This window comes from Haliotis cracherodii, unplaced genomic scaffold (assembly GCF_022045235.1).
Source record: "Haliotis cracherodii isolate W230 unplaced genomic scaffold, xgHalCrac1.p SCAF_14, whole genome shotgun sequence".
In the NCBI taxonomy this organism is placed as follows: Eukaryota; Metazoa; Mollusca; class Gastropoda; order Lepetellida; family Haliotidae; genus Haliotis; species Haliotis cracherodii.
The window spans coordinates 14,397,442-14,685,799 of record NW_027266269.1 but is presented as its reverse complement, the minus strand read 5'-3'; the positions used below and the strand labels follow the sequence as shown (position 1 = coordinate 14,685,799).

At 42.4% G+C, this 288,358-nt stretch overlaps 2 protein-coding genes and 2 long non-coding RNA genes across 4 annotated transcripts; 3 read left to right on the top strand and 1 right to left on the bottom strand.

Moving 5' to 3' along the window:
- The first annotated feature begins 87,950 nt into the window (after positions 1-87,950).
- Positions 87,951-255,808, top strand: LOC139461020 (glutamyl aminopeptidase-like). Its single transcript, XM_071242502.1, has 21 exons — positions 87,951-90,345; positions 186,929-187,038; positions 216,034-216,197; positions 220,920-221,040; positions 221,161-221,315; positions 232,218-232,331; positions 233,899-234,033; positions 234,204-234,269; positions 237,775-237,840; positions 241,226-241,392; positions 242,796-242,875; positions 244,376-244,497; positions 245,553-245,608; positions 249,916-250,063; positions 250,185-250,255; positions 250,968-251,072; positions 251,581-251,748; positions 252,744-252,884; positions 253,884-253,965; positions 254,808-254,881; positions 255,568-255,808. Exons 1-21 carry the CDS (start codon positions 89,498-89,500, stop codon positions 255,635-255,637), a joined length of 3,063 nt encoding a protein of 1,020 aa, XP_071098603.1. The 5' UTR covers positions 87,951-89,497; the 3' UTR covers positions 255,638-255,808.
- Positions 97,151-103,015, bottom strand: LOC139461021 (uncharacterized). The gene is made up of 3 exons (XR_011652864.1): positions 102,560-103,015; positions 102,225-102,306; positions 97,151-97,631 (listed from the first exon to the last, which is right to left on the bottom strand). It is a non-coding gene; the product is annotated as an uncharacterized lncRNA (long non-coding RNA).
- LOC139461022 (uncharacterized) lies at positions 102,893-105,950 on the top strand. The gene is made up of 4 exons (XR_011652865.1): positions 102,893-103,152; positions 103,626-103,684; positions 104,829-104,907; positions 105,652-105,950. It is a non-coding gene; the product is annotated as an uncharacterized lncRNA (long non-coding RNA).
- A 3,102-nt stretch (positions 255,809-258,910) lies between the features above and the next one.
- LOC139460241 (type VI secretion system spike protein VgrG1b-like) lies at positions 258,911-283,813 on the top strand. Its single transcript, XM_071241749.1, has 5 exons — positions 258,911-258,962; positions 260,069-260,452; positions 261,074-261,241; positions 263,925-264,088; positions 283,577-283,813. The coding sequence occupies exons 1-5, from the start codon at positions 258,911-258,913 to the stop codon at positions 283,811-283,813; spliced, it is 1,005 nt and encodes a 334-aa protein (XP_071097850.1).
- Positions 283,814-288,358: the final 4,545 nt, after the last annotated feature.

Sequence of the window (288,358 nt, the reverse complement as noted above, 5' to 3'; positions counted from 1 at the left end):
GGACTAACTATCGCATTATCTTTCATATCGTGTAGCTAGCTTACCTGTATCGTCTTTCATATCGTGTAGCTAACCACCATAACTGAGCAAATATATTCCATTATTTGATATGGCTGACTTCCCTTTAGAATCCTTTAGAATCATTTACACAAGGGTGTTACTAATACCCTATTACCATCCCTTATATCGTGTAACTAATACCCTATTATCTGTGTTAAGAATATCCTATTAGCTTTATACCTTATTACTAATACCGTATTATCATCCTTTATACCATGTTACTAAAACCCCATTGCCGTCCTTTATACCGTGTCACTAATACCCTATTATCATTCTTTATACAGTGTTACAAATACACAATTATCTTCCTTCATACCGTGTTACTAATACCCGATTATCATCCTTTATACCGTGTTACGAATACCCATATCTTCCTTCATTTCGGCTTCATAATAACCGTTTACCATCATTGAAATTTATACTGTTTAACTAATATCCCATCACCTATCTTTATACCGGGTTACTAATACCCTTTTAACGTCCATTTTATCTTGTTACTAATACCCTATTACCGTCCTTTATGCCGTGTTACTTTTATCCTATTATCGTCCTTTAAACCGTGTTACTCATACTCCATTACTGTCCTTTATACAGTGTTACTAATACCCTATTACCACCCTTTATACCGTGTTACTAATACCCTATTACCACCCTTTATACCGTGTTACTAATACCCCATTACCTACCTTTATACCGTGTTACTAATATCCCATCACCTATCTTTATACTGTGTTACTAATACCCTTTTAACGTCCATTTAATCTTGTTACTAATACCCTATTACCGTATTTTATATCTTGTTACTAATACCCCATTACCTTCTTTTATACCGTGTTACTAATACCCTATTACCATCCTTTATACCGTGTTACTGATAGCCTATTACCGTCCTTTACATCTTGTTACTAATACCCTATTACCGTCTTGTATTTCTTGTTACTTATAGCGTATCATCGTCCTTTTTAATGTGTTACTAATATGCTATTATCGGCCTTTATACCGTGTTATTAATACCCTATTACCATCCTTTATACCGTGTTACTAATATCCCATTATCACCGTTTATACCGTGTTACTAATACCCTATTACCGTGATTTATACCGTGTTCCGAATACCCTATTATCGGCCTTTATACTGTGTAACTAATACCCCAATGCCATCCTTTATACCGTGTTACGAATACCCTACTATCATCCTTTATACTGTGTTAAGAATATCCTATTAGCTTTATACCTTATTACTAATACCGTATTATCATCCTTTATACCATGTTACTAAAACCCCATTGCCGTCCTTTATACCGTGTCACTAATACCATATTATCATTCTTTATACAGTGTTACAAATGCACAATTATCTTCCTTCATACCGTGTTACTAATACCCGATTATCATACTTTATACCGTGTTACGAATACCCATAACCTTCCTTCATTTCGGCTTCAGAATAACCGATTACCATCATTGAAGTTTATACTGTGTAACTAATACCCCAATACCATACTTTATAAAGTGTTACGAATACCCTACTATCATCTTTTATACAGTGATACAAATACCCCATTATCTTCCTTCATACCATGTTACTAATACCCTACTATCATTCTTTATACAGTGTTACAAATACCCCATTGCCGTCCTTTATACCGTGTTACAAATACCCTATTATCATCCTTTATACCGTGTTACGAATACCCTACTATCATTCTGTATTCAGTGTTACAAATACCCCATTATCTTCCTTAATACCGTGTTACTAATTCCCTATTAGCATACTTTATACCGTGTTACGAATACCCTACTATCATTTTGTATACAGTGTTACAAATACCCTATTATCACCCTTTATACAGTGTTACAAATATCCCATTATCTTCCTTTATACAGTGTTACTAATACCCCATTATCATCCTTTATACCGTGTTACGAATACCCATTACCTTCCTTCATTTCGGCTTCATAATACCCGATTACCATTATTGAAGTTTATACTGTGTAACTAATACCCCCATACCATCCTTTATACCGTGTTACGAATACCCTACTATCACTCTTTATACAGTGTTACAAATACCCCATTATCATCCTTTATACAGTGTTACTAATACCCAATTATCATCCTTTATATTGTGTTACGAATACCCATTACCTTCCTTCATTTCGGCTTCATAATACCCGATTACCATCATTGAAGTTTATACTGTGTAACTAATACTCCATTGACATCCTTTATATCATGTTACTAATACCCCATATCCTTCAGTTATAACGTCTCACTAATGTCATATTTCCATCCTTTATTTTATGTAGCTAATATCCTATTACCGTTCTTTATACTGCGTTGCTTATATCATCGTTTGTACCGTGTTGATAAGAGGCTAATATCATCCTGTGTATTTTACAGCTGACTGCTCTATTATCATGCTTTCTAGCGTGTTATAATATCATATTATCATCCTTCATACCATAAAGCTGACTATCGTATTATTGTCCATTTTCTCGTAAAACTTTAACCCCAACAGCAGCTGATGCCTGTTTCATCAACCAGTTTCGACTCATTGAAAACCTGTGACGTTAGCAACACCGATTCTGGTTTTTCAGGTTGCGTTTTATAAACCCAATCAAAGTTGCGAAACCTCGGACATATATCGCAACTGTGACCGAGGTTGCAAACTGTCTAATGTCTTTTTCATTCCTTTAAAACACATGTCTACCATTTGCAATATGTTCATAATAATTCCCAAACATAAATCAGTCGCAACAATGAGCTGATTCAACTGTCGCTGACTGATAGCTGCAGCCTATATTGATCTTCCGTCAGCATGCAGGGTGCGATAACTCACATGCCGTTCGTCCGGGGCTAGTGAAAATCCGAAGGACTGTTGTCTAGTGGCGATACTGATTTGGACATACTTTGCAGAATAAGGGGGTTAATTGTGCATGCAAACTAGACATCTAAACATCTAAACATGTCAACATCCAAACAGCGAAATAAAGTTGGAAGTCAGTATATTTGAATTGAAAATCTGTGATTTTCAATTCCTATTTAATCTTCAAACACAACACGGAAGAAACTACCCACCTTTTTACAATATGATACTACTAACATCATGCTCGTACATTCAACGAGGGGACCGAAAGTTGTAAGGGAAAGAAATATTTTCAGACACCGTCCAGATTCGTTTTGTGAAGGATATGGGCAAGGACTGGGGACAATCGTTAGGGAGCCCAGTTATGTCAAGGTAGTCGATAGCCCTTATGCCCAGTTATGTCAAGGTAGTCGATAGCCCTTATGCCCAGTTATGTCAAGGTAGTCGATAGCCCTCATGCCCAGTTATGTCAAGGTAGTCGATAGCCTTTGTGCCCAGTTATGTAAAGGTAGTCGATAGCTCTTATGCCCAGTTATGTCAAGGTAGTCGATAGCCCTTATGCCCAGTTATGTCAAGGTAGTCGATAGCCCTTATGCCCAGTTAGAAAGCTGTCAAACTCTGCAGGGCAGTAACAGTAATATTTCCAAGATCACATATACATCGACTTTCACATGCACATGTCGGGAACATCCGTTGATGGGGGAATAACACACACACGTGCACACACTTGGTGACGATCCGTACCGGGTACCATACTGTTGCATTACTTCATGGAGGATGAAGAACACGTTGGATTATAGGATTAAAGTTTATTCTGCTCGGAAGCAAAGAACGAAAGATGTGGAAAGCAAAGGAAGCCACAAGTGGCAGTCAAGATCTGAACGTTTGTGTCGTCGCCTGAGGCTAATAAGACATTTCAGGTTCATCACGTGCACCAGTGTCCAATATGTTGATACTATTGTAAATGTTTTTAAAAATGTACCAAATTTGGTTATGTAACTCAAAGGAAAATGTTACTGTGACAAAAAACAAAACAAAACATAATCTGTCATTTTTTTATTGAGTTACATGGAAAGACCAATGTCTGAGGGTACGAGAGTGAACTGTCACATGCAAAGGGATGATATCACACAAGGGGGGCATCAGAGTTCACACAATCACTGGTGCACTGATGCAGGTCTGACATATTCGCCTCATTGAGGCCACTAAACTTTAAGAAAGGTCTGGGGAATGACGGGGGAAGGACAGGGCGGAGCTCCTGCAGCGTTGTATGAGGTTTAGGAAGACGTCGTTTCATTTCAGCCCAGATATCTCGACAGTTACAGAGGATCTTGCAGGCCAAAGGTATCACATTAACATTTTCCCATACTGCTTCACAACTCCTGCAACATGTGGTCCCCCGCAAGTGGTGTCTGCCGCATTGGAGATGTCGACGTTCTGCGCCTGGAATGTCCGTTCGGCTTGGCACTTAGTCGTCGTCTAACTGTCTTCGTAGATACGCCTTTATTGACAGGGATGGTACGGACTTTAAGAGTTGCTGTCTGAAACCTGTGTCAAAGAAGCGAGGTTCGAATCCATATGTCTTGGTGAGGGGTTGTCACGGGTAGGCGGGCACTACGGGGACGGTCCTTGAATTGGTTGCTATGTTGACAAGTGACATATGTTGTTCATTTACCGTGCACGTGTAGGGGGGTCCTGCGATGACAACTGAAGTTTAAGCATTCACGTGACTTTGGCTTTGCCATCTGTCATTATCACTTCATGTTCAACACTGCACTTCCGAAACTTGCCAAGAGGAATGATATGGTACTATTGTATAGGTGTCATCTACTGAGAACATTTTGTGCATTTTCTCCCGAATATTGGTTATATGTACTACCAGTTCGTGAACATATTCCACACATTTAAACAAAAAGGCAATACAGTAGATCAAATAAGTGACCGCAGCGATATGTAACAAGCCCAGAAATTAATATGGGTGAACTCACGAATGTCCAGAATATTGTCACTGTTGAATCTCCCCGAAGAGGCCCGTCTCCGTTCTTGAATCTTGAATTATTTACAGACCGCCGTCAAGATATTTCTAAAAGATGGTTTGGTCCTCGTTATAAGATCTGCAAATAAACAACAGTCAAAACTGAACATAACATTACAATATTCAGGTACATTCTCGATTCGATTGCTTTAATTGAAATACAACTTGTTTTATATGTTTTGTTCTTTGTGATCAACGTGCTATCAGGCCTCGATATTGGGAATCAGCTATGGGAGCTAGCCTTGAAACAAGAAAGGAAAGAGCTGTGGGTTCCAAGCGCTTATTCAAGCAATTGTCAGACACATCATTCAAAAATATCGATTCATATATAATAATGACATACAATGATGAAAGTAATATCCTAACACAGATTCAATCTAAGTCTGGAAATAAAAGCGATGTGTTTTATATTGGAGAATGTGTGGCAAATGCAAATGCGGAATCTTTTACAATATTCAAATACTTAAGAGGCTTTGCCGAGTTTGCCGGGGTAACTCGGGATACCTCTTACTGATCTACGAGAATTTTGGAACTGCTCAAAACATTCCGCCAGCCAACTTCTAACAAACTCGTTACAAACTCGTAACACACTCGTCCTACCCGTAGTATCCTCGTGGCGACCTCGTGGAACTTGTATGAGGATCGTCCGCAAAATTTATTTACGAGCCTCCATGTTAAACCATGTGACAAATTCCCGCCGAATTATATAGCAGCTCGTAACCACCTCGTACCAAAGTCATACCAAACTCGTACAGCTCGAATCGAGATCGTTGTGCTCGTATGCAACTCTTAACAGAATCCTAATAGAGTCCTATTGGGCTCCAATTGGTCTTCTATGAGGCTCGTAACAAACTCGTAGCGTACTCGTATGATACTCGTATATATGTAGTCTATTCCCGAGTCCTAACCGAGTTAGGCTCGGGAGAGCTCGGCAACCACCAAAGTGTGAGAGTTGCTTTATTCATGATGATAAAACTTAAAAGTACAAAATGCGTTGATGTTGCGTATTCTGTAAGCGTGTATTGGAAGCTAAATCAACTCATAGAACCTTTGATTGGTGGATGGAATAGAAATATCTGGAATAACTGAACTGCTATAATTAGACCTATTGTTTAGAACTAGCATGTACTTGTACATATCAGATTAAACGTTATGGAACGGCAGTACTGAATCCTACTAAACACTCATATTTCCCAGACAATAATAACAATGAAATTAAAAGTTCAGACATAAAATAAGACTGAATAATTTTTAATTGCTTTTTACCATGAAACAAGAGAGGAGAATGCTGTAAATTCCTTGGGTATATTCAAGCAGGTGTCCATCTGACCGAAACACAAGGACTTACATACCTTACAGCTCTACTCATACAATCAATCATTAACAGTTACTCTGATGTTTTAATTTCCAGCTATGTTATCTGCCCTGGGCTGTCGAAGTGGACTCAACAAAACAGGCTGTATGAATATAATCTCAGTATGGCCTAGCAAGAATTAATTTTAATTACGGGTTATCAAACAAAATATTTAACAGCGCTTGACCATGAAGAAAGGCCAGTGTCAACCTTGCCCTCTTACTTTATCTATGATTACCTACTTAAACGTTCTCGTGAGTGAATGCGTTTGCTTAGGGACCAGTTTCCCCGACCTGCCAATACATGGGTTTCCTTTGTTAAGGTTAAATTGTGAAATTATATAAAACATCAAGAAATATATGCACTGTAATATGTGTATTGGCCAGGTTAACATTAACATGGACCCAGCACCACCACCTGTCCTACATAAGATTGTCTTTAATGACATCAATAATTATCAAGATGCCCTCCCATATTTAGGAAACAGTTAATCCTTAATCTGCTACCAGTTCTCTGGTTTTGGCACCGAATGCTTCGTGGGCTTGTTGTCCCCCCTGTTCTATGAACTTGCTTTTTTCTTCTTCATTAATACAAGTGGTCCTACGAGAATGCGAATGAATCTCTTGTTTCATTGTGTTGTGTTTGGTGAGTTTTGACAAGGCTAAATGAAACTCTTCCTCAGCTAGTGCTGTTAAGATATGGTCCTCAACGCTTTTTAACTTCGCTTCATCCAACACATAAATACTATCATGTTTTAATGTTTTCTTTTGCATCTTGCGAGACACAAATTGAAGAGCCATTTCTGCCAGTCCAGAGACTCCGGCTGCTACTTCCATGCGATAGTACGATAGGTGCAGCGGTTATTGTTGATAACCAACCAACACCAGCTGTACCTAGCCACATGCTAGTTGCTATAAGTGCAGTGTCAACTCCATCAAGAGCACTCGCAGAGCTGTGATACTTTTTATTTAATCCAACTTGAGACTCAGGAGTGCAGGATATATATCCATGATAAATATGTACATGAACATCTACTATATTATGTTTGTTTTGTAAGCCATTTTAGTACTAGGCCTGGTAATAGAACGAACACCAAGCAATACTTCAATACAAAATGTAGAGCTTCGAGGTGTAGTTTTCAAGTTATGTAATACACAATTGAATTCAGTAACCAAATTTTAGCTTTTATGTTTAAATGCTGGACGACTCATTTACATATAGCCTGGTTTCTCCTGCTAGCAGCGAACACATTCTTCCGTTGTCATGGAATATAGGCCACAAGCATAATCCTACTATTCCTTATATCAAGTGATGTACCCTACCCGTGGTCATCACATGTGGTGGACCAATGATAGTATAGTATATAGTATAGTAACCTGCCGATTTTTGTTTTGAGAACAATCTAATTATTATCATCAGTGAGGACAAGTTTGCTGGGCTCGTTAACCTCGGACATCGTTTAAATCTCCTAGAGTAGGTGCTGTAACAACAGGTGCCGTAAGGATAATGTCTTTCTTGCTTGTGTACACAATCATGTAAGTGTAAAGCATATAACTTGTCTTCAATACCGGGTCTATCAAATCCTTCAGTGTCTCCAAGATCAGAAAGTACAGATGTATTACATCGTCTAAGATGATGCTACCCAGGGCCTACAGTATCAACCATTATTTCTGACATGAAGTGAAACGCTCTAATATCCTATTTGTACAGGCTATCCTATGTAATACAGAAACTTTAAGCTCTGTACTAATACCCTGCCCTAACCTCCTACAATGTAATGATGAGAAAGATTCTGTTATACCACTATTGATTTTTTCCTCTTTGACTGGAATGGCCCAAAGTAGAGTTGAAGGACTTTCACATTGAATATTATCTGTTGTACAAATCTGATTAAGATGGATGCACACTTCGTGACAGGGAACTACATTGGGTAATTTAACTTGATTACACTCACTGTTGTGATGGGCATCACTTCTTTTCTTGTAAATCCACGTGAATTTGCTAAGTCCCTATAAAGTTTTGTAGAATGTTTCCACTGTTTAAAGCCAGTGTCCCGTTTGACTCATTTAATGTGATACTAGCTTCACAAGTGTTAAAAATTGCAACATTGAATGTGCAAACACTATAATATCCAACAGATATAGCACGACATTCTTTATCTATTAATAACTTATTATTACCTCCCACAGTACTTATGTTGGCCCACGGTGGGTAAATAGATGGTAAATATCCTGCATTAGGAATAAACATTGTATTTAGCGAGCCTTGGCGAGCTAAATACATAGTATCTATTCCTAATACAGGATATTTACCACCTCAAACACACAAACGTGATAACCTCTTTATCATCTAATGTCATTCTATAATTCTGTGCTTGAAAATCGCTTTCCCCCTTTCACAAACATTACCGAAACATTGCAAGTTTTCCTGGAATGCGCACATTAATATTTATTAGATCACAGGGTAAGTGATGTGTCAGTCGGACACTGACAGTAGCCAATATAGTTCCAACTGAAATCTCTTTCTCATACAGTGGCGAAGCAACATATATGCAAAACAACAATCGGCAATCCATCAGTCTGTCCGCTAGAGTAACTGCCCTTTGTCAAAGGGAAGCTACTCTAACCCTAGTCTATGAGACGTCACGGCCACGTTCAGACGTTGTTGACAGTCAGTCTGTCCTGTCAAAACGGTAAGAAGTGTAGGCATATGTACACACAGCGTCCAAACGAAACAAGGTAAGAATTCAAACATATTTCGGCCAAATCCAACTTTTTTAATTTGTGGAGAAGGTTTCAAGCTGCAGAGGTCTACAAGCACAGATATGGCCACTGATCCCGCTTGGCTAGGCCTAGTCCCCTCGAAAAATGGTTTCGAAATTTATATCTCCAAAGTTGCCAAAACTTATAAAATGCCTTAGCTACGTCACAGTTAGACACTGATTTAAAGTATATTAGACTGTTCTTTTGATAATGATAGCAATTATCCCTGTAGTTTATCCAGATTCCCGATGGCTAATTCTGACTCCATGTTTGATTATAAACAGATTATAATTATTTAGATTATCTAGATTCATATAATCCATTTATATATTTAACATAAGAAAACATAATTTCAATATAAATCATGTCTTCACAATATAGGTGGGCACAAGTTAAATCCAAATCGTAGACTTCAGTAACCATTGGCAGTTAAAGCTGTAACTATAATTAATTATCCAAGTACCTTTAATCAGAATCAGACACTTCTGGTTTGCATCCCCAAGCTCAGTGCTTATCATGTGCTCGACTAGCTTTTACAATTTGTTTGTCTTGAGTATTGACGACAGTGATGTGATCTCTGGAGAACAGCAAAAGAACGTGAAAACTTACATTTCCAAGGTACTGACACAAGCATTAATCGGAATCCAGTAAGACTGCGTATGGGTGTTGGTGATCATTGGTTATAGCTGGTGCATGAGGTAACCGATTCTATATTCCACTAGAGTTTGAGTTACTGGAGAGTTACATGCCCTTCTACCAAGCATCCCTAGGCGATAGGTTAGAATATAAACTCATTTGTAATGACAACAACTGAGTAATCAAAGCCATTAGTGACACAGAAGCTAGCAATTTCATTGACAATATCTCACTGGAGTACGATACGGTAACAGATCTCGAACTGGCATGACAAATTTGTGAACAGTACACTTGAAGTTTAGCTATGTTGTATGATCGTGTGCCTTGCCATCGCAAGATCAGCAAAATAATACTCTGTTGAACATCAATCTGAATGTGCCTGCTTGATCCTTAAAGAATATTTAATGTTGTTTGAAGACCCTTCTGATCAATGGTCCTGATAATCCGAGGCAGTCTATTACCCCCAGATTACTAAAGTAGAAGTGACTATCGAGGATGTGCCTTATCAGCTATATAGCCAACATGCAAACCACAGATAAGGATCAATTACACGGCAGTGGACGGAGAATAGAGAATGCTTGTGATGGTGTCACTATACAGGTAACAAAGAAAACTGAAATGGCTGGTAATATATACTTATATTTGTATGTGATTATGGATGCTCAACTTAATGTACAAGCAATCTCTTAATAATCTTTAACCCAAAGAACCTCACTGTGCTATCATCTGTGGTCAAACGGGTTGCTTTAATTCTCGATATTGTACAAGGCCATTATGGATTACGTCCCTTGAATGAGAAGGCAGCTTGCTCGAGAGGTCCACGGACAAACATCAATTATACAGAAACCAAAGGCAACTATAACATCTGGTTGGTACAAATTGGTTTCTAACTTAACAGTGACGCTTCGTAGATATCATGGGTGTATTTATCGAAACATGGAGAGCAGATATTGGTATTTTTTCACACCCTCGTGGGACTCTTAAAATCCGCCATGTTGGACAGTATACACCATGGACGAAATGGTCGCTAAACACTGAGATGGGCCATCGGCTTATTGGAACATATTCATTTCTATACACTTTGGTGCAGTTAAATGCTGTAGCAATAGTGATTCGAAAAGGTTTGTTACTGTGTGGTGATGTGGAACTAAATCCGGACCTCCCAAAAGTTCATAAAAATCAGATAGACTTTGACATCATGCAAGAAATTCGAAAAATGAAAAATGAACTGTCAAGAGAGATCCGTGATGTCAAATCAGACACGCGAAAATTAAACATTACTATGGAAGAGTTGCAGTCATGTTTAGAAGAAATTAAACAGACGCAACACATTATGAGACTGGATATTGATGCCATATCGGACCGTCTGGACATCGTGGAAGAACATGCCTATTCTGCTACCAACGACACAGGTTTGTCAACAAAATTACTCCATATAGAAAATAATATTGACCGCCTTGAACAGTACAGCAGAAAACAAAATGCTCTCCTCGATGGTGTTTCCGAATCAAGCCTTGAAAATACAAAATCTTTAAAGTTAACTGTATGTGAGGCCTTGAATTCTGTAGATAGTGATTCACCTTTATTTACTGTCACTGATATTGTGAATATGCATCGCATGAAAACGTCCGGATCAAAGCAACCCCGCCCACTTATTGTTCGTTTCACAAATCTGGATCGTAAGATACTGGCTATTTCATTAGGCTTTTTCTGTACTCAAAGATTCTGGAATGATTTCACAAAACGCCAGAGACAAACACTGCAACAATTGAAACTACAAGATAAAAGAGGTTATTATAAAAACAAGGAGTTAATAATCTCAAGCTTAACACGCCACAAGACTCTGTTGTGTCACCTGAAATGGCACAGTCGGCATCGTCTCAAACATCAGCGTCTATCCCATCCGACAACCTGGAACTGTCAACTTCTAACACAGACCACAGCTAGGGGTGTGGCCGCGGCCCTACACGCTCCGATGACCACAGCCATCCAATCAACATATTATTTTGGAACATATCCGGACTTTCAACCAAAATTGATGATCTACATTTCATCGAATTCATTAAAGGGTACGACTTTATTTCACTTAGTGAAACATGGTGTAAGAAACCTCTTTGCGATCAATATTTGTCTGATTAACAGCAATACGTTTTACCAGCTAGTAAAGTTTCCTCATTTGGAAGGCTGTCTGGGGGTATTTTGGTATATTCACTTATTCAATACGTGGAAAGCCATGTTATCGGCCTGAACTGTATGTTCCTTATCTTAGATAAATCTTTGCTCAATCTGGAAAAGAATATTTTGATGTCCTGTACTTATGTGAGCCCTATTGGGTCGTCTTGGTATACTTAACAAACCATCCAACTGTGGTATATAAGCCTACTGTTTGACTCTCTAATAAATGTACTAAATGACTATGGTGATTTACACATGTTCATTGGAGGCGACCTCAACGCCAGAACAGGTACAGATCCAGACTTTATCTCCGATGACATTGCTGAACGATTAGGAATAGAAAATTTCTCTGATCTCGATGACAACGTTAACATTACACGATATTCATGTGATAATATAGTGAATCCATTTGGAAGAACACTACTAAACTTTTGCAGTGCCATGAATCTGAATTTATTAAATGGCAGATGTGGTGATGACGCGGGAAAAGGTGAATACACATTTATTGGTACGAATGGTGCATTGACTATATCATCTCATCACCTCATGTGTTGGTATTGTGTTCTCACTTCAACGTTGAAACTAGGAATCGGAACACGCGCCAATCACTTGTACATTGCAGTCACGTGACCTTAATCAACGGGAGCGTCTCGAACAAGACGCACATGCAAATAATGCAGAGTATAACTTCATCTGGAATGACAACAAAGAATCTATATTTAGGGATAACCTCTGTAACACTGACTCAGCATCCCAGTTTGAAAAGTGCACGGAAGATATATGTTCTGGTAACATTGATGATGCGGTTCATACTTTGTCCGAAACCACCAGTTCTGCTGCAGAGTGCATGAAAAGACCTAGTGGTACTAACGTTTGTGATAAACCCTGTTTTGACAAAGATTGTTCTTATCATCGTTCGGAGAGACTTAGACAACTTAAATCCTTTAAACGAAAAAAAGATCAACCATCATTAAATAATTATATAAGACAAAGAAATCAATATACAAATGTTACTCGCGAAAAAAAGAGACAATACCAAGAAGACATCAAAAGCGGAATAGTTAATAATATACAAAATGGTAAACTGTTCTGTTCTTCGTTGAAGCGTTTACCCAACACTCAGCCTACTCCAAAACCGGACATTAACATAAACCAATCGTTCAAATACTTTCAGGGTATGTTTGAAACTAAATCTGATACAGTCACCGAAGATGAATGTATAAATACGAACACCGATCAGCTTGCAGATTCTGTTCTTGACTCTCCCATTATCCAAGAGGAAGTTATTAATTCTATTAATTCATTAAAACAATCAGCTGGTGCAGATAAACCTATAACTGAAATGTTTAAATATGCCCAGGATATACTATGTCCAATCTTGATTTTACTATTTAATGCAATGTTTGTTACTGCATACTTTCCTTCCATGGGGACACATGGAGTTATTGTTCACCTCCACAAAAGGGTGATACTAAAATACCAGCCAACTACAGAGGTATAACAATACTGAGTGCTTTCAGTAAAATCTACACCAACATATTGAATAAGAGATTACAGTTTTGGGGTGAATCATGTGATAAATTTGTCGAATCCAAGGCTGGCTTTCGCCGAGGCTACTCTACAGCTGACAATATTTTTATAGTAAAGTAAAGTGTATACACTTTTTGTAGATTTTTCGAAGGCTTCCGACTCTGTTGATCAAAATTTTGATCAAAATTGTGGCGTGTATTAAACGTACCTGGAATCTCGGCAAAGATGTATAAAAATGTCCAATCTTTTTATAAATATGTTATCTCTTGTATCAAATATGGAAACCAACTTTCAGATTTTTCCCCGTGAAATACTGGAGTCCGTGAAGGCTGTTTACAAAGTCCCTTTCTGTTTAATATGTTCATTATTGACTTGGCTCTAGAAATTGAATCTAAATGTGAACCAGGAATTCAGTTTCATCCAGAACTTCTTCAACTGTTTTTATTATTGTTTGCGGACAATGTCGTTCTAATTGCTGATACTGTATTTGGCCTACAGAAGCGCATTGATGTTCTTGAAGATTTTTGTCATAGATATTCATTAACTGTTTACTTTGACAAATCTAAAGTAATGGTGTTCAGTAAGCGAGAACTGTTGTCTAAAAATGAAAAATGGTATTATGGAGATGTTAGATTAGAATGTGTTTCTTCCTATAAATATTTTGGTGTATCATTCTCAAAAAACTTTAAATTAGTCTAACCATGTATACAATGCTGCACTTCAGGCCAAGAAAGTATTGTTTGGTATTTTAAAATCACTGAGGAATGTAAAACCATTTGATTATAATGTATGTTTCAAGATATTTGATACCAAAATAGCGTCAAAATTATTATATGGAGCTGAAATTTGGGGCTTAAATAAATACAAAGAAATTGAACAGATCCATTTATTAGCATGCAAACAATTTTTCGGTGTTAAGTCTTCGACACCTGATCATGTCGCAAGAGGCGAGTGCGGTCGATATCTTTTGTACATTTCAGCATATAAGCTTTGTACTACTTACTGGTGTAAGATTATATCTATGCCTAATAGTCGTTACCCAAGAAAGAGCTATAATCTCTTGTTTAAAGAAGCTTCAAATGGCAAGATTAATTGGGTATCCAAGGCTAAAAATAACTTATACAAATTTGGTTTTGGCTATGTTTGGGAAAACCAATCAATTTCTTATCCAAAACTATTTATATTTGAATTTGTATCACGATTAAAATATATACATGAACAAGAATGGCATTCAGACATTGCTTGTAGTCCGTAAATGTACACATATTCTTTATTTAAATTAAATTTTTGTGTTGAACCGTATCTTCTAGATATCAATATTGGTAAATGTCGTAGTGCGCTTTCCGGCTATCTTGGTGGTTCACACACACTCCATATTGAAGTGGGTAGATATTATAATGTCCCAAGAGACCAAAGACTTTGTAACCTCTGTAACATTGGTCTTATCGAAAACCAATACCATTTTCTGTTAATTTGTATAACATATAATAATCTTAGAAACAAATAAATTCCAGGAAAATATCATGTCCATCCTACATTACATAAATTTAACCTATTGTTGTTATCATGTCATGCTAAAACCATGAAAAACCTTTCACTATATATATTCCATGCCATGAATATTAGAAGCTCGTTACTGTTCACTGAGGACCTGACTATCTAAATGTACAATGGGCCGATGGCCTACAGTGCGAAATGAATAAAGAAATACAAGGCCATTTTCAATTGTTTTCACATATCATTAATCAATGCCCAACTATAAACGTTAATAAAACATACATCAAGAAGATGGATAATGAAGGATCCTCAGGTGCACAAAGCTGATCCAGGGGAGCGTTTGTAAGACTGTTTACGAGTGTGCAATGGCAATTCAAAGGAGGACCAACACTTTGTATTAAAGACGACTGGAGTGTGAGCAAAGAAATAACCAAAAAGAATGATATGCTTTCTTATTTAGCATTTTCGGGTCAACATATGAAGCACAGTGTTTGGGTACTTACTCACACAAAACACAACTCGGTCCTGCAGGATTTCAGAGAGCAGACACGATGGATTGCCCTGCTTCACTGTAAGGACAGATATTCATACGAGGAATGACACTGTAGAAATGATGTTATTCGTACCAAGAATATGCGAGATCAAGTTTGAAAACTGTTAGCAGAAATTCAGCACTCTAAACTCATGTTTATATAATTGCTTAGCAAGTGTAGCAAATATTTTGCAACTGTTTAGAAAAATGTGGCAACTGATTAGCAAATTGAACAGTTACATCCATTTGAATATACATTTGCTTTGCAAATTATTATAATATGTAGTGGGAAATACTCATTCTTTTCTGCAGTTTATTATTCTAATTTGTATTGGATATTTGATTTTTTTAGATATGAATAAAAGAAAATAACAAAAGTTTATTTCATCAGATAGATAGAATGTGATGAACTTCTTGAACTGTTCCTCGATGGACACATCCTAGAAGAATCCACTACAGAACCTATAAAGCCTAAATGGATAAATCTATACAACAACATAGAAAAAGACCTGTGGCATTGGCAGCTGGTGGGAAATGCACCCAATTCCACTGAAAACATTGATAATATGATATCTGACAAAGAAAGTAAGAAACTATACAGACAGTATGCGTCTGGACTAGGAGCCGCAATGACTAAAACAATAGGTCCAGCTGCTCTACAACTAGACACAGCTACAGCTGGTAGGGTTCTCTCTCTTCAACAAAACAATCAATCAAAGGTAGTTTGAGATCTCAGCGAAGATCCATTTGTCGGACTTTACGATAGATAAGGAATGTTCTTAGTGCCACTTACTGCTGCTATAACAAAAAATGGTAAAATGTTGATAAACGCAGCGTACCATTCAGCAATGAGAGAAATAGGTTGAGTAGAATTAATATTTAGATTTTCACAACCATTTATAGATTGGCTTTGCATTTAATTATACAGCATATTAGTCACTGTCAAATTTAAAGAGCTGAACGTTTTGGCAAGACAGTCTTGTGTTGATGATAATCAGCCGCTTGTTGATAACAACAAACCAGCTATCAACAATAGCCAACCAACAGAGTTAAGATTTGTTCCCACAGATCATTCTGATGGTAAATATCTAAGAGGTGGGAAGATGGATATCAATTCCAACATGGATGTTAATAATGTTAAACCCGTCATTTCAAGCAAAATTAATAAGTTACATGATTTGGAAAGTATGAAATATTAGCTGACAGTTGAAATTGCTTTAAGTAAAAATAACACAGATGACAGTGTTGAATATACTGAACCTTTTTCCGAGAACAACCAAGAAGTAATAACTGAATCGAGTTCTTAAAGTTCATCATAAGTTACATGTGAAGATACAAGAAACTTTAGAACAATGGACTAAAATAGGCTCAGCTTGGGCTGTGGATAGAAAAGATACTTTGTATTTAAATGTTGCAAAGTATGTGCCTTTGAAAGGTGGATCTTTTATAGGTTTACCCACATATAAAAAATAAGCCATAATTACCGTTAACAATAATGATGACAACTGTTTAAAATGGTCATTAAGATCTGCCATATTTCCTGTAGATTATGAAACAAAACCACCAGATCGGCCTTCGAGCTATACCCAAATTGATGGACTCAACTTTGAAAGTGTAGATGCATCTACACCAATCTCACAAATTATTAAGGTAGAAAAACAAAATAATTTAGCTTTATATGTTTTCAGACATTCTAGAGGAACTGTTGTACACAAGATAAGCTCTGTCCCAGAAAATATTCCAAAAATCAATATATTTCTGTTTGAAAAAGATGGTAGATATCATCATACATGGATAAAGAGTTTAAGCAGGCTGTTATAGGATCCAACAAATCACAACGAAAAGAGATCTTTCTGTGCCAGATGTCTGCATGGATACTGTTCACAAGATATTTTAACAGCACATAAAGAAGACTGAAGAGGTGTCGGAGGGACTACTATTCAGGACCAATTTGCCAAAAGAGTATAAAATACATTCAACTGTGATCTTTTTTTGTGATCAAATGCCAGTACCATACATAACTTATGCAGATTGAAACAACTGAACGCAGTACTGAATACAGTTATACATATGAAACTCGAGACCATAAAGCTTGGGGGCTGGATATGTAGTTGTGGGGTAGGATGTAAAACAAATGCTCTTGTGATTTACCTGATGCGCCAGAAAAGATTCAAGAATCTTTAAAAAATGAAGAGAGAATAATCAGGGAAAATGTATTGCATAAGAAATCCATGTACATGATTGGGGATCCTATACAAAGGCAACAAGTTGTCATGTTTGTCATAAACCCCTGGATGGGGATTCTGTCACAAAACAGCTATTTATAGAGGAGCTGCACATAATGAGTGTAATTTAAACCTTAAACAAATCCCCAAACAATACCCCGTTGTACTTTACAAACTCAGAAGATATGACTCTCATCATGCAAACTACCTCAAAGACTGCTGGTGGCTTACCATGTATTCCTGATAATATGGAAACATATATATCATTCTCTTTGACCAAAACTGATTATACAGACAAGGATGCGAAGGTGAGAACAAAACAAAGTAATGGACTTGGATTCATAGATAGCATACAATTTCTGTTATCTTCTCTGGACAGTTTAGCAAATGCAAACAATCCTGATAACTTTGCTATAACAAATCAATATACTCATCAGTTAAGTCAATATTTGTTGCTGAGAAAGGGTATATATCCTTATGAATATATCAATGATTGGTCTAGATTTGATGAAACCAAATTCCCATCCAATGAATCATTGTATAGTTACTGAACAGAATCTAAATTAACTGATGCTGATTATAAACATGCTCTTAATATGTGGGATATATTAGACTCTCGTGGGATGCAATATTGAAGAAGAACAGTGTGAATTAAACCTACTCACTGATTGTTACATGCACTTGTTTATTGAGATAGGATTAAGAGGTGGTACATCAATGAAAGCAAAATGATATTCTAAGACTAATAATAACTTGATAGGGGAACATTATTTGTGTAAACCTACTACACACATATTATATCTCGACGCTAACAATTTGTACGGATGGGCTGTAAGTAAACCTTTTACCTACAGGTGGTTTTGAGTGGGCAGACAATGTTGATGTGAATAATATTCCCAAACAATTCTGATAAAGGGGACACATACTAATAGTTGACTTAGAATACCTCACAGATTTACATAAACACAATAATAGTTATCTACTAGCCCCTGAAAGATTAATGGTTAATAGCGATTGGATGTTGGGATATCAACACAACTTGATGGAAAATACTAAGTTAGCTAATGTAGAAAAAAATCGTTCCAATTGGATAAGGCAAAATAACTTTTAAAGTGACTTTAAAAATAGCCTATATAAGCACATGAATAACTCAGTATTTGCTAAAACTATGGAGAATCTAAGGAAGACAGTTTATGTTAAATTGGTCAGATCTCATGAATAAGAAAGACTATGGAAACTAAAAGCTAGTCCAGCTTTGAACAGAAATAGTGAGTGAGTTGGGTTTAACGCCGCTTTTAACACTATTCCAGTTATATCGCGGCGTGTCAGCTTAATGTGGGAGGAAAGCCCGAAGTGATGCAGGTCTCAGACGTTTATCACTTTTGTGAAACCCACGAGCATGGGTATGGTGCTGACAAACCTAGACACATAATCGGGGCGAACCGGGATTCGAACCCACAACCATAGGTTTCTGGCGTGCCCAAGGGACGCAACTCTGCACAGCGAATGGCGGCGCCTTAGACGACTGGGCCACCCGTGCCCCTTGAACAGAAATAAGATAGTTGATAATGACATAGTGGCATCACATCTGAGGAAGAGTAATCTATAATTCAACAGACCAGAATATGTTGGTATGAGTATTCTTGACGTGTCATAACACTTTATGTATGACTTTTATATGTTGAACTTCAGAAACAATATGATACTGATATAGATTCTTTGTTAATGGAAATACAAGCTAATGAGGCATATACAGATATGGCAGAAGAATTGATATGTATGGCACAAGCGATTACCCATTGCATAGCACAGTGAATGGTAAGTTATAAGGCAAGATGGAGGATGATGTGCTGAAACTCCTATTGCTGAGTAGTTTGGATTAAGACCGAAGATCTGTCTATAAAGAAGGCTGATAATGATGAGAGTAGAAAAGTGATAAGCACAGAATACATGGATTAAGAATGAATAAGACATCAGTATCCCCCCTGGTAGACTAGGTTGGATCAACACTAGGATCTGATTAGCCTCGGCACAGGTGATTTTACAGAAAACATCGATATCAACAGGGAAGTTCATCTGTAAGTTGTATGTCATGACCGAGTCAAGTTGTTGTGTATAGGTCGTACACAAGAATCTCTTCTATTAACCTCAGATGCCACACAATGCGTATCATGCATGCACATTATCAAGCAACTACTAGCATCTGGAACCAAGCGCACGATCCTATTCCAAATCCTCCTCCACTGAATGAAATGGGATGGATGTACCTAGTTGACCAGGTGTGCCAAGGTTATCTCTCTGTCGCCTGTCCCATCCACTTGTGAGATCATATCATGTAGATGTATCAGCAGACGTTGTAGCTGAAGGAAACTATGCCCTCCATGCATTGAGTCATGCACATAAAGGGAATGTGGTGACAACTGTCGAAATACCAAAGACGATGACGACGGCGACGAATAAGTACATGCTTAACTATCAGGGTACAAAGACTAGTCTTGTACATCAACTTGTTGGTCTTCAGTCAGTATTGATAAGACCTATCTGTGTCATAAATTGTGTGTGAATTACATGTTCTAAATGATGAATGTTGCCTAATATACGCAAAAATATATATGTCTCTGATAAGATTGGTTTAACACAATTATTCCATTAAATATAGTAAGCAGGCGGTATGCACACGCGCACTTGAATTTCAAGATACACTCAAATCTAACAAGAACATATGACACAGGAATGCAAATGTTATGCCCAAAATAATCAAAATGGTCGTTGTGTTCATCTGCCATTTATAGCCTTTAAAACTCAAATTCAAGCCTGGCACACACTTGATTTGGATTCGGCATATACAAGAAGGAATAAAAAAAGTCTCATATTTACATTAACACGATTTGCCTCAACCACTTTAAATATACACTTTTCCACAGATTCTACCTTGTCTATACCTAGACAGAGATGGATTGAAAGGGATTATGTAGAGGGTTACTTAGGGAGGTAATACTTGCTTGCTGGGAACTATAAGCAACTCTTCTCTTACAAATCCTCTGCCTGGCCCATCTTTAAGATATCATAAAAAGGCCCACCTTCTTTCATAACCAATCGACTAATGTTATATACTTCAAGAGGCCAATCTGGCTCAGTTGCACGGCGTTGACCTCCTTTGAGCTCCGTGGGGCTGAAGATTAAGAACTCACAGATTTCGTTTTAATAGCTTCGGATGGTTTCTCACCAAGTAAGCTTGTCACTTGATTATTTGGCGCTGATACAACAGCTGATGATCGTGCCACCCATTCCGTTGATCTTGTATCAGTCATCAGAATCATCTGAGCATATTGATATCCAAACAAGTGTTCTGCTCATGTTCGGTTAAATCTTTCAACAATGGCTTGGATATGATGGGCCTCACTTTGGGGTGTTCTCACTTTGCCAGTTCCTATTGTTACAGGTTCCAGGTCACTGGAGCATGGTAATCCCTTAAAACAACATGTGCTACACCAAATTAGTTGCCCAGATTAAGGGGTATATGTTTCACTTCAGACAAGCAGTATGGAAGAATGTGCAACGCTGTGGACTTCAGGTAGCATTTCAGAACAATCCATCTGTGAATCGTTTATCCGTCATGCAGCAGCACTTCCACTTCTCCGACTTTGAAGACTTTTGGCTCCATGCTTTGGAATCGGTTGATATGAACATCCCTGGTGTAAGGAACTTGGCTGACTATGTGACTGAGCAGTGGGTGGAGGGTTGAGAGAGATTCATGTGGAATCATTTCGACACTGTAGGTCCAAGGACAACAAACCATGTTGAATGATGGCTTTCGAAGTTGTCCAAACTTGCTGCTTGTCACCCCAACATATTTAAGTTTGTGAACCTGATCAAGTCCGAACAGAACTTTGCAGAGTTGACGGTGATGCAGCTGAATGCAGGTGGAAGTGTTAGACCCAAGAAGAAGGTGTACCGCCAGCTAGAGGAAAGGTTAGAGCAGCAAAAGAGACTACTTGTGACAGGTCACAACCCCCTGATCTATGGAGACAATGTCTCACATCTTGTCGGACTATAAATTGGATGATATGTTTCATATATTGTTTGACTTTTGGAAGCTGAGTGAAATAAAATAGGAATGTAAAATGTTGCAAATATCTGTGTGAAATAAAAGATGAATGTAAAACTTTGTTTTTTGGCTTCTTTTTTCAGTTAATATAACATATTTATTGACTGTTGAATGTGTTGCAAATAATACTTGAACCTGACATTCTTAGGCTTGATATAGTTCATGGTTGTACACCCCGGATAGAATTTCACGGGAAATAAATAGGACCTGCACGCTCAGTCAGGTGTAACCACTAATCCCTTCTGTAAACATCAAGCTGCTGGCAAAGTGAGGGTAAACCGTCACTTTCACCACGCCTTATTGTGACATCATGCTTTGTTAACAGTTTAGTTACTGCTCCCATACCGTCGCGTCCAGGATCTACATTAAATAATTAAGGCCATTTTAAGGGCCCACCATGCATTAGCTACTTAAGTTGAATCTTTTGAGGTTAATGGTTTAGCCTCTTTTTATCAACCTGCTACATATACTACAGTTAAAGCATATATGTATGTATTGCTTCTAACCTCATAATGTGGAATAAACAAGAGGTCAGCCCGATAAACTTTATAAGTTATGGAAACGTTTTCTTTGGTATATATCGTTGGGCTGGCAAGTGTATTTGCCATATTGCTTGTTTCTTTAACTAATATGTAGCAACATCTATAGATACCTTAGCTGCTGTAGTTAATTTGTGTAGTGTTGCTCTAGTTTTCCAATATCCTCGCGGGCTATAGTTAAGATTGATGTTTCGTTAATACAACGAAATAAGTTCATAGAGACATAAAGGCCACCAAGCATTCCGTACCAAAACTAGTGAACTGGTAGGAGATTAAGAATAAAGTGTTTCCTCGATATAGGATGGCATCTTGATAAATTTTAATATTGATGCCATACATGCAAATCCAATGATTGTCATCACATCACTGATAAAACTTAAAGACCTCCATGAAAGCATTTTCCAGCTTTCCTGCTCCAGCGGGGGTGGCGTCGTACCCCCAGTGCCTATACTGCTCAGGTTGTTTTACTTTAACACGGACACACCCACCACCAGCTGTCCTATAGCCCATACGATGTGCAACAAAATGGACTCGGAATATTAACTTGTTGAGAACGTTACTCGATGTTTTATTCCGTAGGGCATAGCATCGTTGCATGGGGCTTGATATAAAGAAGTTCCTGCTAGGTGACATCCTCCGCATGTTTCATAGGATCGTGGTAACAAGTTTATCGGATAACACCCTCCTTCTATGAAAATTTTGTTTCTGTCTAGTTAATACATCCCATCACCACACAGGAGTTGCTCGGGTATGTACACGGTAAGCTCCATGATGACACTTGACGTCTTCTCACTGTGAGGAGTTTGCCCGATTGGCACATGAGGTGCAGCCGAGAAGTGGAAATGCAGAACTCAAACACTTTAAAATAGCGGTAGTTTCGTTGACCTTCAAGTTCACCATGCATTTCGAGAAGACTATAAGGAAAATCAGCGATCAGTATTTTGAAGTAATCTGTAGTCTGATCTACTCGAGTTCAACTGTTACTAAATGAAAACGCACATGAAGCCAATCCCGACGGAGCACTTTAGTTTAACGATAATTGTTTTCATCGAAAACGAAATTACCTGTCATTTGGGAGAGTCAGTGCTCCGGAGTGAGTGTGCTATTTATAACACATGTGAAAACCGGAGTGAGTGTGCTATTTATAACACATGTGAAAACCGGAGTGAGTGTGCTATTTATAACACATGTGAAAACCCAAGGTGTTTCCAAATAATTAGCAGTTAAATAAACCTACATGCATAACTCACGCTACGTGTTCCATTCAGTCGCAGCAGGAGGTAGCGTGGACGTACACAGAAACAGTGTTGGGCGCCGTCGTCACTTGTCAGAATGCACGGATAGATTCAGTTGGAACTCAATTGTAAAAACATGCAGTTTGAGTAACACTTAGTCAAAGAAAACATTTGTTTAAAATAATGTAATTAACTTTTTCCAAAAGAGCCTTTCCTCTTCTGCTGTTTTCATGAGGAATCAAGGAAACTCGGCTTGGTTAGTTGAGCGCAGGTACTAACTAACACGCAGGCTTTGGGTTGAGAATTAGACAAGGGACATGGCGAACAAATCAGAGGGTGGACTGTTTACTTCTTGTTCTCTTCTGATTACTTGGTTCTCGTCATCATGTATAAGAGTTAGATCGGTAATAATGACATCCTGATGACGGGTGAACGGATAGATAGGAATAATAAGACTCTATCAACAAATCGCTAAATATACAATCTGAGCCAGTGCAGAAGGAATTGCCACACCAAACTGTGTAGAAAGATGCTTTTAATGTAGAAAGGCCGGGTGATACGCCTGTATATGGAATAAATATGTAAAACAGCACACCACTGGGGAGCAGCAGCTGTACTGGGGTCCTACATGTAACCTTGCTATAAGTATTGGGTATTTGTATGAAGGTCACTGGGGATCTATATGCATGCTGACGCAAGGTGCTTGGGACAGCCATGAACCACACGTCAAGGCATTCTTAGGCTCAGGGATCTAAATGTGTTAGCAAATAAGGTACAGAGTTCTATATGAGTCAGATAGCAAGATACGGGGTTCTACATGTGCCAGAAAGCAAGGTAAAGGGGTTCTACATGTGTCATTCTACATGTGACGAACAGCAAGATACGTTCTACATGTGTCAGATACCCGTACCTTGCTGTCTGACACATGTAGAACCCCGTACCTTGCTGTCTTACACATGGAGATCCCCGTACCTTGCTGTCTGACACATGTAGAACCCCGTACCTTGCTGTCTGACACATGTAGAACCCCGTACCTTGCTGTCTTACACATGGAGATCCCCGTACCTTGCTGTCTGACACATGTAAACCCCGTACCTTGCTGTCTGACACATGTAAACCCCGTACCTTGCTGTCTGACACATGTAGATACCCGTACCTTGCTGTCTGACACATGTAGATACCCGTACCTTGCTGTCTGACACATGCAGATACCCGTGTGTGTATATCTAACACATGATGATACCCGTACCTTGCTGTCTGACACATGTAGATACCCGTACCTTGCTGTCTGACACATGTAGATACCCGTACCTTGCTGTCTGACACATGCAGATACCCGTGTGTGTATATCTAACACATGATGATACCCGTACCTTGCTGTCTGACACATGTAGATACCCGTACCTTGCTGTCTGACACATGTAGATACCCGTACCTTGCTGTCTTACACATGGAGATCCCCGTACCTTGCTGTCTGACACATGTAAAACCCCGTACCTTGCTGTCTGACACATGTAGAACCCCGTACCTTGCTGTCTGACACATGTAGAACCCCGTACCTTGCTGTCTTACACATGGAGATCCCCGTACCTTGCTGTTTGACACATGTAGATACCCGTACCTTGCTGTCTGACACATGTAGATACCCGTACCTTGCTGTCTGACACATGTAGATACCCGTACCTTGCTGTCTGACACATGTAGATACCCGTTCCTTGCTGTCTGACACATGTAGATACCCGTACCTTGCTGTCTGACACATGTAGAACCCCGTACCTTGCTGTCTGACACATGTAGAACCCCGTACCTTGCTGTCTGACACATGTAGATACCCGTACCTTGCTGTTTGACACATGTAGATCCCCGTACCTTGCTGTCTGACACATGTAAAACCCCGTACCTTGCTGTCTGACACATGTAGAACCCCGTACCTTGCTGTCTGACACATGTAGATACCTGTACCTTGCTGTATGACACATGTAGATACCTGTACCTTGCTGTCTGACACACGTAGCAACCCGTACGTTGCTGTCTGACACATGTAGATGCCCGTACGTTGCTCTCTGACACATGTAGATCCCCGTACATTCCTGTCTGACACATGTAGATCCCCGTACCTTGCTGTCTGACTCATGTAGATCCTCGTACCTTACTGACACGGATCTACATGTGTCAGACAGTAAGGTACGGGTATCTACATGTGTCAGACAGTAAGGTACGGGGATCTACATGTGTCAGACAGCAATGTACGGGCATCAACATATGTCAGACAGCAAGGTACAGGGATCTACATGTGTCAGACAGCAAGGTACGGGTATCTACATGTGTCAGACAGCAAGGTACGGGTATTTACATGTGTCAGACAGCAAGGTACGGGGCTCTACATGTGTCAGACAGCAAGGTACGGGGTTCTACATGTGTCAGAAAGCATGGTACAGGTATCTACATGTGTCAAACAGCAAGGTACAGGTATCTACATGTGTCAGACAGCAAGGTACAGGTATCTACATATGTCAGACAGCAAGGTACAGGTATCTACATGTGTCAAACAGCAAGGTACAGGTATCTACATGTGTCAAACAGCAAGGTACAGGTATCTACATGTGTCAGACAGCAAGGTACGGGTATCTACATGTGTCAAACAGCAAGGTACGGGGATCTACATGTGTCAGAAAGCATGGTACAGGTATCTACATGTGTCAGACAGCAAGGTACAGGTATCTACATATGTCAGACAGCAAGGTACGGGTATCTACATGTGTCAGACAGCAAGGTACGGGTATCTACATGTGTCAGACAGCAAGGTACGGGTATCATCATGTGTTAGATATACACACACGGGTATCTGCATGTGTCAGACAGCAAGGTACGGGTATCTACATGTGTCAGACAGCAAGGTACGGGTATCTACATGTGTCAGACAGCAAGGTACAGGTATCTACATGTGTCAGACAGCAAGGTACAGGTATCTACATGTGTCAGACAGCAAGGTACGGGTATCTACATGTGTCAGACAGCAAGGTACAGGTATCTACATGTGTCAGACAGCAAGGTACGGGTATCTACATGTGTCAGACAGCAAGGTACGGGTATCTACATGTGTCAGACAGCAAGGTACAGGTATCTACATGTGTCAGACAGCAAGGTACGGGTATCTACATGTGTCAGACAGCAAGGTACGGGTATCTACATGTGTCAGACAGTAAGGTACGGGTATCTACATGTGTCAGACAGCAAGGTACGGGGATCTACATGTGTCAAACAGCAAGGTACGGGTATCTACATGTGTCAGACAGCAAGGTACGGGTATCTACATGTGTCAGACAGCAAGGTACCGGTATCTACATGTGTCAGACAGCAAGGTACAGGTATCTACATGTGTCAGACAGCAAGGTACGGGTATCTACATGTGTCAGACAGCAAGGTACGGGTATCTACATGTGTCAGACAGCAAGGTACGGGTATCTACATGTGTCAGACAGCAAGGTACAGGTATCTACATGTGTCAGACAGCAAGGTACGGGTATCTACATGTGTCAGACAGCAAGGTACAGGTATCTACATGTGTCAGACAGCAAGGTACGGGTATCTACATGTGTCAGACAGCAAGGTACGGATATCATCATGTGTTAGATATACACACACGGGTATCTGCATGTGTCAGACAGCAAGGTACGGGTATCTACATGTGTCAGACAGCAAGGTACGGGTATCATCATGTGTTAGATATACACACACGGGTATCTGCATGTGTCAGACAGCAAGGTACGGGTATCAACATATGTCAGACAGCAAGGTACGGATATCTACATGTGTCAGACAGCAATGTACGGGTATCTACATGTGTCAGACAGCAACGTACGGGTATCTACATGTGTCAGACAGCAAGGTACGGGTATGTATATGTGTCAGACAGCAAGGTACGGGTATCAACATGTGTCAGACAGCAAGGTACGGGTATCTACATGTGACAGACAGCAGCGTACGGGTATCTACATGTGTCAGACAGCAAGGTACGGGTATTTATGTGTGTCAGACAGCAAGGTACGGTGATCTACATATATCAAAAAGTAAGGTACGGGTATCTACATGTGTCAGACAGCAAAGTACGGGTATCTACATGTGTCAGACAGCAAGGTACGGGTATCTACATGTGTCAGACAGCAATGTACGGGGATCTACATATATCGTTCTACATGCGTCAGAAAGCAAGGTACGGGTATCTACATGTGTCAGACAGCAGGGTACAGGTATCTACATGTGTCAGACAGCAAGGGACGGGTATCTAAATGTGTCAGACAGCAACGTATGGGTATCTACATGTGTCAGACAGCAAGGTACGGGTATTTATATTCATCAGGCAGAAAGGTACGGGGATTAATATATGCCAGACAGCATCTTTGAAGTATCTACATGTGTCAGACAGCTAAGTATGGGGATCTACATGTGTCAGACAGCAAGGTACGGGTATGTATGTGTGTCAGACAGCAAGGTACGGGGATCTACATATGTCAGACAGTAAGGTACGGGGATCTACAAGTGTCGTTCTTCATGTGTCATTTATCTACATGTGTCAGACAACAACGTACGAGTACCAACATGTGTCAGACAGCAACGTACGGGGATCTACACGTGTCAGACAGCAAGGTACGGGGATCTACATGTGTCAGACAGCAAGGTACGGGTATCAGCATGTGTCAGACAGCAACGTACGGGTATCTACATGTGTCAGACAGCAAGGTACGGGTATCTACATATGTCAGACAGTAAGGTACAGGGATCTACATATATCAGACAGAAAGGTACGGGTATCTACATATGTCAGACAGCAAGGTAGGGGTATCTACATGTGTCAGACAGCAAGGTACGGGTATCAACATGTCTCAGACAGCAAGGTACAGGGATCTACATGTGTCAGAAAGAAACGAACGGGTATCTACATGTGTCAGACAGCAACGTACGGGTATCTAAATGTTTCAGACAGCAAGGTACGGGGATCTTTATGTGTCGTTCTACATGTGTCAGAAAGCATGGTACGGGTATCTACATGTGTCAGACAGCAAGGTACAGGGATCTACACGTGTCAGACAGCAACGTACAGGTATCTACATATGTCAGACAGCAAGGTACGGGTATCTACATGTGTCAGACAGCAAAGTACGGGTATCTACATGTGTCAGACAGCAAGGTACGGGTATCTACATGTGTCAGACAGCAAGGTACGGGGATCTACATATATCGTTCTACATGCGTCAGAAAGCAAGGTACGGGTATCTACATGTGTCAGACAGCAAGGTACAGGTATCTACATGTGTCAGACAGCAATGTACGGGTATCTAAATGTGTCAGACAGCAACGTATGGGTATCTACATGTGTCAGACAGCAAGGTACGGGTATTTATATTCATCAGGCAGAAAGGTACGGAGATTAATATATGCCAGACAGCATCTTTGAAGTATCTACATGTGTCAGACAGCTAAGTATGGGGATCTACATGTGTCAGACAGCAATATACGGGTATTTATATGTGTCAGGCAGCAAGGTACGGGGATCTACATGTGCATTACAGCAAGGTACGGGTGTCTACATGTGTCGTTCTAAATGTGTCAGACAGCAACGTACGTCTATTTACTTGTGTCAGACAGCAAGGTACGGGTATGTATGTGTGTCAGACAGCAAGGTACGGGGATCTACATATGTCAGACAGTAAGGTACGGGGATCTACAAGTGTCGTTCTTCATGTGTCATTTATCTACATGTGTCAGACAACAACCTACGAGTACCAACATGTGTCAGACAGCAACGTACGGGGATCTACACGTGTCAGACAGCAAGGTACGGGGATCTACATGTGTCAGACAGCAAGGTACGGGTATCAGCATGTGTCAGACAGCAACGTACGGGTATCTACATGTGTCAGACAGCAAGGTACGGGTATCTACATATGTCAGACAGTAAGGTACAGGGATCTACATATATCAGACAGAAAGGTACGGGTATCAACATGTCTCAGACAGCAAGGTAGGGGTATCTACATGTGTCAGACAGCAAGGTACAGGGATCTACATGTGTCAGAAAGAAACGAACGGGTATCTACATGTGTCAGACAGCAAGGTACGGGTATCTAAATGTTTCAGACAGCAAGGTACGGGGATCTTTATGTGTCGTTCTACATGTGTCAGAAAGCATGGTACGGGTATCTACATGTGTCAGACAGCAAGGTACGGGTATTTATGTGTGTCAGAAAGCAAAGTACGGGGATCTACATATATCAGACAGTAAGGTACGGGGATCTACATGTGTCGTTCTACATGTGTCAGACAGTAAGGTACGGGTATCAACATGTGTCAGACAGCAAGGTACAGGGATCTACATGTGTCAGACAGCAACGTACGGGTATCTACATATGTCAGACAGCAAGGTACGGGTATCTACATGTGTCAGACAGCAAGGTACGGGTATCTAAATGTTTCAGACAGCAAGGTACGGGGATCTTTATGTGTCGTTCTACATGTGTCAGAAAGCATGGTACGGGTATCTACATGTGTCAGACAGCAAGGTACGGGTATTTATGTGTGTCAGAAAGCAAAGTACGGGGATCTACATATATCAGACAGTAAGGTACGGGGATCTACATGTGTCGTTCTACATGTGTCAGACAGTAAGGTACGGGTATCAACATGTGTCAGACAGCAAGGTACAGGGATCTACATGTGTCAGACAGCAACGTACGGGTATGTACATATGTCAGACAGCAAGGTACGGGTATCTACATGTGTCATACAGCAAAGTACGGGGACCTACATGTGTAAGACAGCGAGGTACGGGGATCTACATGTGTCAGATAGCAAGGGGTGTACAAGTCAACAGGCGTGTACAAGATACATGGGATGTACACGGTACACGGGGTGTACAAGATACAAGGGATGTACACGGTACAAGGGGTGTACAAGATAGAAGGGGTGTACAAGTCACAAGGTGTGTACAAGGTACAAGGGGTGTACAAGTCACAAGGGGTGTACAAGGTACAAGGGGTGTACAAGGTACAAGGGGTGTACAAGATACACGGGGTGTGCAAAGTACATGGGGTGTACAAGGTACAAAGTTTATAAGGTACAAGGAGTGTACAAGATAGATGGGGTGTACAAGGTACATGGGGTGTACAAGGTACAAGGGGTGTACAAGATACATAGGGTGTACAAAATAAAAAGGGTGTACAAGGTACAAGGTGTACAAGGTACAAGGGGTGTACAAGATACAAGGAGTGTTCGAGGTACAAAGTGTACAGGGTACAAGGGGTGTACAAGGTACATGGGGTGTTCCTGATACATGGGGTGTACAAGCCACAAGGGGTGTACAAGGTACAAGGGATGTACAAGATACAAGGGGTGTTCGAGGTACAAAGTGTACAAGGTACAAGGTATGTACAAGATACAAGGAGTGTTCGAGGTACAAAGTGTACAAGGTACAAGGGGTGTACAAGGTACATGGGGTGTTCCTGATACATGGGGTGTACAAGCCACAAGGGGTGTACAAGGTACAAGGGATGTACAAGATACAAGGGGTGTTCGAGGTACAGGGTGTACAGGGTGCAAGGTGTACAAAATACATGGAGTGTTCAAGATACAAGGGGTTTACAAGGTAAAAGGGGTGTACAATGTACATGGTGTACAAGGTACAAGGTGTACAGGGTACAAGGGGTGTACAAGATACAAGGGGTGTACAAGATACAAGGGGTGTACAAGATACATGGGGTGCACAAGGTACATGGGGTGTACAAGGTACATGGGGTGTACAAGATACATAGGGTGTACAAGGTACATGGGGTGTACAAGGTACATGGGGTGTACAAGGTACATAGGGTGTACAAGCCACAAGGGGTGTACAAGGTAGAAGGGATGTACAAGATGCAAGGGATGTACAAGATACATGGGGTGTACAAGATACATGGGGTGTACAAGGTACAAGGGGTGTACAAGGTGCAAGGGGTGTTCGAGGTACAAGGTGTACAGGGTACAAATGGTGTGCAAGGTACATGGGGGTGTATAAGGTACAAGGGGTGTACAAGATACATGGGGTGTAGAAGATAAAAGGGGCGTACAAGATAAAAGGGATGTACACGGTAGAAGGGGTGTACAAGATACATGGGGATGTACAAGGTACAAGGGGTGTACACGGTACAAGGGGTGTACAAGTCACAAGGGGTGTACAAGGTACAAGGGGTGTACAAGATACAAGGGATGTACAAGATACAATTGGTTTACAAGTCACAAGGGGTGTACAAGATACATGGGGTGTACAAGGCACAAGGGGTGTAAAATGTAGAAGGGGCGTACAAGATACATGGGGATGTACAAGATACAGGGGTGTACACGGTACAAGGGGTGTACAAGTCACAAGGGGTGTACAAGTCACAAGGGGTGTACAAGGTACAAGGGTGCACAATGTTCAAGGGATGTACAAGATACAAGGGATGTACAAGATACAAGGGGTTTACAAGTCACAAGGGGTGTACAAGGCACAAGGTGTGTACACGGTTGAAGGGGTGTACAAGCACAAGGGGTGTACACGGTACAAGGGGTGCACGGCTGGGTACGGGGATCTACAAGTGTCAGACAGCAAGGTACAAGGGGTATACAAGATACAAAGGATGTACAAGGTACAAGGAGAGTATAAGGTAGAAGGGGTGTACAAGTCACAAGGGGTGTACAAGGCACAAGGTGTACAAAGTACAAGGAGTGTACAAGTTTCAAGGGGGTGTGCAATGTACAAGATGTGTACAAGGTACAAGGGGTGAAGAAGGCACAAGGGGTGTCCATTTATGTGCCAAGATCATACTGTAATTCACATAACATTCCAGTCGCGGCTGTAAATCTTTGCTGTGGACAGATCCTTCTACCAGGCTGGGATTTTCCTAACTCCTATGTGCGGTTCCACGTTTATGGAAACGGGCCCTGGTGGCTCAGTTCATTAACACAAGAATTCAGTCCAGGCAATTAATCTTACATCAATAGCGCCTGATCGCCTCTAACCGTAAAGGCAGTCACATTGCCTCATATTTGCAGTTAATAGTATAAGAATCTCAATAACCCCTTGCTTTTCCTTGGCTTAAAGAACAGGACATTCCAATTGAATACTGTTTCTAAATGTCACCAACGAAATCAGGAGAGGACCCACTTGACTTGTGGATAAGCGAAACTATGTGGCGTACATAAATCCCAGTGTGGCAACAATGTCATGCATTTTTTAAAATTATTCGATCTTGGGCAGTAGTTGATAGTGACGACCTTCCTACATGTTTGCGGTGTGTTGCCATACAATGAAGAACGTTGTACAAATATGTGTCTCTGCATTTCATCTATGTAGGCACTAACCCATCTAATCAGACCTTATCATTTTGTCTTCATTTGGGCACATGCTATCTCGTCAGCCCGTTAACAAGATGATATCTCGACTGCTGTAATACCACGGAAGATACCCTGAGAAGATGTTATGTTTATTTGCATCTACAATAGACAGGGCATAGCCAGCGATATATATATAATCACAACTCCCATATAAAAACATATTAGATAGTCGTCGCAGCATTACACTCTATGCATACAATTGAGAGCCTTGATAGTTTTACAAATTTTAAACGTTTAAAATTTATAAAACAATCAAGGCTCTCAATTGTATGCATAGAGCGTAATGCTGCGACAACTATCTAATATGTTTTTATATGGGAGTTGTGATTATTGAACACCACGAATGATTGGTGCATGTGACCTCAGATAATACCAAATCATAGCACATGTGTGAAAACATTAGCTCCCAGGAACAGGACCCATAACGACAATAACATACAATATTATACATTACGTTCTTGGTCTGTGCAACTATGCTTAAAAAATGTGATTTTAGCAGGGGCAACTGTGGGAATACATCATCAACGTATTGATTCCTGAAACTTCATTACTGTGATGATGTGGACAATATGGCTTTGCATATTGACCAGTCTTTTGTTTACAGAACCACTCCCCTGTCAAGACGCGCTTTGGGATTCACACATGGAATTTGCTTAAATCCCAAATTCTATTTCTTTGTGATATAATCTTTGAAAAAGCTACAGACTATCTTTAGACCAATTAAACATCAGTGCACTGTATATCGTTTATCAAAGACAAAGGAAAGGAAGTTCGATGTGTGTGCTTCCAACCATCACAATAAACACACAATCACAGTTACATTAGCCACATTGCCATATTGGTAACAGTTATCTTTGCCGTTGATTACAGTTACTACAGTTAACTTGGTCGTTGATTACAGTTACTACAATTACCGTTGCCGTTGATTACAGTTAACTACATCTACCGTTGCCGTTGATTACAGTTAGTACAATTATCTTGGCCGTTGATTACAGTTACTACAATTACCGTTGCCGTTGATTACAGTTACTACAATTACCATTGCCGTTGATTACAGTTAGTACAATTATCTTGGCCGTTGATTACAGTTACTACAATTACCGTTGCCGTTGATTACAGTTATTACAATTATCTTGGCCGTTGATTACAGTTACTACGATTACCGTTGCCGTTGATTACAGTTACTACAATTACCGTTGCCGTTGATTACAGTTACTACAATTACCGTTGCCGTTGATTACAGTTACTACAATTACCGTTGCCGTTGATTACAGTTACTACAATTACCGTTGCCGTTGATTACAGTTATTACAATTATCTTGGCCGTTGATAACAGTTACTACATCTACCTTTGCCGTTAATTACATTGTTACTACAGTTACATTTGCCGTTGATTACATTTACTACAATTACCGTTTCCGTAGACTACAGGTACTTTTACTCACCAGACATGTATAAGATAATGTTTGAAGATAACATATATTTTGACGGTAATTTGTTATACTTTATCATAGAGATATTTGTTTCTGATTTCACAATAACCTGCACATATAAGTAAAACTGACGTTCATTTTCACCACAATATTTGTCACAAAATATAGAAATGCGTTTAAATTCAATTTCAAGTTCAATTATGAAAAGAAAGCGAAAGGGCCTTAAGATGCACCCTTGACGGAGGCCTATACTATAGCTGAACTGTTCTGACAATACCCCTTTATCCTTTACATAAGCCTTGGCGCCATCATAAAAAGACTGTAATGCCTTGTACTGTGTATACAACCCATGCCATGATCCACGAGATCAAACGCGTTTTTAAAATCCACGAACAGAGCATATATTTGACCTCTTTTCTCCAAGATAGCGTCCAATCATAGACTGTAGCACAAAGAAATTAATATCCAGCGTTCACTATTCCTGGTGATGCGCATGGGGTTCGAACTCCGGACCTTCCGCTCTCCGGGCGGACGCTCTACCTTTAGACCAGGGAGGCGGTCCTAAAACGCTAAGAAGTGTAATTTCCCATGAATATTGGGCTCAGAAAAAAACAACGGAATAAGAACACATAGGATTTACTAAAGTGAGAGCTTTCAAACATTGCGTTAGGACAGCTTCACCGTAAGGAAGAAGAATATCATTAGTGTGCTCAAGTGTGATTTGGTGCTCTTTAATATTTTAATTGCTTGCTTCCTTCTCTAGATATTGCTACATCCAGTATGTCCGAACACGATCTAGCGATACGCTGGTTATCACGTACATAACACTCGGCATCAGCAGCACCCGGAACCTGGCTACGCTGCCCATATTCTATTCGAAACTTGTTTATCACACGTAAATACACAATGCCATTCGTTCAGATGTCTCCCTGTTACACTGTACTTAGTTCTTGCTGCAAAATATTTACAGAGATTAACTATGCTTTTATTGCTACAGGAAAACCTTTTTAAGTCCGTCTCGTCTGTGTCATACCGGGGTGGTCGGGTAGCCTAGTGGTTAAAGCGTTCGCTCGTCACGCCGAAGACCCTGGTTAGATTCCCGATATGGGTAAAATGCGCGAAGCCCATTTCTGGTGTCCCGTGCCGTGATATTGCTGGAATATTGCTAAACGCGGTGTAAAACCATACTCACTCACTCGTACAATACCAGTGTTGCAAATGTTTTTCAGATGATATGTTTAAATTCATATACTGCGTAGCACTAATGCCAGCTCCAGTGAACAGATCAACAGCACTGTCAATGTCAAGCATTGCTGCACACTGGTCCAACATATCCACAACGGTCTGGAGATACGCCTGTGCAGAATACAATAGATAGAACAGCAATACATGGCATATAGCATGTTCATAATACGAATACATGATTCATGGAATAACAATCAAATAATATGTATCCATGGTTGTAATACGGGAAGCTGCAAAGGTAGGAGTCTATGTAGCTAAGCACACTCTCGTGTAAGAGAGGACATTACATCAAGACACGCACATTAGGATTTATGATCTATTACTGAATTTTTAAGATAAACTAATATAAATATGCTTGAATTATTATGTCTGAAGTAAGACGGGTTATTTACAAAATGTAGCTAAACTCATACACGATGAACAATAATAACAGTAACCTTAAAGCAAGTAAAATAAAACATGACATAACTGCATTTGGTGGGTAACAACAGTAGTTGTAGGGTATGGACATACTGGTACTCTTAGGAGTATTAGTTGCATGAAGTGGATTTATCTACAACATCGTGTATCAAAATATAATTCGTTGATTATCTGATTAACAATGCTTTTAACGGTCGAACATTAGATATACAAATTATCTGTCTGTGTCTTTATCGTTCACTATACCTCCCGAGTAACTTTGCTTCCATTATATGATATATAGTTTATTCTATAACTATTATATTATACACTGATATGGTGGATTATCATATATTTAAATGATAGTGAATAACTGTTCCTTGACGAACGCATGTGGTGCTAAACACATTTGATAAAACATACAAAGTATAGTAACATCTATTCATAACACATACAAGATCTGGTAAACAAATATCTTTGACACACAGGTTATTGTGTTTGATCTTTCACACAGAGCAACCATAAGTACAATTTGTGAAGCACATTTCTCGTGCCCCGCCGTTATATTGCTGTAATATTGCTAAAAGCGGCGTGAAACAATACTCAATCACACAGTGCAAATATGTCGGTACCGTCTTATATTAGATTGTTAAAGTTAACCACCTTTAAAACATAGACTATCGAGAATAAACCATTTATTTGATCCATTTTGCCGATGGAGATGTGTGACTTTTATAGTAATCGCCCTCGTACGTTTTGACTTTGAGTGATTCCCCAGTCAGTGAATTCTGCATTGTTTTCATCTAAATCTTTGACCGACGATAAGTCACGAAGTACTGTTGCTGTACTTTTACATCATTATAACCTGTACGTCTATGCAACAGTGCCCGCAGGACAAGAGAATTCACTGAGCGCGACGGGTTTGATTGAAATGTCCATCTGACGTCATTACAGCCTGCGATATAGCTGTCGTGGTTCAGTCTGAAACCTAAACGTCTACTGTTACATTTCTTTGTAGATATACTGTAATGAAGTTTTTGAATATTTTAATCCCACATATATTTTGTAATGATTATAAAAAAAACCTCTAACATTTATAGAAAATAGTGGAACAGCGTTGAATGTATTGTACACTTGTATGGTTGAATGTATTGTACACTTGTATGGTTGAATGTATTGTACACTTGTATGGTTGAATGTATTGTACACTTGTATGGTTGAATGTATTGTACACTTGTATGAGTTTAAGGGTAGAACATGAGTTAAGTGTACCTAATTTACTTAAAAGCATATGGAAGAAAACCTTGTGGAAAATACATCTACATTATCTTGGTTTTGAATTGGTACCCCTACAAAACATGATTCGTATCATCGACAAGGCGGAAGGCTGATTTACTCATACAATGCGCATGCGCGCTGTCATGTACGGAAGCATTCATGACACATGAATCGCAAGTATCTAAAATGTACAGCAGATCGTATGATACTAATTCACAGCATTATTCTAATACACTACAATATTTTCAAAACGTACATTTCAAGTCGTAATCTTCAAAGCTGAACTGTTTGGCTATACTGTTCACCTTGTAGCGGCCTTAAAATATCAGAGTCACGTGATTTGATTCGGACCACGAATATTCTGCTCCGAGGTCAGACGCCTTGTCCACATGACCAAAGAGGTTGTATCCGTCAGCAAGCTGACAAAGTAAGGGTGTTATCTGTGGGATGACTCCACGCCGTGCTTCAACTACAGTCTGTACATAACCATGCACCTCATGGGCGGATACAGAGGGGGCGTGCGGGGGTGCGCATCCCCCCTTTTTATTTCGAAAAAAATCTTTGTTTCTGTATAAATTACCACCATAAGAAGAAATAGATCTTAATTGTGACACCCCCGCATGATATGTCCTACACCCGACATGATATGGTCGGTCGCCATTTTCACAGGACGCGAGTCACTCGACATAGAATGAAATGCGTCCCTCACTCATACCTCTTAATGAGACATAGTCACATGCTTGGGGAAAACCCCGTCATACAAACCGCTAGTACACTGAAAGTAACCATTAATGTCAATGGGAACTCAAACCGTTTTTTCTGCACCTTCCGTCCAAGGGAGAGATATGAATGGAGAGTAGGTTACAGGGGAATGTTACAGGAGTACGCTGTCTACTAACTGCCTTGTGTTACAGGAGTATGCTGTCCACTAACTGCCTTCTATTACAGGAGTATGCTGTCCACTAATTGCCTTGTGTTACAGGAGTATGCTGTCCACTAACTGCCTTGTGTTACAGGAGTATGCTGTCCACTAACTGCCTTGTGTTACGGGAGTATGCTGTCCACTAACTGCCTTGTATCACAGGAGTATGCTGTCCACTAACTGCTTTGTGTTACAGGAGTATGCTGTCCACTAACTGACTTCTGATACAGGAGTATGCGGTCCACTAACTGCCTTCTGTTACAGGAGTATGCCGTCCATTAACTGCCTTCTGTTACAGAAGTATGTTGTCCACTAACTGCCTTGTGTTGCAGGAGTATGCTGTCTACTAACTGCCTTGTGTTACAGGAGTATGCTGTCCACTAACTGCCTTCTATTACAGGAGTATGCTGTCCACTAACTGCCTTGTGTTACAAGAGTATGCTGTCTACTAACTGCCTTGTGTTACAGGAGTATGCTGTCCACTAACTGCCTTGTGTTACAGGAGTATGCTGTCCACTAACTGCCTTGTATCACAGGAGTATGCTGTCCACTAACTGCTTTGTGTTACAGGAGTATGCTGTCCACTAACTGCTTTGTGTTACAGGAGTATGCTGTCCACTAACTGACTTCTGATAAAGGAGTATGCTGTCCACTAACTGCCTTCTGTTACAGGAGTATGCCGTCCATTAACTGCCTTCTGTTACAGAAGTATGTTGTCCACTAACTGCCTTGTGTTGCAGGAGTATGCTGTCCACTAACTGCCTTCTGTTACAGGTGTATGCTGTCTACTAACTGCCTTCTGTTACAGGAGTATGCTGTCCACTAACTGCCTTGTGTTACAAGATTATGCTGTCCACTAACTGCCTTGTGTTACAAGAGTATGCTGTCCACTAACTGCCTTCTGTTACAGGAGTATGCTGTCCACTAACTGCCTTCTGTTACAGGAGTATGCCGTCCACTAACTGCCTTCTGTTACACGAGTATGCCGTCCACTAACTGCCTTGTGTTACAGGAGTATGCTGTCCACTAACTGCCTTGTGTTACAGGAATATGCTGTCCACTAACTGCCTTATGTTACAGGGGTATGCTGTCCACTAACTGCCTTGTGTTACAGGAGTAAGCTGTCCACTAACTGCCTTCTGTTACAGGAGTATGCTGTCCACTAACTGCCTTGTGTTACAGGAGTATGCTGTCCACTAACTGCCTTCTGTTACAGGAGTAAGCTGTCCACTAACTGCCTTGTGTTACAGGAGTATGCTGTCCACTAACTGCCTTGTGTTACGGGAGTAAGCTGTCCACTAACTGCCTTCTGTTACAGGAGTATGCTGTCCACTAACTGCCTTGTGTTACAGGAGTATGCTGTCCACTAACTGCCTTGTGTTACAGGAGTATGCTGTCCACTAACTGCCTTGTATCACAGGAGTATGCTGTCCACTAACTGCTTTGTGTTACAGGAGTATGCTGTCCACTAGCTGCCTTGTGTTACAGGGGTATGCTGTCAACTAGCTGCCTTGTGTTACAGGGGTATGCTGTGTAGCAACTGCCTTGTGTTACAGTGGTATGCTGTGTAGTAACTGCTTTGTGTTACAGGGGTTTGTTATGTAGTAACTGCCTTGTGTTACAGGGGTTTGTTGTGTAGTAACTGCCTTGTGTTACAGGGGTTTGTTTTGTAGTAACTGCCTTGTGTTACAGGGGTATGTTATTTAGTAACTGCCTTGTGTTACAGGGGTATGTTGTGTAGTAACTGCTTTGTGTTACAGCGGTATGCTGTGTAGCAACTGCCTTGTGTTACAGGGGTATGTTGTGTAGTAACTGCTTTGTGTTACAGGGGTTTGTTGTGTAGTAACTGCCTTGTGTTACAGGAGTATGTTGTGTAGTAACTGCCTTGTGTTACAGGGGTATGTTATGTGGTAACTGCTTTGTGTTACAGGGGTTTGTTGTGTAGTAACTGCCTTGTGTTACAGGGGTATGTCATGTAGTAACTGCTTTGTGTTACAGGGGTACATGCTTTAGATATGTTACTTATTTACACATGATTAAAGTGCATTGTGTTTCAGATCATATCAGCTCTTACCATTTCCTTCTCAACAGAATACAGCGCTGCCAAATAGTGTAACGTATGAAACAAAGAGTGCTGACGGTGAGCTATCGGTTTCTCGCACCAGTGTGCTGGCAACATGTCCCCGATGACGAGATGCGCACGCAGAACATTTGGATGGGTGAGGCATCCCATCTCCAGGGCACTGTTTCAAATGAAGACAAATCAATGAAACCTGAAAAACAGCAAGATGGATAACTTGAAATGATTTTCCAGGAAGTATTTCACTCATGAGACCTTGTGTTTCTCTTGATCCACTTGTTGATGAGAGGTTTCATGGCACGTGGAGAGGAGGGACCGGAAGACTATGAATTCAGTGAGTTCAGTGTCTGGGTTGGGAGTCTGACTTGTCAGTCTGCGTTTGTGTCTGGGTTGGGAGTCTGCTTTGGAGTCTGTGTTGGAGGCCTAGGCTGGGTGTTTGAGGGTCTGGGCTGGGGGTCTGTGTTGTGTGTCTGTATTGTGAGTCTGTGTTGTATGTCTGTGTTGGGGATCTGTGTTGTGTGAATAGGTTGTGTGTCTGTGTTGTGTGTCTAGGTTGGGGGTCTGTGTTGTGTGTCTGGATTGGGAGTCCGTGTTGTTTGTATGGGCTGGAAGACTGTGTTGTGTGTGTGTGTTGGGGGTATGTGTTGTGTGTCTGGGCTGGGGGTCTGTGATGTGAGTCTGTGTTGTGTGTCTGTGTTGGGGGTCTGTGTTGTGTGTATAGGTTGGGGGGTCTGTGTTGTGTGACTTGGCTTGGTGTCTGAGTTGGTTGTCTTGGTTGTGTGTCTTGGCTGGAAGTCCCAGTTGGGAGTATGTTTTGTGTGGCTAGGTTGGGGGTCTGGGTTGCATGTCTTGGGTGCATGTCTGAGTTGTGAGTCTGTGTTGTGTGTCTGGGTTGGAAGACAGTGTTGTGTGTCTGGGCTGGGGGTCTGTGTTGTGAGTCTGTGTTGTGTGTATAGGTTGTGGGTCTGTGTTGTGTGACTTGGCTTGGTGTCTGAGTTGGTTGTCTTGGTTGTGTGTCTTGGCTGGAAGTCCCAGTTGGGAGTATGTTTTGTGTGGCTAGGTTGGGGGTCTGGGTTGCATGTCTTGGTTGGAAGTCATTGCTGTGTGTCTGTGTTGTGTGTCTGGGTTGGAAGACAGTGTTGTGTGTCTTGGTTGGGGGTCTGTGTTTTGTGTCTGTGCTGGAAGTGTGGAAAAATGTGTTGTGTGTCTGGGTGGTGTGTATGGGTTGGAAGTCAACGTTGTGAGTCTGTGTTTCGTGTCTTGGTTGGAAGTCAGTGCTTGTTGTTTGTGTTGTGTGTCTGGGTTGGGAGTCTGTGTTGTGTGTCTGTGTTGGGGGTATGTGTTGTGTGTCTTGGCTTGGTGTCTGAGTTGGTTGTCTTGGTTGTGTGTCTTGGCTGGAAGTCCCAGTTGGGAGTATGTTTTGTGTGGCTAGGTTGGGGGTCTGGGTTGCATGTCTTGGGTGCATGTCTGAGTTGTGAGACTGTGTTGTGTGTCTGGGTTGGAAAACAGTGTTGTGTGTCTTGGTTGGGGGTCTGTGTTATAGGGCTGGGTTGTGAGTCTGTGTTGTGTGTCTATGTTGGAAGTCTGAGCTGTGAGTCTATGTTGTGTGTCTGTGTTGGGGGTCTGGGTTGGAAAAACTGTGTTGTGTGTCTGGGTGGTTGGTCTGGGTTGGAAGCCTACGTTGTGAGTCTGTGTTGTGTGTCTTGGTTGGAAGTCAGTGCTGTGTGTCTGTGTTGTGTGTCTGTGTTGGAAGACTGTGTTGTGTGTCTGGATTGGAAGTCTGTGCTCTGTGTCCGGGTTGGGAGTCTGCGTTGGAGTCTGGGTTTGATGTCCAACTTGTGAGTCTGCGTTGGAGTCTGAGTTGGGATTCTGCGTTGGATTCTGGGTTGGAGTCTGAGTTGGGAGTCTGCTTTGGAGTCTGGGTTGGAGGCCTAGGCTGGGTGTTTGAGGGTCTGGGCTGGGGGTCTGTGTTGTGTGTCTGTGTTGTTAGTCTGTGTTGTGTGTCTGTGTTGGGGATCTGTGTTGTGTGAATAGGTTGTGTGTCTCTGTTGTGTGTCTAGGTTGGGGGTCTGTGTTGTGTGTCTGGATTGGGAGTCCGTGTTGTGTGTCTGGGCTGGAAGACTGTGTTGTGTGTCTGTGTTGGGGGTATGTGTTGTGTGTCTTGGCTGGGGGTCTGTGTTGTGTGTCTGTGTTGGGGGTCTGTGTTGTGTGTATAGGTTGGGGGTCTGTGTTGTGAGTCTGTGTTGTGTGTCTGTGTTGGGGGTCTGTGTTGTGTGTATAGGTTGGGGGTCTGTGTTGTGTGTCTTGGCTTGGTGTCTGAGTTGGTTGTCTTGGTTGTGTGTCTTAGCTGGAAGTCCAAGTTGGGAGTATGTTTTGTATGGCTAGGTTGGGGGTCTGGGTTGCATGTCTTGGGTGCATGTCTGAGTTGTGAGTCTGTGTTGTGTGTCTTGGTTGGAAGTCATTGCTGTGTGTCTGTGTTGTGTGTCTGGGCTGGAAGACAGTGTTGTGTGTCTTGGTGGGGGGTCTGTGTTTTGTGTCTGTGCTGGAAGTGTGGAAAACTGTGTTGTGTGTCTGGGTGGTGTGTATGGGTTGGAAGTCTACGTTGTGAGTCTGTGTTTCGTGTCTTGGTTGGAAGTCAGTGCTGTGTGTTTGTGTTGTGTGTCTGGGTTGGAAGACAGTGTTGTGTGTCTGGGTTGGGGGTCTGTGTTATAGGTCTGGGTTAGTGGTCTGTGTTGTGTGTCTGGGTTGGGAGTCTGTGTTGTGTGTTTGGGTTGGAAGACTGTGTTGTGTGTCTGTGTTGGGGGTATTTGTTGTGTGTCTTGGCTTGGTGTCTGAGTTGGTTGTCTTGGTTGTGTGTCTTGGCTGGAAGTCCCAGTTGGGAGTATGTTTTGTGTGGCTAGGTTGGGGGTCTGGGTTGCATGTCTTGGGTGCATGTCTGAGTTGTGAGTCTGTGTTGTGTGTCTGGGTTGGAAGACAGTGTTGTGTGTCTGGGCTGGGGGTCTGTGTTGTGAGTCTGTGTTGTGTGTATAGGTTGTGGGTCTGTGTTGTGTGACTTGGCTTGGTGTCTGAGTTGGTTGTCTTGGTTGTGTGTCTTGGCTGGAAGTCCCAGTTGGGAGTATGTTTTGTGTGGCTAGGTTGGGGGTCTGGGTTGCATGTCTTGGTTGGAAGTCATTGCTGTGTGTCTGTGTTGTGTGTCTGGGTTGGAAGACAGTGTTGTGTGTCTTGGTTGGGGGTCTGTGTTTTGTGTCTGTGCTGGAAGTGTGGAAAAATGTGTTGTGTGTCTGGGTGGTGTGTATGGGTTGGAAGTCAACGTTGTGAGTCTGTGTTTCGTGTCTTGGTTGGAAGTCAGTGCTTGTTGTTTGTGTTGTGTGTCTGGGTTGGGAGTCTGTGTTGTGTGTCTGTGTTGGGGGTATGTGTTGTGTGTCTTGGCTTGGTGTCTGAGTTGGTTGTCTTGGTTGTGTGTCTTGGCTGGAAGTCCCAGTTGGGAGTATGTTTTGTGTGGCTAGGTTGGGGGTCTGGGTTGCATGTCTTGGGTGCATGTCTGAGTTGTGAGACTGTGTTGTGTGTCTGGGTTGGAAAACAGTGTTGTGTGTCTTGGTTGGGGGTCTGTGTTATAGGGCTGGGTTGTGAGTCTGTGTTGTGTGTCTATGTTGGAAGTCTGAGCTGTGAGTCTATGTTGTGTGTCTGTGTTGGGGGTCTGGGTTGGAAAAACTGTGTTGTGTGTCTGGGTGGTTGGTCTGGGTTGGAAGCCTACGTTGTGAGTCTGTGTTGTGTGTCTTGGTTGGAAGTCAGTGCTGTGTGTCTGTGTTGTGTGTCTGTGTTGGAAGACTGTGTTGTGTGTCTGGATTGGAAGTCTGTGCTCTGTGTCCGGGTTGGGAGTCTGCGTTGGAGTCTGGGTTTGATGTCCAACTTGTGAGTCTGCGTTGGAGTCTGAGTTGGGATTCTGCGTTGGATTCTGGGTTGGAGTCTGAGTTGGGAGTCTGCTTTGGAGTCTGGGTTGGAGGCCTAGGCTGGGTGTTTGAGGGTCTGGGCTGGGGGTCTGTGTTGTGTGTCTGTGTTGTTAGTCTGTGTTGTGTGTCTGTGTTGGGGATCTGTGTTGTGTGAATAGGTTGTGTGTCTCTGTTGTGTGTCTAGGTTGGGGGTCTGTGTTGTGTGTCTGGATTGGGAGTCCGTGTTGTGTGTCTGGGCTGGAAGACTGTGTTGTGTGTCTGTGTTGGGGGTATGTGTTGTGTGTCTTGGCTGGGGGTCTGTGTTGTGTGTCTGTGTTGGGGGTCTGTGTTGTGTGTATAGGTTGGGGGTCTGTGTTGTGAGTCTGTGTTGTGTGTCTGTGTTGGGGGTCTGTGTTGTGTGTATAGGTTGGGGGTCTGTGTTGTGTGTCTTGGCTTGGTGTCTGAGTTGGTTGTCTTGGTTGTGTGTCTTAGCTGGAAGTCCAAGTTGGGAGTATGTTTTGTATGGCTAGGTTGGGGGTCTGGGTTGCATGTCTTGGGTGCATGTCTGAGTTGTGAGTCTGTGTTGTGTGTCTTGGTTGGAAGTCATTGCTGTGTGTCTGTGTTGTGTGTCTGGGCTGGAAGACAGTGTTGTGTGTCTTGGTGGGGGGTCTGTGTTTTGTGTCTGTGCTGGAAGTGTGGAAAACTGTGTTGTGTGTCTGGGTGGTGTGTATGGGTTGGAAGTCTACGTTGTGAGTCTGTGTTTCGTGTCTTGGTTGGAAGTCAGTGCTGTGTGTTTGTGTTGTGTGTCTGGGTTGGAAGACAGTGTTGTGTGTCTGGGTTGGGGGTCTGTGTTATAGGTCTGGGTTAGTGGTCTGTGTTGTGTGTCTGGGTTGGGAGTCTGTGTTGTGTGTTTGGGTTGGAAGACTGTGTTGTGTGTCTGTGTTGGGGGTATTTGTTGTGTGTCTTGGCTTGGTGTCTGAGTTGGTTGTCTTGGTTGTGTGTCTTGGCTGGAAGTCCCAGTTGGGAGTATGTTTTGTGTGGCTAGGTTGGGGGTCTGGGTTGCATGTCTTGGGTGCATGTCTGAGTTGTGTGTCTGGGTTGGAAGACAGTGTTGTGTGTCTGGGTTGGGGGTCTGTGTTATAGGTCAGGGCTGGGGGTCTGTGTTGTGTGTCTGGGTTGGAAGTCTGTGTTGTGTGTCTGTGTTTTGGGTCAGTGTTGTGTGCCTAGATTATGAGCCTGTGTTGTGTGTCTGTCTTGTGTGTCTAGGTTGGGGTCTGCATTGTGTGTCTGGATTTGAAATCTGTGTTATGCGTCTGTGTTGTGTGTCTTGGATGGAAGTCTGTGTTGTGTATCTGTTCGGGGTCTGTGTTGTGTGTCTGGGTATGAAGTCTGTGTTGGGTATGTGGGTTGGTTGTCTAGGCTGGTTGTCTGGGTTTAGATTCTGTGTTGGGAGTCTGGGTAGGATGTCTCGGTTGAATGTCTGGTTTTGGTGTCAAGATTTCAGGCATGGGTCCAAATACCTCTGTCACAGTAAGATGTAACATCCGACAAAGACCTCTGTCGCAGTGAGATGTAACATCTGACAAATACCTCTGTAATCTCAACCAGGTACCTCTGCCACAGTGAAATGTAACGTCCGACAAATACTTCTGTCACAGACAGGTGTAACATCTGACAAATACCTCTGCCACAGTGAGATGTAACATCCAACAAATACCTTTTGCCTCAGTGAGATGTAACATCCGACAAATACCTCTGTCAAAGTGAGATGTAATTTCAACCAGATACCTCTGCCACAGTGAGATGTAACATTCGACAAATACTTCTGTCACAGTGAGATGTAACATCAGACAAATACCTCTGTTACAGTGAGATGTAATCTCAACCAGATACCTCTGCCACAGTGAGATGTAACATCCGACAAATACTTCTGTCACAGTGAGATGTAACATACGACAAATACCTCTGTCACAGTGAGATGTTATCTCAACCAGACACCTCTGTCACAGTGAGATGTAACATCCGACAAATACCTCTGTTAGAGTGAGGTGTAACATCCGACAAAGACCTCTGTCACAGTGAGATGTAACATCCGACAAATACCTCTGTCACAATGAGATGTAACATCCGACAAATACCTCTGTCACAATGAGGTGTAACATCCAACAAATACCTCTGTCACAGTGAGATGTAACACACGACAAATACCTCTGTCACAGTGAGATGTAACATCCGACAAATACCTTTTGCCTCAGTGAGGTGTAACATCTGACAAATACCTCTGTCACAGTGAAATGTAACATCTGACATATACCTCTGTCACATTGAGATGTAACATCCGACATATACCTCTGTCACAGTGAGATGTAACATCAGAAAAATACTTCTGTCACAGCGAGATGTAACATCTGAAAAATACCTCTATCACAGTGAGATGTAACATCCGACAAATACCTCGGTCAAAGTGAGGTGTAACATCCGTCAAATACCTCTGTCACAGTGAGATGTAATGTCAACCAGATACCTTTGCCACAGGGAGATGTAACTTCTGACAAATACCTGTGTCACAGTGAGGTGTAACATCTGACACATACCTCTGTCACAATGAGATGTAACATCCGACAAATACCTTTTGCCTCAGTGAGGTGAAACATCCGAAAAATACCTCTGTCACAGTGAGCTGTAACATTTGACAAATACCTCTGTCACAGTGAGGTGTAACATCCGAGAAATGCCTCTGTCACAGTGAGGTGTAATATCCGACACTTACCTCTTTTTATAGTGAGATGTAACATTCGAGAAAAACCTCTGTCACAATGAGGTGTAACATTCGAGAAATACCTCTGTCACCATGAGTTGTAACATCCAACAAATACCTCTGTCACAGTGAGATGTAACATCCGACAAATACCTCTGTCTCAGTGAGATGTAATGTCAACCAGATACCTTTACTCTGAGGTGTAACATCCGACAAATACCTCTGTCACAGTGAGATGTAACATCCGACAAATACCTTTTGCCTCAGTGAGGTGAAACATCCGAAAAATACCTCTGTCACAGTGAGCTGTAACATTTGACAAATACCTCTGTCACAGTGAGATGTAACATCCGAGAAATGCCTCTGTCACAGTGAGATTTAATATCCGACAATTACTTCTGTCACATTGAGATGTAACATCCGACAAATACTTTTGTCACATTGAGGTGTAACATCCGACAAAGACCTCTGTCACAGTGAGATGTAACATCCGACAAATACCTCCGTCACAGTGAGATGTAACATTCGACAAATACCTCTGTCACATCGAGGTGTAACATCAGACAAATACCTCTGTCACAGTGAGATGTAACATCCAACAAATACCTTTGTCACAGTGAGATGTAACATCCGACAAATACTTCTTTCATAGTGAGATGTAACATTCGAGAAAAACCTCTGTCACAGTGAGGTGTAACATCCGACAAATACCTCTGTCACAGTGAGGTGTAATATCCGACACTTACCTCTTTTTATAGTGAGATGTAACATTCGAGAAAAACCTCTGTCACAATGAGGTGTAACATTCGAGAAATACCTCTGTCACCATGAGTTGTAACATCCAACAAATACCTCTGTCACAGTGAGATGTAACATCCGACAAATACCTCTGTCTCAGTGAGATGTAATGTCAACCAGATACCTTCACTCTGAGGTGTAACATCCGACAAATACCTCTGTCACAGTGAGATGTAACATACAACAAAATTCCTCTGTCACAGTGAGATTTAACGTCCGACACACACTACTGTCACAGTGATATGTAACATCTGACAAATAACTTTGCCACAGTGAGGTGTGACATCAGACAAATACCTCTGCCACAGTGAGATGTCACATCCGACAAATACCTTTGTCACAGTGAGATGTTACATCCGACAAATACTTCTTTCATAGTGAGATGTAACATTCGAGAAAAACCTCTGTCACAGTGAGGTGTAATATCCTACAATTACCTCTGTAACAGTGAGATGTAACATTCGAGAAATACCTGTCTCGCAGTGAGGTGTAACATCCAACTATTACCTCTGTCACAAAGAGGTGTAACATCCAACAAATACCTCTGTAACAGTGAGATGTAACATTCGACAAATACCTCTGTCACAGTGAGATGTAACATCCGACAAATACCTCTGTCACATTGAGGTGTAACATTGGACAATAACCTCTGTCACAGTTAGATATAACATCAACCAGATACCTCTGTCACAGTGAGATGTAACATCTGACAAATACCTCTGTCCGAGTGAGGTGTAACATCTGATAAATACATCTGTCACAGTAAATTGTTACATCCGACAATAACCTCTGTGTAAGTGAGATATTACATCCGACTAATACCTCTGTCACAGTGAGATGTACCATTCGACAAATACCTCAGTCACAGTGAGGTGTAATATCAGACAAATACCTCTGTCACAGTGAGATGTAACCTTAAAGAGATACCTCTCTAACAGTGAGATTTAACATCCGACAAATACCTCTGTCACAGTGAGATGTAACCTTAAGAAGGTACCTCTGCCACAGTGAGATGTAACATCCGACAAATACCTCTGCCACAGTGAGATGTAACACTCGACAAATACCTCTATCACAGTGAGATGTAACATCCAACAAATACCTCTGTGAAAGTGAGATGTAATATTCGACAAATTCCTCTGTCACTGTGAGGTGTGATATCCGACAAATACCTCTGTCACAGTGAGAGGTAACATCCGGCAAATACCTCTGTCACAGTGAGGTGTGACATCCGACAAATACCTCTGCCACAACAAGATGTAACATCCGACAAATACCTCTGTCATAGTGAGGTGTAACATTCGACAAATACCTCTGTCACAGTGAGGTGTGACATCCGACAAATACCTCTGCCACAACGAGATGTAACATCCAACAAATACCTCTGTCACAGTGAGGTGTAACATCCGACAAATACCTCTGTCACAGTGAGATGTCACCTTAAACAGATACCTCTCCAACAGTGAGATGGAACATCCGACAAATACCTCTGTCACAGTGAGATGTCACCTTAAACAGATACCTCTCCAACAGTGAGATGGAACATCCGACAAATACCTCTGTCACAGTGAGATGTAACCTTAAGAAGGTACCTCTGCCACAGTGAGATGTAAAATCCGACAATTACCTCTCTCTCTCTCTGAGGTATAAAGTCCTACAAATACCTCTGTCACAGTGAGATGTTACATCTGACAGATACCTCTGCCACAGTGGGATGCAACATCCGACAAATACCTCTGTCACAGTGAGGTGTAACATCCGACAAATACCTCTGTCAAAGTGAGATATAACATCCGACAAATACCTCTGTCACAGTGAGATGCTCCATTCGACAAACACCTCTGTCACAGCGAGATGTAACATTCGACAAATACCTCTGTCACAGTGAGATGTAACCTTAAACAGATACCTCTGTCACAGTGAGTGTAATATCCGACACTTACCTCTTTTTATAGTGAGATGTAAAATTCGAGAAATACCTCTGTCAGAATGAGTTGTAACATCCAACAAATACCTCTGTCACAGTGAGATGTAACATTTGACAAATACCTCTGTCAGAGTGAGAGGTAGCATCCGGCAAATACCTCTGCCACAGTGAGATGTAACATTCGGGAAATACCTCAGTCACAATGAGGTGTAAAATCCGACACTTACCTCTTTTTATAGTGAGATGTAACATTCAACAAATACCTCTGTCACAGTGAGATGTAACATCCGACAAATACCTCAGTGAAAGTGACATGTAATATTCGACAAATACCTCTGTCACAGTGAGGTGTGATATCCGAAAAATACCTCTGTCACAGTGAGAGGTAACATCCGACAAATACCTCTGTCACAGTGAGGTGTGACATCCGACAAATACCTCTGCCACAGTGAGATGTAACATCCGACAAATACCTCAGTCACATTGAGGTGTAACATCCGACAAATACCTCTGTCACAGTGAGATGTAACCTTAAACAGATACCTCTGCCACAGTGAGATGTAACATCCGACAATTACCTCTCTCTATGTGAGGTGTAAAGTCCTACAAATACCTCTGTCACAGTGAGATGTTACATCTGACAGATACCTCTGGCAGAGTGGGATGCAACATCCGACAAATACCCCTGTCACAGTGAGATATAACATCCGACAAATACCTCTGTCACAGTGAGATGTACCATTCGACAAACACATCTGTCACAGTGAGATGTAACATCCGACTAATACCTCTGTCACAGTGAGATGTACCATTCGACAAATACCTCAGTCACAGTGAGGTGTAATATCAGACAAATACTTCTGTCACAGTGAGATGTAACCTTAAGAAGGTACCTCTGCCACAGTGAGATGTAACATCCGACAAATACCTCTGCCACAGTGAGATGTAACACTCGACAAATACCTCTATCACAGTGAGATGTAACATCCAACAAATACCTCTGTGAAAGTGAGATGTAATATTCGACAAATTCCTCTGTCACTGTGAGGTGTGATATCCGACAAATACCTCTGTCACAGTGAGAGGTAACATCCGGCAAATACCTCTGTCACAGTGAGGTGTGACATCCGACAAATACCTCTGCCACAACAAGATGTAACATCCGACAAATACCTCTGTCATAGTGAGGTGTAACATTCGACAAATACCTCTGTCACAGTGAGGTGTGACATCCGACAAATACCTCTGCCACAACGAGATGTAACATCCAACAAATACCTCTGTCACAGTGAGGTGTAACATCCGACAAATACCTCTGTCACAGTGAGATGTCACCTTAAACAGATACCTCTCCAACAGTGAGATGGAACATCCGACAAATACCTCTGTCACAGTGAGGTGTGATATCCGAAAAATACCTCTGTCACAGTGAGAGGTAACATCCGACAAATACCTCTGTCACAGTGAGGTGTGACATCCGACAAATACCTCTGCCACAGTGAGATGTAACATCCGACAAATACCTCAGTCACATTGAGGTGTAACATCCGACAAATACCTCTGTCACAGTGAGATGTAACCTTAAACAGATACCTCTGCCACAGTGAGATGTAACATCCGACAATTACCTCTCTCTATGTGAGGTGTAAAGTCCTACAAATACCTCTGTCACAGTGAGATGTTACATCTGACAGATACCTCTGGCAGAGTGGGATGCAACATCCGACAAATACCCCTGTCACAGTGAGATATAACATCCGACAAATACCTCTGTCACAGTGAGATGTACCATTCGACAAACACATCTGTCACAGTGAGATGTAACATTCGAAAAATACCTCTGTCACAGTGAGATGTAACCTTATACAGATACGTCTACCACAGTGAGATATAACATCCGACAAATACCTTTGTCACAGTGAAATGTAACATCCGACAAACACCTTTGTCACATCGAGGTGTAACATCCGACAAATACCTTTGTCACATTGAGATGTAATATCCGACAAATACTTCTTTCATAGTGAGATGTAACATTCACGAAATACCTCTGTCACAATGAGTGGTAACATCCAACAAATACCTCTGTCAAAGTGAGATGAAACATCTGACAAATACCTCTGTCACAGTGAGGTGTAATATCTGACAAATACTTCTGTAACAGTGAATTGTAACATCCGATAATAACCTCTGTATCAGTGAGATGTAACATCCGACAAATACTTCTTTCATAGTGAGATGTAACATTCGAGAAAAACCTCTGTCACAGTGAGGTGTAACATCCGACAAATACCTCTCTCACACTGAGGTGTAATATCCGACACTTACCTCTTTTTATAGTGAGTTGTAACATTCGAGAAATACCTCTGTCACAATGAGTTGTAACATCCAACAAATACCTCTGTCACAGTGAGATGTAACATTTGACAAATACCTCTGTCACAGTGAGATGTAACATCCGACAAATACCTCTGTCACAGTGAGGTGTAATATCCAACAAATACCTCTGTGAAAGTGACATGTAATATCGACAAATACCTCTGTCACTGTGAGAGGTAACATTCCGCAAATACCTCTGTCACAGTGAGGTGTGACATCCGACATATACCTCTGCCACAGTGAGATGTAACATCCAACAAATACCTCTGTGAAAGTGACATGTAATATCGACAAATGCCTCTGTCACAGTGAGAGGTAACATCCCGCAAATACCTCTGTCACAGTGAGGTGTAACATCCGACAAATACCTCTGCCACAGTGAGATGTAACATCCGACAAATACCTCTGTCAGAGTGAGGTGTAACATCCGACAAATACCTCTGTCACAGTGAGATGTAACCTTAAGAAGGTACCTCTGCCACAGTGTCATGTAACATCCGACAATTACCTCTCTCTCAGTGAGGTGTAAAGTCCTACAAATACCTCTGTCACAATGAGATGTTACATCTGACAGATACCTCTGTCACAGTGAAATGTAACATCCGACAAATACCTTTGTCACATCGAGGTGTAACATCCGACAAATACCTCGGTCACAGTGAGATGTAACATCCGACAAATACCTTTGTCACAGTGAGATGTAATATCCGACAAATACTTCTTTCATAGTGAGATGTAACATTCGAGAAAAACCTCTGTCACAGTGAGGTGTAACATCCGACAAATACCTCTGTCACAGTGAGGTGTAATATCCGACACTTACCTCTTTTTATAGTGAGATGTAACATTCGACAAATACCTCTGTTACAGTGAGATGTAACATCCGACAAATACCTCTGTGAAAGTGACATGTAATATTCGACAAATACCTCTGTCATTGTGAGGTGTGATATCCGAAAAATACCTCTGTCACAGTGAGGTGTGACATCCGACAAATACCTCTGCCACAGTGAGATGTAACATTCGACAAATACCTCAGTCACATTGAGGTGTAACATCCGACAAATACCTCTGTCATAGTGAGATGTAACCTTAAACAGATACCTCTCCAACAGTGAGATGGAACATCCGACAAATAACTCTGTCACAGTGAGATGTAACCTTAAGAAGGTACCTCTGCCACAGTGAGATGTAACATTCGACAATTACCTCTCTCTCTCTGAGGTGTAAAGTCCTACAAATACCTCTGTCACAGTGAGATGTTACATCTGACGGATACCTCTGCCACAGTGGGATGCAACATTCGACAAATACCTCTGTCACAGTGAGATATAACATCCAACAAACACCTCTGTCACAGTGAGATGTACCATTCGACAAACACCTCTGTCACAGTGAGATGTAACATTCGACAAATACCTCTGTCACAGTGAGATGTAACCTTATCCAGATACGTCTGCCACAGTGAGATATAACATCCGACAAATACCTCTGTCACAGTGGGATGCAACATCAGACAAATACCTCTGTCACAGTGAGATATAACATCCAACAAATACCTCTGTCACAGTGAGATGTACCATTCGAGAAACACCTCTGTCACAGTGAGATGTAACATTCGACAAATACCTCTGTCACAGTGAGATGTAACATCAACCAGATACGTCTGCCACAGTGAGATATAACATCCGACAAATACCTCTGTCACAGTGAAATGTAACATCCGACAAATACCTTTGTCACATCGAGGTGTAACATCCGACAAATACCTCTGTCACAGTGAGATGTAACATCCGACAAATACCTTTGTCACATCGAGGTGTAACATCCGACAATAACCTCTGTATCAGTGAGATGTAACATCCGACAAATACCTCAGTCACAGTGATGTGTAACATCCGACAAACACCTCTGTCACAGTGAGATGTAATATTCGACAAACACCTCTGTCACAGTGAGGTGTAACATCCGACAAATACCTCTGTCACAGTGAGATGTAACACCCGACAAATACCTCTGTGACAGTGAGGTGTAACATCCGACAAATACTTATGTCACAGTGAGATGTAACATCCTTCAAATACCTCTGTCACAATGACGTGTAACATCCAACAAATACCTCTGTCACAGTCAGATGTAACATCCGACAAATACCTCTGTCACAGTGAGGTGTAACATCCGACAAATACTTGTCACAGTGAGATGTAACATCCGACAAATACCTCAGTCACAGTGATGTGTAACATCCGACAAACACCTCTGTCACAGTGAGATGTAATATTCGACAAACACCTCTGTCACAGTGAGGTGTAACATCCGACAAATACCTCTGTCACAGTGAGATGTAACACCCGACAAATACCTCTGTGACAGTGAGGTGTAACATCCGACAAATACTTATGTCACAGTGAGATGTAACATCCTTCAAATACCTCTGTCACAGTGACGTGTAACATCCAACAAATACCTCTGTCACAGTCAGATGTAACATCCGACAAATACCTCTGTCACAGTGAGGTGTAACATCCGACAAATACTTGTCACAGTGAGATGTAACATCCTTCAAATACCTCTGCCACAGTGAGATGTAACATCGACCAAATACCTCTGTCACTGTGAGATGTAACATCGACCAAATACCTCTGTCACAGTGAGATGTAATATCCACCATATACCTCTGTCAAAGAGAAATGTATCATCCTTCAAGTACCTCTGTCACAGTGTCATACCTCTGTCAACCTACATGTACCCTATAGCTAGTGCTAAACGTGCGTCATGCATATATCCCAGTGTGTTGCGTACATCACTGACATACATGTACCCATAGCTAGTGCCAAACGTGCGTCATGCATATATCCCAGTGTGTTGCGTACATCACTGACATACATGTACCCAAGTGGTAAGCGTGCGTCATGCATATATTCTAGTGTGTCGCATACATCACTGACATACATGTTCCCTGGTGGTAAGCGTGCGTCATGCATATATCCTAGTGTGTCGCGTACGTCACTGACATACATGTACTCTGTACGCCATGCATATATCCTAGTGTGTCGCGTACATCACTGACATGCATGTACCCTAGTGCTAAGCTTGCGTCATGCATATATCCTAGTGTGTCGCGTACATCACTGACATACATGTACCCTAGTGCCAAGCGTGCGTCATGCATATATCCCAGTGTGTTGCGTACATCACTGACATACATGTACCCTAGTGCCAAGCGTGCGTCATGCATATATCCCAGTCTGTCGCGTACATCACTGACATACATGTACCCTTGTGCTAAGCGTGCGTCATGCATATATCCCAGTCTGTCGCGTACATCACTGACATACATGTACCCTATAGCTAGTGCTAAGCGTGCGTCATGCATATATCCCAGTGTCGCGTACATCACTGACATACATGTACCCTAGTGCTAAGCGTGCGTCATGCATATATCCCAGTGTGTCGCGTACATCACTGACATACATGTACCCTTGTGCTAAGCGTGCGTCATGCATATATCCCAGTGTGTTGCGTACATCACTGACATACATGTACCCTGTACGTCATGCATATATCCTAGTGTGTCGCGTACATCACTGACATACATGTATCCTAGTGCCAAGCGTACGTCATACGTATATCCCAGTGTGTCGCTTATATCACTGACATTCATGTACCCTAGTGCTAAGCGTGCGTCATACATATATCCTAGTGTGTCGCATATATCACTGACATACATGTACCCTATAGCTAGTGCTAAACGTGCGTCATGCATATATCCTAGTGTGTCGCGTACATCACTGACATACATGTACCCTAGTGCTAAGCGTGCGTCATGCATATATCCCAGTGATCAAGGGATAAACATCTCTATGGATATGCTGCTTTTTTATGACAATGACATCGACATTTCGGTGTAGATATTAACACCATTTTCGCAGCCATTGTAAAACAGAAGTTGTATATCGAACTATTTGTCTTGTTCCTCATATCGATTTCTAAATGCCACTTAAAGAAGCTATATCCTAGTGTGTTGCGTACATAACGTGTACACCCTTGAGCATGGCGTGCATCATGCATATGTCCTTTGTCTGTAGCAACATTGTGGTTGTTACCGGGCTTGTTGCGTGCATCATGCTTACCGACTGCTTCCAGCCGAGTTGAAGCGATACTCAACTGTGACAGTAGACTGACAAACAAGCACTTGTCAATTCTCCAACTTCAAAATGCAGACACTGTATTTGCAACACTAATTTATTTTTTGTAGAGATTTGATATGATTTTTTAAATCAATTTCCGTTGGCATCCGAGTTATGACATAAAGTAGAACCACAGGCGGCAGTGTCAGTCAAGCCGACCACGTGCAAAACACCACTCATCACAAACTCTGTCACAAGCTGGCCCTGTTAGTAGTAGATTATTGTTCAAGAGCCTTGGTATTGAAATGCTACATTTGTAAGTTTCTGCCGATACAACAGAACAGGCTCACCACTTGGCATAGAGTGATCGTCAGTTCAGGTACAGTTTCGTCTTACAGCCAGTAGTGGGAAGCAGGTGTTGGGCTGCATTAGGCACAACTATTATAAAGTGAGGACACACGTACACTCCTGAAAACAATGTCCCTTGTCAGACACGAAGAATGAATAATATAACAAGATGAGTGCACAATTCAATCGATTAGATATTTTCTTTCTTCAGGCAGATCATTCCACATTTAAGCGGAATTACGAAAATGGCTCTACTGGACATGCTGATGACTACAGTGAAAAAGCACCCCGGTTGTCAAAGCAAGTCAATAACTACACAGCGGTCCTAATTTCCACTGGAACTTGTATCAGCAATAAATGTCTACAACAGTAAAGCGTGAATCATTATCCAGCCTTATATAGGTTGTAGAGCGCACCACTGAGTCAGCCATTAACATATAAGTCATAGATCGCATCCACTGAGTCAGCCATTATAAGATATAGATCGCATCTACTGAGTCAGCCGTATATAAGTTATAGAACGCATCCACTGAGACAGCCCTATATAAGTTATAAAGGGCATCCACTGAAACAACCCCATATAAGTTATAAAGCGCATCCACTGAGTCAGCCATTATAAGTTATAGAGCCCATCCACTGAGGCAGCCATATATAAGTTATAGAGCGCATCCACTGAGGCAGCCATATATAAGTTATAGATCACATCCACTGATTCAGCCATATATAAGGTATAAAGCGCATCCACTGATTCAGCCATGTATAAGTTATAGAGCGCATCCACTGAATCAGCCCTATGCAAGTTGTATAGCGCTTACACTGAGGCATCCATATATAGGTTATAAAGCGCATCCACTGATTCAGCCATATATAAGTTATAGAGCGCTTCCACTGAGACAGCAATTTATAAGTTATAGAGCGCATCCACTGAATCAGCCATATATAAGTTATAGAGCGTATCTACTGAGTCAGCCCTATATAAGTTATAAAGTGCATCCACTGAAACAGCCCTATATAAGTTATAGAGCGCTTCCACTGAGACAGCCCTATATAAGTTATAGAGCGCATCCACTGAATCAGCTATATATAAGTTATAGAGCGCATCCACTGAGTCAGCCCTATATAAGTTACAGAGCGCATCGACTGAGACAGCCCAATATAAGTTATAAAGCGCATCCACTGATTCAGCCATATATAAGTTATAGAGCGCATCCACTGAATCAGCCCTATATAACTTACAGAGCGCTTCCACTGAGACAGCCCTATATAAGTTATGGAGCGCATCCACTGAATCAGACAGATATAAGTTATAGAGCCCATGCACTGATTCAGCCATATATAACTTATAAAGCGCATCCACTGAATCAGCCATATATAAGTTATAGAGTGCTTCCATCGAGACAGTCCTATATAAGTTATAAAGCGCATCCACTGAGGCAGCCCTATATAAGTTATAGAGCGCATCCACTGAGACAGCCCTATATAAGTTATAGAGCGCATCCACTGAATCTGCCAGATATAAGTTATAGAGCGCATCCACTGAGACAGCACTTTATAAGTTATAAAGCGCATCCACTGAGAGAGCCCTATATGTTATAGAACGCTTCCACCGAGACAGCCCTATATAAGTTATCAAGCGCATCCACTGTTTCAGCCCTATATAACTTACAGAGCGCTTCCACTGAGACAGCCCTATATAAGTTATGGAGCGCATCCACTGAATCAGACATATATAAGTTGTAGAGCGCATCCACTGAGATAGCCCTATATAAGTTATAAGGCGCATCCACTGAGACAGCCATATATAAGTTATAGAGCCCATGCACTGATTCATCCATATATAACTTATAAAGCGCATCCACTGAATCAGCCCTATATGAGATATAGAGCACTTCCACTGAGTCAGCCCTAAATAAGTTATAAAGCACATCCACTAATTCAGCCATATATAAGTTATAGAGCGCTTCCACTAAGACAGCCCTATGTAAGTTATAAAGTGCATCCACTTAGGCAGCCCTATATAAGTTATAAAGCGCATCTACTGAGACAGCCCTAAATAAGTTATAAAGCACATCCACTAATTCAGCCATATATAAGTTATAGAGCGCTTCCACTAAGACAGCCCTATGTAAGTTATAAAGTGCATCCACTTAGGCAGCCCTATATAAGTTATAGAGCGCATCCACTGAGACAGCCCTATATAAGTTATAGAGCCCATGCACTGAGACAGCCATATATAAGTTATAGAGAGCATCCACTGAGTCAGCCCTATACAAGTTATAAAGCGCATCTACTGAGACAGCCCTAAATAAGTTATAAAGCGCATCCACTGAGGCAGCCCTATATAAGTTATAGAGCGCATCCACTGAGACAGCCATATATAAGTTATAGAGCCCATGCACTGATTCATCCATATATAACTTATAAAGCACATCCACTGAATCAGCCCTATATGAGATATAGAGCACTTCCACTGAGTCAGCCCTAAATAAGTTATAAAGCACATCCACTAATTCAGCCATATATAAGTTATAGAGCGCTTCCACTAAGACAGCCCTATGTAAATTATAAAGTGCATCCACTTAGGCAGCCCTATATAAGTTATAAAGCGCATCTACTGAGACAGCCCTAAATAAGTTATAAAGCACATCCACTAATTCAGCCATATATAAGTTATAGAGCGCTTCCACTAAGACAGCCCTATGTAAGTTATAAAGTGCATCCACTTAGGCAGCCCTATATAAGTTATAGAGCGCATCCACTGAGACAGCCCTATATAAGTTATAGAGCCCATGCACTGAGACAGCCATATATAAGTTATAGAGAGCATCCACTGAGTCAGCCCTATACAAGTTATAAAGCGCATCTACTGAGACAGCCCTAAATAAGTTATAAAGCGCATCCACTTAGGCAGCCCTATATAAGTTATAGAGCGCATCCACTGAGACAGCCCTATATAAGTTATAGAGCCCATGCACTGAGACAGCCAGATATAAGTTATAGAGCGCTTCCACTGAGACAGCCCTATATAAGTTATAGAGCCCATGCACTGAGACAGCCCTATATAAGTTATAGAGCCCATGCACTGAGACAGCCAGATATAAGTTATAGAGCGCTTCCACTTAGGCAGCCCTATATAAGTTATAGAGCGCATCCACTGAGACAGCCAGATATAAGTTATTGAGCGCTTCCACTGAGACAGCGCTATATAAGTTATAAAGCGCATCCACTGAGACAGCCCTATAAACACGACGGAGCACATCTAACCCTATAAGTATGTGTTTACATTCTAAATAACTTTTTACAGTGTAGCAATCAAAAGTCTTCTTAAAATGTTTGTCTTATCACAACTCCAGTCACCAAAGGGACCGCCTTAAACTTGTTTGTTATGTTGTGTTAATAATAATACGCCGCAGTCAGCAATTTCCAGCTCAACCTGTAAGTACCCGAGACCAGACAAACCTATGTTGCGATGATCAACGTACTTCACCGTCGCGGTACGATGACACACAATCAACCGAGCCGGAACATGCATTTCGTCGTAACATCATGCACTTCGTCGTAACATCGTGAATATCATCATAACAATGTGTATATAATCGTAACATAGTGTACACGACATATCATCAGGCATTACATCGTAAGATCGTGTATAGAATCGTAACATTGTGTATAACACCGTAACATCGTGTATAACATGGTAACATCGTGTGTAAAATCGTAACATCGTATATAACATCGTAACATCGTGTATTGCATCGTAACATCGTGTACAACATGTAACATCGTGCATAACATCGTGCATAACATCGTCACATCGCGTATACCATCGTAACGTCGTGTATATCATCGCTTATCGTGAATGTCAATCTAACAATTGTGTCATATTGATCGTGTATGTCACCAACACATCGTGTATATCACGGTAACATCGTGTTTATCGTTGTAACGTCGTGTATATCATTGTTACATCATTTATAACACCAGAACATCCTGTATAACATCGTAACATCATGTATTTCACCGAAACATCCTGTATAACATCGTAACATCATGTATTTTACCGAAACATCGTGTATAATGTCGTACAATTGTGCACATCACCCCATCTTGTATATCATCAACACACTGTGTATATAACCCCAACATCGTGTACAGCATCGTAACATCGTGTATATCATCGCATGGTCGTGAATATCAGTCTAAGATAGTCATCGTGCATAATACCAGACAGCAACTAGCTCAGCAATCTCAAATTAACCACTTTTCTGTTGGCGTCAGCACTATGTTTACTGATTACATAACTGTCTAAAACATGTCGATTAATCTTGCTATAATTCCAAGTCCAGTTCCGGTCAAACGACACCTGGTTTTCATCGACACGAACTAAAATGTACTGTCATGATCTATCCTCCTGTGTGACTATACATAAGTGAGAGAGAGGCCGGAGTTGAATGACTAAATTTGTGAAATTACACCACAGATATAACATGCTGTATTGTTTATTCCGTAATGAGGCCATCGGCTCATTTAAAACATTTAAATCATTATGATTGTAATTACCTTGATACAGTGTGAAATATGCCACAACACATCGTTCATCACCTTTTCTATCCCAGGGTTTCGGGAATATATTTCTCGGCGAATGAATTTTTACCCAAGGAAATTATGGGGTCATTTTACCTTCACATTTCCAAGCAATAAAAGTACCTATACGCATAAGGTACCGTAAATATATTTATTACCCACTTGGTGAAGATACAGGTGGTAAGATACTAAATCCGTACGTCACACGTGTGTCGTACAAGGTTGACCTTGTTTTATTCGTTTTGATTGGATAACCGTGACCTCTGTCACACCGGGACTACTTTTTTCATTCATAAAAAATCGCGAGACGTCATTCATTTTGCGATTACAAGGCAGAACTGAAGAAATTCATGAGAACGAGAGATATTTACAAACACTTTATTAAACCAAACAAGATAGTCACACGCATCAAAATCGGTTAGCATTCAATATAAGTTATGCATAGAGCTCCTACAGACGTATAATCGAGCTAGATCTATAAATCGATTTACAATGTACGACTGCCGATCGAGCGCGTCCCTTGAGCGTGACGCACCCGACCATTTTCGCAACTTTCAATTTGATTTAACGTAAAAGGATAAGCGTGGTGAAATGAAGTCTGTTTAAACTATCTGGACAGATATCTAGACTTACTTGCGATGATCCGGTTGTGCCATCGGTGTCCCCTTTGAAGCGTATTTTGTGGCGCTGTTTCGGGAGGTGTTGTTCATGAATGAACGAACACGACAGCACGACCAGATCACTTAAAGTTCACGGTTCCGATAAAAATCATTCGAAAACTCCGTGGAAGTGTGCCTGACTTCTGATTTTGTGGCCCCAAACATCCCAAATGTGAACAGTAACATTCCCTATCTCTAGCGTAAAATGCTGTGAGTGGATCGCGGTTGTCTTTTCTTATTCCGGTGGCGACCTTGCCCTTCGATCGTTCGAAGCTGTCACTGACATGCAAGCAGACTTGAGTTTGTTGATTTTCACGTCTTCAGTAAAGGGTGGTACAGTTAACATGAATGTCTTTGGCGAACAGTCTGATTTCCCTCTTCCAAAATGGTACGGACATGATATAAATTCAGCTGATAGATCAAGGAAACCGAACCATTTTGATTGCACATGCAGACAGGACCCCGGCAGTGTGACCGACTTGGTCCGATATTCAAAGAGCGGCGCTAATGTGACATTTCAAATTTTCTTATCGGTGTCCTGCGTACTAACAACATGGCGCTTGAATTGCCATAAGTTGAAGACTTTCTTCCAAAAGGATCTTGAGCGTCGGTGCTGGTTTGTTTGCAAACAGAACAGCAGGCGCATGTTGTTAATACGTATGCATAAACATGTCAACAATGCCCATATTTGGTCATATATCAGTATTCATGCGCAACCAGAATTTGCAACCGGTTTCAGTTTGGTCTGTCAACGAACGAAAGTTGTTATGTATTTACACTTAAATATATATTTAACGTGGGTAATAAATAAAATACCACACTCATTCTCGTTAGATACCATTTTTACGAAACTCGGGAACTTTCTATGGTATCTGACCTCGCTTTCGCTCGGTCAGATACCATAGAAAGTCCACTCGTTTCGTAAAAATGGTATCTAACGAGAATGAGTGTAGTATTCTCTATATATTTGTTTATAACTGGGGAAAACTTTAAAATAGTAAAGATCAATATAAATCACAACGAATGATTTTTGATATGGAAAATATCAAGCTCGCCTGGTTATTCGGAATTTGTCCCGTCATTATTCTGTAAATGCACTCTTTGTCAGTAAGCTCTCTCCATATATATACATTCTGTCAGAATACTTATTATATATATATACACATTCTGTTATTACACTCCATACCTACACCTTCTGTAATTACGCTCCATATCTACACACTCTGTAATTACGCTCCGTATCTACACATTTTGTTAGTACGATCCTTATCTAAACAGTCTGTTATTACACTCCATATCTATACATTTTGTCAATACATTCCAATTGTATACATTCTGCCAATACATTTCATATCTACACATTCTGTTGTACACATTCTGTTTTTACACTAACACGTCCCATTTCAATTCTGGAAACCCAAAAGTCCAGAAACTCTACGGTCTTTTCCCAGTCTCGGTCAAAGGTATTTATAAAAAAAGCATGCTGTTTTCATGGGAACATACTAAGGAAGAAAAAATGAAAAAAAAAGTTTAAAAACTCAATATTTACACCATCTCGCCCATGGGCCTCCGCGAAGATTGGCCCATGGGCGAGAATATTTTCCTTCACTCAAAAATCATGTTTTTGTTTCGCAAATACTTAACTTGTATTCCATCAAGTATCATACACAAAATTTAACTCATTTTAACTTAATTCAACGATTTTATAGCGATATTGAAATAGTTTGCCCATGGGCGAGAAAAAGGTTTTGCCCATGGGCGAGAATATTTTCCTTTACACAAAACTTATGTGTTGGTTTCGCAAATATATTTTAATGCATTCCTTCACGTATCATGACACAAAATTTAACTCATTTTAACTTAATTCAACGATTTTATAGCGATATTGAAATATTTCGCCCAACCGCGAGAAAAAGGTTTGGCCCATGGGCGAGAATATTTTCCTTACATAAAGCTCATGTTCTGTTTCGCAAATACTTAACTTGTATTCCATCAAGTATCATGACACAAAATTTAACTCATTTCAACGATTTAATTCAACGATTTTATAGCGATATTGAAATATTTCGCCCATGGGCGAGAAAAAGGTTTGGCCCATGGGCGAGAATATTTTCCTTTCCTCAACAGTTTTAGTTTCGCAAATACATTAAGGGATTATAAGCATGACACATGATTCAACTCATTTTAACTTAATTCAACTAATTTTTGGCGTTATCAAAATATTACGCCCATTTTTTCGTCAGTCCCTTTAAAGAATTAACTAATTGTTTACAAAGTATATTGTATCATGTGAAACACACTTTGTATTATATCATTACATTATTATTTTAAAAGGGCTTTTGGTTGGATGTTTCCTTTGCAGAAGTTTTACAAATTTCACCTTTTTTACATATTGCAACGATCTTTAATGAACTCGGCCTTATCTCTCAAAACGTTTTGATAGTTTATCATACAAATTCATGCGCGTGTACACCAATTCATTGGCGTTATTTTCAACGAATTATAGTTAAGTTTGTTTCTTTTTCACTTCCCATTTTATGTCTCGTTAATACATCACACTGGGAAATTAAGTGACACTAGATATGCAATATACAGGTACACGTGCGTGTATTTTAATGGGAAAATTTTATCTTATGATAATTCTCATTAGTACGTTGTATATAATTACAGTGTCGGCATTATTTACAGGTGATTTTACAATACCTGCTCTCGGTCAATTACGATCTACCACACCACGCGCGAATAAACAGTTATGCAGGTGTTGCTGTGGGCAAATACCTAGTCTGTATATGTATATTTTTTGTGTGGATACATGTATTACATATTGTCGTTGATATGTGGATATATTAAGCACAAAGACAAAAACAAAGTTTTTGCAAGATGAATTAGTGCCTTGATATATTCAACGAGATGTGTATCATCGTTTAATGGGTCATTCAATAAAAGTATGTTTGGAGGAGATATCAAAGGCGCCACCCAATATACAAAGTGTTGTCCGGTGAACTACCACCCCACCCTGTCCGTAAGAGTTATGTAATCGGTACACAAATATATTTGATGCGGTGTCAGTGTGGAAGGAGTTTGAATTATGTCCGCCACTGGCCACAGAGGTAATCCTCAAAGTATACTAGTAACAATCAACAAGGTCAATGCCGTACTAATTACCTAATGACGCACGTAACAACGACTGTCAATCTGTCTGCTACAGGTACCATACCATCATCCCTGTCACAACTGGCATATCAACGGCTTATTCAAAATATTAATTGTAGAAACTAAGAGAGACTAACGTATGTCGTATACAGTCCTCATATTTGATAAAAAAAAAGTAAATACGTCAACTGGGAATTCAACTTGATGTTACCTTCCTTATATCAGCTAACAGCCCTGTTTGTGAAAATATGTACTAGACATAAGATATATAGACTAATAAAATCAATTATAAGATCACATAGACCATAAAACCGAATTAATTGTCTTGGTATTATCTTTTGTGTATTAGATGATGGTAATGACCTGAAATGTTTTAACGTTAGATTAGGAGTGAGTGAGTGAGTGAGTTGGGTTTAACGCCGCTTTTAACAGTATTCCAGTTATATCGCGGCGTGTCAGCTTAATGTGGGAGGAAAGCCCGAAGTGATGCGGGTCTCAGACGTTTACCACTTCGGTGAAACCCACGAGAACGGGTATGGTGCTGACAAACCTAGAAACATAATCGGGGCGAACCGGGATTCGAACCCACAATCATAGGTTTCTGGCGTGCCCAAGGGACGCATCTCTGCACAGCGAATCGCGGCGCCTTAGACGACTGGGCCACCCGTGCCCCCGTTAGATTAGGAAGGAGGGACATTAAAGTGTTTTATAATACTTGGGAACATGAGCAATAAGATGTAGCAACATAAACATGCATGGAATGGAATAGGGAAAATGGTGAAAACAATTTGAAATAGATTTTAATAAAACATTTTTGTAATAAATAACTTGCAAAAGCAGTGCCCCAAATTGTTTGACTGTGTTATGTGCGTTGTAGACTGACGACTAGCAAGTAATTGTCATGCTGTTTATATATGTTGGAGTAGTTGTCTGTCCCTCATAAATTGACATTGCTGCCTCGGTATTGCATCTCTTGACTTCAGGAAATCTACAACGTGTAGCGGATCTAACTGCAATTCTTGTTTTAACCAAGCCCAGGTTTGACATTCTAGTAACTGGATTCAGGTTGATTGCAAGATATGCATACCTCGTCATAGTGATTGTTGTGAATTCCTCAAATTTTTGTTTGTTTGTTAGTTGTTTAACGCCGCACTTAGCAATATTTCAGCTATATGACGGCGGTCTGTAAATAATCGAGTCTGGACCAGACAATCCAGTGATTGATTGACATCATGTGCATCGATCGACGCAATTGGGATACGGTGACATGCATCAACAAGGTCAGCGAACCTGACCACCCGATCCCGGTAGCCGCCTCTTACGACAAGCGCTGTCGCCCTTTTACGAGAGAGAAAAGAGAAAATATTTGATTAAGATGTCACGTGCAAATAACATATACAATATAAACAATTATCATCATTATTGCAACCAGCCTTTACAGGCTTATGAGACATCGTATGTACATTAAAACATGTATAAAAGTATCTAAGTAAAACATTGTAACATCATCCTTTCTTATTCCAGCAGCCAAGGAACTGTCAATTTGTTGGACACCATATTTCAACGTTTTATGTGCTTATTAAGATCGCAAGTTACCAAATGGCTGACTATTTTTAGTACAAGATATAATAGGAAAAATAACCATCGAAAAACCTATTTATGTGTATGTTAACACCAGTATGATTAAACCACTTGATTAGTACCTACGTGCAAGTTTTAAATGTTAAGGAATATCTTCTAGTAAGAATACCAAATGTTAATTTCAAAAGACATAGTTTTAGACTGTTTTCGTTGTTTAGATATCTAATAATATGAAGACCGTTACTTTTCAGGGAAAGTGACTTTACATCTCAGACAAGCAGGTCTTTAGTCTGCGTCCTCCGGCGAAACATTTTTAGAATTGTTGTAGCTAAAACACTTTGTATATGTGGGTTATTCATCAAGAGCTTAAGTTTATCTACATCATGTACGGTCGCGTTGGCTAGATTTGCTTTTTCGAGCAGTAAGATTCTAAAATCAGAATAAGAGGGGAATTTTAAAAGGAAGTGCATTTCGTCCTCGACACATGAATGGTGACAGAATTTACAGACTCTATTTTGCAGCGGTACAGATGGCCTACATATTCTACCGGTCTCTATTTCTAGAGGGAGAGTTCCACAGCGAAACTTAGCTTGGATACTTCTGTGTGATCTTGGCATTATCTTGTTTACATAGGTTTCTGTTGTCAGGTATGTCTTGAAAATCCTATACGTCCGTAACTTGTTTCCATTACTCTTTCCACTATCATCATGGAGACTTGTAAGCCACTTTTCTTTGTCAAGTTCTAACAGCTTTGATTTTAGTCAGTTGAATTCAAATTCGTTCATGTTGTGTATATCCTGAATATTCAAGTTTAGTCTTAGAAGCAGAGTAATCACTGTGTTTGCCCATCCTCTCCTGTATCGAAGAGACCAAGCTAGGACAACTCTGGGCATTCTATTTGGGTGAAGACGGTTGATCCTTTTCCAAAGCCTGATTACTTCAATCTGTTGTAGGGTGAGGCATGAGTACCATCCCAGTTCGCCTCTCACAGCTAGGTTAGGGGTTTTCGCGCCAACTCCAAGGAAAAATCTGCAAGCGCGGTGGTGAACATTATTTATGCATCTCAACTCCATTGTTCCCCACACTCCAGCTCCATAAGTTAGGATTGGTACGACTAAATTGTTGTAGAGCGTATTATCAACCTCAAACGCCATGCCACCAGTTTGATTGAATTTACTGATTATAACTGATAGAGCTCTGTTAGCTGACTTAGCTAGTTCTTTCATAGCGAAATTCATGTCCAAGTTTTCTTCGAACCACAGACCAAGGTACTTGTATGCCTTTGTATAGTGCACATCCTGTCCCGAGATTGAGAAACTAAAGTCAGATTTGTCTTTCCCTTTGCATCTGAAATGGACAACATTAGTCTTGTTGATGTTTACTTGTAGTCTTCATCTGGAACACCAGGCGCTGACTGTGTCCAACATACGCTGTAAACTTCTTTCATCTTTCAATAAGTACAATATCATCTGCATATAAGAGTATACTCAACATACTGTCATTGACCTTGATTCCACACTGCAGGTTATTGATTTCAATTGCTAAATCGTTTACGAAAACGGAGAACATAGATGGTGATAAGATACAGCCTTGACGGACGCCATTGGACACATAAAACTGATCAGTAAGGAAACCATTTACTCTAACTTGACTCGTTGTATTCTCATACATGGATACCACAGCGTCGTAGAATTTTCCAGACACTCCAAGCTTCTGTAATTTGTACCACAGACAGCTTCTGTTCACCCTATCAAATGCCTTCAACGCATCTATGAAACAAACAAAAGTTGATTGTTTACTCTGGTTTCTACCGTGAATTAACTAGAATAAGGTGTATATGTGTTCTTGTGTTCTGTTCCTCTACTAAACGTTATTGCTTTCTAACCAGTTACTGAACCTGGTATTCAATATATCAGCATATATCTTGCATGGAATAGAAAGTAGTGACATTCCTCAGTAACCATATGGATCTTTTGGGTCAGCGTTGGCTTTCTTCAATGGGTGAATGATTGCTCTCTTCCATGTCTCTGGACATATGTTATTCTCAAAGCAATGTGTAAACATTCTAAACATGATGTCTATACAGGATGCATTTTTGAGTCCTTCAGCTGGGATCAAATCTGCTCCTACCGATTTGCCACGCTTTGCTCTGGTAACTGCTTGCTCGACTTCAGCTAGAGTAATTGGGCAATTCAAACTTGTTTTGTCAACGTTATAATCAGGTTCGATATTACCATTATACAGCTGTTGACGTATGTGTTGAATATGTTGATCATCAAAGTTTCCATTTGCAGCATATATATCTTCAAAAGATTCCTGCCATGTCTCAAGTACTAGCCTCTTATCTGTTACTGTGCCATTGCCCTTCGCCACTTCCCATGGGATTTGACTTGACCTCTCATTACTGACACCAATCTTTCCTATGACCTTCCAGAACTCTTTACTATTTGTATGTTCATACTTTTCCAGTAGTTTCTTTTGACTCGCTAATTGATATTGTCTTTTGTACCTACGTAGAGTTCGATCAAATGTTTTCCTAGCACTAACGAAAACATTTCTAAGTTCGCGTTTACGAACAGTGGACTTACATTTGGACCAGTTCTTCTCAGCAGTGTTAGAGACTTCCCACAACTGTTGCAAATCTTCATTCCAGCAGGGCTTGTACAGAGATTTCTTTGGTCTCCTCGGTTGTCCTGACGGTGATCCAACCGTTCTCTTTATTTCGTCGTGCAGGAGTGTCACAAACTCTTGATAAGCAGCATCAATATTCTCAGCAGTCTGTAGCATATTCTCTATTTTATGATAAGTTGCATTAACCCTATTGAATGAGTCATAGTTAATTAAGATATCTGATCCTATCTTATCTTGACGAAACGTTTTACCACTTTTTAAGATAGGGCCTTGATCAATGTTATCTGGGGCGCCAGAGTGCGGGAGAGCAATTGCCCATTTCAAAAATGAATGATCAGGGATAGTGTCTGGCATATCTGACATCCTAATGACGTTAAAATCTAAATAGCTACTATGATTTTCTTGAGCAGTAACAACATAATCAACAACTGAAGCACCATTCTTCACATATGTAAAATCCTCGGGCCAATCGGACCATTGAGTACACATAAATTACTTCGAGTAAGAAAGTGTAAGAATAGATCACCATAACTGTTGTTTACAAAATCGATTACCTCCCTTTCTGGTACATCATCTACACCTGCAATCAGATCTTGCTCGTCCCCTAATCGCGAGTTAAAGTCCCCGCATATATAGATCAGACCTCCGTTCTGGTACATGTACAGCTTCTGACTAAGGGTAGTAAAGAATTGTTCACCATCGTTAATTCTGCTGGAACAGACTGGAGGTAAGTAACATACACAAATCACGATATTAAAATCACTAAATTTAGTTCTTAGTTTAAACAAAATTATAACATCATCCTCATCATCTAAAACATTTACATAAAATCTGGATAAAAGTTCATTTCTAAAAAAGGCACCCACTCCACCAGAACCTCTCCTGGCTTTCCTATGCAAATCCTTCCTATTTCTGCCGATCCATGTATACCCGTCTACAGTCAGCTTCTCATCATTCCTAAGGAAAGTCTCACACACACCGACTACATCGAGATCAAATTTTGATATCACAGAAGTTTTGAATGCACTGTTTGCGTTATTACCTTTGGGCCATCCACCAGCATTCCAGAACCCGAGCTGCAACCTGTCCTATTCATGAATTGTAACCAGTTTACGCCCGCGAAATCGGATTTGGTCTGTTTACCAACTTCCTTAATCAAAGTGTTCATGTTACTCCTGTTGATCAGTTCCGACTGTGTTAAGGGTTTTTCGATATAAACACGACTATAGTCACTTGAGCTACGTAATAACCTCTTGTTGTCCAAAAGAGTTTGTTTATATTCACATTTTTCCACAGAGAACAGCACAATGGCTGGTTTGTTGTCCGCCCGTCGTCTCGCCCGCGTCGGACGTGCTGCACGGATCCCTGTCAATTTCATCTCATCTCGAATGACCTTGTTTACCATCTCAGTGACGAAGTGTGTGTCGTCTTTTTCGCGATCGTCATATGGGAGGTTCTTCATCACCAGCTGCAGGTCCTTCTCTGACTCAGAAATACTTGTATTAATTAAATCACATGTTTTACGTAAGTCTGTCACACTCTGATCTGCTTCAACCTGGTCGTGTCTTAATCTCAGGATCTCATCATTCAGCCTCTCGATTTAAGTGTCAAATTCAGCTTTGATTGCAGAGCTTTCACGTCTCAAGTTATCTGCAAAGAGTCACCCTCTCTTCCAAATCCTCAAAACGTTTACTAAAACTTTCATGCATTTGTCATATTGCAAATAAAATTTCTCCGTTCGACACATTATCATTTTGAATGGGGTAATTTGTACTTTGTGAACTCACCGCGCAATGTCCATCCATGCGGTTTCTTGCAGAGTGTATCGCTTGTTCACTAAATTTCTGCTTTTTAGCTGCTGTTGGTCTCCAATTTGTAGCGTTGGTCGAATCTTCCGCCCTGTCGGTTTAGGTGCATTCATCACCGAATTGACGTACGCCACTGCCTCGGTCGTCTCGTCCATCTCCCCTCGGCACGTGTTTAGCAAGGTGTCTGATGATTAGGTCGTCGGACAATTGGGAATGAACCATAGCAAGTACAGCAAGATTGTTGCTCCTTTTATAGGACCGATTAGTTTTATGACCACGGGCCTCGGCACAAGCGTGGTGCTGGAAGACAAGTTATACATGTACATCCCATATGGTGACTGTTTTTCGCTATTGAAATTCTAAATTCATTCATAATACCACAACATTTAAGCACTCCTTGAAACTTTACAATCACTTCAATATGTACAATAGATTAAACGAGAACAAATGATATATTGCAGATTATGAAGTCATTTTCTGTTTTATTAGCCGCTACGTTTGTATCATTTGCATTGTACAAAGAAATATTTTGTCTGTCCTTTTGCTGATTTAGCCTCAGAATGTGCTCATATAATTAGGAACGAAAATAATTGCGTCATGAGTATATATGATACAGTTAAAAGTTACTTGTACACTGTAGATGTATTCACTTTAAAGTCGTATGCGACCTTCGCGAGCGAGTTATAAGATCCAGGTTAATTGGAACGAAGTCTAGAAAGGGTTATAAAGTTTTGTATTTGGTAAAGTGTAGGTTTGATAAATCTGATTTTTGAAATTCCTTTTATTAAAAATGTAAAAAAATAATTATGCGCTGAAAAATAGAGCTGACTTGATGGGAGATATGGCGTTAGCCACCTGAGATTGTCTGGTGGACAGGGTTTAAACCTAATGTGCCCTCACTCTGGTTGTTGTTGTCGTTGTTATAAGGGATTGGGAGCTACAGCTCATTGCATTTTTGGTTACAGTCTGTCTCACTAAAGAGGACATGTGCAGGTGAACTCTGTTCAATTAGTATATGAAATGCCCCAAAATATGAACTCCAGACCATAAAAACCTGAGAGTAAATCCACGTGCGTCTGCCTTTCCCCTCGTTCACCTGAAATTCAGTGACAGTGTTGCTGAACAGTTGAATCTGATGGACGTATTGTGCAGAACCTGTTTGACACTATTGGTTCCAGGACCACTAACACTGGGAAGAGTGGCACCCTGAGCTGAAAAGAGTTTGGTCCTAACCGCCCTAACATCTACAAGTTTGTAAGCTTTTTGACATCTTTAAGAAGGAAATAACAGTCCCATGCTGAGACCTTTCTCAAAATTCAGGCCGGTGGCAGGCTGCCAACAAATAGAAGAAAATATCGCAACCTCGACACAAGTGTGCTCAGTCAAACGATGAACTTACAACCGGCAGAAAACAACTCCAGTTGAGTATGTCGATGCTGTATTTCAACCGTGTTGGCCTGAAAAATTAAACATGCTAATTAAACCCATAATCGTATAATTATTTTTAATAGAAACCGTATCTTAGTTTGTTCTTGCACTGTATCATATCGTGTATTTCATCTGTATATGTGTAATGTGTATATGTATAAATGACTACACATTTACCGCATATTCTGCAACAGACAATAATTAATCACCTTATTATTGTCTCTCCATTTATCATGGCTGACTGCACTAATACCCTTTTAACAGTTGAGACCGATTTCAGTATACATGAAGGCTTTTTGTTTAAAAAGGAATATGCAGGAAATTATATGTAACAATTGACTGTATACTAATTACATGTTTGAATGTTATCAGTTTTGCGTTCTGAGATACAGTGATGTAAGCATCTTCTACAATGAACAATACATATATATATATAATAAAATACAGAACTCTCTGCCGGAATTTGATTGGAAATCATTCGATCAAGCATAAATGACTGCGTGACAAGACAAATCAACTGTTTATACCCGAAAAAAGAAACTGGCTTATTTTAGGAACAGTGCTATATCAGGACATTTGAAATTTCTAACCAAGCAGATACATTAGAGACAGTGACTAGACTACATGTACGTAATCCGTACCAATCAGAGGTGTAAAATAACTGAAAATCATATCTGTAGGAAACCTACCAAATTTACCAAGTTTTATTATTACTATATTTATTACAATGCAAATACTTTAGTGATACATTTTTCAGAGGACAGGGCATACACACAAGTATATTGCTTCCGTGTGTGATTGAAGGTTATACTTGGCATCTCAGTTCTCAGTTTTATACCGGTTTTATATCTGAATTAGTATATGGAACCATGCGTACAGCATGACAATTACTTGCTAGTCGTCAGTCTACAACGCACATAACACGGTCAAACAATTTTGGGCACTGCTTTTGCAAGTTATTTATTACAAAAATGTTTTATTAAAATCTATTTCAAATTGTTTTCACCATTTTCCCTATTCCATTCCATGCATGTTTATGTTGCTACATCTTATTGCTCATGTTCCCAAGTATTATAAAAAACTTTAATGTCTCTCCTTCCTAATCTAACGTTAAAACATTTCAGGTCATTACCATCATCTAATACACAAGAGATAATACCAAGACATTAGTTAGTCTCTCAACGACGTTTCTACAATTAATATTTTGAATAAGCCGTTGATTTGCAAGTTGTGACAGGGATGATGGTATGGTACCTGTAGCAGACAGATTGACAGTCGTTGTTACGTGCGTCATTAGGTAATTAGTACGGCATTGACCTTGTTGATTGTTACTAGTATACTTTGAGGATTACCTCTGTGGCCAGTGGCGGACATAATTCAAACTCCTTCCACACTAACACCGCATCAAATATATTTGTGTACCAATTGCATAACTCTTACGGACAGGGTGGGGTGGTAGTTCACCGGACAACACTTTGTATATTGGGTGGCTCCTTTGATATCTCCTCCAAACATACTTTTATTGAATGACCCATTAAACGATGATACACATCTCGTTGAATATATCAAGGCACTAATTCATCTTGCAAAAACTTTGTTTTTGTCTTTGTGCTTAATATATCCACATATCAACGACAATATGTAATACATGTATCCACACAAAAAAATATACATATACAGACTAGGTATTTGCCCACAGCAACACCTGCATAACTGTTTATTCGCACCTGGTGTGGTAGATCGTAATTGACCGAGAGCAGGTATTGTAGAATCACCTGTAAATAATGCCGACACTGTAATTAGATACAACGTGAATGAATGTGTTTATGTACACGCGCATGAATTTGTATGATACACTGTCAAAACGTTTTGAGAGATAAGGCCGGGTTCATTAAAGATCGTTGCAATATGTAAAAAAGGTGAAATTTGTAAAACTTCTGCAAAGAAGACATCCAACCAAAGGCCATTTTAAAATAGTAATGTAATGATATAATACAAAGTGTGTTTCACATGATACAATATACTTTGTAAACAATTAGTTAATTCTTTAAAGGGACTGACGAAAAAATGGGCGTAATATTTTAATAACGCCAAAAATTAGTTGAATTAAGTTAAAATGAGTTGAATCATGTGTCATGCTTATAATCCCTTAATGTATTTGCGAAACTAAAACTGTTGAGCAAAGGAAAATATTCTCGCCCATGGGCCAAACCTTTTTCTCGCCCATGGGCGAAATATTTCAATATCGCTATATCGCTATCATTGAATTAAATCGTTGAAATGAGTTAAATTTTGTGTCATGATACTTGATGGAATATGAGTTAAGTATTTGCGAAACAAAAACATGAGTTTTGTGTAAAGGAAAATATTCTCGCCCATGGGCCAAACCATTTTCTCGCGGTTGGGCGAACCATCAATATCGCTATAAAATCGTTGAATTAAGTTAAAATGAGTTAAATTTTGTGTATGATACTTGATGGAATACTTGTTAAGTATTTGCGAAACAAAAACATGAGTTTTGAGCAGCACCATGAGCGCCATGGTGTAAATATTGAGTTTTTAAACTACTTTTTTTTCATTTTTTCTTCTTTAGTATGTTCCCATGAAAACAGCATGCTTATTTTTGTAAATACCTTTGACCGAGACTGGGAAAAGACCGTAGAGTTTCTGGACTTTTGGGTTTCAAGAATTAAAATGGGACGTGTTCACTCCATATCTATACAATCTGTCAGTACGCTCCATATCTACACATTCTGTCAATACACTCGATATCTATATATTCTGTCAATACACTCCATATCTACACAGTCTGTTATTACGTTCCATGTCTACATATTCTGTTAGTAAGCTCCATATCTACACATTCTGTCAATACACTCCATATGTACAAATTATGTTATGACGCTCTACATCTACACAATCCGTTATTACACTCCATATCTAGGCATTCAGTGATTACTCTCCATTTCTACACATTCTGTTCTTACATTCCTTATGCACACATTCCATTACAACGCTCCAGATCTACACATTGTGTTATTACACTCCATATCTACACATTCTGACAATGCAGTCCATATCTATACATTCTGTCAACGCTTTCCATATCTACACATTGTGTTATTGCGCTCCATGTCTACATATTCTGTTAGTAAGCTGCATATCTACGCATTCTATCAAAACGCTCCATGTCAACACATTCTGTTCTTACATTCCTTATGCACACATTCCATTACAACGCTCCAGATCTACACATTGTGTTATTACACTCCATATCTACACATTCTGACAATGCAGTCCATATCTATACATTCTGTCAACGCTTTCCATATCTACACATTGTGTTATTGCGCTCCATGTCTACATATTCTGTTAGTAAGCTGCATATCTACACATTCTGTCAATACACGCCATATGTATACGTTCAGTTATTACACTCAATATCTACACATTCTGTCAATACACTCCATATGTATACGTTCAGTTATTACACTCAATATCTACATATTCTGTTATGACGCTCTATATCTTCACAATCCGTTATTACACTCCATATCTACACATTCTATCAATACACTCCATATCTAGGCATTCCGTGATTACTCTCCATTTCTACACATTCTGTTCTTACATACCTTATGCACACATTTCGTTATAACACTGCATATCTTAACATTCAGTCATTATACTCCATAGCTAACATTCTGTTAGTAGCTCCACATCTAAACATTCTGTCAATGCACTCCATATCTACACATTGTGTTAGTACGCTGCATATCTACAATTCTATAACTACGCTCCATGTTTACATATTCTGTTCGAAACCTGCATATCTACGCATTCTGTTAAAACACTCCATATCTACACATTCTGTCAATACACTTTATATCCACACATTCTGTCAATACACTTCATATCCACACATTCTGTCAATACACTCCATATCTACACATTCTGTCAATACACTCCATATCTACACATTCTGTCACATAATAATAATTCTTTATTCATGTACATGTGTAGGCCAGCGGCCCATGGTACAATATTCGGTCCATCATTAACATTTATAGGGTTAGTGTTTGGAGTCTAATATTCATAGCATGGTATATAAAAGTTGCAACATTTCTAATTACCCATTTCATTGTTTACCGCCATAAGCATATTGAATTTAGCAAGAGTAGGATGTACAAAATACTTCTGTGGTAAATACTGAAGACGAAGTTCATCATAAGCGTTACAAATTAATAAAAAATGATATTCATTCTCGACATATCTTTGGTTGCAGCTATTGCACAATCTCTGCTCTCGTGGAGTATTAACGTATCTACCAGTCTCAATATGGAGAGTGTGGGAGCTACAGCGAAACTGGGCTAGTGCCACACGAAATTTGTTGATAGTGATAGCAGACAAATACAACTCTAGACTGAATGATTTTTTGAAAAGTGTATAATGGAACATTTTAGAACTATTTGCTAAAGACCAATGCCAGTCCTGTTCGTAAGCAAATTTTAACCGATCTTCACATTCGGAAATAAATGATTCGGGGCAAATAACATATTGGTTCTCCCATATATATCCAAATCCAAGGCAGTATAGAGTTTTGACTTTTGTAGCCCAATTAGTTTTACCATGTGTGGCTAGCTGAAATAACATATCATAACTTTTCTTAGGATATCGTGAATTTGGTAGGGACATAAGTTTACACCAATATTTTATACAGCGTTCTGTCAATACACCTTATATCTACACAATCCGTTATTACACTTCATATCTACACATTCTGTCAATACACTTTATATCTACACAATCCTTTATTACACTCCATATCTACACATTCTGTCAATACACTCCATATCTACACATTCTGTCAATACACTCCCTATCTACACATTCTGTCAATACACTCCATATCTAGACATTCTATCAATACACTCCATATCTAGACATTCTATCAATACACTCCATATCTATACATTCTGTCAATACACTTCATATCTACACATTCTGTCAATACATTCCATATGTATACATTCTGTTATTACACTCCTTATGTACACATTCTGTAATAATACTGTATATCAACACATTCAGTCATTACCCTCCATATCTAAAGATTCTGTAAGTAGCTCCATATCTAAAATTGCATTATTACACTCCATATCTACACATTCTGTCAAAACACTCCATTTCTGCACATTCTGACAATGCAGTACGTATCTACACATTCTCTGAATACACTCCATATCTACACATTGTGTTAGTACGCTGCATATCTACACATTCTGTTATGACGCTTTATATGTACACAATCTGTTATCACACTCCAGATCTTCACATTCCATCACACTCCATGTCTACGCATTCCTTTATTACGCTCTATATTTACACGTTATGTCAATACGCTCTATTGCTACACGTTCTGTTATTACACTGCATATCTACACATTCTGTTATCACGCTGCATATCTGCACATCCTGACAATACATTCCATATCTACACATTCGATCAATGCACTCCATATCTGCACATTGTGTTTGTACGCTGCATATCTATACATTCTGAAAATACACTCCATATCTACACATTCTGTCAATAGACACCATATTTACACATTCTGTCAATGCATTCCATATCTACACATTCTGTTAATACACTCAATATCTACACATTCTGTTAAGACGCTCTATATCTACACAATCCGTTATTACGCTCCATACCTACACATTATATCAATACGCGTAATTTCTACACATTCTGTTATTACACTCCTTACGTACACATTCCGTTATAACACTGCATATCTGCAATCTTTTATTGATAGATATGGAATAATAACAGATTTCCTAACATATCAGGGCATAGTTCAATCAAAAATGCAACTTGCCAGAAAAAAAACCAATTGTAACTTTAAGAGTATGCCTAGAGTTTCCTTTCAACCTATTTTGTCATACAATGTTTCACTACTCACAAGGTGTAATAAAGGCAGTAAACTCTTCTATAACACACTCTTACAACCAGCTTTCATAAAATGTCAGGTATGCTTAAGTGGGAAGAAACTTTACAGAAAGTATTTACCGATGAACAGTGGGTGGGATTTAATTTGATGGCAACAAGGTGTACCCAGAGTGTAGAACTGAGATGGTTTCAGTTTAGGATTATCCACTACATATTACCTTTGAATAATTACTTACATAGTATTGGTTATAAAGATTCACCAAGTTGCAACTTCTGTGGTACATATAGTGAATCTATTGTATATGCATTTTATGATTGTAAATATGTTGCTCACATGTGGGAGCTTGTTCTCAATTGGTTAACGGCATCAGTGGAGAATATTTTATTTTGATTTAAGGGGAAGAATAACAACTCTCTCAATGTATTTATATTACTTGTTAAATGTATTGTGTTTAAACATACACGAAAGGGTTTTCAGCTAAAGTTGAAACATATTCAACGTGAAGTTCTAGATACTACAATATGACCAAGTTAATTGCACTTTCAAATTGCAATTCTACAGCTTTCTTTCAGTTCTGGTCTTCCTTCCACAGACTATTCCTAGCAAAGAATGCTTGTACGACATCATATTTTATGATTGTCTATATTTGCAATATGTTTTGAAAGTTTGATGTAAAGGGATTGGTTTTTGAATAATGTATAATTGATGAAATGCTACACATTGTATTTTATTTGAAATGTGAATAAAGAATTAAAAAAAAAAATCTGTCATTACACTCCATATCTACACATTATGTCAATACGCTCCATAACTACACATTCTGTTAATGCATTTCTTATCTATACATTCTATCAATACACTCCATATTTAGACTTCCTGTTATTACACTTCATAAATACACATTTTGTTACTACGCTCCATGATTTTACATACTCTCATAACACTCCATATCTAGACATTCTGTCATTACACTCCACATATACACATTCTGTTATAACACTCTATATCTACACATACTTTTAGGAAGCTCCGTATATAGACATTCCGCTATATCACTCCATGCCTATACATTCTGTTATTATGCTCCGTATTTACACATTCTGTTATTACACTGCATATCTACACACTCTGTTATTACACTCAATATCTACACATTCTGTTATGACGCTCTATATCTACACACTCTGTTATGACGCTCTATATCTACACATTATATCAATATGCTTCATTTGTACACATTCTGTTATTACACTCCTTATGTACACATTCCGTTATAACATTGCATATCAACAGATTCAGTAAATACACTCCATATCTACACATTCTGTTTGTAGCTCCATATCTAAACATTCTGTTATTACACTCCATATCTACACATTCTGTCAATAAACTACATATCTACACATTCTCTCAATAAACTACATATCTACCCATTCTATCAATACATTCCATATCTACACATTCTGTTATTAGGCTTCATATTTACACTTTGCGTTATTACACTGCATATTACACTTCTTGAAAACACATTTTGTTACTATGCTCCATGATTTTACATGCACTCATAACACTCCATATCTGGACATTCTGTCAGTACACTCCATATCTACACATTCTGTTATCATGCTCCGTATTTACACATTCTGTTATTACACTGCATATGTACACATTCTGTTATTACACTGCATATGTACACATTCTGTTATTACACTCCATATATACACATTCTGTTATTACACTGCATGTCTACACATTCTGTTATTACACTACATATTTACACACTGTGTTATTACACTGCACATCTACACATTCTGTTTTGACACTTCGTATCAACACATTCTGTTAGTACGCTCCATACCTATACATTCTGTCAATACACTCTATATCTACCAATTCTGTTTTTACAGTCCATTGGTACACATTCTGTTATTACACTACATATCAACACATTGTGTTATTACACTCCATATTTACACTCTCTGTTGTTACACTACATACCTACATATTTTGTTAATAAACGTCATATCTACACATTCTGTTATTACACTCTATATCTATACATTCTGTAAATACACTCCATATCTACACATCCTGTTATTACGCTCCATATCGTTACACATTCTGTTATATCTACCATTCTGTTATTTCAGTCTATATCTACACATCCTGTTATTACGATCCATATCATTACACATTCTGTTATATCTACCATTCTGTTATTACACTCCATATCTACACATGCTGTTATTACGCTCCATATCGTTACACATTCTGTTATATCTACCATTCTGTTATTACACTGCATATCTGTAAAATTCTGTTAATAAACTTTATATCTACATATTCTGTTATTGCACTCTATATCTAACCATTCTGTTAATATGCTCCATATCTACGTATTCTGTTATTACGCTCTTTATCTATACATTCTGTTATTACACTCTATATCTATACATTCTGTCAATACACTCCATATCTACACATCCTATTATTACGCTCCATATCGTTACACATTCTGTTATATCTACCATTCTGTTATTTCAGTCTATATCTTCACATCCTGTTATTATGCTCCATATCGTTACACATTCTGTCATATCTACCATTCTGTTATGACACTCCATATCTACACATCCTGTTATTACGCTCCATAGCGTTACACATTATGTTATATCTACCATCCTGTTATTACGCTCCATATCGTTACACATTCTGTTATATCTACCATTGTGTTATTACACTCCATATCTACACATCCTGTTAATAAACTCCATATCTACCCATTCTGTCAATAAACTCCATGCCTACACATTCTGTTAATACAATACATATCCATACATTCTGGGAAGACGCTCGATATCTACACATTCTGTAATTACGTTCCATATCAACACATTCTCTCAATACACTCCATAGCTGCACAATCTGTGATTACGCTCCTTATCTACTCATCCTCTTATTAAAGAGTTTGATTTGCATTACATAGAAGTTGACGGATGACAAGGTAGTCTTGATGACAACGGTATGTCAATACACTCCATATCTACACATTCCGTGATAACACGCCATATCTATACATTCTGTCAATAAACTACATATCTACCCATTCTATCAATGCATTTAATATCTACACATTCTGTTATTAGGCTTCATATTTACACTTTGTGTTATTACACTACATATTACACTTCTTGAAAACACATTTTGTTACTACGCACCATGATTTTACATGCTCTCATAACACTCCATATCTAGACATTCTGTCAGTACACTCCATATCTACACATTCTGTTATCATGCTCCGTATTTACACATTCTGTTATTACACTGCATATGTACACATTCTGTTATTACACTGCATATATACACATTCTGTTATAACACTTTATATCTACACAAACTTTAAGGAAGCTCCATATATACACATTCCACTTTATCACTCCATACCTATACATTCTGTTATTACCTTCCATATCTACACTTTCTGTCAGTACACTGCATATCTACACATTCTGTTAATAAACTTCATATGTATACTTTCTGAAATTACACTCCATATCTATACATTCTGTTACTAAACACCATACCTACAGATCCTTTTATTACAGTTGATATCTACACATTCTGTTAGTACGCTCCTTATCTACACATTCTGTAATTACACTCAATATCTACACATTCTGTCAATGCACTCCAAATATACATATTCTTTTCATACTCTCCATATCTACCCATTCTATAGATACATTCTATACCTGCACATTCTGTTGATATTCTCCATAACTGCACATCCTGTTATTACACTCCATATCTATACATTCTGTTATTACACTGGGACTCCATGTCTGCACATTCTGTCTTGACACTCCATATCTACACATTCTGTCAGTACGCTCCATATCTACACATTCTGTCAATACGCTCCATACATACACATTCTGTGATAACACTCCATATCAACACATTCTGTTATTACAGTACATATCTACACATTCTGTCAATAAGCTCCATACCTTGACATTCTGTCAATACACTTTATATCTACCAATTCTATTATAACAGTCCATTGGTAAACATTCTGTTATTACACTCCATTTCAACACATTGTGTTATTACACTCCATATTTACGCTCTCTGTTGTTACACTATATACCTACATATACCTGTTAATAAACGTCATATCTACACATTCTGTTATTACACTCTATATCTATACATTCTGTCAATACGCTTCATATCTACACATCCTGTTATTACGCTCCATATCATTACACATTCTGTTATATCTACCATTCTGTTATTACACTCCATATCTACACATGCTGTTATTACGCTCCATATCGTTACACAATCTGTTATATCTACCATTCTGTTATTACACTGTATATCTACATATTATGTTAATAAACTTTATATCTACACATTCTGTTATTACACTCTATATCTATACATTCTGTCAATACACTCCATATCTACACATCCTTATATTGCGCTCCATATCGTTACACATTCTGTTATATCTACCATTCTGTTATTACACTCTATATCTACACATCCTGTTATTACGCTCCATATCGTTACACATTCTGTTATATCTACCATTCTGTTATTACACTGTATATCTACATATTATGTTGATAAACTTTATATCAACACATTGTGTTATTACACGCCATAGCGTTACACATTCTGTTATTATGCTCCATATCTACACTGTCCGGTATTACACTCGCTTATTTACACTCTCTGTTATTACACTGCATATCTACATATTCTGTTAATATACTTCATATCTACGTATTCTGTTATTGCACTCCATATCTACCCATTCTGTCAATAAACTCCATGCCTACACATTCTGTTAATACACTACATATCCATACATTCTGGGAAGACGCTCGATATCTACACATTCTGTAAATTATTACATTCCATATCAACACATTCTCTCAATACGCCCCTTAGCTGCACAATCTGTTATTACACGCCTTAACTATTCATCCTCTTATTAAAGAGTTTGATTTGCATTACTTAGAAGTTGACGGATGACGAGGTAGTCTTGCTTGATAACGGTATAAGTCAATACACTCCATATCTACACATTCCGTTATAACACGCCATTTCTACACTTTCTGTTAGTAAGCTCCAAATCAACATATTCTGTACACACCCACCAGACGTACCACTATAGTAGCAACTGTGTTGTACACACCCACCAGACGTACCACTATAGTAGGGACGGTTACACACCCACCAGACGTACCACTATAGTAGCGACAGTGTTGTACACACCCACCAGACATACCACTCTAGCAGCGACGGTGTTGTACAGAGACACCTGACGTACCACTATAGTAGCAACTGTGTTGTACACACCCACCAGACGTACCACTATGGTAGGGACGGTTACACACCCACCAGACGTACCACTACAGTAGCAACGGTGTTGTACACAGGCACCAGCCGTTCCACTATAGTAGGGAGGGTGTTGTACATAGACACCAGACGTACCACTATAGTAGCGACGGTGTTGTACACACCCACCTGACGTACCACTATAGTAGCGACGGTGAAACACTTACCAGACGTACCACTATAGTAGCGACCGTATTGTACACAGCCACCAGACGTACCGCTATAGTAGGAACGGTGTTGTACACAGGCACCAGACGTACCACTATAGTAGGGAGGGTGTTGTACACAGACACCTGACGTACCAATATAGTAGGGAGGGTGTTGTACACAGGCACAAGACGTACCACTATAGTAGGGAGGGTGTTGTACACAGCCACCAGACGTACCACTATAGTAGGAACGGTGTTGTACACAGCCACCAGACGTACCACTCTAGTAGGGAGGGTGTTGTACACAGGCACAAGACGTACCACTATAGTAGGGAGGGTGTTGTACACAGACACCTGACGTACCAATATAGTAGGGACGGTTACACAGCCACCAGACGTACCACTATAGTAGCAACAGTGTTGTACACAGCCACCAGACGTACCACTATAGTAGGAACGGTGTTGTACACAGGCACCAGACGTACCACTATAGTAGGGACGGTGTTGTAGACAGACACCTGACGTACCAATATAGTAGGGACATTGTTGTACACAGACACCTGGCGTACCACTATAGTAGGGACGGTGTCGTTTACAGCCACCAGACGTACCACTATAGTAGCGAGCGTGTTGTACACAGGCACCAGACGGACCACTTTAACAGCGAGCGTACCACTATAATAGGGACAGTGTTGTGGCAGGCACCTGACGTACCACTATAGTACCGACGGTGTTGTACACAGCCGCCAGACGTACCAATATAGTAGCGACGGTGTTGTACACAGGCACAAGACGTACCACTATAGTAGGAACGGTGTTGTATAGATACACCAGACGTACCACTATAGTAGGGAGGGTGTTGTACACAGGCACCAGACGTACCACTATAGTAGCAACAGTGTTGTACACAGGCACAAGACGAACCACTGTAGTAGGGACGGTGTTGTACACAGACACATGACGTACCACTATAGTAGCGTCGGTGTTGTACACAGCCACCAGACGTACCACTATAATAGGGAAAGTGTTGTAGACAGGCACCAGACGTACCACTATAGTAGCGACGGTGTTTTACAAATCCGCCAGACATACCAATATAGTAGGGACGGTGTTGTACAAAGACACCTGACGTACCAACATAGTAGCGACCGTGTTGTACAGAGACACTAGACGTACCACTATAGGAGCGACGGTGTTGTACAAACCAACCTGACGTACCACTATAGTAGCGACGGTTACACACCTACCAGACGTACCACTATAGTAGCGACGGTGTTTACACAGGCACCAGACGTACCACTATAGTAGGGAGGGTGTTGAACACAGACACCTGACGTACCAATATAGTAGGGACGGTTACACACCCACCAGACGTACCACTATAGTAGCAACAGTGTTGTACACAGCCACCAGACGTACCACTATAGTAGGAACGGTGTTGTACACAGGCACCAGACGTACCACTCTAGTAAGGAGGCTGTTGTACACAGGCACAAGACGTACCACTGTAGTAGGGACGGTGTTGTACACAGACACATGACGTACCACTATAGTAGCGTCGGTGTTGTACACAGCCACCAGACGTACCACTATAATAGGGAAAGTGTTGTAGACAGGCACCAGACGTACCACTATAGTAGCGACGGTGTTTTACAAAGCCGCCAGACATACCAATATAGTAGGGACGGTGTTGTACAAAGACACCTGACGTACCAACATAATAGCGACCGTGTTGTACAGAGACACTAGACGTACCACTATAGGAGCGACGGTGTTGTACAAACCAACCTGACGTACCACTATAGTAGCGACGGTTACACACCTACCAGACGTACCACTATAGTAGCGACGGTGTCGTACAAAGGCACCAGACGTACCACTATAGTAGGGAGGGTGTTGAACACACCAACCTGACGTACCACTATAGGGTGTTGTACACAAGTACAAGATATACCAATATAGTAGCGACCGTGTTGTACACAGACACCAGACGTGCCACTATAGTAGGGAGGGTGTTGTACACAGCCAACCTGACGTACTACTATAGTAGCGACGGTTACACACCCACCAGACGTACCACTATAGTAGCGACGGTGTAGTACACAGACACCAGACATACCGCTATAATAGGGACAGTGTTGTAAACAGGCACCAGACGTACCTCTTTAGTATCGACGGTGTTTTACAAAGCCGATAGACGTACCAATATAGTAGGGACGGTGTTGTAGACAGACACCTGACGTACCAATATAGTAGGGACATTGTTGTACACAGACACCTGGCGTACCACTATAGTAGGGACGGTGTCGTTTACAGCCACCAGACGTACCACTATAGTAGCGAGCGTGTTGTACACAGGCACCAGACGGACCACTTTAACAGCGGGCGTACCACTATAATAGGGACAGTGTTGTGGCAGGCACCTGACGTACCACTATAGTACCGACGGTGTTGTACACAGCCGCCAGACGTACCAATATAGTAGCGACGGTGTTGTACACAGGCACCAGACGTACCACTATAGTAGCGATGGTGTTGTATAGATACACCAGACGTACCACTATAGTTGCGACGGTGTTGTACACAGCCATCAGACGTACCACTATAGTAGCGACGGTGTTGTACACAGGCACCAGGCGTACCACTATAGTAGGGAGGGTGTTGTACACAGGCACCAGACGGACCACTTTAACAGCGAGCGTGTTGTACACAGCCGCCAGACGTACCACTATAGCAGCGACGGTGTTATACAAAGACACCAGACATACCACTATAATAGGGACAGTGTTGTGGACAGGCACCAGACGTACCCCTATAGTAGCGACGGTGTTGTACATAGACACCTGACATACCGCTATAGTAGGGACGGTATTGAACAGAGACACCTGACGTACCGCTATAGTAGCGATCGTGTTGTACACAAACACCTGACGTACCACTATAGTAGCGATCGTGTTGTACACAGACACCTGACGTACCGCTATAGTAGCGATCGTGTTGTACACAGACACCAGACGTACCAATATAGTAGCGAGCGTGTTGTACACAGCCGCCAGACGTACCACTATAGCAGCGACGGTGTTGTACAAAGACACCAGACATACCACTATAATAGGGACAGTGTTGTGGACAGGCACCAGACGTACCCCTATAGTAGCGACGGTGTTGTACATAGACACCTGACGTACCGCTATAGTAGGGACGGTATTGAACAGAGACACCTGACGTACCGCTATAGTAGCGATCGTGTTGTACACAAACACCTGACGTACCACTATAGTAGCGATCGTGTTGTACACAGACACCTGACGTACCGCTATAGTAGCGATCGTGTTGTACACAGACACCAGACATACCACTATAGTAGCGACCGTGTTGTACACAGACACCTGAGGTACCGCTATAGTAGCGATCGTGTTGTACACAGACACCTGACGTACCACTATAGTAGCGACCGTGTTGTACACAGACACCTGACGTACCGCTATAGTAGCTACTGCGTTGTACACAGACACCTGACGTACCGCTATAGTAGCTACTGCGTTGTACACAGACACCTGACGTACCGCTATAGTAGCTACTGCGTTGTACACACAACAGACGTACCACTATAGTAGGGACGGTGTTGTACACAAACAGCTGACGTACCGCTATACTAGCGATCGTGTTGTACACAGACACCTGACGTACCGCTATAGTAGCTACTGCGTTGTACACAGACACCTGACGTACCGCTATAGTAGCTACTGCGTTGTACACAGACACCTGACGTACCGCTATAGTAGCTACTGCGTTGTACACAGACACCTGACGTACCGCTTTAGTAGCTACTGCGTTGTACACAGACAACAGACGTACCACTATAGTAGGGACGGTGTTGTACACAAACAGCTGACGTACCGCTATACTAGCGATCGTGTTGTACACAGACACCTGACGTACCACTATAGTAGCAACCGTGTTGTACACAGACAGGAGTTCCCCCGCTCTGGTAGCGACCGTGACCAGTATGTCAGCCACTTGTAGCATTTCTCGCCGCCGCTGTCTTCAAGTGCATTTGGTTTGCTGTGTAGAATGACCAGCAGACACGATTGTGATGCTGCAAGAATTCATTTCAACTCAACTAACGGCTGGTGCGTGGCATAAAGGGGCCCAACTGAACAATGGTTGTGTAGCTTGGGACCAACCATGTCGGAGACGATTACCTGAACGCAGTACCATCCACTGACAATGTAAGCTCCCGCTTTACTAGTATACACAGGCTGTAGTGTGCGCGTAGCGGCGTTCTTCTCGGTCGATACCTTCTCTGTCTGTTTTAAAGATTGCTGGACCCCATACCGCTGTTCTACAGGCTGTTGTAATTGGCTTACCGACTACACATTTCTGTGTAACGTGTGGACACTACACTGGCGACCGCTTGTACGCTGCACGAGGGACGCGCGGAGAGTGACAGGGACATGGTGGGACACCGCGGAGGCTTTTTTGTGAAGCCACGTCAAGCGGTGAGTGACAATTCAGTGTATTTCTACGCTTCCCTGGAATCGGTAACAGATTATTTCGGTAATCCAGGCATGCTATGATTTACATAGCAGTGTTTGCAGTGACAAGTTTCAGAGTTGGCAACTAGGAACCCATCCTGCTGATGTCATTATCCAACTCTACCGAAGATGCCCACGTGCAGGCACATCTGACAACTGTCACGCAGTAGAACACACAGCCTCTGTAGACACTGCTAGCTTTGCCGCGTTTCCTAGATGTAAGACGAAAGCTATAGCGCAATACTGCGATCTGTATCATCTCCTGTTGTTAAGTGTAATGGTTTTAAGAGGAAGAAATGTCTTCTCTTAGTAAATAGTTTCTTATTTAGTGTGTTGATTAACTGTTCTGTGGCGGAACTTGAGGTGCATCTTTTCTACTTTTGTACTGTACGTCAGATGCCTGGCCCGCGAGAGAAAAGACATCGTTTTATGTCAATATCCGCTCCGTGTTAGACATTTGAACGAGATACTGGCTTTATAAGTGATTTTATGCAATCAAGTTTATGCATCGCTAACACATTACTCTCGGGTGCAGCTGGGATTACAGCCAGCTCGCATGGCTGGTGAGACAACACAACTTTTCTCATATGGCGAATCTATCAAAGGACTCCAAAAGTTGTTTGAATCAATACATCATAATCCATAACAAGCCGTGAGTATTGTAGCTCTAGTCTGCTTCTCAAAGAAGTCCCTGGTTTTCAAGACATCATTTCTTGCCTATTGTTGCAGTGGAGGTCTGGCGTTTTTATAACATTTCCACATTATGAAACACAGTGTCTGAAGCCAGTCCTACGTTGGCGCGGGGAAAGGAGTTAACTGCGTCATATACTGGACTTATGTGACGGACCCTCGGGACACGAGCAGTGGGGAGGAGGTATCACCAACACACCGGACAACACACGGGTAGTATAACAAGGGGAAGGCAGTGTCGTGGCTGTCAGGAGTCCGTGAGAGAGGAGTGCTGGTCAAGGGACAATAGAGAATATACATGTTCGGTGCACAATGGACTGTAACGACAAATACCCGGATGTAACTATTGCAGAGCAGAGGCCACTGACCAACGCCAATAACGTTGGTACCAAAGAGACAGTTGTCACACTTCGACAACCCCGCGACAAAGGGTGCTATATGTCAAGGTTTCAAGTGGGAATACTGTGTTCATTTCTCATTCTTGTGATTGTGATAATTACATTGTTGGTTCTGTTTTTCGGTACCGAGGTGGGGTGTTTCTGTTACGGCATATCCAGGGGACCAGCATCGTCTGCTCAAGGTCAAACACAGAAGCCGAACACCCGGCTGTCCAATGTAACCGACAACCTGCCCTTCGGCACAGCCACCAACCTCACTAACCCTGGACATCGGAAGTGCGTGTGTATAAATGGTTCCCTTGCGGACAACCATGGTCTTGATTCCACCATTTTCCCCACCCAGACACCTACAGACACGAACACTTTACCTCCATGGCGGAGGATCCGTCTCCCCCGGGACCTGGTTCCCTCATTCTACGAGGTGCAGCTGACAGTGGACCTAACTCACTTCATCTATCACGGCTCAGTGAACATCAGTGTGCGGGTGGTCAAAGCCACCAGTTTTGTCATGTTCCATAGGAATGCTATAGACATCATAGAACGTACGGTGCAGGTACTACCCATCGGTGACCAGTACCCTGCCAGGAAGATCAAGCGCCAGTTCTATGACAATGAGTACCAGTTCCATGTGGCAGAGCTGGATGGTGAGCTCCCTGCAGGGTCGGAGTACGTGATCCAAGTGGCCGAATACGACGGTCATATCAGGGACAATTTAACAGGGCTCTACTTCAGCTCCTACAAGACCAAAGAGGGCAGAACCAGGTAGGTCATACTTACCTTACTTCCTTCTTGAAGGTGTGTGTGTGTGTGTGTGTGTGTGTGTGTGTGTGTGTGTGTGTGTGTGTGTGTGTGTGTTTGTGTGTGTATGAAGCGTTGATCGTTATACCCAACAAGAATAATTGTTTTGTTGACGACAAGACGATGCTCTTTGTAATGGCGCACATGTTGACGTAATGTTGACTTCACTGGACAAAGCAGAACCAAGGCCAAATCAGAGACAAATGTATCTATTGAGATTATGATTGATTGATACCAAGTAACACGACTGGTAATCCTTATTTCACTACATGAATTCAAACAACGCGTTAGTTGTGACAAGGTGAAAGATGATACAGTTTGTCTGCAGGGTGCAAGTGTTGCCTACTTCAGGCACAGAATACAACCGTAAAGGCGAACACCTTCAATGGTTATATGTCGGCGATTCTTTGTATCGCAGTTTGTTGATGGACGACTGTGCGTATGTTTATCTTGAAAAGTTTATTTTGGAATATTTCCACTCAGAGGGAAGTTAGCCGTGTTAGTTGATGCAGCGGGTGTTATGATATATCTGACAGTACGGCACGAGGTCTACTGATCTAATGGATACATGATAAGATACAAAAAAAAATAAAAAAACATTGGATGATTTGGATAACTTTTTTACTTTACATATCAGGAGATAATGGCACGTGTCTTGTCCATGTTAGCCCAACTGCCTGGACATATAAACGTTTATGTAACGGCATGTACATATAAAGATGTGTATTACGGTCTGTACAAATAATCTGTCTGGCGCTCGGCAATAAGGGGCTAAAACAAGGACTGGTCGGCTCGGAGTTAGTGTCTGAGTAGGTGTACATGTTACGCTGCAGCATGGTATCTCACGCACACACATGTGAATGCACGTCGCTATGTAAGTGCGCTTATCTTGAACCCAGCGTTAAACCCAATTTCATCTCACCTCACCTGTACATATAAACGTTTGTACAACCGCATGTACATATAAACGTTTGTACAACCGCATGTACATATAAACGTTTGTACAACCGCATGTGCTTATGGACGTTTGAACAACCGCATATACATATGGACCTTGTACAACCGCATGTACATATAAACGTTTGTACAACCGCATGTACATTTGGACCGTGTACAGCCGCATGTACATCTAAACGTTTGTACAACCGCATGTACATCTAAACGTTTGTACAACCGCATGTACATCTAAACGTTTGTACAACCGCATGTACATATAAACGTTTGTACAACCGCATGTACATATAAACGTTTGTACAACCGCATGTACATATGGACCTTGTACAACCGCATGTACATCTAAACGTTTGTACAACCGCATGTACATATGGACCTTGTACAACGGCATGTACATATGGACTTTGTAAAACATTATGTTGTCAGCTCGATATGAAAAATGGATGAATTCATTTTCATTGAAATGAAGAGGCTTCCTGTCAGAAATGACGCTATAATGTGGGCCACATGATGCGTACCTTATTATTTCCTTCAACAAAGGATGCTATGGATAAAAGGGACATCTTCACTCTCACCATTGCAACATTACCGTTTGATGAAAAGGTAAAATCTTCATACATTTATATAGGTAAAACAAAAATCAGTTTGTACTTTTGTGAGTAGAGAAAATAATGTAAACAACTCGTTTGTTTGCTTATCATTTCATAGCAACATTCCTGTAAACGAGCCCCAGATGATCAAAAGGGGGAACAGTCACGCTAGTATACAGTGCACACAATTAGGGAATGCTTTAATCTTTGAAACGCTGTCCAACTACGGCAATTACGATCTTCGTTATGCTCGTACTATAATGCCTTGACAGAACTCCCGCGACCCAACTGAGAAACATGTACGCGCTATAGAGAGAATTTAAGTACTGCAAGCAAAGGTGTCTGAGTGACTTCACTTTGTCGTGAAGAATGTACCATGTAATTACTTGGGGTTAGCAGGTCTACAACCCAAATACTGCTATTCTTAATCGCATCCAACTGAAAGCCAACCAGGGGAAACGGGTGGCCAACTCGTCTCAGGTGCCGCAGTTCGCTGTGCCAAGTTGTGTCCTTTGGGCACGCCAGAAAACAATGACCGTGGATTCGAATCCCGGTTTGTCCCGATTACGTTACGTTCCCGGTTGGCCTCATATTGTGAGAGCGAGTCGCTGGCCCTATGTCTGACGGAGTGCCATGTTAACGTTGTGAGAGCGTCTCGCCAGCCCCATGTCTGACGGTGTCCCATGTTGTGAGAGCGTCTTGCTAGCCCCATGTCTGACGGTGTACCATGTTGTGAGAGCGTCTTGCTAGCCCCATGTCTGACGGAGTGCCATGTTAACGTTGTGAGAGCGTCTCGCCAGCCCCATGTCTGACGGTGTCCCATGTTGTGAGAGCGTCTCGACAGCCCCATGTCTGACGGTGTCCCATGTTGTGAGAGCGTCTTGCTAGCCCCATGTCTGACGGTGTACCATGTTGTGAGAGCGTCTTGCTAGCCCCATGTCTGACGGAGTGCCATGTTAACGTTGTGAGAGCGTCTCGCCAGCCCCATGTCTGACGGTGTCCCATGTTGTGAGAGCGTCTTGCTAGCCCCATGTCTGACGGAGTCCCATGTTGTGAGAGCGTCTCGCTAGCCCTATATCTGACGGAGTGCCATGTTAACGTTGGGAGAGCGTCTCGCTAGCCCCATGTCTGACGGTGTCCCATGTTGTGAGAGCGTCTTGCTAGCCCCATGTCTGACGGTGTCCCATGTTGTGAGAGCGTCTTGCTAGCCCCATGTCTGACGGTGTCCCATGTTGTGAGAGCGTCTCGCTAGCCCCATGTCTGACGGAGTGCCATGTTAACGTTGTGAGAGCGTCTCGCCAGCCCCATGTCTGACGGTGTCCCATGTTGTGAGAGCGTCTCGCTAGCCCCATGTCTGACGGAGTCCCATGTTAACGTTGTGAGAGCGTCTCGCCAGCCCCATGTCTGACGGTGTCCCATGTTGTGAGAGCGTCTCGCTAGCCACATGTCTGACGGAGTGCCATGTTAACGTTGTGAGAGCGTCTCGCCAGCCCCATGTCTGACGGTGTACCATGTTGTGAGAGCGTCTCGCTAGCCCCATGTCTGACGGAGTGCCATGTTAACGTTGTGAGAGCGTCTTGCCAGCCCCATGTCTGACGGTGTCCCATGTTAACGTTGTGAGAGCGTCTCGCTAGCCCCATGTCTGACGGAGTGCCATGTTAACGTTGTGAGAGCGTCTTGCTAGCCCCATGTCTGACGGTGTCCCATGTTAACGTTGTGAGAGCGTCTTGCTAGCCCCATGTCTGACGGAGTGCCATGCTGTGAGAGCGTCTCGCCAGCCTCATGTCTTGCCACACAGTTGTGAGAGAGTCTCTGAGGTGAGAATCAATGCCGAGTATTACGGATGACATTTGAGTGTGCACCTGCCGTTGGGACCATGTACCTACACATCGCATCTGCAGAGGACACACGGTGACTGCTGTGGTCTACTGTGGACCAGCCAAGGGTTGGAGGTATCCCACGACCTGCCTGGTCTGTGACGGTTGTCATTAGCACGGTGGAATAATGTGTTTTAAAAAAAGTAAAGTAGGAGGGAAATGTCAGTGGCAGTGATTGACTATCCAGCACTTTGATCACTAAACATCTGAAATAGCTGAAGCTAATTTCAGCACCGAACTATGAAGAGGGGCTGAGTGGCATATTTCCACACGTCTGCATAACGAAAAGCACCCTTCGGGTAACCCCACACCCCGTCCCCACCTAATCATGTCGACAGTATCCTTGGTCCTCACCAAGGGCAGTATCACCATGGTAGGGCGATTAGGGATGGATGGGAGGTGGGGTGTGGGTGAGGAGACAGACATCCCTTCCTCACACTGAAGCCCATACAAACTTAAAACCCACTTCAAATGATACATTTGTGTGATTGAACAAACATGGTGTTTATATAAAATCAGTGGACACAGGAACAAGGTGATCTATGACTGGCAGTGAGTGTCGGGGACCTGCTGTATATATACAGACACGGGAACAAGGTGATCTATGACTGGCAGTGAGTGTCGGGGACCTGCTGTATATATACAGACACGGGAACAAGGTGATCTATGACTGTCATTGGGTGTCGGGGACCTGCTGTATATATACAGACACGGGAACAAGGTGATCTATGACTGTCATTGGGTGTCGGGGAACAAGGTGATCTATGACTGTCAGTGAGTGTCGGGATTCAACTGTATATATACAGACATGGGAACAAGGTGATCTATGACTGTCAGTGAGTGTCGGGATTCAGCTGTATATATACAGACACGGGAACAAGGTGATCTATGACTTTCAGTGGGTGTCAGGGAACAAGATGATCTATGACTGTCATTGGGTGTCGGGATTCAGCTGTATATATACAGACATGGGAACAAGGTGATCTATGACTGTCAGTGAGTGTCAGGGAACAAGATGATCTATGACTGTCATTGGGTGTCGGGAATCAGCTGTATATATATACAGACACGGGAACAAGGTGATCTATGACTGTCAGTGAGTGTCGGGATACAGCTGTATATATACAGACATGGGAACAAGGTGATCTATGACTGTCATTGTGTGTCAGGGAACAAGGTGATCTATGACTGGCAGTGAGTGTCGGGATTCAGCTGTATATATACAGACATGGGAACAGGGTGATCTATGACTGTCATTGCGTGTCGGGATTCAGCTGTATATATACAGACACGGGAACAAGGTGATCTATGACTGTCAGTGAGTGTCGGGATTCAGCTGTATATATACAGACACGGGAACAAGGTGATCTATGACTGTCAGCGAGTGTCGGGATTCAGCTGTATATATACATACATGGGAACAAGGTGATCTATGACTGTCAGTGAGTGTCGGGATTCAGCTGTATATATACAGACATGGGAACAAGGTGATCTATGACTGTCATTGGGTGTCAGGGAACAAGGTGATCTATGACTGTCATTTCGGTGTCGGGAATCATCTGTATATATACAGACACGGGAACAAGGTGATCTATGACTGTCATTGTGTGTCAGGGAACAAGATGATCTATGACTGTCATTGGGTGTCAGGGAACAAGGTGATCTATGACTGTCATTGGGTGTCGGGATTCAACTGTATATATACAGACATGGGAACAAGGTGATCTATGACTGTCAGTGAGTGTCGGGATTCAACTGTATATATACAGACATGGGAACAAGGTGATCTATGACTGTCAGTGAGTGTCGGGATTCAGCTGTATATATACAGACACGGGAACAAGGTGATCTATGACTTTCAGTGGGTGTCAGGGAACAAGATGATCTATGACTGTCATTGGGTGTCGGGATTCGGCTGTATATATACAGACATGGGAACAAGGTGATCTATGACTGTCAGTGAGTGTCAGGGAACAAGATGATCTATGACTGTCATTGGGTGTCGGGAATCAGCTGTATATATATACAGACACGGGAACAAGGTGATCTATGACTGTCAGTGAGTGTCGGGATACAGCTGTATATATACAGACATGGGAACAAGGTGATCTATGACTGTCAGTGAGTGTCGGGATTTAGCTGTATATATACAGACATGGGAACAAGGTGATCTATGACTGTCATTGGGTGTCAGGGAACAAGGTGATCTATGACTGTCATTGGGTGTCGGGATTCAGCTGTACACAGCAAAAAAAGTGTAGGTTTCCGTCTTCCGGAAACCTTCCGGAAACCTTCCGGATACCTTCCCATTTTGGATCCGGCCCGGATACCTTCCGGAAACCTTCCGGAAACCTTCCAAAAAAAATGTCAAAATTTGGGGGGTGCATTTTGTTCACTTAAGTGTGAAACACATAAAAAAATTAACTTGAAAATACCAAGCAATTTGAAGGTTGTTGAAGGCATCTGGAAGGTTTCCGGAAGGTTTCCGGAAGGTATCCGGAAGGTATCCGGATGCAAATTTTCTTCATGACTTGCTTCTGGTAAATAATGTTAGCCTGTGCATTACAGGTACCTGTTGTAATATTCTGTGTTATTTTAATGGTAAATATCCTCCTAAAACATTTTTGGAGAAGAAAATTGTTCAATTTCATATTTTGTCCTTTTCAGATGTTAATGGTATTTAATGAACAAACATCAGTTCTTGTATAATGATATCCTTAAATTTCATGTCCAGACTTCCAGTTTGTACTGAGAAAAAGAAAAAGTTACAGGTACCTGTTGTAATATTCTGTGTTATTTTAATGGTAAATATCCTCCTCAAACTGAGATATGTGGGCATGCATTGTTCACAAGTTGTTTTGCGACATGGGTCCAATGTGTGAAGCTTTTTGCTGGTGTCCGCCACCATGATATTGTTGCAATATTGCTAAAAGTGGCAAAACAGCATTCTCACTCACAAAAAAATGGAAAGTCATTGGCTATGTGCTTTGGCATTTGGCCCTGGTGAGATTAACAGATTAGTTTGGAACGGTATCAGTACTTGTTATATCGGGACAGTGTAGTTTCATGGGAATATAAAACAGAATACAATTGTCCCAAATTGGTGCATAAGACTAATGGCATCCATAGAAAACACCTAAATAAAGTACAGAAAAAATATCAATGTCATTTGTCTACTAAGGTGGAACTACAACTTTTGTTAAGTATTTATAGTAGGAAAACATTCAGGGCATTAGTACATTTCATATTTGTTCAGCACCTATGTTATGGCTGATCAGTATTATATATCTTTATGCTAATGAAGCAAAACAAATCATGTTTTTGGAAAAAAATATTATTTATTGATTATATGGCATTTCATAGGTACATATCACAAATTGAAAGTTGATCAAGCAAGAAGAGGAACTAGCATAAAGTAACCAGTGGTGTTTGCAAGGCCTTACAGAACAGACGCTTCAATGCCATTTTCTAAATAAACAAATTAGTCAAATCTCAGAAGAATTTTATTGAAGAAAAATATCTAAAGTCAATTATGTTTCTGCAGTAAACCACAAAAGTCATTCAGATTTGTATGGTCAGCATCGGTGTACACAACCTGGACATAGTCACAGTGCTTTGGCATAAATTCATTCAGACTTCATTAGTGTCATAATAAAACCACCTACAGTCACACTGATGTGGCATTATTCATTCAGAATCATCACTTTCTGAGGTGAATCTGTTGGTTGTTATCAGGAGTACTGTTCATCTTCCGGCGAGTCCCTTGTCTGAATTGTGTGAGCAAGATCTTCTTAAATGTAGCTGGTGTGAGATTGTGAAATCCAGGTACCTGAAACATTTCATAACATCTTTAGAAACTTGTTAGTCAAAAGTTATGAAACACACACATATTTACAAATGTTTAAAGTTGTTTTCTCAAACAGTGAGGTATTGACAATTTATCTTGCAACTGATATTTAACCAATCTTTGAACATGTAAATAAGCCATTGCAAACAGTAAAGTGTTCAGAAAATACAAAAATGTATCCGGTCTTCTAAAACAATACCACAAGGTTCACCTGAATTTTGGTTGAGTGTTTGCATTACATCAAAATGTAAGGAAGGGTAAACAAGACTATGAAAAACTAAGTTACATAGGTTCTTATACATAAATACATAAATGCAACTATTCATAATTATCAAAACACATGTCATGTAAGTGATCTCAAAATACAACATAATGAGCGAGTGAGTTGGTATAGTTTCATGCAGCTTGTTAGCAATATTCCAGCTATGGGCTTCACACATTGTACCCATGTGGTGAATTGAACCCGGGTTTCAGAGACTGTTTCACCCACTAGGCTACCCTTGCACACCAAATACAAAAGAAAGTATATTAGGAATTCAGACAATAGATATTCTCACCAAATTCATTAATGGAAGCTATATTGAAATTCAAATTTTGACAAATTAGGATGAGACTGTAGAAGCATTTATCTAAGTTATTATGGATATTAAATATCTACCGTTAATTGGTAGTCCATCATAGACAGTGATAAGAAATTCAACTGAAAAGTACAACCTGAACCATCAACTAAAAACTATGTATATTACATTAAAGGGGCCGGTCATGTATTACCGGTATGTTCTCATTCATTTTTGACACAACCCTCCCTGAAAGAAAATGCAAAGCACTTAATATTTTATTGTCCATTTTGTCCAAAGTCTCCCCTAGAGACTCTCACATTTTAGGGTGACCCTCCCTGTTTGTTCTGATCTGAATTCAAATATTCATGACTCATTATCATATTTTATCATTCATCCTATCTTTTTTGAAAATTAACTAAATAAAGATTAACTATAACATGCAAATCTGCCAAAATATTGGCCTGGCAAAGTTTAAATTAATCATAATTACAGTTATAAAGTTTTGGATCCATCGTCTGTTTCTAAATACAGTGAAACCCAACTTTGACTTGTGTGGCATTGTTGAATCATCTACCCAATGTTCTTTATGCATTGATATGCATCTGCACAGAGTGGTCAAAGTCTGTGTCTGACACATAGTGTGCTACAAGGGAGACATCAGTTTGTGTCTAGCCAAACTGTCTGATAATCTCAAGGGCTGCCTTGGTAGCATCAAGGGATGTAGCTAATCCTAAATAAACATAAAACAAGTGACATCATCTCTTCTACAGAACACATGATCAAAGCCTGCCCCACCTTTGATGTTTATTACCTTGCTACTCTAAAAACAGCTAATTAGCAAAATGAACTCAATGTCAAATCATTGTGGACTAGGGATTAACAGGGCAATTAGTGTCGGGTGGGTATTAGTACTTGCAATTGTCTGTTAATTACTTAATTGAGTAGTGACGGCTTAGTCAGTTGTGCCTTTACAAATGTTATTCAACTTATCGAGTCAGTTTACTATGTACCATGCTTCTTGGGACCAAGGAAATGTATCTTGCTGGATAACAGTTTTTTTCTAATTTATCAGAGATCAGAAATAATAATAATGACGTTTTTGATGTGCATTTCTTTGTTGTGTTCACTAGGATGATGGTGATGTTGTTTGAATTATTAGACACTATTTATTCCAAAAGAGGAATAGGGTTGGTGAAGAGGCAAAGCTTATTTGAACAACATATATATTGATATACAGAAACTGTACAACAAACAGATTAACTGTATCTACAGTTGAAACTATCATGATGCAAATTTTCACTGAATCAAAGTCATATCTTTTCAAGACTCAGATCAGGTTGTAGTGATTGAAGGTCACATTAAACTTGCTAATTTCAAATCATTCATCCCACACTTATGATTTGGTTTGTTGTTTTATGCCGCACTCAAGCAATATTCCGGCTATATGTAAATAATCAAGTCTGGACCAGACAGTCCAGTGATTGACATCATGAGCATCGACCCACACAATTGGGATCAATGACATGCATCAACCAAGTCACCGAGCCTGATCGCAACCTGATGACGAGCATTGTCGCCCGTTACGGAAAGTATTGGGTTACAAATATCCCTTGTAAAACCTTTCAACATGTTCAAATGACACATCGAAAGGACATTGTGAAAAATTGCACCATGTTAGGATTCTTAAATACAGTTTCAGCTTGACATTGAGTACTTTAAACTTTAAAGTGAAAAATACATTCACAACAGTCGGTGAGTAAATTGGAGTAGGGGAATAATTTCGAAGGTAAACTTGTTTCAACGTTTAACAACTACATGCATTTGTGTTTGTATGAGACGATGTGTGTTTAATTCCATATATTTTACTTCAAAGCATGTTATCACAATAAATTGAGTCGGGTATCGGATAAGTTGGAGTAGAGGCTAATTTCTATTGTAAACCTGTTTTAACATTTCACAATTATTGGTCTTTGCAAGTTATCATTCCTAGTTTAAATTCATTTATTTTACCAAGGTAAAAAAAAAAATAAGGTGTCATTTTCGTCAAGTAATAATCGCCGTTTTCGCTTTCGGCGAGTATTTCGCCAGTCAGTGCTGTTTTGCTAAGGTGTCGTTTCAGCTATAACCCGCTTATTGCACATTATTAGTTTCAATTTATATTTATAATCATTTTAACCACTGTAATAAGTAAAAAAATGAAATAAAAGTATATAGAAAATAAACAAGCACTTGTTATAAAATGTGCATCCGCAGGCAATATTTATAAGATAATCCTGCATGTAGCTGTGGCCATCACACTGAAGATGCACTTCACTTACTTTTCATATGTCCAAATTACAATGATTTAAGACAGAATATGTACTATTATGTTAAGGGATATGATCTAAATTCAATTCTATTAGGTAATCCTGAAAGGACGTCAAAAATAAACTTAGAAATTCTTAAATCAGTAGAAGACTACATTCAGCTATCCAATAGGTTTTGTGATTGTACATAGCATCTTAAATTTATAATACTATTCCTTGCCGTATATTGCAGTACACTATTACTACTAAAAATGCGACCTGACAGCGCCGACAACGTAGTTTCTATAATTAGAACATGTATATAATTGTATTCCTTGACTGTACTTTTGTCATATCATATTGTATTCTAATTCTGGAGCGGTATTCAAATAAGTTTTTGCTTGTTTACCCATCCAGTTCACATATAAATGTTTAAAACAATATTTAGTAAACAAATAATTTAAACTCATGCAACAACATAGCGTGTGAAGACGATAGACCACTGAAAAGAGCATATATATGCACATCCAATGACCCCTGACATCACAAGGCATTGTTTTGCCAGGGTGTCAGGCAACAGAATACTACGAATTACATCACAGGGTACTGTGACCTGTTTGAAAAGGTACTGTATTCTAAAGGTAGGCCCAAAATTCTAGACAATCCAGTGATTGATATTGTGAACATCAATCCACACTGTTAGATGGTCACTGTCAGATGCCATGAACCAGGTCACTGAGCCTGATCACCTGATCTATTAGGTTATCTCTTATGGGTGAGGCTAAAACGGCACGTCAGCAAAATGTCACTGATTTCTCCAACGAAAACAGCACCTTGATTTGGCAAAAAGGGCTACTAATTGTTGTCTGTTATCTGGAGAGACATGTTGATTCCTGGCCGAAATATATATAAATGAAATTTCTATAAAATTACTATTTATTTCCTACTTACTAAAATAAATATGACATATATAGTATACCTGCTGTCCAGTTTCTTGACATTTTCGCCAGACTCAGGTTCAGCTTGACATTGAGCTAATCTGAGTAAAGCTACTTAAAACTTCAAAGCATGTGATCTTTCAATGATAAGTTTAGTTGCACCTCCCAATCAGAATCATGAGTAAATTTGAGCAGAGGCTAATTTCTAATGTAAACTATTTTTAGGTGACTAACATTTAACAATTATTTGTGTTTGCAAGTTTAATTGCATTTATTTTACTTCAAAGAAATCAAAGCATATTATATTTTCACAATAAGTTTAGTTGCATCTCCAAATCAGAGTCGGCAAGTAGATGCTAGTTTTTAATGTAAACCTTTTTGAAAATTTCTCAGTTATTTGTGTTTACAAGTGACCATGCAAGTTTAATGTCATGTATTCGGGCATATTCAGACCCAAGGTAAAAAAAAATAACAAGGTGCTGTTTTCACCAGGCAATAGTAGGCGAGGTACTATTTCCCTTTATAGTTTTACCCTCTCTTACAACTAGCATAGGTTGATGGGGACCAATTCCAACCCGGAATCCCCAAATGAGTGGGTATGGTTTTACGCTGTTTTTAGCAATACCACAGCAAGGGACACCTGACATAGACTTCACACATTGTACCCATGACAAGAATCGAACCTTGGTCTTCAGCACTTCAACCACTATGCTACCCCACCGCCAAAATTCCCAACATGATAAAGTTGTTATCACGGTATTCTTCAACAAGTTCAAGTGAAAATATCCATACCTTTCAAATGTCTTATCTTCCACTTCACTATGTTCACTGTTGCAAAACTCCTGTCATTTAATTTGTTCTTGATTATTCACACCTGCAAAAGTAAGTTTAGTCGGTACGGTATGAACTAAAAAATGAGTCACTATAGAGTATCTAGATAAAGGAATACAAGTAAGCAAACATATTTCTACATCATATACATTAGCAAGGATTAACATAAATTAGGTAGATTGCTTATCCTACAAAAATTAAATCACACATTTACTAACATATATAACACAGAATAAGTGGCTTACAGAAGATAAATAACTTTAATACGTGATCAATATGATTAACATATTCCTTACCTGAATCAGAGACCATATAACAGTCTATGTATTATGGTCTCTGTCTGAATATGTCACATCTTCAGCTCCCTGCAATCGAGGTTGTGAAACATTTCTGCTGTAGGAATATTACATCCGCTGGGATATCCCTTGTCACACTGCCTGGCATGGTAGGCAAACGCATATTCCATACACCACATAGGTATACTTCCTAATACACACTGTCGAAATCCCCGCGGCTCCCAATATGGCCTGTATGAACTGTAATCGGCCAACCTCGTCTCTTTCCGTAACTGCTGCAGAAATGACCGCTCGTCATTCGTGACCAACTCGTGTTATTCCGGGACAAGCAAGTCTACCCATAATTCCCTGTATGGCCGAGGGCGCCATTTTGGAACACAATTGTAAACAAACACTCAAACCTCGTGTACTCGATGTACACCGTGATGCTTGATTGCGATATGCTTACCTCGTGTATGGATACATTGTTCTCAATCACCCGTAACTCGGAAATCCCGGTCGAAATCCACCTGAGCCATCCACAACGAGGACGTCAAGTATTTCGAAAACTCGATTGACAGCCGAAGGAAGGAAGAGCAGCTTGCAGATGCCAGGTATGTAGCAGGGCTTCGAGACATAATGTTCCATGATTTCTATACAGAGATCTTATGGAATGGATTGATTTAGATATTTTCCTGATCTCCATGTTACAACTGTAAACGTCAAGGGCCTTTTAGTTTTGTTGTTTTCGGAAACCCTTTGTTATTATTATGATCAAGTGTTTGTTGTGACATGGTATTTCTATTTGGGCTTGCATAAGAGCTACAGTTGCAGGACTTTTAAGGGTCGTGTCCTTATTCTCAACATAACGCTGGGATTTGATGATGAGGGTTAGTTACCAAGGGTATAAATCTGGCAAAGTGCATGTCAAACAAAACGTGGCATTCAATTCCAATCATGTGTTGCCACCTGAACCACCTGAAAGTGAGATATGGATTACAATGAATAATGACAGATTATCAATCTTTAACAAATTCACACTGAAACATTGAAAGGATAAAGACAAGTTAGTTGTTTTCTGTTTCAGCATGTTCAGGGTTTGTGGGGAGGTTCACAGACATCCTCAGGGAGGATACCAAGTATTGAGTGAGTATTTTTGTTTGTGATAAATACAAACTACATGTATTCATCATGGTATATTTCAATGTAATGTGAAACATCACACTCACAATAGTCCAGCTCTGTGATGACAGCCTGTAAATAATTGAACATGGACCAGGCAATCTAGTGATTGTTATTTTCAGCAAAGATCCATGCCCTCAGAGTATGATGACAACCTAGTCTGACCACTCAATTCATTAGTTGATTAGTGTTTGCAGCGGTAGAAACTAACACTTTCAGTCCACTAGTCCTAAAATGATAGCATATAGCAAAACCTTTAAAATGTCAAAATGACTAGTGCCAATTTCTAACCCTGGTGTTTGGATGTTGTGTTTGTGTGTGTATGTATGAGTGTATTAAATTGGTTTGTTGTTTAACGCCGCACTCAGCTGTATGATGGCGGTCTGTAAATAATCGAGTCTGGACCAGACAACCCAGTGATTCATATCATGAGCATCGAGCCACGGAATTTAGATCAATGACATGCATCAACCAAGTCAGAGTCTGACCACCCGATCCCGTTAGTCACCTTTTACGACAAGCACAATGGCCTTTTACGGCAAGCATGGGTTGCTGAAGACCTAGTCTACCCCGGAATCTTCACGGGTCGAGTGTATTTAACTTAAATCATGAATCCTATACTTGTTTCTCTGTGCTTTTACAATGTAACCCAAATTTTCTCGGGAATAATAAAGTATTCTCTTATTTATATCATTTCTGAACAAAGTGTCATATCAAGGTTAGATCTCTGTCAAAACAGTGCCATGGAAAAGCCAAACAAATAGCCTAGAAATAAAAGTAAATACTGCATTGCATTAATCTGCATTTCAAGAAAATGTGGCAATAATTCATGGAATGATATTCAACATGGTGAGGATCTCTCTGCATTGTCGAACAAGTTATTTCCTATGTAATGTATGTGTTGAATGACCCTGACTTTGTTGTCAAAATATTGTTTTAACATTTGTTAAATATGGGGATAAATGTCATCTCTGAATGTTTGACATGAATTATTATGATTAGGGTAGTTCTAAGTCGGAATCACAACCGGGGTCTTTTCATTTGAATCAAATGTACAACATGTACAGTTTGGACATTTCTGTGATGTGAATGCTACTTATGTTTGTAGAATGTCCGGATGAATAAAAGAGACAGTCATCCGTGCAGCATCAATGCAAAGAAAGACCATAGAAGAGCAACAGTGAGTGGTAAATATTTTGAAATTATTCTGTTTGGTTCATATGGTTATTTTGCAAATATGTCTTCAGTTTGTTCCTTATCGCTGTAGGCACGGATGTCCTATTATCTAAGGCACTACAATTTTCTGTGCAGAGTTGCATCTCTTGGGCTTAGCAGAAACCTATAGTCATGGGTTCAAATCCTGGTTCTCCCCGATTATGTTGCTAGGTTTGTCAGCATTATACACATACTCGTGGGATTCATCAAAGACCTGCATCACTTAGGACTTTCTTCCCACATCAAACTAACATGCGGTGATATATCTGGAATACTGTTCAAAGCAGTGTTAAAGCCAAATCATTTATTTAACACTGCATCCAGCAATAGTTTGGCTATGTGACAAGGATTGTGAATATATATTTTTCCATGTTGATGAGTTGAAACAATCACTAAATGACATCTCTTAAAAAGATTCCCAGCATTCCAAGCCTAATTAATAGATAAGGTTGTGATTGAGTAGGCTCATTGATCACATGTAATCATACCACAGTGATGTGGGATATTGTCCATAATAGTTATCATCGGTTTGTCTGGACCGAGTTCATAACATTAGTCACTGGTTTGTCTGGTTGAGATTTGAGATGTGATTATCTTAAATGTTTAGCATATAGACTCACATATGACAACTTAAGTGATTTTGCTGCCTTCTATCTGTAAGTACATGTGGCAACAATTCTTTTTGATTGCTAAAATCTTTTTACATAATGCTGCAGAAACTGAAGTCCTGCTTGAGATCCCTGGATGAGTACTCCAGGTTGACAGTCTGGAAGGACCAGACAAGGGAGTCCTAAACATAGGCTGCACCCCTTCAGATATCAGAGGTGATTTGCAGACAGCGACGATGAGGGTCCTGTTATTTCAATGGAGGCCGACCGAGAAATAGTATGCCAAATGGTACTGGGACACACAAAGGCTGGTCTGGCTAATGTGAGAAGACCAACCAATGCCAAGCTGGAGTGGAATTCTTCCAGGACATTCAGGAAATTCTTGTAAACACTTGAAAGGAATGATAAATGGGACTTATTGTCTTTAAATGTGGACCCAAACACCAAATGCATCTGCATCAGGAACCATCATGTGAACACTGTTCAATGTGCGATATACTATAGGCATATGAATAAAAGAAATTGATAATTTGATTGTTGCTTATGTTTCATTTGTCAGCTGTGTAAATGGGGATGTTTCATGATTTGGCCTCAGTTTAATAGCCACACTTATCTTATGAAACCATGCATTGCTTGGGCATCTCAAGATAAATAACACATGTTTCCTTTGCTCTGAAAATGTCTGATGACACATTGATCTGTTATGTCAAAGGTTAAAGTCACAACCAGACAAAAAGTTTGTTTGTGGTCTAACTCTTCCTTTGGGCAGGGGTCGAAGTTGGAAAAAGGTCGTGTGTGATCTATATATACTACATTTTCCCTTAAATTGCCTTTTCTACAGAAGTCTTAGTAACTCTTATACATATACTGGTTACATTACTTCCATATTTTGGTCAATGATATGTTGAATTCTACCAAAGGACTGCATATTTGGTTTATGTGCTGGATAGCTCTTTGAAATGTTTTTGAAATATTTATCACTGATATTGAAGGTCAAATTCACACTCAGAAGTGATAACTCATGAGGGGGTTGAAGTGTAAGATCAAGGAAACAGTGAAGGGGTCATTCATAAAGTATTTCTGCAATTATAACTAAAATGCCTATTTCTGGAGATATTTGTGAAGTATTAAGCACATCGTTGTTATATTATTTGAATACACATATATGTGCAGTGGTTACAACTCCAGTGTCAAATTAACTGTCAATCCCTTTTAATAAAATAATTCACAGTAACTGAGGAAGAGCTTACTGTAGTACCATAAAACTAGGGTGAGGCAAATGTCAATGAAGTTAGTATTTTGGATATAACAAGTACATGTACCGTTACAAATAGTCTTATTATCATCTCACTAGGACCAAAGGCCCAAGTGAGCACATTGTCAATGACTTTTTCTTTTTCTCAGTACAAACTGGAAGTCTGGACATGAAATTTAAGGATATCATTATACAAGAACTGATGTTTGTTCATTAAATACCATTAACATCCGAAAAGGACAAAATATGAAATTGAACAATTTTCTTCTCCAAAAATGTTTTAGGAGGATATTTACCATTAAAATAACACAGAATATTACAACAGGTACCTGTAATGCACAGGCTAACATTATTTACCAGAAGCAAGTCATGAAGAAAATTTGCATCCGGATACCTTCCGGAAACCTTCCGGAAACCTTCCAGATGCCTTCAACAACCTTCAAATTGCTTGGTATTTTCAAGTTAATTTTTTTATGTGTTTCACACTTAAGTGAACAAAATGCACCCCCCAAATTTTGACATTTTTTTTGGAAGGTTTCCGGAAGGTTTCCGGAAGGTATCCGGGCCGGATCCAAAATGGGAAGGTATCCGGAAGGTTTCCGGAAGGTTTCCGGAAGACGGAAACCTACACTTTTTTTGCTGTGGTACATATACAGACATGGGAACAAGGTGATCTATGACTGTCAGTGAGTGTCAGGGAACAAGATGATCTATGACTGTCATTGGGTGTCGGGAATCAGCTGTATATATATACAGACACGGGAACAAGGTGATCTATGACTGTCAGTGAGTGTCGGGATACAGCTGTATATATACAGACATGGGAACAAGGTGATCTATGACTGTCATTGTGTGTCAGGGAACAAGGTGATCTATGACTGTCAGTGAGTGTCGGGATTCAGCTGTATATATACAGACATGGGAACAGGGTGATCTATGACTGTCAGTGCGTGTCGGGATTCAGCTGTATATATACAGACACGGGAACAAGGTGATCTATGACTGTCAGTGAGTGTCGGGATTCAGCTGTATATATACAGACACGGGAACAAGGTGATCTATGACTGTCAGCGAGTGTCGGGATTCAGCTGTATATATACATACATGGGAACAAGGTGATCTATGACTGTCAGTGAGTGTCGGGATTCAGCTGTATATATACAGACATGGGAACAAGGTGATCTATGACTGTCATTGGGTGTCAGGGAACAAGGTGATCTATGACTGTCATTTCGGTGTCGGGAATCATCTGTATATATACAGACACGGGAACAAGGTGATCTATGACTGTCATTGTGTGTCAGGGAACAAGATGATCTATGACTGTCATTGGGTGTCGGGAATCAGCTGTATATATATACAGACACGGGAACAAGGTGATCTATGACTGTCAGTGAGTGTCGGGATTCAACTGTATATATACAGACATGGGAACAAGGTGATCTATGACTGTCATTGGGTGTCGGGAATCAGCTGTATATATACAGACACGGGAACAAGGTGATCTATGACTGTCATTGGGTGTCGGGATTCAACTGTATATATACAGACACGGGAACAAGGTGATCTATGACTGCCATTGGGTGTCGGGAATCAGCTGTATATATACAGACACGGGAACAAGGTGATCTATGACTGTCATTGTGTGTCAGGGAACAAGATGATCTATGACTGTCATTGGGTGTCGGGAATCAGCTGTATATATATACAGACACGGGAACAAGGTGATCTATGACTGTCAGTGAGTGTCGGGATTCAACTATATATATACAGACATGGGAACAAGGTGATCTATGACTGTCATTGGGTGTCAGGGAACAAGGTGATCTATGACTGCCATTGGGTGTCGGGAATCAGCTGTATATATACAGACACGGGAACAAGGTGATCTATGACTGTCATTGGGTGTCGGGGAACAAGGTGATCTATGACTGTCAGTGAGTGTCGGGATTCAACTGTATATATACAGACATGGGAACAAGGTGATCTATGACTGTCAGTGAGTGTCGGGATTCAGCTGTATATATACAGACACGGGAACAAGGTGATCTATGACTTTCAGTGGGTGTCAGGGAACAAGATGATCTATGACTGTCATTGGGTGTCGGGATTCGGCTGTATATATACAGACATGGGAACAAGGTGATCTATGACTGTCAGTGAGTGTCAGGGAACAAGATGATCTATGACTGTCATTGGGTGTCGGGAATCAGCTGTATATATATACAGACACGGGAACAAGGTGATCTATGACTGTCAGTGAGTGTCGGGATACAGCTGTATATACACAGACATGGGAACAAGGTGATCTATGACTGGCAGTGAGTGTCGGGATACAGCTGTATATATACAGACATGGGAACAAGGTGATCTATGACTGTCAGTGAGTGTCGGGATTCAACTGTATATATACAGACATGGGAACAAGGTGATCTATGACTGTCAGTGAGTGTCAGGGAACAAGATGATCTATGACTGTCATTGGGTGTCGGGAATCAGCTGTATATATATACAGACACGGGAACAAGGTGATCTATGACTGTCAGTGAGTGTCGGGATACAGCTGTATATATACAGACATGGGAACAAGGTGATCTATGACTGTCATTGTGTGTCAGGGAACAAGGTGATCTATGACTGTCAGTGAGTGTCGGGATTCAGCTGTATATATACAGACATGGGAACAGGGTGATCTATGACTGTCAGTGCGTGTCGGGATTCAGCTGTATATATACAGACACGGGAACAAGGTGATCTATGACTGTCAGTGAGTGTCGGGATTCAGCTGTATATATACAGACACGGGAACAAGGTGATCTATGACTGTCAGCGAGTGTCGGGATTCAGCTGTATATATACATACATGGGAACAAGGTGATCTATGACTGTCAGTGAGTGTCGGGATTCAGCTGTATATATACAGACATGGGAACAAGGTGATCTATGACTGTCATTGGGTGTCAGGGAACAAGGTGATCTATGACTGTCATTTCGGTGTCGGGAATCATCTGTATATATACAGACACGGGAACAAGGTGATCTATGACTGTCATTGTGTGTCAGGGAACAAGATGATCTATGACTGTCATTGGGTGTCGGGAATCAGCTGTATATATATACAGACACGGGAACAAGGTGATCTATGACTGTCAGTGAGTGTCGGGATTCAACTGTATATATACAGACATGGGAACAAGGTGATCTATGACTGTCATTGGGTGTCGGGAATCAGCTGTATATATACAGACACGGGAACAAGGTGATCTATGACTGTCATTGGGTGTCGGGATTCAACTGTATATATACAGACACGGGAACAAGGTGATCTATGACTGCCATTGGGTGTCGGGAATCAGCTGTATATATACAGACACGGGAACAAGGTGATCTATGACTGTCATTGTGTGTCAGGGAACAAGATGATCTATGACTGTCATTGGGTGTCGGGAATCAGCTGTATATATATACAGACACGGGAACAAGGTGATCTATGACTGTCAGTGAGTGTCGGGATTCAACTATATATATACAGACATGGGAACAAGGTGATCTATGACTGTCATTGGGTGTCAGGGAACAAGGTGATCTATGACTGCCATTGGGTGTCGGGAATCAGCTGTATATATACAGACACGGGAACAAGGTGATCTATGACTGTCATTGGGTGTCGGGGAACAAGGTGATCTATGACTGTCAGTGAGTGTCGGGATTCAACTGTATATATACAGACATGGGAACAAGGTGATCTATGACTGTCAGTGAGTGTCGGGATTCAGCTGTATATATACAGACACGGGAACAAGGTGATCTATGACTTTCAGTGGGTGTCAGGGAACAAGATGATCTATGACTGTCATTGGGTGTCGGGATTCGGCTGTATATATACAGACATGGGAACAAGGTGATCTATGACTGTCAGTGAGTGTCAGGGAACAAGATGATCTATGACTGTCATTGGGTGTCGGGAATCAGCTGTATATATATACAGACACGGGAACAAGGTGATCTATGACTGTCAGTGAGTGTCGGGATACAGCTGTATATACACAGACATGGGAACAAGGTGATCTATGACTGGCAGTGAGTGTCGGGATACAGCTGTATATATACAGACATGGGAACAAGGTGATCTATGACTGTCAGTGAGTGTCGGGATACAGCTGTATATATACAGACATGGGAACAAGGTGATCTATGACTGTCATTGGGTGTCAGGGAACAAGGTGATCTATGACTGTCAGTGAGTGTCGGGATTCAGCTGTATATATACAGACATGGGAACAAGGTGATCTATGACTGTCAGTGAGTGTCAGGGATTCAGCTGTATATATACAGACACGGGAACAAGGTGATCTATGACTGTCAGTGAGTGTCGGGATTCAGCTGTATATATACAGACATGGGAACAAGGTGATCTATGACTGTCAGTGAGTGTCGGGATTCAGCTGTATATATACAGACACGGGAACAAGGTGATCTATGACTGTCAGTGAGTGTCGGGATTCAGCTGTATATATACAGACATGGGAACAAAGTGATCTATGACTGTCAGTGAGTGTCGGGATTCAGCTGTATATATACAGACATGGGAACAAGGTGATCTATGACTGTCATTTCGGTGTCGGTAATCATCTGTATATATACAGACACGGGAACAAGGTGATCTATGACTGCCATTGTGTGTCAGGGAACAAGATGATCTATGACTGTCATTGGGTGTCGGGAATCAGCTGTATATATATACAGACACGGGAACAAGGTGATCTATGACTGTCAGTGAGTGTCGGGATTCAACTGTATATATACAGACATGGGAACAAGGTGATCTATGACTGTCATTGGGTGTCAGGGAACAAGGTGATCTATGACTGTCATTGGGTGTCGGGAATCAGCTGTATATATATACAGACACGGGAACAAGGTGATCTATGACTGTCAGTGAGTGTCGGGATTCAGCTGTATATATACAGACACGGGAACAAGGTGATCTATGACTGGCATTGAGTGTCGGGGACCTGCTGTATATATACAGACACGGGAACAAGGTGATCTATGACTGGCAGTGAGTGTCGGGGACCTGCTGTATATATACAGACACGGGAACAAGGTGATCTGTGACTGCCATTGGGTGTCGGGAATCAGCTGTATATATACAGACACGGGAACAAGATGATCTATGACTGTCATTGGGTGTCGGGGAACAAGGTGATCTATGACTGTCATTGAGTGTCGGGATTCAACTGTATATATACAGACATGGGAACAAGGTGATCTATGACTGTCATTGTGTGTCAGGGAACAAGATGTGTCGGGATTCAGCTGTATATATACAGACACGGGAACAAGGTGATCTATGACTTTCAGTGGGTGTCAGGGAACAAGATGATCTATGACTGTCAGTGAGTGTCGGGATTCAGCTGTATATATACAGACATGGGAACAAGGTGATCTATGACTGTCAGTGAGTGTCAGGGAACAAGATGATCTATGACTGTCATTGGGTGTCGGGAATCAGCTGTATATATATACAGACATGGGAACAAGGTGATCTATGACTGTCAGTGAGTGTCGGGATACAGCTGTATATATACAGACATGGGAACAAGGTGATCTATGACTGTCATTGGGTGTCAGGGAACAAGGTGATCTATGACTGTCAGTGAGTGTCGGGATTCAGCTGTATATATACAGACATGGGAACAAGGTGATCTATGACTGTCAGTGAGTGTCAGGGATTCAGCTGTATATATACAGACACGGGAACAAGGTGATCTATGACTGTCAGTGAGTGTCGGGATTCAGCTGTATATATACAGACACGGGAACAAGGTGATCTATGACTGTCATTGGGTGTCGGGATTCAGCTGTATATATACAGACATGGGAACAAGGTGATCTATGACTGTCAGTGAGTGTCAGGGATTCAGCTGTATATATACAGACACGGGAACAAGGTGATCTATGACTGTCAGTGAGTGTCGGGATTCAGCTGTATATATACAGACATGGGAACAAAGTGATCTATGACTGTCAGTGAGTGTCGGGATTCAGCTGTATATATACAGACATGGGAACAAGGTGATCTATGACTGTCATTGGGTGTCAGGGAACAAGGTGATCTATGACTGTCATTTCGGTGTCGGGAATCATCTGTATATATACAGACACGGGAACAAGGTGATCTATGACTGTCATTGTGTGTCATGGAACAAGATGATCTATGACTGTCATTGGGTGTCGGGAATCAGCTGTATATATATACAGACACGGGAACAAGGTGATCTATGACTGTTAGTGAGTGTCGGGATTCAACTGTATATATACAGACATGGGAACAAGGTGATCTATGACTGTCATTGGGTGTCAGGGAACAAGGTGATCTATGACTGTCAGTGAGTGTCGGGATTCAGCTGTATATATACAGACACGGGAACAAGGTGATCTATGACTGTCATTGGGTGTCGGGATTCAGCTGTATATATACAGACATGGGAACAAGGTGATCTATGACTGTCAGTGAGTGTCAGGGATTCAGCTGTATATATACAGACACGGGAACAAGGTGATCTATGACTGTCAGTGAGTGTCGGGATTCAGCTGTATATATACAGACATGGGAACAAAGTGATCTATGACTGTCAGTGAGTGTCGGGATTCAGCTGTATATATACAGACATGGGAACAAGGTGATCTATGACTGTCATTGGGTGTCAGGGAACAAGGTGATCTATGACTGTCATTTCGGTGTCGGGAATCATCTGTATATATACAGACACGGGAACAAGGTGATCTATGACTGTCATTGTGTGTCATGGAACAAGATGATCTATGACTGTCATTGGGTGTCGGGAATCAGCTGTATATATATACAGACACGGGAACAAGGTGATCTATGACTGTTAGTGAGTGTCGGGATTCAACTGTATATATACAGACATGGGAACAAGGTGATCTATGACTGTCATTGGGTGTCAGGGAACAAGGTGATCTATGACTGTCATTGGGTGTCGGGAATCAGCTGTATATATATACAGACACGGGAACAAGGTGATCTATGACTGGCAGTGAGTGTCGGGGACCTGCTGTATATATACAGACACGGGAACAAGGTGATCTATGACTGGCAGTGAGTGTCGGGGAACAAGGTGATCTATGACTGTCAGTGAGTGTCGGGATTCAACTGTATATATACAGACATGGGAACAAGGTGATCTATGACTGTCAGTGAGTGTGGGGATTCAGCTGTATATATACAGACACGGGAACAAGGTGATCTATGACTTTCAGTGAGTGTCGGGATTCAGCTGTATATATACAGACATGGGAACAAGGTGATCTATGACTGTCAGTGAGTGTCGGGATTCAGCTGTATATATACAGACACGGGAACAAGGTGATCTATGACTTTCAGTGGGTGTCAGGGAACAAGATGATCTATTACTGTCATTGGGTGTCGGGATTCAGCTGTATATATACAGACATGGGAACAAGGTGATCTATGACTGTCATTGTGTGTCAGGGAACAAGATGATCTATGACTGTCATTGGGTGTCGGGAATCAGCTGTATATATATACAGACACGGGAACAAGGTGATCTATGACTGTCAGTGAGTGTCGGGATACAGCTGTATATATACAGACATGGGAACAAGGTGATCTATGACTGGCAGTGAGTGTCGGGGAACAAGGTGATCTATGACTGTCAGTGAGTGTCGGGATTCAACTGTATATATACAGACATGGGAACAAGGTGATCTATGACTGTCAGTGAGTGTCGGGATTCAGCTGTATATATACAGACACGGGAACAAGGTGATCTATGACTTTCAGTGAGTGTCGGGATTCAGCTGTATATATACAGACATGGGAACAAGGTGATCTATGACTGTCAGTGAGTGTCGGGATTCAGCTGTATATATACAGACACGGGAACAAGGTGATCTATGACTTTCAGTGGGTGTCAGGGAACAAGATGATCTATTACTGTCATTGGGTGTCGGGATTCAGCTGTATATATACAGACATGGGAACAAGGTGATCTATGACTGTCATTGTGTGTCAGGGAACAAGATGATCTATGACTGTCATTGGGTGTCGGGAATCAGCTGTATATATATACAGACACGGGAACAAGGTGATCTATGACTGTCAGTGAGTGTCGGGATACAGCTGTATATATACAGACATGGGAACAAGGTGATCTATGACTGTCATTGGATGTCAGGGAACAAGGTGATCTATGACTGTCAGTGAGTGTCGGGATTCAGCTGTATATATACAGACATGGGAACAAGGTGATCTATGACTGTCAGTGAGTGTCGGGATTCAGCTGTATATATACAGACACGGGAACAAGGTGATCTATGACTGTCAGTGAGTGTCGGGATTCAGCTGTATATATACAGACATGGGAACAAAGTGATCTATGACTGTCATTGAGTGTCGGGATTCAGCTGTATATATAAAGACATGGGAACAAGGTGATCTATGACTCTCATTGGGTGTCAGGGAACAAGGTGATCTATGACTGTCATTTCGGTGTCGGGAATCATCTGTATATATACAGACACGGGAACAAGGTGATCTATGACTGTCATTGTGTGTCAGGGAACAAGATGATCTATGACTGTCATTGGGTGTCGGGAATCAGCTGTATATATATACAGACACGGGAACAAGGTGATCTATGACTGTCAGTGAGTGTCGGGATTCAAATGTATATATACAGACATGGGAACAAGGTGATCTATGACTGTCAGTGAGTGTCGGGATTCAGCTGTATATATACATACATGGGAACAAGGGGATCTATGACTGTCATTGGGTGTCAGGGAACTAGATGATCTATGACTGTCAGTGTGTTGGTACTGCGGGCAAGATGGAAGGACGATAATGACGGCGTGACTGACGGCTCTAGCTGTGTAACACCACCACAATGTCGTTTGGCTGTGACGCTGAATCAGTTGCAGTCATAGTGGTAATCATTTCAATTAGATGCGGCTGGTGCGGTTATCCCATGATTTTCTGAAACTAACAATGTGACCACTGACAACTATTAATACACCTAATGTTGACTTCTTAAATATAGTATCCATCCATATTACCGAGTTACAAATGTGTTGAGCCCCGACCCCGTATATGACCTTTGGTGGGGAAACTGTCAGGTGACGGGAAAGTAATTTTACGGTCATCCTCCACGACCTACTCAACACCTACACCTGACGCAATGTAAGTGAAAGCTGGAGTTGAGTTGCTGTCGTTTGATACACTCATATGGAAATAGCGTTGCAGGTCAGGACAAGTGTCTGCATTGATGGAATGTCCTGCTTTCTTGATCACAGTAGTATCTATCCAGTGTACTTATGATATTATAGAAATTATGATGCATACTTGCTGATTGTTAAATACAGCAAATGTTCTTCATTTTACGGGGACACGGCTGGCTAAGGCTCCGCAATTCGTTGAGTAGAGTTGCGAGGGGGGGGGGGGGGGGGGGGAGGTACATTAGAAACCAATCGTTCGAATCCCGGTTCACCCCGATTATGTGTCAAGGTTTGTCAACACCATATCCGTGCTCGTGGGTTTCACCAAAGTGGTAAACGTATGAGACCTGCATCACCTTGGGCTTTCCTCTCATAGTAAGCTTACATGCCGTGTAGTAACAGGAACACTGCATTGTAAAACAAGGAATACAGTTATACACAAGAGACATACTTATGCGCTAGTGATTCAATTCTGCACTAGGGATACATATACACCCAAGGGATACAGTTATACTTAGTGAAACAGTTTTTATCAGGGAAAGCATTAATGTTTCATCAGGGTTCCAGTTGCCACATTCACAGCCATAGTGAAGTTTTATGGTAGACATTTTGAGGACATTTTCCAAATTTGAGATTTCGAAAAAATGTATACACTCAAGGGATACAGTTACACACAATAGATACAGATATGCACCAGAAATACAGTTATGCATCAGAAATACAGTCAATACATACAATTATATATTAAGGGTACTCAGCACTGCACTAGGATACAGTTATACACTAGGGATACAGTTATACACTAGGATGCAGTTATACACCAGGGATACAGTTATACACTGGGAATACAGTTATACACTAGGGATACAGTTATACACTAGGGATACAGTTATACACCAGGGATACAGTTATACACCAGGGATACAGTTATACACTAGGATACAGTTATACACTAGGATACAGTTATACACTAGGGATACAGTTATACACCAGGGATACAGTTATACACCAGGGATACATTTATACACTACGGATACAGTTATACACTAGGATACAGTTATACACTAGGGATACAGTTATACACTAGGGATACAGTTATACACTCGGGGTACATTTATACACTACGGATACAGTTATACACTAGGGATACAGTTATACACTAGGATGTAGTTACACACTAGGATACTGTTATACACTAGGAATACAGTTATACACTAGGATACAGTTATACACTAGGAATACAGTTATACACTAGGATACTGTTATACACTAGATTACAGTTATACACTAGGATACAGTTATACACTAGGAATACAGTTATACACTAGGAATACAGTTATACACTACGGATACAGTTATACACCAGCGATACAGTTATACACTAGGATACAGTTATACACTAGGATACAGTTATACACTAGGATACAGTTATACACTAGGGATACAGTTATACACAAGGGATACAGTTATACACCAGGGATACAGTTATACACCAGTGATACAGTTATACAGTAGGGATGCAGTGACACACTAGGATACAGTTATACACTAGGGATACGGTTATACACTAGGAATACAGTTATACACCAGGGATACAGTTATACAGTGAGGATACAGTTATACACTAGGATGCAGTTATACTCTAGGATACAGTTATACACTAGGATACAGTTATACACCAGGGATACAGTTATACACTAGGATACAGTTATACACCAGGGATACAGTTATACACTAGGGATACAGTTATACACTAGGGATACAATTATACACCAGGGATACAGTTATACACCAGGGATACAGTTATACACTAGGATACAGTTATACACTAGGAAGCAGTTATACACCAGGGATACAGTTATACACCAGGGATACAGTTATACACTAGGGATACAGTTATACACTAGGCATACAATTATACACTAGGAATACAGTTATACACTAGGGATACAGTTATACACCAGGGATACAGTTATACACCGGGGATACAGTTATACACCAGGGATACAGTTATACACTAGGCATACAATTATACACTAGGAATACAGTTATACACCAGGGATACAGTTATACACTAGGCATACAGTTATTCACGAGGGCTTCAGTTATACACTGGGGATTCAGTTATACACTAGGAAACAGTTACACATTAGGATACAGTTATTCACCAGGGATTACTTGTGCACTAGAGATTCAGTTGTACTCAAAGGATAAATTATCTACAATCATACACTAGGATACAGTTATATCATAGGATATAACAAGACTGATTTCATGTACAAGCTTTTATTGATGTGAATTGTTACCAGCCTTAACTTGAAATGATTGAATGTACACAACGTTACTTTGCTCGTCATATCCAAGGATTTGGTAAAAGACATCCAACCGATTCGTCTATTTCTAACTTCGGAATGTGGTCAAGGAAAAGCTACATTGAAAAATGTAGACTACAATTATTAGGTAGGCTCTGCAATAACGATTGTAACTCAATAACAAAAGATCTATTTTGTGCTCACATTGCTACCAACGCTATGTTTAATATTAGCCGTCCAGTAAGCATATGCAACATCCCTCTAAATACCATTTAGATAACTATATAAAGGAATATACTGATAGCGGTTCATTTCCACCTAAATCGGCTTGACGAGCTCTTGTAATCAGACGTCTATCAGAGAATGAACAGTACATCTGGAGAGAGAGACTATCACAGAGACATAAACGGTTACAAATGCACGTTTTTCATAATGTAATATATCTCTTTCCACATTTAAGACAACCCCTGCAACTTTGTATTAAAATCGGATCAAGAGCAAAAGTTTTGAAAGAATGTAACCTTTGTAATAGACATTGCTATGACTATGATTGCCATATTTTATGCTGTATTTTGCACTGTGAAATGTTTATGCCTGACAGAAATAATTTCTTCTCATGCCTGTTTGATAAACTTATTGTAGATGTACATGTGAAAATAGATATGCTTGACGATGATGATATGCTTTCATTCTTTCTCGGTGCAGATGTCCGTGACTTGACTAACGAACTTGATTACTTGGCAAAGCATCATAATGTCTTTCTGCCACTAAATATGGAATTTAAAGAAATACCTTATGTATATATTGTATATTTATATCTCTGTATAACATAATTTCATTGTATATAGTCAAGTAATTTCATTGATGTATTGTAAATAATGTATTTGCCCATGTAAAATCTTCGGATTCAACTCTGGAGGAAATAAAGAAATTCATTCATTCATTCATTCAAGATTGTTATGAACACGACATTGTTACTTTTATTCACCGTGGCAACTAAGGCTATTGTAAACTACTCTGAATATAGTTTTACATGAGAGTTGCCCCGAAGATTCTGTAATATTCCAGGGAAAGATAGTATACACCACGTTTCATGTTATTCACTGAAGGGCAGAGTTATTATAGAAGTGATTACACGGGAAACAACAACACCCTACAGGACGCTTCTATATGACATAACAGGGGCACTGTTAAACTCTGCAGGACGCTCCTATATACAAGAGACACTGTAATACACAGGATGCCCCTACTAGGGACATTGTTATACACAACAGGACGCTCCTATATAATGGGTACACTGTTATACACAGGACGCTCCTATATAATGGGTACACTGTTATACACAGGACGCTCCTATATAATGAGTACACTGTTATACACAGGACGCTCCTATATAATGGGTACACTGTTATACACAGGACGCTCCTATATAATGGGTACACTGGTATACACAGGACGCTCCTATATAATGGGTACACTGTTATACACAGGACGCTCCTATATACAAGGGACACTGTAATGCACATGACGCTCCTACAAGGGACATTGTTATACACAACAGGACGCTCCTATATAATGGGTACACTGTTATACACAGGACGCTCCTATATACAAGGTACACTGTAATGCACATGACGCTACTACTAGGGACATTGTTATACACAACAGGACGCTCCTATATACTAGGGATATTGTCAAATACTACAGGACGCTCCTGTCTACTTGGGACACGGTTATACACTACAGGGCGCTCATGTATACCAGGTACACTGTTATGCACAACAGCACGCTCCTATATACAAGGGACACTGTAATACACAGGACGCTCCTACTATGGACATTGTTATACACTACAGAACTCTCCTATAAACCAGGGACACCATTATACACAAGACGCTCCTTTATACTAGGCGCACTGTTATACACTACATGACGTTCCTATATACTAGGAACACTGTTATACACAGGACGCTCCTATATACAAGGGACACTGTAATACACAGGACACTCCTACTAGGGACGTTGTTATACACTACAGAACTCTCCTATATACTACGGACACCATTATACACAGGACGCTCCTTTATACTAGGGGCACTGTTATACATTACAGGATACTCCTATATACTGGGGGCAATGTTATACACAAGACGCTCCTATATACTAGGGACACTGTTATACACAAGACGCTCCTATATACGGGTACCACTGTTATATACTACAGGACACTCCTATATACTAGGGGCAATGTTATACACAAGACGCTCCTATATACTAGGGACACTGTTATGCTGGTAACACTGGTATATACTACAGGACGCTCTTGCATTCTAGGGACACTGTTATAGACTACAGGACGCTCCTATATATTAGGGACACTGTTATACACTACAGGACGCCCCCACATACTTGGGACACTTTTATACTCTACAGGACACTCCTATTTACAAGGTACACTGTTATACACTGCGGAACGCTCCTATATTCTAGAAACACTGTTATAAACTACAGAAGGCTCTTACATATTAGGGACACTGTTACACACCACATGACGCTCTTTTATACGTGGACACTGTTATACACTAGAGGTCGCTCCTATATACTAGAGACACTGTTATACACTTCAAGACCCTCCTATATACTAGGGACACTATTATACACCACAGGGCACTCCTATATACTAGGGACACAGTTATACACAACAGGACTCCTATAAATTAGCTTAATGAAACATCGAGTCGGGGCACTTAGGCTCGGCCTTCTTCCAACACTAGTACTGTTTCCTGGATTCAAGAGATTTCAAAGTACTTAGATGTGACATATTGGTTCCCCCTTTTCAAGACAAGGAAGTTGACACGTGTGACTTACACTTTGAGAAGGTTGTAACAATTGTTACATGGCCATAATATAATTGGGTAATGTTAATGCAAAGCTTAATGAAGGGCAAAGTTCACCAAATATATTCAGTTGATGTAAGTCAAGCTATGATGATGTGCAAACAGGCGATTTTGAAGGCTAAAGAGATGGTCCCTGAGGTACACAGGCACAGGTTTCGCCAGTCATCGAAGGAGAGTGATGATACGTGTGTGGGGATTTCTAGGAAAAGGGAGACTTTGTTTGATAGGTGGTGTTTGCCGAAGGATGTTGGCTTGGAGTTTGGTAAGTTGGGGCAGCTGAGTTGGTTGGAAGATTTAAATCAGTCTGTGCATGCTGAGATTAAGACTTAAGATTTCTGATTTGATGAGAAAATGGAGACCTCCTGACCTTTCTGCTGAAAAAGAGTCGTCAGTTTTTCCCCCGATTGTGGCTCCACAGACATTTCATCAACGCATGACAAGTTGGCCTCATGATACTCCTGGCTGGTCATGTGCTTGTAAGATTAGATTTAAGTTCATTTCTGTTGTCCCAGTTTGCGTCAAGTTGTTTCACAAATTTGTAAGACTTCTCAGCGGGTAGGAAAACCTAAACAGAATATACCCACCCACCCCATTTGAGCCATTCAGTTGGGTCATTATTGACTGTGTCGGTCCTTTGCCTAAAACAAAGTCTGGTAATCAGTTTTTGCTGACAATTATGTGCGCTTCAACCAGATTCCCAGAAGGGATTTCATGAAGGAAAAAGTACTGTGCCAGTTATATTTAGGTTTTGATCAATGTTGTTACAATGGTTGGCTCACGCAAAGAAGTTCAGTGAGATCAAGTGTCAAATGTCATGTCAAGGCCGTCATGTGTGAGTCCTGAGTTTGACGGGTCAAATCTAGCGCTTATCACCCAGAGTCACAAGAATCAATGGAAAGATTTCATCAGACTCTTAAAATGTTATCTGGATTTACTGCTTTGAAACTGAGAAGGAATGGGTTGAAGGTATACAACTTTTGTTGTTCACAGTTCGGGAGCCAAGGAAATTACGAAATTATCGCAGGACAGAATGAAGGCACATTATACCAAAACATAGTAACGTCAATACTGGTGATAGGGTCTTGGTGGTGTTACACATCCCTGGTCAAACTCGGAGGGCTACATACCAAGGTTCTTTTGTAACTCACAAGAAAGTCAGTGAAACTGACGTCATTGTACACAATCCAGGCCATCTAAAAAAACAGTTATGCCGATTGAATATACATGTATTATAATGAAACTATATCATGACAGGTTTAAGAATGTACCACGAAAATGGATTGCGTCTGTTTATCCTGTTGATTCTATATCAGATGAGTGCAGTACTGAGCATGTAGATTTTGAAGATTTGTGAAGAAGGCTTGCCCTAGGCTTAAAATTCTGAGGAGTTGAACAATCTTGATGTGAAGTTGTCTCACCTTACTCACGAAAAACAGGTTTTAGTAACGGGGTTGTCCATTTGTTTCCGGATGGACATTGTCGTACCGACTCGGTCATGACATAAATGCTGGTGACGCATTGCCTGTGAAATAGCATCCTTAACGCATGGACTCAAAATGCAGCATCCCTGGAAATATATGACATAATCGAAACTAGGGACAGTGAGTGGAGTTCACCATGCATTCTGGTACCCAAGCCATATAACACCTACCGGTACCAAGAACTCGTGCCTTTATTGACAGAATTGGTCAAGAAAAGTTTATTGAGTAAGTTAAACCCTTTGAAGGGGTATCATTAGATTCCACTTACTGAAGTTTCTCCATTTGGTATATATATATGCAGAGGAGAGTTTTTAACACTCTTCACTGGTATATCGTCTTTTCAGGGGACATAATTCTGATACTACTTGCAAAACAATTGATTTAGCATTTCGAAAAGACCCTCAAACAAGCAAAAATATGGATATATGTTTCAAATGCATTTCTTTCATTTCATAACTGTAAGACAATGAGCATTGTCAAACATAATTAAATAGAACTATGTATTCCTCATTCCTTGTTCTTTTTTTTTATTCGTTTATAAAGAACAAAGTGTAATATCTAAAATGTAATTTCAGCTAAAAGAATTTTAGTACCAAAAGCTAAAACATTCAGTCAAACATTTCGTTTAATTTTATTAAAGCCAAATTGAATTGAATTGAACGCTCCTATATACTAAAGGACGCTTTAACATAGTAGAAGCACCTTTATAAACTACAGGACACTCTTATATACTAGAGAGGCTGTTATACACGACAGGACGCTCCTATATACTAGAGAGGCTGTTATACACGACAGGACGCTCCTATATACTAGCGACGCTGTTATACACGACAAGACGCTCCTATATACTTGAGACGCTGTTATACACGACAGGACGCTCCTATATACTAGCGACGCTGTTATACACGACAAGTCGCTCCTATATACTAGCGACGCTGTTATACACGACAGGACGCTCCTATATACTAGAGACGCTGTTATACACGACAAGACGCTCCTATATACTAGCGACGCTGTTATACACGACAGGACGCTCTTATATACTAGATACACTGTTATGCACTACATACGCCCCTGTATATTGAGGACAGTGTTATACACAAGAGGACAGACTTATATACGAGGGACACTGTTTTACACTACAGGACGCTCTTATATACTAGGGACACTGTTATACACTACGGGATGCCACTATATACTACGGACACTGTTACAGACATGACGCTGATATCTCCTACGGACACTGGCATACACAACATGACGGCCCTGGGACACTGTTATACAGGGACTTTTATACACTACAGGACGCTGATATCTCCTACGGACACTGGCATACACAACATGACGGCCCAAGGGACACTGTTATACAGGGACTTTTATACACTACAGGACGCTCTTATATACTAGAGGCACTGTGGTACACTACAGGACGCTCTTATATACTAGAGGCACTGTGGTACACTACATGACGCTCTTATACACTAGAGACACTTTTATACACTACAGGACGCTCTTATATACTAGAGACACTGTGGCACACTACAAGACGCTCTTATATACTAGAGACACTGTGGTACACTACAGGACGCTCTTATACACTAGAGACACTGTGGCACACTACAGGACGCTCTTATATACTAGAGACACTGTGGTACACTACAGGACGCTCTTATACACTAGAGGCACTGTGGTACACTACAGGACGCTCTTATATACTAGAGACACTGTGGTACACTACAGGACGCTCTTATATACTAGAGACACTGTGGTACACTACAGGACGCTCTTATACACTAGAGGCACTGTGGCACACTACAGGACGCCCTTATACACTAGAGGCACTGTGGTACACTACAGGACGCTCTTATATACTAGAGACACTGTGGCACACTACAGGACGCTCTTATATACTAGAGACACTGTGGTACACTACAGGACGCTCTTATATACTAGAGGCACTATGGTACACTACAGGACGCTCTTATATACTAGAGGCACTGTGGTACACTACAGGACGCTCTTATATACTAGAGACACTGTGGCACACTACATACGCTCTTATATACTAGAGACACTGTGGCACACTACAGGACGCTCTTATATACTAGAGACACTGTGGTACACTACAGGACGCTCTTATATACTAGAGACACTGTGGCACACTACAGGACGCTCTTATATACTAGAGACACTGTGGCACACTACAGGACGCTCTTATATACTAGAGACACTGTGGCACACTACAGGACGCTCTTATATACTAGAGACACTGTGGTACACTACAGGACGCTCTTATATACTAGAGACACTGTGGTACACTACAGGACGCTCTTATATACTAGAGACACTGTGGCACACTACAGGACGCTCTTATATACTAGAGACACTGTGGTACACTACAGGACGCTCTTATATACTAGAGGCACTGTGGTACACTACAGGACGCTCTTATATACTAGAGACACTGTGGTACACTACAGGACGCTCTTATATACTAGAGGCAATGTGGTACACTACAGGACGCTCTTATATACTAGAGACACTGTGGTACACTACAGGACGCTCTTATACACTAGAGACACTGTGGTACACTACAGGACGCTCTTATATACTAGAGACACTGTGGCACACTACAGGACGCTCCTATACAGCATACTAGAGGCACTGTGGCACACTACAGGACGCTCTTATATACTAGAGACACTGTGGTACACTACAGGACGCTCTTATATACTAGAGACACTGTGGTACACTACAGGACGCTCTTATATACTAGAGGCACTGTGGCACACTACAGGACGCTCTTATATACTAGAGACACTGTGGTACACTACAGGACGCTCTTATATACTAGAGGCACTGTGGTACACTACAGGACGCTCTTATATACTAGAGACACTGTGGCACACTACAGGACGCTCTTATATACTAGAGACACTGTGGTACACTACAGGACGCTCTTATATACTAGAGGCACTGTGGTACACTACAGGACGCTCTTATATACTAGAGACACTGTGGTACACTACAGGACGCTCTTATACACTAGAGAAACTTTTATACACTACAGGACGCTCGTATATACTAGAGGCACTGTGGTACACAACAGGACGCTCTTATATACTAGAGACACTGTGGTACACTACAGGAGGCTCTTATACACTAGAGGCACTGTGGTACACTACAGGACGCTCCTATACAGCATACTAGAGACACTGTGATACACTACAGGACGCTCCTTTATATTGAGGACAGTATTATACACTAGAGGACCCTCTTATAAACTGAGGGCCAAAAGAAACGTTACCAACATTAACTGATTTGCCACTTTGAAACAAAGATGCCAACCTGTTCAAAAACAGTAAATAACATATCTCACGAATACAGCCTTCATGTTCTCTGTCGTTCTGTGCACGTGCTTTGCGGATTTTGGGAGATATTGGTGTTTTTAAGCAATTTTGTAAAACATTCTTTCCCAAATTATCGTGCAATTTCCGGGTATTAATTACGCACGGGTCTGTTCCCTATCATTGGTTGCGATGATTAACACCAACGAACATGCCAAGACTGATCGCTGTCCAGAGGGAGAGAGCCATAGGTATGCTGCAGATGGGAGCGACAAAGAGAGAGCGGTTGCCATTAACATAAACTGCTCCAAGATGACCATTACCAGACTGATCGCACGTCTCCGACAGACTGGCAGAACTGCAGACAAACCACGGAGTGGCAGACCAAAGGTCACGACCCCGCAGGATGACCGCTTTTTACGAGTACTTCATCTGAAGAACAGATTTCTTACTGTGACGGCATCAGCTGCCAACAGCTTAGGACATCCGGTCAGCAGACAAACAGTGACCAGACGACTACGACATTATGATCTCCGGGCTTATCGCCCTTTCAAGGGCATGACCTTGACCCGTCAACATCGACGTGCCAGATTGACGTGGTGCAGGCAAATTCAGCGATAGCAACAAAGGGAATGGCGGCGAGTGCTGTTTAGTGACGAGAGCAGGTTCCAAATCTTCAAACCTGATGGGCGAACGCGAGTTTATCGACGACGTGGTTGTGTCCAGGAGGTGGAACCTTACGGGGACGAGAAGTCGGAACTTGTCATCATCGAAGGCAATCTGACAGCACAACCCTACATTGACAATATCTTACGGCCAGTGGTTCTTCCTTTCATCCAGCGTCAACAACGGACGGTGTTCCTACATGATAACGCCACACCCCATAAAGCCCGTATTACAAGACTTTGGAGACTTCCTCAACGCCAACAACGTGACTGTCCTGCCGTGGCCAGCTCGATCACCAGATCTGTCACCAATAGAACATCTCTGGGGCCAGCTGGGGCGTCTTCTTCGGAAACGTCAACGTCCTCCCTTCACGAGACGTTGATCGTTGCCCCCTGTGAGGAAGGGAATCGGATATCTGCAGTCGATGTGAGGACGCTTGTCTACTCAGTTCGACGCCGCATTCGAAGATGCATTGCCGCTCATGGAGGTCATATCCCGTATTGAACGGTCTGGGCAGTCGTCACCTTAAAGTTGTAACCAATGTTGTTGATCGAAAACTGGACGAATGACCCCTTGTCAAGAAATGTCTCTGTTGGAGGTCAAGGACTTTGTTGTTGAATTAGTAAATTCGCATTTTACTGTTCTGAATAATGAATTTCTACAATACAATTGTTATTGTTGCTTCAAATTATGTTGGTCATATTTTATCCTAGAAATATCGTTGGTAACGTTTCTTTTGGCCGTCAGTTTATACTAGAGACACTCCTATACACTGCAGGACGCTCCTATATACTAAGACACTATTATGCACTACATACGCTCCTGTATAGAGGATATTTTTTATATGCTATATACATTGTTATACACTGCCGTACGCTACTTTGTACTACGTCCTCTTTTATAGACAGGACACTCATATCTACTATGGACACTGGCATACATTACATGACGGTCCCATAAACAAGGGAAACTAGTATACACTACAGGACGCTCCTATATACTTTGAACACTGTTATACACTAAATGACGCTCCCATATACTTGGGACACTTTTATACTCTACAGGTCACACATATTTACAGGTCACTCATATTTACTAGGTACACTGTTATACGCTCCTGTATATTGAGGGCACTGTTGTGCACTGGAAGACACTCTTATATTTATATACTTAGGGCACTGTTATACACAACAAGACGCTCCTATATACTAGAGACACTGTTATACACTACAGGAAGCTCCTGTATATTGAGGGCACTATTGTGCACTGGAAGACACTCTTATATTTATATACTTAGGGCACTGTTCTACACAACAAGACGCTCGTATATACTAGAGACACTGTTATACACTACATACACTCCTGTATATTGAGGGCACTGTTGTGCACTGGAAGACACTCTTATATTTATATACTAAGGGCACTGTTATACATCACAAGACGCTCCTATATACTAAAACACTGTTATACACTACAGAACGTTCGGCTATATTGAGGTTGGGGGTGGGGTGGATGTGTTAGGACATCACAGCTGTGTGTGGTAGCAGGTTGGTGGTTGGGTGGATGTGTTAGGACATCACAGCTGTGTGTGGTAGCAGGTTGGTGGTTGGTTGGATGTGTTAGGACATCACCCCTCTGTGTGGTGGCAGGTTGGGTGGGGTGGATATGTTACACCACTCCTATGTGTGGTAGCAAGGTTGGTGGTCGGGTGGATGTGGACATCATCCCTCTGTTTGTGGTAGCAGGTTTTGGGTCGGGGTGGATGTAAAAGGACATTACAGTTGTGTGTGGTAGCAGGTTGGGGGTGGGGTGGATTTGTTAGGACATCACAGCTGTGTGTGGTAGCAAGTTGGTGGTCGGTAGGATGTGTCAGGACATCATAGCTGTGTGTGGTGGCAGGTTGGTGGTTGGGTGGATGTGTCAGGACATCATAGCTGTGTGTGGTAGCAGGTTTGGGTCGGTTGGATGTGGACATCATCCCTCTGTGTGTCTTTGCAGGTTGGTGGTGGGGTGGATGTGAACATCATCCCTCTGTTTGTGGTAGCAGGTTTTGGGTCGGGGTGGATGTAAAAGGACATTACAGTTGTGTGTGGTAGCAGGTTGGGGGTGGAGTGGATTTGTTAGGACATCACAGCTGTATGTGGTAGCAGGTTGGTGGTCGGGTGGATGTGTTAGGACATCACAGCTGTGTGTGGTGGCAGGTTGGGGGTGGGGTTGATGTGTTAGGACATCACAGCTGTGTGTGGTAGCAGGTTGGTTGTCGGGTGGATGTGTTAGGACATCATAGCTGTGTGTGGTAGCATGTTGGGGGTGGAGCAGATTTGTTAGGACATCACAGCTGTATGTGGTAGCAGGTTGGGGGTGGGGTGGATGTGTTAGGACATCACAGCTGTGTGTGGTAGCAGGTTGGTTGTCGGGTTGATGTGTTAGGACATCACAGCTGTGTGTGGTGGCAGGTTTGGGTCGGGTGGATGTGGATATCATCCCTCTGTTTGTGGTAGCAGGTTTTGTGTCGGGGTGGATGTAAAAGGACATTACAGTTGTGTGTGGTAGCAGGTTGGTGGTGGGGTGGATTTGTTAGGACATCACAGCTGTGTGTGGTAGCTGGTTGGGGGTGGGGTGGATTTGTTAGGACATCACAGCTGTGTGTGGTAGCAGGTTGGGGATGGGGTGGATTTGTTAGGACATCACAGCTGTGTGTGGTAGCAGGTTGGTGGTCGGGTGGATGTGTTAGGACATCACAGTTGTGTGTGGTAGCAGGTTGGGGGGTGGGGTGGATGTGTTAGGACATCACAGCTGTGTGTGGTAGCAGGTTGGGGTGGGGTGGATTTGTTAGGACATCACAGCTGTATGTGGTAGCAGGTTGGTGGTCGGGTGGATGTGTTAGGACATCATAGCTGTGTGTGGTAGCAGGTTTGGGTCGGTTGGATGTGGACATCATCCCTCTGTGTGTCTTTGCAGGTTGGTGGTGGGGTGGATGTGAACATCATCCCTCTGTTTGTGGTAGCAGGTTTTGGGTCGGGGTGGATGTAAAAGGACATTACAGTTGTGTGTGGTAGCAAGTTGGGGTGGGGTGGATTTGTTAGGTCATCACACCTGTGTGTGGTAGCAAGTTGGGGTGGGGTGGATTTGTTAGGTCATCACACCTGTGTGTGGTAGCAGGTTGGGGGTGGGGTGGATTCGTTAGGACATCACACCTGTGTGTGGTAGCAGGTTTGCTGGTGGGGTGGATTTGTTAGGACATCACTCCTATGTGTGGTAGCAGGTTGGGGGGTGGGGTGGATATGTTAGGACATCACAGCTGTGTGTGGTAGCAGGTTGGGGGTGGGGTGGATGTGTTAGGACATCACAGCTGTGTGTGGTAGCAGGTTGGGGGTGGGGTGGATGTGTTAGGACATCACAGCTGTGTGTGGTAGCAGGTTGGGGGGTGGGGTGGATGTGTTAGGACATCACAGCTGTGTGTGGTGGCATGTTGGGAGTGGGGTGGATGTGTTAGGACATCACAGCTGTGTGTGGTGGCATGTTGGGGGTGGGGTGGATGTGTTAGGACATCACAGCTGTGTGTGGTGGCAGGTTGGGGGTGGGTTGGATGTGTTAGGACATCACAGCTGTGTGTGGTGGCAGGTTGGGGGTCGGGTGGATGTCCCTGTGTGGGAGAGTGGTGGTTATGTTGGTGGTAAGCGTATGAGTATACTTACAGTATGCATGACATATAGTGTGTCTGTTCAGTCGCTGTTACACCTTCCTTGATTAAGGAAGTCGTATATCATGTGGACACCCTGGTCCGCCGTACTTTCAAAGATGATGACTCCATGTTTTACTCCCACTACCATGAATGCTTTAGTTGATGTGGAAATGTTCCTTTCAACCTTGAAGTTAGTGATAATGACGTGTCACATGGGACGATCGTACGATCTTTCAAACCAGTTTCAACATCTGCACACATCATTGGCGAACAGAATAAAGTTTTGTATTAGCACAACTCCTTTAGCGAGGTCGCCTTCCGATGTCACCTTCAACCATACTGTTCCAGTGTATTGGAGTACATGACATGTTACATTGTCGTGTTTTCCCACCAGTATCTGATCATGTGTTACGACTGTACTTTATCTGTACGGCAGGACTGTACGTTTATCTGTATGAGAGGACTGTACGGTTATCTGTACGGCATGGTTGTACGTTTATTTGTATGCCAGGATTGTACGTGTATCTGTACGGCAGAACTGTTCGGCTATCTGTACGGCAGCGCTGTGCGTTTAGCTGTACGGCAGGACTGTAGGTTTATCTGTACTGCAGGACTGTACGTTTATCTGTACGGCAGAACTGTACGTGTATCTGTATGGCAGGACTGTACGTTTATCTGTACGACAGAACTGTACGGTTATCTGTACGACAGAACTGTACGTGTATCTGTATGGCAGGGATGAACGTTTATCTGTACGGCAGGACTGTACGGTTATCTGTACTGCAGGACTGTACAGTTATCTGTACGGCAGAACTGTACGTGTATCTGTACGGCAGACTGTACGTTTATCTGTACTACAGAACTGTACGTGTATCTGTATGGCAGGACTGAACGGTTATCTGTACGGCTGAACTGTACGTGTATCTGTACGGCAGGACTGTACGTTTATATGTACGGCAGGGCTGTACGTTTATCTGTACGAGAGAACTGTATGGTTATTTGTACGGCAGGATTGTACATTTATCTGTACGACAGAACTGTACGTTTATCTGTACGACAGAACTGTATGGTTATCTGTGTGGCAGGATTGTACGGTTATCTGTACGGCAGGACTGTACGTGTATCTGTATGGCAGGTCTGTACGTGTATCTGTACGACAGAACTGTACGTGTATCTGTACGACAGAACTGTACGTGTATCTGTATGGCAGGACTGAACGTTTATCTCTACGGCAGGATTGTACGTGTATCTGTACGGCAGGATTGTACGTTTATCTGTACTGCAGGACTGTACGTTTATCTTTTCTGCAGGGCTGTACGTTATCTGTACGACAGGTCTGTATATTTATCTGTACTGTAGGGCTGTATGTTAACCTGTCAGGCAGGATTTGTACGTTTATCTGTATGACAGGTCTGTACATTTATCTGTACTGCAGGACTGTACGTTTATCTGTACTGCAGGATTGTACGTGTATCTGTATGGCAGGACTACGTTTATCTGTACGACAGAACTGTACGTGTATCTGTATTGCAGGACTGTACGTTTATCTGTACGGCAGGCCTGAAAGCCAACGCTCCGGGAGGTAGAGCAGTAACGCTTGCAAAAGGAAACTATCACTGGATTCTTTCAAACTAAATTCTTTCCGCAATGTTCCGGCCATCACTAATGTCACTTTAAGCACACTCTCAGGATAAAACCGAGGATTAATGACCACATCATTCCGCGCAAGTGAGACACAACGTTGTGCACATTCCATCCCGTCAAGCCCTTCCCGATAGTTGTGAAGTACAAAGGCCTGGTTATACTGCGACAGCAGCAGTGCTGTGAAGTTTATGACGTGAAGCTATACACATGTTGGCTGTCGTTTATGGAATGATTATCGTTATCAGACTGAATAATTGGACGATAAATCTGTAGAAGTAGGGTCGATAAGCGATAAGATGTACGACCAGTCTGTAATAACACAATGCTATCTAGGACTTAAGCTCAATGTAGTTTGAGCAGCCAACTAACAATGCCTAGATTAGTATCGTCTACAGGGATACATGTAAAAGAGATAGACATGAGACACAATCGAAAATAGGCATAAGACACATCCGGTGACATTTATGAGACACATCCGGCTACAGTCATGAGGACCGATCAGAGATATGCTTGCGAGACGTCCGGAAACAATTATGAGACGCATTCTGAGACAGACATGGGACACAAGCGGTCACAGGCACGCAAGACAACCGGACACAGGCATGACACACGATCAGACACATGCATAACACACGACCAGAGACAGGCATGACATAATAATGAGACGCATTCTGAGACAGACATGGGACACAAGCGGTCACAGGCACGCAAGACGACCGGACACAGGCATGACACACGACCGGACACATGCATAACACACGACCAGACACAGGCATGACACACGACCGGACACAGGCCTGACACACGACCAGACACAGGCATAACACACGACCAGACACAGGCATGACACACGACCAGACACAGGCCTGACACACGACCAGACACAGGCATAACACACGACCAGACACAGGCATGACACACGACCGGACACAGGCCTGACACACGACCAGACTCAGGCCTGACACACGACCGGACACAGGCATAACACACGACCAGACCCAGGCCTGACACACGACCAGACACAGGCCTGACACACGACCGGACACAGGCCTGACACACGACCTGACAGAGGCCTGACACACGTCCTGACAGAGGCCTGACACACGACCAGACACAGGCCTGACACACGTCCTGACAGAGGCCTGACAAACGACCAGACACAGGCCTGACACACGACCAGACACAGGCCTGACACACGACCGGACACAGGCCTGACAAACGACCGGACACATGCATAACACACGACCGGACACAGGCCTGACACACGTCCTGACAGAGGCCTGACACACGACCAGACACAGGCCTGACACACGACCAGACACAGGCCTGACAAACGACCGGACACATGCATAACACACGACCGGACACAGGCCTGACACACGTCCTGACAGAGGCCTGACACACGACCAGACACAGGCCTGACACACGACCAGACACAGGCCTGACACACGTCCTGACAGAGGCCTGACACACGTCCTGACAGAGGCCTGACACACGTCCTGACAGAGGCCTGACACACGACCAGACACAGGCCTGACACACGACCAGACACAGGCCTGACAAACGACCGGACACATGCATAACACACGACCAGACACAGGCCTGACACACGTCCTGACAGAAGCCTGACACACAACCGGACACAGGCCTGACACACGACCAGACACAGGCCTGACACACGACCAGACACAGGCATAACACACGACCAGACACAGGCATAACACACGACCAGACACAGGCCTGACACACGACCAGACACAGGCATAACACACGACCAGACACAGGCCTGACACACGACAAGACACAGGCCTGCCTGACACACGACCAGACACAGGCCTGACACACGACCAGACACAGGCCTGACACACGACCAGACACAGGCCTGACACACGATCTGACAGAGGCCTGACACACGACCTGACAGAGGCCTGACACCCGACCGGACACAGGCCTGACACCCGACCAGACACAGGCCTGACACACGACAAGACACAGGCCTGACACACGATCTGACAGAGGCCTGACACACGACCTGACAGAGGCCTGACACACGACCTGACAGAGGCCTGACACACGACCAGACACATGCATGACACACGACTTGACACAGGCAAAAGAGATCACCGGACACACGCATGAAACATGATCGGATACAGACGTGGGCCACGACCGTACAATGACATGATAGGCAATCAGAGCCAGGCACAGGCACAAGCCTCAGGGACCATGACACACAGACGTGATGGCGTTACCTGTGCAGGCCTCAGGGACCATGAGACACAGACGTAATGCCTGTTCCTGTGCAGGTCTCAGAAACCATGAGACACAGACGTGATGGCGTTACCTGTGCAGGCCTCAGGGACCATGAGACACAGACGTGATGCCGTTACCTGTGCAGGTCTCAGAGACCATGAGACACAGACGTGATGGCGTTACCTGTGCAGGCCTCAGGGACCATGAGGCACAGTCGTGATGCCGTTACCTGTGCAGGTCTCAGAGACCATGAGACAAAGACGTGATGCCGTTACCTGTGCAGGTCTCAGAGACCATGAGACACAGACGTGATGGCGTTAACTGTGCAGGCCTCAGGGACCATGAGGCACAGACGTGATGCCGTTACCTGTGCAGGTCTCAGAGACCATGAGACACAGACGTGATGGCGTTAACTGTGCAGGTCTCAGGGACCATGAGACACAGACGTGATGGCGTTAACTGTGCAGGCCTCAGAGACCATGAGGCACAGACATGATGGCGTTAACTGTGCAGGCCTCAGAGACCATGAGACACAGACGTGATGGCGTTAACTGTGCAGGCCTCAGAGACCATGAGACACAGACGTGATGCCGTTACCTGTGCAGTACGACACGGTTGCCTCACCGCTACACAGACCCCTAGGCGGAAGCATCCGGAAGGGGTAGTATATAGTTTACACACGTTGGGGGTCGAACCAACATTTTGACGTGACTAATTGTGAGGGTTGTGAAGGAGAGGAACTGTAGTTGCGCTACAACAGACAGGATGGCAGTATACCTGCTCATGCCTGTGTCAAGTTACTTATAAGAAGAAACTTTATAGCTCGAGTAGACAGGCCCAGAAAAATAATTGATGGTTGCCGTGGAAACCATGTAGTTACCGCTCATTAATTTAGTTAATAATTTCTCGTGCATTAGCGGACTATATATTGGATTCTACAGACGCGGCAGCAAAAGTTGCGTATCGGAAATCAGTAAACTGGCGTTAAGTGTTGGGTGTAGATCTGCAGTAAGCTGATGTAGGAGGTAGTTAGTTGGCAGGCAATGGAGCATACATATTACCTACCTTGTAACAGAAGTTGCAAGTATTTTCTGTTGCTAGGGTATTTTGAGTAAGTAGTGGAAGATTATAGAAAACATATTATAGGCTGTGTGTGTATTCTCTGATCAGACAGTTAAACGTTGTCTCTCCTGGGCGTAATCGCGATGCGAAGGGCTACAATCCAAAAACGAACGCATAGACATCTTGAAAGTAAAATGGAAATTCCTCCCTACAAACCAGACTTTCACTGTTTATGTACATAATTGTAGCATTTGGACAATTTCTGAAAGTTCGCAGATTGTTGCTTCTCGCCACACTGTCAAGTAACGTCTTCTACTATCTTCTTAACAAATTGTACAAATGGACATACTTATGGTCAAATAATGATTTACCAAATACATTTACATATTTGACTTTGACAGCGAAACTTAACTGTGAAAAGGTAACTATGTATATATTGATTTCAATATCTAAGTAAGTCTCCTTTAGTAAGTGACTTAATGCATCGATGCAATCTGTATCAGAAACAGACAATGTACCGATGTGGTGTAAGGCAGTATCACAGACAATGTACCGATGTGGTGTAAGGCAGTATCACAGACAATGTACAGATGTGGTGTAAGGCAGTAACATAGACAATGTACCAATGTGGTGTAAGGCAGTAACACAGGCAATGTACCGATGTGGTGTAAGGCAGTAACACAGACAATGTACAGATGTGGTGTAAGGCAGTAACACAGACAATGTACAGATGTGGTGTAAGGCAGTAACACAGACAATGTACCGATGTGGTGTAAGGCAGTAACACAGACAATGTACTAATGTGGTGTAAGGCAGTAACACAGACAATGTACAGATGTGGTGTAAGGCAGTAACACAGACAATGTACTAATGTGGTGTAAGGTAGTAACATAGACAATATACCGATGTGGTGTAAGGCAGTAACATAGACAATGTACAGATGTGGTGTAAGGCAGTAACACAGACAATATACCGATGTGGTGTAAGGCAGTAACATAGAAAATGTACCGATGTGGTCTAAGGCAGTAACATAGACAATGTACAGATGTGGTGTAAGGCAGTAACATAGAAAATGTACAGATGTGGTGTAAGGCAGTAACACAGACAATATACCGATGTGGTGTAAGGCAGTAACATAGAAAATGTACCGATGTGGTGTAAGGCAGTAACATAGACAATGTACCGATGTGGTGTAAGGCAGTAACACAGACAATATACCGATGTGGTGTAAGGCAGTAACATAGAAAATGTACCGATGTGGTGTAAGGCAGTAACATAGACAATGTACAGATGTGGTGTAAGGCAGTAACACAGACAATATACCGATGTGGTGTAAGGCAGTAACATAGACAATGTACCGATGTGGTGTAAGGCAGTAACATAGACAATGTACCGATGTGGTGTAAGGCAGTAACACAGACAATGTACCGATGTGGTGTAAGGCAGTAACACAGACAATGTACTAATGTGGTGTAAGGCAGTAACATAGACAATGTACTGATGTGGTGTAAGGCAGTAACACAGACAATGTACCAATGTGGTGTAAGGCAGTAACACAGACAATGTACAGATGTGGTGTAAGGCAGTAACACAGACAATGTACAGATGTGGTGTAAGGCAGTAACGTAGAAAATGTACCGATGTGGTGTAAGGCAGTAACATAGACAATGTACCGATGTGGTGTAAGGCAGTAACATAGACAATGTACCGATGTGGTGTAAGGCAGTAACATAGACAGTAACACAGACAATGTACAGATGTGGTGTAAGGCAGTAACACAGACAATGTACAGATGTGGTGTAAGGCAGTAACGTAGAAAATGTACCGATGTGGTGTAAGGCAGTAACATAGACAATGTACCGATGTGGTGTAAGGCAGTAACATAGACAATGTACCGATGTGGTGTAAGGCAGTAACATAGACAATGTACCGATGTGGTGTAAGGCAGTTACACAGACAATGTACAGATGTGGTGTAAGGCAGTATCACAGACAATGTACAGATGTGGTGTAAGGCAGTAACACAGACAATGTACCGATGTGGTGTCAGACAGCCACTGTCGGTATGGCGGTCATGGGTCGGGGCATACTTTTGCACACTTATCCATAATTCATTTACGAGATTTCAAAAATAAGCAGCATATTGAAATCTTGTTTCGGATGTTTTTTGTCGCATTTAAGGTCGCATTAATAAGGAATCATTTCACACGCCTACACAGTTGGGTGATTCAATTACCCTAGTTAATCTAAAACCTGATTCATTTGAAAACCTACCATGGATGAACAAAAATGTTTTTAGCAACAAAATTGCCCCAGAAGTATGAGAGCTGTCAACCAAAGGTCTGTTGCCTCACAAGTACGAGAGCTGACAGCCATTTCAGCATTTCACAGTCAATTCTCGCGACCTCAGGAAGAAAGTGAATTATACTAAAAAAAACCCATATCTCCAGAATATGATATATATCCTGCCCCGCGGTGGTCTGAAAGCGACCAAACTCTGGAGATCATCATGCAATAATAAACCATTTGGAAATAACACAACGTGGTTCCAGCATCACCAGGTGCCATGCTACGCACCGCACGCCCATGTTTTCTGCCGGCGAGTGCAGAACACAAAGCGATAGAGAAATAATTGATTTTGGGCTACTTCTGTGATGCAAATATCTAATTGTTAACGCTCAGCGCTGACGACGTTGTGCGCTGGCATCGTGTCGAGCCATCTGCTGGCCTAACAGTGACATGAGGATCTATCAACAACTTCAGATGCGTCCTTCATATCGCATAAAATGCACCCAGTTATGTATCTCGATAGGTTTAACCATCTAGAGTGGCTCGGATATTAAAGGGATATTATCGGAGCAGCCATGTACTGTAAAACATATACCTTGTTTGATTGCGACGCCGACAGAGATTTAGGGAGTGTTGCGTCACCCCAGGGTCTAACAACACAAGATTTATGACGCGTCCAAGCTCCCGCCACCTGTACGCTGTTGCCGCAGCCAATTGAGCCATAGCCAATTATTACGGTAGTTATTTGCAACCGCGAGACTAACATTGTTAGTGACCCGGATAATGAGTCTGCCATCCAGCGTTCATTTCAGGCATTAATAGGATTACGGCCAAAGAGACAGCCAACGCAACGTGAAACATAATAGTATCCTTCATAGATTGTGCTTATCTTCTCTTGTCACGACCATGTGCAATATTTCCCTTGCTATTAATCAATATTTGTTGAAGAAATGTAAATATTACGTTAGGAAAGCGTGTATCTAGCTTAAGTTGACGTGAAATAAACCGTGTATGATTTACGAGTATTGGGGAACAGTTAGCTGTGATCAGCCTTGTACCATGAATTGAAGCTTTAGAGTTGTGATCTTCTCATATACATTGCTGCTTAATACTCGTTTTGTGGAAATCATAAACTTGGATGACCATTTATTTTCCTCTTTCAAGCGTAAAATTTGACGTCAAGAAAACTTAATGAGGATGATAGAATGAACCGAAAATTCATTTCATATGACGAGAACCCGACTTTTGGTCGAATTGCAAACTTAATATCTGTCAAATTCTTGATTCTAGGCATGTTTGCAATGGCGTTGGACATGACTGATATAACATTGATTAGGGTTTGACAGAAATAATATGAAAGGAAATAACCTTTCATTGTTTTAGTGTAATGTCGTTTACAGCAAGGTTGTGAAAGAATTACCTGATTCATCATTTTTTGTGTTGCTGTCACACAACTGTCATTGTGGGCTGGGAGGTGCAGTCAGTCAGTCAGACGTAGGCAACTCCTCGTAGTTGGGTTTGAGCATGGATAGGATTCCCTGGTACACCGTTCACACTGACTGAACAAGTAGGGAAGTACACTGACTGGGTGACTCGTGCATGGCTAAACCATTTGGAAACATTAATCGGTTCAACTTGGAAGGCTACGGATTTCACAGGAAAGGGAGGATAAGCTGTGAAGATAGTTTGTGAACAGACGCAAGATTCAGTTGGTATAAGAGTCTAATCTGTTATCTCCACTCTTTTAACGAACAAATGGATTTTCTGTAAAACATACATAGGTGACATGGATGAAAATAAAGCATTATTAGACGTAATATGATATAAAGTTATGCACTAAGATATGCACTACATATATGATATACACCAGACGGTGTTATTTCTAATGCTCATTCTAAGTCTCTCAGTTGTCACTCATTTAGGGTGACGTCTCAATCCCTAAAAAAATATCAAATATTTCCTTTTCCAATCTTTCAAGACAATGCTTGATTCAAAATCTGATTCAAATTAGCTTGTGACCAATGGTGTTGAGAGACAGCGTGGTTCGCTATTGCCAGGTGCAGTGCCGTACGCAAGACATTGTCTGTAAGTGGGGCAATCAGTTCTTGTCAGGTTGATCGAGGCCGCCTGATTCAAACTGATGCCAATTGTCCACAGCCAAGCCCCTCTTAACCTTTTGCGCTAGTTTAAGAAAACACGTGCCTTTAGAATTTGTGTATATATAGAATTTGTACATAGGCGTATGCAATATGATACAGGAGTATATTAACTAGGACACAAACACGAGACAATGATAAGAAAGACGAATGCTGCAAAACGTTTACTGTTGCATTTTATGGTTATCCTTGATCTAAATATCAGTCGCATCTACAGCCTTTCTCAGCACAATGCCAAGCGAGACAAGAGACGCTTTATTCAATATCGAGGCTAGCCCAAAATACAAACATATAAATTTCATTTCTTACCGCTACTATACTACACACACACATTACACACACATACATATTACACACACAAACACATTACACACGCACGCACGCACATTACACACACATACGTATTACAAACACATTACACACACACACACTCACAGATTACACACACACACACACACACACACACACACACACACACACACACACACACACACACACACACACACACACACACACACACACAAATAGTAATTATAATAAAAAGTGGATAAGTTTTAACTGGCTCGCGCTTTCATCTCGAACCACGTATAAGTCTCACCAGGCCTTAACTGAATAATGGACATGAAGTTGATAGAGAATACTACACTCATTCTCGTTAGATACCATTTTGACGACACGAGTGGACTTTCTATGGTTCACGAGTTTCGTAAAAATGGTATCTAACGAGAATTAGTGTGGTATTTTAATTATTACCCCTGTCAAAATATGTATTAAAGTGTAAATACATAAACAAACTTTCTTTCGTCGACAGATTAAACTGAAACCGGTTGCAAATCTGGTTGCGCATGAATATTGATATATGCTCAAATATGGGCATTATTGACATTTCTATGCATAAGCATTAACAACATGTTCCTGCTGTTGTGTGTGCAAACATGACAGCTTCAACGCTCAAGATATTATTTTAAGAATTTATTCAACGTATGGTAATTCAAGGGCATTTTTGTTAGTACGCGCGACACCTTATAAAACAAATCTAAAAGTCAATAAGCGCCGCGCTTTGAATATCGGACAAAAAGTTTGCGGTTTCCTTGATCTATCAGCTGAATATATATCCCGTCCGTACCATTTTGGAAGAGGGAAATCAGGGTGCTCGCCAAAGACATACATGTTGACTGTACGACCCGACACTGAAAACGGTAAAATCAACAGACAAGTCTGCTTCAAACGAAGGACAAGGTCGCCATCGGAATAAGAAAAGACAACCGTGATCTACTCACAGTGTTTTACGCTAGGGAATGTTATTGTTCGCATTTGGGATGTTCTGGGCCACAAAATCAGAAGTCAGGCACACTTCCACGGAGTTTTTAAATGATTTGTTCACTTTGAGTGATCTGATCGTGCAGTCGTGTATGTTTCTTCATGAACAAACACCTCACGAAACAATGCCACAATATACGCTTCGAAGGGGACACTGATGGCACAACCAGACCATCCAACGTAAGTCCCGAAAAAATATCCAGATAGTTAAAACTGACTTTATTTCACCACGCTTATCCTTTTATATGTTAAATCAAATTGAAAGTCGAGAAAGTGGTTGGGTGCGTCAACGCTCATAGGGACCCTCGATCGATGGGTAGTAATACATTGCAAATGGATACAGCTCGATTATATAATGTCTGTACTAGCTCTGTGCATAACTAATACAGAATGCAATGCGAAGTTGATGCGTGTGACTATCGTGTTTGGTTAGTAAAGTGTGTGTAAATGTCTCTCACTTTCATGAGATGGCTTCAGTTCTGCATTGTAGTTGCAAATAGAATGACGTCTCGCGATTTGTTTATGAATGAAAAAAGTAGTTCCGGTGTGGTCACGGTTATCCAATCAAAACGAATAAAACGAGGTGAACCTTGTACGACACACGTGTGACGTACGGATGTAGTGTCTTACCACCTTTATTTCCCACGTGGTGAAGATACAGGTGGTAAGATACTAAATCTGTACGTCACACGTGTATAACGTGACACATTCGATATGAAAACGTACTCGTTTTATGAGGCGAAGACACATTTTCCATAATGACGTCAAAACATGAGGGAGATGTCTACATGTTTAAAGACAAAAAGGAGCATAACTCCACAATGCCTAACTTAAGTCATTGAAAAACCCAGTATCCGTCATGTCCGTGGTGAGCATCTGCTTTGGCTCAGGACAATACATTCTTGTATATATTTTGTTTATGTGTATCTACAAAGTTCCCACACAGCTATCTATTTTAATAACCACATCAGTTCATTTTCTGAGACATTGAATGATTGTCATCCAAAAAGGCCTGGAGACATATTTCAGATTTTGTTACAATATAGAAGAAGACCTATAAAAACCTGAAAGTGCCCTTTGGCCAGTTGAAACCAGATACTTTTAGGGTATATCCCAATTTTCAACAAACGATGAACTCGGTACCACAAAAAAGTATATTACCACTTATATTCAGTAATAGTGTAGAAATTTCGATTAAAAGAACAGAATGTTGGGTTTATCACTACAACAGCTCAAAACCCCAACAGACCATGGCCCGCCTCCACAACAAGTTCTATTTGTTTTTATGTTTCTATTCTCGCCTTGACAGACCAATATACCGTCGTCAGTGAGCGTGATTTTGTGTCAACCATCGCGTCACGTGGAACGATTTCTGTTGACTTTTCCAAATAAGTATCTAGACTCTAATTCCTCAATTCTTGCAACGATTAGACCCATGCATATTTGATTAATCTCTGCTAATGTATGCAACAAATTGACGACGGAATATTAGAAAATGTTAAGTAAAACTAGAAGTTTGTTTTGTTTACATTTTCAAAGGAAAAGGCCCAGCTGTAGGTTTCAGAGCACAGGGTTTGGTTTCACACATGAATATTTCGGTTGATTTCATTTCACCTGTTTAGATTAGTGACTTTGACAATGTGTCAATTGATTCTTAATGGTATAATGAATTCACGGATGTACGTATCGTAGCTGAGTGTGAAATACATGTGAAGCGACAGGCATCAAACAATGAGGTTCGGTCCAGAGTTTTATAGGGTTATTGGAGTCTTTTCGGAAGGATGATTGGGGTTTTGGACAAAGAGCACCAAAAACACCAAATGGTATTGTATTTGAACTTCTCATGTAGCTAAACGTTATTTGAATAAATAATCACATTTAGAACGGTGAATTGGTAAAATGCGAAAATGGCCATATTTTCGTTGTACACTATTTTCAGATGTTTGTGATACACATGCTTTGCCTAAAATAGTTGTTAATGGCACCACATAATCGATACTTTCCCACAGAATCTAAAACTGTGACGTGTATTTGTGTGTATGATGTATTTTGAGTTTTAGAAACGTATTATGGACCTAATCTCATCTTGGTCGACACTCCAGCATACAGTCACATAGCCTGTCGTTTCAAATAACACTATGAACTGTTTATCCGGGAGATTTAGACCGATGCAAATGTCAAAATATATAATTTATTACAGTGTTATTCTACATACCTACTTTTCATGGGGGCTTTGTGGTGACACTTAGGATACCGAAAAGCAGAAATTACCGATGTGAATCGGAGTCGCCATTTTTGTTTACAAATTGACGTTTAAATGTCACGTGATTTTCATACGCGTTTTGATTGGCTGTGTTCATACAACTTGTCGCATGAAAATAGAGCATGTCCCATTTCGTACAATGTCTTGCATGCAACAAGTTGTACAGTGTGAATGCCCCTTAAGTCACTAATACAAACGGTCCAGCTGAAATCAAAGCGAAATATTTAAGTGTGAAACCAAACCCTGTGCTCTGGAACCTACCACTAGGCCTTTTCCTTTGAAAATGTAAACAAAACAAACTTCTAGTTTTACTTAACATTTTCTACTATTCCGAGAGATTCAGTCGTCAATTTGTTGCATACATAAGCTCAGATTTAAACGAATATGCATGGGTCGATAATCGTTCCAAGAATTGAGGAATTAATCATTAGAGTCTATGCTTATTTGGAAAAGTCAACAGAAATCGTTCCACGTGACGCCATGATTGGCGCAAAATCACGCACACTGACGACGGTATTGGTCTGCCTATCCACGTAGTATCAAGGCAAGAATGGAAACATAAAAACAAACAGAACTTGTTGATTTCAGATTGATTCTGATTACTTAACTTACTTGACTCATTTATGTATATATGTCATCCAAGCATCACGGTAAAACCGATTCCAAACATTCCGCGTACTGCTATCAGTGAAATCGCTATGTTATGACGGGACGTTGCCGGAAGTGATGTCATATAAGTATACGTCAACATCAAAAACATCGTTGTACATATTTTGTATTTTATTTCAGGTGCGTATGAACTAGTAAACAACGCATTCAGTTCATGAAGTAGTTTACTGTTTCAATCTTGAATTATAATTTGAATATCTCTTCAATATGTTTTCACCCAGTAAAATAATGCACTGCTGCAAAATGGGTACATGTATTATGGTACTGTTTCTAATGGATTCTAAAATGCCATAGAATTTATGAAACTCATAATAATCAGGTGTGCAATATTCATTTTGGCAAATCTATATAGATAGTTTAGATAAAACATACGCTTAATTTCTTAGATTAAAGTAAATGTATACCTGAAGGAAATTCGTCACGTTATATTTTTATTAATGCATAACTCATTTGTGGACAACTATTTGTTTTACATTTGAATTTTATCGTTTAACCGGCGGAACATTGACAGCTTAAAATAGGGGCCGACCATTTGCGATTCATGGGTGGAGGAGTGTCATGGTCTGTTGGTTTGGGTATGTGTTGGTGGGTGGGGGCGTGTCATGGTCTGTTGGTCACGGATAGTGAGTGTGAATGCCGAGTTGTATCAAACACCATAGTTCGTGCATCTAATTGCATACAAGTTGTATACAACTAGTTGTACCGTGTGAGTGCCCCTTTAGACGCGATTTTTAATGAAATTTTGCACTTTTTTAATAAATGTAGGTTCATGATCAAAATTTAGCTAATATAGCCCATGATTGCCCCCAGTATACCATGATTGCCTCCCGTATCCCATGATTGCCTCCTGTATCCCATAATTGCCTACTGTATCCAACGATTGCCTCCAGTTCCGCATGATGGACTCCAGTACCCGTTGATTGCCTCCAGTACCCGTTGATTGCCTCCAGTACCCCATGATTGCCTTCAATATACCAAGATTGCCTCCTGTATCCACGATTGCCTCCTGTATCCCATGATGGCCTCCTGTATACTATGATTGCCTCCAGCATACCATAATTGCCTCCAGCATACCATGATTGTCCCCTGTGTCGCATGATTGCCTCCTGTATACCCTGATTGCCGCATGTATCCCATGATTGCCTCCCGTATACCATGATTGCCGCATGTATCCCATGATTGCCTCCAGTATACCAAGATTGCCTCCAGTACCCCGTGATTGCCTCCTATATCCCATGATTGCCTCCAGTATGCCAAGACTGCCTCCACTACCCAATCATTGCCTCCATTACCCAATGATTGCCCCCTATATCCCATGATTGACTCCTGTAACCTATGATTGCCTCCTGTATCCCATGATTGCCTCCTGTATCCTATGATTGCCTCCTGTATCCCATGATTGCCTCCTATATATCATGATTGCCTCCTGTATACCATGATTGCCTCCAGTACCCCATAATTGCTTCCAGTATACCATGATTGTCTCCTGTATCCTATGATTGCCTCCTGTATCCCATGATTGCTGTCAGTGTCCCATGCTTCCTCTCAGTGTCCCATCCTTGCTCTCAATGTTCCATGCTTCATCTCAGTGTCCAATGCTTCCTCTCAGTGTTCCATGCTTCATCTCAGTGTCCCATACTTCATCTCAGTGTCCCATGCTTCCTCTCAGTGTCCCATGCTTCCTCTCAGTGTCCCATGCTTGCTCTCAGTGTCCCATGCTTCCTCTCAGTGTCCCATACTTCATCTCAGTGTCCCATGCTTCCTCTCAGTGTCCCATGCTTCCTCTCAGTGTCCCATGCTTCCTCTCAGTGTCCCATACTTCATCTCAGTGTTCCATGCTTCCTCTCAGTGTCCCATGCTTCCTCTCAGTGTCCCATGCTTCCTCTCAGTGTCCCATACTTCATCTCAGTGTCCCATACTTCATCTCAGTGTCCCATGCTTGCTCTCAGTGTCCCATACTTCCCCTCAGTGTTCCATGCTTCCTCTCAGTGTCCCATGCTTCCTCTCAGTTTACCATACTTCATCTCAGTGTCCCATACTTCATCTCAGTGTCCCATACTTCATCTCAGTGTCCCATACTTCATCTCAGTGTCCCATGCTTCCTCTCAGTGTCCCATGCTTCCTCTCAGTTTACCATACTTCATCTCAGTGTCCCATACTTCATCTCAGTGTCCCATACTTCATCTCAGTGTCCCATGCTTCCTCTCAGTTTACCATACTTCATCTCAGTGTCCCATACTTCATCTCAGTGTTCCATACTTCATCTCAGTGTCCCATACTTCATCTCAGTGTCCCATGCTTGCTCTCATGTCACATGCTTGTATGAACGGGCTAGAATGAGAAACTGATAACATAAGTGTTTGGCCTGATTACAGCCAATAATCATCTTCAATTGAGCAAAGGGTTTGCCACAGATTTTCATCCTTGTCATCGCGCATGTATAAGAGAGTGTCCGAGCAGCTTCAGGCAGTTACAGGGCGTATATAATGCTCTAGAATCACTATGGGGGGGAAACTGTCACTCCACATAACAGGGTCGGTGTCTAACGGCCGTAGGAGGTCTGTCGTCAGCAGTGACCTGTGTTGAGACGAATGTAGGTTATAAAGGCGGCTATATACGTTTTATCACTCAATTTTTCTGCTTGTACCATACACCAAGTATATCGTAACGATAAGCAGTGTCGGCTTTATCGGTGAAACCACGGGACCAAGCTACCTTTCTGTGATCACCTCTAAGTATCAACCATGCACACACACACGTCTACCCCATGTTGGCCTACGGATCAAGGGAGACAACTGGTGCTGACCAAAATGATGTGATGGATAAGTTGAGGATAGGTCACATATTTGGCATTGCGTTTCCGTTCGTTTATTGCACCGTTCATTTTATGGACTATTCATGCATCTTGAACATGTACCTGCTGACATCTTAAAATAAAGCATTAGCTGTTCCAATCATGCGAGTGTGCCATGAACACCCAGGGAGAGACATACATAATGGTTAAACTTTCTAGCGGGACATGGCCTAGTGGAGTAAACCTTCCATGATTGTTGCATGCTGCTCCTAACATCTCACTTGTGTGATATGTACAGGCCTGCTCTAACGGTGCATGTTTGTGTAAATATAACAATGACACACAACCTCACCCTTGCAAGGAAAGTATTGTGTGTAAGCTGAAACACGTCACGAATGCAACACCCAAACGGAGCTTAATTTTGGCAAAATATTTTGTTCAGTGTTCGAAGAATAAGAAAAGAGTGGTTGATAATGTTTGGACAGTGCCGCCAAGCTGGTGTAGTGCTGACTGTCGCGTGAGTCGGGAGACATTAACAGATGCATGCACGTCGCTTTATAAGTGCAATAATCTTGGACGCGACGTTAAACCCCATTTCACCTCACCACCACACTCTCTTGGTTTCTCTTTTGTATTATATTTTACTTAACTTGAGATTCGAACGATTAAGAATTCCTTTGAACTTTGTCAGCTATCAAGTTCCTGATTCCAAAGAGAGGAAGGTCAACTACAAATATAACATATTAGCTTATATCAGTATGTAACAATGTGCAACGAGCAGCTTAAAATATTTTTTTCAATGCTGCATTATAGGAACCTTTCAAAACACACTCACATAACACTTACATGCACACACAGTCTCACCCACACAATGCCTCGCGTTTGCCTTGCCGCTCCGGTGGCCACAAACAGGTAGACTGGGACAATACGTAGGAGGTATTGGAACCGAATATCAACTTGTCTGTTATCGCATGCAAGAGGTTAATTAGGCTGTTATAATTAGGTGTGCACTCGTGCACGGGACTCGGGACTATAGTTGCTATGGAAGATTGACAATGTTCAGATCAAAGACGTGGCCTCAATTCAAGACCCAAGGGCAGGACACATCATCGATCGACGTGGACACATATGATTCGTATATCGTACTCCAGTCATTAGTATTCAGGCCCCGGTATCTACGCTTCTAATTAGGGACTAGTGCCATAATTAAAGTTGGCTGGAGTAAATCCCGAGAGAAGGTGGACCCACACTAGGTCTTTCATAGCAGTGTCAGACGTGCTCAAGTTATTACGAGAATTCCCAGTGATTGCGTTACTGAAACAATAGTACTATGTTGCAGTGAGTGTGTGAGTCTGTCTGTGCCACGTGTTGCAGTGAGTGTGTGAGCCTGTCTGTGTCACGTGTTGTAATCAGTGTGTGAGTCTGTCTGTGCCACGTGTTGTAATGTGTGTGTGAGTCTGTCTGTGCAACGTGTTGCAGTGAGTGCGTGAGTCTGTCTGTGTCACGTGTTGTTATCAGTGTGTGAGTCTGTCTGTGTCACGTGTTGTAGTGTGTGTGTGAGTCTGTCTGTGCCACTTGTTGCAGTGAGTGTGTGAGTCTGTCTGTGTCACGTGTTGTAATGTGTGTGTGAGTCTGTCTGTGTCACGTGTTGCAGTGAGTGTGTGAGTCTGTCTGTGTCACGTGTTGTAATGTGTGTGTGAGTCTGTCTGTGCCACGTGTTGCAGTGAGTGTGTGAGTCTGTCTGTGTCACGTGTTGTCATGAGTGTGTGAGTCTGTCTGTGCCACGTGTTGCAGTGAGTGCGTGAGCCTGTCTGTGTCACGTATTGCAATGAGTGTGTGAGTCTGTCTGTGTCACATGTTGCAGTGAGTGTGTGAGCCTGTCTGTGCCACGTGTTGCAATGAGTGTGTGAGTCTGTCTGTGTCACGTGTTGCAGTTCGTGTATGAGCCTGTCCTAAAATATAGCATTAACTGTTCCAAACATGCAAGTGTGCCATGAACACCCAGGGAGAGACATACATAATGGTTAAACTTTCTAGCGGGACATGGCCTAGTGGAGTAAATCTTCCATGATTGTTGCATGTTGCTTCTAACATCTCACTTGTTTGACCTTGCCCAGTTCTCGTGGGGTACCATTTCGGTGATTCCAACCCGCTAGGTGCATAGGAAGTGAAAGTACACTTGTTTGAAGGCCAGTGGTTAGGAGTGAATCGTGTTGCAGTTTGCGATGGACAACGATTCATGTACGTTATGGCAGGGTTGTTGGTGCGGTATGTTCCGTATCGGGTATTTATCAGGAAAACACCACTGAACAGTCCGTAGCTCTGTGTGGCAACAGCCCCAAAACGAAATCGTTGATAAGAGCAGCGCAGAGATACGGTTACCGCACCTAGGACTCGGGGTAGAATGTGGAAAGAGGCGACTCAGTTTGGAGCCCGTGACGATCCGGGGTCAGAGTTGGTCCCGCGTTTGCTGGTTGTAAGAGGGCACTGATGGAATGGCTGGTCGGGGACAGCGCGTTGCTCACCGCAGTGTCTGGTTCAGGTTCGATTGTTTTCAGGCTGTCGTTACTTATCAGGAACACTGGAGTGCGGCGTTAAACAACAAGCACACGCAACAAATAGTAGTTTTAAAGATCAACGTGTTACCGTCTCTATTGTGTCATCATGTTACTCCCACTACAGCCTCTTCGGTGTCGATATGTGATCACATTACTCCGACTGCCACTGCAGTGGTGTTAACTGCATTACATTTGTTAACATATAAATCATGAAAACGTCACTACAAATTACTGGCATTTACTATCGGGTCTAAAGCTGAGGGATGTTGTGTTAGCGCGTTGTGTTATCCTACAAATTCACCCAGCAGGCTTTTTATGTCTATTCAACAAACACCTGACACTGGCCATGATGAACACAACAGTGGTGTAAATCTATCAGAAGACTGCTCTAATGATTTGTTTTCCAAAGTAGTCAACATCTTGATCCTTGCCTTTAGCGTCGTCGCGCAACAACACACCACTACCAACAGCTCGAATTTCTGCTGCCAATTTGAAGATTCATCTGGAAATCTGATTATGTCGGAACTTGAAAACAGGTTTCGAGTTCCAAATGCCCAATGGCATTTTCTGTTCCAATTAAGTGTTACCTATAAACAAATTGGTTACAGGTCCAGCATTTTAAAAAGGTGTATATCAAATGCATAAACTCGCCATTCCAAGAACCCCACTTGATGCTTGAATGACAACATGGCCATCCAAGGACATTTTTGAATACGGTTTCACTTTGTAATTTACTACCGTCCAATGCTGGAGTATTTCAGGTGAGGACTCGAAACACTCAAACTGGAGTAGGCTGTGGGGACCATACTTCAGTGTACATTAATGACTACCATCAGTGTTGCTGGGGTATCTCGCAGGGCACATCTAAAACACACACATTAACTCAGAATATAGTCCGCTTGCTATGGTCTCAAATGACATCACTTCTAATTGACTTGACAAGATATCAGAAATGTTTCAACTTTTGGCATGTACTTCATGAATGAATGCAATGACATTTTACACAATAATACAGTTCTCTCATTCGAACTTTGCTCTTTGGTTTTATGATAAGACGATAAGAAAGGTTGCATATTTGGCTTTCCTATTTTGATCTTTTTATAGCACATGGTTGTTATAATTTTATCGCAGACATTAAATGAAATCAATATCACTGACCTTAACTCTATGGATATATAACGGATATAGACTAATTTCTAATAGCGGACAAGAAACCATGATGTTATAGGAAGACTAGCCTTGCTCCAAATCAGTACTGAATGATATGAATGTCTATGTATGTCCATGTATGTCCTTGTATGTCAAGGTTTGTCCATGTATGTCCATGTATGTCCATGTATGTCCATGCATGTCCATGTATGTCCATGTATGTCCTTGTATGCCCATGTATGTCCATGCATGTCCATTCATGTCAATGTATGTCCATGTATGTCCATGTATGACCATGTATGTCCATGCATGTCCATGTATGTCCATGCATGTCCATTCATGTCAATGTATGTCCATGTATGTCCATGTATGACCATGTATGTCCATGCATGTCCATGTATGTCCATGTATGTCCTTGTATGACCATATATGTCCATGTATGTCCATGTCTGTCCATGTATGTCCATGTATGTCCATGTATGTCCTTGTATGTCGTTGTATGTCATGTATGTCCATTTATGTCAATGTATGTCCATGCATGTCAATGTATGTCCATGTATGCCCATGTATGTAAATGTATGCCCATGTATGTCCTTGTATGTCCTTGTATGTCCATGTATGTCCTTGTATGCCAATGTATGTCAATGTATGTCAATAAATGTCCATACATGCTCATGTATGTTGTTGTATGTCATGTATGTCAATGTATGTCAATGCATGTCTATGTATGTCCATGTATGCCCATGTATGTCCTTGTATGTCCTTGAATGTCCATATATGTCCTTGTATGCCAATGTATGTCCTTGTATGCCCACGTTTGTCCTTGTATGTCATGTATCTCCATGTATGTCAATGTATGTCCATATATGCTCAATGTATGTCCATGTATGTCAATGTATGTCTATGTATGTCAATGTATGTCCATGCATGTCAATGTATGTCCATGTATGCCCATGTATGTCCATGTATGTCCATGTATTTCTATGCATGCCCATGTATGTCGATGTATGTCTATGTATGTCTATGTATGTCCTTGTATGTCCTTGCATGTCGATGTATGTCCTTGTATGCCCATGTATGTCCATGCATGTCAATGTATGTCCATGTATGTAGTATGCCCATGTATGTCCATGTATGTCCATATATGTAGTATGCCCATGTATGCCCATGTATGTCCATGTATGCCCATGTATGCCCATGTATGCCCATGTATGTCCAAGGAGGCCCATGCATGTCAATGTATGTCTATGTATGCCCATGCATGTCCATGCATGTCAATGTATGCCCATGTATGTCCATGTATGCCCATGTATGTCCATGTATGTAGTATGCCCATGTATGCCCATGCATGTCCATGTATGCCCATGTATGTCCATGTATGCCCATGTATGTCCATGTATGTCCATGTATGTCCATGCATGTCAATGTATGCCCATGTATGTCAATGTATGCCCATGTATGTCCATGTATGTCCATGTATGCCCATGTATGTCCATGTATGCCCATGTATGTCCATGTATGCCCATGTATGTCCATGTATGTCCATGTATGCCCATGTATGTCCATGTATGCCCATGTATGTCCATGTATGTCCATGTATGTCCATGCATGTCAATGTATGCCCATGTATGTCCATGTATGCCCATGTATGTCCATGTATGCCCATGTATGTCCATGTATGTCCATGTATGCCCATGTATGTCCATGTATGCCCATGTATGTCCATGTATGTCCATGTATGTCCATGCATGTCAATGTATGCCCATGTATGTCCATGTATGCCCATGTATGTCCATGTATGCCCATGTATGTCCATGTATGTCCATGTATGTCCATGTATGCCCATGTATGTCCATGCATGTCTATGTATGTCCTTGTATGTCCTTGTATGTCCATGTATGACCATGTATGTCCATGTATGTCCTTGTATGCCCATGTATGTCGATGTATGTCCTTGTATGCCCATGTATGTCCAAGGAGGCCCATGTATGTCCTTGTATGTCCGTGTATGCCCATGTATGTCGATGTATGTCCTTGTATGCCAATGTATGTCCATGTATGTCCGTGTTTGTCCTTGTATGTCCTTGTATGCCCGTGTATGCCCTTGAATGTCCATGTATACCCATGTATGTCCATGTATGTCCTTGTATGCCCATGTATGTCCAAGTATGCCCATGTATGTCCTTGTATGTCCTTGTTTGTCGATGTATGTCCATGTATACCCATGTATGTCCATGTATGCCCATGTATGTCCATGTATGTCCATGCATGTCCATGTATGCCCATGTATGTCCATGCATGTCTATGTATGTCCTTGTATGTCCTTGTATGTCCATGTATGACCATGTATGTCGATGTATGTCCTTGTATGCCCATGTATGTCGATGTATGTCCTTGTATGCCCATGTATGTCCAAGGAGGCCCATGTATGTCCTTGTATGTCCTTGTATGCCCATGTATGTCGATGTATGTCCTTGTATGCCAATGTATGTCCATGTATGTCTGTGTTTGTCCTTGTATGTCCTTGTATGCCCGTGTATGCCCTTGAATGTCCATGTATACCCATGTATGTCCATGTATGTCCTTGTATGCCCATGTATGTCCATGTATGTCCAAGTATGCCCATGTATGTCCTTGTATGTCCTTGTTTGTCGATGTATGTCCATGTATACCCATGTATGTCCATGTATGCCCATGTATGTCCTTGTATGTCCGTGTATGCCCATGTATGTCGATGTATGTCCTTGTATGCCAATGTATGTCCAAGTATGTCCGTGTTTGTCCTTGTATGTCCTTGTATGCCCTTGTATGCCCTTGAATGTCCATGTATACCCATGTATGTCCATGTGTGTCCTTTTACGCCCATGTATGTCCATGTATGTCCATGTATGTCCTTTTATGTCCATGTATGTCCATGTATGCCCATGTATGTCCATGTATGTCCATGTGTGTCCTTTTACGCCCATGTATGTCCATGTATGTCCATATATGTCATGTATGTGTTTGTATGTCCATGTATGTCCATGTATGTCCATGTATATCCTTGTATGTTAATGTATGTCCATGCATGTCCATGTATGTCCTTGTATGTCTATGTATGTCCTTGTATGTAAATGTATGTCCATGGACCCCCTCCGTGGTCTAATGGTAGAGGGTCTGCCCGGAGAGCGGAAGGTCTGGCGTTCGATCCCCAGCTGCGTCATACCAAAAGACGTTAAAAGATGGTACTTGTTGTTACCCTGTCTGGCGCTCGGCATTAAGGGGCTAAAACAAGGACTGGTCGGCACGGAGTCAGTATACTGTGTCTGAGTGGGGTGTTCATGTTAAACTGCGTCATGTTATCGCAGTGTGCTAGCACTATAAATCGGCATCAGTCACAGTCAAGTCAGGCAGGCAGCCACACACACACGCACATATACACGTGCATGCACGTCGCTATATAAGTGCAATACTCTTGAACGCGACGTTAAACCCCATTTCCCATATCCATGTATGCTCATGTATGTCCATGTATGTCCTTGTATGTCCATGTGTGTCCATGCATATCGATGTATGTCCATGCATGTCCATATATGATCTTGCATGTCCATGTGTGTCCATGCATATCCATGTATGTCCATGCATGTCCATATATGATCTTGTATGTCCATGTACATTGTGTATCCATGTATGTCCATGTATATCCATTTATATCCATATATGTCCATGTACTTCTATTCTTGTAATAGGCACATCTAGATAAGTAGACATTCTGAGGAAGCCATTCTTTTATAGTGATGACTTCAACTTGGTTCTTGGTCCGTTTACAACCATCCATCACTAACTCTTTCCTCATTTACAACAAACCACCATTAACTCTTTCACCATTCACAATCAACCAGCACTGACTCTTTCACCATTCACAACCAACCACCATTAACTATTTAACCATTCACAGTCAACCAGCACTGACACTTGTATCATTTACAACCAACAACCATTAACTCTTTGACCGTCCACAATCAACGAGCACTGACACTGTCACCATTCACAACCAACCACCAATGACACTTTCACCATTCACAACCAGCCATCACTGACACTACCACCATTTACAACCAACAACCATGAACTCTTTCACCATTCACAACCAGCCAACACTGACACTACTACCATTTACAACCAACAACCATGAACTCTTTCACCATTCACAGTCAAGCAGCATTTACATGTTTACCATTTACAACCAACCACAATACATAATAGATGCTTCTACCGTTCACAATCACCACCATCAACTGAGTTTGGTCTTTCACCGTTCACAACCAACCAGCATTGACTTGCATCATATACAAGCAGCCAGCACAGATTCTTTCACCACTTACAACGAACCACCACTGACTCTTCCCCTGTTCACAACCAACCAGCATTGAAATATTCACCATTTACATAAATTACAACCAACCACCATTGGCGCTGTCACCATTCACAATCACCAACAAATCAGTTTCAACGCGTAAGTTTGTCAACATTTACTCTCACCAGCACTGACTCGCCCACCATGCACAAGTTACAAGACTATCATTGCCATGACCCGGCCTTCACTCTTTCATTCATCACAACCCACCCAAGTCTCCTGATGTGACTGTAAGCTGATTGACGTATGTGCAATGAACATCTCCATCTGATGATGTAATCTTCCAGAAGTATGACCCAGAAGCCAAACGCTCTGACGTGATCAACAATATCAACATGCTGTTATTTGGTGTTATGTTCTGTTACTGTCCCTCCCATGGTTCCCATGTGGGGATGGTTTGAAACTGGTGGAGCCTTACCATTTTTTGAACTAAGGCAATGTAAATGACCCCAATGAATGTCTTGTTACACCAGTAATACCTTTCTCGGTTGCTATAACTACTTGCTCCAATGAAACCACCTACAACTACTTTCTCCTATGAAACTAACCATAACTACTTTCTCCTGCGAAACCAGCTCTAACTACTTTCGCCTGCGAAACCAGTTATAACTTCTTTCTCCTGCGAAACCAGCTATAACTTTTTTCTCCTCTGAAAACAGCTATACCTTCTTTCTCCTGTGAAAACCGCTAAAAGTACTTTTCTCTTATGAAAACAGCTTGAAATACTTTTCTCATATGAAACCAGCTATAGCTACTTTGTCCTATGAAACCAGCTATAACTACTTTGGCCAATGAAAACAGCTGTAGCTACTTCCTCCTATGTAACTATCTATAAGTACTTTTGTCCTATGAAACCAGCTATAAATAGTTTCTCCAATGAAACCAGCTATAACTACTTTGTCCTTTTAAAACCAGCTATATCTACTTTGGCCAATGAAACCGGCTATAACTACGTTTTCCAATGAAACCAGCTATAACTACTTTGTCCAATGAAACCAGCTATAACTACTTTGTCCAATGAAACCAGCTATAACTACTTTGTCCAATGAAACCAGCTATAACTACTTTGTCCAATGAAACCAGCTATATTACTACTTTGTCCTATGAGACCAGCTATAACTACTTTGTCCTATGAGACCAGCTATAACTACTTTGTCCTATGATACCAGCTATAACTACTTTGTCCAATGAAACCAGCTATAACTACTTTGTCCTATGAGACCAGCTATAACTACTTTGTCCTATGAAACCAGCTATAACTACTTTGTCCTATGAAACCAGCTATAACTACTTTGTCCTATGAGACCAGCTATAACTACTTTGTCCTATGAAACCAGCTATAACTACTTTGTCCTATGATACCAGCTATAACTACTTTGTCCAATGAAACCAGCTATATTACTACTTTGTCCTATGACACCAGCGGTAGCTAATTTTGTCCTGTAAAACCAGCTATTACCACTTTCTCCTATGAAACCAGCTACAATTACTTTCTCCTATGAAACAAGCTATAACTTCTTTCTCCTGTAAAAACATTTAAAAAAATACAGTTCTCCTATGAAAACAGCTTAAACTACTTTTATCCTATGAAACCAGCTATAACTGCTTTCATATATGAAACCTATATATATGTGTCCTATGAAACCAGCTATATTACTACTTTTTTGCTATGAAACCAGCTATAACTATTTTTTTCCTATGAAACCAGCTATAACTACTTTTGTCCTATGAAACCAGCTATAACTACTTCCTACTTTGAAACCAGCTACAACTACTTCCTCTTATGAAACCAGCTCTAACTTCTTTGTCCTATGAATCCAGCTCTTACTACTTTTCTCCTATGAAACCAGCTATAAATACTTTCTCTAATGAAACCAGCTACAACTACATTGTCCTATGAAACCATTTATAACTACTTTGTCCTATGAAACCAGCTATATTACTACTTTTTCCTATGAATACAGCTATAACTACTTCCTCATATGAAACCATCTATAACTACTTCCTCCTATGAAACCAGCTATAACTACTTTGTCCTATAAAACCGGCTCTAACTACTTCCTCCTATGAAACTAGATTTAGTGAAATATCATTTGTGAGTCACATAACATAAATTTCCTTGCCGACTTAATTTCCTCACATAATTGCTTTCTTCACCTGCACTCAAGTTAAAGCCATGATCCATAATTAGCTGTCTTAAGCTTCAGAAAGTCTTGCCATCCAAGCAGGTAATTATTCCAGGGGCCAACATTTAACTCATGTAGCCAGACATGACATGGTAACTGGTTAACTCACAGTTGATGTTCAAACGTTACCGTCAGCCCGTCCTCACGTTTCTCCTAAACTATCTTCATGTAACACGCTTCCCCGCTAATAGCCTGAAACAGCTCCCAGAATGGGTTAAGTGAGTAGGTTGTCTCCAAGCATCCTGCCCACGGCACTCATTCTTTCTGCAGACACATGGAGGAGAAAAGTGGCCACACATGGAAACAACGAGGCCGCCTGTCTCCTCGGGGTGTGTGACGCATGCATCTGTGTACCACCACAACTGTGCCTCCTCGGGGTGTGTGACGCATGCATCTGTGGACCACCGCAACTGTGCCTCCTCGGGGTGTGTGACGCATGCATCTGTGTACCACCACACCTGTGTCTCCTGGGTGTGTGTGACGCATGCATCTGTGTACCACCACAACTGTGTCTCCTGGGGATGTGTGACGCATGCATCTGTGGACCACCACACCTGTGTCTCCTGGGTGTGTGTGACGCATGCATCTGTGTACCACCACAACTGTGTCTCCTGGGTGTGTGTGACGCATGCATTTGTGTACCACCGCAACTGTGCCTCCTCGGGGTGTGTGACGCATGCATCTGTGGACCACCACAACTGTGCCTCCTTGGGATGTGTTACGCATGCATCTGTGTACCACCACAACTGTGTCTCCTGAGGATGTGTGACACATGCATCTGTGGACCACCACACCTGTGTCTCCTGGGTGTGTGTGACGCATGCATCTGTGTACCACCACAACTGTGTCTCCTGGGTGTGTGTGACGCATGCATTTGTGTACCACCACAACTGTGTCTCCTGGGTGTGTGTGACACATGCATTTGTGTACCACCACAACTGTGTCTCCTGGGTGTGTGTGACACATGCATTTGTGTACCACCACAACTGTGTCTCCTGGGTGTGTGACACATGCATTTGTGTACCACCACAACTGTGTCTCCTGGGTGTGTGTGACACATGCATTTGTGTACCACCACAACTGTGTCTCCTGGGTGTGTGACACATGCATTTGTGTACCACCACAACTGTGTCTCCTGGGTGTGTGTGACACATGCATTTGTGTACCACCACACCTGTGTCTCCTGGGTGTGTGTGACGCATGCATCTGTGTACCACCACAACTGTGTCTCCTGGGTGTGTGTGACACATGCATTTGTGTACCACCACAACTGTGTCTCCTGGGTGTGTGTGACACATGCATTTGTGTACCACCACACCTGTGTCTCCTGGGTGTGTGTGACGCATGCATCTGTGTACCACCACAACTGTGCCTCCTCGGGGTGTGTGACGCATGCATCTGTGTACCACCACAACTGTGTCTCCTCAGGGTTTGTGACGCATGCATCTGTGTACCACCACACCTGTGTCTCCTGAGGATGTGTGACGCATGCATCTGTGTACCACCACAACTTTGCCTCCTCGGGTGTGTGTGTCGCATGCATCTGTGTACCACCACACCTGTGTCTCCTCTCGGTGTGTGACGCATGCATCTGTGTACCACCACAACTGTGCCTCCTCAGGATGTGTGACGCATGCATCTGTGTACCACCACACCTGTGTCTCCTGAGGATGTGTGACGCATGCATCTGTGTACCACCACAACTTTGCCTCCTCGGGTGTGTGTGTCGCATGCATCTGTGTACCACCACACCTGTGTCTCCTCTCGGTGTGTGACGCATGCATCTGTGTACCACCACAACTGTGTCTCCTCAGGATGTGTGTCGCATGCATCTGTATGCAACCACAACTGTGTCTCCTCTCGGTGTGTGACGCATGCATCTGTGTACCACCACAACTGTGTCTCCTGAGGATGTGTGTCGCATGCATCTGTCGACAACCACACCTGTGTCTCCTCAGGGTGTGTGACGCATGCATCTGTGTACCACCACACCTGTGTCTCCTCGGGGTGTGTGACGCATGCATCTGTCGACAACCACAACTGTATCTCCTCAGGGTGTGTGTCGCATGCATCTGTCGACAACCACAACTGTGTCTCATCAGGATGTGTGACGCATGCATCTGTTGACAACCACAACTGTATCTCCTCGGGGTGTGTGTCGCATGCATCTGTCATCAGCCACACAGTGTCTCCTCAGGATGTGTGTCGCATGCATCTGTGTACCACCACAACTGTGCCTCCTCAGGATGTGTGTCGCATGCATCTGTGTACCACCACACCTGTGTCTCCTGAGGATGTGTGACGCATGCATCTGTCGACATTCACACCTGTGTCTCCTCAGGGTGTGTGACGCATGCATCTGTATGCAACCACAACTGTGTCTCCTGAGGATGTGTGACGCATGCATCTGTCGACAACCACACCTGTGTCTCCTCAGGGTTTGTGACGCATGCATCTGTGTACCACCACACCTGTGTCTCCTCGGGGTGTGTGTCGCATGCATCTGTCGACAACCACAACTGTGTCTCCTCAGGATGTGTGACGCATGCATCTGTGTACCACCACACCTGTGTCTCCTCGGGGTGTGTGACGCATGCATCTGTGTACCACCACAACTGTGTCTCCTCGGGGTTTGTGACGCATGCATCTGTCAACAACCACACCTGTGTCTCCTCAGGGTGTGTGTCGCATGCATCTGTGTACCACCACAACTGTGTCTCCTGGGGATGTGTGACGCATGCGTCTGAGGTCTACCACAACTGTGTCTCCTCCGGGTTTGTGACGATTGCATCTGTCGACAACCACAACTGTGTCTCTTCAGGATGTGTGTCGCATGCATCTGTCAACAACCATAACTGTATCTCCTCGGGGTGTGTGTCGCATGCATCTGTCATCAGCCACACCGTGTCTCCTCAGGATGTGTGTCGCATGCATCTGTGTACCACCACAGCTGTGTCTCCTCAGGATGTGTGTCGCATGCATCTGTGTACCACCACAACTGTGTCTCCTGAGGATGTGTGTCGCATGCATCTGTGGTCTACCACAACTGTGTCTCCTCAGGGTGTGTGACGCATGCATCTGTGTACCACCACAACTGTGTCTCCTCGGGGTTTGTGACGCATGCATCTGTCAACAGCCACACCGTGTCTCCTCAGGGTGTGTGTCGCATGCATCTGTATGCAACCACAACTGTGTCTCATCAGGATGTGTGACGCGTGCATCTGTCGACAACCACAACTGTGTCTCATCAGGATGTGTGACGCATGCATCTGTCGACAACCACAACTGTGTCTCCTCGGGGTGTGTGTCGCATGCATCTGTGTACCACCACAACTGTGTCTCCTCAGGATGTGTGACGCATGCATCTGTGTACCACCACGCCTGTGTCTCATCAGGATGTGTGACGCATGCATCTGTCGACAACCACAACTGTGTCTCCTCAGGGTGTGTGACGCATGATCTGTGTACCACCACAACTGTGCCTCCTGGGGGTGTGTGACGCATGCATCTGTATGCAACCACAACTGTGTCTCATCAGGATGTGTGACGCATGCATCTGTCGACAACCACAACTGTGTCTCATCAGGATGTGTGACGCATGCATCTGTCGACAACCACAACTGTATCCCCTCGGGGTGTGTGTCGCATGCATCTGTCATCAGCCACACCGTGTCTCCTCAGGATGTGTGTCGCATGCATCTGTGTACCACCACAGCTGTGTCTCCTGAGGATGTGTGACGCATGCATCTGTGGACCACCACAACTGTGTCTCCTGAGGATGTGTGACACATGCATCTGTCGACAACCACACCTGTGTCTCTTCAGGGTGTGTGACATATGCATCTGTGTACCACCACAACTGTGTCTCCTGAGGATGTGTGTCGCATGCATATGTTGTCTACCACAACTCTGTCTCCTCAGGGTGTGTGACGCATGCATCTGTGTACCACCACAACTGTGTCTCCTGAGGATGTGTGACGCATGCATATGTTGTCTACCACAACTCTGTCTCCTCAGGGTGTGTGACGCATGCATCTGTGTACCACCACAACTGTGTCTCATGAGGATGTGTGTCGGATGCATCTGTGTACCACCACGACTGTGTCTTCACGGGGTGCGTGTACCCTGTGTATGCGGACTGCCACATCTGTGTCTCCTCGGGATGTATGTAGTCTCTGAAACCGTTAACACGTTCTACAAAAAGGTCTATGCAGGGTTGTCTGAGAACCGTTACCATAATTACCTAATTGGGGTGTATAACACTTGATTTGAAATTAATAGCGTGGTCAAGTGTATACAATGTTCAGTAGGGACAACAAAGGAGAGACCTAAAACTTGTATGTTTTGATGAACACAAAATTGTTGTGAACAAAAAAGCACTGGATGAGATGACTAGAATGCAGAATAAAAGACCTGTAGAGAACAGTCATGGTGATGGACTCAAGGTGGCTCACTTGAATGTTCGATCACTCAGTGCTCATTTTGAAGATGTGAAGAATGAAAAGTTTGTCGGTGTGGTTCATGTTTTTGTGTCTCAAAGAAACTCACATCAATGATTACAGCGAAAGGGGCCTCCAAGGATATCAAGTCTATACAGATGTCACTACACATGGTATTGCTGTGTCTGTGTTTCAAGAACAGTGTCCAGCTATGTGATTTAACGTCATCTCGTTGTATTGAATACATTTCCTTTCTTGTTGGCAAGTTCTGCAATGCTTGTGTGTATGTTCCTCCAAAAGCGTCGTGGACACTGTTGTCACATTCACTAACTCATTTCATGCAGAAACTTCAGGATGTCTCCGAGCAGCATGAATGTGAACATGTCCTAGTTACTGGGGATTTCAACTGTGATATGAGTGAAAAACTGAAATTTGATGATTTCTTTAATGTGCAGAAAATGACTCAACTCATTAATGCACCAACTCACTGTCTTGGAGCTACCCTGGACTTCTTTGTTTACTGATCATATGGCTTTCCAGATGCCAGTCTACTACTCAGAACATCAAATGACCTCATGATCACCCCTTATCTCAACGATCTCTTAGTAACGTAAGACCTCCCTTACTTCCCTGATTCTTGTTTAAGTAATAACACAACTGTTCACAAATGTAGTTACTATTCTATCATAAACTGTAGATGTCAATAAACACCAGTAATAACTTGCTTGCAATTAGGCCATTTACTAAAAAGGTCAAGTGAACATTGTTGACAGGGGCTAATGACTTGAACACAACCGGACATGTCATATTGGCGCGGGATATGAATATTTGATGGTTGTTTAAGAATTGACTTTCACTTTGTGTGAATTCATTGGAGTATGAAGCTTCAAATTGTAAGGGCCGAACTGTACAAACGTCGGAGCTTTCAATAGTTTACCTCAAGGAAGTAGGCCTTGGTATATGTGCAATTTTACTTAGTACGTGTGACTTCATGTTTACACTCACTGCCATACAAAAAACAGCTGCATCACGGAAAAAAATAAATTTCTCAAAAAGAGAGTTGACGGGAGCGTGTGTATGCACAACTTGTTTTTCAATACATCTGAAACAACACATGTATTTAAATAATCTCACCATTACATGAGAAAGGTCTGTTAAGAACTGCCGCTGTAAGTCAGTCACCATCGCGTCGTAATACATTTACATCAAGTACAAGGCTTCAAAATGGCCGACAAGGTATATGTGACAGGGGAAATTTCTTAAGTTGTTAATGACCCTGTGGCGGTTACATGTTTTAGTCATCATTGATCAATTGGCTGATCATTGAAAGGTGATTAAAGATGTGTCAAGTAGACACTAAGGTAAATTCAAATATTACTGAAAACTGTTACTGTCGTCGAATCGATACTACGATAGTTTGGAAGTGCATTTTCGTTTTGTACACTAGGATGGGTCGTAGCGAGAATACTCGTGAACGATCATGCAGTCACACTCTCTGACGCTCAGGTAAAGGTTAGAGGTTCTAAATGATCAGAAACACGTTTCTGTATGTATTCTTGATAGGAAATTCCCAGGGGTCCCCCCCCCCCCCCCCCCCACCCCCCAGGAATTAAAATGTAGTCCGTCAGTATTTACGTCATTTCAAGAACACGGTCTCGTGAAAAACATACGGTGTTAGTACTGTAGATCTCTGTGTGACGGTGTTAGTACTGTAGATCACTGTGTGACGGTGTTAGTACTGTAGAGCCCTGTGTGACGGTGTTAGTACTGTAGAGCCCTGTGTGACGGTGTTAGTACTGTAGATCACTGTGTGACGGTGTTAGTACTGTAGAGCCCTGTGTGACGGTGTTAGTACTGTAGAGCCCTGTGTGACGGTGTTGGTACTGAAGAGCCCTGTCTGACGGTGTTATTACTGTAGAGCCCTGAGTGACGGTGTTAGTACTGTAGAGCTCTGTGTGACGGTGTTAGTACTGTAGATCCCTGTGTGACGGTGTTAGTACTGTAGAGCCCTGTGTGACGGTGTTGGTACTGAAGAGCCCTGTCTGACGGTGTTAGTACTGTAGAGCCCTGTGTGACGGTGTTAGTACTGTAGAGCTCCGTGTGACGGTGTTAGTACTGTAGATCCCTGTGTGATGGTGACAGTACTGTAGATCCCTGTGTGACGGTGTTAGTACTGTAGATCACTGTGTGACGGTGTTAGTACTGTAGAGCCCTGTCTGACGGTGTTAGTACTGTAGAGCCCTGTCTGACGGTGTTAGTACTGTAGAGCCCTGTCTGACGGTGTTAGTAGTGTAGATCCCTGTGTTGTTTTTAGGTGTACCCTCGTTAGCAGCATCCCGTCACAAACGATGCCGATAGGAGATGGATGTGTGTTGCCACTGTCAGCTACTCCGATAAATAACGGTGACAAACGTCTCATTTATCCTGCACTAGTGGAAGAAAGTGCTGCCGTCAGATGACAGTGTGGAGGAGAAATGTCTCCTCTTGTGCGTCTTAGCCTGGGGATGGCAATGTTGCTGTTAACAAGCAGTGGAATCCCTGGTACCAGCGGCGTCTTTGGAAACACTCCACAAAAGATGTTCTTTTCTTTTTCCGGATTCTACATAATACCATCCTGGTCAGGAATATAAATAATATATCCAGAATCCTGAAATGTAAAATGCAAGATGTGGTATATGAAATGTTTATCTCTGAACATAAGTAAGTCTTGTGACGTCATTCTATTCTTCGAACCGTGTAGTTTTTCTTCGAGCAAGTTCAGTCCAATAGCTGAAACCCCTTATCGACATGAACTATTCCCTTGTCATGGCACATCTCCGAGTGATGCGTTCACCACGTGAAGCAAGTTTCGTACCCACGGCACCACGAATTTGCCGTGTAATTGCATGTTTCATTTTGACACCGGTGCAGTTGATTGTGATTGGTTCCTGGTCAGCGTTGCATTATTCTTGTCCATAAAAAGTCCTCCAAAGCGTGTATTCGTTAAACTAGCCTACATTGATATTACGACACACACAATAATTAGTGACTGCACTGCAACATAATAAGTTGATCAACACGGCAGGTTTGACATGTCACCGGGACAGTCATGTAATGGATCAACACGGCTGGTTTGACATGTCACCGGGACAGTCATGTAATGGATCAACACGGCTGGTTTGACATGTCACCGGGACAGTCATGTTCTGGTTCAAAGTGATATTTACATTATGTCACCATGGTATGATGTTGTTTACATTTACATTGTGGTATCGTGGCAATCATGTAAAGGATCCAAATTCCATTTACATGGCACTGTGGTAGTTTTAAATTAAATCCGAACTACTGTGAGATATTCCTTGTGAAACGTTTGGAGGGCTGGGATATGCAGCCGGTCCAGCTGATCCACTCAGTGGTTTCAGAGACGTAAACATGAAGCATCACGGGGCTGTGTGACGGTGAAGGATCTTTACGGGAGAGGGGCAGGCACATGGGTACAATGTGTGAAGCCCAGTTCTGGTGTCCTCCGCCGTCATATTGCAGGAATATTGCCAAAAGCCGGGTAAAATTATATTCACTTTCTTTTTCGGGACAGCTCTCTGCCATGTATGTTTGATGCTACTAACATTGTCGAACGCGAATTACATTATTATTTGAAAAAAAGGCGCTAAAGCTTATGATAAACAGAAAAAAATACCCTACTTGCATTTGTATGGTTAATAGCAACTCGAAATTGAATATCAAAACAATTCATTAACATCGAAAATATGTCATTCAACATCGAAAACGTACTCAACACTAGAAGTTCCACAATGGTGTGCGATAACTTCACACGTGCGTTCCATGGAGGCCACATCTCAACAGACACCAAGCATGCAACACTTTGACAGCTACAAAGTCACATTGACTGACGACAGTATTAATTTCAAGCCCTTGCCTGTAACCAAGTACCCTATTTTTTAACGAGGCGACTTAAAATGGCGTCGGAAAATCTTGAAAACGGTTGCTACGAAAGAAACGTTTGGCCACCACTTACCAAAATGGCGGAAGGTGGGAAATGTGTTCTTACCAAGAAAACAACACACACAAAATATCATATGCTACAGTAACTTCAGATTCATACAACATACTTCATGCATGTCAGCTTTCTTGACGGGATTACAAACGGCTGATCTATGAACGATGATTCAAAATATCAGTCTTAAGATGAAGCCGATGTGTCAATTCGTGAGTGCTGATAAGAGATGCACTTGCTTCATCATCGAGGCAAAATTTTATAACCAGATGCTTTGTAGTTTAGGGGAAATATTGCGAAAATACGACGGACGAACACTGGACAATGAACCAGGATATGGGTTGAGTTGAACTTGAGTCATTCGTTCCCATTCGTAATTCCACCTGTAGTCCCTGTGTTACCTCCTCGGGGTTGCCTTGCACTGCTGGGGAGGAGCACCCAGTTTCCAATTAACAATAGGACCAATCACTGGAGAGATTAGATGATCATGGGATGATTGATTCTGTTTCAGGTTCCTCTGCCTGTTTACCTCGTCATTGTTGGCCTTAATGATCCAGGCGTAAAAATAACAGTCAGTGGACACGGGTCATTCGCGGACAATCGCTGATGTTTTCAAACAATATATGGTCACATTCGAAATATATACCTAGTTGCCTAAACTTAAACTTTCTTCTGCCATTTTGACTTTGCATTTATGCATTTATGCAAATTAAAGAGGTGCTCTTTCACCGATGATGTTGGTTGAAGAAATAAAACAAATTAATTTTACAATTCAGTGCTACCATAAATATCCCGAGAGTAGTGTACAGTGTTGAACAATATTTATTGTGAAAACGCACAAACACATGCACCTACTTGAGCGTTGGTTCTTGAAGCATCCCAGGGATTGACTAACCTATCAGGGGACGGAGCACATGCCTCCAGGCAGCCTGCACAACTTCTATAGTTGACCAGGACCATGCCACCGATCTGTTCCGCAGCAGTGTAGACCATAGTCTCGATTGGGACGTCAGTCTAGTGACGATTTCTTGCGGTGTTAAGATGGATAAATATTTACTTAAATAACAGCTATTTTCTCAAGAAAGAACGAACGTAAAATGCAAATTGCACCAGACTTTCGTTGATATATTGAGTGAAGCAGAAAGATAGTAAAAGAAAACAATCTAGGTATTTATAAACTTGTAATGTAGCTGTAATGACACAGTACGTGACACAGTCATCTAGTCACACCTAATTGTGTCCTTAGACAAATTGCCTCTCAACAGAGTTTTTGAAATCCGAGTTTTAGTAGCGTATTCCGTATCTGAGGGTAGAATGTAGATTCACAAGACTGATAAGGTAGATTATGAGTTTACTTCGTCACCTTTGACTTAAGGCAGTATCGTCTCTCGCCGAGGCCGACCGCTGCAGGCTCACGTTAAGGTAGGGGTTCCTGCCGCACCAGGAGGCATCGGTCGGGATATGTACTCCCCTGGGACGGCTTTACACAGATTATCCACACAACAGCAACAGTAAGCTCGCAATTACCGAATGCCTCCACGACACAATTACATTTCCATTGCTATCATCTCCCAAACGGTATAATTGTGTGTAGGCCTTTATCCATTGTTCCGTTTATATGATGCACTAAATTGACAGTTGACAGTGGTGTATGGGAGGTGGTCTATGCCAGGTGGTGTATGGCAGGTGGTGTATGGGAGGTGGTTATGACAGGTGGTGTATGGCAGGTGGTTATGCCAGGTGGTCTATGCCAGGTGGTGTATGGCAGGTGGTGTATGGGAGATGGTTATGACAGGTGGTGTATGGGAGGTGGTGTATGGGAGGTGGTGAATGGGAGGTGGTCTATGCCAGGTGGTGTATGGCAGGTGGTGTATGGGAGGTGGTTATGACAGGTGGTGTATGGCAGGTGGTTATGACAGGTGGTGTATGGCAGGTGGTGTATGGCAGGTGGTGTATGGCAGGTGGTGTATGGGAGGTGGTGTATGGGAGGTGGTTATGACAGGTGGTCTATGCCAGGTGGTGTATGGCAGGTGGTGTATGGCAGGTGGTTATGACAGGTGGTGTATGGGAGGTGGTTATGACAGGTGGTGTATGACAGGTGGTGTATGGCAGGTGGTTATGACAGGTGGTTATGCCAGGTGGTGTATGGCAGGTGGTGTATGGGAGGTGGTTATGACAGGTGGTGTATGGCAGGTGGTTATGCCAGGTGGTCTTTGCCAGGTGGTGTATGGCAGGTGGTGTATGGGAGGTGGTTATGACAGGTGGTGTATGGCAGGTGGTTATGACAGGTGGTTATGCCAGGTGGTGTATGGCAGGTGGTTATGACAGGTGGTGTATGGCAGGTGGTGTATGGGAGGTGGTTATGACAGGTGGTGTATGGCAGGTGGTTATGACAGGTGGTGTATGGCAGGTGGTTATGCCACGTGGTCTATGCCAGGTGGTGTATGGCAGGTGGTGTATGGGAGGTGGTTATGACAGGTGGTGTATGGCAGGTGGTTATGACAGGTGGTTATGCCAGGTGGTGTATGGCAGGTGGTGTATGGGAGGTGGTTATGACAGGTGGTTATGGCAGGTGGTGAATGGGAGGTGGTTATGACAGGTGGTGTATGGGAGGTGGCTATGACAGGTGGTTAATAGGAGGTGGTGTATGGGAGGTGGTATATTGCAGGTGGTTATGGGAGGTGATGTATGGCAGGTGGTGTATGGCAGGTGGTTATGGGAGGTGGTTATGGCAGGTGGTGAATGGGAGGTGGTGTATGGAAATTGTGTGTGAGAGTGGTGTATAAGAGTGGTGTATGGGAGGTGGTTATGGCAGGTGGTGTATGGCAGGTGATTATGGGAGGTGGTGTATGGCAGGTGGTGTATGGGAGATGGTGTATGGCAGGTGGTGTATGGGAGGTGGTGTATGGCAGGTGGTGTATGGGAGGTGGTGTATGGGAGGTGGTTATGGGAGGTGGTATATGGGAATTGTGTATGAGAGTGGTGTATAAGAGTGGTGTATGGGAGGTGGTGTATGGCAGGTGGTTATGGGAGGTGGTTATGGGAGGTGGTTATGGCAGGTGGTGAATGGGAGGTGGTGTATGGGAATTGGTGTATTAGAGTGCTGTATAAGAGTGGTGTATGGGAGGTGGTGTATGGGAGGTGGTGTATGGGAGGTGGTGTATGGGAGGTGGTTTATGGCAGGTGGTTATGGGAGGTGGTGTATGGGAGGTGGTGTATGGGAGGTGGTGTATGGCAGGTGGTGTATGGGATGTGATGTATGGGAGGTGATATATGGCAGGTGGTTATTGGGGGTGGTTATGGGAAGTGATGTAAGGGAGGTGGTAATGGGAGGTGGTGTATGGAAGGTGGTTAAGGGAGTGGTGTATTGGAGGTGGTGTATGGTAGGTGGTTATGGGAGGTGGTTATGGGAGGTGGTGTATGAGAGGTGGTTATGGCAGGTGGTGTATGGGAGCTGGTGTATGAGAGGTGGTGTGTGAGAGGTGGTTATGGGAGGTGGTGTATGAGAGATGATGTATGGCAGGTGGTTATAGGAGGTGGTTATGGGAGGTGGTGTATGAGAGGTGGTCTATGAGAGATGGTTTATGGAAGGTGGTGTATGAGAGGTGGTGTATGGGAGGTGGTTATGGGAGGTGGTGTATGAGAGGTGGTGTATGAGAGGTGGTGTATGGGAGGTGGTGTATGAGATGTGGTGTATGAGAGGTGGTGTATGAGAGGAGGTGGTGTATGGGAGGTGGTGTATGGGAGGTGGTGTACGAGATGTGGTGTATGGGAGGTGGTGTATGAGATTTGGTGTATGAGATGTGGTGTATGAGAGGTGGTGTATGAGAGGTGGTGTATGAGAGGTGGTGTATGGGAGGTGGTGTATAGCAGGAAGACCAGTGCATGATGTGTGCTCAGATAAATGGTGAGTCGGGCAGTCGCTGAGGTGTATTAGTGTGGTGAAAATGCATCTACAGTCTGACGAGAGCGACATTAGGAAGAATGACATAATGTAATTAATTCAATAAAATCTCATCTGGGGATATTCTTCCATTTCCTTCTCAGACAAGATGATTTGTCACGGAATGCAGACTGAAATGGGGAATTGTGTTTATGGATAACGCAATTGCACCAGTTGGCAAGAAGCAAGAGATATTTTGTGTGTTATGAGTCCGTGATGTAGGGTAGTGATGTAGGGGAACACTGAACTGAGGTCATGGTGATGTAGGGGGAACACTGAACTGAGGTCATGGTGAGCTAGGGGGAACACTGAACTGAGGTCATGGTGAGCTAGGGGGAACACTGAACTGAAGTCATGGTGATGTAGGGGGAACACTGAACTGAGGTCATGGTGAGCTAGGGGGAACACTGAAATGAAGTCATGGTGATGTAGGGGGAACACTGAACTGAGGTCATGGTGATGTAGGGGGAACACTGAACTGAGGTCATGGTGATGTAAGGGGAACACTGAACTGAGGTCATGGTGAGCTAGAGGGAACACTGAACTGAAGTCATGGTGATGTAGGGGGAACACTGAACTGAGGTCATGGTGATGTAGGGGGAACACTGAACTGAAGTCATGGTGATGTAGGGGGAACACTGAACTGAGGTCATGGTGATGTAGGGGGAACACTGAACTGAGGTCATGGTGATGTAGGGGGAATACTGAACTGAGGTCATGGTGAGCTAGGGGGAACACTGAACTGAAGTCATGGTGATGTAGGGGGAACACTGAACTGAAATCATGGTGAGCTAGGGGGAACACTGAACTGAGGTCATGGTGAGCTAGGGGGAACACTGAACTGAGGTCATGGTGATGTAGGGGGAACACTAAACTGAGGTCATGGTGATGTAGGGGGAACACTGAACTGAGGTCATGGTGAGCTAGGGGGAACACTGAAATGAAGTCATGGTGATGTAGGGGGAACACTGAACTGAGGTCATGGTGAGCTAGGGGGAACACTGAACTGAAGTCATGGTGATGTAGGGGGAACACTGAAATGAAGTCATGGTGAGCTAGGGGGAACACTGAAATGAAGTCATGGTGATGTAGGGGGAACACTGAACTGAGGTCATGGTGAGCTAGGGGGAACACTGAACTGAAGTCATGGTGATGTAGGGGGAACACTGAACTGAAGTCATGGTGAGCTAGGGGGAACACTGAACTGAAGTCATGGTGATGTAGGGGGAACACTGAACTGAGGTCATGGTGAGCTAGGGAGAACACTGAAATGAAGTCATGGTGATGTAGGGGGAACACTGAACTGAGGTCATGGTGAGCTAGGGGGAACACTGAACTGAGGTCATGGTGAGCTAGGGGGAACACTGAAATGAAGTCATGGTGATGTAGGGGGAACACTGAACTGAAGTCATGGTGATGTAGGGGGAACACTGAACTGAGGTCATGGTGAGCTAGGGGGAACACTGAAATGAAGTCATGGTGATGTAGGGGGAACACTGAACTGAAGTCATGGTGAGCTAGGGGGAACACTGAAATGAAGTCATGGTGATGTAGGGGGAACACTGAACTGAGGTCATGGTGAACTAGGGGGAACACTGAACTGAAGTCATGGTGATGTAGGGGGAACACTGAACTGAAGTCATGGTGAGCTAGGGGGAACACTGAACTGAAGTCATGGTGATGTAAGGGGAACACTGAACTGAGGTCATGGTGAGCTAGGGAGAACACTGAAATGAAGTCATGGTGATGTAGGGGGAACACTGAACTGAGGTCATGGTGAGCTAGGGGGAACACTGAACTGAGGTCATGGTGAGCTAGGGGGAACACTGAAATGAAGTCATGGTGATGTAGGGGGAACACTGAACTGAAGTCATGGTGATGTAGGGGGAACACTGAACTGAGGTCATGGTGAGCTAGGGGGAACACTGAAATGAAGTCATGGTGATGTAGGGGGAACACTGAACTGAAGTCATGGTGAGCTAGGGGGAACACTGAAATGAAGTCATGGTGATGTAGGGGGAACACTGAACTGAAGTCATGGTGATGTAGGGGGAACACTGAAATGAAGTCATGGTGATGTAGGGGGAACACTGAACTGAAGTCATGGTGATGTAGGGGGAACACTGAACTGAGGTCATGGTGATGTAGGGGGAACACTGAACTGAAGTCATGGTGAGCTAGGGGGAACACTGAACTGAGGTCATGGTGATGTAGGGGGAACACTGAACTGAAGTCATGGTGAGCTAGGGGGAACACTGAAATAAAGTCATGGTGATGTAGGGGGAACACTGAACTGAAGTCATGGTGAGCTAGGGGGAACACTGAACTGAGGTCATGGTGATGTGGTTGTATATATGCCATGTCTGTAACACAGTGTAGTTGTATATATTCCATGTCCACAACCCAGTGTGGTGTACATATTCCATGTCTATAACCCAGTGTGGTTGTATATATTCCATGTCCACAACCCAGTGTGGTTGTATATATTCCATGTCCACAACCCAGTGTGGTTGTATATATTTCATGTCTATAACCCAGTGTGGTTGTATATATTCCATATCTATAACCCAGTGTGGTTGTATATATTCCATATTTATAACCCAGTGTGGTTGTATATATTCCATGTCCAAAACCCAGTGTAGTTGTATATATTCCATGTCTATAACCCAGTGTGGTTGTATATATTCCATGTCCACAACCCAGTGTGGTTGTATATATTCCATGTCTGTAACGCAACATAGTTGTTTATATTCCATGTCCACAACTCAGTGTGGTTGTATATATTCCATGTCTATGACCCAGTGTGGTTGTATATATTCCATGTCCACAACCCATTGTGGTTGTATATATTCCATGTCCACAACCCATTGTGGTTGTATATATTCCATGTCCACAACCCAGTGTGGTTGTATATATTCCATGTCCACAACCCAGTGTGGTTGTATATATTCCATGTCTACAACCCAGTGTGGTTGTATATATTCCATGTCCACAACCCACTATGTTAAATGTATTCCATGTTCATATTCCAGTTCTATCCATTGCTTGACGTGCCACTCACTGATGTGATCGTGTTATGGTAGACCTATTTCTAGTTCTGCCAGAGATAAAGCAGGGATTGAATGTGTCTCTGTTGTACACGCTTTTACCACAAATAAGATTTCCTTCGCTCCATGAGACATATTTGTCGGCGGTTTATTGAATTAGTGTCATTTTCTATTATCGTCGTACGTTAAGTTTATAATTTAAGGATGATATATCAAATGTTGTATCTCTTTTGTCAGCATAACCTTTACGACGGACTGAGTGACGTTATTATGTTCTAATAAGGACTACACTTCTCGCTGGCTTTAACGCACTCCACAAAGTGTGTACTAAATCGTAAACAGGTAGTTAAAAACAGGTGGACAGTGTTAATTATCAGGCTTTATTTGTTACCAACTTGTTTATTTATTTTACTCCGTTTCGGTGACAGTAGACAGTTGACAAAGACTCGAATGAATATATCCCAAAGATCATCCTTGTATCATTGTTCACTATCTAAACTGGCGCGAATCTATGTGTTTTTTTCCGTGGATCTACGTGAATTGTATTGAGGCATATTTCTCTTTTACAGAAAATATCAGAGGTTGTAAAATACCACGTTCAGTAAGCATGAGTCAAGCGACACTGTGACACTGGTCCCGTGACTTTCACTATCTATCTGAGAACACACTGCACCGTCTACGTCCGCGCCTCGGGTTGTAACAATGAAAAAGTCAAAAGTTATCACCCGGAACTTGGTTGTCGACAACCGCCTGACTTTATTAACTTTTAGCTGCACGTGACATTTCATCTTCCCAAGGCTCGATTCCAACAGTCGAGGGTTGATAGGGCCACTCCGTTAAATCATCGGCGTGTGTCAGCTATATACGTCCACTATGAACCCATGAAGTAGCTGTTTATTATAAGCATATTTCGGATTGTTCAGCTCACCTGCAGCAGACACTTCTACACCTATGTTAACACTGGCAGTCTGCTACACCTATGTTAACACTGGCAGTCTGCTACACCTCTGTTAACACTGGCAGTCTGCTACACCTATGTTAACACTGGCAGTCTGCTACACCAATGTTAACACTGGCAGTCTGCTACACCTATGTTGACACTGGCAGTCTGCTACACCTATGTTGACACTGGCAGTCTGCTACACCTCTGTTAACACTGGCAGTCTGCTACACCTATGTTAACACTGGCAGTCTGCTACACCTATGTTGACACTGGCAGTCTGCTACACCTCTGTTAACACTGGCAGTCTGCTACACCTATGTTAACACTGGCTGTCTGCTACACCTATGTTAACACTGGCTGTCTGCTACACCTCTGCTAACACTGGCAGTCTGCTACACCTATGTTAACACTGGCAGTCTGCTACACCTATGTTGACACTGGCAGTCTGCTACACGTATGTTAACACTGGCAGTCTTCTACACCTATGTTAACACTGGCATTCTGCTATACCTATGTTGACACTGGCAGTCTGCTACACCTATGTTGACACTGGCAGTCTGCTACACCTATGTTGACACTGGCAGTCTGCTACACCTATGTTAACACTGGCAGTCTGCTACACCTATGTTGACACTGGCAGTCTGCTACACGTATGTTAACACTGGCAGTCTTCTACACCTATGTTAACACTGGCAGTCTTCTACACCTATGTTAACACTGGCAGTCTGCTATACCTATGTTGACACTGGCAGTCTGCTACACCTATGTTGACACTGGCAGTCTGCTACACGTATGTTAACACTGGCAGTCTTCTACACCTATGTTAACACTGGCAGTCTTCTACACCTATGTTAACACTGGCAGTCTGCTATACCTATGTTGACACTGGCAGTCTGCTACAACTATGTTGACACTGGCAGTCTGCTACACCTATGTTAACACTGGCAGTCTTCTTCATCGGCGGGCACAACGGGGATTGTCAATGGCAGTCTTTTCAGAAAATTCAGAACTTTGAAAACGTTGTAGTCACAAATTACTGTCATGGAGTGAACCAAACACTGTGCTAGTAAGACCTAAGCAGCCATCAGCTGACGAACAGCGGGTGTGAAAAAAGAAGAAAGAAGCCAAAAGTGTGTGTTCGTGGGTGTCTGGTGTATGTTCATAGTTTGGACCCTGCTCTTAGCTTTTGCCTTGTCACATGACCACAAACGTACGCGTCTCTGAAAGCACCGGGGTTACGAAGGGGCATGTTTGTGCGACTGAACCCAACAGCTGGCTCTGTAAAGCATCTGATTCGGTGGTAATAAGGACATTTTGAAATGTCAGTATTTTGGTCCAGGACTGAGCTGTTCATGAAATGCTGGATACCGCGAGAGTGTGTCTTCTGTGGTCAAACATGGCGTTATCTGGATATGTGATTCCATCTGTCACACTTGTCCTTCGTGTAACCCTTGTGTCTTCTGATGCCTTAATTTGTTACATGTCCTCTTTAGTGTTGACGTGTCTCACATTGTGTGGCCCTCAGCCTTTGCCAGTAATCTCATCCAGCATTAAGCATGGACATCACGGAAACCACGTTGAACATATAATTTTGTCCAACTACTCAGACAGTTATTTCTCTATGTGTACATTAAATGCAACACACTCTATTATATTTGTGGCATATTTTGATTTAAGACGAATAGACATGTTGGGATATGAACGCTGTTATCTGTCATAACATGGTCTATAATGTTGTAAATATTTCATTACAGTCACGCAAAAATCATGGGAAGCATATTTACACAAGAATATTGGAAACACTCTATCACACTTGTTTCCTGTTATTGTGATATGCATTTGTATATGTAGAGTCATGTAACACCTAGTCACGTGGCGCTCTGTAGTGGCCGTGACCACGAAACCGGGAAGAGCACATGTTTTGCACAAAGAGAAACGAAAAATAAGATATAATCAAAAAGACAAAATGTTTGCTATTTGCAGCAGCTGGGTAATGTGTGCTTCGTATATGCAGTAGCTGTGTAATGTGTGCTTCGTATGTGTATTAGCTGTGTAATGTGTGCTTCGTATGTGCAGTAGTTGTGTAATGTGTGCTTCGAACCTGCAGTAGCTGGGTAATGTGTGCTTCGTATGTGCAGTAGCTGTGTAATGTGTGCTTCGTATGTGTATTAGCTGGGTAATGTGTGCTTCGTATATGCAGTAGCTGTGTAATGTGTGCTTCGTATGTGTATTAGCTGTGTAATGTGTGCTTCGTATGTGCAGTAGTTGTGTAATGTGTGCTTCGAACCTGCAGTAGCTGGGTAATGTGTGCTTCGTATGTGCATTAGCTGTGTAATGTGTGCTTCGTATGTGCATTAGCTGTGTAATGTGTGCTTCGTATGTGCATAAGCTGTGTAATGTGTGCTTCGTACCTACAGAAGCTGTGTGATGTGTGCTTCGTATGTGCATTAGCTGTGTAATGTGTGGTTCCAATCTATGGAAGCTGTGTAATGCCGGTTTTCGATCTGCAGCACATCTCTAATGCCGGGTTCGTATCTGTAGAAGCTGTGTGATGTGTGCTTCGTATGTGCAGAAGCTGTGTAATGTGTGGTTCCAATCTATGGAAGCTGTGTAATGCCGGTTATCGATCTGCAGCAGATCTCTAATGACGGGTTCCTATCTGTAGTAACTGTGAAATGCCGGGTTCCTATCTGTAGTAAATGTGTAATGACGGGTTCCAATCTTTAGTAACTGTGTAATGCCTGGTTCCTCTCTGCAGTATCTATGTAATGCCGGATTCCTGTCTGCAGTAGCTGTGTTCCTATCTGCAGTAACTCTGTAATGAAGGGTTCCTATCAGCAGTAACAGTGTAATGTGTGGTTCCTATCAGCAGTAACAGTGTAATGTGTGGTTCCTATCAGCAGTAACAGTGTAATGTGTGGTTCCTATCAGCAGTAACGGTGTAATGTGTGGTTCTTATCTGTAGCAGTAACAGTGTAATGTGTGGTTCCTATCAGCAGTAACAGTGTAATGTGTGGTTCCTATCAGCAGTAACTGTGTAATGTGTGGTTCCTATCAGCAGTAACAGTGTAATGTGTGGTTCCTATCAGCAGTAACAGTATAATGTTTGGTTCCTATCAGCAGTAACAGTATAATGTTTGGTTCCTATCAGCAGTAACAGTGTAATGTGTGGTTCCTATCAGCAGTAACAGTATAATGTTTGGTTCCTATCAGCAGTAACAGTGTAATGTTTGGTTCCTATCAGCAGTAACAGTGTAATGTGTGGTTCCTATCAGCAGTAACGGTGTAATGTGGGGTTCCTATTAGCAGTAACTGTGTAATGTGTGGTTCCTATCAGCAGTAACAGTGTAATGTGTGGTTACTATTAGCAGTAACGGTGTAATGTGGGGTTCCTATTAGCAGTAACTGTGTAATGTGTGGTTCCTATCAGCAGTAACAGTGTAATGTGTGGTTACTATTAGCAGTAACAGTGTAATGTGTGGTTCCTATCTGCAGTAACTGTGTCATGCCAGGTTTCTCTCTGTAGTATCTTTGTAATGCCGGGTTCCTGTCTACAGTAACTGTGTCATGCCGGGTTCCTATCTGCAGTAACTGTGTAATGCCGGGTTCTTTTATGCAGTAACTGTGTAATGCCGAATTCCTATCTACAGAAGCTGTGCAATGCCGGGTTCCTATCTGCAGAATGTGTGTAATGGGGGATGCTATCTACAGAATCTGTGTTATTCGGGTTCCTATCTGCAGCCACTGTGTAATTTGTGGTTCCTTTCTGTAGAAGATGTGTGATGTGTGGTTCCTACCCACAGAAGCTGTGTAATGCCCCGTCCCTATCTGAAGTAACTGTGTAATGCCGGGTTCTTTTATGCAGTAACTGTGTAATGCCGGGTTCTTTTATGCAGTAACTGTGTAATGCCGAATTCTTTTATGCAGTAACTGTGTAATGCCGAGTTCTTTTATGCAGTAACTGTGTAATGCCGGGTTCTTTTATGCAGTAACTGTGTAATGCCGGGTTCTTTTATGCAGTAACTGTGTAATGCCGGGTTCTTTTATGCAGTAACTGTGTAATGCCGAGTTCTTTTATGCAGTAACTGTGTAATGCCGAGTTCCTATCTACAGAAGCTGTGCAATGCCGGGTCCCTACATGCAGAAAATGTGTAATGCCTGGTTGCTATCAGCAGAAGCTGAGTAATTTGTGGTTCCTATCTACAGAAACTGTGTAATGTCCCGTCCCTATCTGAAGTAACTGTGTAATGCCGGTTTCCTATCTGCAGCAACTGTGTAATGAAGGGTTCCTATCTGCAGAAGCTGTGTAATGCCGGGTTCCTATCTACAGTAACTGTGTAATGTGTGGTTCCCATCTACTGTTTTATGTGTTGTTCCTATCAACAGAAGTTGTGCAATGACGGGTTCCTATATGCAGTAACTGTGTAATGCTGGGTTCCTACCCACAAAAGCTGTGTAATGCCGGATTTCTATCCGCAGAAGCTGTGTAATGTGTGGTTCTTATCTACAGTAGCTGTGCAATGCCGTGTTTCTATCTGCAGGAGCTGTGTGATGTGTGGTTTTTATCTACAGCAGCTGTGTAATGCCGGGTTTCTATCTGACGAAGCAGTGAAATGTGTGGTTCTTATCTACAGTAGCTGTGTAATGCCGGGTTTCTATCTGCAGCAGCAGTGAAATGTGTGGTTCTTATCTACAGTAGCTGTGTAATGCCGGGTTTCTATCTGCAGAAGCTGTGAAATATGAGGTTCCTAGGTGCAGAAGATTTGTAAAATGTGGTTCCTATCTGCAGTAACTGTGTAATGCCGGTTTCATATCTGCAGAAACTGTGTAATTCAGAATTCCTATTTGCAGTAGCTGTGTAAAGTGTGGTTCCTATCTGCAGTAACAGTGTAATGAATGGTTCCTATATACAGTAACTGTGTTATGTGGTGTTCGTATCTGCAGCAACTGTCTCATGTGTGGTTTCTATCTACAGAATCTTTGTAATTCGGTGTTCCTATCTGCAGAATCTGTCTAATGCCTGATTCCCATCGACAGAAGCTGTGTAATGCCGTGGTCCTACCTGCAGTAACTGTGTAATGCCGGGTTTCTATCTGCAGAAGCTGTGTAAAATGTGCTTCCTATCTGCAGTAACTGTGTAATGTCGGGTTTCTATCTACAGAAGCTGTGTAATGTGTATTTCCTATATACAGAATCTGTTGAATGCCGGGTTCTAATCTACAAAAGCTTTGTAATGTCGGGTTCCTACCTGCAGTAACTGTGTTATGAAGGGTTCCTATCTGCAGTAACTGTGTAATGAAGGGTTCCTATCTGCAGTAACTGTGTAATGTCGGGTTCCTATCTGCAGAAGCTTTGTAATGTGTGCTTCCTATCTGCAGTAACTGTGTAATGAAGGGTTCCTATCTGCAGTAACTGTGTAATGAAGGGTTCTTATCTGCAGTAACTGTGTAATGGGGGTTCCTTTCTGTAGAAGATGTGTAATGTGTGGTTCCTATCTGCAGTAACTGTGTATTGCCAGGTTCTTATCACCAGCAACTGTGTCATGTGTGGTTCCTTTCTACAGAATCTTTGTAATTCGGGGTTCCTATCTGCAGAATCTGTTTAATGCCTGGTTCCCATCGACAGAAGCTGTGTAATGCCATGTTCCTATCTGCAGTAACTGTGTAATGCCGGGTTTCTATCTACAGTAGCTGTGTAATGCCGGGTTCCTATCTACAGAAGCTGTGTAAAATGTGCTTCCTATCTGCAGAAGCTGTGTAGTGCCGGGTTCCTATCTGCAGAAGCTGTGTAATGTGTGGTTCCTATCTACAGAATCTGTTGAATGCCGGGTTCTAATCTACAGAAGCTGTGTAATGTCGGGTTCCTACCTGCAGTAACTGTGTAATGAAGGGTTCCTATCTGCAGAAACTGTGTAATTCCGGGTTCCTATCTGCAGTAACTGTGTAATGGGGGTTCCTTTCTGTAGAAGATGTGTAATGTGTGCTTCCTATCTGCAGTAACTGTGTATTGCCAGGTTCCTGTCTGCAGCAACTGTGTCATGAGTGGTTCCTCTCTACAGAATCTTTGTAATTCGGGGTTCCTATCTGCAGAATCTGTTTAATGCCGGGTTCCCATCGACAGAAGCTGTGTAATGCCATGTTCCTATCGGCAGTAACTGTGTAATGCCGGGTCTCCATCTGTAGAAGCTGTGTAATGTGTGTTTTTTATCTACAGAAGCTGTGTAATGCCGGGTTCCTATCTACAGAAGCTGTGTAAAATGTGCTTACCTATCTGCAGTAACTGTGTAGTGCCGGGTTTCTATCTGCAGTAACTGTGTAATGAAGGGTTCCTATCTGCAGTAACAGTGTAATGAAGGGTTCCTATCTGCAGTAACTGTGTAATGTCGGCTTACTATCTGCAGTAACTGTGTAATGAAGGGTTCCTATCTACAGAAACTGTGTAATGCCGGGTTCCAACCTCATGAAACTGTGTAATACCGAGTTCCTATCTACAGAAGCTGTTTAATGCCGGGTTCCAACATTCAGAAACTTTGTAATGCCTGGTTCCTATCTGCAGAAGGTTTGTAATGGGGGTTCCTATCTACATAATCTGTGTAATTCCGGGTTTCTATCTACAGCAACTGTGTAATGTGTGGTTCCTTTCTGTAGAAGATGTGTAATGCCGTGTTCCTATCTGCAAAATCTGTTTTATGCCTGGTTCCCACCTACAGTAGCTGTGTAATACCGGGTTCCTATCTGCAGCAACTGTGTAAGGAAGGGTTCCTATCTGCAGAAGCTGTGTAATGCCGGGTTCCTATCTACAGTAACTGTGTAATCTGTGGTTCCCATCTGCAGTAACTGTTTTATGTGTTGTTCCTATCAACAGAAGCTGTGCAATGACGGGTTCCTATATGCAGTAACTGTGTAATGCTGGGTTCCTACCCACAGAAGCTGTGTAATGCCGGGTTTCTATCAGCAGGAGCTGTGTGATGTGTGGTTTTTATCTACAGCAGCTGTGTAATGCCGGGTTTCTATCTGACGAAGCAGTGAAATGTGTGGTTCTTATCTACAGTAGCTGTGTAATGCCGGTTTCTATCTGCAGCAGCAGTGAAATGTGTGGTTCTTATCTACAGTAGCTGTGTAATGCCGGGTTTCTATCTGCAGCAGCAGTGTAATGTGAGGTTCCTAGGTGCAGAAGATTTGTAAAATGTGGTTCCTATCTGCAGTAACTGTGTAATGCCGGTTTCATATCTGCAGAAACTGTGTAATTCAGAATTCCTATTTGCAGTAGCTGTGTAAAGTGTGGTTCCTATCAGCAGTAACAGTGTAATGTGTTGTTCATATCTGCGATAACTGTGTAATGTGTGGTTCTTATCTGCAGTAACTGTGTAATGTGTGGTTCTTATCTGCAGAAGGTTTGTAATAGGGGTTCCTATCTACATAATCTGTGTAATTCCGGGTTTCTATCTACAGCAACTGTGTAATGTGTGGTTCCTTTCTGTAGGAGATGTGTAATGCCGTGTTCCTATCTGCAAAATCTGTTTAATGCCTGGTTCCCACCTACAGTATATGTGTAATACCGGGTTCCTATCTACAGAAACTGTGTAATGTCCCGTCCCTATCTGAAGTAACTGTGTAATGCCGTGTTCCTATCTACAGTAACTCTGTAATGCCGGTTTCCTATCTGCAGCAACTGTGTAATGAAGGGTTCCTATCTGCAGAAGTTGTGTAATGCCGGGTTCCTATCTACAGTAACTGTGTAATGTGTGGTTCCCATCTGCAGTAACTGTTTTATGTGTTGTTCCTATCAACAGAAGCTGTGCAATGACGGGTTCCTATATGCAGTAACTGTGTAATGCTGGGTTCCTACCCACAGAAGCTGTGTAATGCCGGGTTTCTATCTGCAGGAGGTGTTCGATGTGTGGTTTTTATCTACAGCAGCTGTGTTATGCTGGGTTTCTATCTGACGAAGCAGTGAAATGTGTGGTTCTTATCTACAGTAGCTGTGTAATGCCGGGTTTCTATCTGCAGCAGCAGTGAAATGTGTGGTTCTTATCTACAGTAGCTGTGTAATGCCGGGTTTCTATCTGCAGCAGCAGTGTAATGTGTGGTTCATATCTTCAGTAACTGTGTAATGTCGGTTTCCTATCTGCAGCAACTGTGTAATGAAGGGTTCCTATCTAAAGAATCTGTGTAATTCCGGGTTCCTATCTCCAGCAACTGTGTAATGTGAGGTTCCTATCTGCAGAAGTTGTGTCATGTTATGTTCCTATCTGAAGTAACTGTGTAATGTGTGGTTCCTATCTGCAGTAACAGTGTAATGAATGGTTCCTATATACAGTAACTGTGTTATGTGGTGTTCGTATCTGCAGCAACTGTCTCATGTGTGGTTTCTATCTACAGAATCTTTGTAATTCGGTGTTCCTATCTGCAGAATCTGTCTAATGCCTGATTCCCATCGACAGAAGCTGTGTAATGCCGTGGTCCTACCTGCAGTAACTGTGTAATGCCGGGTTTCTATCTGCAGAAGCTGTGTAAAATGTGCTTCCTATCTGCAGTAACTGTGTAATGTCGGGTTTCTATCTACAGAAGCTGTGTAATGTGTATTTCCTATATACAGAATCTGTTGAATGCCGGGTTCTAATCTACAAAAGCTTTGTAATGTCGGGTTCCTACCTGCAGTAACTGTGTTATGAAGGGTTCCTATCTGCAGTAACTGTGTAATGAAGGGTTCCTATCTGCAATAACTGTGTAATGTCGGGTTCCTATCTGCAGAAGCTTTGTAATGTGTGCTTCCTATCTGCAGTAACTGTGTAATGAAGGGTTCCTATCTGCAGTAACTGTGTAATGAAGGGTTCCTATCTGCAGTAACTGTGTAATGGGGGTTCCTTTCTGTAGAAGATGTGTAATGTGTGGTTCCTATCTGCAGTAACTGTGTATTGCCAGGTTCCTATCACCAGCAACTGTGTCATGTGTGGTTCCTTTCTACAGAATTTTTGTAATTCGTGGTTCCTATCTGCAGAATCTGTTTAATGCCTGGTTCCCATCGACAGTAGCTGTGTAATGCCATGTTCCTATCGGCAGTAACTGTGTAATGCCGTGTTTCTATCTGCAGCAGCAGTGAAATGTGTGGTTCTTATCTACAGTAGCTGTGTAATGCCGGGTTTCTATCTACAGAAGCTGTGTAATATGAGGTTCGTAGGTGCAGAAGATTTGTAAAATGTGGTTCCTATCTGCAGTAACTGTGTAATGCCGGTTTCATATCTGCAGAAACTGTGTAATTCAGAATTCCTATTTGCAGTAGCTGTGTAAAGTGTGGTTCCTATCAGCAGTAACAGTGTAATGTGTTGTTCATATCTGCGATAACTGTGTAATGTGTGGTTCTTATCTGCAGTAACTGTGTAATGTGTGGTTCTTATCTACAGAAGCTGTGTAATGTGTGGTTCTTATCTACAGTAACTGTGTAATGCCGGGCTCCTACCTGCAGTAACTGTGTTATGCCGGGCTCCTACCTGCAGTAACTGTGTTATGCCGGGCTCCTATCTGCAGAAACTGTGTAATGCCAGGCTCCTACCTGCAGTAACTGTGTTATGCCGGGCTCCTACCTGCAGTAACTGTGTAATGCCAGGCTCCTATCTGCAGTAGCTTTGTAATGTTTCGTTCTTATCTACAGAATCTGTGTAATTCCGGATTCCTATCTGCAGTAGCTGTTTAAAATGTGGTTCCTCTCAGCAGTAAGAGTGTAATGTGTGGTTCCTATCTTCAGTAACTGTGTAATGTCGGTTTCCTATCTGCAGCAACTGTGTAATGAAGGGTTCCTATCTAAAGAATCTGTGTAATTCCGGGTTCCTATCTCCAGCAACTGTGTAATGTGAGGTTCCTATCTGCAGAAGTTGTGTCATGTTATGTTCCTATCTGAAGTAACTGTGTAATGTGTGGTTCCTATCTGCAGTAACAGTGTAATGAATGGTTCCTATATACAGTAACTGTGTTATGTGGTGTTCGTATCTGCAGCAACTGTCTCATGTGTGGTTTCTATCTACAGAATCTTTGTAATTCGGTGTTCCTATCTGCAGAATCTGTCTAATGCCTGATTCCCATCGACAGAAGCTGTGTAATGCCGTGGTCCTACCTGCAGTAACTGTGTAATGCCGGGTTTCTATCTGCAGAAGCTGTGTAAAATGTGCTTCCTATCTGCAGTAACTGTGTAATGTCGGGTTTCTATCTACAGAAGCTGTGTAATGTGTATTTCCTATATACAGAATCTGTTGAATGCCGGGTTCTAATCTACAAAAGCTTTGTAATGTCGGGTTCCTACCTGCAGTAACTGTGTTATGAAGGGTTCCTATCTGCAGTAACTGTGTAATGAAGGGTTCCTATCTGCAGTAACTGTGTAATGTCGGGTTCCTATCTGCAGAAGCTTTGTAATGTGTGCTTCCTATCTGCAGTAACTGTGTAATGAAGGGTTCCTATCTGCAGTAACTGTGTAATGAAGGGTTCCTATCTGCAGTAACTGTGTAATGGGGGTTCCTTTCTGTAGAAGATGTGTAATGTGTGGTTCCTATCTGCAGTAACTGTGTATTGCCAGGTTCCTATCACCAGCAACTGTGTCATGTGTGGTTCCTTTCTACAGAATCTTTGTAATTCGGGGTTCCTATCTGCAGAATCTGTTTAATGCCTGGTTCCCATCGACAGTAGCTGTGTAATGCCATGTTCCTATCGGCAGTAACTGTGTAATGCCGGGTCTCTATCTGTAGAAGCTGTGTAATGTGTGTTTTTTATCTACAGTAACTGTGTAGTGCCGGGTTTCTATCTGCAGTAACTGTGTAATCCCGGGTTTCTATCTGTAGGTGCTGTGTTATGTGTGGTTCTTATCTGCAGTAACTCTGCAATGCCTGGTTACTATCTGCAGAAGCTGCTATGTAATGCTGTCTTTCTATCTACAGAATCTGTTGAATGCCAGTGTAATGAAGGGTTCCTATCTGCAGTAACTGTGTAATGCCGGGTTACTATCTGCAGAAGATGTGTAATAAAGGGTTCCTACCTGCAGAAACTGTGTAATGCCGGGTTTCTACCAGCAGTAACAGTGTGATGTGTGGTTCCTATCTGCAGTAACAGTGTAATGAAGGGTTCCTATCTGCAGTAACTGTGTAATGCCGGGTTACTATCTGCAGTAACTGTGTAATGCCCTGTTCGTATCAGCAGAAGCTGTGTAATACCGGGTTACTATCTACAGTTACTGTGTAATGCCGGGTTCCTACCTACAGAAACTGTGTAATGCCGGGTTCCTACATGCAGAAACTGTGTAATACCGGGTTACTATCTGCAGTAACTGTGTAATGAAAGGTTCCTACCTGCAGAAGCTGTGTAATGCCGGGTTCCTATCTGCATTAACTGTGTAATATGTTTTTCCTATTAGCAGTAACTGTGTAATACCGGGTTACTATCTGCAGTAACTGTGCAATACCGGGTTCCTACCTGCAGAAACTGTGTAATGCCGGGTTCCTACCTGCAGAAACTGTGTAATGCCGGGTTCCTACCTGCAGAAACTGTGTAATGCCGGGTTCCTATCTGCATTAACTGTGTAATGTGTGGTTCCTATTAGCAGTAACTGTGTAATGCCGGGTTCCTACCTGCAGTAACTGTGTAATGTGTGATTCCTGTTAGCAGTAACTGTGTAATGCGGTGTTCCTATCTGCAGTAACTGTGTAATGGTGGGTTCCTATTAGCAGAAACTGTGTCATGAAGGGTTTCTATCTGCAGTAACTGTGTAATGCCGGGTTCCTATCTGCAGTAACTGTGTAATGAAGGGTTCCTATCTGCAGTAACTGTGTAATGCCAGGTTCCTATCTGCAGTAACTGTGTAATGCCGGCTTACTATCTGCAGTAACTGTGTAATGAAGGGTTCCTATCTGCAGTAACTGTGTAATGCCGCGGTCCTATCTATAGAAACTGTGTTATGCCGGGTTCCTATCTGCAGTTACTGTGTAATGCCGCGGTCCTATCTACAGAAGCTGTGCAATGCCGGGTTCCTACATGCAGAAACTGTGTAATGCCGGGTTCCTATCTGCCGAAGGTGTGTAATGGGGGTTGCTTTCTACAGAATCAGTGTTATTCCGGGTTCCTATCTGCAGCCAGTGTGTAATTTGTGGTTCCTCTCTGTAGAAGATGTGTAATGTGTGGTTCCTATCTGCAGTAAATTATGTAATGCCGGGTTTCTATCTGTGTTATGTGTGGTTCTTATCTACAGACGATGTGTAGTGCCAGGTTCCTAGCTGCAGCATCTGTGTCATCTGTGGTTTCTATCTACAGAATCTTTGTAATTCGGTGTTCCTATCTGCAGAATATGTTTAATCCTTGGTTCCCATCTACAGAAGCTGTCTAATGCCGTGTTCCTACCTGCAGTAACTGTGTAATGCCGTGTTCCTACCTGCACTAGGTGTGTAATGTGTGGTTTCTATCTACAGTAGCTGTGTGATATGTGGTTCGTATCAGCTGTAACTCTGTAATGTGTGGTACTTATCTGCAGTAACTATGTAATGTGTGGTTCCTATCTTCAGTAACTGGTTAATATGTTTTTCCTATCTGCAGTAACTTGTAATGTGTGGTTCCTGTCTCCAGAAGCTGTGTAATTCCGGATTCCTATCTGCAGAACCTGGGTAACGCCGGGTTCCTATCTGCAGAAGCTGTGTAATGTGTGGTTCCTATCTGCAGTAACTGTGTAATGCCAGGTTCCTATCTGTAGAAGCTGTATAATGTGTGGTTCCTATCTGTAGAAGCTGTATAATGTGTGGTTCCTATCTGCAGTAACTGTGTAGTGTGTGGTTCCTATCTGCAGTATCTGTGTAGTGCCGGGTTCCTATCTGCAGAACCTGGGTAATGCCGGGTTCCTATCTGCAGAAGCTGTGTAATGTGTGGTTCCTATCTGCAGTAACTGTGTAATGCCAGGTTCCTATCTGTAGAAGCTGTATAATGTGTGGTTCCTATCTGTAGAAGCTGTATAATGTGTGGTTCCTATCTGCAGTAACTGTGTAATGTGTGGTTCATGTCTTCAGAAGTTGTTTAATGGGTGGTTCGTATCTCGAGTGGTATGCAACGTGCAACATGGTATGCATATGGACACAGCCAGTCCTTCCATCCGTGCTTCCGTCCATGCAAAACATCGTTTCCAGAAGAAATCTTGAAAACCGTACAATATGAGTTGATCAATCTTCATATATAGTTAGGACTAGTGGCGAACTGGTGCCTGTAGAAGGTTTGGGATTTTTACAAAGGTATTTTTCGAGTTTCCATGTCAACAAAATGTTCATATGTTTATTCACGACAAATATCTACCACTGCGGAGATTTCCCTGACTTCATCCTCTTGTTAATGTGTCGGTGTCTGTAACCCACAGGTACTTGGCGTCCTCCCAGTTGCAGCCAACAGATGCCCGCAAAGTCTTCCCATGTTTTGACGAGCCCGATTTCAAGGCTATATTCAAGATCACAATCATTCATCAGCCAGGTAAGTCATATAACGGTGTCTCTCCTCAAAGGAATAAGACTGCTCGAGTACAGGTATAGGATGCCCCGAGGCGACAGATCTAAAGTCCCTGAAGCGATCGCCACACCTAGAGATGTCAAAATTTCTTAAATGTTATAGAAAAATGAAAACTATAGAAATTTTGAAAAGTGATCATGGATAGGACGTTGTTGCAAGGTTTCCCTGTGTTGTTCAGAAAGGTCTTGTCACAGTGCTATATCCCTGTGTTGTTCAGAAAGTGGCTTGTCACAGTGCTATATACAGGTGTTGTTCAGAAAGTGGCTTGTCACAGTGCTATATACCTGTGTTGTTCAGAAAGGTCTTGTCACAGTGCTATATCCCTGTGTTGTTCAGAAAGGTCTTGTCACAGTGCTATATCCCTGTGTTGTTCAGAAAGTGGCTTGTCACAGTGCTATATCCCTGTGTTGTTCAGAAAGGTCTTGTCACAGTGCTATATCCCTGTGTTGTTCAGAAAGTGGCTTGTCACAGTGCTATATCCCTGTGTTGTTCAGAAAGTGGCTTGTCACAGTGCTATATCCCTGTGTTGTTCAGAAAGGTCTTGTCACAGTGCTATATCCCTGTGTTGTTCAGAAAGGTCTTGTCACAGTGCTATATCCCTGTGTTGTTCAGAAAGGTCTTGTCACAGTGCTATATCCCTGTGTTGTTCAGAAAGTGGCTTGTCACAGTGCTATATCCCTGTGTTGTTCAGAAAGGTCTTGTCACAGTGCTATATCCCTGTGTTGTTCAGAAAGTGGCTTGTCACAGTGCTATATCCCTGTGTTGTTCAGAAAGTGGCTTGTCACAGTGCTATATCCCTGTGTTGTTCAGAAGGTGGCTTGTCACAGTGCTATATCCCTGTGTTGTTCAGAAAGTGGCTTGTCACAGTGCTATATCCCTGTGTTGTTCAGAAAGTGGCTTGTCACAGTGCTATATCCCTGTGTTGTTCAGAAAGGTCTTGTCACAGTGCTATATACAGGTGTTGTTCAGAAAGTGGCTTGTCACAGTGCTATATACAGGTGTTGTTCAGAAAGTGGCTTGTCACAGTGCTATATCCCTGTGTTGTTCAGAAAGTGGCTTGTCACAGTGCTATATCCCTGTGTTGTTCAGAAAGGTCTTGTCACAGTGCTATATCCCTGTGTTGTTCAGAAAGGTCTTGTCACAGTGCTATATCCATGTGTTGTTCAGAAAGTGGCTTGTCACAGTGCTATATCCCTGTGTTGTTCAGAAAGTGGCTTGTCACAGTGCTATATCCCTGTGTTGTTCAGAAAGTGGCTTGTCACAGTGCTATATCCCTGTGTTGTTCAGAAAGTGGCTTGTCACAGTGCTATATCCCTGTGTTGTTCAGAAAGTGGCTTGTCACAGTGCTATATCCCTGTGTTGTTCAGAAAGTGGCTTGTCACAGTGCTATATCCCTGTGTTGTTCAGAAAGTGGCTTGTCACAGTGCTATATCCCTGTGTTGTTCAGAAAGGTCTTGTCACAGTGCTATATCCCTGTGTTGTTCAGAAAGTGGCTTGTCACAGTGCTATATACAGGTGTTGTTCAGAAAGTGGCTTGTCACAGTGCTATATACAGGTGTTGTTCAGAAAGTGGCTTGTCACAGTGCTATATACAGGTGTTGTTCAGAAAGTGGCTTGTCACAGTTATATATACATGTGTTGTTCAGAAAGTGGCTTGTCACAGTGCTATATCCCTGTGTTGTTCAGAAAGTGGCTTGTCACAGTGCTATATCCCTGTGTTGTTCAGAAAGTGGCTTGTCACAGTGCTATATCCCTGTGTTGTTCAGAAAGTGGCTTGTCACAGTGCTATATAAAGGTGTTGTTCAGAAAGTGGCTTGTCACAGTGCTATATACAGGTGTTGTTCAGAAAGTGGCTTGTCACAGTTATATATACAGGTGTTGTTCAGAAAGTGGCTTGTCACAGTGCTATATCCCTGTGTTGTTCAGAAAGTGGCTTGTCACAGTGCTATATCCCTGTGTTGTTCAGAAAGTGGCTTGTCACAGTGCTATATACAGGTGTTGTTCAGAAAGTGGCTTGTCACAGTGCTATATACATGTGTTGTTCAGAAAGTGGCTTGTCACAGTGCTATATCCCTGTGTTGTTCAGAAAGTGGCTTGTCACAGTGCTATATCCCTGTGTTGTTCAGAAAGTGGCTTGTCACAGTGCTATATCCCTGTGTTGTTCAGAAAGTGGCTTGTCACAGTGCTATATCCCTGTGTTGTTCAGAAAGTGGCTTGTCACAGTGCTATATCCCTGTGTTGTTCAGAAAGTGGCTTGTCACAGTGCTATATACAGGTGTTGTTCAGAAAGTGGCATGTCACAGTGCTATATAAATGTGTTGTTCAGAAAGTGGCATGTAACAGGGATATATCCATGTGTTTTTCAGAAAGTGGCATGTCACAGTGCTATATACAGGTGTTGTTCAGAAAGTGGCTTGTCACAGTGCTATATACAGGTGTTGTTCAGAAAGTGGCATGTCACAGTGCTATATCCCTGTGTTGTTCAGAAAGTGGCTTGTCACAGTGCTATATAAATGTGTTGTTCAGAAAGTGGCATGTAACAGGGATATATCCATGTGTTGTTCAGAAAGTGGCTTGTCACAGTGCTATATCCCTGTGTTGTTCAGAAAGTGGCTTGTCACAGTGCTATATCCCTGTGTTGTTCAGAAAGTGGCTTGTCACAGTGCTATATCCCTGTGTTGTTCAGAAAGTGGCTTGTCAGAGTGATACATCCATGTGTTGTTCAGAAAGTGGCTTGTCACAGTGCTATATCCCTGTGTTGTTCAGAAAGTGGCTTGTCACAGTGCTATATCCCTGTGTTGTTCAGAATGTGGCTTGTCACAGTGCTATATCCATGTGTTGTTCAGAATGTGGCATGTCACAGTGCTATATCCCTGTGTTGTTCAGAAAGTGGCTTGTCAGAGTGATACATCCATGTGTTGTTCAGAAAGTGGCTTGTCACAGTGCTATATCCCTGTGTTGTTCAGAATGTGGCATGTCACAGTGCTATATACAGGTGTTGTTCAGAAAGTGGCATGTAACAGTGCTATATCCCTGTGTTGTTCAGAAAGTGGCTTGTCACAGTGCTATATCCATGTGTTGTTCAGAATGTGGTATGTCACAGTGCTATATACAGGTGTTGTTCAGAAAGTGGCATGTAACAGTGCTATATCCATGTGTTGTTCAGAAAGTGGCTTGTCACAGTGCTATATCCATGTGTTGTTCAGAAAGTGGCATGTAACAGTGCTATATCCCTGTGTTGTTCAGAAAGTGGTATGAGACAGGGATACATCCATGTGTTGTTCAGAAAGTGGCTTGTCACAGTGCTATATCCATGTGTTGTTCAGAAAGTGGCTTGTCACAGTGCTATATACAGGTGTTGTTCAGAAAGTGGCATGTCACAGTGCTATATCCCTGTGTTGTTCAGAAAGTGGTATGAGACAGGGATACATCCATGTGTTGTTCAGAAAGTGGTATGAGACAGGGATACATTCATGTGTTGTTCAGAAAGTGGTATGAGACAGGGATACATCCATGTGTTGTTCAGAAAGTGGCATGTCACAGGGATACATCCATGTGTTGTTCAGAAAGTGGTATGAGACAGGGATACATCCATGTGTTGTTCAGAAAGTGGTATGAGACAGGGATACATCCATGTGTTGTTCAGAAAGTGGTATGAGACAGGGATACATCCATGTGTTGTTCAGAAAGTGGCATGTGACAGTGATACATCCATGTGTTGTTCAGAAAGTGGTATGAGACAGGGATACATCCATGTGTTGTTCAGAAAGTGGCATGTGACAGGGATATATCCATGTGTTTTTCAGAAAGTGGCATGTGACAGTGATATATCCATTTTTTTATCATACATGAGCATCCAGTACGTATTTATAGTCGTGTAGCTGGGGACATTGTGTTTTGGGCGCCTCACACACTCCTTCAACAGCCCAAAGGGGACGAGGGTCTTTCACCACCATCAAAACAGCTTTCTTAGTTACAACTTGATAAGCTGACTTGGACAGTGAAACAGTCTGAGTGAAAACAGGAAGTGTCTTGCATCAGGGGTAGATTAACACATTCTGGATTATCTACACATCGTTTCGTTAAATGCCACGAAAACATTCAATTGGTAAGCTATGAACTGGAGGTAAGGCCCAGATCTAAATAATACAAACATTACAATTTATTTTGATAGAGTTCACAACATATTTGAACCGATTTCCATTCGTATAAAAGTATATACATAAGTCGCCGCGCAAGGGTGAATTGCGTATTCAATGTTGAGGGATCAAGGGGCGCGGTTTGGATAATACTCTGGCTTATTTATGGCTTATTTTTTTATTATTACATGGATCATTAGTTATTAGATTGAATTGACTTTCTCTAACTTCAAATTCAAATTCCTCGCAACTTTAAACACAATTCGAACACAGAAGCCAGGTCAGGTTATACACACCTAGTACAAACATGATACTTAGACGTTGAGGAGACACTCTGTGTTGGGTTAAACACACTGAGTACAAACATGATACTTAGACGTTGAGGAGACACTCTGTGTCGGGTTAAAGACACCTAGTACAAACATGATACTTAGACGTCGAGGAGACACTCTGTGTCGTGTTAAACACACTGAGTACAAGCATGATACTTAGACGTCGAGGAGACACTCTGTGTCGGGTTAAACACACTTAGTAAAAAAATGATACTTAGACGTTAAAGAGACACTCTGTGTCGGGTTAAAGACACCTAGTAAAAACATGATACTTAGATGATGAGGAGACACTCTGTGTCGGGATAAACACACCTAGTACAAACATGATACTTAGACGTTTAGGAGACACTCTGTGTCGGGTTAAAGACATCTAGTACAAACATGATACTTAGACGTTGAGGAGACACTCTGTGTCGGGTTAAAGACATCTAGTACAAACATGATACTTAGACGTTGAGGAGACACTCTGTGTCGGGTTAAAGACACCTAGTACAAATATGATACTTAGACGTTGTGGAGACACTCTGTGTCGTGTTAAACACACTGAGTACAAACATGATACTTAGACGTTGAGGAGACACTCTGTGTCGGGTTAAAGACACCTAGTACAAACATGATACTTAGATGTTGAGGAGACGCTCTGTGTCGGGTTAAACACAACTAGTACAAACATGATACTTAGACATTGAGGAGACGATCTGTGTCGGGTTAAAGACACCTAGTACAAACATGATACTTAGATGTTGAGGAGACGCTCTGTGTCGGGTTAAAGACATCTAGTACAAACATGATACTTAGACGTTGAGGAGACAATCTGTGTCGGGTTAAAGACACTTAGTACAAACATGATACTTAGACGTTGAGGAGACACTCTGTGTCGGGTTAAACACACCTAGTACAAACATGATACTTAGACGATGAGGAGACACTCTGTGTCGGGTTAAACACACTTAGTACAAACATGATACTTAGACGATGAGGAGACACTCTGTGTCGGGATAAACACACCTAGTACAAACATGATACTTAGACGTTGAGGAGACACTCTGTTTCGGGTTAAAGACACCTAGTACAAACATGATACTTAGACGTTGAGGGGACACACTGTGTTGTGGTAAACACACCTAGTACAAACATGATACTTAGACGTTGAGGAGACACTCTGTGTCAGGTAAAAGACACCTAGTACAAACATGATACTTAGATGTTGAGGAGACGCTCTGTGTGGGGTTAAAGACACCTAGTACAAACATGATACTTAGACGTTGAGGAGACACTCTGTGTCGGGTTAAACACACCTAGTACAAACATGATACTTAGATGTTGAGGAGACACTCTGTGTCGGGTTAAACACACCTAGTACAAACATGATACTTAGACGATGAGGAGACACTCTGTTTCGGGTTAAAGACACCTAGTACAAACATGATACTTAGACGTTGAGGGGACACTCTGTGTTGTGGTAAACACACCTAGTACAAACATGATACTTAGACGTTAAGGAGACACTCTGTGTCAGGTAAAAGACACCTAGTACAAACATGATACTTAGATGTTGAGGAGACGCTCTGTGTGGGGTTAAAGACACCTAGTACAAACATGATACTTAGACGTTGAGGAGACACTCTGTGTCGGGTTAAAGACATCTAGTACAAACATGATACTTAGACGTTGAGGAGACACTCTGTGTCGGGTTAAAAACATCTAGTACAAACATGATACTTAGACGTTGAAGAGACACTCTGTGTCGGGTTAAAGACATCTAGTACAAACATGATACTTAGACGTTGAGGAGACACTCTGTGTCGGGTTAAACACACTTAGTACAAACATGATACTTAGACGATGAGGAGACACTCTGTGTCGGGTTAAAGACACCTAGTACAAACATGATACTTAGACGTTGAGGAGACACTCTGTGTCGGGTTAAACACACCTAGTACAAGTATGATACTTAGACGATGAGGAGACACTCTGTGTCGGGTTATACACACCTAGTACAAACATGATACTTAGATGTTGAGGAGACACTCTGTGTCGGGTTAAACACACCTAGTACAAGTATGATACTTAGACGTTGAGGAGACACTCTGTGTCGGGTTAAACGCACCTAGTACAAACATGATACTTAGATGTTGAGGAGACACTCTGTGTCGGGATGAACACACCTAGTACAAAAATGATACTTAGACGTTGAGGAGACACTCTGTGTCGGGATGAACACACCTAGTACAAACATGATACTTAGACGATGAGGAGACACTCTGTGTCGGGATAAACACACCTAGTACAAACATGATACTTAGACGTTGAGGAGACACTCTGTGTCGGGTTAAAGACACCTAGTACAAACATGATACTTAGACCTTGAGGAGACACTCTGTTTCGGGTTAAATACACCTAGTACAAACATGATACTTACATGTTGAAGAGACACTCTGTGTTGGGTTAAACACACCTAGTACAAACATGATACTTAAACGTTGAAGAGACACTCTGTGTCGGGTTAAACACATCTAGTACAAACATGATACTTAGACGTTGAGGAGACACTCTGTGTCGGGTTAAACACACCTAGTACAAACATGATACTTAGACATTGAGGAAACACTCTGAGTCGGGTTAAACAGACCTAGTACAAACATGATACTTAGACGTTGAGGAGACACTCTGTGTTGGGTTAAAGACACCTAGTACAAACATGATACTTAGACGTTGAGGAGACACTCTGTGTCGGGTTAAACACCCCTAGTACAAACATGATACTTACATGTTGAGGAGACACTCTGTGTTGGGTTATATACATCTAGTACAAACATGATACTTAGACGTTGAGGAGACACTCTGTGTCGGGTTAAACACACCTAGTACAAACATGATACTTAGATGTTGAGGAGACACTCTGTGTCGGGTTAAACACACCTAGTACAAACATGATACTTAGACGATGAGGAGACACTCTGTGTCGGGTTAAAGACACCTAGTACAAACATGATACTTAGACGTTGAGGAGACACTCTGTGTTGGGTTATATACATCTAGTACAAACATGATACTTAGACGTTGAGGGGACACTCTGTGTCGGGTTAAACGCACTTAGTACAAACATGATACTTAGACGATGAGGAGACACTCTGTGTCGGGATAAACACACCTAGTACAAACATGATACTTAGACGTTGAGGAGACACTCTGTGTCGGGTTAAAGACACCTAGTACAAACATGATACTTAGATGTTGAGGAGACACTCTGTGTCGGGATAAACACACCTAGTACAAACATGATACTTAGACGTTGAGGAGACACTCTGTGTCAGGTTAAAGACACCTAGTACAAACATGATACTTAGATGTTGAGGAGAAGCTCTGTGTCGGGTTAAACACACCTAGTACAAACATGATACTTAGACGTTGAGGAGACGCTCTGTGTCGGGTTAAAGACACCTAGTACAAACATGATACTTAGAAGTTGAGGAGACACTCTGTGACGGGTTAAACACATCTAGTACAAACATGATACTTAGACGTTGAGGAGACACTCTGTGTCGGGTTAAAGACACCTAGTACAAACATGATACTTAGACGTTGACGAGACACTCTGTGTTGGGTTATACACATCTAGTACAAACATGATACTTAGACGTTGAGGAGACACTCTGTGTCGGGTTAAAGACACCTAGTACAAACATGATACTTAGACGTTGAGGAGACACTCTGTGTCGGGTTAAACACACTTAGTACAAACATGATACTTAGACGATTAGGAGACACTCTGTGTTGGGTTATATCTATCTAGTACAAACATGATACTTAGACGTTGAGGAGACACTCTGTTTTGGGTTATATACATCTAGTACAAACATGATACTTAGACGTTGAGGAGACACTCTGTGTCGTGTTAAATACACCTAGTACAAACATGATACTTAGATGTTGAGGAGACACTCTGTGTCGGGTTAAACACACCTAGTACAAACATGATACTTAGAAGTTGAGGAGACACTCTGTGTCGGGTTATACACACCTAGTACAAACATGATACTTAGACGTTGTGGAAACACTCTGTGTCGGGTTAAACACACCTAGTACAAGCATGATACTTAGACGTTGAGGAGACACTCTGTGTCGGGTTAAACACACCTAGTACAAACATGATACTTAGACGTTGAGGGGACACTCTGTGTTGTGGTAAATACACCTAGTACAAACATGATATTTAGATGTTGAGGAGACACTCTGTGTCGGGTTAAACACACCTAGTACAAACATGATACTTAGACGTTGAGGAGACACTCTGTGTCGGGTTAAACACACCTAGTACAAACATGATACTTAGACGTTGAGGAGACACTCTGTGTCGGGTTAAACACACCTAGTACAAACATGATACTTAGACGATGAGGAGACACTCTGTGTTGGGATAAACACACCTAGTACAAACATGATACTTAGATGTTGAGGAGACACTCTGTGTCGTGTTAAAGACACTTAGTACAAACATGATACTTAGACGTTGAGGAGACACTCTGTGTCGGGTTAAACACACTTAGTAAAAACATGATACTTAGACGTTGAGGAGACGCTCTGTGTCGGGTTAAACACACCTAGTACAAACATGATACTTAGACGTTGAGGAGACACTCTGTGTCGGGTTAAACAGACTTAGTACAAACATGATACTTAGACGTTGAGGAGACGCTCTGTGTCGGGTTAAACACACCTAGTACAAACATGATACTTAGACGTTGAGGAGACACTCTGTGTCGGGTTAAAGACACCTAGTACAAACATGATACTTAGACGTTGAGGAGACACTCTGTGTCGGGTTAAACACACCTAGTACAAACATGATACTTAAACGTTGAGGAGACACTCTGTGTCGGGTTAAACACACCTAGTACAAACATGATACTTAGACGTTGAGGATACACTCTGTGTTGGGTTATACACATCTAGTACAAACATGATACTTAGACGTTGAGGAGACACTCTGTGTTGGGTTAAACACACCTAGTACAAACATGATACTTAGACGTTGAGGGGACACTCTGTGTTGTGGTAAACACACCTAGTACAAACATGATACTTAGACGTTGAGGAGACACTCTGTGTCTAGTTATACACACTTAGTACAAACATGATACTTAGACGTTGAGAACACACTCTGTGTCGGGTTAAACACACCTAGTACAAACATGATACTTAGACGTTGAGGAGACGCTCTGTGTCGGGTTAAACACACCTAGTACAAACATGATACTTAGACGTTGAGGAGACACTCTGTGTCGGGTTAAAGACACCTAGTACAAACATGATACTTAGACGTTGAGGAGACACTCTGTGTCGGGTTAAACACACCTAGTACAAACATGATACTTAGACGTTGAGGAGACACTCTGTGTCTAGTTATACACACTTAGTACAAACATGATACTTAGACGTTGAGAACACACTCTGTGTCGGGTTAAACACACCTAGTACAAACATGATACTTAGACGTTGAGGAGACACTCTGTGTCGGGTTAAACACACCTAGTACAAACATGATACTTACATGTTGAGGAGACACTCTGTGTCTGGTTTAACACACCTAGTACAAACATGATACTTAGACGTTGAGGATACACTCTGTGTCGGGTTAAACACACCTAGTACAAACATGATACTTAGACGTTGAGGGGACACTCTGTGTTGTGGTAAAAACACCAAGTACAAACATGATACTTAGACGTTGAGGAGACACTCTGTGTCGGGTTAAACACACCTAGTACAAACATGATACTTAGACGTTGAGAAGACACTCTGTGTGGGGTTAAACACACCTAGTACAAACATGATACTTAGACGTTGAGGAGACACTCTGTGTTGTGTTAAACAGACCTAGTACAAACATGATACTTAGACGTTGAGGAGACACTCTGTGTCGGGTTATACACACCTAGTACAAATATGATACTTAGACGTTGAGGAGACACTCTGAGTCGTGTTAAATAAAGCTAGTACAAACATGATACTTAGACGTTGAGGAGACACTCTGTGTCGTGTTAAATACACCTAGTACAAAGATGATACTTAGACGTTGAGGAGACACTCTGAGTCGTGTTAAATACACCTAGTAGAAACATGATACTTAGACGTTGAGGAGACACTCTGTGTCGTGTTAAATACACCTAGTACAAAGATGATACTTAGACGTTGAGGAGACATTCTGTGTCGTGTTAAATACACCTAGTACAAACATGATACTTAGACTTTGAGGAGACACTCTGTGTCAGGTTTGAGACACTCACAACCACAAACATGACAGGGAGAGGATATGACACCGTGACCTTGTACATCTCTGATGGAAGCATGCGGTCATCAAATACGATTCTACGTTTGTATAGTAAAATACGTTATTGCTGTTACGTATATTTGCAATAATTTACAGACCAAGGAGACGCTCAATAAATATGTATGTAATACATTTTATATGTTTGCAATAGGTTGGTCTGACAGTTGACATACACAGAGCTGCGGAGCAAGGACTTAACACTATGCTAACAAGGTTTATCACACACATTATGCTCCAACCTGAAGCATCCAATCACTTTGCACTCATCAGTCAAGCTTCCCAAGTGAGACCTTCCCATGTTCAACTGTTATCTTATCACACAAACAGATAATGACGTAATGACAAATATGTTCCCAAGTCTACCGGTACGACAGACTACAGTCTTTGAATAGTGTTAAGAGGGCATGCTCGCCATATTTCCCCACTTGGTGTGCAGTATGTAATTTATTTCATTTAGCAGAATGCGTTTCCTTAGACTGGGTCCGTGTAATGGCTGTATCTCACGGGGAGGCTGCCATCAAGATGTATCCATTACTTACACCGACGCCAACATTGCAAAATGTATCTTGTGATTCATACATTTCTGGCAGGGAATGCATGTATGCTTCTACATGTAAGCCGTCACCCTTCAACATTTAGAAGGATTCAGTACCACTGTCAACACATATACATGTGCACCATCTGAAATGCCAACTTTGGAATACTATCCTTTTTGATACAGAGATATATAGCCAGCTACATGTACGTATTGCTGGAGTAACATCTGTTCCAATTATGGATGTCTTCATCGGCACGAAGGAACGGCTGTACTAGAAGTCTAAGGCGACGCAATTTACTGTGCTACTTTGCGCCCCTTATTCTTGCCAGGGTCCGTTGGTTCAAGATTCGACTTAATTATGACCGTTGGTTTAAACATGGTAAATGTGGAATGATGGAATTGAAATCATGTAAAAGCGTGGTAAAACCAGCCCCCTTACTCGTAACCTCTGAAGCTACTGGTTCGGAAAGGCGTGATACAATCAGCTGTACCGGGTGCATGTAGCACTACGTATAACATAAGTAAGCATTGTGTCTGTAGAATAGGACTGAAATATCATAAAGATGATATGCAAGAGACAATCTGTATTACAACCTATTAGCCTAAACGTTAGGAAATATATTCCCTGATGCAATGTGAAAGAATGAATTGATAGACTAAAACAATGACATGTTAGAGATCGAGTTACGGGAGACACAAGGTATACCAGGGTATACATACATGAACTGTGTCAAGGGGCATCGGCAGTACACTGACTCTTTCAGCACTCGAAAAACTGACCAAGTGTTATGTAACTTGTTTGGCTTCGTGTGTGAATACTGTCAAGCGAAACAACAAACATCGGCATCCTTGTGTTGTCAAACTAACCAATGTGGAGACTCAGCCTACCTCTGCTAGATTGTGTTGATGGAGCGGATTGCGAAAAAGTTTCCACACACGTCTGCCAACCATGCCGGAGTGCCTCGATCCTACTTGTGTAGAAGGCTTCCTCTTGTGCTATAAAAGCCATCCACAGCAGAGATGACGTCATCGTCGTTTGCAGAATGCTGGCCATGCAGTTCTTTTTAAGATTTAGAAGAGTTGGATCTCCGACGTTGCCAACTCTAGTAATTTTAGAGAACGTCCAAAGACTTCAAAGCCAGTCATGCATTACCGCCATTGTAAGAAGACGTATAGCCTTAATATTCTCACGCAGGTAAATTAGCATCATATCAACCATTAAAACTGTGAAGGGTGTACTGTACACCCTTCTTAGATAGGCTCAGAGCCTTTCATTCAGCTCTCGCTGACACATCTTACAACTTCTAAGTGGACATATGGAAGAGCATCGTATACCCATGTGATGATACCTAAGCCTGGATATCTTGAAGTGAAATAAATGTGCGCTTTTTTTAGATGTAACGTCACTTTAACCCGAACCGTGCAGCAATGGAGGTTTAGCGACTGTAACTAAGGCGACCTCGAAACGTTGCAGCAATGGAGACTTTTAACAACAGGCCTTTTATATTGCGCATATTTCCAAACCACTAAGGGACATGCACAAACCACTATTATATCACCGGTCACTGGACCAGTGTACACTCAAGAATCATTCTCAGCTCCCTGGGGAGTATGCAACCCAAGCTACCTGTTAGGCACTAGAAGGTTAAAAACCATATTGTCATCTCATCCTACTGGGTACCCATTCACTGCTTGGTGAACAGAGGTACATTTGGAACAAAGTTACTTGCACGTGCCTCAGTGAGTGCAGGGCTGAAGCCCTGGTACCTCTCAGGAGCCAGACTGCCGAGACGCGGTCACCCATCCAAGGACTCTCTGTGTTACTTAACTCCACCTGAATTGTGACCAGTGCGCTGTGCAAAGGACCACATGCCACTAAGGCCTCCAACTGTGAGGCTTAGAAACAGTAAGTAGGTTAACCCGGAACCGTGCAGCAAGGGAGGTGTACAAACTGTAACAAAGGCAACCCCGAACCGTGCAACACAGCAGGGTTAGAGATTGTTACTAAGGCGACCCCGAGCTCTGCAGCAAGGGATGCTTTGATACTGCCACTAAGGTGACCCCAATCGTGCAGCAAGGGAGGTTTAGAGACTGTAACTAAGGCAACCCTGAACCTTGCAGCAAGGCAGGGTTAGATACTAAAACTAAGGCGACTCCGAACTGTGCATCAAGGGAGGGTTAGAGACTGTTGTAACTAAGGCAACTCGGGCCTGTGCAGCAACGGAGGGTTAGAGACTGTAACTAAGGCGACATCGAACTGTGCATCAAAGGAGGGTTAGAGACTGTAACTAAGTCGACTCCGAACTGTGGAGGAAGGGAGGTTTAGAGACTGTAACTAAGGCAACCCCGAACTGTGCATCAAGGGTTGGTTAGAGAATGTAACTAAGGCAATTCCGAATTGTGCATCGAGGGAGGGTTAGAGACTGTAAATAAGGCGACCCCGAACTGTGCATCGAGGGAGTGTTAGAGACTGTACCTAAGGCGACTCCGAGCTTTGCAGCAAGGGAGGGTTAGAGATTTTAACTAAGTCGACTCCGAACTGTGCAGCAAGGGAGTGTGGGAAACTGTAACTAAGGTGATTTCGAACTGTGTAGCAAGGGAGGGTTAGAGACTGCAACTAAGGCGACTCCGAACTTTGCAGCAAGGGAGGGTTAGAGACTGTAACTAAGGCGACTCCGAACTGTGCATCAAGGGAGGGTTAGAGACTGTAACTAAGGCGACTCCGAACCGTGCATCAAGGGAGGGTTAGATACTAAAACTAAGGCGACTCCGAACTGTGCATCAAGGGAGGGTTAGAGACTGTAACTAAGGCGACTCGGGCCTGTGCAGCAACGGAGGGTTAGAGACTGTAACTAAGGCGACATCGAACTGTGCATCAAAGGAGGGTTAGAGACTGTAACTAAGTCGACTCCGAACTGTGGAGGAAGGGAGGTTTAGAGACTGTAACTAAGGCAACCCCGAACTGTGCATCAAGGGTTGGTTAGAGAATGTAACTAAGGCAATTCCGAATTGTGCATCGAGGGAGTGTTAAAGACTGTACCTAAGGCGACTCCGAGCTTTGCAGCAAGGGAGGGTTAGAGATTTTAACTAAGGCGACTCCGAACTGTGCATCAAGGGAGGGTTAGAGACTGTAACTAAGTCCACTCCGAACTGTGCAGCAAGGGAGTATTAGAAACTGTAACTAAGGTGATTTCGAACTGTGCAGCAAGGGAGGGTTAGAGACTGTAACTAAGGCGACTCCGAACTGTGCATCAAGGGAGGGTTAGAGACTGTAACTAAGGCGACTCCGAACTGTGCATCAAGGGAGGGTTAGAGAGTGAAACTAAGGCAACCCCCGAACTTTGTATCAAGGGAGGGTTAGAGACTGTAACTAAGGCAAACCCGGGCAATGCAGGAAGGAAGGGTTAGAGAATGTAACCAAGGCGACTCCGAATTATGCATCAAGGGAGGGTTAGAGAATGTAACTAAGGCAACCCCGAACTGTGCATCAAGAGAGGGTTAGAGACTGTAACTAAGGCAACCCCGAAATGTGTATCAAGGGAGGGTTAGAAACTGTAACTAAGGCGACTCCGAACTGTGCAGCAAGGGAGGGTTAGAGACTGTAACTAAGACAACCCCGTACTGTGCATCAAGGAGGGTTGGAGACTGTAACTAAGGCAACCCCAAACTGTGCATCAAGGTAGTTTTACGGACTGTATCTAAGGCATCCACGAACCTTGCTGCAAGGGAGAGTTAGAGATTTTAACTAAGGCGACCCAGAACCTTGCAGCAAGGGAGGGTTAGAGATTGTAACTAAGGCAACCCCAAGCCTTGCAGCAAGGGAGGCTTAGACACTGTAACTAAGGCAACCCCGAACCGTACAGCAAGGGAGGGTTAGAAATTTTACCTAAGCGACCCCGAACTTTGCAGCAAGGAGGGGTTAGAGACTGTAACTAGGGCAACCCCGAGCCATGAAGCAAGGAAAGGTTAAAAACTGTAACTAAGGCAACCCTGAACCGTGCACCAAGGGAGGGTTAGAGACTTTAACTAAGTCGACTCCGAACTGTGCAGCAAGGGAGGGTTAGAGACTGTAACTAAGGCAACCACGAACTGTGCAGCAAGGGAGGGTAAGAGACTGCAACTAAGGCGACTCCGAACTGTGCAGCAAGGGAGGGTTAGAGACTGTAACTAAGGCGACTCCGAACTTTGCATCAAGGGAGGGTTAGAGACTGTAACTAAGACAACCACGAACTGTGCATCAAGGGAGGGTTAGAGATTGTAACTAAGGTGGCCCTGAACAGTGCATCAAGGGAGTGTTAGATACTGATCTACGAATGTCATCACATAACTTGAAATGTGGCCATGCAGCGTATTTGACAACAGTGATCAATGCAGCAAAAACACACATACGGGCTAACCGTTCAAGTTTCCACTGGTGAAATCAATTGACAAAATTAAAGGAGCACTAATCAATCTTGAGCGAGGTCATGCTGGTTATTTACGAACACAAATTTCCGAATTTGAACTTCAACAAGCTTCACTTTGGTTTGACGAAGGAAAATTAGTTGCTCAAAATGTACTTAAAGGTTAGTCAAGTCGGTTTCATTGCTGTCATCTCTTGCCAACCCTGGAAGTGTGCTTTCACATACAAAGTCTAAAGTGTATCTTCTGATACAAAGCACACTAACAGTTCTAAAGCAAAACAGAGACTTGTTTTGCAAGACGAGAAAGCCAATCTTCGAGCACTTCATGTAAAACAAGCCGCTGTACTTGCCAAAAGGGCAGCTGAACTAGAAGCGGATCATATTAAGCAGCAAGTCAGAAAGGATACTAGCATAACTACAAGCTATGGTAACTATGGTAAGTTCGGTAGGTCTGGGGAATGAAGCCAGTCAACAGGAACTAAATATTCGTGAAACTGAAAGGACTGTGGCTGAAAACATGAGCCAGTAGCTGGTCGTTGATGACACTGGCGAGCGTGTGCCTAGTTGGTGACCATGGCGATGTTGCTGACATCCAAAACACAGGGCCTGAGATTCAAAGGACAAATCTCATTCATAGGGCCCAAACTCAGGATAAAACACTCTGAACCCCTTTGTGCCAAGCTGGGAGGTAAGTCAAGCATGCTTCAAGCCTCAATTTAATTGACAACTGAGAGAGTACCTAGTGTTACCCTCTGCCACCTTCAGATGATCAGGCTGGAAAGACAGTTTAGTTTCTTTACAGGAAACTATGGTCACGGCAAAAAATGTTGTGCCATTGACGGATCAGTTAGCACAGGTACTTTTAAAGTGTAAAAAGGATTTGCCCCAAATTGAATTCACAATGTCTGATTGAGTGGCCGCAGTTTGTTGAATAGTTCCATATTCAGGTACACAGCAGACCCAGGATTAAAGAACATCTGAATGGATTTGCTACACTAATGAATGCTTGCCCAAACAATAACCATACTATTGCTGGACAGGAGGCTTGGGGCTTTGGCTAAACATCTAATCTATGATGAAGACTTTGCCAGTGTCTAAAGTGATACTTTAAACGGGTATATTTCCCAGGGTCATGTACGTAAACTAATGGAAGGAAAATATATGTCAAACTTCGGACCTGGTATATTCCACTCCATGGTATTGTGAACCCAAATAACCTGGCAAAGTCCACATTACATTTTATGCAGCAGCAAGAAACTCTGACACTTCATTGAATGGTAATCGCATGACTGGACAGGATCTTCTGAAGAGTTTATTTAGATTCCTTGTGCAATTTAGGCTGTATTCATTGGCACCAACATCGAAGGGATGTTTTATCAGGTGAGAGTGCCCGAAACTGACTCACTTTGCTTCCTCTAGAATCAGCCAGACCCTCCTTAAGTGTACATGACCGGGAACTATTCGCTCAAATACACTGCTCAGGAAAATGCAGAAAAATTCATTTCCACTGCTGTTCAGAGTCTCCTGTATGAATTCTACGTCGTTGACCTACTTAAATATGTCGAGTTCGCAGACGAAACTAAGTGAAGGATGCTATTTGCAAAAAATAATCTGAACATAAAATGAACTCCAGCACCCACAAAAGAGGAGTAGTTAGCACAGTTAGTTGTAGTCAGTTCTTTGTTCCAAGTGAATGTTTAGCTCCAGTAATCCTAGAGCTAAGTGCTTGGTCAAAAAGCTATGGCCACAGACACTTGACTGGGATGAATTACTCCCTGACTGGCTAATGACAAAGACATTGTCCACAGCTCTCACGTGGAGAGATTATACATAGCCTGTCAACTGGATGAAGCGAATCCTGAGGTCAAGGGTAGATGCGTTATGTCCTACATCAACTGGAGACAAGGCGCTCCAACAAACTGAAGGGGAGATCTTTGTGAAACTTTAAGTGTCAGACCTGCACAACCTAGAATACTTTTCCACATGGCACAAACTTTACAGAAGGACAGCTTGGAAAATGCGTGCTATTCACAATTTTCTGTCCACATTGAAACGCTTTAGATTCTGAATGAAACTTTCTGAATTGCTTGCTTCCTAGTGAGTATGAAGAAACTGTTGGGTGTCGGAATCACAAAGGGACGCACTTTCTACCGAAATTGAGTATTTGAAGGCATTTAGAAAAATTCCAGTGACCTAAACTGTTCTCATATTCTCCAATATACGATGGTTGACATTTCGGAGTGGATGGGAGACTATGCAGAACTATTATCCTAAATGAAGTAAGTTTTTTTAATGCTAATTCACTGTGATAATTATATCACTCAACTCCTTTAGCATAATGTTGTTCATAGAGGCCCAGAACATGTGGTCTCTAATGTGAAACAGAAACTCTAAGAATGTCCACTAAGCCCAGAAGGGCTGGCAAATGAAGTAATCAACAAATGTGTCAAGTGCCGTAAACAGTGTAAACAGCGTATAAATCCTGTAGTTTCGAGGATGGCAGAACTGACAGAAAGACACATTGGACCAACGGAAGGACCATTTGTCTATGCAGGTGTGGATTACTTTGTCAACCTTTTATGCATAACAGCCGTGACACCATTGATTATTTACTTTCCGACCCCGTGCTGCCAGATCAGGAAGTGAACAGTAGGTGTCGCTGGAGACAGGCACAGGTCATCCCAGACCATAATTGTCAACACTGGCTTAAGGAATACGTATCCGATCTCTTCATCCACCACAGATGGACCAGAGATACACCAAGCTCTTCTGTCGGAGATCTTGTTCTGGTTGTTGGTGTCAACTGTCCCAGACCTTGGAAGAATCTCCGAAAATCATGCCGGACAATGAAGGTCGAGTCAGAACAGGGAAAGTCAAGACATCGAAGGGGGAATATGTTCGTCCTTCAGCAAAGCTACATGTACTAGAAGAAAACTGTTGAAGCCCACTAGGGGATTTGACTCTGTCAGTGCAGGGGCTATGTTAGAGATAAGTACTTTTAGTGGTATGCAGAGTGTGGGATAAAGTGCTCCCTTTTAGACGAAAAGCACATGTTTATAAATGCATGAGAAGCCACCCCAAAACTCTCATGGACACTAAACATCCCCCCTGATGCTGATATTTCCGGCTGAAGTATGCATTAGAAGCAAAGAATACACAGGTACGAATTGCTGTCATTAGCTTGCGTTCTCTTACGATCTATCGGAAATAAATTAAAATTTCCAAAAGTTAAAGAGATAATAGTGTCTAGTCCTAGTTGTATGGTAGTAAACAACTGGAAGTACAGTATGACAGAAGATGGTATGCCCGCCAACAATCTTAAAGGACGATAGGTGTAAGAAATGTCATTCAAAGTAGACGTTTTTTTTATTAGTAGTGCGTAATACTACCACGATTTGTCAAACATTGATTCGGTCGACGAGGCACACTTCGTATGAGTCTTTCAATGTCGATTTGTTGGAGACTGCCCCACTTGGTCAAGTTCAGCCTACGTGGTCGGCGACCTATGACGTTGATGCACATATATCCCTACCATGTCCCCGTCATGTTCAGTAGAGAAAAAGTCAGGGATCATTGCTGGCCATAGCCTTGTATGGATGTTATGCTGCCGGAGGTGAGTATTGACGATTTGTGCACGGTGGACATGGGCGATTTTGTCCTGAAAGATAAAACATTGACCCGCACGGCTTGCCAACGAGACAACAAATGGTGTCAATATGTTGTCCCGATAGTACTGTCCAGTGACCCTTCCTTAAACAATGCGGAGTGGAGTTCCGTCAGTTACAGTGATGACACCGGACACCATAACCGATGCACCGCCAGATCTGTGATTAGGTCTCAGACTGACATTGGCCTGACGTTCATTTCGACGTCGTCAGATCAAGATAGTGCAAAGGGATTCGGACTCATCTAAAAACATGACACGTGACCAGCGACGATTACCCAGCTTCGACGTTGTGTACGTCTGTTGGCAATATGACGATTTGTAAGGAAGGGCACAACACATTCCCGTCGAGTATGGAGATGAGCGGCATGAGGACGATTCTTAATCATCTGACCCACAATTCGTACTCCAGTAGCCAAGTGAAAGTTTGTTGTTTGAGCTCGATTTCGTAGAGCCTGTACTCCTGTCGTTGTTGATCGTCATCATTTAGGGTTTGTACCTGTTCCATAGTTCATTATCACAGACTGTGAAACGTTGCACGCTGACTTCTGCCGGTTTCTAGCATTCCAATGACCTGTAGACGCTTCACGCGTTGCAGACGCCGCATTGCTAGTTCATACACAAACAGTGAATGAAATTAAGTAAACCACAACTGTATGAATAGCAGAATCAATAAGACTGACAGCAACAATGGTCCTCAAAGATTAATCGACATTCATTGAGTGTCACGATCAGTATTGACACCACACACGTGTGTGTAGCACTACTGCTTTAAGCATGCACGTGCAACCTATCAAATGTGTTTTTGTATTATGTTTTGCAGCCATAAACCTTCTTGCATGGAATTTTTGTTGTCTTTGTTCTACTTGGTATAATCCTTTACATTTAATGATCACCTACTTTTATTATACATAAAGTAGTATATTATTATCACTTCGAAACAGGGGCGGTGGAGTTGCAAAACTCACAACTAACCAGGGGTGGTGGAGTCGCCATTTTCAAATGTGGTGTCATACACAATTCTGGACAGAGGCGGTATGGTGTCATACACATTTCTGAATAGGGGTGGTGGGGTGTCATACTAACTTCTGAACAGAGGTTGTTGGGTGCCATACTAACTTCTGAACAGGGGTGGTGGGGTGTCATACTAACTTCTGAACAGAGGTGGTGGGGTGTCATACTAACTTCTGAACAGGGGTGGTGGGGTGTCATACTAACTTCTGAACAGGGATGGTAGGGTGTCAAACTAACTTCTGAACAGGGGTGGTGGGGTGTCATACTAACTTCTGAACAGGGATGGTAGGGTGTCAAACTAACTTCTGAACAGGGGCGTTGGGGTGTCATACTCACTTCTGAACAGGGGCGGTGGGGTGTCATACTCACATGGGAACAGGGGCGGTGTGGTATCATACACATTTTTATCAGGGGAGGTAGGGTGTCATAGGAACTTCTGAACAGGGGCGGTGTGGTGTCATACACATTTCTGAACAGGGGCGGTGTGGTGTCATACTTTTTTCTGAACAGGGATGGTAGGGTGTCATACTAACATCTGAATATGGGTGGTGGGGTGTCATACTAACTTCTGAACAGGGATGGTAGGGTGTCATACTAACTATTGAACAGGGGTGGTAGGGTGTCATACTAACTACTGAACAGGGGCGGTGGGGTGTCATACTAACTATTGAACAGGGGCGGTAGGGTGTCATACTCACATGGAAACAGGGGCGGTGTGGTAGCATACACATTTTTATCAGGGGAGGTAGGGTGTCATACTAACTTCTGAACAGGGGAGGTAGGGTGTCATACTAACTACTGAACAGGGGTGATGGGGTGGCATACTAACATCTGAACAGCGGCAGTGGGGTGTCATACTAACTTCTGAACAGGGGTGGTAGGGTGTCATTCTAACTTCTGAACAGGGGAGGTAGGGTGTCATACTAACTACTGAACAGGGGCGGCGGGGTGTCATACTAACTTCTGAACAGGGGAGGTAGGGTGTCATACTAACTTCTGAACAGGGGAGGTAGGGTGTCATACTAACTTCTGAACAGGGGAGGTAGGGTGTCATACTAACTTCTGAACAGGGGAGGTAGGGTGTCATACTAACTTCTGAACAGGGGAGGTAGGGTGTCATACTAACTTCTGAATAGGGGTGGTGGGGTGTCATACCAACATCTGAACAGGGGTGGTAGGGTGTCATACTAACTACTGAACAGGGGCGTTGGGGTGTCATACTAACTACTGAACAGGGGCGGTGGGGTGTCATACTCAAATGGGAACAGGGGCGGTGTGGTATCATACACATTTTTATAAGGGGAGGTAGGGTGTCATATTAACTTCTGAACAGGGGAGGTATGGTGTCATACTAACTTCTGAGCAGGGGTGGTGGGGTGTCATACTAACTTCTGAACAGGGGCGGTGGGGTGTCATACTAACTTCTGAACAGGGGTGGTGGGGTGTCATTCTCACTTCTGAACAGGTGTGGTAGGGTGTGATACTAACTTCTGAACAGGGGTGGTAGGGTGTCATTCTCACTTCTGAACAGGGGAGGTTGGGTGTCATACACACATGAAGAGCTTAGAGCCATAAGGGCCAATGTCATGTGGAGTCTGTTTTGAGAGAAGTGATGAAAACACATAATATTATGCATGTTGATGAACTTTTTTTCACCGATAAATTCCGAGACATTAACGCATTCTGACTGCAGAGATATACATTTTGTTATAAAAAAACATTCAAAAACGGAAATAAACTTATGTTTTTAATTTATGTGAGGGTGGAAAGGGCCAGTGTCTTTATTTTGGCCCCTTTTGACCCTTAGGCATTTGCATGAGATTTAACATGTGAGATTGATTTCAACTTTGTTGAACTAGTTGAAATATGATACTAAGGTTCCAAACTTTTAAAATCTCTCTCAGACAACCAGTCTCAACCACACACGGAAATGACAGCTAAAAGGGCCAAAATCTAACAAAGTGACTTTGGCCCTTTTGAAACTTGACTTTGGCCCTTTCATAGAATTTAAAGTAGCCTTATTTTAAAAACGCATCAGTGAAAAAACATACATATTTTTTGTACAGGTAGACAAGAACTCAAAGATGTTATTTATGCAATAATATGCAAAAAGGGCCAAAGTGCATTTTGGCCCCTTTTAGCTCTAAGTTCTTCGCATCTGAACAGGGCCGGTGTGGTGTCATACTAACTTCTGAACAGGGGCGATGGAGTGTCATACTCAGATCTGAACGGGGGAGGTTGGGTCGCCATACTCATTTTTTAACAGGAGAGGTTGTGTGCAATACTCACTGCTGAACAGGGGCGATTGGGTGTCATACTAACTCACTCACTCACTGCTGAACAGGGGCGATTGGGTGTCATACTCACCGATTCACTGCTGAACAGGGGATGTTGGGTGCCATACTCACCCACTCACTGCTGAACAGGGGCGATTGGGTGTCATACTCACCCACTCACTGCTGAACAGAGGCGATTGGGTGTCATACTCACTCACTCACTGCAGAACAGGGGCGATTGGGTGCCATACCAACTCACTCACTGCTGAACAGGGGAGGTTGGGTGCCATTCGCACTCACTCACTGCTGAACAGGGGCGATTAGGTGTCATACTGACTAACTCACTTCTGAACAGGGGAGATTGGGTGCCATACTCACTCACTCACTGCTGAACAGGGGCGATTGGGTGTCATACTAACTCACTCACTTCTGAACAGGGGAGGTTGGGTGCCATACTCACCCACTCACTGCTGAACAGAGGCTGTGACATACTCATTCATTACGCAGTCTACAGTGGATGGGCAGAGGAATGGATTCCCCTATGAATTATATTTGGTCTCGATCGAGTCGATCAATTCAGATAACAAAACGGAATGAAGGCCTTCACAAATCTAATACCGTCTACTTTGCAGCAGTCATACACGCCGGGATGGGCACAATCAGCCTCAATCTGCAACCAACATAGGTGTCATAATTCCAAGTCAATTCGACAGCCAGCGGTTACTTCAAGTGAAAAGAAAGCAATGTCTTTCATTAGCGTGTATTGTAAAGTAAAACTAAAGTGAAGGGGATATCATTGTTTACGATGTTTTATAGACAACCATTAAAAGAGGATATAAAATTATATCGGCCAATCGGCCATAGCATCTAAAACCTGACTGTCAGCAGAAACAAAATAGTCTCCAACATCATAGCATGCATCTCCACCCAGACTGCTGCCAACAAGTCTCAGACGGAATTCAGGGGTGAAGAATAAACGACAGCAGTCATATGTGTGAGTTGGGTAAACATATATATTGTCATTTTTAGTATTGATAAAAATTCTGTTTTGGTATTGATAAGATTTCTATTTTCGTATATTGATATGATTTCGTGTATTTCTTTGGCTGCTCTGTCTATAGACGTTGGAGTAGCTGTCCATCTCTCAGAATCAGAGTTAGTTTGGCCTTCGCTATTTCATCTCTTGGCTTAAGTGAAGCTGCGACAGAATTCTTGTTTTAACCGAGTCCGGGCTGGGGCATGGTCTTGACATTCCAGTAACACGTGAGCAATGGACTGAGGTTGACTGCATTATGGACATACCTTGTCATGGTGTTTTTTGTGACCGAGTCTGAGGTTTGAGATGCCTACCTTAACTTCCTTTTAATTGAGTGTGAGTAAGGCCTTTGTCGGATCTTGTGTAGCCGTCTGCCGTCCCTCACTGACCATTTCAGTCAGGTTTTGTGAATAAGTGAGTTTGGTTTCACGCCGCTTTTAGCAATATTCCAGCAATATCACGGCGGGGGACACCAGAAATGGGCTTCACACATTGTACCCATGTCGGGAATCGAAACTGGGTCTTCGGCGTGACGAGAAGGGATGGTAGATAGAGGTATTACATAGCGCGGGGCAAGGTCAGTGGCCCACGTACCTGGACAAACGTGAGATCTGGCGACGTGACGTTTATAGACAGCGTTTCGGATGAAGGGTCCTGCCCGGACGGGGCTCAAGATTAGTAGGGACACGCCGAATGCTGGCTGGGTAGAATGCCGGTGCACTTTGGAAACATATTGAAACAATTAGGTATTTCAGATTAAAAGAGTTTAAATAAAATATACGCTCGTAATGCTCAACGGAAGCGTTTTTGGTTTTAGGACAAACTATAATTACCCTACCATCAGGAAGTAATGTTGGATGCCTGTATGACATACCTCCAGCTACTGTGGAACACACTGTACATCTGTGAAAGATATCCGATGTGGAAGATGGTATGCGTTATATAGGATTTCAAGCAAACGATAAAAAATCAAAACTGAAAGATGCGTTCATTGATATCTAGCCGTAGTATCAAGCCATTCTAGAACTGCGGTACGCTGCTGTTAAAAACAGGTTCTGTACGCCAAGGAGTAGGCGAATGCTGTTTTATGAGGCAGTCTTTAATGTTTCAGCCATATGACAGCGACCTATAATAATAGAGCCTTCTCAAGACAAGAAAAAAGAATAACCGACAAGCACTAGCTTTGCGCCATGGGGACGATTACATTCAGTGAGATCATTACATTGTAACCTACCGATCCTCACTCGCCTCCAACAGCCTAAGCCTTAAACAGTAGGATTGTTTGATGTGTTATTTGAAGCCAAAGTGAGTAAAGATCGGGCTATACCGACCCGAGCTGTAAACAATCGTGTCTGGACCGAGCAGACCACTGAATGATGTCATGAACAAGGTCCCATGCCGCGACAGGCGGGGAACGTCGACATGATGTCAAGCAATCTAGCATCTCCCGATCCATTCAGTCGCCTTTACGACAATCGTCGATCACAGGGGAGCCATTATAATCCCGCCTAGTAGCTTCTGTATTTAATTAGTTGTTCTCTGCATCATTCATTACCCAGTGTTAGCCGGTAAGTTGACACACGGAAGAAAGATGCGTTCCTTCCAGCTTCTGAATAATATCAAAATCAATAACTTGACGATTACCAAAATGATTCGAGTCTTTGTGCATTCACTCCATCTGACCCTGTATTTGTATTGTACATGTGAAACAGTCTATCACTGACAGATATATGTGAAACAGTCTATCACTGCCATATACATGTGAAACAGGCTATCACTGACAGATATATGTGAAACAGTCTATCACTGCCATATACATGTGAAACAGGCTATCACTGATAGATATATGTGAAACAGTCTATCACTGACATATACATGTGAAACAGTCTATCACTGACATATACGTGTGAAACAGTCTATCACTGACAGATATATGTGAAACAGTCTATCACTGACATATACGTGTAAACCGGTCTATCACTGACAGATACGTGTGAAACAGTCTATCACTGACATATACATGTGAAACAGTCTATCACTGACATATACGTGTGAAACAGTCTATCACTGACAGATATATGTGAAACAGTCTATCACTGACATATACGTGTAAACCGGTCTATCACTGACAGATACGTGTGAAACAGTCTATCACTGACATATACATGTGAAACAGTCTATCACTGACATATACGTGTGAAACAGTCTATCACTGACAGATATATGTGAAACAGTCTATCACTGACATATACGTGTAAACCGGTCTATCACTGACAGATACGTGTGAAACAGTCTATCACTGACATATACATGTGAAACAGTCTATCACTGACATATACGTGTGAAACAGTCTATCACTGACAGATATATGTGAAACAGTCTATCACTGACATATACGTGTAAACCGGTCTATCACTGACAGATACGTGTGAAACAGTCTATCACTGACAGATACGTGTCAAACAGTCTATCACTGACATATACATGTGAAACAGTCTATCACTGACATATACATGTGAAACAGTCTATCACTGATAGATATATGTGAAACAGTCTATCACTGACAGATACGTGTGAAACAGTCTATCACTGACATATACATGTGAAACAGTCTATCACTGACATATACATGTGAAACAGTTTGTCACTGGCATATACATGTGAAACAGTCTATCACTGATAGATATATGTGAAACAGTCTATCGCTGACAGATATATGTGAAACAATCTATCACTGACAGATAAAACTAGATAGTAGCTTATATTTGAACTGACCGTCAGGGGTAATTTATCGCATGTTCTCCTACTCTAGTCTATACGGTAGACATGACAGAGTAGGAGGAGGAATGTATTGCCCTACTTGAGATCAGTATCCCAGCGCCGTTGTCTCCAGCTGCAGTAGCTGGCCCCGTGCTCAAATAGACGGCTTCACTGGAACCCCCGCTGGACATACTAAGACAACATATATACAAACACAAGTGATTATACTTCCCCCCTTTAGGAAGTGAACAATTTCAACACGGAACGTTACATCTGGTCATTGTAGTCGTGATTGTACACATAGAGAACTTGAGTGAAACAAGTACATACATGTGTGTGTACAGTCGATGTTGTACATCAGCTGACGTTATGTTGCAGTCGGTGTTGTACATCAGCTGACGTCATGTTGCAGTCGGTGTTGTACATCAGCTGACGTCATGCTGCAGTCGGTGTTGAACATCAGCTGAGCGTCATGTTGCAGTCGGTGTTGTACATCAGGTGACGTCATGTTGCAGTCGACGTTGTACATCAGGTGACGTCATGTTGCAGTCGGTATTGTACATTAGCTGACGTGATGTTGCAGTCGGTGTTGTACATCAGGTGACGTGATGTTGCAGTCGACGTTGTACATTAGCTGACGTGATGTTGCAGTCGGTGTTGTACATCAGGTGACATGATGTTGCAGTCGGTGTTGTACATCAGGTGACGTCATGTTGCAGTCGGTATTGTACATCAGGTGACGTCATGTTGCAGTCGGTGTTGAACATCAGCTGACGTTATGTTGCAGTCGGTGTTGTACATCAGGTGACGTCATGTTGCGATGGGTGTTGTACATTAGCTGACGTGATGTTGCAGTCGGTGTTGTACACCAGCTGACGTGATGTTCCAGTTGATGGTATACATCAAGACTATTAAATCGATTGAGATGATCCCTTCTAGGTCATTTGTCTCTGTCAAATCAAATTAAAAGATTATCCAATAAGAACCATTGTTATGTTTACATATAGAGGCTCTGTTGTACGTACAGTGTACATTGTTGAGAAGCAGCACTGTCCAGCTGGTAGCTGCTATATGATTGAGAACAACGATTCAGATGGCTGTTGCCAATACAACTAAGGTTGCCATGTCACAAAGATGTCTGCTTTCACTTTATTACTCACATGTGATAACACCACGTGCGGTAGGGGCTGTTTGGGACATATGCTTGTTATTCGAATGGGGGCGTCGGTAGCACTGTGCATTTGTGTACAACGTCTTTACGTGCATCTCAAAATTGAATTATATAAATACTTCAATATGTCAAGTCAATGCGTTTTTGCAATTGCCTGTGATCTATCGCAGAACTCGCGAAAGCATATTAGTGTAAATAGAGCGAGTATACGCAACTCATGTTTGTATTGTAGAAGCGCAGGCATCTGATATTATAGAGGTAAGGAGCATCACTTATACACAAAACATCGTGTCGATAGATCCCCCCAACATCTTCATAACCACGTCTACTAACGACCTTGAACTTCGTGTTGTAAATGAGAGTGTGCCTCTTGGACCAAGTGGACAGTCGATAGAAATGTCAACCCATGCTTTGTCGTGAATCCTTCGTCTTCCGATTTTGTACAGATGGTGTAACTTAACAGCAATTATAACCCATTTCACAGCAGATAAACCACTAACTCGTTTGAAAACCCAGAGCCCACATCACATGACTCGATGAGTCGATCGTCGCGCGGGCTCCCCTCACCTACCCTGCACCGAGTGGGAAGTTAGGTTGAAAACAGAGGTTTTTAACTTGGTGATGTCTGTGTATGTAATTGAATCTTGCCGTTTCCTTAATTTAGCCTATGATCGACTAGTCAACTCCGAATAATAATAATAATAATAATAATAATAATAATAATAATAATAACAATAGTTTTAACAACGTCTTTTGTCAACGCTAAATATCGATACTATGCAAATTTTATGCCAAAAAAAATATATTGCACTCGGACCCGTTAGATACCGATGGTATTAACACGTGTCTGATATGTTCATATAGCCCCACTGCCTATATCAGGACAAGACGACCATCAGCACCTTACTTCATATAGCCCCACTGTCTACATCTATACAAGACGACCATCAGCACCTTACTTCATACAGCCCCACTGCCTATATCTATACAAGACGACCATCAGCACCCTACTTCATATAGCCTACTATATATTCATTCATGAAGTAGGGTGGTGATGGTCGTCTTGTATAGATGTAGGCAGTGGGGCTATATGAAGTAAGGTGCTGATGGTCGTCTTGTCCGGATATACGGGCTGGTGGTTGACTTGTGCAGATGCCGGCAATGGGTGTACATGAAGTAGGGTGCAGATGACTGCCTTGGCAGGGGTATTTCGGGCGTGGTAATGATTGTTGTACTTGTCCATGATGATGCTTGGTGGATGTGAAGGTACTGTATTGTTCTGCTCTATTCAGGTTATCAGGCGCTGTGCAACATGCCCTTGTATCGGTCCTCTGTGCTCAACAACGGATGGCTGAAGAAGGAGTTCGACCCCACACCCATTATGTCCACCTACATCCTCGCATTCGTCGTTGCAGATTTCAAGTCGAGAAATTACAGTTTTAACAATGGCTACCAGGTAGTGTAGATTGTCCCAGGCACTGGCTGCTTAAACAAAAGTCGATGCACATCTTTGAACCAAAAGATCAGAAATAGACATCTTAACTCCTACCATGTTATTTGTAACTGTCCCGTTTTCTCTCTTACCATGTGTTTATAACTGTCCCATCTACCCTCCTACCATGTGTTTATAACTGTCACATCTACCTTCTTACCATGTGTTTGTAACTGTCACATCTACCCTCCTACCATGTGTTTATAACTGTCACATCTACCCTCCTACCGTGCGTTTACAACTGTTACATCTAAACTCCTACCATGTGTTTATAACTGTCACATCTACCCTCCTACCATGTGTTTATAACTGTCACATCTACCTTCTTACCATGTGTTTATTTAAGAATTGACCTTCACAGAAAGTGAAAGTCAATTCTTATATTTTTTTTATCACAATTTCTTACCTCAAAGGATGTAGGCCAAGATCTAAACACAATTTTATTTAGTACGTGTGACTTCATGATTACACTGACAGCCATACAACAACCAGCTATATCGCGGAGTATATAGTTTCTCAAAAAGAGAGGTGACATGGGCGTATGGATGCACAATTTGCTCTTCAGAAACATCTTACGCACCACATGTGTTGAAATCATATCCTCATTAGATGAGAAAGGTCAGTCAGGCAGTCACAATGACAGCGCGTCGTAATACATTTACATCAAGTACAAGACGTCAAAATGGCCGACACGATAAATGTGACGGGAGATATTTCCGAAGTTGTTAATGAACCTGGGGCGGTGACATGTGTTAGTCATCATTGATCAACTGGCCGATCATTGAAAGGTGATTAAAGATGCGTCAAACAGACACTAAGGTAAATTCATAGATTGCTGGAGACGGTCAATGTCAGCCTAGGTACGGATCGAGTCGATACTACAATAGTCTAGATGTGCGTTTCTTCGTTTGTTCATTAGGATGGACCGTAGCGAGGATATTCGTGAACAATCATGCAGTCACGCTCTCTGACATTTCTCAATGTGTACTGAAACGCTGAGACCAAGAATAAAGGTTTTAAATGATCAGAAAGAACGCTTATGTATGCTTTCGTGCTAGGGAATTCCCAGGGATTTTCCCAGGAACGTGGAAATAGTCCGTCAGTGTTTACGTCATTTCAAGAACACGGTCTCGTGAAAAACGTATGAACGTCAAATTGTGTCGTTCATACACTTATGAACGTCAATTTCGCGGTTATGTGACCGACCTCTCGTCCAATGGAAAAGCCGTATATCGTGTAAACTTCAAATTCAAAATTATAACTGTCACATCTACACTCCTACCATGTGTTTATAACTGTTACATCTACCCTCCTACCACGTGTTTACAACTGTCACATCTGTCCTCCTACCATGTGTTTGTAAGTATCATGTCTACCCTCCTACCATGTGTTTATAACTGTCACATCTACACGACTACCCTGTGGTCATAACTCTCACATCTTCCCTCCTACCACGTGTTTATAACTGTGACATCTACCCCCCTACCATGTGTTTATAACTGTCACATATACTTTCCTACCACGTGTTTATAACTGTCACTTCCACCTCCTACCATGTGTTTATTACTGTCACATCTACCCCCTACCATGTGTTTATAACTGTCACATCTACCCTTCTACCATGTGTTTATAACTGTCACTTCCACCTCCTACTATGTGTTTATAACTGTCACATCTACCCCCTACCAGGTGTTTATAACTGTCACATCTACCCTTCTACCATGTGTTTATAACTGTCACATCTACCCCCCTACCATGTGTTTATAACTGTCACATCTACCTTCCTACCACGTGTTTATAACTGTCGCATCAACCCCCTACCACGTGTTTATAACTGTGGCATCTACCCCACTACCATGTGTTTCTAACTGTCACATCTACCTTCCTACCACATGTTTATAACTGTCACTTCCACCTCCTACTGTGTTTTTATAACTGTCACATCTACCCCCTACCATGTGTTTATAACTGTCACATCTACCCCCTACCATGTGTTTATAACTCTCACTTCCACCTCCTACTATGTGTTTATAACTGTCACATCTCCCTCCTACCACGTGTTTATAACTGTCACATCTACCCCCTACCATGTGTTTATAACTGTCACATCTACCTTCCTACCACGTGTTTATAACTGTCACTTCCACCTCCTACTGTGTTTTTATAACTGTCACATCTACCCCCTACCATGTGTTTATAACTGTCACATCTACCCCCTACCATGTGTTTATAACTCTCACTTCCACCTCCTACTATGTGTTTATAACTGTCACATCTCCCTCCTACCACGTGTTTATAACTGTCACATCTACCTTCCTACCACGTGTTTATAACTGTCACTTCCGCCTCCTACTATGTGCTTATAACTGTCACATCTACCCTCCTACCACGTGTTTATAACTGTCACATCTACCCTTCTACCATGTGTTTGTAAGTATCACATCTACCCTCCTACCATGTGTTTATAACTGTCACATCTACCCTCCGATCATGTGTTTATAACTGTCACATTTACACTTCTATCATGTGTTTATAACTGTCACATTTACACTTCTATCATGTGTTTATAACTGTCACATCTACACTTCTACCATGTGTTTATAACTGTCACATTTACACTTCTATCATGTGTTTATAACTGTCACATCTACACTTCTACCATGTGTTTGTAACTGTTACATCTACACTGCTATTTTGTGTTTGTAACTGTCACATCTACCCTCATACCATATGTTTCTAACTGTCACATCTACACTCCTACCGTGCGTTTACAACTGTCACATCTACACTCCTACCATGTGTTAATAACTGTTACATCTACCCTCCTACCATGTGTTCATAACTCTCACATCTACCCTCTCACCATGTGTTTATAAGGCTCATATCTACCCTCCTACCATGTGTTTGTAAGTCTCATATATACCCTCCTACCACGTGTTTATAACTGTAACATCTAGCCTCCTGCCATGTGTTTATAACTGTCACATCTACCCTCCTACCATTTGTTTGTAAGTATCACATCTACCCTCCTACCATGTGTTTATCACTGTCAAATCTACCCTCCTACCATGTGTTTATAACTGTCACATCTACCCTTTTTCCATGTGTTTGTAAGTATCACATCCACAATCCTACCATGTGTTTATAACTGTAACATCTACCCTCCTACCACGTGTTCATAACTGTAACATCTACGCTCCTACCACGTGTTCATAACTGTCACATCTACCCTCCTACCACGTGTTTGTAAGTATCACGTCTACCCTCACAAACGTGTTTATAACTCTCATTACGTGTTTGTAATGGTGACATCTACACTCCCACTACGCGTCTGTAACGGTGACATCTACCCTCCCACTTCGTGTTTGTAACGTTGACATCTACACTCCCACTACGTGTCTGTAACGTTGACATCTACCCTCCCACTACGTGTCTGTAACGTTGACATTTACACACCTTCTATGTGTTAGTGACGGTGACATCTACCCTCCCACTATGTGTTAATGATGATGACATCTACCCTCCCACTTCGTGTCTGTAACGTTGAAATCTACACACCTTCTTCGTGTTAGTGACGGTGACATCTACCCTCCCACTATGTGTCTGCAACGGTGACATCTACCCTCCCACTACCTGTAAGTAACGGTAACATCTACCCTCCCACTACATGTTAGTAACGGTGACATCTACCCTCCCACTACGTGTTAGTAACGGTGACATCTACACTCCCACTACGTGTTAGTAACGGTGACATCTACCCTCCCACTACGTGTTAGTAACGGTGACATCTACACTCCCACTACCTGTAAGTAACGGTGACATCTACACTCCCACTACGTGTTAGTAACGGTGACATCTACACTCCCACTACCTGTAAGTAACGGTGACATCTACACTCCCACTACATGTTAGTAACGGTGACATCTACCCTCCCACTACATGTTAGTAACGGTGACATCTACACTCCCACTACGTGTTAGTAACGGTGACATCTACCCTCCCACTACGTGTTAGTAACGGTGACATCTACCCTCCCACTACCTGTAAGTAACGGTGACATCTACACTCCCACTACATGTTAGTAACGGTGACATCTACCCTCCCACTACGTGTTAGTAACGGTGACATCTACACTCCCACTACCTGTAAGTAACGGTGACATCTACACTCCCACTACGTGTTAGTAACGGTGACATCTACCCTCCCACTACCTGTAAGTAACGGTGACATCTACACTCCCACTACATGTTAGTAACGGTGACATCTACCCTCCCACTACATGTTAGTAACGGTGACATCTACACTCCCACTACCTGTAAGTAACGGTGACATCTACACTCCCACTACGTGTTAGTAACGGTGACATCTACACTCCCACTACGTGTTTGTAACGGTGACATCTACACTCCCACTACGTGTTAGTAACGGTGACATCTACACTCCCAATACGTGTTAGTAACGGTGACATCTACACTCCCAATACGTGTTAGTAACGGTAACATCTATACCCCCAATACGTGTTAGTAACGGTAACATCTACACTCCCTCTATGTATTTTTAACGTTGACATCTACACTCCCACCATGTATTCGTAACGGTGACATCTACACTCCCACTATATATTTGTAATGGTGACATCTGTTGTACCACCACGTGTTTCTAGCGTTGACGTTTTCTGTTGCCCAGCTCCGTATTTGGGCCCAGCCTGATGCCTACTCCCAGACTAAACACGCCCTGGAGTTCGGAGTGAAGACGTACAACTTCTTCACGGAGTACTTCAACACCTCGGATGTAGTACCTAAGGCAGGTCAGTACCTACACATGCACACAAGCCATACCTCTATTGTAACAAAACATGTGTGACAGTTACGTCACTGATATAGTTATATCGAAAATAAAATAAATTTCATAATAAACTTTCCTCCAGACCACGTGGCGGTTCCCGACTTCAGTGGAGGCGCCATGGAAAACTGGGGCCTGGTCATCTACCGCGAGACGGCGCTGCTGTACGACCCCCAGGTCTCCTCCAGCTCTAACAAGTACATGGTGACACTCATCATGGCACACGAGATCGCACACACGGTCAGTATCCGCTGCTAGTGTTTGTGGTTAAACCTTGGGTGGTAAGTGAGTGTTTTATAACATGTCGTCTTTGAATTGAGGTTCTCGTGTCAGTGAAACAGTATCCGTGAATTCGCATAGTTGAAGACATCGTTGCAAGCTTCACAATAGACTTTCCGACCATCGGTGATGAATAACCGACGACCGATGACACACAACTGATACGCCTGACCACTTTTGGCTATTTTGCTGGCAACTAACAGCTATTAATCACCGTGTGGATTTTCATTTTTCCAAAAGATATCTGGCCTCGGCTTTAAAGTGAGCCATCCCACAGGCAGTCAGTTCAGCCGTGATGTGGTGTTTGATGTCCGCCTCACATGTCAGCAATTCCATCAGATATCCAACAGGCAGGTCAGCCATTTCATCTGATGTCCGTCACACAAGTCAGTTAGTCAATCTGATGACCGACTCACAGGGCAGCGATTCCACCTGAAGGCTGTAATTCAGGTCCTCTATTCAATCTGATGTCCGACAGGTGGGTCATCTATTCCATCTGATGACCGTCACACAAGTCAGTTAGTCAATCTGATGACCGACTCACAGGGCAGCGATTCCACCTGAAGGCTGTAATTCAGGTCCTCTATTCAATCTGATGTCCGACAGGTGGGTCATCTATTCCATCTGATGACCGTCACACAAGTCATGATCAGTTAGTCAATCTGATGACCGACTCACAGGTCAGCGATTCCACCTGAAGGCTGTAATTCAGGTCCTCTATTCAATCTGATGTCCGACAGGTGGGTCATCTATTCCATCTGATGACCGTCACACAAGTCATGATCAGTTAGTCAATCTGATGACCGACTCACAGGTCAGCGATTCCACCTGAAGGCTGTAATTCAGGTCCTCTATTCAATCTGATGTCCGACAGGTGGGTCATCTATTCCATCTGATGACCGTCACACAAGTCAGTTAGTCAATCTGATGACCGACTCACAGGGCAGCGATTCCACCTGAAGGCTGTAATTCAGGTCCTCTATTCAATCTGATGTCCCACAGGTGGGTCATCTATTCCATCTGATGACCGTCACACAAGTCATGATCAGTTAGTCAATCTGATGACCGACTCACAGGTCAGCGATTCCACCTGAAGGCTGTAATTCAGGTCCTCTATTCAATCTGATGTCCGACAGGCGGGTCATCTATTCCATCTGATGACCGTCACACAAGTCATGATCAGTTAGTCAATCTGATGACCGACTCACAGGTCAGCGATTCCACCTGAAGGCTGTAATTCAGGTCCTCTATTCAATCTGATGTCCGACAGGTGGGTCATCTATTCCATCTGATGACCGTCACACAAGTCAGTTAGTCAATCTGATGACCGACTCACAGGGCAGCGATTCCACCTGAAGGCTGTAATTCAGCTCCTCTATTCAATCTGATGTCCGACAGGTGGGTCATCTATTCCATCTGATGACCGTCACACAAGTCATGATCAGTTAGTCAATCTGATGACCGACTCACAGGTCAGCGATTCCACCTGAAGGCTGTAATTCAGGTCCTCTATTCAATCTGATGTCCGACAGGCGGGTCATCTATTCCATCTGATGTCCGACGGGAAGCTACCTGTGAGGCGCTAGAAGGATAACAGCCACATTACCATCTTATCCTACCGGGTACCCACTCACTGCTGTGTGAACACAGGCATATTTCGAACAATGCCACTTGCAAAGGGAGACACCCCATCTGGTACATGTGCATCAGTGTATGGCAGGACCGAAGTCCTAGAAACTCTCAGGAGTCAAGCTGCTGAACGTGGTCACCCATCCAACTACTCTCCGAGACCGACGTTGATTAACTTCACCTGATTAGTGATCTGTGCGCTGTGCACAGGACCACGTGTCACCATCTTACCGTGTGTTCCACTGATGTAGCGTCCCCCCATGTAATTACCTGATGTTGTAGTCGCCCCTCATGCAAACAATTGATTTTGCTTTTCCATTTTCGCCCGAATTCAATCTGATTTCCCTCGCAAAATGTAGTACTTCTGATGTAACTGCCCACCTGACAAAAGACAAATGTTGAGCACGTTCCTGACCTTCTACATCTGTGAACAGTAGGACGAGTTAGCCTGATGTTGAAACTTCTTGAGTAAATAGTCGATTCCGGTTTCAGTCGCACAAATCATGCCATGGAGATAACAAAAGTATCGACTGAGAGAGAAAGAGTAAACGGTGAAGCTGCTATTGTGACACACTTCAAATGTTGTTTTTTCCAACAAAAGAACACTGAAGGTTGATGATAACCTGGGGGAGAACGTCTTCACTCCATTGGAATACAATGGATGCAGGCTCGCGGTCTACTGCCACTTGCAACTAGATGAAACAAACCAGAGCAAGGATAAATGCGCATCTTATCAATAATCCTGGATTTTGGAACATTTGATCTTTAATATCTACCCACACGCAGTTGGGTCTCCATTGGAAGTGTGTACTCTTCAACTGTGTATACACATGTGATTTCACCAACACACTCCAAATTCATCTCCAGTATTTCTTTGTTAACAACTATTTAAAAAAAGGCAAAATGAAAACAAGAACACGTCAGGAAAGGTGAGCTGTTCACCGGGCATCAAACTCATTGATTGTTGTCATCTCCGCAGTCTGACGTGAACTAGTCCATGATGACACCCGTCACGTACCACATACTTATTACTTATGGCTCTTTAGTACAGACAGGTTACTCGTCTCACGAGAGGTTTATGGCTCTTTAGTACAGAAAGGTTACTCGTCTCACGAGAGGTCTAGGGCTCTTTAATACAGACAGGTTACTCTTCTCACGAGATATCTATGGCACTTTAGTACGGACAGGCTACTCGTCTCATGAGAGGTCTATGGCTCTTCAATACGGACAGGTTACTCGTCTCACGAGAGGTCTATGGCTCTTTAATACGGACAGGTTACTCGTCTCACGAGATATCTATGGGTCTTCAATACAGACAGGTTACTCGTCTCATGAGAGGTCTATGGCTCTTTAGTACGGACAGGTTACTCGTCTCACGAGAGGTCTATGGCTCTTTAGTACAGACAGGTTACTCGTCTCACGAGATATCTATGGGTCTTCAATACAGACAGGTTACTCGTCTCACGAGATATCTATGGCTCTTTAGTACGGACAGGTTACTCGTCTCACGAGAGGTCTATGACTCTTCAATACAGACAGGTAACTCGTCTCACGAGAGATCTATGGCACTTTAGTACAGACAGGTTACTCGTCTCACGAGAGATCTATGGCACTTTAGTACAGACAGGTTACTCGTCTCACGAGAGGTCTATGCCTCTTTAATACAGACAGGTTACTCGTTTCACGAGAGGTCTATGCCTCTTCAATACGGACAGGTTACACGTCTCACGAAGGTCTATGGCTCTTTAATACAGACAGGTTACTCGTCTCACGAGAGGTCTATGGCTCTCCAATACAGACAGGTTACTCGTCTCACGAGAGGTCTATGGCTTTTTAGTACGGACAGGTTACTCGTCTCACGAGAGGTCTATGGCTCTTTAGTGCAGACAGGTTACTCGTCTCACGAGAGGTCTATGGATCTTTAGTACAGACAGGTTACTCGTCTCACGAGAGGTCTATGGCTCTTCAATACGGACAGCTTACTCGTCTTACGAGAGGTCTATGCCTCTTCAATACAGACAGGTTACTCGTCTCACGAAAGGTATGTGGCTCTTCAATACGGACAGGTTACTCGTCTCACGAGAGGTCTATGGCTCTTCAATACAGACAGGTTACTCGTCTCACGAGAGGTCTATGGCTCTCCAATACAGACAGGTTACTCGTCTCACGAGAGGTCTATGCCTCGTCAATACGGACAGGTTACACGTCTCACGAGAGGTCTATGGCTCTTTAGTACAGACAGGTTACTTGTCTCACGAGAGGTCTATGCCGCTTCAATACAGACAGGTTACTCGTCTCACGAGAGGTCTATGGCTCTTTAGTACGGACAGGTTTTTTTTCCTGTGAAAGGTCAATCTGAACTGATTTTGTATCAATAAAGACACATGGTGATGGCAGGTGACATATAATCAAGGACAGACATGTAAACATGTGATATATCAACACATCGCTGAACCTGGAGCATCCCAGCATAATATTAGCACACGCTGTAACCAAGAAGCATATTTTTATTTCTTCTCCATGTATCATGTGAACACTTTGTATTTTTAACTGTATTCCACTGACGACCGAGACATGCTACAGGTTTTCCACTGTGAAGTTTTCACACGGACACAATCGCTCTTGTGAAATACTTCTTCTCTTATCAAGGGGCTGACAGTCACATATTCATTATCCCCAAACAATGTATGTCTCGCACAATCCCATGAGGACACACGATAACTCCCGAGAACGAGCGTTTTCACTGATTGCTATCGACTGTCGATGTCTCCGGTGAACGCTCAGCTCAATATACGCATACCTGATAAATTGATCTTGTCCAAACTGACAATACCAATTTAAATATCAAAGAAAATATGTCACAAAATGCTCCTGTTTCCGATCCCATTTAGGAATTTACAGCTTCTACTATAACGCGTCTGCAAAACATGGAAATCTAGCGTGACACCTTCAAATGGTGTTCGCTATAATCTATTAAGACGCGGCTAACATGGTGTGCATGGAGACGCAGTATGCTAATATTCATGGCGAAGCCATCAGTCTGTGGAATATTCAACCTCCTTCATACTTACAAACTGCACTGTAACAAAATGTGTTCGTCCATGCAGGGCACAAAGGTCATCCATCATTGCAGCTGATGTCCATTCCTCAACTTGTCCCTGTTTCCGACACAACCCTGTCCTGTGATGAGCAGTTTCCCGAACTTGTCACTGTTTCCGACACACCCCTGTCATGTGATAAGCAGTGTCTTCAACATGTATGCATGTTTCCCAACTTGTCACTGTTTCCGACACACCCCTGTCCTGTGATAAGCAGTTTCCCCAACTTGTCACTGTTTCCGACACACCCCTGTCCTGTGATAAGCAGTGTCTTCAACATGTATGCATGTTTCCCAACTTGTCACTGTTTCCTACACAACCCTGTCCTGTGATAAGCAGTGTCTTCAACATGTATGCATGTTTCCCAACTTGTCACTGTTTCCTAAACAACCCTGTCCTGTGATAAGCAGTGTCTTCAACATGTATGCATGTTTCCCAACTTGTCACTGTTTCCGACACACCCCTGTCCTGTGATAAGCAGTGTCTTCAACATGTATGCATGTTTCCCAACTTGTCACTATTTCCTACACCACCCTGTCCTGTGATAAGCAGTGTCTTCAACATGTATGCATGTTTCCCAACTTGTCACTGTTTCCGACACACCCCTGTCCTGTGATAAGCAGTGTCTTCAACATGTATGCATGTTTCCCAACTTGTCACTGTTTCCGACACACCCCTGTCCTGTGATAAGCAGTGTCTTCAACATGTATGCATGTTTCCCAACTTGTCACTGTTTCCTACACCACCCTGTCCTGTGATAAGCAGTGTCTTCAACATGTATGCATGTTTCCCAACTTGTCACTATTTCCTACACCACCCTGTCCTGTGATAAGCAGTCGCTTCAACATGTATGCATGTTTCCCAACTTGTCACTGTTTCCGACACACCCCTGTCCTGTGATAAGCAGTGTCTTCAACATGTATGCATGTTTCCTCAACTTGTCACTGTTTCCTAAACCACCCTGTCCTGTGATATGCAGTGTCTTCAACATGTATGCATGTTTCCCAACTTGTCACTATTTCCTACACCACCCTGTCCTGTGATAAGCAGTGTCTTCAACATGTATGCATGTTTCCCAACTTGTCACTGTTTCCGACACACCCCTGTCCTGTGATAAGCAGTGTCTTCAACATGTATGCATGTTTCCCAACTTGTCACTGTTTCCTAAACAACCCTGTCCTGTGATAAGCAGTGTCTTCAACATGTATGCATGTTTCCCAACTTGTCACTGTTTTCTTCACAGACCTGTCCTGTGATAAGCAGTGTCTTCAACATGTATGCATGTTTCCCAACTTGTCACTGTTTCCTACATCACCCTGTCCTGTGATAAGCAGTGTCTCCAACATATATGCATGTTTCCCAACTTGTCACTGTTTCCTACATAACCCTGTCCTGTGATAAGCAGTGTCTTCAACATGTATGCATGTTTCCCAACTTGTCACTGTTTCCTAAACAACCCTGTCCTGTGATAAGCAGTGTCTTCAACATGTATGCATGTTTCCCAACTTGTCACTGTTTTCTTCACAGACCTGTCCTGTGATAAGCAGTGTCTTCAACATGTATGCATGTTTCCCAACTTGTCACTGTTTCCGACACACCCTTGTCCTGTGATAAGCAGTTTCCCCAACTTGTCACTGTTTCCGACACACCCCTGTCCTGTGATAAGCAGTGTCTTCAACATGTATGCATGTTTCCCAACTTGTCACTGTTTCCTAAACAACCCTGTCCTGTGATAAGCAGTGTCTCCAACATATATGCATGTTTCCCAACTTGTCACTGTTTCCTACATAACCCTGTCCTGTGATAAGCAGTGTCTTCAACATGTATGCATGTTTCCCAACTTGTCACTGTTTCCTAAACAACCCTGTCCTGTGATAAGCAGTGTCTTCAACATGTATGCATGTTTCCCAACTTGTCACTGTTTTCTTCACAGACCTGTCCTGTGATAAGCAGTGTCTTCAACATGTATGCATGTTTCCCAACTTGTCACTATTTCCTAAACAACCCTGTCCTGTGATAAGCAGTGTCTCCAACATATATGCATGTTTCCCAACTTGTCACTGTTTCCTACACACCCCTGTCCTGTGATAAGCAGTGTCTTCAACATGTATGCATGTTTCCCAACTTGTCACTGTTTCCTAAACAACCCTGTCCTGTGATAAGCAGTGTCTCCAACATATATGCATGTTTCCCAACTTGTCACTGTTTCCTACATAACCCTGTCCTGTGATAAGCAGTGTCTTCAACATGTATGCATGTTTCCCAACTTGTCACTGTTTCCTTCACGACGAGTAATGGATGTTCAATCATTCGTAATATGTATTACCTTTGGGGAATCATTTCAAACCAACTGCTACATAAGTATTACTTAAAACTTACTAGAATTAGGTTATTTAATCATTTGTTTTGAGAAACAAATTCGCTCAGCATGTTTTTACTGTTTCGTCAACCTGTTACCTCTACAATGTCATGTTGATTTCCAAGAAATGACTTGGATGAATCCAGCCAGTGCAAACATGCAAGTAAAACACATGTCTTTTAAAGGTTAGTTAACTTCTACTTGAAGGAGACCGCCTCCGTGGTGGTGAGGTAGAGCGTCCGAGCGGAGAGCGGAAGGTACAAGCAGCCACACACACACACACACACATACACGTGCATGCACTTCGCTTTATAATATAAGTGCAATAATCTTCGAAGCGACTTTAAACCCAATTTCACCTCACCTCACCTCACCTCTTCTTGAAAGATAGTGTGTTTTGAACCGTTAGGCTGAATTAGTCAAAATTATGATATGAGTATTTTATTCTTGAACTTCTTTAATATTTCTTACATTTATAACTAAGATTGCGGACCTCTGTACCCACGTATTATCACGTGTACCAAGAGAGCACCGTGTTCAAGGGTGTCTTGTCGTCTTGGTACGAAGGAGGTTAACCTGCTGTGTTTAGAAGTTTGATGTTGTCCCACTGTAGACTGGTCGCACTAAAGCACTCGGATGCTACATAATATAAGAGGTGTTTAATCGACAGTGGGGCTACATCAAATTTCATATATGCAGAAAAGGCAGGTTAGGCTTGATGTCGTATGCGGGATACTACTACTACTACTACTACTACTACTACTACTACTACTACTGCTACTACTACTACTACTACTATTGCTACTACTACTACTGTCAGACAAGGTCGTCATAACAACACTGGCTTTAAACCTATGACGCTGAATTTCTCTCAACAGGTTTCTTATTTTATTGGATCCGCTCTGTCACAACCAACTGAAGTCAATATTTCACAGCCTGTAGTCATACAAACTAATCATAATATTTTACCCGCATGCAATTGATAACTCAACATCCGGGTGTTTCTCATTTGGTTATAGGTTTATTTCCCCAACCTTCACTCTTCAAAGAGGTTAAAGGTGAGAGTTTTTGTAGGAGATCCGCTTCTTGTTATTTCCGTTTGGCGAAGTGTTACGCGTTGATTTGGGACATCTAATTTGAAGGCACGCGTCCTCACATCTACCTAAATACATACCCCGAGTAGGTATTCGCACAAGATATATAGAGAATACTACACTCATTTTCGTTAGACACCATTTTTACGAAACTCTTGAACTTTCTATTGCAGTTGACCTCGCTTTCGCTCGGTCAGATACCATAGAAAGTTCACGAGTTTCGTAAAAAATGGTATCTAACGAGAACGAGTGTGGTATTTTATTTATTACCCACGTTAAATGTATATTTAAGTGCAATTACATAATAAATTTCGTTCGTTGACAGACCAAACTGAAACCCTTTGCAAAATCTGGTCGCGTATGAATATTGATATATTGTTGACATTTCTATGCATACGCATTAACAACATGCACCTGCAGTTGTGTTTGCAAACATAACAGCACCGACGCTCAAGATCCTTTTGGAATAATTTCTTCAACTTGTAGTAATTCAAGAGCATTGTTGTTAGTTCGCAGGACACGTATAAGAAAATTTTAAAAGTCACATTAGCGCCGCGCTTTGAATATCAGACCCACGATCAGTCGGTAGCACTGCCTGGGTCCCGGCTGTGCAATCAAAATGGTTCGGTTTTCTTGATCTATCAGCTGAAGAGGGAAATCAGAGTGCTCGACGAAGACATTCATGTTAATTGTACCACCCTATACTGAAGGCGTGAAAATCAACAAACTCAATTCTGTTTGCATGTCAGTGACAGCTTCGAAGGATCGAAGGGCAAGGTCACCACCTGAATAAGAAAACAACAACCGTCATCTACTCTCAGCGTTTTACGCTGTTCATATGTTGTTCACATTTTGGATGTTTTGGTTCACATAATCAGAAGTCAGGCACACTTCTATGGAGTTTTCGAATGATTTGTATCGGAAATGTTCACCTTCAGTGTTCTGGTCGTGCAGTCGTGTATGTGGCACAACCGGAGCATCAAACGAAAGTCTAGATGTCTGTCCATATAGTTTAAGCTGACTTCATTTCACCACAGTTAACCTTTTACGTTAAATCAAATTGAAAGTCGCAAAAGTGGTCAGGTGCGTCAGACTCATAGGTACCCTCGATCCATCGGTAAACATTGCATATGAATGTGCATGGCTCGATTAAATAATGTCTGCAGTAGCTCTATGCATACCTAATATAGAATGCAAAGCGAATTTAATGCGTGTGACCATTTTGTTTGGTTTAATAAAGTGTGTTTAAATATGTCTCTCGCTGTCTGCTTTGTAGTTGAGAAAGCAAATGACGTCACGCTATTTTTTATGAATGTAAAAAGTAGTCCCGGTGAGACAGAGGTCACGGTTATCCAGTGAAAACGAATAAAACGAGGTCAACCTTGTACGACACACGTGTGATGTACGGATTTAGTATCTTACCACCTGCATCTTTACCACATGGGTAATAAAGGATGTAAAACGTAAAACAACACAATTATGTTCAACAGGATGACATAATCAACACCACAGCAATAGTGAGAGAATAATAATGTTAACTATACACAAGCTATCGCATGTTCCAACAACCTCATGGACTTGCAGGTTGTGCCAGAAGTACTGTATATAACATATACTTTAGATTTAACACAGTCAGATATATTGCTTAATATTGATTAAGAACGGATCTTGGAGTGGCCATGTTGCCGAAATGTTCAATCTAACGTCGGGATATGAAGACGTTAATTGTTTCTCGCCTGAGTGAATCAGGGAAGTTTAGTGGTCAGCGACAGCGTGGTTGTGTGGCCGACCGTCGTCCACGTATACATAGGACCTAATAATCTACACATGTCAAACTATCACCGTGGCTCACAAACTTATTTCAAGAACGAAAGTACTCCCATAAAAAAACCCAGTCCTTCACATTTTAGTGAGACGTCATGTCAGTCAGTATCCGGAGTACGAGTATCACGGTGTCGAGCAGTGAGGTAGGGGAGGGGGTGGGTGTATTCGGGGCGGGTACATGGTGTAGAGCAGTGAGGTAGGGGAGGGGGTGGGTGTATTCGGGGCGGGTACATGGTGTAGAGCAGTGAGGTAGGGGAGGGGGTGGGTGTATTCGGGGCGGGTACATGGTTTCGAGCAGTGAGGTAGGGGAGGGGGTGGGTGTATTCGGGGCGGGTACATGGTGTAGAGCAGTGAGGTAGGGGAGGGGGTGGGTGTATTCGGGGCGGGTACATGGTGTCGAGCAGTGAGGTAGGGGAGGGGGTGGGTGTATTCGGGGCGGGTACATGGTGTAGAGCAGTGAGGTAGGGGAGGGGGTGGGTGTATTCGGGGCGGGTACATGGTTTCGAGCAGTGAGGTAGGGGAGGGGGTGGGTGTATTCGGGGCGGGTACATGGTGTAGAGCAGTGAGGTAGGGGAGGGGGTGGGTGTATTCGGGGCGGGTACATGGTGTAGAGCAGTGAGGTAGGGGAGGGGGTGGGTGTATTCGGGGCGGGTACATGGTGTAGAGCAGTGAGGTAGGGGAGGGGGTGGGTGTATTCGGGGCGGGTACATGGTGTAGAGCAGTGAGGTAGGGGAGGGGGTGGGTGTATTCGGGGCGGGTACATGGTGTCGAGCAGTGAGGTAGGGGAGGGGGTAGTGCTAGTATGTAGTGCGGTAGCAGCATGTCCATCAGTTTGGTAATCATGTGTTGTTGGCTTCAGTGGTTTGGAAACATGGTGACGATGAAATGGTGGGATGACCTTTGGCTGAACGAAGGATTTGCCAGCATTCTCATGTACTTCGCCATGGACAACGCCTACCCAGAATGGAACGTCGTAAGTCCAAGACCTACCCATCAGTTCAGCACCACCTACTTATCGCAATCCCTGATTAGAGTTGGGTAGACTCAACAAATTAAATTGTTCGCCAGTTGTCAAAATATGTTCATAATATTAAGCTATAATTACTTTACTTAGTTTGATATGTTCCTTACTCAGAGTCTGTTACCCCTTTGTTGAAATTGAAATTCTAATTATAATTAGAAGATAAATACTATGTGTATCGAGTATTTGCATCTTGGAAATTCATCTCGAGACCCGAAAGCGTTAGCTCGAGGGGCTCGAATGAACATTTCCAAGATGCAAATACTCGATAAAATCCCGGAAATAGACACACAAATAGTATTTATCGATATTGTAAACCTACTGTTTTTTTTTAAAAAAAACATGCGCACTCTTTAACACCTCGTACTTACTCGGTTGTGAGGCGTCAACATCGAACGTTCTGTTCTGATTTTGGTAATTATTTCATTATGACTTTTTTTAATTAAGATTTAAAATCCCAATAATTCCCATGAATAGAGAAAGTCAAAATATTTGTTATGAATGTTAATTTTGTATTTCAATTTGCAAAAGAACTGTCGCACTCTTTAACTCAGCGAGCTATCACAGTTGTGATGCGTCAACATCGAAAAGTTCTAAAAGTGCACGTGGCTGCTACCACTCGACAAGAGGGGAAGACTTGTGTAACTTACATCCATTAGGAAGAAATTTATTTTCATTAATGCTTTGTTTGATTATTACTTCCATATTTTAATTCTATTTTCAAATTTTATTTTCATTATTTCTCAAAAATCCGTGAAAACTAGGTTTGCATTCCTACACAGTGATTCGGTTGCTTGCTTCAGGGAATGCAAACCATATTTTCACCCTTTGACATTTGGTCATGTGACCCAAATTAGCCAATCGCAACACAGAACACACTTTCTATAGGTTTACAATGTCTAATATCCATATAAACATGAGAAGTGTGAACAATACTGGCCTCAATGACATTGTATCCATCATGGGCAGCGGGCTGATTCAGTTGTGTCACCACGCCCGGCTACTGGGAAAGGAGCTATCGATACTTACAATGTATATGCATTGAGAAAAGGCTCCAGGCCAATTGATTAAAAAAACATGTTCTGTCATTACTGACATCAGTTGTAACTATAATAAATATATATATGATGTATATTTAATTCAAAACCTGATATCAATAATGTGGCTTCATACAAAGTTGATTCATCAACGAGCATCGTGACCCTTGAAATATTTCCATAAAGACGTGCGTCATTTTGCAAGTATACCATGATTGAATGATGGATCACATGGACGGTAATCGTATACATACTTATAGAGACAGGGGCGCTGGGACCCGTCACGCCGTGTGAAGCCCATTCCTGGAGTCCCCCGTCGTGATATTGCTGGAATATTGCTAAAAGCGGCGTAAAACCATACTCACTCTCTCGCTCGCTCACTATAGATGCAGAACTATCCCAAAGTCACACGCCTCTCCATCTTTCTCGTGAATTATGTAATAGAGAGTGGAACTCACATATTTCAAACCTTTCTGTCGCAGTTTGCCATTCAAGTGGTGGAATACATGTTTCCAGTCATGGTTAAAGACGCTCTTGTGACGTCACATCCGGTGTCGGCAGATATAGAAGATCCAAACGATATTCAACAATCCTTTGACATTATTTCTTACAATAAGGTATGTGCAAGGCCGTACAGGTAAGCGTGGTAAACAGTACAAGAGCGATCTCAGCTTTCCCCAGTCTGTACAGTGTGATATCAGCATTTCTATATGATATCACATATTCACCATGATGCCAGCTACATAGCGAGATATCCTCTATACCACGTGATATCCGCTTGTTTCAGGGCATGGCTGTATTAAGGATGCTACAAGGTTTCATTGGATGGAAAAGTTTCAAGGAAGGATTACAGGTAACACTGCCACTATAGATGTTATGTTTATATAATTATACAGCTTGAAATAAATTAAGCACCGTCTGACAAAATAAAGAACAGTGATATACCCATTTATAAACTTCAAGTTTCATGATACTCATTCATGGCTGTCGATCTCGAGTAAAGTCATGACAATAACTGACCGTGTCGCCCAAACACACTGACATATGAACGTGAAGCATGGTACCCTCGAATTTCAGGAAAAGCATTTTAACATTGACGCAAGTAAGGGAACATTAAGCGGCAATTATTCTATTGTTTAGTTTGCACATGTAACCATGGCACGCATTGATATGCACGACGCATGTATGTCATACAGAGCAGGCTCGTTAGTAAACGCCGGCAGACACGTGAAACAAAGCTCGACGTCATTGGTGTATGGTTCGACGTCATTGGTGTATGGCTCGACGTCATTGGTGTATGGCTCGACGTCTTGGTGTATGGCTGGGCGTCATTGCAATCTGAGGACGTGGCGACGGATCCATTGGTGTAATGAAGGCAGATACCTGCCGCACGTCACAGATGGGCGAATGCGGGTTTGGAGACACGAAAACACAGCGTTTACCCCAAAGAACATTGTACATCAGTCCCGTGTGGTTCGGGCTTCCGTTTGGTGTAGGAAGGAGTATGTTATGACTGTAAACTTGACATGGTCACAGAACGAGACAATCTCAACGGTAATCGTTACAGTCAGGACATCCTTAATCCTGTTGCTGTGCCACAGTTTGACAATCATGCACTTGTCACTCGACCTGTGTTCATAGACAACCATAGACACCATCGTTATCGTGCCGTGACTGCATTTCTGCAAGGACGCTATTGACACTTTGCCTTGGCCCGCTTTGAGTCCAGATTTCAATTCATTTCAATATGTTTGGGACATTCTTGGGCGATGCTGCAAGCAATGGATCCACCAGTACAACCTTTGTCAGCTTTAGAGGCTGCATTGGATTGGGAATCCGTCATCCAGGAATTAAAACGGGAGTTGGGGAATCAGCTCGTTTAGTAGTGGCACCACTGTACACGACGGACCCACACACCACAAGACCTGCGTGAATAAACAGTCAGTTTATTAGACAGCCACAGAATCGATATATTATCAGTCTACAATAGAATGTTTACAATCAGTTATATATGTGAAGAACCTTAGATAAACATGATATGGAATAATTTACACACGATATGTTTATGTACAACATCCCGATACATATTCCAAGGTACAGAACGCAATACAGCAGTTTACATATGATTGAATATAGAATACCGGTCACACTCTCATACATTGCCCGAGCATTCATAGATACATTCTAGTTCAGCCACGTGTTACAGAAGTTAAACAACGTAACAAGGTTGAGACAATTGGCCGAATCTACATTTGTATTTACAGCAGTAGTACATGGGAATATCTAAAATATACACACAAGTAGGACATTTGCAGTTACCAATTCAACTTGCAGGGATTACCAAGGTTGATAGCATATAGTTCAGATTTAACATAGTACAAGACATTTCCCACCTGTGTGAATAAACAGTCAGTTTAAAAGACAGCCACAGAATGATTTGTGACTGTCTGTCGTCCGTATTTATACCTATTCTAGCAACTACAGATACTCTCATTGACTGATTAAACTGAAGATCAAGTTGCTATTGCGAACTGAAGTAGCGCTCTCTAGACATAATTATATAATTTAGTTTGACCAAGGCATTGATGATAAAGGTATTTATGCGTAAGAATAAAAGTTTACCAGTTGCTAGTATGCCACGAATGTAAACGTGGTACGGGTGATTTGATGAGGATTGATGATAAACAGCTGTAGATACAGATAAGGATATTAACGTCTTATCTGACCAGCACAGTGAGAGATGCTGGTTCTGTCCGATAATCGAAACCAATACTTGGTTTGTTACAGGTAGAGAGGGTGTACGCATATTGTGCACGTGCAGGTCATGACGATTGAATTGACTACGCTCCCGAGGACACACGTGTTGCTCATAGGATTATTAAGAGATCGGTGTTACTGAACTCGCCACTTGAACTCGTTGTTAATCCTCACGTCGATTATCTGTACCTTTTCTCCAAATGCCGATTGTCATATGTCTCCCACTTTGGGATGTGATCTTTCGGCCACTGTGTTTATCTGCGTGGTCCAGCTGCAGCTGTGGGGAACACCTCATGAGACACTTTCCTCTACAAAATAGTGACGTCGTCAAGTTGCGAGCGCATATTCGAATCTCCAGAAATGATGTCATGATAGAACAAAGTTTTTTAGTTATTCAGTGTTCTTTGCGATTTATCGGTAGCTATGTTATATCTTTGTCATAGATACTATGTAGATATCCATGTATAGTTGTCCTGAGTCATATGCAAATATACATATATGGTTGTCCTCAGTCATATGCAAATATACATATATAGTTGTCCTGAGTCATATGCAAATATACATATATGGTTGTCCTGAGTCATATGCAAATATACATATATAGTTGTCCTGAGTCATATGCAAATATACATATATAGTTGTCCTGAGTCATATGCAAATATACATATATAGTTGTCCTGAGTCATATGCAAATATACATATATAGTTGTCCTGAGTCATATGTAAATATACATATATGGTTGTCCTGAGTCATATGCAAATATACATATATAGTTGTCCTGAGTCATATGCAAATATACATATATAGTTGTCCTGAGTCATATGCAGATATACATATATAGTTGTCCTGAGTCATATGCAAATATACATATATAGTTGTCCTGAGTCATATGCAAATATACATACATGGTTGTCCTGAGTCATATGCAAATATACATACATAGTTGTCCTGAGTCATATGCAAATATACATATATAGTTGTCCTGAGTCATATGCAAATATACATATATAGTTGTCCTGAGTCATATGCAAATATACATATATAGTTGTCCTGAGTCATATGCAAATATACATATATGGTTGTCCTGAGTCATATGCAAATATACATACATGGTTGTCCTGAGTCATATGCAAATTTACATATATAGTTGTCATGAGCTGTGTGTAAATATGCATGAATCATATGCAAATATACATATATAGTTGTCATGAGCTGTGTGTAAATATGCATGAGTCATATGCAAATATACTTATATAGTTGTCATGAGTCGTATGTAAATATACATATATAGTTGTCATGAGTGAGTGAGTGAGTGAGTATGGTTTTACGCCGTTTTTAGCAATATTCCAGCAATATCACGGCGGGGGACACCAGAAATGGGCTTCACACAATGTGCCCATGTCGGGAATCGAACCCGGGTCTTCGGCGTGACGAGCGAACGCTTTAACCACTAGGCTACCCGACCGCCCCTATAGTTGTCATGAGCTGTGTGTAAATATACATACATAGTTGTCCTGAGTCATATGTAGTTTTACTAATATTGCTGCCACAACTTTGTTTGTGCTTTGTGTTGCAGCTGTAATTGTGCTTTGTGTTGCAGCTATACGTCCGCCGATATAAGTTCAAGAACGCTGAGCGGGACGAACTGTGGCAGACATTCACAGAGGTTGGTGGGGCACGGTCGGATTTGTTGTTGTTTCTGTGCCAACACGGACGGTAAGCGTGGGGTGGTAGGGTATCTGTGCAAAAACTGGACGGTAAGGGTGGGATGGTGGGGTATCTGTGTCAACACGGACGGTAAGGGCGGGATGGTAGGATATCTGTGTCAACACGGACGGTAAGGGTGGGGTGGTAGGGTTTCTGTGCCAACACGGACGGTAAGGGTGGGGTGGTAGGGTTTCTGTGTCAACATGGACGGTAAGGGTGGGGTGGTAGGGTTTCTGTGCCAACACGGACGGTAAGGGCGGGATGGTAGGATATCTGTGTCAACACGGACGGTAAGGGTGGGGTGGGAGGGTATCTGTGTCAACACGGACGGTAAGGGTGGGGTGGGAGGGTATCTGTGTCAACACGGACGGTAAGGGTGGGGTGGTAGGGTTTCTGTGCCAACATGGACGGTAAGGGTGGGGTGGTAGGGTTTCTGTGCCAACACGGACGGTAAGGGTGGGATGGTAGGGTATCTGTGTCAACACGGACGGTAAGGGTGGGGTGGTAGGGTATCTGTTTCAACACGGACGGTAAGGGTGGGGTGGTAGGGTATCTGTGTCAACACGGACGGTAAGGGTGGGGTGGGAGGGTATCTGTGTCAACACGGACGGTAAGGGTGGGGTGGTAGGGTATCTGTGCCAACACGGACGGTAAGGGTGGGATTGAAGGGGTATGATGTTGTACGACGCGGAAGAAGGAATGGGATGTTGGGATGAACGAATAATATCGTTCATTAACCTCCGACTGGAGGATATTTTGTGAGTGCTTCATTCATTAAACGTTCCAAAACACCTTCAATAAAGACCGTCAGGATTAGGCCTTGTTGAGGGGGAATTAATGAACAGTGGTGAAGGATGGGGCCTTGTTGACGGGGAATTAATGAACAGTGGTGAAGGATGGGACCTTGTTGGCGGGGAATTAATGAACAGTGGTGAATGATTAGGCCTTGTTGACAGGGAATTAATGAACAGTGGTGAATGATTAGGCCTTGTTGGCGGGGAATTAATGAACGCTGGTGAATGATTAGGCCTTGTTGACAGGGAATTAATGAACGCTGGTGAATGATTAGGCCTTGTTGAGGGGGAATTAATGAACAGTGGTGAAGGATGGGGCCTTGTTGAGGGGGAATTAATGAACAGTGGTGAAGGATTAGGCCTTGTTGAGGGGGAATTAATGAACAGTGGTGAAGGATTAGGCCTTGTCGAGGGGGAATTCATAAACAATGGTGAAGGATCAGGCCTTGTTCAGGGGGAATTAATCAACAGTGGTGAAGGATGGGGCATTGTTGAGGGGGAATTGATGAACAGTTGTGAAGGATGGGGCCTTGTTCAGGGGGAATTAATGAACAGTGGTGAAGGATGGGGCCTTGCTCAGGGGGAATTAATGAACAGTGGTGAAGGATGGGGCCTTGTTCAGGGGGATTTAATGAACAGTGGTGAAGGATGGGGCCTTGTTGAGGGGGAATTGATGAACAGTGGTGAAGGATGGGGCCTTGCTCAGGGGGAATTAATGAACAGTGGTGAAGGATGGGGCCTTGTTGAGGGGGAATTCATAAACAGTGGTGAAGGATGGGGCCTTGTTGAGGGGGAATTAATGAACAGTGGTGAAGGATGAGGCCTTGTTGAGGGGGAATTAATGAACAGTGGTGAAGGATGGGACCTTGTTGAGGGGGAATTAATGAACAGTGGTGAAGGATGGGGCATTGTTGAGGGGGAATTCATGAACAGTGGTGAAGGATGGGGCATTGTTGGCGGGGAATTAATGAACAGTGGTGAAGGATGGGGCATTGTTGAGGGGGAATTAATGAACAGTGGTGAAGGATGGGGCATTAATGAAGGGCTCATGGTGACTGACGAACAACGGTGACGGGTGGGGCATTTGGGAAGGGTAATTGATGAATAGTGATGAGGGGTGGGCTTGGGGTATTATTGAAATATACATGGGAATTGAGGAAAAGTTGTGGAAGTAAGGATATTATTAAGGGGCGCAATGTCATGCCAGCTGGGGACACAGCTGGTTAACGAATAGTTCATTGTAAGTAATGGGTGTTAACGAATAGGGCAGGTTAACTGGTGAAGAGTGGTGTAGGAGGGGTGTTAACGAATAGGGCAGGTTAACTGGTGAAGAGTGGTGTGGGAGGGGTGTTAACGAATAGGGCAGGTTAACTGATGAAGAGTGGTGTGGGAGGGGTGTTAACGAATAGGGCAGGTTAACTGGTGAAGAGTGGTGTGGGAGGGGTGTTAACGAATAGGGCAGGTTAACTGATGAAGAGTGGTGTAGGAGGGGTGTTAACGAATAGGGCAGGTTAACTGGTGAAGAGTGGTGTGGGAGGGGTGTTAACGAATAGGGCAGGTTAACTGATGAAGAGTGGTGTGGGAGGGGTGTTAACGAATAGGGCAGGTTAACTGGTGAAGAATGGTGTGGGAGGGGTGTTAACGAATAGGGCAGGTTAACTGGTGAAGAGTGGTGTGGGAGGGGTGTTAACGAATAGGGCAGGTTAACTGGTGAAGAGTGGTGTGGGAGGGGTGTTAACGAATAGGGCAGGTTAACTGATGAAGAGTTGTGTGGGAGGGGTGTTAACGAATAGGGCAGGTTAACTGGTGAAGAGTGGTGTGGGAGGGGTGTTAACGAATAGGGCAGGTTAACTGATGAAGAGTGGTGTGGGAGGGGTGTTAACGAATAGGGCAGGTTAACTGATGAAGAGTGGTGTGGGAGGGGTGTTAACGAATAGGGCAGGTTAACTGGTGAAGAGTAGCGAAGATAGTGTATCATTAAAGGGTGCATTGTTAATGATGTAGATTAGTTACGTTGTGGCTAGTTTTGAAGGATGCATGATTAATGAACGTTTTGAAGACTGGTGGGGGTGGGGTATTATAGATTGACATTGATAAACGTGATTTGTGGGATGTTAATGTGGATTACATATTTATAGGTTGAGGTATGAATGAAGGACGGGAGGTAACAGGTGAACACTGTTAGGGTTGAGGTATGAATGAAGGACGGGAGGTAACAGGTGAACACTGTTAGGGTTGAGGTATGAATGAAGGACGGGAGGTAACAGGTGAACACTGTTAGGGTTGAGGTATGAATGAAGGACGGGAGGTAACAGGTGAACACTGTTAGGGTTGAGGTATGAATGAAGGACGGGAGGTAACAGGTGAACACTGTTAGGGTTGAGGTATGAATGAAGGACACAAGTAATATGTTGAAGGAGGTGTTCTGTGGTAAGCACGTGCGGGATTAAAAATCTTTTTAAATCACTGACTATGTTTCGTGATGATGACAGAACGTATGAATGTGCTGTAAATGTTACAAGTGAAACAGAGTCGACATGTCTTTATCAGGCCGTCAACAACACGTACATCGTTAAAAAGATCATGGACACATGGACCAGACAGACCGGATATCCGGTTGTAAACGTGCGCACAGTCAACAACACTTTCATCCTGGATCAGGAGAGATTCCTGCTGAACCAGGAGGAGGCGGATCCGTTGGACGACAACCCCTTCGGGTGAGTTACAGTCAGTATACGCCAGTACACATAGTTACATCACCCCAACAACCAGGTCTTTCTTCACGCGCAAACCTTATTACACAAACAAAGTAGCCTGAACAATTATTAATACATGCATGTGTTGTGAAGCAGGCTAAAGGTAAACCGGTTTGTTTTCATACATGCACGTGTGCATGTAAAACACTGCCAGGTGAATGTACACATCCAGTGGGTATTACATAGTTCCATCACGTGATACGTGGTCACACTAGTCGGAGACAAAACTAGACATCTCGCATCTCTGGTGGAGCTTACCCACACAGTAGTAACATGGCTTCATCTTGATTTAGTGTAGTTGCTATAGTTATGGCCAAATGTTCTTCTGACCCGATGTGCTGTGGCTACGATCAACCAGTGTGCAGTGGTCCACTCATCTTCCCGAAGCAAGTGAGTTAACTGACTATAAAAGCCAAGTTTCCACCCTGGAGGACTAGGCTGGTATTATGGAGTTACATTTTGGCTGCACTAACGAGTCTTTGCATAGTCCAATCACAATCACGCAACGAAATCGAAATCCGGTTCATAAACTGTGATTCAGTTTTCGGTCGATTGCAATGTTTGCAAACCATGTGCACCGCCATTTTGTTTGAAGCAAATGCAAGTGATACGAGAGGTCGAATCTGATTGGTCCATAGGAGAGGCATAGAAGGGACATAACTGTAATAGCCACTGGTGGCGCTACGGTCGAGCCCAGGAATTCCAGCCTAGTTCCTCAAGGGTGGAAACTGGACTTTTAAAGTCACTTAACTCTCTTGTCTCGGGAAGATGTGGCCAACTATGCTGAAGGCCCGGGTTCTATTTCCCACATGGCTAAATTTTGAAGCCCATTTCTGTCCCCATTGTTACACTGATTGGATATTGCTAAAGGCAGCGGAAAACTAAACTCACTCTCCCACTTTCTTTGCAAGTTCCAATTTTTATAGTCCTTCTCGACCATCTATGGCTCTTTCATGCTGCTCTATATGACAAAATAAATCACACCAATCCTCACATAATTCATATATTAGTGATATTAATATTTTTCGTATAAATGTATGTTGAGGCAAGTTTATCGCATGAAAACTGTAAAAACAACCAATAGTATCACGGGCACTCTAGTTTCCCATAAATTACATCAACTGTACGCATCACCATTTTTTCAATAAATGCGAATGACAATGTGGCTTTGGGTCCTGATTCCTGGAAGGGAGGGAACTCGTAGACTGCCGCGTTTGAATATCAACTACATTCTATGCTTCACATCAGTTCGTGTACAACGTTAAAGGGGCGATGAACAACAATGAAGTAATGTGTTTGTTAGCCTGTGACGATGTGTGACGATGTGTGACGATGTGTGACTCTGTGTGACTCTGTGGCTGCAGGTACCGGTGGTATATCCCCTTCACATACATCATCCAGTACGATAGAGACGTCCGTAAGGTCTGGCTCAACATGGAGGCAGGTACGTACACCAATACTCAGTCGTCCCAAAATAGTTGTGTAGATGAGGTAACCTAAGGCTTGATCGTCATTTGTATTACCACATGATTTTAATACCGTTCTGGTCTGTCATTTTCGTAGATCATAGAAGTGTGTAAGAGCATACGTTTTGCCCTCGGTAGGTAGTTCAGTGGGACAACGGAAGATAAAACTCAGAGGTGAAGTCTAAACGACAGCAGCCATGCTTATTGTTGATGGGTAATATTGGTCGAATAGATACAAGTAGTGGTAATCACGTCACAGAACCAACCAACCAGTGCCGTACTGTCAGGCAATGTACACCAGTCAACCACAGCCGTACTGTCAGACAATGTACACCAGTCAACCAGTGCCGTACTGTCAGACAATATAGACCAGTCAACCAGCGCCGTATTGTCAGACAGTGTACACCAGTCAACCAGTGCCGTACTGTCAGACAATATAGACCAGTCAACCAGCGCCGTATTGTCAGACAGTGTACATCAGTCAACCAGTGCCGTACTGTCAGACAGTGTACACCAGTCAACCACAGCCGTACTGTCAGACAATGTACACCAGTCAACCAGTGCCGTACTGTCAGACAATATAGACCAGTCAACCAGCGCCGTATTGTCAGACAGTGTACACCAGTCAGCCAGTGCCGTACTGTCAGACAATATAGACCAGTCAACCAGCGCCGTACTGTCAGACCGTGTACATCAGTCAACCAGTGCCGTACTGCCAGACAGTGTACATCAGTCAACCACAGCCGTACTGTCAGACAATGTACATCAGTCAACCAAAGCCGTACTGTCAGACAGTGTACATCAGTCAACCACAGCCGTACTGTCAGACAATGTACACCAGTCAACCAGTGCCGTACTGTCAGACAATATAGACCAGTCAACCACAGCCGTACTGTCAGACAATGTACATCAGTCAACCACAGCCGTACTGTCAGACAGTGTACATCAGTCAACCACAGCCGTACTGTCAGACAATGTACACCAGTCAACCAGTGCCGTACTGTCAGACAATATAGACCAGTCAACCACAGCCGTACTGTCAGACAGTGTACACCAGTCAACCACAGCCGTACTGTCAGACAATGTACACCAGTCAACCAGTGCCGTACTGTCAGACAATATAGACCAGTCAACCACAGCCGTACTGTCAGACAATGTACACCAGTCAACCACAGCCGCACTGTCAGACAATGTACACCAGTCAACCAGTGCCGTACAACAGTCTTCTGAAATAGAGAAATCGTGTACGTTTTTGAAACCGCTTTCGATATCACGTCTCCAAGAAAAAAAATTTTGGTCGTGTCAAACATTGCATATATCAATTTGTTTGTTGTTTAACGTCGCACGCAGCAATATTCCAGCTATATGACGGCGGTCTGTTGATAATCGAATCTGGACCAGACAATCCAGATAAACCAAAATCCTACAAACAAACATACTATACAGAACAGAACAGAAGAGTACTGTTATTGTTTCAGCCACAATTAACCGGACAGAAGGTTGGCTGCTGGGCAACGTGGACTACATGGGGTTCTTTCGCGTCAACTACGAGAAGGACATGTGGATGAGACTAGGAGACCAGCTGCTGTACAACCACACCGTGAGTCCCCGCAGGTCTATAGCTCCATCTCGCCCACATCACATCCCCGTCAAGCCCACATCACAACCCCATCTCGACCACATCACAACCTCGTCACGACCACTCACAACCCCATCTCGCCCACATCACATCCCTGTCACGCCCACTCACAACCCCATCTCGTCCACATCACAACCTTGTCACGCCCACATCACAACCCCATCTCGCCCACATCACAAACCCATCTCGCCCACATCACAACCCCGTCACGCCCACTCACAACCCCATCTCGCCCACATCACATCCCTGTCACGCCCACTCACAAGCCCATCTTGCCAACATCACAACCTCGTCAACACCACTCACAACTGCATTTCGCCCAAAGCACAACCCCATCTCGCCCACATCACAACTCCGTCAGGCCGACTCACAACCCCATCACGCCCACTCACAAACCCTCTAGCCCACATCACAACCCCGTCACGCCCACTCACAAACCCTCTAGCCCACATGACAACCCCGTCACGCCCACTCACAAACCTGTCACGACCATGCACAACCCTGTCACTCTCATTCACTACCCCAACACGCCCACTCACAACCCCGACACGCCCACTCACAACCCTGTCACTCCCACTCACAACCCCGACCCGCCCACTCACAACCCTGTCACTCCCACTCACAACCCCGACACGCCCACTCACAACCCCGTCACGACCACTTACAACCCTGTCACTCCCACTCACAACCCCGACCCGCCCACTCACAACCCTGTCACTCCCACTCACTACCCCAACACGCCCACTCACAACCCCGACACGCCCACTTACAACTCTGTCACTCCCACTCACAACCCCGACCCGCCCACTCACAACCCCGTCACGCCCACTTACAACCCTGTCACTCCCACTCACAACCCCGACACGCCTACTCACAACCCCGTCACGACCACGCACAACTCTGTCATTCCCACACACATCCCCATCACGCCCACTCACAACCGACGGATATCCGTGTAACATGTTGCATAAAACTCGTCTTTCCTTCTAATTCAGTGTGTTCCCATGTTGTTTCAGGTGTTCCCCGAGGCCAACAGAGCGGGTTTGATAGGAGACGCCTTCGCCCTTGCCAGGTACGTTTCCCCACAACGCCTGGACACCCTAGTTACTGTAGCAACCACGTGCATATCAGCACATGGAACAAGGCGCCACTGTGTGGAAGGGCGGTATTTCATTACCCGTAATGACCTGGATGCGTCATTTGTAGATCGACGTGTTTGATGAGTGAGTCAAGGGTTGAATCAGTTGGACAACATACCCCCATGTCGTTAAAGCACAAGCACATATACCTGATGTTCAACTTAGTTATGGCACCGCTGGGAAGCGCTTGGTTGTTGAAGACCTTTTCTAACCTGGATCATGGTTGATATACATAGTGAGAGGTGTACCTGGCTGTGTGGTGTATATTTACAAAGAGATGTGGTCCTGATTGTGAGGTGTATATTGACATAGAGAGGTGTACCTGACTGTGTGGTGTATATTTACAAAGAGATGTGGTCCTGATTGTGAGGTGTATATTGACATAGAGAGGTGCACCTGACTGTGTGGTGTATATTTACAAAGAGATGTGGTCCTGATTGTGAGGTGTATATTGACATAGAGAGGTGCACCTGACTGTGTGGTGTATATTTACAAAGAGATGTGGTCCTGATTGTGAGGTGTATATTGACATAGAGAGGTGCACCTGACTGTGTGGTGTATATTTACACATATATGTGTTTCTGACCTCAAGGTGTATATTTACAAAGAGATGTGTTCCTGGCTGTGTGGTTTACATTTACATAGAGAGGTGTACCTGGCTGTGAGGTGTATATTTACATAGAGAGGTGTACCTGACTGTGACGTGTATATTTACAAAGATATGTGTAATTGGCAATGATGTGTATATTGAAATAGAGATGTGTTCCTTGCTGTGTGGTTTACATTTACATAGAGAGGTGTACCTGACTGTACGTGTATATTAACATAGAGATGTGTACCTGACTATGACGAGTATATTGACATAGAGAGGTGTACCTGACTGTGAGGTGTTTATTTACATAGACAGGTGTACCAGCCTGTGACGTGTATATTGACATAGAAAGGTGTACCAGACTGTGAGGTGTATATTGACATAGAGAGGTGTACCTGACTGTGATCTGTATATTGACATAGAGAGATGTACCTGACTGTGACGTGTATATTGACATAGAAAGGTGTACCTGACTGTGTGGTGTATATTTACAAAGAGATGTGGTCCTGATTGTGAGGTGTATATTGACATAGAGAGGTGCACCTGACTGTGTGGTGTATATTTACAAAGAGATGTGGTCCTGATTGTGAGGTGTATATTGACATAGAGAGGTGCACCTGACTGTGTGGTGTATATTTACAAAGAGATGTGGTCCTGATTGTGAGGTGTATATTGACATAGAGAGGTGCACCTGACTGTGTGGTGTATATTTACAAAGAGATGTGGTCCTGATTGTGAGGTGTATATTGACATAGAGAGGTGCACCTGACTGTGTGGTGTATATTTACAAAGAGATGTGGTCCTGATTGTGAGGTGTATATTGACATAGAGAGGTGCACCTGACTGTGTGGTGTATATTTACAAAGAGATGTGGTCCTGATTGTGAGGTGTATATTGACATAGAGAGGTGCACCTGACTGTGTGGTGTATATTTACAAAGAGATGTGGTCCTGATTGTGAGGTGTATATTGACATAGAGAGGTGCACCTGACTGTGTGGTGTATATTTACAAAGAGATGTGGTCCTGATTGTGAGGTGTATATTGACATAGAGAGGTGCACCTGACTGTGTGGTGTATATTTACAAAGAGATGTGGTCCTGATTGTGAGGTGTATATTGACATAGAGAGGTGCACCTGACTGTGTGGTGTATATTTACAAAGAGATGTGGTCCTGATTGTGAGGTGTATATTGACATAGAGAGGTGCACCTGACTGTGTGGTGTATATTTACAAAGAGATGTGGTCCTGATTGTGAGGTGTATATTGACATAGAGAGGTGCACCTGACTGTGTGGTGTATATTTACAAAGAGATGTGGTCCTGATTGTGAGGTGTATATTGACATAGAGAGGTGCACCTGACTTTGTGGTGTATATTTACAAAGAGATGTGGTCCTGATTGTGAGGTGTATATTGACATAGAGAGGTGCACCTGACTGTGTGGTGTATATTTACAAAGAGATGTGGTCCTGATTGTGAGGTGTATATTGACATAGAGAGGTGCACCTGACTGTGTGGTGTATATTTACAAAGAGATGTGGTCCTGATTGTGAGGTGTATATTGACATAGAGAGGTGCACCTGACTGTGTGGTGTATATTTACAAAGAGATGTGGTCCTGATTGTGAGGTGTATATTGACATAGAGAGGTGTACCTGACTGTGATCTGTATATTGACATAGAGAGATGTACCTGACTGTGACGTGTATATTGACATAGAGAGGTGTACCTGACTGTGACCGGTATATTGACATAGAGAGGTGTACCTGACTGTGACGTGTACATTGCCATAGAGAGGTTACCTTGGTGTGACGTGTATATTGATATACAGAGGTGTCCCTTGAAGTAGCGTGTATATTGACATAGAGGTGTACCTTGGTGTGGCGTGTATATTGACATAGAGAGGTGTACCTGGCTGTGACGTGTATATTGATATAGAGAGATGTACCTGGCTGTGACGTGTATATTGATATAGAGAGATGTACCTGGCTGTGACGTTTATATTGACATAGAGAGGTGTACCTGGCTGTGACGTGTATATTGATATAGAGAGATGTACCTGGCTGTGACGTGTATATTGACATAGAGAGGTGTACCTGGCTGTGACGTGTATATTGATATAGAGAGATGTACCTGGCTGTGACGTGTATATTGATATAGAGAGATGTACCTGGCTGTGACGTGTGCATTGATATAGAGAGATGTACCTGACAGTGACGTGTATATCGATATAGATAGGTGTACCTGGCTGTGACGTGTACATTGCCATAGAGAGATGTACCTGACTGGGACGTGTATATTGATATAGAGAGGTGTACCTGGCTGTGACGTGTATATTGATATAGGGAGATTGTACCTGGCTGTGACGTGTATATTGATATAGAGAGATGTACCTGACTGTGACGTGTATATTGATATAGAGAGGTGTACCTGGCTGTGACGTGTACATTGCCATAGAGAGATGTACCTGGCTGTGACGTGTATATTGATATAGAGAGGTGTACCTGGCTGTGACGTGTACATTGCCATAGAGAGGTTACCTTGGTGTGACGTGTATATTGATATACAGAGGTGTCCCTTGAAGTAGCGTGTATATTGACATAGAGGTGTACCTTGGTGTGGCGTGTATATTGACATAGAGAGGTGTACCTGGCTGTGACGTGTATATTGATATAGAGAGATGTACCTGGCTGTGACGTGTATATTGATATAGAGAGATGTACCTGGCTGTGACGTTTATATTGACATAGAGAGGTGTACCTGGCTGTGACGTGTATATTGATATAGAGAGATGTACCTGGCTGTGACGTGTATATTGACATAGAGAGGTGTACCTGGCTGTGACGTGTATATTGATATAGAGAGATGTACCTGGCTGTGACGTGTATATTGATATAGAGAGATGTACCTGGCTGTGACGTGTACATTGATATAGAGAGATGTACCTGACAGTGACGTGTATATTGATATAGATAGGTGTACCTGGCTGTGACGTGTACATTGCCATAGAGAGATGTACCTGACTGGGACGTGTATATTGATATAGAGAGGTGTACCTGGCTGTGACGTGTATATTGATATAGGGAGATTGTACCTGGCTGTGACGTGTATATTGATATAGAGAGATGTACCTGACTGTGACGTGTATATTGATATAGAGAGGTGTACCTGGCTGTGACGTGTACATTGCCATAGAGAGATGTACCTGGCTGTGACGTGTATATTGATATAGAGAGGTGTACCTGGCTGTGACGTGTATATTGATATAGGGAGATTGTACCTGGCTGTGACGTGTATATTGATATAGGGAGATGTACATGACTGTGACGTGTATATTGATATAGAGAGATGTACCTGGCTGTGATGTGTATATTGTTACCTTGGTGTGGCGTATATATTGACATGGAGACGTCACCTTGGTGTGACGTGTATATTGCCATAGAGAGGTGTACCTTGATGTGGCGTGTATATTGACATAGAGGTATACCTTGGTGTCGCGTGTATATTGACATAGAGTGGTGTACCTTGGTGTCGCGTGTATATTGACATAGAGAGGTGTACCTTAGTGTAACATGTATGTTGACATAGGGAGATGTACCAGGCTGTGACGTGTATATTGATATAGAGAGTTGTATACTGTATCATTGCAGAGCCAACCTGCTGGACTACGACATTGCTCTCAACCTCACCCGTTACCTCAAGAGCGAACTCAGTTACGTTCCCTGGCGAGCGTTTGTGGACTCCATTGAGTTCCTGCGAGGGATGATAGCGACCAAGGAAGCGTATGTATACCTGCAGGTGAGTGACCCTACACTGATGTATCTTCCAAATGTCTGATTCAAGGAGTGAGTGTGATGTACGTAAACTTGCTTACACTGACACTGCTTCCCGTGTACACCTGTATCCATCTGTTGTGCAGCAATATCTGCGGGATCTCGTCGCCCCTGTGTACAACACGGCTACCTATGTCAAGGGATCACTGCCGGACAAGTGAGTCATTTTCAATTCCAATTTCGCCCTGTGGATTTACGTTTGGTCGCGTGAACAGTGGCAGATTAGTGGCAGATTTTTGTTGAGGAGAATACTCAAGGCCTCTCAATTCCTCCTAAAAACACTTACTGCACCAGTCATTTCACAAGAATGAAGACTTATGCGGACAATGCCCAAATGAAAAATAACTTCCACAATATTTAAGGATTTTTCAAAACACCGTTTTGTGTAACGTATTTGAAACATAAACACATTTCTTATTAATCATAATAGTTTATACTGTTAGTCTCCCACGTGTGGTTCTAGCAGAAGGAATATCGTGTAACACATAACACGCATGGTATAAGATTCTGAGCCATACAGATTATACAAATGTTCATACTATATGTATCGTCGCAACAGTGAAGTTGCTAGTATGAATTTGCATGTGTTTAATTATACGCAGCGCCCAACAGGTGCTATCATTTTCAGGCAATATGGTTCTGAACCAAAACATACGCTTATTTGCACGAATACATCAGCTGTGCTGAGTGAATATCGACTGAAAAAACGCATACTTCAAACGCGCATTTCCTGAAGTACACTCATGAGTATGAACTGAGGTAGTTGGTATGTATTTGATGTCTTCTAACCCCATTAGACCTCTGATGACGTCATATTGATAATTTATGCAGTGCTGTATTTTTTTCTGTGACGTGGTCACGTGTTGCAGGTATCTCCACCGCATCATTCTTGGCATGGCGTGTGACGTGGGCCTGGAGAACGCCGTCAGTTATGCCAAGTCTACATTCAATGCCTGGAAGAAGTACAACACCATGTGAGTTCACGCATATTGTTACACAGTGATTTCCAAATTCGTGATTCCCAGAAGTTAGTGCGTACAGTAAATGACCACACAAGATCAATGAATAGTCAATAAATGTTACTGAAACACACAGGCAATGCAATGAGTCAACTAAGCGGCAGCAACAATAAATAACAGACGTACGTCAGTGCACTCATGAATGTCCAGAATATTGTCACTGTCAATGTTTACACACAGGCCTGTCTCCGTTCTTGAATCCAGAATAGATTTGGAATTTGGCAGGAACTGGGTATTTTCAGATAGATAAGCAATCCGCAATTATCAAGACACATCTCAGGTCGAAAAAAGGCCCCGAAGGTGTTGTTGGCCTACGAACATGTAGGTTGTGTTTGTCTCCTACTATGTCCAGTGTCTGTTGACCAGGTGTGATGTGTTATTTGTTCTCTGTGTCGCTGCATTAAGGCGGCGTGTGTTGGTGTGTGTTGGTGTCTGTTGTTCATTCGGATTTTGTTGTGCCCAGCCTCGCTTCCGACGTGTCCGTACTCATCTACTCCGTTGGGATCCGTGAGGGCGGGACGGACGAGTGGGACTTCGTGTGGGAGAAGGCTCAGTCCACGTCGGTGGCGTCGGAGAGGGAGATGATGATGGAGGCCCTGGCACAGACACAGAAACCATGGCTGCTCTGGAGGTGCGTTACTAGGGTGTGAGTGAATGTAAATGACCGCCGCAGTCAGTAGTATGCTAGCTGTATCAAATTGGCTTGTAAGTAATGGGTTGATACAATGAGCAACGTCCCGCGTACGCAAGTACGCAATTAGCCAAGTAATCAATAGTCCAGCCATAGTGGTGTATGCTAGGATTCAGTTTAATTTCCTCTGGTCGTGTTGTAATAACCACCTTTGGCCATGGTGCAACAGGAATGCCAGATTTTACAATAACCAGCAATGGTCCTGTTGTAAGAGAGGTTTTACAATAACCAGCAATGGTCCTGTTGTAAGAGAGGTTTTACAATGACCAGCAATGGTCCTGTTGTAAGAGAGGTTTTACAATAACCAGCAATGGTCCTGCTGTAAGAGAGGTTTTACAATAACCAGCAACGGTCCTGTTGTAAGAGAGGTGTTACAACAATCAACTATGGTCGTATTGTAAGAGAGGTTTTACAATAACCAGCAATTGCTGTATTGTAAGAGAGGTTTTACAATAACAGGCAATGGTCCTGTTGTAAGAGAAGTTTTACAATAACCAGCAATGATCCTGTTGTAAGAGAGGTTTTACAACAATCAACTATGGTCCTGTTGTTAGAGATGTTTTACAACAATCAACTATGGTCCTGTTGTAAGAGGGGTTTTACAACAATCAACTATGGTCCTGTTGTAAGAGAGGTTTTACAATAACCAGCAATGATCCTGTTGTAAGAGAGGTTTTACAATAACCAGCAATGATCCTGTTGTAAGAGAGGTTTTACAATAACCAGCAATGGTCCTGTTGTAAGAGAGGTTTTACAATAACCAGCAATGGTCCTGTTGTAAGAGAGGTTTCTTAATAACCAGCTATGGTCGTATTGCAAGAGAGGTTTCATAATAACCAGCTATGGTCGTGTAGTACGAAAGATTTTACAATAACAGGCTGCGGCCGTGTGTAAGAGAAGTTTCATAATAACCATCTGTTGTCGTTTTTCAACAGGTACGCTAACTGGGTGTTTGATCCGAACAAGATCAAGAAGCAGGACGTCCGTGTGGTGATGAGCTACTTCACAAAGACCCCACTTGCTCGCTCCGTGGCGCTGGAGTTCTTTATGACCAGATGGAAGGACCTTGTCAGCAGGTAGGAAGCCACTGTCTTATAGCACATGACCAGATAGAAGGACCTTGTCAGCAGGTAGGAAGCCATTGTCTTGTAGCACATGATCAGATGGAAGGACCTTGTCAGCAGGTAGGAAGCCATTGTCTTGTAGCACATGACCAGATGGAAGGACCTTGTCAGCAGGTAGGAAGCCATTGTCTTGTAGCACATGATCAGATGGATGGACCTTGTCAGCAGGTAGGAGGCCATTGTCTTGTAGCACATGACCAGATGGAAGGACCTTGTCAGCAGGTAGGAAGCCACTGTCTTGTAGCACTTTTGGAGATTCAGGGACACATGCCTGCTTGAATGGGGATTCATAGTCAGCATACACCTCAAAGAACATTATCAACAGACGTATCTTTCTATAAATTCATACAAATAACATATAGAGGTTATAAAGAATTTTAAGATCAACAGTATTCAACCCAACTTGAAACGATTGTATTTTTTACATGTAAAGTTTTAATCATAACATATGTTTTCACAATCACATCACAATCTCAAACTATAAAACTCATTATGTACACCATAAACATATCATGAATCTTCAGAGAATCAACATTACTGACTGTTCAAGTACTGAAGTGTTCCTTTGGAAACATCGATGCAACATCATGCCCTATGCCTGACACGAAATGTTCTGAGCATACTTCCGTGTGCTTGGTCCCTGGGAGGTCTTTTCTCTCTAACTGACATGAAGGAATACTACCCTTCCACCGACTATCTCTTCCCTAAAATTGCTTCAAATACAGCAGTACTGCTTCCATTTGGACTGCTTTGAAGCAGCGCGCTGTTTTCGGAGGAAGTTGACAGTACTCGGCGGAAGTTCTTCCAACCAATTGAAGAATTCCGGGTAACTCTAATTGAGTTAACTTGTCAGAAAGTCGAATGGATTGATTACTAACTCATTTCAAACCGTCTTTATCTATAACAATGTGATACAATTCAGTTTATATGATGCCCTGTTTCTTGTTGCAGATTTGGCCACGATCCGTTTTTATTGCCCGAAGTGATTCCGACTGTGACGTCGTATGTTAACTCTGAGTTCCATCTACGTCAGGTAAACTGCCTTGAACCCCTCCCTACCACCATCATGTTACCTCTCATGCCCTAAAGATCCCGTATCATGAACATTAGCAACTATGGGTATATTCCAGACACGTGGCCGGTTTGGGTTTGGTATCAAGGTTAAAAGATTTAAACCAAGAATTTTTATTGCTAGTATCACGTGTGAGCCACCGCTGTCTGTTGTTTGTGTTACGTCTGTTGCTTGTACCACGTGTCCGCCATGACTGTCTGGAGGTATCACATGTGAGAGGCGTGGCTGTCTATTGCTGGAATACCGCCTGCATGGTCTGGTGGTAGAGAGTCTGCCCTGAGAGCGGAAGGTCGGGTTTTCTATCTCCGGCTGCGTCATACCAAAAGACGTTAAAAGATGGTCCTTGTTGTTACCCTGCCTGGTGCTCGGCATTAAGGGGTTAAAACAAGGATTGGTCGGCTGGTAGTACATATACTATATATGAGTGGGTTATTTATGTTTAACTACGGATTGGTATCTGGCATGACACCGGACAAGTACAAGCAGCCACATACACACACACGAGCGACGCAAAAAGTGCAATAATCTTTAACGAGATGTAAAACCACATTTCGCCTCACCTATTGCTGGTATCATGTGAGACCGTCGTAGCGCTGAGATGCGTTCAGTGGCCCTGGGACGGTGACAAGGGTGGCCGACATGTCATCACATCTAGGCAGCCAGTATGCGTGAAAAGGGCGTCATATAGAAAATCTGAATACTTGAACCTTATTAGTGAAACGCCGTGTGCTCAACAAACCCTACCCTACTGGTGAAATACTGCTGCAAATGATGTAAGGCTAACCCCACTCTTTGTCTTGTAGTTGGAGACTATATTCAAAGAAACCCCACCTAAAACAGCATCTAAAGCCGCGGAGAATGCCCTTGCACTAACGAGGTGAGTGAGTCCTCAGCACAAGTATAGTGTACGTGAGAGATGTAACACCGGTCAGCAGCGTATGTGCCTTCAGAAATGTTCACACAGAGTAGTCATCTTGTTTTCTTGTTGGGCGCTTGGACGAATGTTACAGTTACTTTTTAATGTTTATTCAGACAGCGCTCTGGTTTTATTAGGAATCCACTGAGACCGATTCTAATTTTGAGACCCATTCTTTTATTTTCAATGTACCCCGCTTACATATAAGATTAATTTCTTATGTTTTTCACTCTAATTGCCGAACTGTTGGCAATACTTTAGAAAAAATCCCGTATTTTCTCATCTCGAATTAATGATACTATTCTCCGCATATTTTACAAATGATATAGATATAAGGTGAAAAACCCTAAGTTTGTTTTCTATCGTCTGCTATAATACCCAACAGTATTCTTATCGATTCGGACCAAAGTATGCGTGTATGAGGCCTGCAGTATAATTAGGTGTACAGTGAGATACATTCGCTGTCCACCGGTCCCTCGGGTGACGTGGGTTGATAACCCTCTGTTGGTGTAAGTTCCCCTCGCTAGAGGACATACAGCAACACGAGGCCGGTGGTCAACTTACATTGTGCGCAGTACTGACCCATGCCACCACAGCGTGTACGCTGTTCTGTAGACCGTTACACGTCTATTCCTGTCTTCTTTCAGATCCAATATTAAATGGATGGAGACGTACTATGAGAAGATTGCTGTTTGGCTGAAGGACAACGTGACGTAGTAGTCACGTGACAGGGCGCAGCCTCGTGAGGCGTGATCTGCTCCCGGGCTTTCTATATATGATGTGGATGTTGATCATGTGTTGGTATTTTTCTGTATTGTAGCGATGGGCCATTGTCCGACTTGTCTTACTCTCCATTGTTGTCATTCTTTATCATTCTCAAATAAATCGTTTACCTCTTACTATGCTCCAATCTCGTTTGCCTGGGTTTGTGTTTGGCCACGGGATGTGTGTAGAACTGTCCTGTGCTGTGAGAGTGCGTTGCCGCAGGTTCCACCCTGGACCCCGTGAGGTTGAACGTGTGACTTAGTAGTCGCTAGTGACTCAGGAGACAATAGGTCAATTGATACATATTCGGACGTGTATATACGGAGAAAGAGGATGCAGTTACTTAGTTCACAGTAGGGAGATGTTGTGTGTAACCTGGGGGACAATGGGAACCCTTACAAGGACACTTGGGGGTGGGGCTAAAAGCAGTGAAGGATCTAGCAAGTAATAAAACATACTTCACATCGTTTCATTGTCAGCTACCGTTTCCAGTACGCGAGAAATACCACAAGTCAACACCAGCAACACCGTTCTGAGCACAACACTTTTAGAAAGCTGTCGGGATGCGAACCTGCAGCCTCCTGATGTGTACACCTGTACCAAGGAGACTTTCCACGTCCCAAATGTCAATTTCCCTTGTCGCCATTAACCGAGTTTGCTTGTTGTACATTTGTACGGTGTATGTCCTGGTGGTATATCCGTTATGCAAATGCCTGTGAATCTGATTTGCCCATCTAATTTCAATATACACCTTATCCATATTTGACTTAATACCCAACGATATGCACTTTTTTTAAATTCTAAAAATGATTAAATTAGTAGGATAATACACAGTGATATGCATTATCTCGTAAACACGTTGTAACGCGTTTAAAGTTTTACATAATAAAGGGCGTGTGTTTAGGTGGTGTTTACTGTGAAACGATTACTAATTTCATATATTAAGACACTAAATGTGTTAGATAGAACATTAGTGTATTTTTATTAGGATTTAAACACATCCTTTAACATGTTTAGATCTAAACATATATTGCATGTGTTTACATTCTAAACACATGTTTTACAATGTTTGTAGACAGAGTTGACACAGACATATGATTAAATAAACAATGCGAAACACTGTCAGTAGATAGTAGGAAACACGTCAGTAGATAGTAGGAGACACGTCCGTAGATAGTAGGAAACACGCCCGTACGTAGTAGGAAACACGTCAGTAGACAGTAGGAAACACGCCCGTAGATAGTAGGAAACACGTCCGTAGAGAGTAGGAAACACGCCGGTAGATAGTAGGAAACACGTCCGTAGATAGTAGGAAACACGCCCGTAGATAAAAGAAAACACGTCAGTAGATAATAGGAAACACACGTCAGTAGATAGTAGGAAACACGTCCGTAGATAGTAGGAAACACGCCCGTAGATAGTAGGAAACACGTCCGTAGATAGTAGGAAACACGTCCGTAGATAGTAGGAAACACACGTCAGTAGATAGTAGGAAACACGCCCGTAGATAGTAGGAAACACACGTCAGTAGACCGTAGGAAACACGCCCGTAGATAGTAGAAAACACATCAGTAGATAGTAGGAAACACGCCCGTAGATAGTAGGAAACACGTCCGTAGATAGTAGGAAACACGTCCGTAGATAGTAGGAAACACACGTCAGTAGACCGTAGGAAACACGCCCGTAGATAGTAGAAAACACATCAGTAGATAGTAGGAAACACGTCCGTAGATAGTAGGAAACACGTCCGTAGATAGTAGAAAACACGTCCGTAGATAGTAGGAAACACACGTCAGTAGATAGTAGGAAACACGTCAGTAGACAGTAGGAAACACGTCAGTATACAGTAGGAAACACGCCCGTAGATAGTAGGAAACACGTCCGTAGATAGTAGGAAACACACGCCAGTAGATAGTAGGAAACACACGTCAGTAGACCGTAGGAAACACGCCTGTAGATAGTAGGAAACACGTCCGTAGATAGTAGGATACTCGCCTGTAGATAGTAGGAAACACGTCAGTAGATAGTAGGAAACACACGTCAGTAGACAGTAGGTAACACGTCCGTAGATAGTAGGAAACACGTCAGTAGACAGTAGGAAACACGCATTTATATGTATATGGTTCACCCGTATAATTATTTATGCCATGTGTTGTTTTATTTGTTGCTTAACGCCGTACTCAGCAATATTCCAGCTACATGACGTCGGTCTGTCAATAAGCAGCCAGGTTGACATCATGAGCATCGATCCTCGCAATTGGGATACGACGACATGCATCAACGAGGTCAGCGAGCCTGAACACCCGATCCCGTCAGACGCCTCTAACAAGCATGGTTTGCAGAGGACCAATAAATCTAACTAGGATGTTCACGGGTCTAATGCTATGTACTATAGTTCAAGCTCATATTACCTACAACGCACTTTGCCAACAGTGCAGTTCTCTCTTGCAATGTAGTTACCTGCAGTGCAACAGAAAGTAACTCCACTGGCCGCAGTGCAACAGAAAGTAAATCCACTAGTCGCAGTGCATCAGAAAGTAACTGTTACTTTCTGATGCACTGCGGCCAGTGGAGTTACTTTCTGATGCACTTGGATTACAATATAGTTAGTTTCGGATGCACTTCGTCTACAATACAGTTATTTTCTGATGCACCTCATCTACAATACAGTTATTATCTGATGCACGTCGGCAACAGTAATAGCACGTTGTACACATATGCTCAGCATTGGCAAGTAGATAACAATGGTTAAAATATGAAATGTACTGAATACATGTATATACCGTCGGATCATATGTTTTCGAACGGTTATGTTTATCGCGAGTACTCTCGCTATAACGAGGGTTGTAGTGTCACACAGACATTGTAGATATTCAGTTGTCTTTAATAAGTGTGTGACATGTGTTACAGTTATTCTTGTGCTTAGCGCGAAAACTACGAATGTTCCTTAAGCGTCCGAAAACCTATAAAACGGGGATATATTTCTTCTCAAGTTGTATACAGAGAATACATCACTTCATGTTCATCTCTTTAGATGGTATATAACCTCTCCTTAAGTGTGAACATTCCGAGTTATCCCGTTTATAGGAACACCCCTCATTGTTTGATACAGTGATACGTCTCTGATGATAGATACTATGGCATTTACAGCTTGCCAAATAATGACAAACCAAACACGGACCCATAGATGTCAATGATAACTTGCCGACATCAGAACCTTGCATTATGAACTACGAGTTGAAGCGACAGCAACTGAACAATCTGTGCCACGATCCTGGTGATGATAACACCAGCTACTCTTCAACGCAATTTCTATTCCCCAACTTCCCGTGGAGCCTCCGCAGAAGCTACCTGGGATTTTTATTTATTTCTGCGTCGCCACTCAGGGACACAGCAAAATATTTGTAACGGAGGATATTTATACAATATTTGCGTAGCTACGAAACCACTACACAGAGCCATACTGGCAAATCTAATTGCAACTTTTTTGTGACAGAATAGTTATTATAATATAATCCCTGGGCGCGGGTACAAGATTCTGTGGATTCTGTGTTTCCAGTTCCCCTACTTCCTTACTGCACGTGTGTCAGCGAGAGTGAAAACCTTATCGTTTAACCTTTCTTAATGGTTTACACAATCAAGACTGCTGCAGAAGCGTACATCCCATATCTCCGCACACAGCAAACATTAGTAGTTCCGTAAACCCATGTCACATTTCGCTGCTCTATTCAGCACAGTGTATATCATACGACATGTGAGACATGTGTTCCCTATGCAGCAACACCGTGGTCCATTGCCGACCTCAATATAGTCATACGCATTAGGACTGAGGGGACATGAAAGATTCGTTCTTGTTGCATATCAAGTCATATAACTGCGTGTTTGTGCCTAGTACATCTGCAATAAATGTGTCATAACCACAAAACATATATATATATATATATATATATATATATATATATATATATATATATATATATATATATATATATATATATATATATATATAGACAGAAATCTTTATTGACTTATGCCACAAATAGGCCGTTGTATAGTTGTAAAACTCTGTAGACAAGGATGTTTCTCTGAATGTAGGCATTGAGGTTTATCTGCATGTAGACAAGAATATTTCTCTGCATGTAGACAAGTATGTTTCTCTGAATGTAGGCAAGAATGTTCCTCTCCATGTAGACAAGGATGTTTCTCTGCATGTACGCAAGTATGTTTCTCTCCATGTAGACAAGGATGTTTCTCTGCATGTAGGCAAGGATGTCTCTCTTCATGTAGACAAGAATGTTCCTCTCCCTGTTGGCAAGGATGTTTCTCTGCAAGTAAACAAGGTTTTTTCTCACGATATAGAAAAGGATGTTTCTCTCCATGTAGGCAAGGATGTTTCTCTGCATATAGACAAGGATCTTTCTCTCCATGTAGACAAGGATGTTTCTCTGCATGTAGGCAAGGATGTCTCTCTTCATGTAGACAAGAATGTTCCTCTCCCTGTTGGCAAGGATGTTTCTCTGCAAGTAAACAAGGGTTTTTCTCACGATATAGAAAAGGATGTTTCTCTCTTTGTAGGCAAGTATGTTTCTCTGCATATAGACAAGGATGTTTCTCTCGATGTTGGCAAGGATGTTTCTCTGAATGTAGGCAAAGATGTTCTTCTGCATGTTGGCAAGAATGTTTCTCTGCATGTAGACAAGGATGTTTCTCTCCATGCAGACAAGGATGTTTCTCTGCATGAAGACAAGAATGTTTCTCTGCATGTTGGCAAGAATGTTTTTCTCCATGTAGACAATAGTTTTCTCTGCATGTTGGCAAGGATCTTTCTCTGCAAGTAGACAAGGGTGTTTCTCACCATATACAAGGATGTTTCTCTCCATGTAGGCAAGTATGTATCTCTGCATATACATAACGATGTTTCTCTGCAAGTAGAGAAGGATGTTTCTCCACATTTAGACAAGGATGTTTCTCTGCATATAGACAAGGATGTTTCTCTGCATATAGACAATGATGTTTCTCCCAATGTAGATAAGGATGTTTCTCTTCTAATAGACAAGGATGTTTCTCTGCTAGTAGACAAGGATGTTTCTCTCCATGGAGACAAGGATGTTTCTCTGCATTTAAACAATGATGTTTCTCTGCATGTAGGCAAGGATGTTTCTCTCCATGTAGGCAAGTATGTATCTCTGAATATAGACAAGAATGTTTCTCTCCATGTTGGCAAGGATGTTTGTCTGCATGTAGGCAAGGATGTTTCTCTGCATGTAGGCAAGGATGTTTCTCCCCATGTAGACAAGGATGTTTTTCCCCATGTAGACAAGTATGTTTCTCGCCATGTAGACTAGTATTTGTGTCTGCATGTTGGCACGGATGTTTCTCTTCATGTAGACAAGTATGTACCTCTGCATATAGACAAGGATGTTTCTCTGCTAGTGGGCAAGGATGTTTCTCTGCAAGTAGACAAGGATGTTTCTCCCCATGTAGACAAGGATGTTTCTCTGCATGTAGAAAAGGATGTTTCTCTGCATGTTGTTAAGGATGTTTCTCTCAATGTTGGTAAGTATGTTTCTCTGCATATAGACAAGGATGTTTCTCTGCGTGTAGATAAGGATGTTTCTCCCCATGTAGATAAGGATGTTTCTCTGCATGTTGGCAATGATGTTTCTCTCTATGTTGGCAAGTATGTATGCATATAGACAAGGATGTTTCTCTGCAAGTAGACAAGGGTGTTTCTCCCCACGTAGACAAGGATGTTTCTCTGCATATAGACAAGGATTTTTCTCTGCAAGTAGACAAGTATTTTTCTCTGCATGTTGGCAAGGATGTTTCTCTGCATGTAGATAAGGATGTTTCTCTGCATGTTGGCAAGGATGTTTGTCTCCATGTTGGTAAGTATGTATTTCTGCATATAGACAAGGATGTTTCTCTGCATGTAGACAAGGATGTTTCTCCTCATGTAGATAAGTATGTTTCTCTGCATGTTGGCAAGGATGTTTCTCTCCATGCTGGCAAGTATGTATCTCTGCATATAGACAAGGATGTTTCTCTGCAAGTAGACAAGGATGTTTCCCCTTCATGTAGACAAGGATGTTTCTCTCCATATAGACAAGGATCTTTCTCTGCATGTAGACAAGTATTTTTCTCTGCATATAGACAAGTATGTATATCTGCATGTTGGCAAGGATGTTTCTCTCCATGTTGGCAAGTATGTATCTCTGCATATAGACAAGGATGTTTCTTTCCATGTAAACAAGGATGTTACTCTGCATATAGACAAGGATGTTTCTCTGCTTCTAGACAGGGATTTTTCTCACAATGTAGGCAAGGTTGTTTCTCTGCATATAGACAAGGATGTTTCTCTGCATGTAGACAAGGATGTTTCTCTTCATGTTGGTAAGGATGCTTCTCTCCATGTTGGCAAGTATGTATCTCTGCATATAGACAAGGATGTTTCTCTGCAAGTAGACAAGGATGTTTCTCCCCATGTAAATAAGGGTGTTTCTCTCCATGTAGATAAGGATGTTTCTCTCCATGTAGACAAGGATGTCTCTCCCCATGTAGGCAAGTATGTTTCTCCCCATGTAGACAAGTATGTTCCTCCCCATGTAGATAAGGATGTTTCTCTCCATGTAGACAAGGATGTTTTTCTCCATGTAGACAAGGATGTTTATCTGCATGTAGACAAGGATGTTCCTCTGCATATAGACAAGGGTGTTTCTCTGCATATAGACAAGGAGGTTTCTCTGCATGTAGACAAGGATGTTTCTACCCATGTAAATAAGGGTGTTTGTCTCCATGTAGACAATGATGTTTCTCTCCATGTTGGCAAGGATGTTTCTCTCCATGTAGACAAGTATTTTTCTCTGCATGTTGGCAAGGATGTTCCTCTCCATGTTGGCAAGTATGTATCTCTGCATATAGACAAGGATGTTTCTCTCCATGTAGACAAGGATGTTTCTCTCCATGTAGACACGGATGTTTCTCTTCATGTTGGCAAGGATGTTTTTCTCCATGTAGACAAGGATTTTTCTCTGCATGTAGATAAGGATGTTTCTCTGCATGTAGGCAAGGAGGTTTCTCTGCAAGTAGACAAGGATGTTTCTCTCCATGTAGACAAGGATGTTTCTCTCCATTTAGACAAGGATGTTTCTCTGCATGTAGGCAAGGAGGTTTCTCTGCTTGTAGGCAAGGATGTTTCTCTCCATGTAGACAAGGATGTTTCTCTCCATGTTGGCAAGGATGTTTCTCTCCATGTAGACAAGGATGTTTCTCTTCATGTAGACAAGGATGTTCTCTGCATGTAGGCAAGGAGGTTTCTCTGCAAGTAGACAAAGATGTTTCTCCCCATGTAGACAAGGATGTTTCTCTCCATATAGACAAGGATTTGTTTCTGCATGTAGGCAAGGAGGTTTCTCTGCATGTAGACAAGGATGTTTCTTTGAGTGTTGGCAAGGATGTTTATCTCAATGTTTGCAAGTATTTTTCTCTGCATATAGACAAGGATGTTTCTCTGCAAGTAGACAAGAATGTTTCTCCACATGTAGACAAGGATGTTTCTACCCATGTAAATAAGGGTGTTTGTCTCCATGTAGACAATGATGTTTCTCTCCATTTTCTCAAGGATGTTCCTCTCCATGTTGGCAAGTATGTATCTCTGCATATAGACAAGGATGTTTCTCTCCATGTAGACAAGGATGTTTCTCTCCATGTAGACACGGATGTTTCTCTTCATGTTGGCAAGGATGTTTTTCTCCATGTAGACAAGGATGTTTCTCTGCATGTAGATAAGGATGTTTCTCTGCATGTAGGCAAGGAGGTTTCTCTGCAAGTAGACAAGGATGTTTCTCTCCATGTAGACAAGGATGTTTCTCTCCATTTAGACAAGGATGTTTCTCTGCATGTAGGCAAGGAGGTTTCTCTGCTTGTAGGCAAGGATGTTTCTCTCCATGTAGACAAGGATGTTTCTCTCCATGTTGGCAAGGATGTTTCTCTCCATGTAGACAAGGATGTTTCTCTTCATGTAGACAAGGATGTTCTCTGCATGTAGGCAAGGAGGTTTCTCTGCAAGTAGACAAAGATGTTTCTCCCCATGTAGACAAGGATGTTTCTCTCCATATAGACAAGGATTTGTTTCTGCATGTAGGCAAGGAGGTTTCTCTGCATGTAGACAAGGATGTTTCTTTGAGTGTTGGCAAGGATGTTTATCTCAATGTTTGCAAGTATTTTTCTCTGCATATAGACAAGGATGTTTCTCTGCAAGTAGACAAGAATGTTTCTCCACATGTAGACAAGGATGTTTCTCTGCATGTAGGCAAGGATGTTTCTTTGCATATAGACAAGGATGTTTCTCTCGATGTTGGCAAGGATGTTTCTCTCCATATAGACAAGGATTTGTTTCTGCATGTAGGCAAGGAGGTTTCTCTGCATGTAGACAAGGATGTTTCTTTGAGTGTTGGCAAGGATGTTTATCTCAATGTTTGCAAGTATTTTTCTCTGCATATAGACAAGGATGTTTCTCTGCAAGTAGACAAGAATGTTTCTCCACATGTAGACAAGGATGTTTCTCTGCATGTAGGCAAGGATGTTTCTTTGCATATAGACAAGGATGTTTCTCTCGATGTTGGCAAGGATGTTTCGCTGCATGTAGTAGCACAAGACCAAATAGGTCCATTCCAATTTGGAATGAACGTTGGAATGCTTTGGAAAGATCGCTCATTCCAAACTTTCCAAAGCTTGGAAAATCGATCTTTCCAAAAAATCCAAAATTGGAATGGCAACATTTCCAAACATATTTCCAACACGGTGGGGGCTTAAGGGGTTGCTTATATAGTACTTTGAAATTTTGAGATTTACAAAAACTTAAAAAAATAGGACTAAAAGGACAAATAATAACCTACATTCAGGACTTTCTAAACGAACGTAAAATAACAGTGGGGATAGACCATACTCTATCGGACCAGTGTCCCCTAGAAAATGGCACTCCCCAGGGCAGTATCCTCAGCCCCACACTCTTTAATATAATGATAAACGATCTCTTCGAGGGCCTATCCCCTAAAATAAACACATCAAAATTCGCGGATGATGGAGCCCTCTGGATCCGCACTAAAAGCATTAAAATGACCCAAAATTTACTCCAAAAATCTCTTAATAAAATACAACACTGGGCTGGTGAATGGGGCTTCTCCCTTAACTTAACAGGAATAGTATTCAAACATAAAAACATGAAACCCGCCTCGCTAATCCTCCAGCTAAACAATCAAACAATCAAATTTCAAAACCAAACCAAATTCTTAGGACTTATTCTCGATGAACATCTCACCTGGGATGCTCACATCCAAAACCTAACAACTAAATGCAGTAAAGACCTAAACACCCTAAGATGCCTAACTGGCTCAAACTGGGGAGCCTCCAAAGATACCCTCCTCTCACTCTACATATCACTAATTAGATCAAAACTAGACTACGGCTGCGCCATATACAACACCCTAAACAACTCTCTATCTAAAAAACTTGACTCAATACAATATCAGGCTCTCAAACTAATTACACGCACCCAACGTGGCACCTCCTACACTTCACTTCAGGCCTTAACAGGAGAAATGCCACTAAGTCTACGCAGGGAACAGCTAAGCCTAAATCTCTGGGCCGCATCCCAATCACACCCTCTAATCCAAAACTTCATAAACCAAAATATCAGCCCTAAAAACCAAGCTCTAGCTCGTAAACACCCCTTACTTACCCCAATATCCCAAAGAATAACAAACTACCTAAATGAACACCAAATTAAAAATCTTAAACAAAACTGCAAACAATCAAATATCTTCACCCCTAAACTTAAAATACCCAAAATAGACACAACACTAGCTAGCACAATAAATAAACAAACCGACCCAAACATAGCTAAAACCACCACACTACCATACATACACGAAAATTGGCCAAATTGGTGTCACATTTACACGGACGGATCTTCAGATCCGACCTCCAAACACACAGGTTTCGGAGTCCATACCACACAACCAACTAAAACCACACAATCCTTCCGACTCCCAAACCACCAATCAATATTCACGGCAGAACTAATGGGCATGGCCTCAGCCCTCCATAGTCAAGAATCCAAAAAACACAATAAAATCCTAATACCTACCGACTCCCTAAGTGGACTGCAAGCCCTCCAAAACAAAAATACCCAAAACCGACCTAAATTAATAAATCTAATACTTAAAAGCCCCAACGACCTAACTAACGCAGGCAAACAAATAACCTTCTTGTGGATACCTGCCCACGTAGGAATATACGGTAATGAAAACGCCGATAAGGCAGCTAAACTATCCCTCAAAATCCCAGAAATAAGCTTAAACTTACCCAGCTCAAAATCAGAAATTAAAAGCGTAAATAAGCAAAAAAATCACCAAAAAATGGCATAACCTATATCTAAACTCAAATAGCCAAATCAAAAAAGTACTCAGCAAACCACTAACCAAACCAAAAATTCTCCATTCATCAAAAAAAATCGACAGAGTAATCACTAAACTCCAAACAGGACACACCAACCTAAATAACCACCAAAAAAATTTAAAAAACATACTACAGGTTCCTGCCCACACTGCAAACAACTAGAAACCCCAGAACACGCACTCATCTACTGCACACACTACCTAACACATCGAACCCGCATTACAAACCACCCTCAATCTAAACAAGGCTCTCACTCTAGAAGCAATGCTAAACCCACAAAATAAACTAGAAAACTTCAAGGCCTTAGGCGTATTCTTAATCAAAACGGAACTAATAAAACGCATCTAAAAACACTATAATCTACCAAATCAAAATTACATTAACACACAAACATCCACCATAACCAGCTCCCTTAGTTCTCCTCCCCTACCCCATCGGCATCTATTCCAAATCTCAAAATTCCCAAATTCTATATAAGCAACCCCTAAAGCCCCCTCTTGGGTTGCACAGACTACTTTCGCCCCTTTCACATTAAATGGCCTGGCCGGGCCCGTGTGCGAAATACGCATCAGTCGGAAAGCGCACGTTAAATCTCCAAAGTAAGTAAGTAAGTTGAGATTTGGAAAGAATGCCAAGAGTGGGTGGGGGACAAACTATGGGAGCTGTATGTGTTGAGTGGTTGTTAGATAAGGTAGTTTTGGTTTTATCATTTTATTTGGGGTTTAAATGCGACTAATTAGTCCTGTTTTAATTAGGTATAAACCTAAGGCTTTGAATTTGTAATATTTTTGGTTTATTTAGGGTTTTTTTTAGTACTTTTAGTACTATTTAAGTTTTGGTATATATTTTGCCATTTTTTGTTGATTTTTGGTTTAGTGAGACTTTTGATTTCTGATTTTGAGCTGGGTAAGTTTAAGCTTATTTCTGGGAGTTTAAGGGATAATTTTGCTGCTTTAACTGCCTTTTCATTTCCAAAGATTCCTACGTGGGCGGGGGTCCAAATGAACTCTATTTGTCTACCTACCCTAGTTAAGTTGTTTGAGCTATTGAGTATTTGATTTATTAGTGTTTTTATTTTTGAGGGCTTGTAGTCCACTGAGGGAGTCGGTTAGGATGAGGATTTTTTGTTGTTTTTTTAGATTGCTGATTGTGTAGTGCTGAGACAACTAATAGGTCTCAAGATTAAGTATTCGGCTGGATGACAGCTGCCATTTAATTACAAAACAGACAGTCCTCTAGACGGCTCACATGTAAGTGCGCCGACATGTGCCTAAGATCATAAAATGGACAGTCTTTGGTAACATCTAATTTATTGTTGTCTGACGCCAGAGCTGTGAATAATTCTGTTCATTGAACAATTGGAATTCAGGAAGTTATCAATAATTGTTTTACTTAACATAAGATAAGATAAGTTGTTTACAACATAATATTGTGATGTCAGGACGTACTACAGTCAAAACCATATATTTTAAAATCAATTTAATGACAGACTATGATTTCCAAATCCCGATTAGCAAATCAATGAGGTATCAGTTTCACCACATGTGCACAGACCGCCTATACTTATATTTTTTTTTCATAACTATTCTCCAGTTAAAGTCCTATCCTCTTATCAAAAAATCTGTGAGAGTGATCATCATTAACGAAACTCATTCTCGTCAAAGTTAACACAACAAATGAAGAATCAGATGCATACATTTATTGCCATGCTTCATTCATCACGAAGTAGATTTACATACATTTGTGAATAGCACTTAAACTGCGATAATGAATTTTACCATTGTCCATATTATATTATAAATATTAACCATGATATGGATTTCCGAATATATAAACGACTCCAACGTTGATATTTCAGAAAAAGACAAAGTCAGCTGTCTTTTAACGTTCAAGGGAAAAGGGTTTGCTTTAACAACTGAACATTTGTTTTCCCCAAAGGACAATCAAATCAAGCCAAAAACACGAAAAATACATATATATGGTTAGCGACCGTCATTATACAGCGAGGGGGAAAATTCGTCTGCTCTAACTGCCTTCACAAAAACATTCCAGCCCTTAATTACCGAGGCAGCTGTGACGTAGTAGCATTACATTCGCTGCGTTTGCAGCATATAAGATGTGTAATCTGTGGAGTGACTAAAGTAATATTACGGCTGAAATCTTACTTGCATGGTTGTTTTAATAGAAAACTTACGGTTTAAAAACACAATTGTCCTTATATAATGTTTTTAGGTTTGGTTTATAAATACAAGAGAAGATTTGTTATACATATAAAACTGGTCGAAAATACAGCTGAACAATAGAAAAATAAAAATAGGAGTTTTGAATAGTGACAAATTGTAATTACATCACCGTGTCAATAATTATTGATTGATTCCGTCAAACAACTGTCAAACCATTTTTTGCCATGTACGTACATGTACACAGGAAGTCGGCGCTGTCGGAGGCCCCAGGTAAATAAACATCGTGGTTTTATGACGGGAGATCAGACGAACCGTGAACCAGGGGCATGCGACGTTATTACACCTAAAGGTGGTAGAACCAGGGTATTGTCTCTTGGACTGGCTAATTGACCGTACGTATAATTGGTGAATATATTCGTTTTGACACCCGTGTTTCATGCGCATCCCGGCTCATGAGCAGAATACAGACAAATGAGGCCCCGTGATCAGCGGAGCGTGAACAACATGGCTGCCGCCTTTCGGCCGTACCGAACAGTCAAGCTGCGATCTCTGAACTGAATCCAATTGCATGCGGCGACAAGATTTCTTCCCTTACCCAATCATGATCGTTGCTCAGAAATGTTCACATCTATCTTCAGTAAATCATAAAATTGATGCGAGCATGACATTTATGCGAAAAATGCGATCGTCAGTCCCTCTGATTATTTTAATATGTTTCAGTTCATCATGATAAAAAAGTTAGTCACTTATAAGGTTACCACGTTGAAAATGGAAACGATCGTTAACAAAAACAACAAAATGTATTCTCTCATCACTCAGCCTAACAGTGATATAACTGCAAATTAAACAATCAAGTACGCTAAAGTATTACACATGGTGGGTGGAGGACCAGGGGCACTTTGAGTTTGACAGGTGTCATCAACTGGTCCAGTAACATCACGGTTTGTATATTCACGTTGATTGGACAGTCTAGACTGGCACCAACTAATCATGAGGGCGTCTTCAGAACAGAACAGAACTTTATTTCTCCCAGGTTTAGGCTTACGTGGATAACGGAAAATTTTGTTTAAGTGATAGCACAATTGTAATTCAATCTAATATACTTTCCTTGATTGATTATATGGCTGCGGTCGTAGATCCGGATGTATCTAAATATGCTCAGTATATTACACAGGGTTTATTGTTATACTATTAGGATTAATAGATACAATTGAGTATTTATAGCCTTGATCATTAAGTTAGTCACTACTTTCACATTTTGATTTGTATGATTCGGGTTATGATTAAATTGACAAAATAAGAAATCATTCCGTGTATATGTGTATTATATATTGTACCCCAATACGTAATTAAATTGTTTATAAATAAGGACACTAGGTTATTTACTGTAATTGATTATTTGATAAACATATTCACATTTAGTTGCGTGATATGTCACAGAGGTAAAGCTAATTCATAACAACTAATTGTCCCATTTATTTGGCTTCTATCTTTTATATGAAACAAATGCTATAACATGGGGTGATAAACTTCATTGGCAATAGACGTAGTATATAATTGTCCGCATGAACAGTCTACTCTGTTCCAGATATGTTTATTCATTTTGTCAGCATTTAAATCGTTGCATTCCTGGCTCAATGATTCATTTGACGAAATCTTGTCACCTGTTTTGAATCACCGTCAGATAGCTCCAGAACAATTATACAATTTCCAGCCCTATGTGTTGCGCATAATTCCGAGATAATTCGAAGTTCATATTCTTGTGCGAACACTTATCAAAATTTATTTATACCTAGTATTATCATGTACATATGTATATTAGTTCAAATTATAATAATGAGGCCCTCTATATTTTCGAAACGTCTTTGTTCTACGACAACCGTAAGTCGGTATGGGAAAACAAAATATTTGTTTAATTGTTCAAAGTTCAAAGTCAATGTCATATGATTATAGACAAGGAAGATAAGAAATTAAATATAAAGAGTAGCCACTTTAAATGACAGAAATTCTTTAAGTTACATTTGCTCATGATTTGGTCTTTTCGTGGTACATAGTGCCAAAATACTCTTAATTATTTACTTTCATGTCATTACTAATCTCACATAAGGTCAAAAGTTGTACAACTTTTAACAGATATGATTATGACATGTTGTATCCAAACATTTCCAAACATTTCCAAACGAATCCAAACATTTCCAAACATTTCCAAACAAATCCAAGCTTGGAAATATGACCTTGCCAAATATTGGAATGGTCATATTTCCAATTGGAATGGTGGTATTTCCAAGTTTTGGATTTTTTGGAATGGATGATATTTTGTCCAGTGTAGGCAAAGATATTTCTCTGCATGTAAGCAAGGATGTTTCTCTGCATGTAGGCAAGGATGTTTCTCTGCGCTAATAGTAAAGTACATGTAACCCAATGCAAAAATATATTACTGTAAACTAATATGATTGTGTAACATAACTGTATACATTATATTGACAAATAATTGCGAGAAAGTTATAACACATAACACACGTTTGATAAGTTTCTAAGTGTACTTTGTTCAATACAAGACATAATTACTGTAGAACACCCTCTGTAATGCTGACAATCTTCTGTTTAAACAATATGATGATCAGTACTTGTTACACGCCTGTCATGATGAGAACTGGAACTATTATTCCCATCTACAAAGGGAATAGTAAAGATAAATGTAACCCAGCTAATCATCGCGGTATCACTCTAACATCCGTGATTGGGAAGGTATTTGAGAGGCTGTTGCTAGACAGACTGGAGTCCTACATCAAATCTATTAATCCTGATTTCCCACATCGTCTCCAGTGCGGCTTCCGGAAAGAGCATGGCGCCAGTGTTGCTACATATGTGTTAAAAGAGGCTATTTCTTATTATCAAGATAGACACTCAAATATATATGTTGCCTTTCTGGATAACAAAAAGGCCTTCAACAGGATATGGCATGAGGGGCTGCTACTGAAACTATACAATCTTGGTGTGAAAGGCCGTGCATGGCACATTATCCGTCAGTCTTACCAAGAAGCAAGTGCTTGTGTTAAATACAATGGGAGGACAAGTGATTACACACAGGTCCCTTAGTTCGTCCCCCACCCACTCTTGGCATTCTTTCCAAATCTCAAAATTACTATATAAGCAGCCCCTAAAGCCCCCTTCCTGGGCTGCACAAACTCACTTTTCCCCTCATTGCTAACACATTAAATGGCCTGGCCGGGCCCGTCTGCGACATACGCTTGCAGTCGGAAAGCGCACGTTAAATCTCCAATATAAGTAAGTAAGTAAGTAAGTAAGTAAGTAAGTAAGTAAGTAAGTAAGTAAGTAAGTAAGTAAGTAAGTAAGTAAGTAAGTAAGTAAGTAAGTAAGTAAGTAAGTAAGTAAGTAAGTAAGTAAGTAAGTAAGTAAGTAAGTAAGTAAGTAAGTAAGTAAGTAAGTAAGTAAGTAAGTAAGTAAGTAAGTAAGTAAGTAAGTAAGTAAGTAAGTAAGTAAGTAAGTAAGTAAGTAAGTAAGTAAGTGATTTGTTCAATGTTCAACAAGGAGTAGGACAAGGTCGCGTGCTCTCAGCATGGATGTTTCTAGTCTATATTAATGACCTGATATCTCAGCTTGATAATCTACAATGTGGACTAATTGTTGGTAAGGAGCACATCCCAACGGTAGTACTGGCTGATGACACTACTGTTGTGAGTACAAGTGTACATGGACTGAATATGTCTCTTGATACTATCCACCAGTATGCTCAGCGCTGGAGACTGACATATAACGCCAATAAGAGCTGTGTCTTGTCTTTTTGCAATAACAGAAGACATTGTAATAGACCTGTGTTCAGAATTGGAGAGGTGACAATGAATATCCAAATCAGTACGATTTATGCCGGCTCTCTGATACACACGGAAAAAGCAAGTGAACGAACTAGTAGGGCTTGTGCTAAGGCGCGACAGACAATCAACTCCTTAAGAAATGTTGGTCTTAGAGCTGGAGGATTGAGCCCAGTATCTTCATCGAATATCTGGCAACGAGTGATCTTCCCCGCTGCCTTCTATGCATGTGAGCTCTGGCCTAATATCAACAACCTTGATATCAGTGAGATGGAAACCATATAGCGCTACTTTGCACGACGAGTCCAAAACCTTCACAGGAGATCTTCTACAGCTGCTACAACCCAGGTTCCAGGATTGTGGTCAATGCTGGGCAAGGTGGAGAAAATGAAGCTTCTCTTTCTGGGACGACTCAGTAGAGCAGCAGGCACAACCATTGTGAAGCCGATTTTCTATCTCAGACTATCCCAGTATGTCACCACTCTCTCACACAGTGCCAGATCCATAACACATGATCTACTGAATGTGGCTCAAAAGTATGGATTCTCAGGCGTCTTAGATAAACTAATCAACTCTGGGGAATTTCCATCTAAGAGTGTTTGGAAGAGCATGGTACAACGAGCTATTAGTGAGTCTGAAAATATGAATTGGAGAAATACTTTGCAACAACGTCCAGACATGCATAGGTTTAGTGCTATCCACACCCGCCTTGCCCCACATCGTCTCTGGTCTCTGTGTGTATGGTATGATATTGCTTCCCCCCCTGTATATGCTCTTGTAAAGCTCGGCATATTACCTGTAACGCCAGGACTGTGTCTTATCTGTAACTGTGAATGTGTGAATGTGATGACATTGTTAAGCACCAATTGCTTTACTGTGATGGCCTAATGAAACAGAGAAATGTGCTCAGTGAGTCTCTATTTGACAATGTTAGCCTTGAAACATATCTCAGACTTGAGGACACGTCTAGTGATGCCGTCAAGATTCTGACATACCTAGTTGCTATCACAGATGTGGTCCAGGACATGACACTTGACAGCTGGGCAACATTCATGAGTATCGTGGCTAAACATGTCAGCTCATGGAACTTAACATCCATATTGTATTTGTGAAGCTATGTCACACATCATGTAGATATAGTTTTACGCATCACTTCATTATGCTTACCCAGCTCAATCTGTTGTATTTACATGTATTTTGTCACTGCCGTTGTCAAATAATGTAATGTAATTGTATGTACTACTCTCCAAATCATTGGGGGAAATAAAGAGTATTCATTCATTCATTCATTCATTATATTGACAAATAGTTGCGAGAAAGTTATAACACATAACACACGTTTGATAAGTTTCTAAGTGTACTTTGTTCAATACAAGACATAATTAGTTGTTTATACTTATATTCTGAAGGCCTATTATAATGTTTAGGTGAATACTGGCTTCGTAAGTGGTCATACAATGGATACAGTAACACAACATCAACTTCGCCTTCTATGTCCCAACTCTTACATTAAGTACACAACCCATCGCTTCTATTTATCTGTTGCTGCCCTATCTACCATGTAAAAGATGGTTAAGGCAACTTATACTGATAAGTTTTAATTCTTCATAAATATTCCTCCAGCAAAAAAATCTTTAGATTCTTTATATAAAGGACCACCACGGGCAAGTAATATGCATATCCCCATACCAATCTCATAATACTATCTTTAATTCGTTGTCTGAAGATATTTCATCAAATTTGTGCCTTCCCACCTCCTTCAAAAATGTATAACATCCTTTAAGTCCTCTCCTCTGATAAATTAGTAAGTGCATTTTTAAAATTACTATTTGCCGAGAATAACCCCTCAATAGGGTACCCTCAATAGATAAACGTATCTAAACGTAAAATTTGACGTTTTTAAATACCTCTTTCGTCTTCCGAACGTTTTCTCAATGTCCCATTCATATTAGCAATACTTGACTTCTTTTCGATAGCTGTGTTTAATCCATGTGATATGCAAATACCTAATACAATGACTGATTTATAAATATTCCTTTAAACTCATTTTTTGTGAATATATTTCAGGGTCCTAAATGAAAAACGAAAATAACAGGCGATAAAAAGCCCCTTGCACTAATCTAGTATTATAACATTTACAAGCTACAGCTGTAGGTATGCAATATTTTACACAAATAAATGATCACAAAGTTCCCACCTATACCCACAATTAATTCTTCCTTAATAGTTAATTCTTCCTTTATACAAAGCTGGCCAGACCCTGTAATTAGACATTAGTGGCTCTTAGACAGGTGACAGTATATATATATATATAGAGGTTATCACGCGAGTGTGTTTGGTATATATCCTGCATTAGGAATCAACATTGTATTTAGCGAGCCTTGGCGAGCTAAATACATAGCGTTTATTCCTAAAACAGGATATTTACCACCCCCAAACACACAAAGCGTGATAACCTCTTCATCATATAATGTCATTCTTTAATTCTGTGCTTCAAAATCGCTTTCCCTCTCTCACAAACATTACCGAAACACTGCGAGTTTTCCTGGAATGCGCGCATTAATATTTATTACGTCACAGGATAAGTGATGTGTCAGTCGGACAGTGACAGTAGCCAATATAGTTCCAACTGAAATCTGTTTCTTATACAGTGGCGAAACAGCATATACGCAAATCAACAATTGTTTTTAATTGCCTTTCGCGGCAATCCATCGGTCTGTCCGCTAGAGTAACTGCCTTTTGTCAAAGGGAAGCTACTCTAACCCTATAGGTCTATGAGACGTCACGGCCATGGTCAGACGTTGTTGACAGTCGGTCTGTCCTGTCATAACGTTAAGAAGGGTAGTTAGATGTACACAGAGCGACAAAACGCAACAAGGTAACAATTCAAACATATTTCGGCCAAATCCAACTATTTTAATTTGTGGAGACAGTTTCAAGCCGCAGAGGTCTACAAGCACATACGGCTACTGATCCCGCTTGGCTAGGCCTCGTGCCCTCGTGCCCTCGCAAAATTGTTTTGAAATTTATATCTCGAAAGCTGCCCAAACTTATAACATGCCTTACCTCCCTACTTGACCTTTGATATTTGCATCTCTATCCGCATATGACCCCAACGGATATCGTTTTTATCCGTTGGCTTTATCCTGCCGAGAAACCAACCCATTATATAATGGCTCGCTAAATACAATGTTTATTCCTAAACAGGATATTTACCATCCCCAAACACACTCGCGTGATAACCTCAATATATTATATTATATTATATTATATTATATTATATTATATTATATTATATTATATTATATTATATTATATTATATTATATTATATTATATTATATTATATTATATTATATTATATTATATTATATTATACATTTATCATGAATTACGATTGCTAACAATATGTACGAATATCCATTATCCCAAAAAGAGTTTCGTTTAAAAAATAACAAAAACAATTAAATAATTACTGACTCTTTTCTCTACCCCCAAGTATTGTGTAATCTAAGACGCTTCACCGACTGTACTTTATCCTGCTATGAAGTATACATTATTTGAGTATTTGAGTTACTGTCAAGCAAGATGTCCACATCAGTTATCGGTGAAACAATTTCTTTTAACTTTGCGAAAATTGGAATTATTATATTATTACCTGGGAAGACATATGGCAAGAAGATGTCCATTTCTTCCTAAACAGTCAAGCCACTGTGTCCGTGCAACAGCGGCCACGAAGTTGTCCGAGGCAGGCGTTGGTGCCCAAGAATGTATGGCTGTCTCTGGACATATGTGGCTTCATAGCCGAATATGTGCATGTACAGCTGGTGCTCAGTGTATCATACAGCTTCATAGCCACATATGTGCATGTACAGCTGGTGCTCAGTGTATCATACAGCTTCATAGCCACACATGTGCATGTACAGCTGGTGCTCAGTGTATCATACTGCTTCATAGCCACATATGTGCATGTACAGCTGGTGCTCAGTGTATCATACAGCTTCATAGCCACATATGTGCATGTACAGCTGGTGCTCAGTGTATCATACAGCTTCATAGCCACATATGTGCATGTACAGCTGGTGCTAAGTGTACCATACAGCTTCATAGTCACATATGAGTTACACCTGGTGCTCAGTGTATCATACTGCTTCATAGCCACATATGTGCATGTACATCTGGTGCTCAGTGTATCATACAGCTTCATAGCCACATATGTGCATGTACACCTGGTGCTCAGTGTATAATACAGCTTCATAGCCACATATGTGCATGCACACCTGGTGCTCAGTGTATCATACAGCTTCATAGCCACATATGTGCATGTACAGCTGGTGCTCAGTGTACCATACAGCTTCATAGCCACATATGTGCATGTACACCTGGTGCCTAGTGTACCATACAGCTTCATAGCCACATATATGTTACACCTGGTGCTCAGTGTACCATACAGCTTCATAGCCACATATGCGCATGTACACCTGGTGTTCAGTGTATCATACAGCTTCATAGCCACATATGTGCATGTACAGCTGGTGCTCAGTGTACCATACAGCTTCATAGCCACATATGTGCATGTACAGCTGGTGCTTAGCGTACCATACTGCTTCATAGCCACATATGTGCATGTACACCTAGTGCCCAGTGTACCATACACTTTCATAGCCACATATGTGCATGTACACCTGGTGTTCAGTGTATCATACATCTTCATAGCCACATATGTGCATGTACAGCTGGTGCTTAGCGTACCATACTGCTTCATAGCCACATATGTGCATGTACACCTAGTGCCCAGTGTATGATACACTTTCAAAGCCACATATGTGCATGTACACCTGTGTTCAGTGTACCATACAGCTTCATAGCCACATATGTGCATATACAGCTGGTGCTCAGTCTACCATACAGCTTCATAGCCACATATGTGCATGTAAACCTGGTGTTCAGTGTGCCATACTGCTTCATAGCCACATATGTGCATGTACACCTAGTGTTTAGTGTACCATACAGCTTCATAGCAACATATGTGCATGTACAGCTGGTGCCCAGTGTACCATACAGCTTCATAGCCACATATGTGCATGTACACCTGGTGCTCAGTGTATCATACAGCTTCATAGCCACATATGTGCATGTACAGCTGGTGCTCAGTGTATCATACAGCTTCATAGCCACATATATGTTACACCTGGTGCTCAGTGTATCATACAGCTTCATAGCCACATATGTGCATGTACAGCTGGTGCTCAGTGTACCATACAGCTTCATAGCCACATATGTGCATGTACAGCTGGTGCTCAGTGTATCATACAGCTTCATAGCCACATATGTGCATGCACACCTGGTGCTCAGTGTATCATACAGCTTCATAGCCACATATGTGCATGTACACCTGGTGCTCAGTGTATCATACAGCTTCATAGCCACATATGCGTTACACCTGGTGCTCAGTGTATCATAACAACTTCATAGCCACATATGTGCATGTACACCTGGTGCTCAGTGTATCATACAGCTTCATAGCCACATATGTGCATGCACACCTGGTGCTCAGTGTATCATACAGCTTCATAGCCACATATGTGCATGTACACCTGGTGCTCAGTGTATCATACAGCTTCATAGCCACATATGAGTTACACCTGGTGCTCAGTGTATCATAACAACTTCATAGCCACATATGTGCATGTACACCTGGTGCTCAGTGTAACATACAACTTCATAGCCACATATGTGCATGTACACCTGGTGCTCAGTGTATCATACAGCTTCATAGCCACATATGTGCATGCACACCTGGTGCTCAGTGTATCATACAGCTTCATAGCCACATATGTGCATGTACACCTGGTGTTCAGTGTATCATACAGCTTCATAGCCACATATGAGTTACACCTGGTGCTAAGTGTACCATACAGCTTCATAGCCACATATGAGTTACACCTGGTGCTCAGTGTATCATAACAACTTCATAGCCACATATGTGCATGTACACCTGGTGCTCAGTGTATCATACAGCTTCATAGCCACATATGTGCATGTACAGCTGGTGCTCAGTGTACCATACAGCTTCATAGCAACATATGAGTTACACCTGGTGCTAAGTGTACCATACAGCTTCATAGCCACATATGAGTTACACCTGGTGCTCAGTGTATCATAACAACTTCATAGCCACATATGTGCATGTACACCTGGTGCTCAGTGTACCATACAGCTTCATAGCCACATATGTGCATGTACACCTGGTGCCCAGTGTACCATACAGCTTCATAACCACATATGTGCATGTATACCTGGTGTTCAGTGTACCATACAGCTTCATAGCCACATATGTGTATGTACACCTGGTGCCCAGTGTACCATACAGCTTCATAGCCACATATATGTTACACCTGGTGCTCAGTGTACCATACAGCTTCATAGCCACATATGTGCATGTACACCTGGTGTTCAGTGTATCATACAGCTTCATAGCCACATATGTGCATGTACAGCTGTGTTCAGTGTACCATACAGCTTCATAGCCACATATGTGCATATACAGCTGGTGCTCAGTCTACCATACAGCTTCATAGCCACATATGTGCATGTACATCTGGTGCTCAGTGTATCATACAGCTTCATAGCCACATATGTTCATGTACACCTGGTGTTGAGTGTATCATAAAGCTTCATAGCCACATATGTGTTGCACCTGGTGCTCAGTGTACCATACAACTTCATAGCCACATATGTGCATGTAAACCTGGTGTTCAGTGTACCATACAGCTTCGTAGCCACATATATGTTACACCTGGTGCTCAGTGTACGATACTGCTTCATAGCCACATATGTGCATGTACACCTGGTGCTCAGTGTACCATGTAGCTTCATAGCCACATATGTGCATATACAGCTGGTGCTCAGTCTACCATACAGCTTCATAGCCACATATGTGCATGTACAGCTGGTGCTTAGCGTACCATACTGCTTCATAGCCACATATGTGCATGTACACCTGGTGCTCAGTGTACCATACAGCTTCATAGCCACATATGTGCATGTAAACCTGGTGTTCAGTGTACCATACAGCTTCATAGCCACATATGTGCATGTAAACCTGGTGTTGAGTGTATCATACAGCTTCATAGCCACATATGTGTTGCACCTGGTGCTCAGTGTACCATACAACTTCATAACCACATATGTGCATGTAAACCTGGTGTTCAGTGTACCATACAGCTTTATAGCCACATATATGTTACACCTGGTGCTCAGTGTACGATACTGCTTCATAGCCACATATGTGCATGTACACCTGGTGTTCAGTGTACCATACAGCTTCATAGCCACATATATGTTACACCTGGTGCTCAGTGCACCATACAGCTTCATAGTCACATATGAGTTACACCTGGTGCTCAGTGTATCATACTGCTTCATAGCCACATATGTGCATGTACACCTGGTGTTCAGTGTACCATACAGCTTCGTAGCCACATATGTGCATATACAGCTGGTGCTCAGTGTATAATACAGCTTCATAGCCACAAATGTGCATGTACACCTGGTGCTCAGTGTATCATACAGCTTCATAGTCACATATGTGCATGCACACCTGGTGCTCAGTGTATCATACAGCTTCATAGCCACATATGTGCATGCACACCTGGTGCTCAGTGTATCATACAGCTTCATAGCCACATATGTGCATGTACACCTGGTGCTCAGTGTATCATACAGCTTCATAGCCACATATGAGTTACACCTGGTGCTTAGTGTATCATAACAACATCATAGCCACATACGTGCATGTACAGCTGGTGCTCAGTGTACCATACAGCTTCATAGCCACATATGAGTTACACCTGGTGCTAAGTGTACCATACAGCTTCATAGCCACATATGTGCATGTACAGCTGGTGCTCAGTGTACCATACAGCTTCATAGCCACATATGTGCATGTACAGCTGGTGCTCAGTGTACCATACAGCTTCATAGCCACATATGTGCATGTACACCTGGTGCTCAGTGTATCATACAGCTTCATAGTCACATATGTGCATGTACAGCTGGTGCTCAGTGTACCATACAGCTTCATAGCCACATATGAGTTACACCTGGTGCTCAGTGTATCATAACAACTTCATAGCCACATATGTGCATGTACAGCTGGTGCTCAGTGTACCATAAAGCTTCATAGCAACATATGTGCATGTACACCTGGTGCCCAGTGTACCATACAGCTTCATAACCACATATGTGCATGTATACCTGGTGTTCAGTGTACCATACAGCTTCATAGCCACATATGTGTATTTACACCTGGTGCCCAGTGTACCATACAGCTTCATAGCCACATATATGTTACACCTGGTGCTCAGTGTACCATACAGCTTCATAGCCACATATGTGCATGTACACCTGGTGTTCAGTGTATCATACAGCTTCATAGCCACATATGTGCATGTACAGCTGGTGCTTAGCGTACCATACTGCTTCATAGCCACATATGTGCATGTACACCTAGTGCCCAGTGTACCATACAGTTTCAAAGCAACATATGTGCATGTACACCTGGTGTTCAGTGTACCATACAGCTTCATAGCCACATATGTGCATATACAGCTGGTGCTCAGTCTACCATACAGCTTCATAGCCACATATGTGCATGTACACCTGGTGCTCAGTGTACCATACTGCATTTTACGCTTTTCTTTCGTTCGCCATGTTCGCCTCACGGTGACGACGCTTTACTTTGTACTGTCACTGGAATATACCAGAGCTTGCGGTCCCAGTATTGTGACCAGTCAATTGCGTAGCAGTGGAACCGTTTCAAACCCATGTTACATTTTCAATAATAAATAACAAATAAAATACACAAGAGGAATCTCAACACACATGGGTTTATTCACATGCCACTTTGTCTCACGGACATTTGACAAGTTACGCAAAACACGCGTTATGAGCAAAATGGCCGCACTTCACAGAGAGCACTTCGAGTCCATATAATATACAATTATTCATACTATAAATGCGACACATGTCTCTCATCGGTGGCGGTGTATACAGGCACCCACAACTCTGTGAGCCACAACAGTGGACGTAGTTATCAAACGTGTTACCATAAAAAAGTCACGAGCATTGGCAGTCTGGACTAACCACCACGTGGGCTCGGATTATGACATAGTGTTAACAGTATCTCCGCCCGAACAAAGAGAAGCTCAAGCCTGTATAGGGCCGTAATTTCCGGATTTTTTCTATACTAATATACTATGCAATACACGCTATCATCGAGTTCCTGTGTAAGTCGTGTGTCACCCCATGGCAAAACCCTCTGAGCAGGACTACCATAACCAAAGCGCCCTACCGCTACATAGTCGCCAAGGGAGGCAACTCTCCAAATCCGGAAACTGACTGTATGCGACAGCATGGTCCCAAACCAAATCAGCAACCACCTCGGGAAGAAACGTGCGCTGAAGGAAGGACCAAAGTTCAAAAACGGCCAAGCATCACCAATCGGAATTCGTTTGAGTATCACTCCTTCGATTCACGTCGGTTACGGTATTATATGGTCCAACCAACACGGTAAGCACGCTATTTCATGGCTTGCAGTTCCTGCAGTTTGCCAACATTCGTGGTGGAAACTAAGTTGTAACTTTTACGACAGAAAACACCTCAACTTACAACAACCAGCGACACAGAACATCGGCTATGTTTACATGTGTTAGGTCGGCCCCACAATGTACTTGTGGAATGGTTACACTACAAGTCACAAATGTTCGCATTTCTTTCTGACTATGCACCCATTCCTCCTGATTTTTCATATGGTTGAATAAAGATATAACTTAATTCAACTTCAGTGTATGAATGACCAGATTGTTTAATACATGTATCTAAATACAAACCTACAGTGGGTACCCGGGTAGAGTCGGGTAATAGAGGGATGGGTACCCGGGTAGTAAATTTGGACTCGTCCCAGCCCTAATACCATGCCGTGGCTGTAGTTAGAAGGAATTATAGCAGAATGTTTGGATATATGTGTTGTGATGGGAGTTACACTGCAAATTGTCATTTGGAAATAAAAACAATATTGTCGGTTTACAATAAATATTAATGGTTGAATATTCCGTTTAATATCTGGGCACAGTGTATGCATGGACACAAACACCATTTAATCATCAGCTAAAAATCACGTGTCTCTAAACAAGAACAAGATTAAAATATTTTTTGTCTGTAGCCTTCACATGCGCTTTGCAAACTGACGACCTGCTGTGAAGTAAGATAGTCCAGGGCAAGGCGAAAACATATGTCTCCTGTCGTGCGTGCAAGCACGTGTATGTCACCAGTGTGTTTGCCATGGTTGTGGTGTTATGTATTAGATATGCACGGTGTTTTCAAACATTCAAACTGGAATGAATTATTATCTATTATCTATGAAATGTAGGCGGGCCATCGACTCGTAGACTTTTTACCGAGGAGGTGTACACTGTTTTGAAGCGACAGTAAAATATCTGACTATGCCAGGACTTAACGTCTCAGTCGAGACGCGGACACCGGGCCTGTTCGACAACAGTCTCTCGTCAACATATGCAATAATCAATCAATCAGCAGCAATAATCTAGCTATATAACGGCGGTCTGTAAATAGTCGAGTCTGGATTACAAAAGCCAGTGACTGACATCATAAACATCGATCCACGCAATTGTAATAGGATTAAATGAACCAAGTTACCGAACCTGACCACCCGATCCATCGTCAGAGGACGCTTGTACCTCACTACCTAGAGCTAATACCACTGCCCATTCGTGACCAACTCGTGTTATTCCGGGGCAAACCGAATAGCGACTCGTGCCCCTCTCGCAGCCATTTTTGCGACTGGGTTCCGTCTAAGTGCAAACTGGCATAGCTAAAAGAACTTGTCAACTTGATGCGTAATGATTCACGTATATTTAACCTATATAGCATATATATTCCAGAAGCTACTTAAAACACATCGGGGCTTACGGTATTATACAACACATTTAACTGTATCTTGGGTATGTTTTAAGGCGCAAGACATGTCAAATCAACAAATATTCTTTAACGGAAGTACTTGAAGTCATACAGGCATTGCGATTGGTTTGTCGTATGTGTAGGCACATCACATTCATCGATAGGGGACGAGTCTTCTTGTAGGTTACGGAAAGGGGCGAATGGTGACGAAAGATCATTGCCGTCAGATGGCGCTTGTACCTCACCACCAAGAGCTAACACCGCTGTCGTCAGTAGCGCTTGTATCTCACCACCTAGAGCTAACACCGCTGCCGTCAGGAGCGCTTGTATCTCACCACCTACCGCTAACACTGCTGCCGTCAGATGGCGCCTGTATCTCACCACCTACCGCTAACACCGCTAACACCGCTGCCTTCAGTAGCGCTTGTATCTCACTAGCTACAGCTAACACCGCTGCCGTCAGATGGCGCCTGTATCTCACCACCTACCGCTAACACCGCTGCCTTCAGTAGCGGTTGTACCTCACTAGCTACAGCTAACACCGCTGCCGTCTATAGCTCTTGTATCTCACCACCTACCGCTAACACCGCTGCCGTCAGTAGCGCTTGTATCTCACCACCTACCGCTAACACCGCTGCCGTCAGATGGCGCCTGTATCTCACCACCTACCGCTAACACCGCTGCCGTCAGTAGCGCTTGTATCTCACCACCTACCGCTAACACCGCTGCCGTCAGATGGCGCCTGTATCTCACCACCTACCGCTAACACCGCTGCCGTCAGTAGCGCTTGTATCTCACCACCTACAGCTAACACCGCTGTCTTCAGTAGCGCTTGTACCTCACTAGCTACAGCTAACACCGCTGCCGTCAGATGGCGCCTTTATCTCACCACCTACCGCTAACACCGCTGCCGTCAGATGGCGCCTGTATCTCGCCACCTACCGCTAACACCGCTGCCGTCAGTAGCGCTTGTATCTCACCACCTACAGCTAACACCGCTGCCTTCAGTAGCGCTTGTACCTCACTAGCTACAGCTAACACCGCTGCCGTCGGATGGCGCCTATATCTCACCACCTACCGCTAACACCGCTGCCGTCAGTAGCGCTTGTATCTCACCACCTACCGCTAACACCGCTGCCGTCAGTAGCGCTTGTATCTCACCACCTACCGCTAACACCGCTGCCGTCGGATGGCGCCTATATCTCACCACCTACCGCTAACACCGCTGCCGTCAGTAGCGCTTGTATCTCACCACCTACCGCTAACACCGCTGCCGTCAGTAGCGCTTGTATCTCACCACCTACCGCTAACACCGCTGCCGTCAGATGGCGCCTGTATCTCACCACCTACCCCTAACACCGCTGCCTTCAGTAGCGCTTGTACCTCACTAACTACAGCTAACACCGCTGCCGTCAGATGGCGCCTGTATCTCACCACCTACCGCTAACACCGCTGCCGTCAGATGGCGCCTGTATCTCACCACCTACCGCTAACACCGCTGCCGTCAGATGGCGCCTGTATCTCACCACCTACCCCTAACACCGCTGCCGTCAGATGGCCCTTGTATCTCACCACCTACAGCTAACACCGCTGCCTTCAGTAGCGCTTGTACCTCACTAGCTACAGCTAACACCGCTGCCGTCAGATGGCGCCTGTATCTCACCACCTACCGCTAACACCGCTGCCGTCAGATGGCGCCTGTATCTCACCACCTACCGCTAACACCGCTGCCGTCAGATGGCCCTTGTATCTCACCACCTACAGCTAACACCGCTGCCTTCAGTAGCGCTTGTACCTCACTAGCTACAGCTAACACCGCTGCCGTCAGATGGCGCTTGTACCTCACTGCCCAAATGCTCCCTCGTCATTTGCACATACAGTCAAGTCTCGTTAGTCCGACTCTCGTTAATCCGACAATCGGCTTTATCCGACACTAATATTTGGAACCGATTAAATCAGTGCTGTTTAGACCCTTTAATCCGACAGTCTCGCAATCCGACTCCGAGACACCTAATTTGCATCTAATTGCTTAAATCACTTATTAATCAGGGCCCCGTTCCACAAAGCGATCGTAGCGCTAAGATGATCGTAACTTCCATTCTTTAGCATAGGCTTACGACAGTCGTAGCGCTACGATCGCTTTGTGGAACGTGACCCAGTCTCGTTAATCCGGCACAATGATCAGCGTTCTCCGTGGTCATCTTCTCGCGAGTACACAGCCCCATGTTTTGATGCGAGACGAGTCGGCAAGTAGCTGCATTTTTCAACGGCTGCAGAGATTAACTTGTTTAACAATTACTGCTTTAAATGTAGAAATTTCTCACAATCTCATTAAAATCGCAAGCGCTAAGGATATTTCATTACAGGTTACGCCAGAACGACCCTTCGCGAACTTTGACCGACCAATGAAATTATTAACAGGAAGTCGACATTAGCCACTAAGAAAACAACTTTCTTAAACATTACGGCACTAGTTTCAAATTGGCGACTTCCATTCCAGACTATGTAATCAGTATTAAATTTCCTACATGACACATTGCATTCGAATACATACTTAACATCGATACGAACTGAAGCATCAAAGCTATCGTGTACAGAAATCTTTGTTGGCAGTGATATGAAAGGGAGAGAGCTCTCTGTGGTGTCTGGAGGTAGGAGTTGAACTTCACGGCTCTATCTGATTCTTGTGGTCATCGTGCTTGTGCGCAGGGTGGAGTCTGCCCTCTCCCTGGCCAGCGTCATGCAGGACCTAGGAACCGGTCGACCAAGGAGCATAACTGGGGCGAACTGGGGATTCGAACTCACTACCAACTGTTACTGGCATTATTCCCAGCAACCTGCTTCATTTACGCCAATTTGTTGGGTATGATAAAACTGTGTCTGGTGTCAGATAAGATTGCAAGGTCTGTTGTTTGTCCGATGCTATTCATCTTGTATGCAATAGTTGCCGTGTATTGTAAACTATCAAATTTGTGTGTATTAGTTTTATTTTCTCATTCATCACCTATCATCAATTACTTTGCAATCTTAGGCAATTCCTGACAAGTATGTGCTAAATAAAGACTAGTGCAGTGTTCCAATTCTCTGTTATGCGAATCAGAAAGCATAGTGAATGAGTGACTGTTGTGGCTGCATGGAAACTACCCTGGAGTGAGTGGGTGACTGTTGTGGCTGCATGGAAACTACCCAGGTGTGAGTGAGTGACTGTTGTGGCTGCATGTAAACTACCCAGGAGTGAGTGGGTGACTGTTGTCGCTGGAAACAACCCTGGAATGAGTGGGTGACTGTTGTGGCTGGAAACTAACCAGGAGTGAGTGAGTGACTGTTGTAGCTGGAAACTACCAAGGAAAGAGTCGGTGACTGTTGTGGCTGCATGGAAACTACCCGGGAGTGAGTGGGTCACTGTTGTGGCTGCATGGAAACTACCCTGGTGTGAGTGAGTGACTGTTGTGGCTGGAAACTACCCTAGAGTGAGTGAGTGACTGTTGTGGCTGGAAACTACCCTGGAATGAGTTAGTGACTGTTGTGGCTGGAAACTGCCCTCGAATGAGGGGGTGACTGTTGTGGCTGGAAACTACCCAGGAGCAAGTGAGTGACTGTTGTGACTTGAAGCTACCCAGGAAAGAGTGGGTGACTGTTGTGGCTGCATGGAAACTACCCTGAAGTGAGTGGGTGACTGTTGTGGCTGCATGGAAACTATCCTGGAGTGAGTGAGTGACTGTTGTGGCTGCATGGAAACTACCCTGGAGTGAGTGGGTGACTGTTGTGGCTGGAAACTACCCTGGAGGGAGAGGGTGACTGTTGTGTCTTGAAACCTCCCTGGATTGAGTGAGTGACTGTTGTGGCAGGAAAGTACCCTGGAATGAGGGGGTGACTGTTGTGGCTGGAAACAACTAAGGTGTTAATGAGTGACTGTTGTGGCTGGAAACTACCCTGGAGTGAATGAGTGACTGTTGTGGCTGTAAACTACCTTAGAGTGAGTGAGTGACTGTTGTGGCTGCATGGAAACTACCCTGGAGTGAATGTGTGACTGTTGTGGCTGGAAACTACCCTGGTGTGAGTGAGTGACTGTTGTGGCTGGAACCTACCCTAGAGTGAGTGAGTGACTGTTGTGGCTTGAAACTACCCTGGAGTGAGTGGGTGACTCTTGTGGCTCCATGGAACGTACCCTGGAGTGAGTGGGTGACTGTTGTGGCTCCATGGAAACTATCCTGGAGTGAGTGAGTGACTGTTGTGGCTGGAAACTACCCTGGAGTGAGTGAGTGACTGTTGTGGCTGGAAACTACCCAGGAGTGAGTGAGTGGCTGTTGTGGCTGCATGGAAACTACCCTGGAGTGAGTGGGTGACTGTTGTGGCTGAATGCAATCTACCCAGGAGTGAGTGAGTGACTGTTGTGGCTGCATGTAAACTACCCAGGAGTGAGTGGGTGACTGTTGTGGCTGGAAACAACCCTGGAATGAGTTAGTGACTGTTGTGGCTGGAAACTAACCAGGAGTGAGTGAGTGACTGTTGTGGCTGGAAACTACCAAGGAAAGAGTGGGTGACTGTTGTGGCTGCATGGAAACTCCCCGGGAGTGAGTGGGTGACTGTTGTGGCTGCATGGAAACTACCCTGGAGTGAGTGAGTGACTGTTGTGGCTGCATGCAATCTACCCAGGAGTGAGTGAGTGACTGTTGTGGCTGGAAACTATCCTGGAGTGAGTGAGTGACTGTTGTGGCTGGAAACTACCCTTGAGGGAGGGGGTGACTGTTGTGTCTTGAAACCACCCTGGAGTGAGTGAGTGACTGTTGTGGCTGGAAACTACCCAGGAGTGAGTGGGTAACTGTTGTGGCTGGAAACTACCCTTGAGGGAGGGGGTGACTGTTGTGGCTGGAAACTACCCTGGAGTGAGTGAGTGACTGTTGTGGCTGGAAACTACCCTAGAGTGAATGAGTGACTGTTGTGGCTGCATGGAAACTGCCCTGGAGTGAGTGAGTGACTGTTGTGGCTGGAAACAACCCTGGAGTGAGTGAGTGACTGTTGTGGCTGGAAACAACTAAGGTGTTAATGAGTGAGTGTTGTGGCTGGAAACAACTAAGGTGTTAATGAGTGAGAAAGGTTGTATAAAGGACATGAGTACGTTTCAGCGGTAGTTGAATTTAAATTATGGCTGTTTATATTCTACTTTTGCTTATTTAACGTTTGTGATACTTCATTTGTGAAGAAACAGCCACTCCTTAT

Coding starts and splice junctions, on each gene's coding strand:
- LOC139461020 (XM_071242502.1), top strand. CDS start 89,498: ATGGACTGTAACGACAAATACCCGGATGTAACTATTGCAGAGCAGAGG. Junction 237,841..241,225: donor TGTGGCAGACATTCACAGAG/GTTGGTGGGGCA, acceptor TGTCTTTATCAG/GCCGTCAACAACACGTACAT. Junction 253,966..254,807: donor CTGAGTTCCATCTACGTCAG/GTAAACTGCCTT, acceptor TTTGTCTTGTAG/TTGGAGACTATATTCAAAGA.
- LOC139460241 (XM_071241749.1), top strand. CDS start 258,911: ATGAACTACGAGTTGAAGCGACAGCAACTGAACAATCTGTGCCACGAT. Junction 258,963..260,068: donor CAATCTGTGCCACGATCCTG/GTGATGATAACA, acceptor CTCTCCATGTAG/GCAAGGATGTTTCTCTGCAT. Junction 261,242..263,924: donor GGATGTTTCTCTCAATGTTG/GTAAGTATGTTT, acceptor CTCTGCATATAG/ACAAGGATGTTTCTCTGCAA.